Source organism: Hemiscyllium ocellatum, chromosome 31 (assembly GCF_020745735.1).
Source record: "Hemiscyllium ocellatum isolate sHemOce1 chromosome 31, sHemOce1.pat.X.cur, whole genome shotgun sequence".
NCBI classification, from domain to species: domain Eukaryota; kingdom Metazoa; phylum Chordata; class Chondrichthyes; order Orectolobiformes; family Hemiscylliidae; genus Hemiscyllium; species Hemiscyllium ocellatum.
The window spans coordinates 6403539-6691896 of record NC_083431.1 but is presented as its reverse complement, the minus strand read 5'-3'; the positions used below and the strand labels follow the sequence as shown (position 1 = coordinate 6691896).

The 288358-nt window shown below is 41.2% G+C and overlaps 1 protein-coding gene across 1 annotated transcript; it reads right to left on the bottom strand.

Annotated features, from left to right (window-relative positions):
* Positions 1-53684: 53684 nt before the first annotated feature.
* On the bottom strand, positions 53685-162608 carry tbx4 (T-box transcription factor 4). The gene is made up of 8 exons (XM_060848079.1): positions 162453-162608; positions 151475-151569; positions 101205-101324; positions 99576-99723; positions 86741-86893; positions 66800-66888; positions 63846-64075; positions 53685-54456 (listed from the first exon to the last, which is right to left on the bottom strand). Exons 1-8 carry the CDS (start codon positions 162606-162608, stop codon positions 53840-53842), a joined length of 1608 nt encoding a protein of 535 aa, XP_060704062.1. The 3' UTR covers positions 53685-53839.
* Positions 162609-288358: the final 125750 nt, after the last annotated feature.

Below are 288358 nucleotides of genomic sequence, written 5' to 3'. Positions count from 1 at the left end.
TTAAATAAGGTGCCACATAAGAGATTAGCATTAAATTTATGTGCATGGGATTGGAAGTAGTGTACTGACATGGATAGAAAATTGGTGGCAGACAGGAAACAAGAACTAGGGATCAACATGGACTTTCATTCAGTAGCAGACTTGACTAGTGGGATGCCACAGGGATCAGTGCTTGGACCCCAGCTGTTCATAATATTTATTAATGATTTAAATGAGGGAACTAAATGTAATATCTCCAATTTTGTAGATGATGCAAAGCTGGATGGAAGAGTAAAATGTGAAGAGAAAGCAGAGATGCTTCAGTGTAATTTGGAAGCGTTGAGTGAGCGGGCAACTGCAAGGCAGACTAAGTATGATGTGGATAAGTGCAAGATCATCCACTTTGGTAGCAAGAACAGGAAGGAAGATCATAATGGCGATAGATTAGGTAAGTGGAGGTGCAGTTAGGCTTGCGTGTCCTTGTGCAACAGTTGCTTGAAGTAAGTATGTAGGTGTAACAGGCAATGATGAGGGCAAAAACGAGAGGATTCAAGTACGGGAGCAGGCATGTATTGCTGCAATTGTACAGGGCCTTGGTAAGACCACACCTGGTGTATTGTGTACAGATTTGATCTCCTTATCTACAGAAGGATACTCTGGCTACGGAAGGAGTACAACCAAGTTTACCAGACTGATTCCTCAGTTGGCAGGACTGACACTGAAGAAAAACTGGATCAGTTAGGACTATTTTCACTAGAGGTCAGAAGAATGAGGGGACATTTCACAGAACCCTATAAAATTAATCTGGACTAGACAGGGTAAATGGATGAACAATGTTCTCAATGACCAGGGAGTCGAGAACCAGAGGTCACAGTTTAAGGACACAGGGTCGACCATTTAGGACTGAGATGGAAAAATTCTTCACATAGAGAGTGGTGAGCCTATGGAATTCTCTGTCATAGAAACTGTTTGAGGCCAATATTTAAATGTGTCAAAGGGTATGGGGCAACATTAGGGAGAGGATACTGAATTAGATGATCGATCAAAAAGCCAAATGGCCTACTTTTGTTTGTATATTTTATGTTTCCAATGCCAGTATATATTTCCTTAGATAAGGGAACCAACCAGTTCATACTGTTCTAGGATATGTCTGAGTACTGTGTTGCACAGTTTTAGCAAGGCTGAAATAAAGGCCAACACCCCTTGAATGCTATATTTTAAAAATTTATGCACAAGGATCTCCAAATTCCTCTGTGCTACAATTCTACCCATTTAAATAATATTTACCTCTTCTGAACTGCCTGTAAAAGTGCATAGTCTGACATTTCCAATATTATATTCCATCTGCCAAGTATTTGCCTGTTCACTTAATCTGTTTACATCCATTTGCAGTTTCTTTGGGCTGAATCTTTCTTTTACTTTTGGCTTGGCCTCACATTTATCCACAACATACATTTACCCACTCATTCAACATGTCTAAATCACACTGAAGCATCAATGCATTCTCCTCCCACCTCCCACCAGGCTCATGTGCTACCACTCTCGCTCTTGTTCACAATATTTTCCCTCTGCACTGTCTGCTCCCTCACCTGGGACAGCTCCCCACCTGTACTACAAGAATCAACTGAGCAACCTACTTTCATCTCTGTTAACATCTGCTTCTGTCTCATTGCAGGAGATAAACAGGCCAAAAAAGGAAAAAAGAGTCAAGATAGGGGATGGGCTGACTAGTATTTGTCTCCTCACCTCTTATGTGGAGAGGATCCTGAATCCAACTGCCCAAAGCAGCTAACTGACCACACTCAAGCCCATGGACTGGTATATAAGATGCCCTTGACTTACTGTGTCGAGGACACCTTGACTTGACTGAAGGCCACGAATAGGCAAAAGTGAGTACTGCAGATGCTGGAGATCAGAGTCAATGTTAGAGAGGTGCTTTCTCCTGAAACATTGATTTTCCTGCTCCTTGGATGCTGCCAGACCTATTGTGCTTTTCCAGTACCACTCTAATCTTGACTCTGAAGACCACAAATAACCTGGCTTTGTGTCTGCAGTAAATGGTACGACAAGACAACAGTACTCTGTGCCTGGTACCTAAGGCTGAGAGGCTGGCATATGTTCTTGCTAATGTCATGGTCATGGGATACATGTGGCCAATGCTGTTGCATTTTGATCAGCAGCAAGCTGATGTTGCCAGGTAACCACGCTGATTTCCGCGTCAAAAATTCTCAGCATCCAGTTTGCATGTATGAATGGTAAAATAGAAAGCTGCATGTTAATAAGGTGTGATCTACAGTTAATAAGTTTGTTAACAAATGATAATCTCTGTTAATAAGCAAATTGCTGCTTCCTAGTGAGACTCTCGCTTTGACTCCCAGAACCAAATTAAAAGATGCGGCAAGTTGTTCCTTATGCCAAAACAGGCCTTGGTCAATTTCTCGTGTGAATCTATCACATTTCCCAACTTTACGTCATCCTCACTACTTGCCATCCCACCTATTCTTATGTCATTCACAAATTTGGTTATAGTACCTTCACTTCGTCATCCAAGTCTTTAATATATCTTATAAATAATTATGAGCTCAGCACTGATCTCTGTAACGATCCGTTCCACCCTCCTCGCCGACCTATCACTTTCCTGCCCACCTTCATCTACCTATTGTATTCCCAGCTACCTTCCCCCAGCCCCACACCCCTCCCATTTATCTCTCAGCCTCCTCTCCCACAAGCCTAATTTCTGATGAAGGGCTTATGCCCGAAACATCAATTCTCCTGCTTTTCGGATACTGCCTGACCTGCTGTGCTCTTCCAGCACCACCTTCTCAATGTTGTTAAGCTAACTGGCCTGTGAAATAACTCCACAGAGGTCAGTATTACTTCACCAAGTCACCCTTTACTTATATGCAGAAAGTCCTTGACACTGAATAAAAACCAAAAGAACTGTAAATCAGAAACAAAAACAAAAGTTGCAAGAAACACTCAGCAGGTCTGGCAGCATCTGTGAAGAGAAATCAGAGTAACAATTCTAGGTCTGGTGACCATTCCTGACAACTTTCTGAGGAAGGGTCACTGGATCCAAAACATTAACTCTGATTTCTCTTCACAGATGCTGCCGGACCTGCTGAACTTTTCCAGCAACTTCTGTTTTTGTTTCAGTCCTTGACACTGGTCCAGCTCCCTCTAAGCCAGCTCTCTAAGTGTCAGGATGTCTAACACTTCTCTTCTTATCTATCAGCTAGTGCTCCCTGATTGGGCCAGATTAACAGTCTAATCTGGGAACTCATATTCTATGAGACCCACTTGGCTGACCTCATTGTATTCAGTTACATCCTTCCTTCTCTGAGCTGAAGGACATAGGTCTTTCTGCAGCTCCTCCTCGAGCATTTCAGCATTGGGTCAGATTCCTCTGACTCTGCTCACCTCTAGCACTCAGAGTGTCTCAGAAAACATTCATTCTCTTCTTCAGGCGGCAAAGGTGGGAACATCCGTTGTGTCCATTTCAGATTGCAAGCTCTGTCCAACACTTGACACACAGAGAGAACCAAGGGTTCCAGCAGCCTTTCTAACTGTCCTGAGGAGTTGGGCATGTTTTGTTCCTGCCCCATTTGCATGTTTGCAGCTTTGGTCCACTTGCTTGCTCAGGACCATCGCACCTACCCAAATTTTATACATCACTGATCCTAACCTCGCATCGATCATGCTTCTTACCCATGCAGCCATTTCTGTGCTTCCTCCACCAAACTTTGTCCCCTGAAGTAAACTGCCACTCTCACTTAGAGGAGTCTTGTGTCTGGTATTGGCATTCTTCATGCTCTTTAACCCTCCCCCACCAGGCCCAGGAAGATCAGATTTAACCTGGTGCAGAATCTTCTTCCCATTAACAACTCTGTTGGAGCTATCTCTGTAGTTGCATGAGGACTGGCCCTGTAATCAGATTGGATTTGGTATAGTTTAGTATCTCGTGAAGCTGGAGGCTGTTTCATTAAGCTTGCCTTTAAAGTTTGGACTGCTCTTTCTGCCAGACCATTGGATAATGGATATTATGGAGCTGTCCTTATATGTTGAATACCGTTTGACTTTAGGAAATAATCAAATTCCCTGATGGTAAACAAAGTCCTGTTATCTGTAACCAACACTTCCAGGAGTCTCTGTATTGCAAAAAAAGTGCAGTCTTTTTATCATTGTCTTCATATTTGACGAATGAACTCTATGCACATCCAATCACTTTGAGTGGGCATCCACAATGACTAAGAACATTGAGCCCATGACAAGATCTGCATAGGTGACGTATAACTGAGTCCAGGGTTTACCCAGCCCTTCCCACAAATGTGGGGGAGCTGCTGGCGATAAGTTTTGTTCTTGTTGGCACTCTGAGCACTGGCCCACCATGCCTGCATCCAATCCTGGCCACCAGATATAACTTCTCACCAATATCTTCATTTTGGAAACCCTTGGATGACCCTAGTGGTGTTCAGCCAGTATCTGGCAGTGCTTTGCTCAAGACAATCACTCTTGCTCCCACAATAATATGCCGTCTTCTACTGTGATTCAGTCATTCCGGGTCCACAAAGGTTTCAGTTTTGATTGTGGCTGCCCTTCGGTTTCCCCCGTTAAGACCAGCTGTTTTAGTTTTTCCAGGACCAGATCTTGGTGTGGTGTCAGCTGTGACTGGAAGTTTATCAAGAAAATTTAAGGCCGTTATGGATTCTACCAGTGGCAGTGGTATATCTGCCAGCCAGTGGCAGCTCAATGCAACCACTTTCGCTACTTAGCCCCCCACCCCTGGCCAGTGTTCCAACTTGTAATTGTAACACTAAGCATTAGAGCCCACCACTGAATTCAGCTTGAAGCTATGGGTGGTTCCACCTTGTCCTCTTTAAGTAGATAAAGCAGGTGCTTTATTATTTCAAATTTACATCTGTAAAGGTATTGGTGAATGTTCCAGGATGTGCACTGTCCTGGATACCAGTCGATGAGTTCTCTTACTTAGGTCAGTGGGACTCTTTTGATGTCGCGAGACCATATTGCAGCAACAACTCCAATGGTTTGCCAGCCCAGATCCTGAAGAAAATTTTAACCATTAGGCTGAGGCTTGGCTTTGTTTTGTGCTTTTGGTGTGGGCTGACCTAGAGTGCTTCTGTTCAGGATATGTCCTGAGTGAGCCTGTGCAATTGCCTTCACTCAAGTGGTGTTTTGTAAACTCAGTTGTGGGCTGGTGAGGGTGTCCACTTCCATCGGAACACCCTGCAACTTACACACTCCACTTGCTGCATTTTCTAATGATAAAGCCAGTCATATTGTCTGTTTGAAGTCCAGTTGGGCTTCAGCTAGTAGACGTCTTTGCATGGTTCCATCATTAATCCTACATACCAAATGGTCTCTCAGCATCTCATTAACGGTTAACTCAAAGTCGCATGCTTTTACCAGTCGTCTTAATCTAGTCAAACGTCCCGATCTGATTCTCCGGTTTTCAAATTGCAAAGTAAAAACGATAATGAATCAGAATTAGAGGACGCTTGGGATCATAATATTTCTTAACTAAATCCGTCTACTCTTGAAAGATTTTAGTATCTGGTGCCTTAGGGAAAGTTAGGCTCACTCCCTTAAAACATCTTGAGTGTTGTTTCACCAAATGGACAGCAGCAGTTCAAGTAGGCACCTCACTACTACGTTATCAAGCAAAACTAAGGACGGGTAATAAATGATGGCCCAGCAAGTGATGCTAACATTACGTGAATGAATTAATAACGCCACCTACTTACCAAGTGTGCTACCAGTTGAGCCAATAGCTGGCAATACAGGAGAACAAATTACTTAATAGAATATTCTTCCATCACTTCTGAGAAACTAAGGCAACATATTAGTTGCTTATAAATTGATCCAGAAGAATTGCTGCCTGAATAGCTGTAAGTTGCCATTTATTGTAGATATTCCTCATGGGACAATTTAGCTTGAATCTTACACTTGATGAGAAATAAATATTTTCTCCCATGGACCATTGATCAGAAGAGGTCTGTGTGTCAACTTTGGAAGTAGTTTGGTTGATTATAATTGTCTTGTTTTCTCTGTGATGATCACAGAAAAGTTAAGACACCTGGAAATCTAATATACTGCTTCCAGTGCTAAATCTCTAAATCCTGTCCCTGAAGAGTCAAGTCACAGAATTTGCCCTTAGGTGTCAGGAAATGTCTGCTTTAGTTGAGATATTTGGCAAATTTTTATAATGAGATAAAATATTAGCAACATATAAGTGGGTAAGAATTTTGTTGAGGTTTTGTTGGGAAAATTACCTAGTTGTCAAAGAATCTGAGCTCATGCACATAGTGCAATTGAGCAACTAATAGGGACAGCAGTTTAGTGGGATTCATTATCATTGTCACATCACAACCAATACAAAAGTACTGAAAAATTGCCCCCAACAGCTAATTGAAATGAAACACTCATTCCAGAATTTCCATGTATGCAGTTTCAATCATCAACCAAGAATTTATCTTTTGTATTTTTCTTGTTAGGGATGTATATCAGAGAAGGTCTCACATGTGTGTTTCCAATGATTTTAGTACCCAAGCAACAATGTAATGGTGTTCCATTCAGCATAACTAGGCCATATGAAGGAATTATAATGGCCTTCAGCTATACAACTCTGCATTCCTTCAACTCTTGTTTCTTGTGCAACTCCCATCTCCTTCATCTACCAGAGGTACTGCTGTGCTCTCTGCTGCTAGGGCCCCAAGTTCCGCAATTCTCACAGTGAAAGCTCTCCTTTCTCTTCTCTGCGTCTTTGGCCAAGCATTTGTTCCTAATGTCTTCATCTTTTGGCTCTGCATCAATGTGGTTCAATTACACATTTATAAAGAACCTCAAGCTGTTTCCTTACATTAAAGTCTCTATCCAAATGAAAAGTGCAGTTGTTGCATGAATATTGAACTCCATTTATTGTTTTTGAATTATGTTTGACTTTCATAGGATCTAAAATACAAGCAGATGTCTGTTTTTAACTTCTACTTTTTGCTGTAACTGAAATAGAATTCAATATTTTTAACTTATTTCTTCCTTTAAAGAAACTGCAACATCTTGATGTCAAAAATGACAAGGTAGCATTTGTCCTTTTAATTCCGTTTTGTGCACGCGTAGAGATTTAACATGGAATAGATATAGTTCATGTTCCACCTCCCCTTTATTTTCTGACTCAGCCCACTGCCTATCAAAATCTGTCTCACTCTGTTGACCATGAGTGCATGCATACTCCGATTTCTGTGGCTGTATTTCCCACTGCAGGCTTCTCTGTGGCTCCCTGACCTGAAATACCAAGTTATCCTCAATTTTGTGATATGGATCGACATTTGCTACAAACAGAATTGTAAGGAATTGTAAACTTTGAGGAGGAGAGTAGGGAACTCCAAAAGAACATTGACAAGTTGATCGACTGGACAGATTGGTGGCAGATGAGGTGTGAAGAACATCAAAAGACAATATCAAATGAAAGGTAAAATTCTAAGTGGTTGCAGGAGCAAAGGTACTTGGGTATGCACAGATCACTGAAGATGGCAGGACAGATGGAGAGAGCAGTTACTAAAGCCTGCAGCATATATGGCTTTATTAAAAGAGGCATAGTGTACACGAGCAGGGAGATGATGTTGAAATTGTAAAGCCAATTGTTAATCCTCATCTGGAGTATTGTGTACATTTGCAGGCACTGCATTATAGGAAGCAGAAACGGTTTAAAGAATAGTTCCAGAAATGGGATTGGAGACATTGGGACTGTTTTCCTTGGAGAGAAGAGATTGAGAGGAGATTTGATAGAGGTTTTCAAGGTCATGAGTGGACTGGATTGAATAGATTGGGAGAAACTGTTCCCGCTTATAAAATAAGAAAGAATACAAGAGCATAGAGTTAAAGTGATGTGCAAATGAAACATGATATTAGAGGAAATGTTTTCACACACCAAGTAGTCAGGATACGGAGCGCTCTGCCTCACAATGTGGTGATGGCAGCAGGATGAGTTGAGACATTCAAGACAGCATTGGATGGTTATTTAGATGAAAATGATGTGCAGGGATATAGGGAAAGCACATGAATTGGCACTAGATAAAGCATAATGGGCCAAATGGCTTCCTTCTGAGCTGTAAAAAATTTGTGATACGGTAAAAAAATGGTTATCACTTCACAGGCTTGTTTCACTTCAGAACTTTCAACAAGATAGAGAAAGGAAACATTAATTCAATTTTTCTAGATTACACAGAAACCAAGGTCCCAAGGGTGATAAAATGGTATTCTAATGTAATGCATCATGCAATCTAGATAATAAAATCATTTTTCAGTTTCTTTTCAAATTGATCTGAAAATTGTGAAAATTAAAAAGTATAATTTTTAGGTTATTTTCCCCTTTTATCACAACAAAACATTCTGTAGGATGGTTGGTCTAGAAATTGGACTCATTGCAACTATTCTCTTGGCTTTCAGCCTACAAGATGGCACCCACAGGACAATTATGGAGTGAATCAGGCCAGAGATCAAATTGGTGAGGATGTTAAAATATCAGTATTTGCAAAGCAGGCAAAACATGACACTAATTAGTGTGCAATGCCTATTTGACACCAGTGGTGCCATTTCAGAAGTCACTGATCCAGCTAACTCCCACCTGTAATCTCACAGAGCTGAAAATGATTTGTTGCCTAATTCTGCACAATCTTACCATTACAAGGGGATGACCTTTGTCATCTGCAATCAAATCAGCTGGAGGAGGCTTCGGCAAGTAACACTCATGCCACAGTGTGAGTGTACCCCCATGGACTGCAGCAGTTCAAGAAGGTTGCTCATTATCCCTGTCTCAAGGGGAAGTAGAAATGGTCACAAATGCTTATATAGCTAGCAACAGCCATATTCCATGAAAGAGTTTTTTTTAATTCTGTGGACTGTCCATTGAAGTCCTCACTCGAGTTGTTTATTATTGTGGAACCACAACCTCCAGAGACCTGGCATGTTACTGTTCTAGGTCCTTTCCTGGTTGTAGGCTATTCGATTATGGTGTCTCTTCACTTGCAGATCAAACTTCTAATCAGACCTCTAGGATACATCCATTATCAGTATCTGAGCTGACTTCAGTAATTTTTAAAAAGTGTTGGTGCTATGGTCTTCATTGGATCGTGCTTCTTTATGTTTCTCCATTGTTTGACCAGGTTTCATCTGTTGGCTATCTGAAAGGAGAAAAGCAAATGGTTAAGGCTATGATGCAAGGAACTTGGAAAATGAATAGGTGGTGGGTGCTTACACAATATGGGACTTGTAAATTGAAAGAGATCATGAGAAGAGGATTAGGAATGAGGAATTAGGAATGGTTTCAGCCTTCCATTAACCACAACCTCGGTCATGGCCATCCAGATACATAGGAGCATCATGACCCCAAAGTTCCTCTCTGAGCCGCACAACTTCCTGACTTGAAAATATATGGCCATTCCTTCAGTGTAGCTGGGTAAAAATTATTCAGTCAGATTCCAAAATGCAAACAACTTAAAACTATACAAAGTCATGCAAACAATTAAATGCTACTTTATGGGATTATTTTGTTGTGTTACCATACCAAATTTCTGTTGACTGCAATATGTTCAGTATTATCAATTACAATAGTCCATCAGTGATAAATGGGCTAAAAGGACACCAGTCACACAGGTGTGAATCTTCAATGAACTTTATTAGGCCATTTGAATTGTAAGCACATTGTTTCTAATAATTTTAGAAGTGAGTCTTCCTGTGAGACGCCAAGGAGTTGGCTGTTTACAGCTTAATGGTCTGGCTTGAATTCTCAGAGCTGAAGCAAAGAACAAACATGAAAGGAATGCAACATGAATACATTTTGATCAAAGAAATGAGTGCACTGATTATTTAAATACAGACACTTACATGGAAAGTCAAGTGACAATACATCAGCTTTACTGGCATGTGGATCAAATCAAAATTATCCAGTAATTGACTCTTTACAAGGTCCAACAGTATTGTAATGGACTGGCTATTAAGTCTCTGGGTATTTATAGATAGGTCCAAAGTTTTTGGATGAAGGCAGCATTCCGTTAAGAGCTGTTTTACAAGTCTGCAGAATTAAATGTCTTAGCCTAAAAATGCACTGGTGCTGACTCTACCAGCCTGGGATTAAAATGATTGTAGCAGTACTTGTGTGAACTGGGTAACACTGAGCTGGTGGGAAATAAGGAATGATCTTTTAGAAATGAACTCCAGATGAGTCTGTCTGGCTATACCAGAGACAGAACTCTATTCCTGTGACGTCCTGAGGATTTGCCGGGGCTTATTTAATAGATATCGGCTGTATTTCTTTTACTGGAAGCTTCGATATTGGGAATGTTTGGAGTTGTCTGGGAATCCTATGAACTTTGGACTTGTATAGATGGAATCAGAAACAGCTCACTTGATTTTTACTTCAGATGAAGTGTCTCTCAGGCCATTGAAAAAGCTCTCTCCACTTTCCCCCTGCCACACCCCACCACCCTTACTAGCGGAATCCTGAGCTGCCTCAGTAAAGTTCAACTTCCTTCCATTTACAAAATTTTGATTCAACATTTTTATCTCTTTAATTGTAACCAACTTGATTTTTATATCATCAAGAATGCGAACATGTTTGTGAGCAAAATGAGCATGATGCTATAAATAATGGGTTCGTAGAAGGAATTTCAGTGGGACAAGTACGTTCTATACCATAAAACTTGAAATGGAGTCTATTTACACACAACAGATGTATTTTGAAACCAGCAGTCTCATAGCCACAAATTTGAGGGTCTATGAATCTTCCTGGTTAAAGCTATAAAGCAAACACAGAGACAACCTCACATTTGCTGTCTGGATCTCTTTATTAAACAGCGGAAATAAGCACTTCCACACCTGAATGTTTGGGGATGGCAGTGCCACATTGTTCTTTCTTTTGCTTAATTGAAATGGAACATTTTACAGCATCAAACTAAAGGCATATATAAATTATCTAAAAGATATAAAAGAACCTTAGTAATGTTCACACTTCTTTTAATTATAATGATTTTGGGAGCATTTCTCCCATCACACTTACTTAGTAACACTATATTACTATAAAACACAATGGACTGGAAATTGGACCTTGTGCCTGTTTTGCAAGTGCAAATTAGCTGTGAGGCTAAGTTCACAATCTACACCTTGCCCTCCAGGGTTACCTGAAAGATATGTGACCAAATATCGGATTGTTTAATTATTCAGGCATTCTTGGTAGCCATCTAAAAGGAGAAATAGATCCATAGTTAATTATGGACTCAGTGCTGTTTAAGATCCTTCAGGAACCAGGGAGCCCAAATAGCAGAGCCAAATCATCTTCAAGAAGGCCTGTAGGGCAGCAGGAGTCATCCTTGGAGGAGGTAGTTGAGAGAGACAACAAGGAAACAAAATCGGAAAAAAAGGCCACTTTTTTGTTTGCAACAAGCAATATAGAGAATATCTCATTTCTCAATAACCATTTCAGGAACCAACATGTTCCATTGCCCTGCAAACCTACATAGAACCTCTCTACTTAACAAAAATTAAAAAAACAAAACTGCTGGAGAAACTCAGCAAATCTACCAGCATTTGTGGAGAAAGAAACAGATTTTAATGATTCAAGACCCATGACTCCTCATCAGAACTGAACAATGCAGAAAATTATGGTGTTTATATTGATGACAAAGGTGAGGAGAACAGATAAGGAGGGCGGCCAAGCAAAAGACAAAGGAAGTGCTAATGATATTAATAGTAACCTAAATGCAAATTAGATGTAAATTAGATCTGTGGATAGTTCAAAAAGGACACTCCTTCCCTCCCACTACCTCACATACCTTAAGAATTCACACTCAGGATGCTATGAAACCACATAGAACACCAAAGGTATTGTTTAATACCAAATAATCTTGAATGTTCTTCTCAGCCAAATGCTCAATGCATTATGTGTTCTTTATAATAATGCTTCCTGACCTACTATTTCAATGAAATATACCCAAGTTTAAAGCTGTTTCATCTACATTCTGTGCTATGGCACTGAAACTGAATATTGAGGGTTATGTCACATTTTGGAAGGACAGGAATGCAGGAAAGGTGGAGGAAATTCTCGTATTAGCGCAATATGTGCTTTTCCATTGAGAGGACCAAAGTTCAGAAAACCAGGATGTATAAGCAATTTGGGTAAAAGTAAGAAATAACAGAGAAAAGAAGTCAGAGGTTACCTGTGAGAGTGATGTACAGACCCCCTAAAAGAAACCACATGATAGGGTGCAGCATATAAGAAGAAATGCCAGGAACCTGTCAGAAAAGGAAGGCAATAATCATGGGAGATTTTCACCTACATCCAGACTGATAAGTTCAGGTAGGCAAAGATAGCCTGCATAAAGAGTTCATACAATGTTTGTGGTAGGTATCTTAGAATAGCATATCTGGAGCAAACCAGAGAGCAGACCTCACTACATCTAGAACAAACGAAAACAGAAATTGCTGGAGAAACGCAGCTAGCCTGGCAGTCTCTGTGGAGAGAAAACAGAATTAACATTGGGGCCACTGGACCTGAATCATTAACTCTTTTTTTCCCCTCCAGAGATGCCTGACCTCAAATTTCTGTTTTTGGTTGTTTCACTCCAGCATCTGCAATTTTTTTTGTTTTATTTTACTAGGTCTGATTTTGCAAAATGAGTAGAATTAGTTAATGACCTGATAGTGAAAGCACCCTGAGTAGCAGCAATCATAATAGTATTGAATTTTACATTCAGTTTGAGGGAGAGAAGAGTGATTCTCAAGCATGCATTTTGAATTTAAGTAGGAACGATTAAACATAAAAGTTGAATAAACTGGCAAATGAAGGTTGGGATAGGTCAGTAGAGGTGCAGTAGCAAATAATTAAGAGGATTTTCAAAATGCACAGAAGAGATTCATTCCAGCAAGAAAGTAAAATTCCAAGGGGAAGACCCACCACAGAGTCACAGAGATGTACAGCATGGAAACAGACCCTTCGGTCCTACCCGTCCATGCTGACCAGATATCCCAACCCAATCTAGTCCGACCTGCCAGCACCCGGCCCATATCCCTACAAACCCTTCCTATTCATATACCCATCAAGGAAGGGTGTAAATGCTTTGGATGCAGTTTAGATAAGGTTTACTAGACTCATTCCTGGAATATGTGGGTTGTCTTGTGAGGAAAGGTTAGGCCTGCATCTGAGGGAGCTTGAAGAGTTAGAGGCAATAATGTACTACTGACTTGAAAAAGCAGCCACTTGCAATGATGTGCTGCAGTCTGAAGAACAAACTAAGCAACAAATCATTTTTTTTCCAATCCAACATATATATTCATACCTTGGAACAGAGCCTTGAAGAACACATCAAAACTGCAAGGGAACAAGTTTCACTTGAAGAAGAATAACAACACCTAGATGGGGTTAATTTCTTACGAGCAGAACAATGGTACTTGATGCCATTAATGAAGCAAAAGATGTACAGCCTCCTTCTAATTCTCTTACACTCCTGTAGTTACATCAACACAAGTTACTTTAGCCAGATTGATTGAATCACTGATGTAATGAAATTCATCAGAGAACCACTTTACCAATTTTATCTCAGTGATTTCTGGACCTTGTAACAGACTTTCTTTGCTCACTTATCACAGATGACATAAGTCAAATATTTGGGGAAGGGTGGGAGAGATAAGGACATTCACAGAATCTGGCTGTCACTGGCCAGGCCAATATCTGTTGTCCATTCCTAATCATCCAGAGGGCAGTTGAGATTCAACTACATTGCTGTGGGTCCAGAGTCACACATAGGCCAGACCTGTTAAGGATGGCAGATTTCCTTCCCTGAAGGACATGAGTGAACCAGATGGGGTTTTCTCGATAATTGGCAATTATTAGATTCCTAATCCTTTTATTAAATTCAAATTCTACCACCTGCTGTGGTGGGGTTTGAGTAAATGTTGTAAATAACAGTAATCTACATAACTCATTTGGAAGTTCTTAAATCGGTGAATCAGTGTTCAGATAAGGGAAGGAAAGCTTGGAGAGAGGTTTTGTGTAAGGGCTTTGAAACCTGAAGCAAACTTACAATGTTGTCATGAGCTGCACATTGATGAGTATGAATGGGGAGATGATGGCTGAATGGTATTATCATTAGACTTTTAATCCAGAGACCCTGATCATGTTCTAGGCACCTGGGCTCAAAACCCACCACAGCAGGTGGTAGAATTTGAATTTAATAAAAGGATTAGGAATCTAATGATTGCCAATTATTGGGAAAACCCCACCTGGTTCACTCATGTCCTTCAGGGAAGGAAATCTGCCATCCTTAACAGGTCTGGCCTACGTGTGACTCTGGACCCACACCAACGCAGTTGAATCTCAACTGCCCTCTGGGTGATTAAGAATGGACAACAGATATTGGCCTGGCCAGTGACAGCCACATTCTGTGAATGAATTAAAAAAAACAAGTTGTGAGCAGATTTAGAACACATTATAACTTTAGACTCTCTGGAAACAGACTGCAATTCTTTCTCAGAAAGACAAACTGAAATCACATGAACATGAACACAGAAAGTAGATAGATTAGTCCTTACCTAAAGTAACTATAAGTTAAAGCCTGGTGTATCTTGCTTACATTCTATGACAGTTTCTTTTATTCACTTCGGGGACATGTGTGTCACTGGGTTGGCCAGCATTTATTGCCTGTCCCAAGTTACCTTCTTGAACTGCTGCGGTCCATGTGCTGTGTGTAGACCCACAATGCCCTTAGGGAAGGAATTCCAGGATTTGACCTAGCGACGGTGAAGGAACAGTGATATATTTCCAAGTCAGGATGTAAATGCTTGGAGGGAAACTTGCAGCTGGTGGTGTTCCCATGTATCTGCTGCCTTTGTCCTTTGAGATGCAAGTGGTTGTGGATTGGAAGGTGCTGTGAAATGATCTTCGGTGAATTTCTGCAGTGTATTTTATAGATTGTACACACTGCTGCTACTGAGCATCAGTAGCAGAGGGAATAGATGTTTGTAGATTTGGTGCTTTGTTCTGGATGGTGTCAAGCTTGTAAACACTTGGCAAGCTTTGGGGAGTCAGGAGGTAAGTCACTCATGACAGTATTCCTAGCCTCTAACCTGCTCTTATAGCCACTGCGTTTAGGTGGCCAGTCCAATTGAGTTTCTGGTCAATGGTAATCCCAAGGATGTTGGTAGTGGGGGTTCAATGATGGTAATATTATTGAATATCAAGGGGCGCTGGTTAGATTATCTAATTGGAAATGTTCATAGCCTGGCATTTGTGTGGCATGAACATTACTTCCCAGTTGTTAGCCTATGCTTGGATATTGTCCAACCTGGATTGCTTCAGTATCTGAGGAGTTATAAATGGTGCTGAACATTGTGCAATCATTGGCAAACATCCCCACTTCTGATCTTATGATGGAGAAAAGATCATTGGTGAAATAGCTGCAGATGGTTGGGCCCTGGATGCTACCATGTGGAACTCCTGCAGAGATATCCAGGATCTGAAATGATTGACCTCCAACAACAACAACCATCTTTCCATGTGCCAGGTATGACTCCAACCAGTAGAGAGTTTACCCCTGATATCCATTGATTCCAGTTTTGTTCAGGCTCCTTGATGCCACATTCGGTCAAATGCTGCCTTGATGTCAAGGACTATCACTCGCACCTCCCCTCTGGAATTCAGCCCTTTTGTCCATTAAGTCATACAGCACAGAGACAGACACTTCAGTCAAACTTGCTCATGCCAACCAAGTTTCCCAAACTAAACTGGTCCCACTTGCTTGCATTTGGCTCACATCACTCTAAACCTTCCCTATTCATGTACCTATCCAAATGTCTTTTAAACATTTTAACTGTTCCTGCATCGACCACTTCCTCTGGCAGTTTATTCCACACACAAACCACCCTCTATGTGGAGAGGTTGCCCCTTTGGTCCCTTTTAAATCTTTCACCTCTCATATTAAAAATATGTCCTCTTGTTTTGAACTCCCCTACCCTAGATAAAATAACTTTGCTATTCACCTTATCTATTTACCTCATGATTTTATAAACCTCTATAAGGTTTAAACCTCCACCTCCTATACTCCATGAAAAAGGTCCCAGCCTATCCATTCTCTCCTTATACCTCAAACTTCCAGTCCTGGTAACATTCTCTTAAATATTTTCTGTACCCACTCGAATTTCATAATATCCTTCCTTTAGTACGGAGACTAAAACTGTATACAGTACTCAAAACATAGCCTCACCAATTTCTGTACAAACTCAACATGACATCCCAAGTCCTATACTCAATAGTCAGAGCAATGAAGACACCCTTTCTACCTGTGATGTACCTGAACAACCTATGTCTGTCTGTTTAACAACAATACCCAGGGCCCTACCATTAACTGTGATAGTCTTTCAAACATAGATTAGATTAGATTAGATTACTTACAGTGTGGAAACAGGCCCTTCGGCCCAACAAGTCCACACCGACCCGCCGAAGCGCAACCCACCCATACCCCTACATTTACCTCTTACCTAAAACTACGGGCAATTTAGCATGGCCAATTCACCTGACCCGCACATCTTTGGACTGTGGGAGGAGACCGGAGCACCCGGAGGAAACCCACGCAGACACGGGGAGAATGTGCAAACTTGTCCATGTTCCTACTATAAAGTCAATTTTGTATCCAATTGGCAATCTCTCCCTGAATTCCATGTGATCTAACTTTACTAACCATTCTATCATTGCAGCATCTTGTCAAAAGACTGTAATGAAGTCAGGAGCTGAGTGGCTCTGGTGGAACCCAAACTGGGCATCACTGAGCAGATTATTGCTGAGCAGGTGCTGCTTAACAACACTGTTGATGACACCTTCCACCACTTTACAGATGGTCAAGAGTAGACTGATGGGCGATAATTTGCCAAGTTGGATTTGTGCTACTTTTTATGTACTGAACAGGACATTTCTGGACAGTGTTCCACATTGTTAGGTGAATGCCAGTGTTGTAACTATAAAGGAGGAGCTTGGCTAGGGGAGCACAAATCCTCAGTACAATTGCTGGAATGCTGTCAGGGCCTCTAACCTTTGCAGTATCCAGGGCCTCCAACCATTTCTTGATATCACGTGGAATAAATTGACTAAAGACTGATATCTGTAATGCTGGGGACTGCTGGAGAAAGCCAAGATGAATCATCCACTTGGCATTTCTGGCTGAAGATTGCTATGCATGTTTTAGTCTTATCTTTTGCGCTGATTAGTTGGGCTTTTCCATGATGGAGGATGGCAATATTTGAGGAACCTCGTCCTCCAGTGAATTGTTTAATTGTCCACCAGAATTCACTACTGGATGTGGCAGGATTGCAGAGCTTATATCCGATCTGTTGCTTATGGGATTATTTAGCTTTGTCTGTCACTTGCTGCTTATGCTGTTTGATGTGTAAGTAGTTCTGTTTGGTCACTCCACCAGGTTTAGGTATTTTTTTAGGTATGCCTAGTGGCATGCCTTCCTGCACTCTCCATTGAACCAAGGTTGATCCGCTAGCTTGATGGTAAATGTTAAGTGGGGGCTATGTGAGCCATTAGGCTGTGGATTGCACTGGAGTAAAATTCTGCTGCTTTTGATGGCCTACAGTGCCTCATAGATGCCCAGTTTTGTGTTGCTAGATCTGTTCAAATTCTGTCCCATTAACACGGTGATAGTGGTACTCAACACATTGGAGGCCATTCTCAACGTAAAGGTGGGACTTCATCTCCACAAGGACTGTGCAGTCAGCACTGTTACCGAAACTGTTGTGGAAAATGCATCTGCAATTGGCAAGGAAGAGGTCAAATATGTTTTATCATCTTGTTGGTTCCCTCATCATCTCCTCAGACCTCGTATACCTCTTTAGGACTTGACCAGCTCGATCAGTAGTCCTACTACCAAGCCACACCTGGTAGTGGACATTGAAATCCCCCACCCAGAGTACATTTTGTGTCTTGCCACTCTCAGTGCTTCCTCCAAATGTTGTTTAGGGGTAGGTGGTGACCTCATTGTCCGTGGCAGAAGGTGGAATTTGAATTTTATAATAATCTGAAAATAAGAGTCTAACGATGACCATGAACCCATTGCTGATTGTCAGGAAAACTCTGTCTGGCTCACTAATGTTCTTGAGGGAAGGAATTCTGCCAGCCTTACTTGGTCTGGCCTACATGTGACTCCAGATCTACTGCAATGTGGTTGACTCTCAACTTCCTTCTGGGCAATCACGGATGGGCAATAATTGCTGGCCCAGCCAGTGATCCCCACATCCTGTGGCTGAATAGAAAATGAGTACTGATTCATCAGCTGAGGTACACGGTAATCAGCAGGAGACTTCCTTACCCATGTTTAACCTGAAGCCATGAGACTTCATGGGGTCCAGAGATAATGTTGAGGACTCCTAGGATAACCCCTTCCCAACTGTATACCGCTGTACCACCATTTCTGTGCCATCACCTATTCTGGGTCCGTCCTCCTGGTGGGGCAAGACATATTGTGGATGATGATGGTGGTGTCTGGGACATTGGTTTGTAAGGTATGATTATGTCAGGCTGTTGCTCATCTAGTCTATGAGACAGCTTCCCCAAGTTGACACAGGCCCTCAGATGTTACTAAGAAGGACTTTGCAGGTCTTCTGTTGTCTTTTCCAGTGCCTAGTTCGATGTCAGATGGTCCATCCTGTTGCATTTTTTTGTTCAGATTTTGTAGCGATGTATGCAACTGAATGGTTCTCTAGGCCATTTCAGAGGGCAGTTCAGAGATGACCACATTGATGTGAATCTGAGACAAGTAAGTCAGACCAGGCTAGGTAAGGATAATAAATCTCTGAAGGGGATTAGTGAACAAAATGGGTTTCTGTGACAATCGACAATGATATCATAGTCATCAGTAGATTCATAGTTCCACATATTACATATTCAAATTCCTCCATCAGCCAAAGCAGAATTTGAACCCAGGTCCCCAGAACATTTTCTGAGTTTATGGGTTAATAGTCTAGCTATAATACTATTAGGCCATGTATAATATTACTTTGAAGCTAAGGCTGAAGATAGTCCTTCATTTTGCCTTCTCTTTAACCAGTCTGTAAAGAACTCAACCTCAGAATGTAGCATCAAATGACACAATAAAAGAAAGCTACTCTGGGATTAAGAGTCTCATTTATTCCCCAACTCCTTCCTTCAACTCTATTCCGCTTGATGAAATCTTCACTATTGTTTGTTTCTATTGGGTCAGGAACAGAAATCATGGGCCCCAGTGCTGCTCCTAACCTAGGATTCCTCCCTGTTTCAAGCACAGTGGCCCTAACCTTACCCTATGCACAATGAACCTGCCCCTGACCCAGTTCAATGGTTCCTACCTGTCCCAAGCAGAGCAGGGCTTACCAATCCAGGTCCAGCAGCCCTGTCCTGACACATGCACAGCAGTCTGCTCTTGACCTAAGCACAACAGGCTCAGACCGCAGTTATCGGTTCCTGATGTACTTCCCTGTCCCAAGTTCTGCAGCCCTGGAGAAGAGAATATCTTTCTCCTGCTGTACTTTAATGTTAGGGTTTGCTGTGGCTCCTATATCCAGAGAGGAATAATAGAGAAAAACTGGAGTGAAAAATGCCAAAGCATATAACTTGGATCTCATTTTAGCAAATATTCTACTCTGGCAGAAGGACAAATACAAACCATGTGGATCAAAGCCTTTGTGTCTCCCAGGTTATGTTTTTGTTCAGATCAAAGATTTAAATGGTATTCCTGTCACTTGATCCATGTGGGAGACTGATGTTTTCTGGAAAGCCTCTCATTTTCCAGCACTTTGCAAAGCTGGAAAATCAAGGAGTATCAGTTCTAAAACAGCATGATTGAGGAGGAAGTTTCAAGAGCAGCTCATAATCAGTCTGAAAAACCTTCACATATTAACCTCAATCCAGATTAGTACTGGACTTCAAACAGGCACAATAATTGGCTTGATCATTGGAAAATGCGGCAGTGGAGCAAATGATTTGCAGGGTATTCCAATGGAAGTGGACACTGTTACCAGTCCAGCTGAGCATGGAGAATTGCATTGCCTCAGTCAGGACGTATCCTGATTAAAGAGACAATAGGTCAGCCCACAGGAAAACCTCAAAACAAAGCAAAGCCTCGGCCAAATGGTTAACATTTTCTTCAGTTTCCAGGCCGGCAAGTCATTGTTGTTCATGCTGATATGTAGATTTGAGACAGTGAAAGAGTCCTACTAGACCTAAATTGAGTAAGATGGCTCATAGGCAGGTATCCAGGAAAGTGCATACATTGGAAAATCTGCCAACACCTGGTTTGGAACATTGCTCAGCAATGTTCAAATCAGAACCAATCAAAATAAATGTCTGGTTAAATAATCATCAGTTCTAATGGAGGTCAATACCAGCATGGCCATACCAGTGATCTCAGAACAGTTTTTAACAACGTTCGCTGTGAACTCCAACCCTTAGATTTGTGCAAGACCTTGGCTAGACTGAGAACCTATACTGGGGAACCTTTGCAGATTAAGGGTACAACTTCACTTCTGGTTTCTTCTGAAAAGCAGCTAGTTCAGTTCCCACTAATTTTGGTAAAAGGTTTGGGTCTAAACTTGATGGGGTGGAATTGGTTGAGAGAGATTCACCTAGCTTTACTCAACATTTTTCAATTAGAAAATGGCTGCCTGAGTGAAATCCTAATGAAATACTTAGAACTCTTCCAGGAAGGTCTAGAACCTTCCAGCTCAGCAAACAAACCTACATCCACACAGGGAACTGAAAAAACAGCTGAGATCCTCTAAGAAGTTGGCACACTATGATCCCAAGTGAGTTCTGGTATTGGCATGCAATGCCTCCCCATTTGGCGTCAGGGTGGTATTAGCTCATAGGTGGCCCAGTGGAGAAGAATGCCCAATAGCATATACATCCAGGACTTTAACTAATGGACAGCATAAATACAACCAAATAGAGAAAGAGTTTGGTTGACGTATTTGGAGTCAGGAAGTTCCACCAATATCTTTATGGACAGAAATTTGTGATAATAATGGACCACAAGCCCCTGCTAGGTACGCTTAAAGAGGATAAGGCAGTGCTATCCATTAAATTCAGGTCAAATTCAGTGGTGGGCTCTAATACTAAGCGCATGTAATTACAAGTTGGAACACCATCCAGGCTAATGCGGATGCATTGAGCCACCTCCCACTGGCAGATACACCACTGGTGATACCATGAATGGAAGAGTCTGTAATGGTTTTAAATTTACTTGTGACACCTTTTATTTCAAGATCTGTAACTTTGCTCACAAGTCTGTTGAGGTGGCACTGCATTAAGTGCCTTTGTAAGTCCATTTACACCATATCAACAGCATTCTGCTCATCAATCCCTTCTGTCAACTCTGCAATTAACTACTGTTAAGATTTTCACAATTTTTCTTTTACTTTTCTGATTTGGTTTGGAACTAAGAATTGCAGTTGAGAATAGAATGTTGAATAGCACTTGCTTCTAAAAAAAAGGAAAGACAAGTGCAGGCAAATGGAACTAGATTAGTTTAGGAATCTGGTCACCATGGATGAGTTGAACTGAAGGATTTGTTTCCGTGCTGTATATCTCTATGACTCCATGACTTCCAGTCGCAGCTGACTTTGGATGTGTTATGGACTGGGCCAGACCCCTAAAAACATTTCAAGATAGTAGCCCAGACCCTAACTTTGCAAGTTGTTTTAAGCAGGTGTAACCGGGTATTCCAGGAGTAATGCAGCTGGTCAACCTACTTAGTTTCAAACAAAACAGAATTTACTTACAAGATACTGAATGAAACAGAAACAAAAGAGAACAGAATAGAGAATAACTCAAACTATCTGAAAACCCAACAGACAATCCCAACTTAATGATGCTGTTCCTGGTACTTGCAACAATCCCCATAAACACCCTTGGCACAAAAGGTAAAACCAAACCCGGGGTCTTACAGGAGAGAAGCTAGAGAGAGAGAAGGATTAACCTGGAATTGCTTCTTTGGGTCCAGCAGTTTTTCAACACTACTTCTTGCTAAAGCTAAACCAAACCGAGAAAAGCTGAGGTAGAAGAACACTTTTTAACTTAAAACCATTTTGCCTGAGGCGGTATCTCAAACTCAAATTGGACGTAAAACTCTTCAAATTGGATTTTTTGGAGTCTGTGTCTTTTATGATCCCTCTGAAAACAAAATGAAGGACAACATAACTTTGCCATAGGAGCAGCATTGTCACAAATGCAGGAAGATCCGATCTTGGCAAAACTGAAACAACTGCTGGTAGTGGGGAAGCAAAGGGGTCATCACAACCAGAATTAAAACCTTTCTGTATCCTATGAGACCAGATCACATACTGTTATGGGGAGCAAGAGTGATTGTCCCTAGCAAAGGTCACCGCCAGATACTAACTGAACTCCACCAGGGTCTTCCAGTAGTCTCCATAACAAAATGCTGGGAGACATTATGTCTGGTGGCCAGGCTTGGATGCAGACATAGTTGCATTGGTGGGGCAGTGCCAACAAGGACAAGAATTATCTTCAGCAGCTTCCCACATCATAGGAATAGCTGGATAAACCTTGGATTTGGTAACACGTTGACTGTGCAGGTCCTTCCATGGGCTTGATGTTCTTAGTCATTGTGGATGCCAATTCAATATGGTTGGACATGCTTAGAATTCATTTGTCAAACATGGGGACAATAATAGAAAAAACGCGTGCATCTTTTTCAATACATGGGTCGCCAGAAGTATTGGTCACAAATAATAAGCCATCATTTAACAGGAAGGAATTTGGGTATTTCCTAAAGTTAAATGGGATTCTTTATATCAGGACAGCTCCACACTACCGATCATCCAATGGCCTGGCAGAAAGAGCAGTCCAAACTTTGAAGGCTGACTTGGAGAAACAGTCTCATTAGATACCAAACTGTCATGGTTTTCATTTGATTATAGGACCACCACACATGCAACTGAAGGAATAACATCAGCAGAGTTGCTAATGAGTAGAAGATGTCTTACCACGTTAAATATGATCTTCCCGGATCTTGGGAGAGATGGTGAAATGGCATCAGGAACACCAGTGCTAGACCCAAGACTCCTCCGAGCTAAATGGGCAATTTACTAGAGAGGATGAAGTTTGGTGTAAGAATCATGGAATGGCCCTACGTGGGTCAGTGAGGTCAGGGCCAGTGATGTGTAAAGTTCAAGTTGGTGCAACTGTCCTGAACAAGCTCGTGGACCATATGAAAGCTGTAAACTCGCAAACAGTGTAGGAGCAAAACGTGCTCTGCTTCTCAAAACAGTTGGAAAGGCTGCCAGAATCTGTGGGTTCACTCTCTCCGTCAGACTTCTGAATTCGAGATGGACATACCTGCATCAACACTTTTGCTGGTTGAAGAAGAAAGTGATTTTCTATTGAGGTGCTCCTGGCACAAGAGGTGAGCTCCACTGCATTACATGCCACCCATATCCGATGCCGAGTTGGAGGAACCTGATCCAGTGCTAAAACAGCCCAGGAAGCTCTCAAGAAAAAGGATTGGTCTATATCCTTGGACTCAGAGTGGGTGGGATGCAATGATTGTAACCAGGTCAGCCAGCTGGAGCACATAGAATATGAGTTCCCTGATTGGGGCATTAATCTGGTGACAGATAATGAGTATCAGAGATTCTGACAGTCGTGCTGACCTTTTGTGCCAGAGTCAAGGACTTTCCACATGTAAATAAAGGGTGACTTGGGGACGGGACACTAGTCTCTGTGGAGTTATTTCACCAGGGAAGCAGAAACTCCAGACGTAAGAAGTCCCAGATCCACCACTGCTGATATATGCTTTGTAATGGGCTATACAGAGGTTCCACAATTCAAGAGTCTCACAAATGATAGAGACCCAGTATCTCTAGGACCCTGCTGTTTTTCCAGTGGATTGGTACTATGTGGTGTGAAATTATATGTGAAGTTTCCTTTGAGTGAATAATCATGCATTTCTTTCTGTTGAACTTAATACTTCATTAAGCTCCACCCATATAACTAGGATCAATAGGCTATCTTACCCAAAGATACTTGACAAGTGTTAAAGCAGTGAAAATATACTAAATGAGTGTAAAAAGAAAATTAGACGTAATGATTCTTTTATCATATTCCTGTTGAGGATAGCTGATTTTCACTTTTCACTGCAATTTGACAAACTTGTACCCTTGTTTCTGCAACACCAATACAGCACTCACTCTCTGTTTCTAGATTTGAATTTGCCTTCAAAATAATTCAGTTATGGCTAAAAAGTTCTTCCACAGAATCATTCTGTTTTCATTAAAAATATAAAGTTATGGTCCAATTCTGTCACGTACACCATGTATTCATAGTTCTGGTTCTCCATTCTTCAAACTTTAACGGTACTGAATAAACAGACCACAGTTAGTCTGCTGCACTGAATATGTGGAGCAGTTAATGATGTGTTGATTGCCTCAGACTGTCCTCTACTTATGTATGAAAACAAGCTGACCAAACTAGTTGTTCTAAATTGCCAAATTATTTTGGCTCAGATATATTCTCTATCATGAAATTTTGTGCACATGTTTAACCCATTTATAGATGACCTTCATGTTAAAGCTGGCTTTGAATGGACAGTAATTATACCACTACGTTAATAGGTACAGCATGCAAGGTAAATGTGATATTATCCTTTATTGCAAGGCATTGGGAGAATCAGAGGAAGGAAGTATGTGGGGCTTTGGGGAAAGTACACCTGGAGAACTGTATATAGGTTCGGTCTCCTTGCCTAAAGAAACCTTACAGTGAATGTAATGGACATTCATAGAGTCATAGAAATGTATGGCACAGAAACAGACCCTTCAGTTCAACCAGATATCCTAAATTAATCTAGTCCCATTTGCCAACACTTGGCCCATATTCCTCTAAACTCTTCCTATTCGTATAACCATCCAGATGACTTCTAATTGTTATAATTGTACCAGCTTCCACCACTTCCTCTGGCAGATCATTCCTTATATGCACCACCCCCTGCGTGAAAATGTGCCTCTCAGATCCCTTTTAAATCTTTTCCCTTTCACCCTAAACCAAGTGCTCTAGTTCTAGACTACCTCCACCCCCAGGAAAAGACCTTGTCTACTTACCTTAGCCATGCCCCTCATGATTTTATAAACCTCTAGATTGATTTCTGCATTAAGAGAGCTAGAGAGTCAGGAGGTGAGTTACTCACTGCAGGGTTTCTAGCTTCTGACTTGCTCTTTTATTACAATACTTATAACATTAATCCAATTCAGTTTCTGCTCAATGATAGCTTCCAGAATGTTGTTAATGGGAGATTCAGCAATGGCAATGCCATTCATTGTCAAGGGTGACAACTAGATTCTCTCTTGTTGGAGATGGTTATCGCCTGACACTTTTGTGGTACAAATGTTATTTGTCAGTTGTCAATTCAAGCTTGGATATTGTCCATGTCCAGTTGCATTGGACTTGGACTGCTTTAGTATGTGAAGAATTGCAAAAGCTGCTGACCATTGTGCAATCAGTCAACATTCCATTTCTGATCTTATGATGAAATGAAGGTGTTTTGATGAAGCAGCTGAAGATGGTTGAACATAGGACATTACCCTGAGAGAAACTCATACACAGATTTCCTGGATGTCTGACCATCAACAATCGCAACATCTTTCTTTGAGCCAGGTATGATTTCAACCAGCTGAGAGTTTCCCTCTGATTTCCATTAGTTTCAGTTTTCCCAAAATGGCTTTGATGTCAAGGACAGTCACTCTCACATCCCTTCTGGAATTTAGCTCCTTTGTCCATGTTTGAAGTAAGGCTGTAATGAGATCGGGAGCTGAGTGGCCCTGGTGTAATACAAATGAGCATCAGTGATTGGGTTATTGCAAAGCATGTGCTGTTTGATGGCACTGGTTAATTAAACCTTCAGTCGCTTTATTGGTAATCCAAAGTAAACTGACAGGACAGTAATTAGCTAGGTTAGATTTGTCCTGCTCTTTGTGTACAGGATATTCCTGGACAATTTTCAATGTCATCAAATAGATGACAGTGCTGTAGCTATTCTGAAACAGCTAAGCTAGGGCATGGGTTTAATACTGTTGCCAGAATATTGTTAGGGCCCATAACCTTTGCTGTATCCATTTCTTCATATCACATACAGTCAAATGAATTAGCTGAAGACTGGCATCAGTGATGCTGGGAGAACTCCAGCTGAAATGCTGAAATGGATCATCTAATCAGCAGTTCTGGCTGAAGATTGCTACATTGCTTCAGCTTTATCTGTTGCCTGCCAGGCTCCCCTATCATTGACTGTTGGGGATGTTTGTGGACCTCCCCAACCCCCCCCCCCCCTTTCTCCAATGAGTTGTTTAATTATCCGCCACCATTCATGATTGAATGCAACTAGACTGCAAAGTTTACATTAGATGTGTTAGTTTAGAATCACTCAGCTCATTTGCTGCTTATACTCTTTGGGACACATGGAGTGCTGTTTTGTAGCTTCACTAAGATAACACCTCATTTTGCCAGGTGCTGCTCCTGGCATGTCCTCCTGTACCCTCCATTGAACCAGGGGTGATCCCCTGGCTTGATGGTAATAGTAGAGTGGGGAATATGCTAGGCAATGATGTTATTCATTGTGATTGAATACAATTCTGCTGGTGAGACCCAGGGAGATAGAGAGGAAAGAGATCAATCTGAGACTGGTACAGTTGAGAACAGAAGCAAGTCAAACAGTCAGGGCAGGCAGGGACAAGGTAGGACTAATAAATTAAACTGCATTTATTTCAATGCAAGGGGCCTAACAGGGAAGGCAGATGAACTCAGGGCATGGTTAGGAACATGGGACTGGGATATCATAGTAATTACAGAAACATGGCTCAGGGATGGACAGGACTGGCAACTTAATGTTCCAGGATACAAGTGCTACAGGAAGGATAGAAAGGGAGGCAAGAAAGGAGGGGGTTTGGCGTTTTTGATAAGGGATAGCATTACAGCTGTGCTGAGGGAGCATATTCCCGGAAATACATCCAGAGAAGTTATTTGAGTGGAACTAAGAAATAAGAAAGGGATGATCACCTTATTGGGATTGTATTATAGACCCCCTAATAGTCAGAGGGAAATTGAGAAACAAACTTGTAAGGAGATCTCAGCTATCTGTAAGAATAATAGGGTAGTTATGGTAGGGGATTTTAACTTTCCAAACATTGACTGGGACTGCTATAGTGTTAAAAGTTTAGATGGAGAGGAATTTCTTTAGTGCGTACAAGACAATTTTCTGATTCAGTATGTGGATGTACCTGCTAGAGAAGGTGCAAATCCTGACCTACTCTTGGGAAATAAGGCAGGGCAGGTGACTGAGGTGTCAGTGAGGAGCGCTTTGGGGCCAGCGACCATAATTCTATTTGTTTGAAAATAGTGATGGAAAAGGATAGACCAGATCTAAACGTTGAAGTTCTAAATTGGAGAAAGGCCAATTTTGACAGTATTAGGCAAGAACTTTCAAAAGCTGATTGGAGGCAGATGTTTGCAGGTAAAGGGACGGCTGGAAAATGGGAAGCCTTCAGAAATGAGATAACAAGAATCCAGAGAAAGTATATTCCTGTCAGGGTGAAAGGAAAGGCTGGTAGATATAGGGAATGCTGGATGACTAAAGAAATTGAGGGTTTGGTTAAGAAAGAGAAGGAAGCATATGTCAGGTATAGACAGGATAGACTGAGTGAATCCTTAGAAGAGTATAAAGGCAGTAGGAGTATACTTAAGAGGGAAATCAGGAGGGCAAAAAGGGGACATGAGATAGCTTTGGCAAATAGAATTGAGGAGAATCCAAAGGGTCTTTACAAATATATTAAAGACAAAAGGTTAACTAGGGAGAGAGTAGGCCCCTCAAAGATCAGCAAGGCGTTCTTTGCGTGGAGCCACAGAAAATGGGGGAAATACTAAATGAATATTTTGCATTGGTATTTACTGTGGAAAAGGATATGGAAGATATAGACTGTAGGGAAATAGATGGTGACATCTTGCAAAATATCCAGATTACAGAGGAGGAAGTGCTGGATGTCTTGAAACGGGTAAAGGTGGATAAATCCCCAGAACCTGATCAGGTGTACCCGAGAACTCTGTGGGAAGCCAGAGAAGTGATTGCTGGGCCCCTTGCTGAGGTATTTGTTCATCAATAGTCACAGGTGAGGTGCCGGAAGACTGGAGATTGGCAAACCTGGTGCCACTGTTTAAGAAGGGCGGTAAAGACAAGCCAGGGAACTATAGACCAGTGAGCCTGACCTCTGTGGTGGGCAAGTTGTTGGAGGGAAACTTGAAGGACAGGGTGTACATGTATTTGGAAAGGCAAGGACTGATTAGGGATAGTCAGCATGACTTTGTGCATGGGAAATCATGTCTCACAAACTTGATTGAGTTTTTTGAAGAAGTAACAAAGAAGATTGATGAGGGCAGAGCAGTCGATGTGATCCATATGGACTTCAGTAAGGCGTTTGACAAGGTTTCCCATGGGAGACTGATTAGCAAGATTAGATCTCGTGGAATACAGGGAGAACTAGTCATTTGGATACAGAACTGGCTCAAAGGTAGAAGACAGAGGATGGTGGTGGAGGGTTGTTTTTCAGACTGGAGGCCTGTGACCAGTGGAGTGCCACAAGGATCGGTGCTGGACCCTCTACTTTTTGTCATTTACATAAATGATTTGGATGCGAGCATAAGAGGTACAGTTAGTAAGTTTGCAGATGACACCAAAATTGGAGGTGTAGTGGACAGCGAAGAGGGTTACCTTAGGTTACAACAGGATCTGGGCCAGATGGGCCAGTGGACTAAGAAGTGGCAGATGGAGTTTAATTCAGATAAATGCGAAGTACTGCATTTTTGGGAAAGCAAATCTTAGCAGGACTTATACACTTAATGGTAAGGTCACAGGGAGTGTTGCTGAATAAAGAGACCTTGGAGTGTAGGTTCATAGCTCCTTGAAAGTGGAGTCGCGTTCGGTACGCTTTCCTTTATTGATCAGTGTATTGAGTACAGGAGTTGGGAGGTCATGTTGCAGCTGTACAGGACATTGGTTAGGCCACTGTTGGAATATTGTGTGCAATTCTGGTCTCCTTGCTATCGGAAAAATGTTGTGAAACTTAAAAGGGTTCAGAAAAGATCTACAAGAATGTTGCCAGGGTTGGAGGATTTGAGCTATAGGGAGAGGCTGAACAGGCTGGGGCTGTTTTCCCTGGAGCATCGGAGGCTGAGGGGTGACCTTATAGAGGTTTATAAAATTATGAGGGGCATAGATAGGATAAATCGGCAAAGTCTTTTCCCTAGGGTGGGGGAGTCCAGAACTAGAGCGCATAGGTTTAGGGTGAGAGGGGAAAGATATAAAAGAGACCTAAGGGGCAACTTTTTCATGCAGAGGGTGGTACGTGTATGGAATGAGCTGCCAGAGCAAGTGGTGGAGGCTGGTCCAATTGCAACATCTAAGATGCATTTGGATGGGTATATGAATATGAATAGTGGCACAGTGGTTAGCACTGCTGTCTCACAGCACCAGAGATCCGGGTTCAATTCCCACCTCAGGCGACTGTCTGTGTGGAGTTTGTACATTCTCCCTGTGTCTGCATGGGTTTCCTCCAGGTGCTCCGGTTTCCTCCCACAGTCCAAACAAAATGTGCAGGTTAGGTGAATTGGCCATGCTAAATTGCCCGTAGTGTTAGGTGCTGGGGTGAATGTAGGGGAATGGGTCTGGGTGGGTGCGCTTCAGCAGGTCGGTGTGGACTTGTTGGGCTGAAGGACCTGTTTCCACACTGTAAGTAATCTAAGAAAAAGTCTAATCTAAGAGTTTGAAGTGATATGGGTCAGGTGCTGGCAGGTAGGACTAGATTGGGTGGAATATCTGATCGGCATGGACGGGTTGGACCGAAGGGTCTGTTTCCATGCTATACATCTCTATGACTGTATGCTTCTGATGTTTCACAGTATTTCATGAATACCAGTTTTTAAGGTGACACATCTGTTCCAAATCTATCCCATTCAGTGTAAAGATGGGCTTTTGCCTGCATAAGGATTGTGTAATGACCACTCCTACTGATCTATCATAGATGCATCTGTGGCCGGTAGTTTGGTGAGGATGCAGTTAATGATGTTATTCTGTCCTGTTGGTTCCCTCACCACCTGCTGCAGACTCAGCCTAGCTATGTCTTTTAGGATGTGACCAGTTCTGTCAGTAGTGGAGCTAGTGAGGATTGCAGATGCTGGAGATCAGAATTGAGAGTGTGGTGCTGGAAAAGCACAGCAGATCAGACAGCATCCGAAGAGCAGGAGAATCAACGTTTCGGGCAAGAGCCCTTCATCAGGAATCTGACTTGTGAGCTGAGGGAAAAGAGAGATAAATGGGAAGGGGTGGGACTGGGGGGAGGGTATCCGAGAGTGCGATAGGTAGATGGAGGTGGGGGTAATGGCGATAGGTCGGAAAGGAGGGTGGAGTGGATAGGTGGGAAGCAAGATGGACAGGTAGGACAGGTCATGAGGGCGATGCAGGGTTGGAAGCTTGGCACTGGGATAAGATGGGGGAGGGGAAATGAGGAAACTCGTGAAGTCCACAGTGATGCCATGTGGTTGGAGGGTCCCAAGGTGCAAGATGAGACATTCTTCCTCCAGACGTCGGGTGGTTAGTGTGTGGTGATGGTGGAGGCTGCTGAGCCACTCTTTTTTTTTGTAGATATTTTTATTGAAATTTAACATTTTTGCAAATTTACAAAAATAAACAAAATTCTCAAATACAAACATTGATGTACAATTAAATCATATATACAATAGTCATAATTTAACAAAGAAAAGAGAAAGAAAGAAAACAAAAAGAGAAAAAAAAAAGAAACGAAAAAAGAAAAAAAAAACTCAACTTTCTACTAATCTAACCTATAACTAACCAGAGTGTATACCTAAGTCTCTTACATGCTCGGAATGTATAAACATCAAATATAATAAAACCCGTATTCGCGCAGGATTCCTCTCCCAAGGGGCCCCGGAGCAGCCCGGTCTGAAATCTTCACTAAATAAAAGCCCTTGTTAGGATAGCCGAAATATCTGCATTTATATAATTCAAAAAGGGCTGCCATATTTTATAAAATAATTCAGTCTTTCGGTGCACCATATTTGTGAGGAAGTCAAGGGGGATATATTCCATAATTAATCTGTGCCAATTTGAAAGTCCAGGGGGGCCCTCAGCCACCCAGTTCACCAAAATATTTTTCCTTGCACAGAAAGAGAGAATAGAAAATAGTCTCTTCCCATGCATATCCAGAGATGAGAGGTTCGAAAAGCCCAAAAGGAGAGATACAGGGTCCATCCTAATTTCCGTTCCTAAAATTTCTGTCAGGGTATTTGCCACTTTAGTCCAGTATCTGCGGATTTTCTGACAAGTCCACAGACAATGTGCAAGAGTACCCACCTCTATTTTGCATTTGGGACACATTGGAGATGCTCCTGCCTTAAATTTTGCCAGTCGAGCCGGAGCTATATGGGCCCTATGAAGTATCTTTAGTTGGATAGCCTGAGTTCTGTTACAGATAGCAATTCTTCTAGCATTTTCCCAAATGTCATTCCACATATCCTCAGAGATTTCTAGCCCCAAGTCCTGCTCCCATGTTTTAAGCAGGTCATCCATGTCTCCTGAGACTCCATCATGTAGCAAATGGTATATAGTACTAACGGAGGATGCCCCCGCTGGTCGTAAGACATTACGTTCTCTGTCTGATTTATAAAGACTATCTATTAATGTAGTCTTCCTCTGTATATAATCTCGAACTTGGAAGTATCGAAAGAGATCCCCATTAGGTATTCCGAATTTCAGACGCAGCTGCTCAAAGGACATCAGGATCCCATCTTTAAATAGGTCCCCTAAGCATGAGATGCCCCTGGATCTCCAGAGTTTAAAGGTGGCATCTGTAATCCCCAGTTGGAATCCCCATGCGCCTACTATTGGTGCATGGGGGGATGTTTTATGTGAGTTACCCTCATTTTGCCGCATTATATTCCAGGCCTTAATTGTGTTTAATATTATGGGATTTTTACAGTGGTCTGTAATGATTTTCCTCTTATCTGAAAATAAAAGGTTAATAAGTGGGTATTTTACTTGGGAGGCTTCGATATCCAGCCAAATTGATTGTGGATCAGATGAAACCCAATCAGCTATGTAACTTAGTAGGGAGCTTAACTGATATTTCCTAAAGTCTGGGAAGTCCAGTCCTCCCCTTGCCTGTGGAAGCTGTAGCTTCTTCAGCTTAATAAGGGGCCGTCTATGGTTCCAAATAAAGGAGCCCAACCAGCCATATAATTTACGTAGGGCTAGCCTTGGCAGCATCAGCGGGAGCATTCTCATAGGATATAAGAGACGGGGCAGAACATTCATTTTAATTAATGCTATTCTCCCTAGCCAGGAAGTTGGAAGGTGTCTCCATCGCTGGAGGTCCTGCCTTATCCTTTCCATTAATTGTACAAAATTAGCCCTATACAGCTGATCAAATACTGGCGTGATAAAAATACCTAAATATAAGAAGCCCTCCAGGGACCAACGGAAGGGAAAAGGGGATCCGTCCATTAAGTGGGGTATCATAGCCAGACCACCCATTGGCATGGCTTCCGATTTTGAAAAATTAATTTTATAGCCTGAGAATGCACTAAATGTATTAATAACTTGAATTAGACGAGGCACTGACATTAAAGGATTACTGAGGAATAAGAGAACGTCATCTGCATAGAGGGTAATTTTGTGTTTACCTGTACCAATCCTCGGGGCCGTTATATTAGGATCAGTCCGGATGGCTTCTGCTAATGGTTCGATTATCAGCGTAAACAACAATGGTGAGAGAGGACATCCTTGACGGCAGCCCCTACCCACACTGAAGCCATCCGATCTTAACCCATTAGTAATAACAGCTGCTTTGGGGTCATTATACAATGTTGAAACCCATTTGATAAACACCTGTCCAACGCCAAACCTTTCCAATGTGTAAAATAAATATGACCATTCAACCCTATCAAATGCCTTTTCCACATCCAATGAAATTACTACTCCTGGTATCTTTCCCTGATGACAGGCTTGGATCATATTCAAGACCCTTCTGATATTATTGGATGATCTGCGGCCCTTAATAAATCCCGTCTGGTCCTCCTTTATAATATATGGCAGTACCCTTTCTAGTCTTAGTGCTAATATTTTTGAGAGAATTTTAAAGTCTACATTTAGTAAGGATATTGGTCTGTAAGATGCACAATCTTCTGGGTCTTTTCCTTTTTTGAGGATAAGAGAAATATTTGCTTCTTTCAGCGTGGGCGGGAGACAGACCTGACTATGCGCAAAATTATACATATCCATAAGTGGGTCAACCAATATTCCTGTAAATTCTTTATAGAATTCAGCTTGAAAACCATCCGGGCCCAGTGCTTTTCCGCTCTGAAGTTGCCTAATTGCCTCAAGTATTTCTTGGACTGTTAAAGGGGTATTTAGGGCCGACACCTGTTCCGGAGTCAGGCCCGGGAAGGTCAAATTTTTAAAAAATGACTGCATCCTCCTAATCCTATCTTTACAATCCTGCGATCTATATAGTTCAGAATAAAATTCTTTAAAGGTGAGCCACTCTGTTAATGAACAATGTACCCACCTTGAGTACATTCTGTACCCTTGCCACCTTCAGTGTTTGCCTCAACTGAATCCAACATGGAGGAGTACTGATTGATCAACCAAGAAGAAATGGTATGTGGGAATCAGCAGGAGATTTCCTTGCCCACGGTTGACCTGATGAGACATCATAGGATCAAGAGTCAATGCTGAGGACTCTCAGAGTAATTCCCTCCTGACTATATACCACTATGCTGCTACACTAGCTGGGTCTGTCTTTCTGCAGGGTCTGACTGTGTCAGTCTGTTGCTTGATTATTCTGTGTGTCAGCTCTCCAAATTCTGGCTCTATGCCCCAGATGTGGAAAAAAGAGGACTTTGCAGAGTTGACAGAGCTGAATTTGTCATTGCCTTTCTGGTGCCTAAGTCAACATCAGGTATCTATCTGTTTTGTTCCATTTTCAAGACATTTTAGCATTTATACAGCTGAGTGGAATGCTAGACTAAGATCAATGCTGTTGACTTGGAGCCGTCACATAGGCCAGATTAGGCAAAGATGGCATACTTCCTTACCTAAAGGGCATTAGTAAACCAGATGGATGATTTTTATGACAATTATTAGACTTGTAGTTCTAGAATTTATGAGTTCAAATTTCATTACCTGCCTTGGTGAGAGTCAAACCTGAGCCCCAGAGTATTAATAGGTCTCTGGTTTACTAGTCCAGTGACAATATGCTATACTATCACCACAATGAAAGATATTTACCTTTTAGCAAGCATAAATGAGACACATTGTGAGTCCAACAGATCATATTAAATTGGTTGTTAGAATCATTTGTAACACATGCATGATTGTTCATCAAATACTGTCTGACCACAGAATCATATCCATTGTTAGACATTATATTCTGAAGCAAATATAGAAATTGCTAGAGAAATTCAGCAGCTCTGGCAGCATCTGTTGAGAGAAAACACAGTTAATGTTTCAAGTCCAGTGACCCTTCATCAGAGCATTTTGAGTTTTGCAAGGTTTATATACAAGAAGTTGTTCTTTCCAGGCACAAACAACATATCTAGGACTTGTACCTTTTTTTGAATTAAGCAAATGCATGGAGGAGTACAGCTCTCTGATACATTCTACTTGGCAATGTATCCAACCAATCTGAGTTAATATCTTTACCAGTCAGCAGCCTTTCTCATACAATATAACTTGTTGGTCCCTTTGAAATTTGGCATTCTTGTGCGTGCTGAAAATGTGTTGCTGGAAAAGCGCAGCAGGTCAGGCAGCATCCAAGGAACAGGAGATTCGACGTTTCGGGCATAAGCCCTTCTTCAGCCCTTTTCCAGCAACACATTTTCAGCTCTGATCTCCAGTATCTGCAAATTTCACTTTCTCCTCATTCTTGTGCCTGTCCCAATTTCCGAAATGAAAAGCATTGACAACATCTCTCTTTTTACCAGCATTCTCAAGTTCTGTCCTACCAGCACTTTTTTGCAACTTTTCAGCCCATCTTTTTCACAGTTCCCACATTACATTTCATTCTTAACAATAACTCTGATTGTGATTGAATGTTTTGTTTGAAAATCCAAGAAAAAATGTGCTCAGAGATTTCAAAAATAAGTGAATACAAATACATAAATGATTAAAAGTAACAGCATAAGTTGATAAGGTCATGAAAAGAGCTAAGTGTTGGCATCACTTTGTAAAATAGAACAATAAAGCAAGGAGATAATGCTAAAATTGAGGAATTCACTTGGCTGAATGATTGAATGCTTGCCTCGAAGTCAGAGGATTGTGGGTTCAAATCCCTTTTCTGAGTTGCCTGCATGTTATTTAGGCTGGCATGCCAAGTGTAATATTGAAATATTGCTGTGTGTTTTGCGGATATATTTGATTTTGTGTTGAGATTAATTTACTGATGTTTTCAGGGCAAGATAGATGAAGCTTTACCAAATATTACACAAAGATTGAAGGTGCCAACCTTCATAAAGGGGATGGAGACATTGAGGCAGTTCAAAATTAACCTTTTTATGGAAAGAAATGATAGATACGTGTTAAATTTCTTCAGTCTTTTACACTGAGACTTGAGCAGGCACCCTCCTCTTTGCTAATCTGTCGTGGTCATGTCATAGATTCATATCATTAGAGAGACTTAGCTGAAACATCATTCTTGAGGATCTCAACAGTAACATGTTTTGTGGGATTTAAAGATCCTTTGCCACTATATGAAGAAAAGCAAGGGAATTCTGTTGGTGTCTTGGCTAACATTTATCATGCAAAGAACAATTATTGGAATACAGAGAAATTCAGAAATGAAAATCAAACAAGCAATTTAGGCAGATTTCCAGTATGTTAGAAGCATCCCACACATGGACTCCCTACAGTGCAGGAAGAGGCCATTCAGCACATCAAGTCTGCACTGATTCTCCAAAGAGCATCTGACCCAGACCCAGCTCCCAGCCTTCTCCCTAACCCCATATTTCTCTGGGTTAACCCACCTAACCTGCACATCTTTGGACTGTGGGAGGAAACCGGAGCACGTAGAGAAAACACATCAGACATGGGAGACCATGCAAACTCCAAACAGACAGTCACCTTATGCTGGAATCAAACCTGGATTCCTAGTGCTATGAGGAAATAACAAAGGAATAATGATAGAGAAACACACCACCCACCCGTCTGAATACAGCATATCTTTCATAAGGTTGGCATTTGTTGTACATTCCTAATTGCTCTTGAACTGAATGGTTTTCTAGGTCATTTCAGAGAACAGCTAAGGGTCAACCGCATTGCTATAGATGTGGAGTTACATATAGGCTCAACCAAATAAGGATGGCAGTTTTCCTTCCCTAAAGGATATCATGAACCAGATTTTTTTTTTAAATGACAATTAGTGGCATGATCGTAATTTACTAAGACAAGCTTTAAATACCAGATTTTTCAAAAGAAAAAGTTGAATTTAAATTCCAGCAGCTGCTATTGTGGGGTTTGAGCCCATATTCCCATAATATTAGCCCTGACCTCTGGATTACAGCTGAGTGACATTGCAACACACCAGCACCTCTTAACATTTAAATGACTGGAAATAACTCTGCAAAGTAATGCACCTCAACATCCTGTAGTAATCCTGGGATCATGGACAAGTCAAGGAACATTTACTATAAGATGCACATTGTCACCTGTTATCACAATATTTGATTTGCATAACATACAGCGCTATTGCAATATACTATATTCATTACAAAAACTCCCAATCAATTTCCAATCAATATGCCACACCTTTTATCAAAAATTATCCTGACAACTGTGAATATTCATCAATATGTCTAAGTATCTGTAATTCAAACTATTGAAAATCCAGAAACAAAAAAACAGAAATTGCAGGAATATCTCAGGTTTGGCAGCATCTGTGGAGAGAAAAGAGAGTTAACATTTCAGGTTCCAGTGACCCTTCTTCAGAACTGATGTTAGCGAGGAAAAGGTTGTATATATGTTGAAGATGGGAGGGGGGGGAGTAAATGATAAGTGGAGGTGGAGCCCAGAGAGAGATAAAAACAGCCGCTGTAAACAAAGGAGTGTGTAAAGGTCAGTCTGCAAGAATCAATATCTGTCAATGGGGAACATTGGTGACTGACAATGGGTTATCAGGCTTGCTGCACTGTTCCAGCGAAGGTCAGCACAAGCTGGAAGAACAACACCTCAACACTCTGCAGCCTTCATGGCTCATTATCAAGTCTAGTCATTTTAGAGCCTGAGCACCTTCTCCCTTATCCCAACCTCAACACACAAGACCTATCACCACATGGGCTGTTACCATACACAAGCCAGTGTCAGCCACTAATGGTCCTCATTAACCGCTATGGATTCTCCCAGGCTGACCTTTCCCCATTCCTTTGTCTGTCCAACTGTTTTTCTCTCTCTCTGGGCTCCATCAGTGCCTAATGTTAACTCCTTCCCCCTCCCCTGACTTCATCTCCAGTATATACACCAACCTTTTCCTAGCTACATTTAAATCTGAAGAAGAGTCACTCAACCTGAAAAGTTAATTCTGCTTTCTCTCCACACTTGCTGGCACACCTGCTGAGTTTTTCCAGCATTTCCTGTTGTTGTGTTTGTTTTTCAGTATCTTCAGTTCATTGGGTTCTTTTCTTTATTGAAAATCCAGGCCCACCTTTGCCCATTATGTCCTATCTATCTAAACCTAGAGAGGTTAGGTGCAGGTTAGCAGGGCCAGTGCTTCAAGGCCCTTTTAATGCACAAGGAATATTCTGGAATTAAAGAATAATACAAAATAGAATGAGGCTTTTTAGCCCACCAATTCTATGGCAACTACTCAAAGAGCAATCTGGTTATTCCAACTTTCTTTTCTCCCCAAATCTATACAATATTATTTCCTGCAAACATTTACTCCATTCCCTTTTAAAATGTACTGTTGAACCTGCATCCATTATTCTCTTCTATGCCGTCTCCAAAATCTTCACATGGAGTTTAGTCATTTACAACCATGTAATTTTTCAGAGCTGAGTACTAGTAGGGACTTCCTAGTCAATCATAGCTTTGACTTCCAAGGTGGTCCAGAACAAAAATAAAAATTATCTTGGTCATGGGCACAGTTTACCTGTCAATATTCCATTTGAAGTGGCCTGGTGGTTTGTGGAACTGGCCTGGTTAGAAAAGCAGATGATCCATGTCTGGCAAAGTATTGACTTGGTCCTGAGCTCCCACTGGTATATGTGTCATAACACCATCTGGATTTGAAGTAATGTTTCTTACTAATATCCCAAGATACATGGCCATTGCTTCTTGTTAAGTGCCTGGAAAGTATCGCTTTGGTCCCTCAGTCAGTGGGCAGCAAGTAGAAGAAACCTTTGAGGAGCAGTGTGATGAGTTACACTACTTATTACAAAATGTGTGGGTGTGATATGTGGTTGTATATACTGTACTGTAGCGGGAGGAAGTGCCTATGTTGTAGGCATTGCAATTCTGAAGACTAAGGCAGAAATGTTTGGATACAGGGCTCAGTAATTACCAATATGCTTTGTGCCTCTTCTTCCAGGCAGCCACTAGGGCTCGTAGAATCCAACACAAATTAATACCTGACTCAGTATTTGATCTTCCAAACTATGAACAATTCCCTTTTCAACAGTTATTCTTGTTAAAGACAAGTATTAGATGTCACTTGGTAGTTATGATGTGAAAAGGAAGGAACACAGTAGCATTAACGTTTCAAGTTTTTATTACCCAGAGTGAGACAGCCGAATTGAAGGGGTAGTACTCCACATGAGCTTCATAATTCTCTTTGACAAAAATGTGTAAAATGCAATTAATATTTTTATCTGGCAAAGTTTCTATGTAGCCGTCCATCAGGGGTCATTTTCCCATTTTCAGCTAAAGTGTTTTGTCAAGTGAGATTCATGGCTGGGTCCTCTAATATTTTGGAGTGACTTTTCTCACACAATCTTCTGTTCTTCACCTTATTAATTATGTAACTGGGTTCTTTGGTGACCTTCTTGGGAATCACATTGCAGGAAAGATGGAAATGCTCATCATTCAGGACCTTGTGGTTGCTGGCACCATAAGCAAAGCCAAGCTATGCACCTCTTCAGTCAGGAAGGATCTTTCACATTTGATCATTATAACTGAACACGTGGCCTAGAAAGGAAAGCTCACGTTCCTATTTGTGGACAGGACCTGCAGATACTGGTGAATGACATAGTGCAAGAAGAAGGTCAATGAATTCCTACACACTTTGTGGGTAAGTGCCACCATCTTCTCTCTGCTACCTCCCACTTAAAAGGGCATTATTCACTCTACCTTTGCTGCTGCTGACCCATCTTAACTTGTTTCATGGACAACTAATCTCACTATTGTATGTACCAGGTCCATTTAATGGCCCTCATCTACATCATCCTCCCAAACTATTAACTCTTCCTGCCCTCTGTGCTTCATTCATTCACTGGGAGCACCTCACCACCTCTCCTGCTCTTTCATCCACTCCCATGAAACTCGATTCTTCCTTTCTCTCATGTGAGGGGTCACTTATTTTTTCATTTTGGATTATAAATTGAAAAATGGAAGTTGTACACTGCTCTTTAGCTTAAGATATGCTGTCAGTTGTTCATGTACACAGTTATGTGATGTACATTTTACTAAAAAAAGGTTATATTTCGTTTTGGAGCCCTGCAGTGGATTTACATTTGAAACACAGTAACACCAGGATTTTTTTGTGATAAGGAAAAACTGCCAAGCAACAACTTTCAGGCTGGTCTAGTTGTAGTTTATTTGATTAGAGACCTGTTTGTGCAGTGCAGCCAGGGACATCCGGAAACTAGAAAATAGTGAGCATCCCTGTTTCCCTTTTCTATATGTGAAAAGACAAAGCGTGAGTCTTCCCAGGCCCAGAAAGAATTAGGCTATGATGAGAAATTTGAGGGAAACTCGAGAATTTATGTGAAGCCTTTCTTAATGTTGGGAGCAACAAATCACACTTGCCAAATAAGTTCCCTTCATTGAGCTGAGATTCTTGCTAGTAAGCTGCGACAGGCCGATAAGCATGATTATTGCTCATTATCATCCTCGCTACTACCTAATGTCACCTCATTAATACAAAGGTTCCCATTCCACCTGTCGGCTCGAAACCAAATACCGAGAATATCTGACACGTAAGCTAGAGCGGATACCTAGCAACCTCAGCTCTCTGCGTTCTTCTCCAGACCTCCACCTTGGACATGCAACACCAACATCTCTGGACTAATTTCTTGGGCAATGACTACATACATCTCACTGTCACGGATGCTGGAATCCAACACGTGCAATCTTTTTCGCAACATTGTGGCACATTTCCACTTCACTCACAGTATGCTCCTGCATTTTAATGGGGCACTTCTGAGCGCACTGGCATCTCATTGCACTGCAATGGGGAGGAGATGGTGTAGTGGTATGGTTACTGCCTAATAACTGAGACCCTCAGTCCAATGATCTGGAGACATGGGTGCAAATCCCTTCAAGACAAGTAGTGAGATTTGATTTCAATTAAAAAAGCTGAAATAAAAAGATAGACTAATTGTAACCGCCATTGATTGTTGGAGTAGGTGAGATTCTGAGGAGGGGAACTTGGCAATCAGGCTGAACCTGGTTTTAAAATGTTCATTCTGATTTGGGGTTGCTTTCTTTGATCTGCCAATTGCTAAAAGTGACCAATGAAAGGAAATTGACTGTAGCCATTCTTGGAGTGATTGCCAAAAACACAGGCTTCACTTTTGCCCAATGGGACGCCCTTCAAGGCGAATCATGCACCTGCAGAATGCAAACTGAAATTATTTACGATCCTATCATCGTGTAAATGAAATGCATGCAGTTTGCAAGTGTGTTGGATACCAATACTGGTCAAAAACAATGTCAACCATATCACTGGTCCTTGCAATTGCAAACAGAGATTTCTTTGAAGCAGAAATAATCACAGACAATCTTAATAGAGGCACCTGTGGTCACAATGTACACATATGTGCACAGAGCACAACTGAAGTGTAAATATAATGCAAAGCCTCTTTTGTAAACTAAGTCCTTTCATGGATGATGCAGGGCTAGAAGGAGATAGGATCAGTGCTCATGCAGCCCAAACACTTTGCTGCTATAAATTTGCATCATGATTGGTGATGTTTTTTTGAATAAAATCCAATGTCAAGGTTCCAAGATGAGTCAATATACAGCCCACATTGTTGGAATGTTCCATGTCCTATTGTAAGTTAAGCCTTGATTTATAAGGGAGGTGAATGCTGGTGGGAATACAGGAAGGACTAAGTACGCATCAATCAACCCCACAACTCTGTGGCCCGACATTTCAACTCCCCCTCCCACTCCTGCCTCTATTCCTGATGAAGGGCTTTTGCCCAAAATGTCGATTTTCCTGCTCCTTGGATGCTGCTTGACCTGCTTTTCCAGCACCACTCTGATCTAAACTCTGGTTTCCAGCATCTGTAGTCCTCACTTTTGCCTAAGTACGCTAAGTGTTAAATCACTTGAGTTAATCAGAATTCAACAAAATTAAAGCAGCTTGAACATGAACAAGAACTGAGGTAGAAAAGAAAAGGAAATTGAAAATGAAAATGACGGAGAAGAAAGGACTTGAACTTGAAGAAAAGGAATAAGAAAGGGAATTTAACAGGCTGAACTTAGAATTAAGCAGAGAGAGAAGGATAAAGGAAAGAAAAAAGACAAAAGCTAGTGAATAGTGTCTTTAAATTAGTTTAAAAAAAGAGAATTAAGATGCCAGAGAAGGCTCTGATGAGGAAAATCCTACTCCTATTCTGAAGTCCAGTAAAGAAATATTGAAATTTGAAAGACCCTACCAAAATTTTGAGGAAAAGAATGTGTAGACATTCTTTATGTCATTTGAGAAAACAGGAAGACAAATGAAACTGCCCAGTTGAAAATGGACGTTGCACAAATTGAACACTTTGACAAGAACGTGAAATGAAATTTAAAGTCAAAGTTAAAAATCACACAATGCCAGGTTATAGTCCAACAGGTTTATTTGAAAGCACTAGCTTTCAGAGCGCTGCTCCTTCCTCAGGGAGCTGATCAGTGCTCCAAAAGCTAGTGCTTCCAAATAAGCCTGTTGGACTATAACCTGGTGCTGTGTGATTTTTAACTTTGTCCACCCAGTCCCACACTGGCTCCTCAACATCATGAAATTTATGCATCACGATCAAAAGAGTTTCCTGCACAATTTGATGTTGTAATAAAGGCTATTCTGAAGACATACTAGTTAATTCCTGAAGCATATGGCATTACTTCTCAGTCAGATAATGCGCTGCAAATCAAGCCCCGTGTTCCCAAGGTCATCACAAAATTTAAAACATTTTAAGTACATAATGGCCCCAATTTACCTATGTGATATACTAAAGTTAACAGACATCATCAACCAGGATTCTCTACTTAACAAGAACTACAATTAAACTTTTCACTGTATTCCTGTACTTCAATACTGGAGTACACATGACAATAAAGGATATTCTATTCTTTTCTATTCTATTTATTAAAAATTGACAATTGAGGGAAAAAGATACTAGAGAAATAGTCCAATATTATGAGTCCTCAGGATATGATGGGGTGTTTCTTTGTTTCTCAAGTCCTTCCATTTTATGATGTTTTTCTTCAGGTTCTTTAACATTCTCACAGGAATCACAGAGTGACTCTTTCACAAATTTTCTCTGATTTATTGGTTAAAAGTAAAATCTTATAGCAACAGCTGGGGAAAACCAACTAGCTTTCTTTAGCTTCAGGTATTTTTGTTGGACAGAAAGAGGGATACTTTCTTCCCTTCCAGAATTGTTCACATCCACAAGCTGCTACTCATTAACCAATCAGAGAGCTGTTGCTGGCCAAATCTCGTATTGTACACATTTCCCACTATCTATATGTACTTTCCCCTATTGCTTATAAAGCAACTGTGTAAACATGACTTACAACAGTTACATGCTTTTAAATGTCCAGCAAAATCCTTCAAATACACACCGACCTTCCAACAGCATCCCACCCAGACCCACCCCATCCCTGTAACCCTGCATTTCTCTTGGATAATCCACTTAGTTTGCACATCCCTTGACATAATTGACAATCCAACTAAACTGCACATCTTTGGACTGTGCAAGGAAACTGGAGCAAACCCACACAGACATGGGGAGAATTGCACGGTCCACACAGCCAGGTGCCTGAGGGTGGAATCAAACTGGGTCCCTAACACTGTGAGGCAGCACTGCTAACCACTGAGCCACCACACTGCAACAGCACTTAAAAGACAGCTAGGAGTTAAGATATTCTGAATCTAAAACACAGGCCAGCTAATGCATTTCTTATTTGTCTTGACCAGTGTCTTATTAAAATGGCAGAGTTGAAATTGATTACACAGCCTCATGTTCATCACTGTTATTTTGTCTTTGGCTTGATTTTATAAATTGCTAATTACTATTTCTTCTTAATCCTGTAGGTCTGGTTGGTTCCTACAGCTGTTTGGCATTGCCCATTGCTTAGAATTCCTGATACCACACTGGCAAAATGAGAAAGGAAGCAGTAAAATCTGACACGGAAAATTGGCTTTTACTGTTGTTTCTTCACCTAGTCAATTTCCATATATGAAGCAGATCTTTTATCTGCAACAGACATCTGATGGCTATGTTTACAGCCTATGTTTTAACTTATGTGGTAAACTTACAAGCCTATAAAAACATAAGTAACAAACTCACGGTTTCTGTAATTTTCAGATGACAATAAAGCCGTTGACTTAATTTGGATATTAGAATTCAATCCTTTAGCTGTTCTTTTTCAGATGCATTTTACTGTGTGATGACAAATTTGAATACTTCAGAATCAGTGCTATTAGTGAAAATGTCCTGGCACTTTTGTCACTGGAGTGTGTTTTGAGCTGATTGTGACGCCTGATTCTCTCAAAATGAATGCAGTACCCTAGGCTGTCAGCAAACTGAAATGAATGTCAAACTAAGCCAGGTTATGAAAAATCTCTGGAAAACATAACGGTAATTGTCCTTCGAGGATATCCATACTGTATATCCTTTAATCTGGTTCAATTCAAGTTCTAGTCATTTCAATTAACCCTTTCAGTACCAAAGATTTATTGCACACTTTTGTGTTAACTGGCAGTTGCTTCTTGTTGTACCATCTCTTTAAGTATTATGGGATATTACACTGTGAAAATAGCAACTTGCTTGAAATATTTGTATGAAATGTGTTCACCCTCTCCTCAGATGGCCATGGACTAAGAACAGGTTCAACGTCCCCAACAATACAGTATCTCAGAAATTGGATACATAATTCTTGGTTTTTCTGATAACACACCTGGTGCATACTGCAGTGACTGTCTGTTTAAAACAATGAACTAATGAAGAGAAGGGCATCAATAGGACTTATGTGGAATACTGCTATCCAGTCCTGCATTCGTCACTCATATTAAAGTGTCTGTTCCAAATATGCAAATTTAAAATCAAAAGCTAGCACCCCATTTTAAAGTACTCAACTATTTATTCTTTTAAAATTTCATTGCTCATATTCTTTTTCATATGAAATAGAAGGGTAGCACATTCAGCTAGTGGGCCTGCACACATTTCTGTAGTCAGTATAAGGGCAGGTATAGCAGATAATCAGATCATGGAAATGGGTCAGGCAATACAGAAGTGGGAATGATCTGCTAGAGCTCCTTAAGTTGGCTTTGATCTAAGATACTACATGTTCAATGAAGGAAGGCAGTTTTAATATTGTTTAAATTAATGTAGTTTATGTAAAGCTCATGCTTGCAGTTGGCACTGTCCAAATTATGCAGCACAGCAATTGACAACGGCTTCTCCAACACTTCCTTCCAAACAAGACACACACCATCCAATAAACAAAGGTAATATGAGTTAGGAACACCACCACCACCAACACCACCACCTCCAAATTACACACCATCTGACTTGGAAACATAATGGTTCTTCATCACTAAGTCAAAATCCTAGAAGTATTTATCTATGGGAGTACCTTCACTGTGTAGACAGCAATTGTTCAAGAAGAGCTTAAAAAAGGCAATAGGTGCTGCTTTTACCTGTGGAACCATATTCCATATATAAAACTCCTAAAATCAGAGAAGTAATTGTTAATAATTAGAGGGAGATTTGAAATACAAACATATGAACAAGGTGCAGTTGGAGGACATTCAGCCACACAGCCCACTCCACCGTTCAGTAAAAACATGGTTGATCTAAATGCATCCTCAAATCTGCACTTTCTCCCACTCCTGGTAACCTTTTGTTCCATTATTTTTCCAGAATCAATCTACCATTGCCTTACAAATATTCAAAGTCACTTCTTCCACCACCATTTCAAGAATAGAGTTTAAAAGACTCATGACCTTCTCAGAGATGAAATTTCACGTCAACTCTGATATAATCGGGCAACCCCTGACTTTTAAACAGTGACCCTTCATTCATGATTCTCCTGTCAGAGAGAAAAAAGATCAGCTTAAAATGTATCACCAAGTAAATCTAAAGTTTGCTGTGTGAAAATAACAGTGGTTGGTTTTCAGTTCTGTTCAGCTATACATGTTGGATATGCCCAACATACTGAAAATTGGGAGAAAACACATATATATAAAAGTGATTATGATTTCACAAAAACAAAATCATTTTTACAAGAAACCAAAAATAATCAGGCATTAACAACATAGTTGGTCTGCTGGGTATTTTGTTTACATTAGCTGCCAAAAATTTAAATTAGAGGAATAATTCTGAAAAAATCACAAGGTCAGTTGAAATGGAAAACTTTTTCTGGCCTATTTGATCCAATTGTTTCTCAAAGTCAGCTTTCCCATCCCCAATTAAACTTTTAAAGAAGTATCCACCTGTATGTTAGCCTTAATTTATCATTTCATCTCCAGCACAGCCTTCATTGTGAACTGGACGTGGAATAGACAGATCTTTATTAAGAGACTAGGCTAGAACTGTTAGGGTGAGTCAATGCATAAATTGGGATGGGAATAGGTGTATTCATGGTGCATGAGGTGCTTGAAGTGTAAAATGAACTTTGTTCTGATCTCATCATGAATGAATGTACTATGTCCAAATCATTTGCATTTCCAAAGAGACTTCCTATCCTGCACATCTTGTTTGCTACAAAAAAAAGTTGTGGGAGAGGAGTGATAAAGGAAAGTTTTGGTATTGCAAAAAGGTAAACACGTATAATAATAGAGAAGAAATGCATTGAAGAAAAGGCAAAATGAAATAAAAGCTAATAGTTGAAAATAAATAAATATTTCAAACCAACGCACAAAACTCTGTGACAACTTTTAAGAATCTAATATCAGAGGCTAGATGAGCCAACCTATTGTGCAGCTGTTTTGTTTGCCCAAGTTGCACTAAGGAAAGGGTAGAACAAAAAGGCATGAAATGTAGCTTGGTTCCATTCAATAACATTTAAAGCTTTAATAAGGCTTTTATCAGTCAGAAACTTGGCCACCACAAGGTAGCAGCATGTATTAATGACTTATCCTCGCTCAAAGTGTAGCTCCCCACTGGGATGATATGATCACTTCATTTCTTTCATATATACTACGTGATTCTCCATTACTCAATTTCCAAGGTTTTTATGTGGAGGATGACTTGTTTATATAAAAAATGCTATATAAATTAGAACCAGCACTTTCAACTTTGAGATTAGATACTTTAAATGACACTTAGTTTATGATGACAAGTTTTCATTGAGTACAATATCTTTCTAGCATTATTGAAATCCAAATAGATCAGACCAGAGAGGGTTAAAAGGTTTGAATTAGCCCTGCTATTGTTCAGCTGAGTCATTCAGACTAGGAATGTCCCAGTCTCATCCATGATCTGTGTCATATCAGCTATTCTCAATTGGAACAGAGGTAATGGAACCAGAATAGACCTTTCCATTTCTGGGATAAGAAAGGGAAAATCAATGTTGCCTATTTCTAACCACAAAAATGACCCTACTAAAGTGCAAGGGGATTCTAGTCTGCAAAAATTGTACATAGCAATAGGTCAGCCATTTCAAAGGAGGTTAGAATATTGGAGAAAAATCTAGAGAAAAAAACTTTAAATGTTGTACATTAGTTTGCACAGTATTTTGTTGTTGCAATTCATACCTTAATAATGAGGCAGAGAAGAAAAAGAAGCAAATCTTACACTCCAGATTCTATTACTTAATGGGACAACCAGCCATTCAGGCAGAAAGATATATGGCTTGAGAATTGGCTTGGCCAGCCATGTGAAGACATCAGAAATCCACGACACTGAGTAGACATCAACCTCGAATCAAGGGTCAGCTGACAATGACAAGTTACCACAGTGCAGTTAAGTTTAAGCATACAGTCTGGGGGAGATGTTAAATGAAGCAAGAGGAGAAAGCTATTCCTGACATGCAACATTTTCAGGCACTTCTTAGTGGCTAATTTACAAATTGGCATAGTCTAAGAATACATTTATTGCATGCAGTCATTGGGTAAAATTACACTGTAAACTGCTACTCTTGTAGTGTAATCTGGAGTTTCAGTGCATTTTGTTCCAAAGTTGATTTACTTCCTGATTCTGAACTATATTTATAGGATAAATAACATCAATGTGCAGCAAACCACAACAACATCACCACTAACATTTAGTTAGGGAGTCTTGTAAATTACAGGGAAACAGGAGAAAAAGGGAACCAAATAGGAAAAAAGAAACGACAAAACAAAACTACAAATCACAATCTATTGACCAGGCCACTTTCTTACATACGACTTGTTGAAACACACATAACTGAAAATTTACTTCACAGCTTTATGCAAACATCTTGACTAGTGGTTAGTTTCTATTCTCAACAAAATAAAAGTCACAGGTTATAGAGGAAAACATTTTAAAAATGTTTATTAATCCCAAATATCATAAACGCTAAAAAACGTGACCAGCCATTTGTTTATCTTTCGAACCAAACTACATACCTGACTTGTCTCGGCAAGTGGCAGCTGTATTAACCTTTTGAGGTCACCAGAACACAAACTTCTACAAAATCGAGGATTCCAACATCCAGCCAATCATACAGATCAAATTTTGGATCATTAAGGTGATCTATGCTACAGTGTGATCTTGAGAGCCTCGAATGAAAACCATGGAATTATTATTTGGTCCAGTTCCATTGGGTTAGTTTGTTATTGCTACTAGTCTGGCCAATAGCTAGCTTCAGGGAAAGAGCACTAGAATTAGAATCTAATCAAAGAGCTTTTGAATGATAAAGCGTGTCATCCCTCACTGAGTAAGCGATAGCAATACTTAATCAGATTCAGAGAAGTACAAACCAATGCTATCAAATCTGCCTTGCTGGAACAAACCAGCGGCACCTATAAAAATCAAGCCACAGCCACTACAATCCAATACTTCTCAGGTGAATGAGCTGGCAGTGAATGTCAAGCTGCATTAAGGCTGAACTCATTAAGGCTGGTCAGGCTCAAATTGTTTTATCCTTCTGACCAAAGCAGGAAGTATAGCTAGCTTCAGTACCACTAGTGGGGAAGCATTTACTTAAATACCAAAAAAAAATGCAGTTTTATCAGCTTTGAAATGATTGTAAATATTTTTTCCATCTCTGACTGAGATCATAAAGAGGTTAAATTGTGCAGAGTACAAATATTGGAAACAGTCAAATGTTCTGTGTAATGGTCATTCACTGAGTTATTCAAAAGATACAATGTTCTTACATTTAGGATATATAAAATATGGTTAAAACAGTGGCCCTGGTCTCTGATAAGATATAGCACCCACTGAACAAGACTTGTTGAATCAAACTGTTCATAATTTGAATATTGGAAGTCTTATTTAAATTGTAATCACAACACTTCATATTGAGTTTGTCACATTTAATGTTTTTTCTTCAAATGAAAATTCATACTTAATTTCTGGTCCCACACAGTCCTTCACCAATGTGTGAAACTGGAAACAATTTAACTTCTGTGCTCAGCTTTGCTTTGGGTCTGATCCCAACACACTTCTGCCATTGGCTTAGAACAATTTGTAACTGTACAATATACTTTATTGGCTACATTTTGCAGCTGAAATGGTTTCTGCACAGTCCTTAAAATTGAACCATGGAAGTCATCACTCAATTAATCCACCAGATAAGTCTGTCATAATTTTTAAAAAGTTTTTTTAATGCAATGATCTGACTCTGGTATAAATAGGCAGGTTGGGCATTTGCTGAATATGATATTCACACAGCTCATGGATCTGATAACATATTTCTGAATGTATTAATGTACTATTCCACCAAGATTCTTGTAAAATACATCATATACAATATGCCCCCAGCACATATCCTATATATGCATATTTAAAGCTGAATATAATGTGTTGAGAAAAAATGTTTATTACTGCATAGCATATTCTTCTATTTGGTCAATATTGTTGACAGACTCCTTAAAAATTTTAAGGTAAACAGACTATTTACAGGTAAAACCCATGGCAGAGAATAAACAACATATTGAATTATTATTTTCAGAATGAGTTGTTTCTTTAATTTAATTTGAAGCAGATATTTATTGTAATGTTACATTATTTGGTGGAGAAATGTAGTTTCTTAAGCAGATATAATAAATGTAATGGGATAGATTATCTCATGGCTGTGTACGTTCTGCTTCATTTAGGAAACGTGCAATGTTTGAGCAACAAATTCTTCATTTGTTTGACTGTATTGCTCATGAAAAGTGAATGTTGATTCTGCTAACACTACACTGCCTTGTCCAGCACTCGATTGTCAATATGTAATAGTTATCGCTGTACAAAATATTGCTAATTACCCAGCCAGTCATCACTGTAGGTCCATGCCAGTTAATGTTCCACACATATCTCCTTCCACTTCTTCATCGAACCCTATTCTACTATTCCTTTATTCCTGCAATAGTTATTGAGCTTCCTATGAATGCATTCTGACTGCTGTTTGGTTAATGAAGTTTGATTGACCAATGCAAGTTGTGTTGCCTGGTTTTGATTTAATCAGTTAACTAGGACAGTTAACAATCCTTGCATTAACTTCATCCTAACCATAGTCCAACCAACAGCAACCTCTTCCCAAGCTGTATAATTTGATGTTTAATTTCCACGTTGTTTTCTTGTAGTTCAATTCTGATGAATGCAAAATGAAAAGCTTTAACTTCATGTCATTTTAGCAATGTTTAAGTCAGTAGTACCAAGGATTCAATTGACTAACATGGGAGGATTCAGATTTGCCCAAGTGGAATCTATGTGTTCAAGGGGAAATTTTAAAAAATGCTATTTTTGAAGCCATTGTCTGTACTTTTTTAAGTGTGAACTTATGAAATGGTAATTCTGAACCTGTTTTCATTAATATGTTTGACATTTTGGTAGGCTTTTAAATTAGCAATCCCAACAACAATCCTCCTGAGCTGTTCAGCCACACCAATTTGACTCTTTTAAATTACCATGTGTATATAACTGCACAAAATAATTTAGAGGAGTTCATGCATTTGAACAAATCACGAATACTGTAAAACAAAAATATTTGGTCTTTAACCCCAATCAGAAAATGTATAGTTTTTCTCTCATAAATATCAATTTACAGTAACACAGCATCATATTAGGATTTTATTATGACACTTATTTGCATATGCTTCAGTTATTTATTATAAAATTCCTACCCTTGTTTTCAAATTACTCCATGGTTTCACCTCGCCACCATCCCAAGTTTGTAATATCTCCAGCTCTACAATCCTCAGTGATTGCTGTAGTTCCCTCTCATATCTATAATTTTTATTTCTCCAGCATTGATAGCTGTACATTTATTTCAGTTTTCTAAGCTCTAAACTCTAAAGTTCTACCTCTAATCATCTCTGCCTTTCTACCCCTCTTTCCTTTTCTAAGACACTCCTTAAAATTTCACTCTTTGACCAGGCTTTTGGTCACCTGTAATAATATCTCTTGGCCCAGCATCAAATTTTGTTTGACACTGCTCCTATAAATAAAAATGTTTGAGAATAATATATTTTAATGAAACAATAGGTAATTTTCAGGTTGAAAATGATGGTGAGATAATGATGGTATGTAAGTCATTGTAGGAATACTATAATACCTAGGGCATGTTACCTATTGGAACTGCCAATGGTTCGTTTTATAACTTACGAAAAGGTAAGAAATTCATTGATCCTCACTAATACACTGAATTGCTTCCTATCAACAGCTCATGGTTAAAGATTACCAATTTTAATTTTATTTTCTTTAATATGTTTTCTTCTACTAACACGTAATTGTGCCCTTTCGGCTACACATAGAAGCAGTTATTAAACAACCGATTGCTGAAAACATCCTTGTGATTTTAATTTTCAAAATATTGTTCACAACATTCTCTTGCAGCTGTATTTTAAACCTATATGAAACACTGTACTGCGCAGCATTCCACTTGCAAATTAAGACTGATATTTTTGGCATTTTAATTAATATCATGCGACAAAATACAATTGCAGATTTCAGCACCAGTATCCCTATTGATGCCTTTTTTTGGGCTTACTCATGGTACAAGCCGCCAGTTTGGCCACAAAACAAGAATGATTGTGCTTCAAAAAAATGAATCAATTTCAAAGCATGGTTGTACATCACAGTGAATGAAAAGGCACTATAAAAATACAAGTTCATTCTTTTACCATGCTGTGCAGTACTGATTGCATGAAGAGCTCAATGAAACAATTTTATGGAAGCATCCTATCAGTGCAGTGCAAGGAGCATGATTGAAGAATTGGCAGCAAACTATTGGCTTGACCTTGCATGGCATTGCGCAGCAATTGTACTTTTCATGTCAGTTTAATGTTTGCGGAGCGAATTAAGCGTTATTTTAGTGATTGAATATGGATCAATTGCTATGGTGTTCCCTTTCAGTAGTCTCATAATGTTGTACAATTGTAAGAGAAACTATGAAGCGATACTGGCCAGTTCTGTACAAGAGAGAAGGGAAGAACTGAGTTTGAATCCAACACATCCATCTTGTGGTACCTTCTTTCAGAGATCATTGCATGAGCAGGTTATTTATCCACCTTTTTCATTTAGATAATGTATTGAGTCACAAAGAAAGGACGTTTTACAATGATTTTTGTGCAGGGTTTAGAGGAACAAATTTATAAACAATCTATTTACAGTTTCACCACTGCTAGCATACAGGAAAATATTCCTTCTCCCAAAAGTGCCTGTACATTTCACATTTTCCTTACTTAGAAGACTGCATAGTATCAGAAAATAGTTGAAGAAAGATTGTGAAGAACGTGCACTGAAAAGCAACTTTTGAAAACATGATTGAGAGGTTTAATGGATGTCAGCAGTTGGAAAGTTAACTGACATCTGACTGTACAGAATTGTTACGGGGTTAAGCACTAAACTATAACGTCAGTTGAAACACAAAGGTGTTAGGCACTGGTGCGGCTTAATAAAATGTTGCAAAGATTCAGCTATTATCTGAATTTAGGATGGTGTTTCTGAAGTTAATCTAAAAGTGCTTCACATTTATAAACCACTATTTACCAAATTGGTTCACTGACTATGCAAGTTTGATAAATACTCCTTTTTCTCAATGTTCTCTGCATCAATATAGGAATCTCACCTCATTGTTTACACAGGTTTTACACTGCAAACAACTGATTACCCAAGTTTGCAAGCAAGTGAGTTTTCTTAGAAACTGCATGTAAAAGGCTGTATAGTTATGTCAAATTATGCACATGAAAATGGCTAGTTTACATGGGTAATTAAGCAAACAAATATATATTTGGTATTATTCAGTAACTGGACACTTTTTCAAAGGTTAAATAACAAAAAAAAGAATAATTACAAGTTGGTGCTTCTCACAGTGCAGTGGATTCAGTCACAGACACACTGCATCACAGAACACAAGGACTTTGGTTCTTCCCAGTGATCCTGGTGGCCCCATAAACAACAACCAGGGCCAAGCAACAGAAAGTTCTGGGTTTATGTGATCTCAGACCCAAATGAGGAAGAGTTAATTGATAAGCAAGTTGCTTTCTTAAGAAGATTTTGCTTCTCCCTGGGGCCAGTTCAGTGCAGCACTGGCAGACAGCTGGCAGCAATTTTTGCAGAATGAAGCACGTGAGCAGGCATTAGGAGATGGGATGGGTGGGGATAACCCCAGCAGAATGGGGGCTTGGTCAGAGAAAGAAAAATTTTAAAATGATTACAGCTCCAGCCACTGAATTCACAGTCATCAAAAATTATTCATAGATAGATGATTTTAAAATATGATACTGCTCTTTATATATTCCACTATTGGATATAAGCACAAAATACTTGTCCAAAATAGCGCTGTCCATACAAGGATGTGCAGAATGTTTAGACTTCCCAGTCTAGTCACATAGAACTTCACAATAGGAGAGTACTGAAGCATTCCATTATGTATTTTTAAGTTTACTCAATGCATTTTTGCAAAAAATGTTTTTACATCTCCTCAACATTGAGCAAGAATTGCATAATCTAAACAAAGCAGTAAAAGCAGGAGTATTCTTGGAGGACTATCCTTAAAGTCAATAATAAAATATCTCTAGTTTAGCAGAGTCAAATTGAGAGATTGTATCGAGGCAACTTCAAAGCTTTTGCAGTGTGAAATCTATCTGCCTAACATTAGAAATCCAAAACAGTTTCTGCATCCTTCTTAGTAATACCGCTTGGTTATATCAGTCTGAGTCAACTGTCTGTCCAGTTTGTCACAGGCCCCAAACCAGAATGGTATTGGGTAGGTAGCTCCCTTGGTAAAGATAGGCTTTGTGAGAAAAGGAATTCCCGAGTGTTCTGAGTGTGAGGAGAAGGTGGCACTCTCTCATGTGGTGAGAGAGGAATTCTGTCCCGTGGAGAACATGAAGAAATGGGTACCCGTTGTCGAACCTGGTGTTGAGGTGGCGAATGATAGCCACTGAACTGTGAATCACAGGGAGGCTGTGTGCTCTGTCCTGGGATGGTAGAGAGGTGGGGCATCATGGCTGTGGTGGTGAAGTGAGCTGAGAAATGCTGATAAGGAACAGTTTCCATGGTCTGAACACTGCAGTTACCATATGGTGGTACTGAAGCCCACATGTTGCAGTTTAATGTTTGAGGAGGATGCTCCTCGGCAGCAGCTCCTCCAGGCACATCACTTCCAGCAGTGGAAAACATGCAGGCGTCCCTTAGATCAGCCTCATTTCGATAGGATGGGCTCATCACCTGTTGGTCATATGGTGGCGGACGAAAGTAATGTTCTTCAGCAATGGAAGTAGGGGCTTCTAGAAAAGGCCGCTTACATGACAGCTCTGGATGACCATGGGCTTCTGAAAGGAGGCAAAAATATGTTTATCATTGTCATTAATCCCATGGCAGGACAAATCACTACAGACACACCTTTCTGCAGCCACATGGCAGTGATAGTCATATACTAAGGCAACACACCACTGAAAATACGATTTATCTTTGAATCCACTATTGACAAATATGTTGTTAAAAATAAGATCTATTTCAAAAATGTTTCCTTTTATAATTTCTGCCCATCTGTATCTTTCCCTGTTATCAATTTTTAAATTTCTTTGAGAGTTTCATAATGATCACGGTGACAAATCGTACCATTGGGAATTAGAACATATTGCCATTTCAAAATGTTGATACTGCTACTCTAACCTATTAATTCCTCATTTCATAAACTCCAATTATGACTGACAGATAAAGAGTTATGTGGTTGTAACTGTGACTCACTATTTAAGGATTGTATGTAAGATCGATATCCATCCTTTAAAACTGATAAGCTGGACTGACAAATTATAAACCTTTTATTTTATTTCCTTATACCTTAACTGTGTCTGTCAATCCAAGTGTGAGTAGGGTTATGATCAAAGAAGATTGGATTTAAATCTTAAATATTAATTAGATTACTTTGTTATTTATCTTTGTCCTTTAGAGTTACGATATTAGTAATAAGTTGTTAATTTCAGTTTAAGTTATAAACACGGTGTCCAAAATCTGCTACTCATAAGATCTGTAACAATTGAGCAATTTTGAGGATCATTGAATATTTTCATTTCAATGCATTGCGATCCAGTGATAATGATGATTCCATTTGCTATCCCTAAGTCATAACAAAGGAGAGAAACAAGAGTTAACATGTCAAGTCCAAAGAAGGTTCAGAAAAAAATTACAACAATATTGTCTGTGTTGAAGGATTTGAGCTGTAGGGAGAGGCTGAATAGGCTGGGGCTGTTTTCCTGGGGTGTCGGAGGCTGAGGGGTAAGCTTACAGAAGTTTATAATATCATGAGGGGCATGGATAGGGTAAATAGACAAAGTCTTTTCCCTGGGGTGGGGAGGTCCAGAACTGGAAGGCATAGGTTTAGGGTGAGAGGGGAAAAATTTACAAGTGACCTAAGAGGCAATGTTTTCACACAGAGGGTGGTGCATGTATGAAATGAGCTGCCAGAGGAAGTGGTGGAGGCTGGTACAATCACAGCATTTATAAGGCATCTGGATGGGTATATGAATAGGGAGGGTTTACAGGGATATGGACCAAGTGCTGACAAATGGGACTAGATTAATTTAGGATATCTGATTGGCACAGACGAGTTGGACTGAAGGGTCTATTTTCGTGCTACGCAGCTCTATGACTCTATAACTTTCTTCGGAACTGAAGGGCTGGATAATTTTTTTTATGCTCTTGACAAAACAGGAGGAGGAGCAAGTAAAACAGACAGTGAAGGTACCTGAGCAAAATACAAAGGGAGTGTTAATAGTGGTAAAGGAGAGATTGAGATTCAAAAGTAGTTGTTAATAGTAGGCTTGAAAAAGAGAAAATAAGTCAAATCCATTGAATGCAAAGCCAACAATGGCACAGGTTGAGGGAGGGAGGAGGGAGATAGTGTCCATGCTTTGAAGATGTTGAGCTCAACATTGACCCTGAAGTGTTTAAGTGGAAAATGAAGAGCCGATCCTCCAGCTTGTGTTTAGCTTTAGTTTCCCTACAGTGTGGAAATAGGCCCTTTGGCCCAACAAGTCCACACCAACCCTCTGAAGAGTAACCCACCCAAATCCACTTCCCTCTGACTAATCCACCTAACACTATGGGTAATTTAGCTTAGCCGATTCACCCTAACCTGCACACCTTTGGACTGTGGGAGGAAACCAGAGCACCCAGAGGAAACCCACACACTCACAGGGAGAATGTGCAAACTTCACACAGTCGCTGAGGCTCGAATCGAACCTGGGTCCCTGGCATTGTGAGGCAGCAGTGCTAACCACTGAGCCACTGTGCCACCCATTTACTGGAGCAGTACAGCAGGCCCAGGACAAACGTTGGTGTAACAGCAGGTGATTTATTGAATTTGCAAGCAAGAAGGTTGGGGTTAGTCGCATGGACAAAGCAGAGATATTCCATAAAAAAGTAGTCACCCAGTCAACATTTGGTCTCACCGATGTAAAGGAGACTGCACATCAGCAGAGGATACAGGAGACTAGACTGAAAGAAGCACAAGGAAAATGCTGGAAGATGTGTCTGATGCCTTGGAAGTGTGACAAAAATTAGAAGCAAAAGTTAGGAGCAGGAGTAAGTCATTAGATCCCTCAAGCCTATTATGTCAAACAATATGATCATGGCTGATCATCAAGCTCAAAACCCTAATCTTGCCTGCCTCCATAGCCTTTGGTGCCTTTAGTCACAATCCCCAAATCTGACTCCTTCTGGAAAACATCATGAATTAACCTCAACTGCTTTCTGTGGTATTAGCCTACTGGTATTATCACTGGACTGTTAATCCAGAGACCCAGATCATGTTCTAGGGACGAGGGTTTGAATCCCACCATGGTAGATGGTGGAATTTGAATTCAATTTTTTTAAAATCTGGAATCAAGAGTCTACTGATGGCCATTAAACCATCGATTGTCAGGAAAAACCTATCTGGTTCATTAAAGAAACTACCATCCTTACCTGGTCTGGCCTACATATGACTCCAGACTAATGTGATGATGATCTTCATTTAACAAGGTCATGTTGTCTGTGATTTTTTTTTCAGAAGGTCGTAAAAACACATGTTCCAAAATATCTGGGGTTGATCTACTTGAAGAAACTTTTAAGTTTTAACAGTTTGTGCAATGAAAGAGGAGTAGCCAGTTCTCCCAGCTCAGCTTTTCTCTGGTTTGGGTTTGGTTTGATTTTAGTAAGCAGTCAGTTGTGAAGATGCTGAACCCAAAGAAGTAGGTCCATGCTGATCCTCCCTCTCTCTGACATCTCTGCTGTAAGACCCTGGGTTGGATTTTTCCTTTTTCTTTGCAAAAGGATGTTTATAGGGATTGTTGCAAGTATTTGAAACAGCATCATTAAGTTGGGATATTCTGTTGGGTTTTCAGATAGATTATGTTATTCAATATTGTGTTTTCTTTTGTTTGTATTTCAATTGGTAACCTTGCAAATAAATTCTGTATTGTTTAAGACTAAGTGGTTGGGCCAGCTGCATCCCTCCTGGAATACCTACATCACACCTGCTTAAAACAACTAGCAAAGTTAGGGGTCCAGGTTACTTTCTTGAAATGTTTTGAGGGGGTCTGGCTTGGTCCATAACAGATTGAAAGCTCTTTGCAGGATTTGGTCTATAGCTCCAAATTGGGATTTGGGTTGTTTGTCTCAAAGGGTGCAAGTGGCAGGTGTTGGTGCCTTTTGTTCCGAGTGTTGAATTTGGTTAGCTTAAATAGTGCTTGAGATAGCAATGGCTCTTTCAGTCACTAAGAGTTTTCTGGGGGTGGAAGGAGTGACTTTGAGAGTTTTACAAAAGGTAATTAAGGCTAAACTGCTGGAATTAGCAGACAAGCTAGGGTTGGAGCTGCCTCCCTCCGTGAGAAAAGGGGATCAATTTATAGCAATAGCTCAGCATTTACATTTGCTGGAAACGCCATCAGAAACTTTAGAGATGGCTAAAATTTAATCGAAAATGAAGCAGCTTGAGTTACAGGCAAAAGACAAGGAAAGGGCAATGCAAATTAAATGGTTTGAATTATGATTAAAAGCAGAGGAAAGAGAAGAACAAATTGCTTTGGCAGAACAAAAAAAAAGAGAGAAAGAAATAAAGAATGAAGAGAGAAACGGATAGCGAGGAAAGGAAGGTAGAGAGGGAATTTGAACTTCAGAAATTGGCACTTAGACAGGAAAGTCAGCTTAAAAGGATGGAGATGAAGGCTGAAGGTCAGCTTAATGAGGAAGAGAGTGTGAATGAGCAAACCCATGATAGCCAAAGGCCTGGTGAGAAACTGTTTAAATATATTCAAACATTGCCTAAATTTGATGAGAAGATATGGAAGTGTTTTTCATCTCATTTGAAAAGTGGTGAACAGTGACCATGTGGGTTTTGTTGATCCAAACAAAACTTGTAGGTAGAGCTAGTGAGGTATTTGCATCACTATAAAGGAGGTATCTGGGGTGTATGAGAAGGTGAAAAAAAAATCTTAAGTGCACATGAACTTGTGTCAGAAGCCTACAGACAATGTTCTAGGAATTTAAGGAGGGACCCCGGTCAATCCTACATTGAGTTTGAAAGGATCAAACAAAGTAATTTTGATAGGTGGATAAGGGCATTAAAACAGAGCAAACCTCTGATGTTCTGAGAGAGAGAATTATTTTGGAGGAGTTCAAAAATTCACTTCCTGAAATAGTGAGAACTCATGCAGAAGAGCAGAGAGTTAAAATGGCAAGATTAACAGCTGAAATAGCTAAGGATTATGAGTTGGTCCATAAATCAAAATTTGGCTTCCAAAATCAATTTTAATCTGTGAGGAACTTCCAGTGACATATGAACCTTTAAAAGCAAAGTTTAGTGGACCTTATCAAGTGAGGTGAACTATTTGATAAGGACTCCAGACAGAAAGAAATCTCACATACTGTGTCATGTGAATACACTCAAAAGATATTTTGACAGGAAGGAAAGCCAAAGAAGACTGTCATTAGGTACAACACAGAGAGAGGAACCAAGTTCAGAGGATTCTGAACTGGACATTCCTCAAATTAAATTGGACACTGAGGAAGTTGTCAAAAGTTAGGTTATATTATTGAGTTACCCTCTGGAGGAAAATCAAATGACCTGAAAGAGTTATTACTATTGCATGGGGAGATATGTGGAAATAAACTGGGAAGTACTAACCTAATTTTACATGCTGCAGATATAGGAGATGCTGTTCCAATTAAGCAACATCCTTATAGGCAAAACCCTCTAAAGTTGGTACAGGTTCAAAAGGAGATTGAATGCACACTCCAAGATGACATAATTGAAGTGAGTTACAGTGACTGGAGCTCACCCATTGTAATGGGGCCAAAACCAGATGCTACCCAATGGTTATGTGTGGACTATTGCAAAGTCAATGCCACTACAAAGACTGATGCATTTCCAATTCTGTGTTTAGAACTCTGTGTTGAAAAGGTGGGACAAGCAACTTATATCTCTAAGTTGGACTTACTTAGAGAATACTGACAAGTATCTTTGTCCAAAAGCTTTCATAATGCCGTTTGGACTGTATCAGTTAAAAGTCATGTCATTTGGTATGGAAAATGCATCAGCCACATTTCAGAGACTAACCAATAAGATCATTTCCAGATTACTCAATTGTGTAGTTTATATTGATGACCTGGTGGTTTTTAGTCACAAGTGGAAGGAACATTGACAACATTTATCAGAATTGTTTGACTTTGGGAGGCAGGCTTGGTAATAAACCTGGTTAAAAGTGAATTTGTCAAGCCCAAGTCACTTTTGTGGGCCATGTTATTGGACATGGACAAAAACAAAGGTAATTGGGGAGTTTCCCATACCATCGACAAGAAGGGAAGTACTACAATTCCTGGGATTGAGTGGATTTTATCAAACATTCGTACCAAATTTTCATAGTGTGGCTGCTTCATTCACTGAATTGCTGAAGAAAGGCCAAAAGTTTCACTGAACAGCTGACTGTCAGAAGGCATTTGACAGCCTGGAATCTGTGTTAAGCACTGCCCAGTGTTAGCCATACCTAATTATGCAAAGCCCTTCAAGGTGGCTATCAATGCAAGTGATGTGGGTGTCAGCGCTGTGTTCTTACAAAACAACAACAAGACAATAAAGGACCGATCAGGTATTTCTCCAGGATACTGAACATTCATCAGCAGAAATATTTGACAGTTGAGAAGGAGACTTGGAGCTTGGCGGGTTGGCACTACAACCCGTCGATAGTGGGTGGCACGGTGGCACAGTGGTTAGCACTGCTGCCTCACAGCGCCTGAGACCCGGGTTCAATTCCCGACTCGGGTGACTGACTGTGTGGAGTTTGCACGTTCTCTCCGTGTCTGCGTGGGTTTCCTCTGGGTGCTCCGGTTTCCTCCCACAGTCCAAAGATGTGCGGGTCAGGTGAATTGGCCATGCTAAATTGCCTGTAGTGTTAGGTAAGGGGTAAATGTAGGGGTATGGGTGGGTTGCGCTTCGGCGGGTCGGTGTGGACTTGTTGGGCCGAAGGGCCAGTTTCCACACTGTAAGTAATCTAATCTAATCTAACATTTCAATGTTGATGTTACCAGTAATGTATCTGAGACAATCATATACACTGATCATAACCCATTGAAATTTGTGGAGAAAGGTAAGGACAAAAATCCCAGATTGTTTAGATGGGGCTTGTTGTTACAGCCATTCAATTTGAAACCTGTGCATGTGACAGGATGAGAAAACATAATTGCTGACTCATTGTCGAGACTTGAATGAGAAATTGAGGCATTTGGTGGCAGGAGTAAAACAGACTGAAACAGAACATAGTAGTGCATGTTTGCATGATTATTGTCAATGTAATGTATATGGATGTTGTAGTGTATGGGTTTTGAAATGAAGCCATCTTTGAATATTCATGGTTTTTTTTAAGGGGGGAGGTGTTGACGATGCTGCTCCTTTAACAAAGTTATGTTGTCCTTGGGTTTTTCTTTCAGGAGATTGTAAAGATACAGCTTCAGAAATGTCTGGGGTTATAGAATATAGAACATTACAGTGCAGTACAGGCCCTTCGGCCCTTGATGCTGCGCCAACCTGTGGAACCAATCTGAAACTCATCTAACCTACATTATTCCATTCTCATCCATATATTTATCCAATGAATCTACTTGAAGAAGCTTTTCAGTTAAAAAAACACTTGTACAATGAAAGGGGAGGAGCCAGTTCTCCCAGCTCAGCTTTTCTCTGGTTTGGTTTGGTTTTAGCAAGCAGTCAGTTGTGAGGCTGTTGGACCCAAAGAAACAGGTTCATGCTGATCCCCCCTCTCTCTGATATCACTCCTGCAGGAACCTGTGTTGGATTTTTTCCTTTCTTTGCAAAGAGGTAGTTATGGGAATTATTGCAAGTATTTGAAACAGCATCACTAAGTTGGGATAATCAATTGGGTTTTTGGATAGGTTAAGTTATTCTGCCTTCTGTTCCCTTTTGTTTGTGCTTCATTCGGTAATCTTCCAAATAAATTCTGTTTTGTTTAAAACTAAGTGGTTTGGCCAGCGATATCATTCCTGGGATATCCACTTCACACCTGCTTAAAGCAACCAGCAAAGTTAGGGTCCAGGCTACTTTCTTGAAATGTTCTGAGAGGGTCTGGCCTAGTCCATAACACTAACAATGAAGTGGTTGACTTTTAATTTCCCTCTGGCTAATTCGGGATGGGTAATAAATGCTGCCCCAGCCAGTGACGCTCTCGTCTAGTGAATGAATAAAGAAAAAAAATCCACAGGCTCACTACACTCTTGGTGAAGAAATTTCTCCTCAACTCAGTCCTAAAAGGTTTACCCTGTTTCTTTGAGTGATGATCCTGAGTTCTGGACTTTCCCACCATCGGGAATATCCTTCCTGCATCTAATCTGTCTAGTTCTATGAGAATGTCATTGGTTTCATTCTTCTAAATGTCAGTGAATACAATTCTAATGGACTCAATCTCTCCTCCTAGGGTCAGGAATCAGTTTGGTACACCAAAAAGATAAAGAGGCATGTGTTCCACTTTCTGTAATTGCATGGTAAGGTGCCATGGAAGGATAAGAGAGAGTCAGGAGTAATGCGTTCCTTTTCCTCCAACTCTCCCTTTGTCAACAGCATAAACACCACCACCTTCCAGTCCCTTCAGTTCCTAAGAAGAGTCTTTGGACTGAAAACATTAAATCTGCTCCTCTCAGCACAGAAGCTGTGGCCTGTTGAGTTTCTCCAGCATTTTCCGTATTTTATTACGTGCTAGCTGGTTGGTAAGGCACAGAGCTCCTTGTGAGAGAGCGGTTTGACTGAATGACTGCTCTCTCTGCTGTAGCGGATAGGAATGTGACAAGCGGAACATTATGACAGCACTGTGTCTGAAAAATAAAGTTACTTTTTAACAAAGTGATGATAGTCGTCTGTTAAAAAAAATCTGCTTTCCAAGCTGGTGTTTACATTGGCTGATGTTCATCCACTTTTTAGGACAACTGGAAGTTTCAGTAATTTATTGCCATTCGTTATCTTGTATAAGTAGAAACAGCTCGTCCAAGTACAACCCAGCTCTCCGTTATAAAACACCATTGCTGTAAGACCAACTGGCTCAGCATCAATCAACACAAGGAATGCTTATCAGTCCGAGCTGTTAATTACTGACAGTCGGCTTGCAGAACTTGTTCTTGTATTTACCCAGTCAGCCTCAGTACATAGATTAATGTGTCATATCCTGACAAGAACGGGCTGCCTTCTCATTTACCTTATCGCTCCCTTTCCTCCCATCCACACCATAGTCAAACTACATTTCCTATTAATGTCGGCAGGATAATCACTTCATGCAGACAGACACTCCAGTGAGCATCAACTTCTTAAATGCAAATACATACAGCGTAGTGTGTGTTCACTTAAAAATCACGCAACACTCGAGGTTATAGTCCAACAGGTTTATTTGGAAGCACTAACTTTCGGAGCGCTGCTCCTTGGTCAGTTAGCTAGTTATCTGACAAAGCGGTCCACAAGCTTGTACTTCCAAATAAACCGGTTGGGCTATAACCTGGTGTTGTGTGATTTTTAACTGGATTTGGTATAAACAGACATTGTAACACCAGGCGGATGAAGTCCTATACCTCCCTCTTTGCTTCACAGTTCTATTACCAGGTCCGTACAGACCCCACATAATGGAACAGAAAGTCAAAACAAAAATTCATAGAGAAAAACACGCTGTCATGATCAATGAACCGCCGGAGAAAGCTGAAAAGATAACCAGATCTTGATATTTTGCGGGATGTTTGCCAGATTTTGATACGCTCTCTTGGTTTTGACTGGAGAACCGTTCCGTTTAATTTATTTGGTAAATCTGAATGTTACAGATCTATCTGTCCACAACAGGGAAAGTTCATCTTATCAGAGATACAAGGGAAAGACGGGATGGGGGTGAGTGTGTGGGACGGAGGGGGACATTAAACCGCCCCGAACAGAGGGGGGAAGGCACAGAGCTCGTTGTGAGAGAGCGGTTTGCCTGCCCTGCCCTCTCTGCTGGCAACCTTAGCAGCTAGGAATGTGACAAGCGGAACATCATGACAGCACTGTGTCTGAAAAATAAACTCACTTTTTAACAAAGTGATGATAGTCAAACTGAGGGGGGAGGGTTTGTTGCTGTTTTGAGTAGGAATAATTCAAGGTATTAAATTGCGTCAATACAATATTTTACCTTTGCTCACTGAATATGCATTTAAACTCAGTTACCTCTTGGTTTAAAACAGTGGTAGATGAGCCCCGAGTCTCTCTGTGCTGCTGCGAAGGGACTGAGTGCCAGGTCCTGGGCTCCGGGTGAGCTGAGCGGAATGGGCCCGGAACTGTCGTACGGGTAATGCTGATGAGCCTGCGCTATACTGCCTTCCATTTTCGGTGTCAACTGGCCATGGTTGGAAATCAGTCTTTGCCTGACGATGCTTTTGGAAATGACCGGATATTCCCTGCGAAGAAAAAAAGACACCGGAAGAAATTTGTGTTTATACCAGGTGTAACATGACAGTGGAGTCAGGGGCAAGAGATGGGGGAGGTAATTAGATTAGAGGGTTCAGAGATAAACGTTTTAAACTGTTCCACTGCAGCGCGATGAATGACTGAGGAACTAAACCCTTGTGTCTGTGGGAGGATAGAAATCAATTTTACATAACTGTAAACATGGGAACTTTCAGTTAAAGGGTGGACACGTTAGGGATAAGGTTCTTAACTGAGAAGGCGGGTTGGAGGAAGGAGACCAGCGGAGTTCCTCGGGAACTGTTCTATATCCAAGGCTTCTCTCGGAATAACTCCGTCTCTGCTACAATAAGTGGCACAACTTCAAATATTGCAGGTGACAAAACTTGGAAATCCTATTAACTGTGAGGAGTGGAATGGCTACACAGGGAGATGGATGGAATGAGCCTTCCCATGAAATCTCGTGCAGAACAGTATCAAGTGACACATTTAATCGGAAAAATGAGGAAAAGGCGTTCTCCAGGCAGGAGTGGGTACTGCAGATGCTGGAGATTAGAGTCAAGATTAGAGTGGTGCTGGAAAATCACAGCAGGTCAGGCAGCATCCGAGGAGCAGGAAAATCGACGTTTCGGGCAAAAGCCCTTCATCAGCAATTCTCCAGGGACTGCAGTAATAGGCACGGTGTGGCTGGGCAGGTTAAAACATTGACAAGGTATCTAGAATTCCAAACATTGATTACAAAGCAAGGACGTTATAACAAATCCTCATTTGTTCTCGCTTCACCTATAATATTGGTTCTAATTTTTCATCCTCTGAGGAACTGTCAGATCAAGCCTTATGTGTTGACAATTTAGATTAGATTCCCTACTGTGTGGAAACGGGCCATTCGGCCCAACTAGTTTTGCGCAATCCTCCACAGAATCTCCACAGTGTGGAAGCGGGACATTTGGCCCAACAAGTCCACCCCAACCCTCTCACTCAGACTCACCCCCTACCCTATCCCTGTAATCCTGCATTTGCCATGGCGAACCCACCCAGTCTAGGCAAAAGTGAGGACCGCAGGTGCTGGACACCAGAGTTTAGATCAGAGTGGTGCTGGAAAAACACAGCAGGTCAGGCAGCATCCCAGGAGCAGGAAAATCGATGTTTCAGTCAAAAGCCCTTCATCAGGAATAACCCATCCAGTCTGCACATCCTTGGACACTACTGTTAATTTCCCATGGCCAATCCACCCAAACCTGCCCATCTTTGGACTGTGGGAGGAAACCGGAGCACCCGGAGGAAACCCACACAGCCACTGGGAGGATGTGCAAACTCCACACAGTCAGCCAAGCTGGAATTGAACCCTGGTCCCTCACGCTATGAGGCAGCATTGCTAGCCACTGTATGGCCTTTAAAGTGAACATTCTAGAAGTTCCTTACCTGCATTTAACTCTATAACTCTCACCTCACATTCTAGAGTTGCAGCAACTGGAAAACCGCTTTCCATTTGCCCAGTCATGTCCTTTCCTACTTTTTAATGCATCTCTCAGATTTCCCCACAATATGCAATCTTCTGAGACAAATGCTCCAAGTATTTTTTTGCTTTATTTGGAATGTTTTCAAAAACAGACCGATCCAATAAATCTGCCTTCTACTGTCTCTAAAGTCTCAAGATCCTCCCCAGAGCACGCATCTCAATAATGCACATGGTATTCCAATTGAGATATTATTAAATTTCAACCTTAGTTTGTCATTTCCGCTGGGCTGTTATGTTCTATATTTGAGATAAATTCTAAGATTCTCTGTAACAGTCTAATCACCTTGGGGGAGATTAGATTTTATATTCGGGTGATGAAAAAGTAATTGAATAAAGGGGGTGGAAGAAACATGTTTTCCACAACCTGAGTTGGGGAATGATCAAATCCACCTGATCTTCAACATTGAGAGTTTACTTCAATGGTCAGCTTCACCTGCCTCCATCACCAACATCTTTTCAAGGGCAACTAGGGACGGGCAATAAATACTGGCTGGTCAGCAACAATCAGGGTCTGGATGGAACGCTCTTCAGAGGATAGGTGTGGACTCGATGGGCCAAATAGCCAGCTTCCACAATGTAGGGATTCTATGATTCTAACCATCTCGCGTGAAGAATAAATACAAGAATAAAAATAATGGTGAACACGCATTACCCCACACTGCCTGACCGAATTCCACCTGCCCCTTTTAAGAATTTTAATCAACAAGGCAAGAGTTATGGGGAAAGATAGGAAAATGGAGTTGAGGATGATCAGATCAGCTAGAATAGCATTGAATGGCAGAACATGTCTGTCTGCCGTGACCTCTGATAGTCCTTGAGCCCACGCCCATGTTCGCAACCACCCGTGGCTTCCATTCCATTTTCTGATTGAAAATACTCAATGGACATCTTGGAAAAAAACAGCATTTCTCCCTGAAAAAAAATCCCTCTATCTTTTCAGCTGTGCAGGAGTGACGGACGCCAAGAGACAGACCATCACCCCATGGCTTGAAATGAGCAGAACTGATGGAAGGTGCTTGAACCAGTTGGACTGAAAACAACAAATGCTGGAGGTCACATGCATGAATGTTGGCTGAGCCACTGTAACCTCCAGCACATTTTGTTTTCAGTGATGAAGAGAAGATTCATGAAATCAAAATACAGTGACCTCAATCATCGAAATGAAATGTAGTACCTGCATGTTTGTTGCATAACGTACCTCTGTAAACGAGATACGCGCAGATCACTGTCATCGCCCCCTCGGAATCCTTTAGCAAAGGGGTTGTTTTCAATTTTGAGCTGGGTAATCTGAGGAGAATACACAATATCTTTATTAACTTGCTGTCTATCAGATTATTTCAGTTTCTGTATGTACACCCAACAAACGGTTCTTGCTCCCTGCTTCCTTTTTCTAAACTATCTCCCATTCAGAGTCATCCGACTCTGTCGTGAGGTGTGTGTCAGCATCTCTTTCAGTGACAGGCCCCTGGCTACTTAGCCTTTACTGCATTGTTTAAATTCAAGCTGTGGTCTGAGACAATAACAGCAAATGGAGAAACGTCTTAAGTAAGAGCAAATTACTGCAGATGCTGGAATCTGTACTGAAATCAACAAATGCAGAAGATTAGATTAGATTAGATTAGATTACTTACAGTGTGGAAACAGGCCCTTCGGCCCAACAAGTCCACACCGACCCGCCGAAGCGCAACCCATCCTTACCCCTACATTTACCCCTTACCTAACACTACGGGCAATTTAGCATGGCCACTTCACCTGACCCGCACATCTTTGGACTGTGGGAGGAAACCGGAGCACCCGGAGGAAACCCACGCAGACACGGGGAGAACGTGCAAACTCCACACAGTCAGTTGCCTGAGTCACAATGGGTTAGACAGCATCCATGGAGAGACAGCAAGCTAACATTTTGAGTCTAGGTTAAAAATCACACCACACAAGGTTATAGTCAAGGATGGAGTGCTGGAAAAGCACAGCAAGTCAGGCAGCTTCCTAGGACCAACAGAATCCGTTTCTGGCATAAATTCTTAATCAGGACTGAGACCTGTTGGGGTGGGGGTGGGTGGAATCAGTGTGAATTTCACCAATTTCCTCATTTCCCCTCCCCCTACCTTATCTCAGTCCCAAGCCTCCAACTCAGCACTACCTCCTTGACTGGTCCTACCTGTCCACCTTCCTTCCCACCCATCCGCTCTATCCTCCCCTCTGACCAATTACCCCCACCCGCACTTTCATCTACCTATCACATTCCCAGCTACCTTGCCCCCACCCTACCCCTTCCATTTATCTCTCAGCTCCCCAGCCCACAAGCCTCATTCCTGATGAAGGGTTTGTGCCCAAAACATTGATTCTGCTGCTCCTCGGATGCTGCCTGACCTGCTGTGTTTTTCCAGCACTCCATTCTTGACTCTGATCTCCAGCATCTGCAGTCATCAATGACACCAGGTTATAGCCCAACAGGTTTGTGTGGAAGTTTGTGTCGGTTCCCTCAACTCAGCACCGCCCCTCCTAACCTGCAATCCTCTTCCTGACCTTTCCGCTCCCACCCCACTCCGACCTATCACCCTCACCTTGACCTCCTTCCACCTATCCCACCTCTATCGCCCCTCCCCCTAGTCCCTCCTCCCTGCTTTTTATCTTAGCCTGCTTGGCTCTCTCTCTCTTATTCCTGATGAAGGGCTTATGCTCGAAACGTCGAATTCTCTATTCCTGAGATGCTGCCTGGCCTGCTGTGCTTTGACCAGCAACACATTTGCAGCAATCCAGGTTTGTCCAATATATCATTTTAATTGCATGACACTGTGATCTTTTGCTATAAATTCTACCTTATGATCCTAGTTAATTGATGAAGAAGCAGTGCTCTGAAGCTAGTGCTTACAAATAAACCGGTTGGATTATAACCTTGTGTTGTGTGATTTTTAACTTTGTCCACCACAGTCCAACACCGGATCCTCCACATCGTTTTGTGTCTAGATGACTCTTTGAAGAGTGGGTGCTGCCTCACCTGCATTTGTAATTACCTTTACTTAAGTACTGCTTCTGAAGCATTGTGAATCAGATCCTACTCTCCCTATCCCTGAAGTGACTATTTCATACCCTTACTAAACAGAGAGCTTCATCTGGAGGCTCACTGAGATGTTACCTAGTATGGTGACGAAACATCTTAAAACCAACCTTCCAGCTCAGCGAGCAAACCTACATCCAGAACCTCAACCAAATCTTCTCAAAACTCATTAAGAGAGCTTCCCTTTTGGAAAAATGAAGATGTCTTCAGAACAGATTTAAAACATGATAACAGGATCAACAGCAAAACGTCAGCGCTCTGCTACAATCATACCCCAGTCAGTAAATGGTCGCAGGAACTCAGAACCTGAGGTGAAGGAATGGTGTCCATGTGGCGCTGAGCTAATGTCCAACAATTCCTGTCTCCACATTGAAGGTACTCACTCAGTTTATAGCAACATATCTGAACTTCCAATTCAGTTTGTTTTTGTTTTAGAGTGAAATAGGAGCTGGACAATGTGCAAACTACACATAGACAGTCGCCTGAGGCTGGAATCGAATGGAGTCCTTGCTGTGAGGCAGCAGAGCTAACCACTGAGCCACTCCCCTGTGGAGTCTTCCCCCTCTCCTTTTGTCCATTAAACTGCGGATCCAAAGAATATCTCACACTGGGAGAAGATTTGCTTCGTGCCAGAGAACTGATCGGCAATGCCTCAAACTGTTCCTCTCAGCATCTCAGCATCAACATTTATCATCACATCCTCCAACACTGCACTCCCTACTGGCTTGTTAAAACAACATCATCACAACCACCTGACGAAGGAGCAGCGCTCCAAAAGCTAGTGCTTCCAAATAAACCTGTTAGACTATAACCTGGTGTTGTGCAATTTTTAACTTTGTAACCACAGTCCAACACCGGCTCCTCCAAATCGTCACAACAGGGAGGGTGATCTTTTTAAATAAAAAAGCCACCGAATAAATGATAGTGTGACTATCACTTTCTCCATTAGAATTGAAGGTTTCCTGAGAATTTTCTTTCTCCCCTAGAAACCATAAACAGAACCTGTTACCTCCAAGTTCCAGGGACTAGATCTCCCACCCACAGCTTCCAACCTCATAGTCCAGGAACCCCGCACTGCCCAGTTCTACCTCCTTCCCAAGATCCACAAGCCTGACCACCCTGGCCAACCCACTGTAACCAGGAACTCCCCACATACGTTCAAGACACCACCCACGCCTTCCACCTCCTCCAAGACTTCCGTTTTCCTGGCCCCCAACGCCTCATCTTCACCATGGATATCCCAAACCTCTACACCTCCATCTGCCATGACCAGGGCCTCCAAGCCCTCCATTTTTTCCTCTCCCAACATCCCCAACAGTACCCTTCCACTGACACTCTCATTCATTTGGCCGAACTGGTCCTCACCCTTAACAATTTCTCCTTCAAATTCTCCCACTTCCTCCAGACCAAAGGGGTAGCCATGGGCACACGTATGGGCCCCAGCTATGCCTGTCTCTTTGTTGGCTTCGTAGAACAATTGATCTTCCGTAATTACACCGGCACCACACCCCACCTCTTCCTCTGCTACATTGATGACTGCATTGGCGTCACCTTGTGCTCCGCGAGGAGGTTGAACAATTCATCAACTTCACCAACACATTCCACCCTGACCTTAAATTTACCTGGACCATCTCTGACACCTCCCTCCCCTTCCTGGACCTCTCCATCTCCATTAATGACAACCGACTTGACACTGATATTTTTTACAAACCCACCGACTCCCACAGCTACCTGGATTACACCTCCTCCCACCCTACCTCTTGCAAAAATGCCATCCCGTATTCCCAATTCCTCCGCCTCCGCTGTATCTGCTCCCAGGAGGACCATAGAACACACCAGATGGCCTCCTTCTTTAGAGACCGCAATTTCCCTTCCCACGTGGTTAAAGATGCCCTCCAACGCATCTCGTCCAGATCCTGCACCTCTGCCCTCAGACCCCACCCCTCCAACCGTAACAAGGACAGAATGCCCCTGGTGCTCACCTTCCACCCTACCAACCTTTGCATAAACCAAATCATCCGTCGATATTTCCACTACCTCCAAAAAGACCCCACCACCAGGGATATATTTACCTCCCCATCCCTTTCTGCCTTCTGCAAAGACTGTTCCCTCTGTGACTACCTGGTTAGGTCCATGACCCCTACAACCCACACTCCCATCCTGGCACCTTCCCCTACCACTGCAGGAACAGCAAAACCTGTGCCCACACCTCCTCCCTCACCTCTATCCAAGGTCCTAAAGGAGTCTTCCACATCGATCAAAGTTTTACCTGCACATCCACTAATATCATTTATTGTATCCGTTGCTCCCGATGCAGTCTCCTCTACATTGGGGAGACTGGACGCCTCCTAGCAGAGCGCTTTAGGGAACATCTCCGGGACACCCGCACCAATCAACCACACCGCCCCGTGGCCCAACATTTCAACTCCTCCTCCCACTCTGCCGAGGACATGGAGGTCCTGGGCCTCCTTCACCGCTGCTCCCTCACCACCAGACGCTTGGAGGAAGAACGCTTCATCTTCCGCCTCGGAACACTTCAACCCCAGGACATCAATGTGGACTTCAACAGTTTCCTCATTTCCCCTTCCCCCACCTCACCCTCATTCCAAACCTCCAGCTCAGCACTGTCCCCATGACTTGTCTTACCTGCCTATCTTCTTTTCCACCTATCCACTCCACCCTCCCACCGCCCCCGACCTACACCTTCATCCCCTCCCCCACTCACCTATTGTACTCTACGCTACTTTCTCCCTATCCCCACCCTCCTCTAGCTTATCTCTCCACGCTTCAGGCTCTCTGCCTTTATTCCTGAAGCCTGAAGGGCTTTTGCCTATGATGTCAATTTTACTGCTTCTCGGATGCTGCCTGAACTGCCGTGCTCTTCCAGCACCACTAATGCAGAATCTGGTTTCCAGCATCTGCAGTCATTGTTTTTAACCTGGTTTTTCCACCCAGTCCTTGTAGATGCTAATCCAGACTGACTGACCAACAGCCCCCAGTTTCATCTTGTCCCATCTCCACATTCAGTCAGGACACATGGCTCTCCATATAATCACACACCCAAGGTTTACCAACGGAGATCACAATGATCTAAATCCCGCAGCAGCCTTTAATACCATTAAAACTGAACAGTGATGAGAGTTGGAAATACTCCCTTTTGCAGTCCATTGTAATTTCAGGCAAAGTTTGCACTCAATGCCTGACCCCAAAAACTCTTTTAAGAGCCACCCACAACTTCCCTGAAACAGCTGAACCATTATGTTTCTGGGTATGTACAATTAATGCTGAAAATGTGTTGCTGGTTAAAGCGCAGCAGGTCAGGCAGCATCCAAGGAACAGGAAATTCGACGTTTCGGGCTAAAGCCCTTCATCAGGAAAGGGCTTTAGCCCGAAACGTTGAATTTCCTGTTCCTTGGATGCTGCCTGACCTGCTGCACTTTAACCAGCAACACATTTTCAGCTCTGATCTCCAGCATCTGCAGTCCTCACTTTTTACTATGTACAATTAATGTCTCTGCGACATTTGTGTTAATAAACGTTCTGTTCCGATATCCACAAGCCAGCTGCCAGGGGTGCAGTCTGGTCCAGTGCTAACAAATAGGGGTTTCCTGTCAGATTTTGAATTTAAAGGTGGGGTTTCCAATGGAGGGCCAGTGGGAATGGGTGAATCTTTGAAGCTTTTCCTGTCACAGATACACGGCCGCCCCCAACCACAACCTCGGGCAGTGTGCCCCTCCAGCCTCTTGTGTAGGAAAGGAGAGAGCTAGCATTTCTGACGGGGGATTGCGCCCAGGGCTCCTTCCATTCTGACAGTGTGGACAGTCAGGAACCTGCAAACCACCCCCTCCCCCACCCCATGACTCAACTACTGCCCCCTGACCCACCGGCACATCATCAGCTGCTAGCAAACACAGGTAAGTGTTACAGATCAGGCTGCCCAGACAGTACGGTACCAGATAGCTGGGTGCGGGAAGTACCATCTGATTGGGTGTCAGCTGGGTAGAGGGCCAGGTGGCAGGGGTAGTGTGCCAAGGAGTAAGGTTGCACACTGCAAGGTGGCAATGAAGCCAGGCAACTGATCCAGTGTCTAGGGCAGGAAGGGGGAGGGTAGATCTGGTCTGGAATGAGGCTGGGGAGTATGGTAGATCCCAGCTGGGGGGAGCTGGATTGAGCCCAGGCCAGAGAAAGGAGATTGGGGGAAGTGGGCAGAAGCAGCTCCCTGGCAATGGAGGTGGGGAGTGGAAGGGAATCACATACAGATGCAGGAAGGGGAGAGGTGGGTGAGTGAGTTTGGACAAGGGGAACAAGGGATTGGGGAGAATGGGTCTGGAGTTGGGGAGGGGAAAGGGGTCGGATCCAGAGCAGAGGTAGGGGTACTCAGGAAGTGGGGGATGACTCTGGAATGGGAGAAGAGGGAATTTTCCTGGGGATTCAAGTCCGGAACAGGGGAGGGGGCATGGTGAGCGGGTCTAGGTAGGGATGGGGGTTCTGGCCAGGAACAGGAAGGAAGGGGGTTGGTAGGTCCAGAAAGAAATAGGGACAGTGGGTCTGGAACCAGTTTGGGGGAATATGTCCTGAGGGGGGGGGGTGTCTGGGATGTTTAAGGGAGGAGGTGTAGCTGGGGTTCTGATGTAAATATGGGGTTAATTGAATCACTCCTCAGAAGTTAAACAACGCATTTATTAGTCTAACGTTTTCTGAGCAGCTGTTAATGTGATTTCATCAGAACCCTCTGAATTCCCCAGTTTAGTTGGATACTTTCAGAGGGTTCCAGGTGTAGGAGTATTGTTTTGTGGAATATTCATTTTCCCAGGCAATTTTTCCAGAGTCTGTCACAATGGGATTTTACAGGGTCTCCATGCAACTGCCAGCCATCCGAAAATCCAGGCCATTGTGTAACTCGTGGTCTAGTTAATCGCACTTTGGGTTCAATTCCCTCTCGGGGGAATATTAAACACAAAAGGAGGGTTGGAGTTGCCATCTTTGAGATGGAACATTAGCCCATCGGATATGCTTGGATGCATAAAAAATATCATCTGATGTTTTTTGAAGACCCTTAATTAACATGGATACAGACAATCTGATCATTTTCACAGTGTGGAACTATTTCTTGTGTTCTCCCTCGGGACATGAGTGTCTCTTGTTAATCAACATTTGATTACCCACCCTAGTTGCACTTCAGAAGATTGTGGTGAGCTGGCTTCTTGAACTGCTGCAGTCCACCTGCTGTGGGTTGGCTCACAGTGTCATTAGGGAGGGAATTCCAGGATTTGTGACAAGTCACCACAAGTCAATAAGATTTCCAGTGTAGAAGACAGCTGTATGCAATAAGAGCCGGATTGTGTGTCAGTGATAAGTAACAGCTCTAGAAAAATCCAGCAGCAGCGTCTCCATCTGATCGATGAGGTCTGTCAAACAAATGCTTGTATCCTTTGTGAAGCCTGTACAACGATGTTCACACCAAAATCTATTTGATGGACTGGATTCTGTGTCAGGTCTCTGAAAACTTATTCACATAAGAACCGGTTCTTTCTAACCTGCAAAGATCAATGTCCCAGGAAGGATGAGGAAAAGGTCTTAAAGATATTTTACAGCCTCTTTGAAGCAATAACCTTAATGATTAGGAGGAGATTGTCACCCAGTCATTCAAAATGGTGACAATGTGTCTAACCAGGTTACATCAATGCTTTGATTCCAAATGCCATAATGATTAGGAAGAGTAACTGCAGTGAAGAAAAAAAGAAGTAAATTCTGAATTTCAGGTCCCACTACCTCTTGGGACATCCTGCTCCTTCTGAGAATCAACCTGTTCAGTCACATGAAGCCCCACGGCAGAAACTTGCAACCCTGCGTAGAGATCATCCTTGAAGCCCAGAAGGGACAGTTGTGACTGTGGGAACTTGCTGAGTGCAAAGTGGCTCCTGTATTTCCAACTTTACAATGGTGACTACCCTGCAGAGTATTTCATTAGCTACAAAGTACTTTCAGCTGTCTGCCTGACGGTTGTGAAAAGCGCTTTGCAGAACAAGCTGACGTTTGATATACCTACACAGGCATGAACACCAGGAATTCTACAGAAGACTGGCTTCTGATTGAAGAATGCTAACTATTGTCCAAATTCTAGCATGGGGGACTTGCAATACATTAAAGTCTAGGAGATGGAAAGAGCGAGAACCAATTTCCACTATCAAGAGTGTTTTTCTAGTAGTGTAAGTTCAACTCCCAGTGCCAAGGAATCTCTGGAGACAGACCAATAATTACATGTAAAATATTAATGAGGAACATATGAAACTGTTATTCTGATATTAATCAATGCTGACTAGTTGCATTTTGCATATGACATCAACACTGTCACAGTACCACAATAACCATCGTGTTCAGGAAACCATCAATTTATTTTTTCTCTACCCATCTTTTTGATATCAATTTCTCCTTTTAGTAAAAGTGTTCCACATAACTATAGCATGCACTATTGTGATGCTAATTCAATTGATAGATTATGATATAATTCCCAAGTAGTTGGGGTGCTATTATACAATGACGGTAAACTCTTTGAATGGAACCAAGAGGTGCTGGGTCTGCCAGAGGGCATTATTTCATTTGAATTGTATTTTTGGCAGAATAGAAGTGAGTCATAAAAATTGTTGGAGTTTTATTTCTGTAGTTATTTGTCATAATTTCAAATCCAACATTTTTATTAAAAATATCATTTGGAAAGATATGCTGTGGTTTTATTATTTTTTCCTTGCTCCACACTACCTCCTAACAGCAGTAGTGTTTATTCATTCCCTAGCACCCATGCCATGTGTGTGCAGGTGTAGGACACAGTGAAGAACAATGAGTGCAGAAATCTCTATTCATATTCCACCAACAGGAAGGAAGGAAACACCTCAATGGCCAGTGACAAGCAGTGCCCTCCTCAACAAAGGGCAAGGCAGACTGAGCAAAACAGTGAAAGAGGGAAGGCAGGGATTAAATCAAAATAGAGTCAGAGGGGTAAATAAAACACTCCACACCCTGCGGTGCCCACCTCTCCCTGGAAAACCTCGACGCTGTTAGTAGACACCGCATGCTCCTTCTCCAGGGACACCCGGGCCCGGACGTAACAGCAGAAGAGGGGCAGACAATTAGCCATAATGACCCCCTGGCACCCAGTGCGAAGGGGGAAGGGCAGGTCAGAGGTTCTCCTCGTAGATCTGCTGCCTGGATCTTTTAATGGCCAGTTTGGCCAGGCCCAGGAGCAGATCTACGAGGAGATCCTCTGACCTGCCCTTCCCCCTTCGCACTGGGTGCCCAAAGATTCGGACAGTGGGGCTGAAGTGTAACCAAAAACATGAAAGAAGGTCTTTAAGGAAAGCAAAAAGGGAGTGCAAACACCCACACGCCATATATACATTGTTCACGGCACTTTGGTGTTGCCAATTAATGGCCTTAGTTTTAAAACTGATGGGGCAAGACCCTGTCCTGTCATCCATTAATCCAAACCCAGCTCAGAAAGGGTTATATATTCAGTTGGTTGTGAAGATTTCAGTAAAATTCTGTAACAGTCTCTGAAAGTGTTGGAGAGTCACTTTGCCTTCTTATGACAGACACATTCATTGCTGTAATCCTCTGCCTTGCTCTCAACTATCTTACAGAAGAGTCAGGAGTTCAAGTGGAAAATGTTTTCCACCTGTATAAGGCAGAACAGTACAATTCCTGGCACCAGTCTGAGCTGTCCTGTGTCAGGGGGCAATGGTCTGTACACTATCACCTGCTGATACTTCGGTGAACTATTGTCCTCTGACCCCAATTAACAAACAATTAGGAAACCATTTTGTGCCACACAATGACCCTTTAGCTAATCACTGTCAGCACTTTGGTACTGGTGCACGATTAAAAGGACGAGACATGTTTGATCATGGAGCCAGCCCTTCATTTTATGGAAACGGATTGAATATCAAAATGGTTTGAGAAAGGGATAGTACTGTGCTGACTGAATGATGCAGGTATACACATCTGCATTATCTGACTGGAGCCCAGTGAGTCATGGAGTCATACAGCACGGAAACAGACCCTTCATTCCAAACAATCCATGCTGACTGTAATTCCAAACTAAACTAGTTCCACCTTCCTGAGATTGGCCCATAACCCTCCAAATATTTCATATTACTGTAATTATCTCAATGTATTTTAAATGTTGTCACTGGATCCACATTCACCACTTCTATGGAAGTTCATTCCATACATGAACCACTCTCTGTGTAAAGTAATTGTCCTTATGTATTTTTTAAATCTTTCTCCTCTCACCTTAAAAATATGCCCCCAGCCTAGAAATTCCCCCACCCTAGGGAAAAGACATCTGCCATTCATCTTATCTGTCTCCCTCTATAAGGTCACTCCTCAACCTCCTAAGCTCCAGTGAAAAAATGACATAGGAAGGGAAAAGGTTGAGATTCTGAGGGGAGATTACAGAGAGATAGGCAGAAATTTAAAAAGGAGGTCCTCGAGAGTAGTAATATCTGGATTACTCTCGGTGCTACAAGTTAGTGAGGGCAGGAATAGGAGGATAGAGCAGATGAATGCATGGCTGAGGAGCTGGTGTATGGAGAAGGATTCACATTTTTGGATCATTGGAATCTCTTTTGAGTATAAAGGCAGTAGGAATATAATTTAGAGGTAAATCAGGAGGGCAAAAAGCAGACATGAGATAGTTTTGGCAAATAGAATTAAGGAGAATCCAAATGGCTTTTACAAATACATTAAGGACAAAAGGGTAACTCGGGTGAGAATAGAGTCTCTCAAAATCAGTAAGGCGGCCTTTGTGTGGAGCCGCAGAAAAGGGGGGAGATACTAAACGAGTATTTTGCATCAATATTTACTGTGGAAAAGGACATGGAAGATATAGAATGTAAGGAAATAGATGGTGACATCTTGAAAAATGTCCATATTACAGAGGAGGAAGTGCTGGATGTCTTGAAATGCATAAAGATGGATAAACCCCCAGGATCTGATCAGGTGTACCCTAGAACTCTTTGGGAAGCTGGATAAGTGATTGCTGGGCTTCTTGCTGAGACATTTGTATCATCGATAGTCACAGATAAGGTGCCAGAAGACTGGATATTGGCTACCATGGTAAGGACAAGCCAGAAGAGCAGTGAGCCTGATGTCGGTGGAGGGAATCCTGAGGAACAGGATATAAATGTATTTGGAAAGGCAAAGACAGATTAGGCTTTGTGTGTGGGAAATCATGTCTCACAAACTTGACTGAGTTTTTTGAAGAAGTAACAAAGAGGATTGATGAGGGCAGAGCGATAGATGTGATTTATATGGACTTCAGGAAGGCATTTGACAAGGTTCCCCATGGGAGACTGATTAGCATGGTTAGATCTCATGGAATACAGGGAGAACTAGACATTTAGATACAGAACTGGCTCAAAGGTAGAAGACAGAGGGTGGTGGTGGAGGGTTGTTTTTCAGACTGGAGGCCTGTGACCAGTGGAGTGCCACAAGGATTGGTGCTGGGTCCACTACTTTTCGTCATTTATATAAATGATTTGGATACGAGCATAAGAAGTACAGTTAGTAAGTTTGCAGATGACACCAAAACTGGAGGTGTAGTGGACAGCGAAGAAGGTTACTCAAATCATTCAAAACCTCCACTGCTTGGTTTCTATGCTGTCACTTATCCATATTCAATGAGCATGATATTACTGCTCACTAGAGTCATAGACTCATAGAGATCTACAGCATGGAAACAGACCCTTCGGTCCAACGTGTCCATGCCGACCAGATATCCCAACCCAATCTAGGCCCACCTGCCAGCACCCAGCCCATATCCCTCCAAACCCTTCCTATTCATATACCCATCCAAATGCCTCTTAAATGTTGCAATTGTACCAGCCTCAACCACATCCCCTGGCAGTTCATTCCATATATGCATCACCCTCTGCATGAAAAAGTTGCCCTTTAGGTCTCTTTTATATCTTTCCCCTCTCACCCTAAACCTATGTCCTCTAGTTCTGGACTTCCCGACCCCAGGGAAAAGACTTTGTCTATTTATCCTATCCATGCCCCTCATAATTTTGTAAACCTCTATAAGGTCACTACTTTGTCTTCATCTGGTTTTACACAGGACTGCTATATTACTGGCCCCGCTCTGGTCTTTCCCAGGTGGGGATGGGGAGGTAACTACTTTCAATTTCACTGGACCCAAGCAAGATCCCACATGTTCACCAACAGCCACAAAATCAATGATCAGATTCACTAAGATGGCAAGATTTGTTTTGATTTAGACTTGATTCTGAGCTATCGATCATATGAATCAATTGATCTTCCTTTGATGCTGTCTTTGGTTCCATAAAACCTGTCCACCTGGAGCTGATGGCACTGACATAGCACTTAACCCCAATGTAAGAGATGGTATTGTTTAAAACCCAGGATGGATTTCACCCATCAATCTGTCCAATCTTTTGTAACTTTACCATTTTTTAAATTTCTACCTCTATCAGGAATTTGGCTAACACTTTCCACAAGGCCTCTCCATTTATGTGTCAATGACCTTTACCAAGTCAATGCAGGCACAATGGAATCGCACCTGTTGTTCATGGTATTTCTCTTGTATTTGTCTGAGGGTAAACATCATGTCACAACAGGTTCCTAGTTCCTTGAAAGTGGAGTCGCAGGTAGACAGGATATTGAAGAAGGCATTTGGTATGCTTTCCTTTATTGGTCAGTGCACTGAGTATAGGAGTTGGCAGGTCATGTTGTGGCTGCACAGGATATTGGTTAGACCACTTTTGGAATCCTGCATTCGATTCTGGTTGCCTGCTACAGGAAAGATACCGTGAAACTTGGAAGGGTTCAGAAAAGATTTATAAGGATGTTGCCAGAGTTGGAGGGTTTGAGGTATAGGGGGGTGCTGATAGGTGACTTTATAAGGTTTGTAGAATCACGAGGGGCATGGATAGGGCAAATAGACAAAATCTTTTCCCTCAAATAGGGGAATCTGAAATGAAAGGGCATAGGTTTAAGTGCAATGGAAAAGATTTAAGAGGGACCTAAGGAGCAACTTTTTCATGCAGAGGGTGGTGCATGTATGGAATGATCTGCCAGGGGAAGTGGTGGAGGCTGGTACAATTACAATATTTAAAAGGCACCTGGTGGGTACATGAATTGGAAGGGTTTAGCAGGATATGGGCCAAGTGCTGGCAAATGGGACTAGACTAATTTAGGATATCTGGTTGGCAGGGGACAAGTTGAACTGAAGGGCTTGTTTCCGTGCTGTACAGCGTCATGACTCAATGACTCTCCCTTTCCTGAACCACCTTGACGTTCTGACAGTATATCCTTTACCTTGTTGTTTACCAGTCTGTTAAGTAGGACATTTGCTAAGATCTTACCAGCTGTCTCAAGTGCTAAGATTCCTTAGTGACTGTTACACACAGATTCTGTCCTTTTCCTTTGTACTGGTGAACAATTAAAGTATCTTTAAATCCTGCTGTATGATTCACTGATCTCACAATCTGTGTAATGGTGGGAGTTTGATGGAGACCCCAGATTTGTAAACTTCTTCTGGAATCCTGTTTGAGCCTGCAGCTTTACTTGAGGCTTGGGATCTGACTCCAGCACAGAGTTTGCCAGCCTGGAAGCTTGCCTGGTGTTGCTCATCCTTTAAATGTTCAGCCATGCATCATTGTTAACTGACCTTGTTAGGAGACATTTTCCATCAGCATTGAAAACAGATGAGTAGCCACAAGTGGAAGGACCAGACGTTGCCTTTCATGTTTTAAAATTCCTCTTTTTGTGCTGATGGGTTAAACTTGAAACTCCCTGGTTTATTTAGCCACAATGTGTCTTACATCATGGGAAATTTATGTTGCAGGTCCTTTTTGCTCTCCAGGAATGATCTCTGAGCAGTGGCTCTATCTTTCTTTCCCATTTGTGTTACATTTGCTGGAGTTTTCTCTTGTAGCAGTTCCTTATTTTGCTAATTGTTTTGGTCAAATCAATCTCAGTGATTTATCGTTCATATTCCCAGACCATCAGCAGCTGCTTTCAGATGAGTTACATTGAAGCTTGACCGTGCTGCCTCAACATCATCACTTGGACTTTCTTCAGATGATTGCTCCTCCATATGTCTGATTCTGAATTGTTCTCATAGCATCCTGTGGTCTGCCCAGTATTCGCTTCCACTCTTAACCTGGCAATCAGAACATCTTTGATGGTGCTCTGTGGGGTTGTGATAAAGCCATTCTGACACCAGTGTTTAGATACCTGGAGCAGCGATATGCTTTTGTACCTTGCCTTCTGTAAAAGATGGTTTTGGTGACTTGAGGTATTTCAGCACGTGCAAAAACTCTGGAGAAACACACCATTGCTATTGCATTTTCCCACACCATGATTCTGTAAGACCTCACCCCAAGCCTGATGGACAGCTCGAATGCCCTCACCGACGTCTCCCATCACAACGAGCAGTATTTGCAATAGTGCAATCCAGATCTTCATAGCATTTCTGATTGATATCCTCAGGATTTGTCATCGTTGGAACAAATGCGCTGAAGATCATTGTACACACGTTCAAAACAGATAGTTGTAGAGACATGAGAGGATCATTTCTGCCCACAGGCAAAGTGTCCAAATGTTTTGTGACATTAGATTCTCATCTAACATTCTTGGCTCTCCTACCCAGAAGGATGAGTAACTGACAACTGTGTTCACTGATCTTCCTCAGCCACGTGGATTTTGCTTAATGTAGTAAAGTTTTTCTTTATTCATTCCTGGGGTGTGGGTCTTTCTGGTTGGGTCAGCATTTATAGTTGTCCCTTGAGAAGATGGGGGTGAGCTACCTTCTTGAACAGCCGCAGTCCGTGTGGACCCACAATGCCATTAGGGAGGGAATTCCAGGATTTTGACAGTGAAGGAACGGCGATACATCAGTAAGTTAAGATGGTGAGTGGCTTGGAGAGAAACTTGCATGTGGTGGTGTTCCCATGTGTCTGCTATCCTTGTGCTTCTAAATGGAAGTGGTCATGGGTTTGTAAGGTGCTAAAGAATCTTGGTGAATTCCTGCAGTGCATCTTGTAGATAGTAGACACTGCTGCCACTGAGCTTCATAGAATCCCTACAGTGTGAAAACAGGCCATTTAGCCCATCAAGTCCATAGTGACCCCCTGAATAGCATCCCACCCAGATCCATCCCCCCCTACCCTATCCCTGTAACCCTGCATTTCCCATGGCCAATCCACTCTAACCTGCACATCTTTGGACTTAGGGAGGAAACCCAACACAGACAGTCACCTGAGGGTGGATTTGAACCTGGGTCCCTGGCGCTGTGAAGCAGCAATGCTGACCACTGAGTCACCATGCTGCCCACAGTGGAGGAAGTGGATGCTTGTGGATGTGGTGCCAATCTAATGAGCTGCTTTGTCCTGGATGGTATCAAGATGCTCGAGTGTTGTTAGAGCTGCTTCCATCCAAGCCGGTGGAGGGTATTCTTTTAGCATCATAAATCAGCCCTCCAACCAACTGAGCTAACCAACAAACTGGCAGACCATTGTTGACAGAATCAGATGAGATCCTACAAAATAGCATAGATCTAGTGGTTCAGGATAGGGATACAGTATGAACATCAAGAGGACAGTGTAGTTAGAATAAATACATTCAAGGAAAGTGCAGTGAAGATTGAAGTGGATGGTGTTACGCTTAGAAAAGCAGTAAAGCTTAGAGCAGATGACAGAGGTCATAGCCAGAGATAGCTAAATGGTGGGAGATGGTTAGGTTACTGGACCAATAACCCAGATAAATCCCACCATGGCTGCTGGAGGGAATTAAATTAAATTAATTAAATCTAGAATTGTAAACTAGTCTCAGTGATACCTTATCATCAAATGTAATAAAATCCCGTTGTATTTTCATTCTTTAGAGAAGGCGATTCAAGTAATGCACCAATATTTTCCTTCTATGTGCATGAATACTTTGGGATTTTTAAACATTATTCTAGGATATTGGCATCAATGAGTAGGCCTGCATACATTCATCAAGAATCCTGGAAGGGTGCAACTCCAACAAATTCAAGAAGCTCAAACACCATCCAGGAGAAAGCAGCCCACCTGATTTCTACTCTATCCAACCCTCGCTCCTTCACCAATGTACAATGGCAGCAGGGCTTACCATCTACAAAATGCACGGCAACAATTAACCAAGCCTCCTTAGACAGCATTTTCCAAATCCACAAACACTTCCAATTCACAGGATAATGGTAGCATATATAAGGAACACAACCCCCTGCAAGTTCCATTCCCTACCCACTCACCATCCTGACTTTGAAACATTTCACCATTCCTCCAATGTTGCTGGTTCAAAATCTTGGAAAGCTGTGGCTTCTAGGGGAATTTGTGGTAGAAGTTGCAAATTTAGAAGGTGCTAATCAGCCTTGATGAGTTGTTACAGTGTATCTTGCAAATGGTACACACTGCTGCCACTCAGCATTGGTAATGGAGCGAGTAAATGTTGAGTGTGTTGGATAGAGTGCTAATCAGGTGGGCTGCTTTATCCTGGATGGTGTTTGAGCTTCTTGAATGTTGTTGGAGCTGCACCCCTCCAGAATTCTCAATGTGTTGACATGATAAATGAAGCAAAAGGCTGGTTGGTGGATTGTTGGCACTGAAGTATGAGAGGTCATGGGGGACGGGCAGAGAGGATTAAATTGCATGAATTGACATGGGTGGGAAATGGAGAGTGTGAGAGAGGAGGGTTGTGGAGGGTGAGGGTCACAGGAATGCTTTATGTTTCCCACCTCTTATCTGGGTAAGGCACACTTTTATATTTGCTTCTTAAATACCTTTGGTGGAAGTAAGGTGACCTTCAGGAAAGGTGAGGCAACCTTTGGGATTATAAAAAGGCAAGGGTGTTTGCAAAAAAGTGCAAATTTGGGACTTTGCAAAGTTGTCTTGAAACTGTCCAAAAGAAATGTGCAAATGTGCACCACTGGTTGGGTATTTGAGAGTCTGGCTATATAAAACCATTATAACATTCGTGCTGCCTGGCAGATTTCCCTTTCTATCATTTTCACAAAGTTTGGTTTGCATCAAGAGAATGGGCTTTTTTTTTCAATAGCAACAAAACCAATTGTCTGGAAATTTCTCTATGCCAACCTATACCCTGTCATCCAATGGCCAATTACATAAGCCAATGGCTCTATGAGCCCCCAGTTCAAATCTGTGTCCTTGTATGGAATCATGTAGCTCCTCATACCCGCTGTACCAGCTCATGCCCAATTCCCTTTCGTCATGTGCCCATGCTAGATAATGGCATGACAGGGAAAGCCATAGGATGGCCGGTGCAAAATAAGTTGCCATTAAGTTGTCAAAAGGCTATAAAGGGTCAGAGGTTAATTGGGAGCAAATGAAATATTAGGGACTATAGGGAATGAATAGATGGGCACAGGCTGGTATGGCAATTATGAAGGGCTATGGGATTCTGTACAGTGACATAGGTTTGCACTGGAGGCTCATGGGCCATGGGCATATGTACATGAGCATTGGATGAAGGGGCATATGTTGGCAGAGAGATTTGAAGGACCATTTGTGGGCGGCACGGTGGCACAGTGGTTAGCACTGCTGCCTCACAGCGCTAGAGACCCGGGTTCATTTCCCGCCTCAGGCGACTGACTGTGTGGAGTTTGCACGTTCTCCCCGTGTCTGCGTGGGTTTCCTCCGGGTGCTCCAGTTTCCTCCCACAGTCCAAAGATGTGCAGGTCAGGTGAATTGGCCATGCTAAATTGCCCGTAGTGTTAGGTAAGGGGTAAATGTAGGGGTATGGGTGGGTTGCGCTTCGGCGGGTCGGTGTGGACTTGTTGGGCCGAAGGGCCTGTTTCCACACTGTAAGTAATCTTTAAAAAAAAATGTGGTTAACCATGGGGCATGGGGCATGGGTAGTTGAGCATCTGATAGCGCAGGGGTAAGAAGGCTTGGCTGCAAGGGCATAGTTTGTCATGGGATGGGGTATAGAGAGAGGGTAAGAGCACAAGGGATATTTTCTCTGTGTTTTTAATCTATGCATATAGTGCTGGAGTCCGCAGACAGACGGTCCACCTGGCCTGCCTCAGGAACCTAGGCAGCCTCCTCGGCTCTTCCTGGGTCATCTGTCCCAATTCCAAACTCAGTCCACACCACCATATGGAAAATCCAAACTGCAGGCACTGTTTTTAAAGTCTTGAATTGTAGAGCCTAAATTTCTCCTGTGTTGTGACCCCAACCCAGGGATACAATTCAGGGGCAAAGAGTTGATGATCTAACCAATGTTTGGTACAGATTTAGGATAATGTCCTGACTTTTTAATTCGAAGTTTTTTTGAAGAGGTGACAAAGAAGATTGATAATTGTGGATATGGAATTCAGCAAGGTGTTCGACAAGGTTACTCATGATAGATTGGTTAGCAAGGCTAGATCACATTGAATCCAGGAGAGCTAGCCAATTGGATACAAAATTGGCTTGAAGGTGAGAGACAGAGTGTGGCAGTAGAGAGCTGAAAATGTGTTGCTGGAAAAGCGCATCAGGTCAGGCAGCATCCAAGGAGCAGGAGAGTCGACGTTTCGGGCAAGCCCTTCTTCAGGAATGGCAGTAGAGAGCTGACTTTTGGACTGGAGACCTGTGACCAGTAGTTTCCCGAAGGATCAGTGCTGGGTCCACTGTTTTTCACCGTTTACTTAGTAATTTGGATGTGAATTTAGGAGGCATGGTTAATAATGCTGCAGATGACACCAAAATTGGAGGTGTAGTGGACAGTGAAGAAGGTTATCTCAGAATACAATGGGACTTTGATCAGATGGGCCAATGGGTCAATAAGTGTCAGATGGAGTTTAATTCAGATAAACGTATTGTATTTTGGTAGGGCAAATTAGGGCAGGACGTATACACTTAATGGCAGGGCCTTGGGGAGTGTTGCTGAACAAAGAGACCTAGCGATGCAGGTGCATAGTTCCTTGAAAGTGGAGTCGCAAGTAGACAAGACGGTGAAGGAGGCATTTGGTACACTTGCCTTCGTTGATCAGTACATTAAGTATAGGAGTTGAGATGTCATGTTGCAGTGGTACAGGACACTGTTAGGACACTTTTAGAATACTGCATTCAATTCTGGTCTTCCTGTTGTAGGAACAATGTTGTTGAACTTGAAAGGGTTCAGAAACAATTTACAAGGATGTTGCCAGGGTTGGAGGCTTTGAGCTATAGGGAGAGACTGAATAGACTGGAGCTATTTTTCCTGGAGTGTCACAGGCCAAGGGGTGACCTTATAGAGTTTTATAAAATCATGAGGGGCATGGATAGAGTGAATAGCTAAGGTGTTTTTCCCAGGATAGGGAGTCCAAAACTAGAAGGCATAGGTTTAAGGTGACAGAAGAAAGATTTAAAAGGGCCTGAGGGGCAACGTTTTCACAGAGAGGGTGGTGCATGTATGGAATGAGCTGCCAGAGGAAGCGATGGAGACTGGTACAATTACAGCATTTAAAAGGCATCTGGATGTGTACATGACCAGGAAGGGTTTAGAGGGATCTGGGCCAAATGGGAATGGCCATACGATATCTGGTTGGCATGGGCAAGTTGGATGGAAGGGTCTGTTTACATGCTGTGTAACTCTATGACTCTAAATAAAGCCTAGTGTTTGGTTTGCTTTTGTTAAATGGTCCTGTTAACCTGTGGTGCAATGTTTAATTTTTAGTGTCTTTATACCCCAAGATTCCTTTGCTCTTGTATTGCACATAGACGCACAGTTTCTCAATAATATACGATCAGCCTCTTCTTCCTGCTAAAGTGTACAACCTCATGTATTTCTGCTGAATTTCATTTCGGCCTTTTTGTTTTGACTCTGATCTTATGTTCCTTGTTTCTCACTCTACCTCATTCGGCCTGAATGTTGTGGCTCAGATCACACAATGTCACTCACTTGTTATGACACTGATCCAGGTCCCAATCCAATGTCCTAATGGTGGATAATAGGACCCAAACTGTGTTAGGAGCTGAACAATCCCCAAGAACACACGACAACAATGGGACTGAAACATTTCAAAAGGGGTATGTTAAAAGAAGATGAGAAATGGCTTACCTTATGATTCTGATACGATGTGACTGAAATGAATGTCGTCTCTGTGAATACATGGGTGGAAAAGGCGGTGTTTTTTGAACCAAATGCATTATTTTCATCTGCTTTTACAATGTGGAGCCTTGGTTGGTATTTGTGCATAGAATTCAAAATAATCTGTGGAAAAGGAAGTCAAAACAAAGTAATTGTTACCATCATGAGTTATTAAATAGCAGAATGGCGTTAGTGAATGTCTTGTTGGTGTAGGGAGTGAAGGAAGAACCTCATCTCAGTCGTTCTGGCCCTCACTCACTCCCAGGACAGCTCAGGAATGTGGAAGACAATGGCAGTCCACCCTTTCAGACTGGATTGACCGTATCCTAATGTCTGTGTCACAGCAGCACACACACTACACAACAATCTTTCTAAATCACACTGTCTACCAACCACAGGAACCACTAGGATATCTCCAGGGTGTAGTAGTGCAGTTCCATTTTTAAGGTATTTCATTCACTTTTGCTCTTCCTTTGCCACATAATGCAACCTGACCTCCCTTCGCCCTAATGCAGTTCAGAATATTCTCCCACCCTCTTTTTTTTCAAATACTTTCATAAGATGTAGGTTTCACTGGCAAGGCCAATGTTTATTGCCCATCCCTAATTGCCCAGAGGGCAGTTAACAGTCAACATTGCTGTGGGTGTTGAGTCACATGTAGGCCAGACCAGGAAAGGATGGCAGTTTCCTTCCCTAAAGGGCATTAGTGAACCAGATGGGGTTTTCCCCTGAAAATCAACAACAGTTTCATGGCGATCATTAGACTCCTAATTCCAGATATTACTGATTTCAAATTCCACCATCTGCCATGTCAGGATTTGAGTCCAGGTCTTCAGAACATTACCAGGGTCTCTGGATTAACAGTTTAATTATAATACCATTAGGCCACTGTGTCCTCTTAACACTGATTAGTGGGACACAAGTGAGACTGCCTCAAGTGATCCACACTCTAGTTTATCTCCCCCAGCCTGGCTCAGTGAGCTCTATTCTCAGCTTGAGTGAAAAGCGTGTGGATTCAAATTCTGCTGCTGAAATCTGGGAACAAAACCTCAACTGCCATTCCTGGTGCAACATGAAGGGATATTGAACAGGCAGACTTGCTGTCTTTCGGATGAGATATTAAATTCCAGCCCCATCTGTTATTTCAAGTAAACATATCGCACCCTGTGGCACTATTTCTCAAAGAACAGCAGGAGAGTCCAAGCAAATACGTGTTCCTCAGCAGCACCTTTAAAAACAGGCAATCCCAAAGGTTTGGATTTGTGGGATCTTGTTGTGTAAATATGTGCATTTCCCACATTACAGCAGTGCTGACACTTCAAAAAACTTTATTGATTGTGAACAATTTAGACTTCTTGATCCTTTGAAATGCAAATTCTTTCTTTCCTCTCTCAGTTTTTGTGTATCGTTCACTGAATCTATTTGACTTCTTTAAGATTTGATGGGTTGGTTTGCGTGAACAAACGCACACCCTTTAGCTTTAATGCTGCCTTAAGAATGTTACCGTCAGAAGCCAGTATCATGTTTGTCCCAGTTAATGTCAGATTCTATAATTTTTGATTAGTCTGTCAAGAGATTTGGCCTGGGTCTCAAGTGCAAATAGCAGAGAAATATTAAATTATAAAATTTACCTGCAAGTATACAACTAATAGTACATTAGGGCAGGTCCTAACTCACCTTGCAATAGATTAATCCAGTTTTTAGGGACCATGTTTCAGTTTCTACCGACTCAGCTTGGCCAGAATGTGGCTCAAACCTCTCACCTTCTGACTCAGAAGCAGAAATACTAAAAGCTGACTCCTGTGGAACAGTAATAACTGTTTAATGTCACTTTCATGTTTATTGTTGATTCCTTCCAGGCAGCATGAGGGACAACAACTGAAGGAATGTTTGGAATGTTTCGAGCTCCAGAACATTTCAGCCCAGCTGTGACAGTGGAAAAGGAGATTTATTAAAGGAGACTTCTCTTATGTGAGTAATTTCTATTCCTGGTACAGCCTTCTAACTGTGATGAAACCTCTCAGTAAACAAATGTATCAGTATGTATTATCTAATCAAGGCAATAGGATATTGCTTTCCTGCTGGAGATTTTGTCAGGCAGTGATCTCAAAGTGAACTACTGTACAAGTGTCAGCCAGGAACTGTCCAGCAATCAGAATCTCATCTCGAAGGCAAAAGATCATGGATTCAGTTCCTACTCAGAGATTTGAACACAAAATCCAGGGTGACACCACCGAGGGAGAGCTGCAATGTCAGAGGTGCTCCCATTTGAATTAAATTGTAAACCCAAGGCTCTGCCTGCCCTCTCAGGTGGCTGTTAAAGAGTCAGATGCTATAGAAATAGTTTTCCCTGTATGTTGGTCAATATTAATAGAAATATAGAAATAGGAGCAGTTGGCCATTCAGCCCTTCAAGCCTGATCCACCATTCAATATGATCTTGACTGAACATCCAACTCAGTCCCTTGTCGCTGCGTTCATTCCATACCTTTTGATCCCTTTCTAGAAAACATTCAATGCTTTGGCCTCAGTTGCTGTCGAGGCACAGAATTCCATCGGCTCACCACTCTCTGTATGAAGGCATTCCTCCTCACCTCACTCCTAAATGGTCTAAGCCATATCCTTAGTCTGTGACCTCTGGTTCGGGAATCCCTGATCATCAGGAAAGTCCTTTTATAGATTTTTATAGGTTTCACAGTCAATATCACTAAACAAAATATCTGCTATTTTTGGGGCAGTAAATTTGCTGCATTTCCAACATAACAGTGACAACACTTCAAAATGATTTCATTGAATGTGAATTGGAAAAGAACAAATTGAAAACTAAGTCATTAGAGATACAAGAGAGATGATGTGTTGTAACTGCATGATATGGAAGCTGGTAAACCCCATTGTAGTTCATAATGACACCATCTGTAGTAAGTGTTGGTTGCTTGAGGAACTCAGGCTCAGAGTTAATAAGCTGGAGTCTGAGCTTCAAACTGCAACACATCGGAGAGGGACAGAGTTTCCTGGATTTTGGGTTTCAGGAGGCAGTCACATCCATTAGATTGACTACCTGAAGTTCAGTCAGTGGTCGGAGACAGAAGAGTGTGACTATGAGTGAGGCAGCTGGAGGGACCAGGAGGTAATGCTGACGGAGCCTCAGCCCTTGTGCTTGTCTAACAGGATTGAGATTCTTGTTCTGTGTGGCCAAGAACATGCCATGTAGAGAGGATGAACAAATCGACACTATACCACAATACTGGGAAACATTCAAGAGTGAGGGGGAGAAATGTAGTTGTAGTCAGGGATAGTATAGTCAGGGGAATAGACAGTATTCTCTGTGGCCAGGATCAAGAGACCTGAAATCTGGTGGTTGGGTTCAAAATCTCTCATCTGGGTTGCAGAGGAACCTGGAGTGGGAGGGGAAAGATCCAACTGTCATGGTACATGTATGTACCATTGATATCAATAGAAAGAGGAAAGGTTCTGCTGAGGGAATATAAACAGCTAGGGACTGAATTAAAAAGCAAAGGTAATCATCTCTGGGACATGAGCTAATTGGCACAGGGTCAATCAGATTAAAGATGACAATACCTGGCTCAAAGATTGATGTGAGAGAAACAGGTTTGGCACCAGAACTGGGGAAAGAGGGAGCTGTGCCAATGGGACCAACTCCATCTGGATCATGCTGGGGCCAGAGTCCTGGTGAATCACATAACTAGGGCGACAGACTAAATAGTGAGTTGCATGGAAAATAATAAAATCAAAGGTAAAGGAGAAGGTAGAATTGCACGTTAGAAATTGAGCTGATTGTTACCGGAAGGAAGGGTCAGATTGTGTGAATGTCATATTTGTCTTGTTGGTGCTTACTTTGGAACCAGGAATTATACACAAGGCAGACAAATGCTAAATCTGAACAAGAACACTCTATTATACTCCCATCTCCACAACCAGTTCTGGACTGCTCCACCCCTCCAGGTCACCTGACCAGGTCTCGTAAAAGGGCAGCACCTATAACACTATTGCTCTGAGGAACCATAAAGGTCAGGGAAACTGAATGATAGAAAAAAAATTAAGGCTTTGTATCTTAATGCATAAAGCATTTGGAATAAGAGAGACAAACTGATATCATAAATCAAGGTCACAATTGGGCGGTGGAGGGTGGGGGAATACTCAGCGGAGATTATTAAAGTTTCCAGAACAAATAATACAACAGAAAGTATAGAAACGGCCAGGAATGTAGCCTAGCACAGCAGATAAGGGGACAACAATGAGAAGGGGGTAGTCAACTCAGAACTGAGGATCTTAACTATGCTCACTGTACAAAGCAAGGAAAGTGAGCTTCGAGCACAGATAATAGAAATTGTGTGTATCGCAGAGACATGGCTGCAAGGGGATCCAGGTTGGGAACTAAACATCCAAGGATACATATCCTAACGAAAGGATGGGCAAATGGCCAGAGGGGTTGCCTTGTTAGTAAGAAATTAAATTAAATCAGTTGCATAAAGTAGTATAGGGTCTGAAAATGTAGAATCTGTATGAGCAGAGTTGAGGAACTGCAAAAGAAAAAAAGACCCTGATGGGTGTTGTGCTGTGTACAGGCCCCCAACCATGTGAGGCAGAAAATAAATTAGGAGATCAAAAAGGCATGGAAGAAAGGCACTATTACAGTAATCAGGGTCATCTTCAATATGCAGGTGGACTGGGAAAATCAGGTTAGTAGCCAGTCAGAAGAAAATAAATTTGTGGAATGTCTATGAGATTTTTTTTGGAGCAGCTTGTGGTAGAACACACTGGGGAACAGGCAATTCTGGATTTGGTGCTGTGTAATGAGGCAGATTTGATTAGAGATTTAAAGTAAGGAATCCCTAGGGAGCAATGACCATGATATGATAGGATTCACCCTACAGTTTCAGGGGGATAAACTGGAATCAGATGTAAGGGTTATAATTAAGTAAGGATAACTAAAAAGAGGAACAAGTTGGCCAGGGTTGATTGGAAGGGGAGCCTACTAGGGAAGATAGTGGAGCAGCACTGGCAGATGTTTCTGGTGGTAATTTAGGAGGCACAACAGAAATTCATCCCGAGGAAAAAGAAATATATTCAGGGTAGGACAAGACAGCAAAGGCTGACAAGGGAGGTCACAGACTGCATAAAAGCAAAAGAAAACGCATGAACTGAGATGAGGAGGAATTTCTTCAGGCAGAGGGTGGTTAATGTCATCGAACGCATAGCTGCAGAGGGCTATGGAGGCCAAGTCACTGAATGTATTTAAAACAGAATTAGAAAAGTTATTAGTTGGTAAGGGGATCAAGGATTATGGGAAGAAGGCAAGATAACGGGGTTGAGAAACATATCACGAAGGACTCATAGCCCTCCACTTCTTCCTTTCCTGCCATACCAACCAGTACCCTTCCACTAACACCCTCCTTCGACTGACTGAGCTGGTCTTCACCCTGAACAACTTCTCTTTCCAATCCTCCATTTCCTCCAAACCAAAGGAGTAGCCATGGGCACCCGCATGGGCCCCAGCTATGCCTGCCTCTTCGTAGGATATGTGGAACAGTCCATCTTCCGCAGCTACACTGGCACCACCCCCCACCTTTTCCTCCGCTACATCGATGGCTGTATCGGCGCTGCCTCATGCTCCCACGAGGAGGTTGAACAGTTCATCCACTTTACCAACAGCTTCCACCCCGACCTCAAATTTACCTGGACCGTCTCAGACTCCTCCCTCCTCTTCCTAGACATTTCCATTTCTATCTCGGGCAACCGAATCAACACGGACATTTACTATAAACCGACCAACTCCCACAGCTACCTAGATTACACCTCCTCCTACCTTGCCCCCTGTAAAAACTCCATCCCATACTCCCAATTTCTTCATCTCCGCCGCATCTGCTCCCAGGAGGACCAGTTCCAATACCGTTCAACCCAGATGGCCTCCAAAGACCGCAATTCCCCCCAGACGTGATCGACGATGCTCTCCACCACATCTCCTCCACTTCCCGTTCCTTCGCCCTTGAGCCCCGCCCCTCCAATCACCACCAGGACAGAATCCCACTGGTCCTCACCTTCCACCCCACCAACCTCCATATACATCGTATCATCCATCGTCATTTCCGCCACCTCCAAACGGACCCCACCACCAGAGATATATTTCCCTCCCCTCCCCTATCAGCGTTCTGAAAAGACCATTCCCTCCATAACTCCCTCGTCAGGTCCACACCCACCAACCCAACCTCCACTCCCGGCACCTTCCCCTGCAACCGCAAGAAATGCAAAACCTGCGCCCACACCCTTGCTTCCCTCCAAGGCCCCAAGGGATCCTTCCATATCCGTCACAAATTCACCTGCACCTCCACACACATCATTTACTGCATCCGCTGCACCCGATGTGGCCTCCTCTATATTGGGGAGACAGGCTGCCTACTTGCCTGTTTCAGAGAACACCTCTAGGACACCTGGACCAACCAACCCAACCACCCCGTGGCTCAACACTTCAACTCCCCTCCCACTCCACCAAGGACATGCAGGTCCTTGGACTCCTCCATCATCAGACCATAACAACACGACGGCTGGAGGAAGAGTGCCTCATCTTCCGTCTAGGAACCCTCCAACCACAAGAGATGAACTCAGATTTCTCCAATTTCCTCATTTCCCCTCCCCATACCTTGTCTCAGTCAAATCCCTCGAACTCAGCACCGCCTTCCTAACCTGCAATCTTCTTCCTGACCTCTCCGCCCCCACCCCCACTCTGGTCTATCACCCTCACCTTGACCTCCTTCCAGCTATCGCATTTTCAATACCCCTCCCCCAAGTCCCTCCTCCCAACCTTTTATCTTAGCCTGCTGGATACACTTTCCTCATTCCTGAAGAAGGGCTCATGCCCGAAACGTCGATTCTCCTGCTCCTTGGATGCTGCGTGACCTGCTGCGCTTTTCCAGCAACACATTTTCAGTTGAGAAACATATCAGTCATGATCAAATGGTGAAGCAGGATCAATGGGCTGAAGGGTCTACTTGTGCTCCTGTATCTTATGGTCTGTTGGTTTAAGTGCTTCGGATCATCCTGAGCTTTTTAAAACAAACACTAAATGAATGCAAATCTTTCTTTATTCTTATGTCAGTCTTTTCACAGTGTTTTCCCAAAAGTCAATGTTCCCACTTTGCTCTTGTGACCAGCTGGTTACTCAATAACACAGGCACAGACTCAGAAGCAGCAAACCATACCTCTATCTTTACAAACAGGGAATGTAAGACTAAGATCTGGTGTTCATTAAAAGTGATGGAAAAATAAGAAAAGAAATTAAGCTCCATGTGAATGAGTCAAAATCCGAATCATCTTACTCCACCAGCAATGGTATGGCATAGAAAACAGAGGTCCACTGTCTCCTATGCTGTAGATCCCAGCTCAGATTACAGACGCATGCTCATTGTGTAGACAATGGAGCCTTCAGCTCCAGCAAGGATGTTTCAGTAGTACCTGCCTGGATCTAACTTTCCGAGACACAGTAACCCACAGTCACTTCACTGGGGACCCTCCTGAGGCTGGTCTTTCAGGAAGAACTAGCATGATGGTAAAGACAATCAACTCTTTCCACATCAATCCCTCCTGCCAGCATGAATTTGGTTGGGAATTTCTAAAGATGAAATTGCCAAAATAACTCAAGAACTCTTCCTCAATATGGCATGAGTTATGTTCTGATGGTGTTGAGCTATAAATTCACTTATGCATGTACCCTGTGACCAGAAAATGGAAGGATGGAAAAAATGAACCTTGAGAGAACAGAGTTCTGATAATCTGCTGGGGTACAAATCTTGGGAAGAAATTTCTCAATGGGGAGGCCTTGATCCTGTACAAGAGCAGGTCAGAGGATAGGAATCCTGCAGAGAGTAATTCACCTCCTGACTCTCCAAAGCCTGTCCACCACAAGGCACAAGTCAGGAGTGTGATGGAATACTCCCCACTTGCCTGGATGAGTGTAGCTCTAACAACACTCAAGAAGTTTGACACCATCCAGAACAAAACAGCCCAGCTGATGACACACACCCACTCCCTCTACCACTGACATTCAGTGGCAGCACTGAAAGATGCATTGCAGAAATTCACCAAGGCTCCTTAAGAGAGAACATTCCAAGACCATTCTCATCTAGAACGACAAGGGTAACAGGGACATGGGAACCAGGTTCAGGTCCATTGTACCCTGAAGGTGGCTGCACAGCTGGATAGAGTGGTCAAGAAAACATTTGGTATGCTTACCTTCATTTCATGGGGTATTGAGTATAAGAGCTGGCAGGTCATGTTAAAATTGTACAAGATTTTGGTTCGGCCGCATTTAGAATACTGTGTATAGTTCAGGTCGCCACTTTAGCAAAAGGATGTGGATGCTTTGGAGAGGATGCAGAGAATTTTTATGAGGATGTTGCCTGGTATGGAAGGTGCTAGCTATGAAGAGAGGTTGAGTAAGTTCGGATTGCTTTCATTAGCAAAAAGGAGATTATGGGGGGACTTGACTGAAGTCTACAAAATTATGAAGGGTATAGACAGGGTAGATAGAGATAAGTTTTTTCCCAGGGTGAGGGATTCAATAACGAAAGGTTGCGTGTTCAAGGTGAAAGGTGAAAGGTTTAAGGGGGATATATGCAGCAAGTACTTTACACAGAGGGTGGTGGGTGCCTTGGAACGCATTGCCAGCAGAGGTAGTAGAGACAAGCACGGTAGGTTCATTTAAGATGCGTCTGGACAGATGCATGAGTAGATGGAGAGCAGAGGGATATACAGTAGATGCTTTGAAATTGGATGATAGGTTTAGACAGCGGATTTGGATTGACTCAAGCTTGGAGGGCCGAAGGGCCTGTTCCTGGGCTGTAAATTTTCTTTGTTCTTTGTACCTGCAGGTTTGCCTCCATGTGACAGACAATCTTGACTTGGTTAAAAATCACATAACACCAAGTTATGTCCAACAGGTTTATTTGGAAACACTGGCTTTCCAAGCACTGCTCCTTCATCAGGTAGCTGATCAGCGCAACAAAAGTTAGTGCTTCCAAATAAACCTGTTGGACTATAACCTGGTTTTGCGTGATGTTTAACTTTGTCCACCCTAGTTCAACACCAGCACCTCCAAATCAACCTTGACTTGGACATTTATCAGTGTCACTGGGTCAAAATCCTGGAAAACCCACTTTAATGGCATAGTGGGTCTACCTACAACACATTGACTAATGGTTCAAGAATGCAGTTCACCACAACCATCTCAAGGGGAACTAGGGATGGACAATAAATGCTGGCCCAGCCTGTGATGCCTATGTTCCTTGAATGACTAAAACAAAATGCTCTCACCTTGTAATTAACAGCTTCTAGTTTAACTCAATATTGTGAACATAAAAAGGGCTAAAATTCCAGGTATATTAAGCAATGCATATTGTTCAGAACACAGTCTCTTAGAGTCATAGAGATGTACAGCATGGAAACAGACCCTTTGGTCCAACCCATCCATGCCGACCAGATATCCCAACCAAATCTAGTCCCACCTGCCAGCACCCGACCCATATCCCTCCAAACCCTTCCTATTCATATACCCATCCAAATGCCTCTTAAATGTTGCAATTATAGAACATAGAACATAGAAAAATACAGCGCAGTACAGGCCCTTTGGCCCTCGATGTTGCGCCGATCCAAGCCCACCTAACCTACACTAGCCCACTATCCTCCATTATATTTGGGTCGTTTTAAAAGATCCATGACACTATAGAAAGTGAGCAAAGATCTCAGATGTTCTTATCATCATTGATACAATGTGATTAGATCAAATTAACTGATCATTTGTCTCATTTCTGTCTGTGGAACCTTGCCTGTTGCAAAATTACTGACATATTTCCCTACACATGTGGTGCTTCTTCTTCAAAAGCGATTCACTGACTGTGAAGGTCTTTGCATGCATGGGATCATCGAATTACCCTTTAAAGCTGTCAGTTTGAAATGGGGCTGTGCTGTATCAGTGTGCAAATACTTCAAAGCACATTTCAAGCTCCTTTGGCAGCTATTTTAACAAACCTGTTAACTATTTCAAGAAATGGCCTGATGCAATATTACAGAATCACAGAATTATTACCATATAGAGGAGGTCATTCAGCCCCATTATACATGCATCAGCTTTTCAAATGAGCCTCATTATTTAGTACCAATCTTCTGCTTTCTCCCCATACCATCATAATTTTTAAAAATCTAAACAAAGATCCATTACCCTCTTGAATGTCCCACCACATTTTCAGGTAGTACATTCCAGACCCCAACTACTCGCTGAGTGAAAATGTTTTTTCTCATATTGCCATTGCTTATTTTGTAAATCACTTAAAATTTATGCTCTCTCATTCTTGTTCCTTTTACACATGGGAACAGTTTCTCCCCATCTAAGGAGGAAAGTTATGTGTGGAGTCAGAGAAAATGGGTGAGATTCTTGGTGAGTACTTTGTATCGGTATTCAGCGATGAATATTGAGGTTAGGGATAGATCTTTAATTACTCTAGGTCAAGTCAGCATAAGGATGGAGAAAGTATTGGGTATTCTACAAGTCCCCATGTCTGGATGGGATCTATCCCAGGTTAGTGAAGGAAGCAAGAGACGAAATAACTGAGGCCTTAACAGATATCTTTGCAATATCCTTGATGTCCCGAAGGGCTGGAGAATTGCTAATGCAGTCCCCTTTTTTAAGAAGGGTAGCAGGGATAATCCAGGTAATTGTAGCCCGGTGAGTCTGACGTCAGTAGTAGGGAAGCTGCTGGAAAAGATACAAGGGATAGAATCTATTCCCATTTGGAAGAAAATGGGCTTATCAGTAATAGGCAGCATTCTGTGCAGGCAAGGTCATGTCTTACCAACTTAATAGAATTCTTTGAGGAAGTGACAAAGTTGATTGATGAGGGAACAGCTGTATGTGTCATATACATGGACTTTCAGTAAGGCATTTCAGTAAGGTTCCCCATGGTAGGCTGATGGAGTAAGTGAAGTCGCATGGGGCCCAGGGTGTACTAGCGAGATGGATAAAGAACTGGCTGGGCAACAGGAGACAGAGAGTAGTAATGGAGGGAGTTTCTCAAAATGGAGAACTGTGACAGTGGTGTTCCACAGGGATCTGTGCTGGGGCACTGTTGTTTCTGTTATACATAAATGATCTGTTGGAAGGTATAGTTTGATCTTATTAGCAAGTTTGCAAATAACAATAAGATTGGTGGAGTAGCATATTGTGAAGGGGACTGTCATAGAATACAGCAGAATATAGATAGATTAGAGAGTTGGGCAGAGAAATGGCAGATGGAGTTCAATCCATGCAAATGCAAGATGATGCATTTTGGAAGATCCAATTCAAGAACGAACTATACAGTAAAGTCCTGGGGAAAATTGATGTACACAGAGAACTGGGTGTTCATGTCCATTGTACCCTGAAGGTCGCAACACAGGTCAATAGAATGGTCAAGAAGGCACACAGCATGCTTTCCTTCATCGGACGGGGTATTGAGTACATAAGTTGGCAGGCCATGTAACAGTTGTATAAAACTTTGGATCAGTGACATTTGGAATATTGCATATATATCCAGTTGCCACATTATTAAAAGAATATGGATGTTTTGGAGAGGGTGCAGAGGAGGTTCACCAGGATATTGCCTGCTATGGAGGGCACTAGCTATGAAGGAATTTGAGTAGATTAGGATTATTTTCATTAGAAAGACAGAGGCTGAGGGGGGAATCTGATTGAGGTCTGCAAGAATCATGAGAGGTATAGACAGGGTGGATAACAAGAAGCTTTTTCCCAGCGTGGAAGACTTAAATATTAGGTATCACGAGTTCAAAGTGAGAGGGGAAAAGTTTACTATTCACTGTTCACTATCTGTCTCTATCCTCCTTTATGGTACTTGTTAAAAACCAAGCAGCGTGCCCATCTGATCGAAAATCCATTTCATTGGTTCAGTACCAAATTTGTTTGAAAATATTCCTATCAATCAACATGGAACATTTTTCAATACTAAAGGTGCTATTTAAATGTAAGTTGTTGCTGTTATGAATGAAATAATCTCTTGTGCTGAGTATCAGTCTTGGCTCAGTGGGTAAGATTCTAACTTCTGAGCCAGAAGTCTGAGTCTCAGTCAGTGCTTTGCCAAAAGATTAAGCACCAGGTTTAGACCGACAGTCACAGCGGAGTACTGGGGGAGCACTTCGCCATCAGAACTACAATTTTTGGGATGAAATGTTAAACCAACAACCCATCTGCTCTCTCAGGTGGTCATAAAAGATCACATGAAGCTATTTTGGGGAGGATCAGAAGAGATCTACCCCTCTTCTGGGGCCAATAGTTATTTCTCATCCAACATGACTAAAACAGATGGTCTGGCCATCGTCCTATTACTGTCAGTGGGATTTGGCTGTGTGTAAATTGTTTATGCATTTCCCTACATTACAGCATTTCAGAATTACCTTCTTGTTTGTAAAGAGCATTAAGATGTCCTGAAGTTTTAAAGGTATTACATTACTGCAAGTATTTCCTTCTTGTAGAGATGCCTTGTTGTCGAGAGTTAATAAGTTAATCATTGTCTTAATCATCTTGTAACAAAAGCTGAAAGCTGTCACCCATCCTGGCCACTGTTTTTGCCAATGGATTTCTTTGTGGGAAATTACTAGCGAATACACGGTATCACTTATGGTAGCTGGAAGTGAAATTAACAGTCAAACCCTCTTGCGCTGACAGGTAAATTTTCTGTTTGAACCAAATGCCAACAGTGAACAATTGGTGAGCAGTAAATGTTTTTGTCTGTTTGCTCACTCACATGTCCAAATGGATCCAAGTGATTGTTAGTCAGTTTCAGCTTCTGAAAGGAGACAAGTTGCCGCATCCAGTGTGCTCCTGTTGCTGGTGAGTCTGGGTGTACATACAGCCTCCCAGGCATAGCAGGCTCTGCTTTTCCAGCCACCATCCTGGAACGAAATGAGGAATGGTCAAAAACCTGAGTCTACATGTTATATTGTGCCCTGTATATAAAGTGAAAGGGGAGAATCCATAAGCAAAAGAAAAGCCACTTATATTTTATTCACATACAGAGCAGCATGTATTGTTTAATGGGATAGGGTATCTCTTGTAAAGACACCATTTGTTGCCCATCCCTAATTGCCCTTGAGAACTAGTAGTGAGCTGCCTTCCTGAACCACTGCAGGTCCATGGGGTGTAGCTAAACCCAGAGTACAGTTTGAAAGAGAGCTCCAGGATTTTGATCCAGTGACAGTGAAGAAATTAAGAAATAGTTCCAAGTCAAAATCATGTGTGGCTTGGAGGGTTCTTGAAAGTGGAGTGTTTCCATTTCTCCACTCAACATAAATTTCCAAGCAGTAGAGGTGTGTGTGTGGGATTTGCAAGATTCTGTTGGATGAACCTTGTCAAGTTGTTGAAATGCAACCTACGGACAGTACACACTGCTGTCACTTTGTTTCAATAGAGAGAGGAGTGGTGGGTGGGTTGCCAACTAAGGAAGTTGCTTTGTCTTGGGAGGTGTTAAAATACTTGAGTAGTGTTGCAGCTGCACCCTTCTCGACCTTGAGTTTAGTGATCGGTGTTTTGAGTAAGAATGTAGCTGAGATGACAGGGTCAGTTTTAGCCTGATCTATTCAACAGGAAACTGACCCATATAAAGAAGACTGAATAAAACTGAAAGAACTGCAGATGCTGTAAATCAGAAACAAAAACTGAAGTAGCTGGAAAAGCTCAGCAGGTCGAACAGCATCTCTGGAGAGAAATCAGAGTTAACATTTCAAGTCCAGTAACTCTTCCTCAGAACGGTTCTGAGGAAGAGTTACCGGACCTGAAACGTTAATTCTGATTTCTATTTACAAATGCTGCCAGACCTGGTAAGCTTTTCCAGTTACTCCTGTGTTTGCTCCATAAACAGAAGAGAATTAACTTCAGATCGGTTTTCTGCCAGGATGGTTAAACTAAGACTGCTCTCCACAGTTAAAGCAGAGACAAGGATTGAGAAACTGAGATTATTCTAACGACAAGTAAAAGAAAGGTAAGTGGAGATTTAATACAAGAGTTCAAAATTAAATTGATAGATTTAGATAAACTGTTTCCAATGACAGGAAGGTCAGCATTCAAATAAGATAGATTTTAGAAAATTTGAAAGAAAAGTTTGCCTGGATAGTGAATGAGGAGAATTCTTTGTGGTGAGTCATTGTGATTTGATACCTACTGAAAAGATACTTGAAGATTGTCCAGTCATAACTTTCAAAAGGGATTTGGGAAATACTTGGAAAAGTACAAATTGCAGGGCTATGGAGAAAGAGCAGAGGAATAGAACTTTGATTGAATAGTTCTTTAGGACAGAGGACCAGGCTCAATGGGTCTCTGGCCTCCTTCTATGCTTTAAGTTTCTCTGATTTCTAAGAGCGACGTTTCAAACACTCACCACTTGTTGTCACAAAACTTGTAACGATGGTCATCAGCAGGCACAATGTCAATCAGCAGAATGTACTTTGTCTTGGGATTCATCCCTGTAACTTTCACCTTGTAACTTGGAAACATCCGCCTATAGGAAGAATCAGAAAGAGGCAGCTTACAAACTGACACCAAGGCAGCAAATTTAAATTATTCCATTGCACAAAACCTCCTTCTTCAAATTTCTCACCACCAGCACCTTCTCAAAGGTAAATAGAGTTGGGCAATAAATGCCTGAAATGAATACCAGTGCAAAATGGTCAAGAGTAGAACTTAAAAAGTTTAAATATGAAGATACATTGCACAGTCCAATCTTAAATTGACTTTAATTTAGAACATGAACAGATAAATTACTTTCAGGGTTTAAAATGATTAAAGAAGTTTATGGGGCAGATACAGAATGATTTATTTGAATGAGGGAACCAAGTATAAAAAGGCATGGCATTAAAGTTGGAGTTTGACCATTCAGCGATAATGTGAAGAAACCCCTGTACATGAGTGGATTCTCGAACTTTCTTCCCAAAAGCAGTGGAAGTTAGATTAAGTGATGTTTCAAAATAGATTGTTAGATTGTTTTGGACTAGAATATTACAAGTTCTGCGATGATGATAAATAAATGGAGTTAAGGAACAGTTCAGGCATAATGTAACTGAACCTATGAAAAGTTTGAGGACTCATGTTCCTTTTACCTATTTAGATAAAGATAGATATTTTCTAACCAATCTGTTAAGCGACATTATAGTGAACCTCTGGAACAGGCAGTACTTAAACCCATGCCTCCTAGCTCAGAGGCAGATACACTACTACTGTCCCACTAGAACACTCATTTTGATGAAAATAGAATTTGTCTACTATTATTTATTATGAATTCACATACTAGTCTATTACCCACTACTTTATTAGTCCCATTAATCAATGTAAAACAAACAGATTGACAGCTGCATTCAAGTCGCAGACAGAAGAATCTCACCAAGATCCCATTAAGTGCTTGTCCATTAATATCTTCCACAATTATTTCTGAGCCCATGAGGAGACCGATGAGGTATTCTAGGTTCAATCATGCTTACTACAGGCATGCAGCTGTCACAAATTTTAAAACTATCTTGTTTTTAAAAGGATAAAACAGCTCTTTAAAATGACACAACATATCACATGACTTCAACAATAACTGCTCAGAAAACCAGAACCTCAGTTGAATACCTCATTAATGGATGAACCATCCCAGCCACTTGTGACATCAATTCTGACTTTGAGGTTGAACTGTAGATTGTAGAGCAGCAGGACTATGAGGAGCCTGCTAATCCCTGCCACAACATGCAGAATAGCAACACTGAAACTCAATGAGTGTTAGGACAAATATGAAGTGAGCATCATCAACCTTTCATTTTACAGAGATTGCTCCTCAGCTCAAACACAAAGATCCTGGCTCTCCCAAAAACCAGGAATATGAAAGGCTGCAGCGCAGGATATGTGAGTTCAGCCCACTCCCTTACTTACACAAAGACTTTGGACAAGCAACATAATATTACAGTAGAAGCTGTTCAGCTTCAGAAAAGAATCATAAAATCCCCACAGTGTGGAAACAGGCCTTTTGGCCCCACATGTCCACACTGACCCTCTGAAAAGTATCTCACCCAGACCCCCATTCCCCTACAATTACCCCTGACTACTGCACCTAGTTTACACATCCCTGAACACTACAGGCAATTTAGCATGCCAAGTCACCTAACCTGCACATCTTTGGATTGCAGGAGGAAACCAGAGCACCTGGAGGAAATCCACGCAGACACGGGGAGAATATGCAAACTCCATACAGACAGTTGCCCGAAGCTGGAATCAAACCGGAGTCCCTGGTGGTGTGAGGCAGCAGTGCTAATCACTGAGCTACCGTGCTGCCCATAAAATACATCACAGGGAAGCAAATACCATCTGTGACATCCCCAAAATGCCATCAAAACAGATTCAAGCCCACTATACTGCCAAGGATAAATCAGTGACCCAGTGAAAGTAGAAGAAGGCTTCTATGCTAACCTGTTCCCAACCTAAGTTTTCTTAGCTGAAAGTCAACCTCAAGTTAACTGCAAGAAACTCGGTAGTTTACTGAGAATTCTCCTGATCTACACTTCAGTTAAAGCATTATTCAGCTAAGAAACTAAAGGCCTCCTATGAAAAATTTAAATCATTACAACCTGTAATTTTATTTTCTTTCGACCTGTACCTAATGTTTCTTCGTACAAGAATCTATATGAGATGCCCCAATGAGTCCTCTGGGCAAATTTGTCATAATAAATAACTTTTTTAAATTTCAAATTCACAAAAATTATTTGAATTGGGCCAACTCATCCTGAGGGTTAGAAAACACCGACACCTCACTCAGAAAGATAATCTGATCACAGACAATAATAAAACACCAAACACTGTTTGTCACCTGAACTATGATAAAATATGGTACAATTTCCATTCTTGGTCATTGCTCAGTAGTGTTTGATGTCTTTTGAGCATTTGCGATTGTCCAATGAGGGCAGGGGTCAGGTTTGGCTGTGGTTCACCCTATAATTGATCAGCCAATCGCTCCTTAGATTCAAGCAAAGATTGGTTGATTCAAGCAGCTGTCACAGGCAGAAATCACCCCTAACAAAAAGCAGGGCCTTCGACAACAGGAAGAGCAAAGTAATTGCACATGGGATAGAGGATTTGCATTTAAATAGTGCTTTGCTCAACCTTCATACATTTCAAAATCTTTTTCATTGTTGCAATGTTCGAAATGTGTAAGGCAATTGCACACAATAAGTTCCTACAAACAGCAATGTGATAATGACAGTTAATTTATTGTAATGTTAATGGTTACTGGATAACTATTGGCTAGGACACTCAGGGGAAGTCTCCCTGCTCTTCTCCAGTGTAATGCCTTGGAATTTTTATGCCAACAAGGCCTCAGTTTAACTATTCACCCAAAGGTCTCCAACTTTGATGGTGTAGCACTCCCACATTCCTAGCACTGGAAAATTAAGCAGCGATCCAATGATTGGGATCATGAACCTGCAACTTTCTGACTCAGGGGCTGAAGTGTTTGCCACTGAGCCTCTTCAAATTCAGGGCTGGGGGATTAAAGGGATCAGAAGAGAATAAAACTCAAATAGATGTCGAAACCTTGCAGTGAAATAGAAGACAAGGAACAGAGAAAGCACAGAAACGAAGAGGTTTGAGAGGCTGTGAGTGGGGGTAGTTAATGAGATGTATGACCAGGGACAGCATCATACCAAATAGGATTTATTACACCCGGCTTCTGGAAAATAATTTGTTGCTCAACCCACATGCCTGAAGTTAGCAGCTAAAGTAGCCTGGCCTTATAAATTTTAAGTGCTTTTTTAATGGCAATAAAAAGAGTCAAGGCATGTGAAATTCATATTGTTGACATATCTGGATATTTTTAAGTGGGTTCACAGAGAACTCAAGTAGCAGAATTATAGTCAGCTGAAGCAGCTGAAAGGATCAGAGCTTTTCCAGCTTGTTGAGCTGTAGAATGAGTGCAGACTACCCCCAGCTTACCTGCCGATCTCTGCTTTTCATTTTGTGTTATTTTATTAACATCCTCGTCGGGCTTTTAACTGTCTTTGCCCAATGTTGAGTTTTCTAGACTCTGTCAGTGAACGTGATGTAGTTGAAAACAGTCAGTTTATACTTGGAGAATTCAATTAATAAAAACATTTTATGTGTGTTTTTTAAAACCCCCTTCATTTCTTCTTCTCAATGTAATTCCACAGGACAGTTGATTATTTTGATAAGGGCTTTGCTGTTTGACAGCACCACAGAGATAAGTTGCTTTTAAATGTTTTCTTAACATTAAGCTTGTCTTGTATTCCTCTTCACTCCCCTCCCCTCCGGAGCATCATTCCTGATAGCTCACATGCCATCTGTCACAGTTAAAGTCAGTTATTTGTGACCAAAAGGTTTTTCACCTTGTCATTGCTAGTCACAGATACCACACGTACCCATTTCTAAAAGGGTCAATTATTTTACCCAATTTTGAAAGGAACAGATGGCTTTGGACTTTGGGCTCCATCACTGAGATTTTCCTCATCTCATTTCTGGCTCCTTGCAGACTATTTGACAGAGAGTGATTGTAATGATTAGTCAATAAATCCACATACAGGGTCTTGTAATGCAGTGGAAGTGCCCCTACCTCTGAGCAAGCAGGGTGACTAATATTACTAATAAATCTGTTACTGTATCTTATGATACCAGGTTGGTGGACAGTACAAGGCCCAGTTATCTTTACTTGCTTGGTCAATGACCTTCACCCCACCAGAAGGTCAGAAGTGGAAAGGTTTACTGAAGATTACACAATGTTCAGCACCATTCACAACTCCTCAGAGACTGAAAACAGCCCATGTCCAAATGCAGCAAGATCTGGACAGCATCCAGGCTTGGGCTTACAAGTGGCAAGTAACCTTCATCCACACAATTCCCAGTCAATCACCATCTCCAACAAGAGACAACCTAATCATCACTTCTTGATAGTCAATGGCATTACCATCTCTGAATCACCACTATCAACATCCTAGGGTTTACCATCTACCAGAAACTGAACTGGACTCGCCATATAAATACTTTTTTGACAATAATAGGTAAGAGGCCAAGATTCCTGTAGCGAATAACTCACCTCCTGACTCCGCAAAGCCTGTTCACCATCTATAAGCCAAAAGTCAGGAGTGAGATGGAATACTCCCCACTTGCCTGGATGGAAGTTTGACACCATCCAGGTCAAAGTAGCCCGCTTGAATGGCACCACATCCACAAACATGCACTTCCTCACTCCCTAACAGCAGTGTACAACATCTACAAGATGCACTGCAGAAGTTCACCAAAGATCCTTAGACAGCAATTTCCAAACAACTGTCTTGAAAAACAAGTGTAGGAGATACAGAGGAACACCACCACCATTAGCTTGACTTGGAAATATGTTGCTGTTCCTTCAGTGTTGCTGCATCAAAATCCTGCAGTGCCCTCAGGCATTGTGGATCTACCTAAAGCACATGGAGTGCAATGGTTCACAAAGGCAACTCACTGCCACCTTTTCAAGGGCAACTAGGGATAGTGTCATGGAGGGTATTAGAGATGTACAGCACGGAAACTGACCCTTCGGTCCAATCCGTCCATGCCAACCAGATATCCCAACCCAATCTAGTCCCACCTGCCAGCACCCAGCCCATATCCCTCCAAACCCTTCCTATTCATATATCCATCCAAATGCCACCTAAACATTGCAATTGTACTAGCCTCCACCACTTCTTCTGGCAGCTCATTCCACACATGTACCACCCTCTGTGTGAAAAAGTTGCCCCTTAGGTCTCTTTTACATCTTTCCCCTCTCACCCTAAACCTATGCCTTCTAGTTCTGGACTTCCCCACCCCAGGGAAAAGGCTTTGTCTATTTATCCAATCCATACCCCTCATAATTTTGTAAAGCTCTATAAGGTCACCCCTCAGCCTCTGATGCTCCCGGGAAAACAGCCCCAGCCTGTTCAGCCTCTCCCTATAGCTCAAATCCTCCAACCCTGGCAACATGTTTGTAAATCTTTTCTGAACCCTTTCATGTTTCACAACATCTTTCTGATTGGAAGGAGACCAGAATTGCACACAATATTCCAACAGTGGTCTAACCAATGTCCTGTACAGCCGCAATATGACCTCCCAAATCCTGTACTCAATACTCTGACCGATAAAGGAAAGCATACCAAATGCCTTCTTCACTATCCTATCTACCTGCGACTATACTTTCAAGGAGCTATGAATTTGCACTCCAAGTTCTCTTTGTTCAGCAACACTCCCTCGGACCTTACCATTAAGTGCATAAGTCCTGCTAAGATTTGCTTTTCAAATTGCAGCACCTCACATTTATCTGAATTAAACTCCATCTGCCACTTCTCAGCCCATTGGCCCATCTGGTCCAGATCCTGTTGTAATCTGAAGTAACCTTCTTTGCTGTCCACTACACCTCCAATTTTGGTGTCATCTGCAAACTTACTAACTATACCACTTATGCTCACATCCAAATCATTTTTATAAATGATGAAAATGGGTAATAAATGCCAGGCCAGACAATGATGTCCATGTTCCATGTGTGAATAAACAAAAAGTGAACTAGACAAGGGTTGTTCTTTATTTGCTGACAATGTCCAATGCATGTTGAGTAAAGCATAATAACTACTGAAGGTTTTCACTGTGCCTTGGTACATGTGACAATAAATTCAATTCAAATTCAATTCAATTCAGGTGTAAGAGCAGTGTCATAGTGAGCTGCTTTCACATCTGTCTGAAACAGCACCACAAACCACACATTAATTTTGGACCTAGAGTCAGTGTACAAAGTAATAAATAACAGTAACCCAAAAGATGGATACTTGATACTGTGAATACTTGAAAGCTCTTGAGCATCTCTTCACAGATGTTATCAGACTTGTTGAGTAATTCCTGCATTATCTGCTTTAATAACAACCTGCTTCTACATGGTGCTGTTTAACATTGTCAAACATCCTTACTGTCCAAGTTGTATGGAACAGTGGATGTGCCAAGTGTGGGAGCAGCTGATTCAGCTTGATGCACATTCATCGTCCCATTTAATTCACAGAATGGTCACAGTGCAGAAGGAAGCCATTTGGCCCATTGTATCTGCACCAGCTCTCTGAGCGGTTTAAGAGTTGCAATAAGGAGCAGTAAGGAACAGCCAGAAGACATGATCCATATTGGAACTAACAACGTAGCCAGGAAATGTGGTGAGGTCCTGCAAAAGGAGTTAGGCAGCAAGTTAAAAAGTAGGACTTCTCAGGTTGCAATCTCAGGAATACTCCCTATGCCATATGTTAGTGAGACCAGAACTATGAAGATATTACAGCTGAATAAGTAGCTAAAGAGCTAGTGTAGGAGGGAGGGATTCAGATATCTGGATCATTGGGATCTCTTCCAGGGCAGGTGGGACCTGTACAAAAGGGTCAGGTTGTATTTAAACTGGAAGAGCACCAATATCCTTGCAGAAAGGTTTGCTATTGCTACCTGGGAGGGTTTAATCAAGTATGGCAGGGGGTTGGGAACCAGAGCAGTAGGTCAGTATGTGAGCAGAAAGTGCAGGTTAATAGGATGAACAAGCAGAACCAGTTTAATGAACAAAGTGGGACTATAAAAAGTGCCTTGAGTAAGACAGATGGGAGAAATACTAAAATGATGCTGAAGTTCAGGATAGAGTGTACAGCCAAAATTAAAGTTCTTTATACAAATTGATAGAGTATAAGGAACAAATTACATGAGCTTCAGGCACAGATTTAAATTGGAAACTATGGGATAGTTGCCATTATGGAGACACAGCTGCATGATAGTCAGGACTGGGAACTAAACAGGTTATAATGTTTACTGGAGGGAAACCAGCAGAGGGGGTGGAGTAGCAACACTGATGAGGAACAGAATCACCTCTATGGTGGGAGAGGATATAATGAGGGGAAAGCACCCAATGGAGACCTTACAGTGGAACTGAGGTACCATAAAGGAACTAAAACTATAATAGTTGTCATATATAAACCACCTGACAGCAGCTTAGAAGTGGTCTATTGTATAAAAGCTGAAACTAGGCAACTATACAGCATAGTATTACCTGGTGATTTTAATCTTAACATAGACTGGGGGAGATAGACAGCACCTGCCAGAAAGCTGTGAATTTTGAGAGAGTATCCAGAATAGTTTCTTATGTTGATAGGTGTTGCATATAACAAGGGACCAAGTGATATTGGATCTAATAATGAGCAATGGGCCTGATTTAATTAGTGACTAAGTAGTTCATGAGCAGTTGTCAAACAGTGATCATAACATGATCAAATTTTTATGTACCATTTGTAAGTGATATGCAAAGATTAGATACTAGAACTTTGGATTGAAGTAAGGCAGACTTTAATGAGATGAGACAGAGACTATCCACAGTAAACTGGGAAGCTCTGCTAATAGGTAAAACAACCGAGAGATTGTGGATGTGTTGAAAGAAACATTTAATGCCGTTCAGAAGCAGTTTGTACCCATGAGAAGGAAAGGCTCCATCTCACAAAGAAAATAGCCATGGACAACTGAGGAGGTAAGGGACTGCACTAAATTAAAAGATAGGGCTTCTAAAACCATAAAGAACAGTACAGCTCCAAGAGAATGGGACAAATACAAAGACCAACAAAGGACTTCAAAACAGTTTACAAGAACAGCTAAAAAGGATCATGAAAGGAAACTTACAAGGGATATAAAGGACAATAAGTAGAGATTCTGTCGAAGGAAAACAGCTAGTTAAGAGTATTATTGGCCGAATGAAGGCTGAGAGTGGGGATATTGGCAATGACTATGGGGAAATGGCAGATTTGGTGAATGATTATTTTGCTTCAGTATTCACAGCATAAAAGGAGGATAACTTACCGCAAGGCCCAAAGAAGGTCGTAGAGAACTGAGGATGGGGTCTAAATAAATTCAGCTTCAGTAAATGATCAATAATGGGGAATTTAATGGAACTGAAGGGTGACAAATTCCCAAGACCCCAATGGTTTCCATCCATGGGTGTTAAAGGAGGTAGAAAGTGAGGTCTGCAGATGCTGGAGATCAGAGCTGAAAATGTGTTGCTGGAAAAGCGCAGAGCTGAAAATTTGGAGGGCTTATGCCCGAAACGTCGAATTTCCTGTTCCTTGGATGTTAAAGGAGGTACCAAAGCACATTACCGATGACCTAACCATAATCTTTCTGAGTTCCCTGGATTTAGGAGTTGTACCTCTGGATTAGAAATTTGCTCATGTTACTCTGATCTTGACAAAGGGAGGCCATGAAATTACAGAGCAGTTACTGACATCTGTGGTGGGGAAATTGTTGGAGTATAAATCAAGGATAGAGTAATTGATCACCTCAAAAAATTGCAGTTAATCGGGGAGAGTCAGCATGGATTCATGATGGGGAGATCATGCCTGACAAACCTCACAGAGTTCTTTGAAGAGATAAAGATGGTGGGGACAGAAAGGTCGATGGATGTTTTTCATATAAACTTTTGATAAAGTCCCACCTAAAGGAGAAAGATCATGGAACTGAGGGCAAATTACTGACAATAGATAGGAAATTGACTGAGCAGCAGGAAACAAGAAATTGGAATCATGGGTAAATACTCAAATTGGCAGGATGTGACTGGTGGTGTCCTGCACTGACAGGAGATATACTTCTCTTCTGCCATTCTCACATTCCAATCACTTAATCTGAACTATCAACATCTTCTCTCCATCAGCACCTTACACACACTAGCTCCCCAAACTGTGGTATAAATGCTGTCACCTCCACAGTTCACTTCAGCTCTGATGAAGAATCATCTAGTCTCGAAATATGGTGGCACGGTGGCACAGTGGTTAGCACTGCTGCCTCACAGCGCCAGGGACTCAGGTTCCCTGTCTCTGGCTACTGTAGGGGGTGTGGAGTTTGCACATTCTCCCCATGCCTGTATGGGTTCCCTCCGGGTGCTCTGGTTTCCTCCCACAGTCCAAAAACGTGCAGATTAGGTGAATTGGCCATGCTAAATTGCCCGTAGTGTTAGATGAAGGGGTAAAATGTAGGGGAATGGGTCTGGGTGGGTTGCTCTTCGGAGGGTCAGTGTGGAGTTGTTGGACCGAAGGACCTGTTTTCATCCTGTAAGTAATCTAATCTAATCATAACATTAGCTTACTCTCTGCCTGACCCACTGTGATCTCCAGCATTTGTGTTTTCAACATGGATTCCAGCATCTGCAGTGATCTGTTCCTGCACTGTGTCCTACAGGGATATGGGTTGGTGCCTCAATTATTCACAATCTGTATTAGTGACTATGGTAATGACAAAAGAAGTCAAATATCCAAATTCGCTGGTGACACAAAACTGGGCCATGTTGTAGGCAGTGTTGATGACAACATAAAATTACACCAGGATATTGATCGATTAAGTGAATGTGGCAGATCGATTTTAATATAAGCAAGTGTGAAGGTATCTATTTAGAACTGAAAAAGGATAGATTTGTTAGAAGGCACAAATTTAAATACAATGATGTCCAATGAGATTTGGGGGTTCAGGTGCATAGCTTTTTAAAATGTAATGAACACGTGCAGAAAATCGTCAAGGCAGCTAATGGAATGTTGGCCTTCATATCTAAAAGCTTGGATTATAGGGATACAGACATTATGCTGCAGTTTTACAAAACCCCAGTTAGAGCCCACTTAGAGTACTGAGAGCAGCTCTGGGCACCATACCTTAAGAAGGATGTTTTGGTCTTGGAGGGAGTTCAAACCAGGACTTCCAAGGTTAAGTTATGAGGAGATATTAGACAAATTAAGCCCTTATTCTCTGGAATTTAGAAGGTTAAGGGGTGAATTTATCAAGGTCTTCAGGATATTAACAGCAAAAGACTAGGCACATAAAGATAAACTATTCCCACTGGCTGAAGATTCTAGAACCAGCAGACAGATTCTAAGAATTAAGGTCAGGCTATACAGGAGAGATGTTAGAAATTACTTCTACACACAAAGAGTAAGGAGGTTTGGAACATTCTTCCTTAAGTGGCAGTTGATGGTTTTTCAGTTATTAAACTTAAATCTGAGACATACAAATATTTATTAAGCAAGTATGTCAAGGGATATGGACACATGGCAGGGGATATGAAGTTAGGCCACAAATCAGCCATGACCTTACTGAATGGCCTACTCCATTCCTATCTACCTAAATTGGTCCTGAATTCCTGCTCTTTTCTTGTGTTCCTCAATAGTATTTTTATTTAAATAATCATCCAATGCATTCTTCAATACCCCAATTGAGCCTTCCTCCATCATATTTCAGGTAGTGCATTCCAAACTTGAACCACTTGATGTGCAAAAAAGATTTTCCTCACCTCGTATTCACTGTGTTGCAAAACACTTCTGTCCTGATTGTAATGAGGTCAGCCAGGTGGACCTCATAGAATACGACTTCCCTGATTGAGGTTGTTAACCTGGTCCAATAAGGGAGCCCTGGTTGACAGATAGGAACAGGAGTGTCTGATCACACAGCATTGCCCTTTGAGGTGAAGGGCACTGCTTGTCATTGGACCACTCGGTTGTTTTAAAAAAGAAAAAAACAAAAAAAGAGAAAAGAAGAAAAAAAAGAAAAAAAGAAAAAAGGAACAGGAGCGTCAGAAGTATTTTCACTCTGAGAGCTGGATCTGAAGGAGCTGGACCAGTGTCAAGGATGATGAACATGTATATAAAGGGTGACTTGGTATTGGGATAGTGGCCTCAACTACAAAACTGTGCTCTCTGGATCCATTTACGAGTGATAACAGTTTCTCGCTTTCCACACTGTGTAGGCCTCTCATGATTTCTGAAAACTGGAATCTGAACCTCAATATGTCATTTCTGTTTCTCTCTCCACAGATGCTGCCAGACCTGCTGAGTTTCTCCAACATTTTCCATTTGGTCAGACTTCCAATATCTGCAGTATTTTGCTTTTATTAGTTGGAGAGGATTTTTCCTTATCAAGTCTATGCTGACCTACACTCCCCAATCAATCCACATTTTTCCAAATGACTTAATTCTATTGCAAATAATTATTTCTACAAGGTTCCCCACTACCGAAGTGAAAGTGATTGGTCTGTAATTGCTGGGCTGGTCACACTTGACTTGGATGGAGTAGACTATCTGTTGATGGTAAGACCAGGAGTTACTTCTGGAAACCTTCGTTGCCACATCTCCATTTTGATCACCATGTGATTGACAATTCTTGCTATGTAGAATCTGTTGTCTCAGTTTCACTTGGGCAGCGGTATTAGTTAGTATCCTATCCGGGGGTCTATGCCAATGGTGTTGTGTGACTGTATCAGCAGCTGTACAATTTTGGCAATGAGACAGTTTATTGGAAAGTATCCCTCCCTGCTTGAGTGACTGAGCCATGGCTGCGTGACAGCACTCTTGCCTCGAGACTTGAGCTCGAGATACAGACTAAGCACAATGGATTGAAGCATTTTCGTGGATGCTGTTGAGGTCCAGCTTTAGGTAAACATGACGTTATGTGAAGATGAACAAGGGAGTCCAACACCCAACACCAGTAAAGAGCAGAAAAATCCCAGTCGTGGATTGGTTTTCCACCCTCCCATAATGTGCATAAATTGAAGAGACAGCATGCGGCACAATAAAAACCCTTTCCAAATGTTGTTTATTTCCATTCTGTACTTTGGGCGATGTTAGAGAATCCATGTACTCCTCCCCAGGCAATTGTACACTTTCGCAACGTAATTTCATCTGAGGACTCTCATAGATTTGGTGCAAGTGGGATTTAAGTTGAAAATGTGTTGCTGGTTAAAGCGCAGCAGGTCAGGCAGCATCCAAGGAATAGGAAATTCGACGTTTCGGGCATAAGCCCTTCATCAGGAATGAGGAGAGGGTGCCAGGCAGGTTAAGATAAAAGGTAGGGAGGAGGGACTTGGGGGAGGGGCGATGGAGATGTGATAGGTGGAAGGAGGTCAAGGTGAGGGTGATAGGCCAGAGTGGGGTGGGGGCGGAGAGGTTAGGAAGAAGATTGCAGGTTAGGAGGGCGGTGCTGAGTTGAGGGAACCGACTGAGACAAGGTGGGGGGAGGGGAAATGAGGAAACTGGAGAAATCTGAGTTCATCCCTTGTGGTTGGAGGGTTCCCAGGCGGAAGATGAGGCGTTCTTCCTCCAACCGTCGTGTTGTTATGTTTTGCCGGTGGAGGAGTCCAAGGACCTGCATGTCCTCGGTGGAGTGGGAGGGAGAGTTAAAGTGTTGAGCCACGGGGTGGTTGGGTTGGTTGGTCCGGGCGTCCCTGAGGTGTTCTCTGAAGCGTTCCGCAAGTAAGCGGCCCGTCTCCCCAATGTAGAGGAGGCCACATCGGGTGCAGCGGATGCAATAGATGATGTGTGTGGAGGTACAGGTGAACTTGTGGCGGATATGGAAAGATCCCTTGGGGCCTTGGAGGGATGTGAGGGAGGAGGTGTGGGTGCAAGTTTTACATTTCCTGCGGTTGCAGGGGAAGGTGCCGGGAGTGGAGGTTGGGTTGGTGGGAGGTGTGGACCTGACGAGGGAGTCACGAAGGGAGTGGTCTTTGCGGAACGCTGATAGGGGAGGGGAGGGAAATATATCCCTGGTGGTGGGGTCCGTTTGGAGGTGGCGGAAATGACGGCGGATGATACGCTGTATACGGAGGTTGGTGGGGTGGTAGGTGAGAACCAGTGGGGTTCTGTCTTGGTGGCGGTTGGAGGAGCGGGGCTCAAGGGCGGAGGAGCGGGAAGTGGAGGAGATGCAGTGGAGGGCATCGTCGATCACGTTAAGGCTATGTTTCCCTTCCATGGAAGGATCATCTGGTTCCTCGATCCTTACACCTCCATTCCACAGGAGGATTAATTGTGATCACTCAGGGTCACAAACATTTTCTACCTTGAAGAAGCCTATTTATACAAACAGGTTTCTCCTCTCAAAGGTGCCAGGTTTCCCCAGTTCAGTTCGATAAAGGAATAAATTCATAATTTCACTCATGATAGATATCAGTAGAAATCTTCCCCTCTTAATGATCCAAACCATGGAACCAGCAATAAAATGAATTAAAAAGTCACTAATAAAGCTTTTTCTAGTTGCATTGGTATAAGGAAAAATATCAGCAGCCCTTCTCTCTTTCGGTCGTAACTATCCGAATAACAGATGTGGCTTCAGTTTAATGTTTTATTCAGTAGATAGTGGGCGGCACGGGTTCAGTTCCCGACTCAGGCGACTGACTGTGTGGAGTTTGCACGTTCTCCCCGTGTCTGCGTGGGTTTCCTCCGGGTGCTCCGGTTTCCTCCCACAGTCACAAAGATGTGCGGGTCAGGTGAATTGGCCAAGCTAAATTGCCCGTAGTGTTAGGTAAGGGGTAAATGTAGGGGTATGGGTGGGTTTCGCTTCGGCGGGTCGGTGTGGACTTGTTGGGCCGAAGGGCCTGTTTCCACACTGTAAGTCTAATCTAAGTCTAATCTAATAACTCCTAAGCCATGCAACACTCAGCCAGTACTTCACTGAAAACTCAGCTTAAGTCAATTGTTTAACTTCAAAGAGTGGGCTTCAATATACAACCTTCCAGCTCGGGGGCTTGACTATCACAAGTGAGCCAAGCAGATCCAAAATTCACACGAGATTCTTTTCATTTCACACCAGTTCAAGAAATTCTCTTTGTTTTCCTATTCCCAAAATAAAATACATGGGACACAGTGGCACAGTGGTTAGCACTGCTGCCTCACAGCGCCTGGGACCTGGGTTCAATTCCTGACTCAGGCGACAGACTGTGTGGAGTTTGCACGTTCTCCCCGTGTCTGCGTGGGTTTCCTCCGGGTGCTCCGGTTTCCTCCCACAGTCCAAAGATGTGCGGGTCAGGTGAATTGGTATGCTAAATTGCCCGTGGTGTTAGGTAAGGGGTAAATGTAGGGGTATGGGTGGGTTGCGCTTCGGCGGGTCGGTGTGGACTTGTTGGGCCGAAGGGCCTGTTTCCACTACTGTAAGTAATCTAATTGAGTACAGAGAATGATCAATCTGAGCAAATCATTATCAAAGAAAATTGTTTTTAAAGAAGAAGGAAATTGCATTTCTATAGCTTCTTACGCAGCCTGACAACATCCTGAAGCAATTTACAACCAATGAAGGACAATTTTCTTTTATACATTCACAGGATGTGGGTATCACAGACTGGCAAATGGTACTAGATTGATTTGTGATATCTGGTCAGCATGGACGAGTTGGACCGAAGGTTCTGTTTCTGTGCTGTACATTTCTATTGACTCTATAACCTGGCATCTATTGCAAACCCTAAATGCCCTGCAGAAAGTAATGTTCTGTTGTTTTCTTGAGCCACTGCTGTCCATGGGAACACCCATAGTGTTAGAGAGGAGGTTTCAGGATTTTGACCCAATGACAGTGAAAGAGTGATATATTTCTAACACAGGATGAAGTTGTGTCCTGGAAGTGAACTTGAAGTGACAATGTTCACATGCATCTGTTGCCTTTGCCCTTCTAAATGGTTGAGGTCTGGGTTTGGAAAGTACTGTCGAAGGAGGTTTCATGTGTTGCTATAATGCATCTTGTAGGTCATACACACTATTGCCACTGTGCGCCAGCAGTGGAAGGAATAAAGCTGATGAATGGGATGTGAACCAAATGACTGTTTTGTCCTAGTTAGTAGATTTTATATCTTCCAACAAGATCATCTCGCATTCTTTTAAACCAGTCTAACCTTTCTTCATAAGATAACTCTTCCACCCCAGGTCTAAACTGCATGAGCATTCTTTCAACTGTTTTTAATGCATTTATGTACTTTCTCAAATAAAGAGATGAAATCTGTACATAATATTCCAGCTTAGGCCCCTCCTATGCCCTGCATAACTAGCAAAACTAGTACCCACTCCTACTTTTATATTCTATACACCTTGCAATAAATAATATTCCCAGTTGCCGTCTTAATCCCTCCCTATACATGCATACTGATTGTATGTGATTTATTTACCAATACACTCTCATCCCTCTGTATTTGGAGCTCTGCAATCTCCATTTAAATAATATACTGCTTTTCTATTGCTCCTGCCAAAGTGGAAAAGTGCATAATTACCCACATTATACTCCACTCAGCCAATATCTTCACAGACTTCCATGTCATCTTCAAAACTTACCTTTCTACCTTGTGACATTGGTGGATTTAGCTTTCACACATTTGCTTTCTTTATTGAAGTGACTGAGATAAACTGTAACTGGTTGAGGCTCCAACGTTGATCCATTTAAGACACCACTGTCACTTCTTGCCAACGTGAAAATGACACTTTTATACCAGCTCGCTGTTGTCCTCTATCCGTTTACCTCCCCTTGTGAACTCTTATTTTATGTTGTGAACTTTGATGCAGCACCTTGTCAAATGCCTTCTGAAAACCTAAGTACACAATATCTACAGGTTCCCCATTATTTGTATTATTTGTTAACTTGCTCAAGGAACACCAATAGATTAGACAAACATGATTTCCCAATCAAACAACCTTACTGTTTCTGCCTTCTTGTATTAAGATGTTCTAAATATTCTGCCATAATCTCCTTAATAATAGAACATAGAAAATAGAACAATACAGCACAGAACAGGCCCTTCGGCCCACGATGTTGTGCCGAACATTTGTCCTAGCTTAAGCACCTATCCATGTACCTATTCAATTGTCGCTTAAAGGTCACCAATGTTTCTGACTCTGCCACTCCCACAGACAGCACATTCCATGCCCCCACCAATCTCTGGGTAAAGAACCTACCCCTGACATCCCCCCATACCTTCCACCCTTCACCTTAAATTTATGTCCCTTTGTAACACTCTGTTGTACCCAGGGAAAAAGTCTCTGACTGTCTACTCTATCTATTCCCCTGATCATCTTATAAACCTCGATCAAGTCACCCCTCATCCTTTGCTGTTCCAATGAGAAAAGGCCTAGCACTCTCAACCTATCCTCGTACGACCTATTCTCCATTCCAGGCAACATCCTGGTAAATCTCCTCTGTACCCTCTCCAAAGCTTCCACATCTTTCCTAAAGTGAGGTGACCAGAACTGCACACAGTACTCCAAATGTGGCCTTACCAAGGTCCTGTACAGATGTAACATCACCTCACGACTCTTGAATTCAATCCGTCTGCTAATGAACGCTAATATACCATAAGCCTTCTTACAAGCTCTATCCACCTGAGTGTCAACTTTCAAAGAGCTATGAACATAGACCCCAAGATCCCTCTGCTCCTCCACCTTACTAAGAACCCTACCGTTAACCCTGTATTCCGCATTCTTATTTGTCCTTCCAAAATGGACAACCTCACACTTGACAGGATTGAACTCCATCTGTCACTCCTCAGCCCAGCTCTGCATCATATCTAAGTCCCTTTGCAGCCAACAACGGCCCTCCTCACTATCCACAACTCCACCAATCTTCATATCGTTGCAAACTTTACTGACCCACCCTTCGACTCCCTCTTCCAAGTCATCAATAAATTCTCACTTTTCCCCTCTGACAGACATTAGACTAATTGGGCCATATTTTCTTGCTTTCTGTCTCCATTCACTCGTGAATATAATATTTACATTCAATATTTTCCAATCTGATGGGGGTGGGGTTTAGAATCTTGAGAAAATTAAAATATATGGGTTTCCGAGCTCAGCAACCACTTACTTTAACAGGTAGGAGACTTGCCAGCTTTTAGTTCTCATCGTTTTCTAATGTACTCCTTTCCTGATAATTGTAATTGTTTTACATTCCACTCTCTCTTTTAGATTCTAATTCCAGTGCTGCACTGGAAGTGTCAGACCTGAATTATACCTGTATGCATAAATCCCTGGAGAAGGACTTGAAGTGTTGATCTTCTGACTCACAGGTGAGTGTGCTCACCACTGAACTATGGCTGACGTTTGTCAGACCTGGTGAGTTTCACCAGTACTTTCTGATTTTACTTCAGATCTCCATCTTGCTTTTATTCAAGTGTTTAATACATTGCCACTTCTCTTCCAGATATGCCTACCTTGAATAAGTTCTGCTCCTCTATCCAATGGAATTTACATTTAAATCTTTCACCTTATTCCACTTGCACCTCCTCGCTTCTCTCTTCAATAAAGTTTTTCAGTTTTTCTCTTCAGTTCCAAAGAAGAGTCATGTTGGACCTGAAATGTTAATTCTGTCTCTCTCTCTCTCTCTCTCGCTATAGAGATGCTTCCAATGCAGCAGCTGTTATATTTTAATTTCAAATCTCCAGCATCTCACAATAATTGTACTTTGTTTTTAATGAAGTTGCAAGGGGGAGGGTGGAGAATTTGAAAACTAGGCAAATGAGCTGAGAATTTTAATCTATTGGCTGCACAAAGTGACACAAGATTTGAGTCGCAATTTGCGTGGTGTTGAGTTTAGATATCTTTTGGATAAATTAAGCATTGCTTTTAAAAGCTGTTCTTTTATGATGTTGTTCTGGTTGCTCTTGGAACTGCTCTACTTTTAGTGGCTTCTGATGGATTTTTACTTGGAAGAAAAGACTTTAGAGAAGATCAAAGGGAGAAGGGGATTTCCTCGACAGAGTCTACTCATCTTTAAGTATTTAAATGCTTTCAGTCTCTTCCTCTTATCACTTGTCTTCTACCAGTCCTTCTAGTGCTGTGTATACAGTGAGGATCATTCACTTTGAAGTGCTGGATTAGAGTGCGCCAGAGGCAATTCTCATCATAACAAACAATACCCAGTTCAGCGGGAGTTCTCATCTCATGTTCATTTTTCAAACCCAACTTCACTGTCACTAACACAAGCAAAAGAAGTGAACTCTCTGGGTGTGAGGGGGTATTGTCTGCAAACAGATTAATTTGATGTCAGGTCTGTGACCTGTGGACAAGATGCCTTTTGTGTTCTACAGGAATCTGAGAGGCTGAGAAATGAATTCTTAAGATTTACGAGACACTGGTTGCCTGGATTTCAGGCCCTTTTTCATAACCCTTATGTATGAGCATTAGAATATACTTTTCAACTATTAATTTTTCCCCTCTCCTTTAACTCCCATCCTGTGTCATTAACCACTGACCTCCACCACTCCCAGAATAAGAGGACTCTTTTTGCCACTTCCTTTCAGTATACTTTGAGAATCTCCCAGGGTTTTATATCAATACCCATCCCCAATCCTGAATTTCGGGAAGTATCTGCCAGACTGGATGAGCCTCATTCCTGATGAAGGGCTTTTGCCTGAAACATCGATTCTCCTGCACCTCGGATGCTGCCTGACCTGCTGTGCTTTTCCAGCACTACATCTCGACCCTGGATCTATCACCGCCCAGTAACAACAAAAGTTGACAACTGGCCACTGACTCTTCTGTTTGTCATTTAATGCTGAGAGGCTAAGATGAATAAAGAGTGGAATGTGGCTCATGTGGAACCTAAATGTTGGCATCAATGTTTCTGGCTGAATGTCCTTGTTGTGTGCTCTTGATTCCCCATAGCTTCCTGAGCTCAGCTTCCTTAATCCCAGCTCAGGCAATTATTCTCATCTTATTGTAACTTCCTCCTCTCAGCATCTTCACATTTTACAAAGCACAGATCATATCAACAGGTTAATGGCAGAGAATGGGTTAATTGCTGTTCTGTACTGTTTTATTCTCCTTTGTGATTTTATTACCCATCTGGAGAATGTCCTTTCCATTAAACAATATCACACTCCTCCGTTCTCAATCTGTTACAATCAAGTAGCTTCAGTCCTGGCTATTCTCGAGCTCCTGACCACTGCCGATAGTCTGTACCACTCAGCTCACTGCTGGTCTTTCTTCTGTCTCTCGAACCAGACACAGTTCTTCCTGGTGAATGTCCTTGCAGAAATGACATCCACAAGTGCAAGTCTGTCTCAGGAAAATGTATCCAGCACTTCCCCAGATTTACTCAGGGGATAGAATGCAGAACATTAAGCATTCCTAACCCCCTCCTTTTGCTGAACAGGATGATGAATTCTGAAAGGTACTATTCAGGAGTATAACATACTCCATCTCTCCCAATAGCTGATGATTAATACTGTTACCTTCAGATTAATCATTATCTGATCCCAGTGTTGCTCTAAGTTTCAATTCCAGTTTACCATTCAAGACAATCTTATTACATAGAAATGTTCACATACATTTAATTACAACTCAAGGATAAAGGTCTGGCAACCCAGCTATAAGTGTCTCTCATCTAAACAGAAAATACTGAAATCACATGGAGAGGTGGGTCATCATCTGAACAAGACAACAGTTTAACATTTTGGGTGAAAATCCTTCACAGATTTTCATCAAATGCGATTTTATTTTTCAATTCTGCAACAGTACCTAGCAACAATAAAAAATAAGTGAATTTGCATTTCTGTCACACCTTTCGAAAACCTCAGTAACTCTGGAATCCATTGGTATACTTTTACAGTGCAATTACTGCTGACACGTCAGAAATCACATGACATCAGGTTGCAGTCCAACAGGTTTAGTTGAAATCATAAGCTTTCGGTGTGCTGCTCCTAAAGAGTTCCAAAAGCTTATAATTTCAAATAAACCTGTTAGACCACAACCTGGTGTTGTGTAACTTCTGACCTTGTCACCCCCAGTCCAATACTGGCCCCTCCACATCATGCTGTAGTGTAGCACCGCAAGATCCCTCAAATGGCTGGATAATCTGTTTCTCAATGATGTTGTTTGAGACATAAATATTTGGCAAAACACTGGGAAGAACTTTCTTACTTGTACCTTAAATAGTGCAGCAGGATTTTCCACCAGAAGATAGAATGGCCTCAGTTACTATCCCATTCAAATGGTGGATAAACTGACAGGACTTGATCCAAATTCCTCTATCTGCTATTTTACAGAAGGTGTTCAAAATTTGATATAGTTGCTTTCAGTTTGAAGATTATAAAATCTTCATTCTGGTGCTTCACCACACTTACGTTATTTAGCAAGTAATGTTGTACAAGTTGTTCGTTCTCCCTCGAAGGGTCAGTGAACAACAGGAAGTCATATTCTTAATGGAAGGAAGTGAATTTGCTTCCTCACTTTTGCTGAAAAAATGATTGAGTGACTGGAAGGTACAGCCATCCTGAGGCAAGATGATTTCACCCTGAATTATGGTGATTGGTTGCAGATTAACAAACATCTGGAGAAGTATCAAGCATCCCAAGAAAATAATTAAACCAGAAGAGCTTGATCTGGGAAGAAACCACAGGCCGGAACAAAAATAGGAATTGCTGGAAAAGCTCAGCAGGTCTGGCAGCACTTGTGGAGAGAACTCAGAGTTAACATTTCAAGTTAAGTGACCCTTCATAACGAGATTTGGAGTTGAGCACTATTTAAAGTAGCATGATATTTTCAGTGCATTTTTGGAGTTTTTGAGTTGATGCTTTGTCATTAGAAATTTTGAATTACAAGCCAATTATTACATTTCCCGGAATAAATGCACCAAGCAATCGAAGTACAAATGTCTCAGGACAGAAGGGTCCCAAGGTTTGATGTCTATTTGGTAGAGTCATAGAGATATACAGCACAGAAACAGACCCTTCGGTCCAACTCGTCCATGTCAACTAGATATCCTCATCTAATCTAGTCATATTTGCCAGCACTTGGCCCATATCCCTCTAAACCCTTCTTATTCATATATCCATCCAGGTGCTTTTTAAATGCTGCAATTGTACCAGCCTCCACCACTTCCTCTGGCAGCTCATTCCATACATGCACAACCCTCGGCATGAAAACGTTGCCCCTTAGGTCCCTTTTATATCTTTCCCCTCTCACCCTCAACTTATGCCCTCTAGTTCTGGACTCCCCCACCCTAGGGAAAATACTTTCTCTATTTATCCTATCTATGACCCTCATGATTTTATAAACCTCTATAAGGTCACCCCTCAACCTCTGAAGCTCCAGGGAAAACAGCCCCAGCCTCTCCCAATAGCTCAAACTAGATTACCTACAGTATGGAAACATGCCCTTCAGCCCAACAAGTCCACACCAACCCTTTGAAGAGTAACCCACCCAGACCCATTCCCCTCCCCTATATTTACCCCTGACTATGGGCAATTTAGCACGGCCAATTCACCTAACCTGCAAATCTTTGGTTTGTGGGAGGAAACCAGAGCACCAGGAGGAAACCCACACAGACACAGGGAGAATGTGCAAGCTCCACACAGGCAATCAGCTGAGATGGGAATCAAACCCAGGTGCCTAACACTGTGAGGCAGCAGTGCTAATCACTGAGCCACTGTGCCGCCCCAACCCTGGCAACATCCTTGTAAATCTTTATGTGGTTCACTGAGCAGCACCAGGTATAAAATAAAGTCATCATATTCCCAAAGGACCATAGGACTGCTCTCTCCCTAGAGGGAGACTGCTAGTGGTTTCACCTCAGGGTTAGGGTTAACCGCACCTCACCTCAGGAAAGGGGAGAGGTTAAGAAGGAGAGTCCTTCATGGTCACCTCAGCCAGTGGTGGAAATTGAACCCACACTGCTCGCACATTGTATATTGTAAACTAGCCATCCAACCAACTGAGCTAACCAACAACACTCAGAGGCTACAACTGACCTTCTCATGGAAAGGGTGAGATCACCAGGGTATCAAATTGGCTCCTGCAGAAAAGTGGATGTGTATGAGCATCACATTAGACCCAGACTGGAGGTGGCTTTTACTGACCTTCCATGAGAGGTGGATAGTCTGATGTCTGGCCCTTATCCTCCAGACATCAGAAAATTGCTGGTTGGTGACTTAGTCCAATGTATTTGTCATTATGGCTGAATATTATTTCTTTGTTTCATCTCCACATTTTCTTTTGTTTCATTCAGTCATGGAATATGGCCATTTCTGACTGGGCCCAGCATTTATTGCCTGTACCTAGTTACCCTTGAGAAGGTGGTGGTGAGCTGCCTCCTTGAACTGCCAGAGATATTTGCTATAGGTAGACCCATAATGCCATTAGGGAGGGAGTTCAAAGATTTTGACCCAATAACATTGAAGGAACTGCAATATATTTCCAGATCAGGACGGTGAGTAGCTTCAAGAGGAACTTGCAGATGATAGTGTTCCCATGCATCTGTCGGCCTTGACCTTTTAGGTGGTAGAGGTTGCGAGTATGAAAGATGCTGACAAAGAAGTCCATGTGAGTCACTGTGGTGTATCTTGAAGAAGGTACACACTGCTGCTACTGTACAATAGGGTGAAAAGATGCAAATGTTGAAGGTGGTAGATGGACACCCAGTCAAGTGGATTGCTTTGTCCTGGATGGTGTCAAATCTCTTGATTGTTTTCAGAGCTGCATCCGTCCAGGCTAGTGGGGAATATTCCATCACACTCCTGACTTGAGCCTTGTAGATGCTGGGACAGGCTTGGGGTTTCAGGAGGTGTGTTACTCGCTACAGTATTCCTAGCCTTTGATCTGTTCTTGTAACCATTGCATTTATTTGGCTGTTTCATTTCAGATTCTAGAATCATAGTATCCCTACAATATGGAAACAGGCTATTTGGCCCAACCAGTCCACACTGAACCTCCGAAGAGTAACCCACCCAGACTCATTCCCCTACCCTATTATTCTACATTTACCCCGGACTAATGCACCTAACCTCCACCTACGGGCAATTTAGCATGAACAATTCACCTAACCTGCACATCTTTGGATTAATAAACAATAGGTGAAGGATTAGGCCATTCGAGCCTGTGGGAGGAAACCGGAGCAAACCCACACAGACATGGGGAGAATGTGCAAACTCCACACAGACAATCCCCCGAGGCTAGAATCGAACTCATGTCCCTGGCGCTGTGAGGCAGCTGTACTAACCACTGAGCCACTGTGCCGCTACTTGTCAATGGTTAATGCCTGAATGGTGATAATAGGGGATTTAGTGTTGGGACTGCCATTGATAGTAATGCCATTGAAGGGCAAGAGGCAATAGCCAGACTCTCTCTTGTTGAAAATGCATATTTCCTGGCACTTGTGTGGGATGAAAGTTAATCATCACAAATCAGTTCAAGCCTGGAAATCTGTCCAGGTTTGCTACATATGGACATGGACTGTTTCAGGTATTTCCTGTTCAAGTATTTAACCAATTCCTGTTTGAAAGCTACGATTGATCCTGTACTCACCATCCTACATCAGTGTTCTTCAAATCCTGATCACATTGTGTGGCATGGAGGGTATGAGGAGCCATGGGGAGTGAGAAAGTGAAATGATTTGGCATACAGTGTGTGTGCGGGGGATAGTGGGTTGTAAGAAGTTTGTTGTTTTTCTTTTTTTAACTTGCAATTTTCATCACCCACCACCCAGCGAGTTCTGAAATCTGTCCAAGGGGAGCACACTCAACTCTCATTAATATCCAACTCACCACCCCCCACCCACACCCACACCCCCACCCTCACCCCCTTGTGGATCAAAATCTGGCCATCTTTGGTACTTCCTCCCCAGCTAGCTCTGCGGGACCAGGATGTGTACAGCATTGCATTGCAGACCTGAGGCAGCAGTCCAGGCCTCAGTCTCTGCAATGCCCAGGGTTACACATGCTTTATTCAAAAGCTGTTTTGTCATTGCTGATTAAAAAAAATACATTTTATTGAAGCAATTTATTCCAATGAGTGAAACAATGCAACAAAATGTCTTTCTCTCAGCATTACTCAAGTTTTGTCTTACCAAATGGTAATTTGTTATCCTCATCTGCCACTTTTGAAGATTTGTACAGAAACAACCACAAGGTCTCTCAGTTCTTGCATCTCTTCAATATTATTGCTTGAATTGTGAAATTATGCATGTTAACTATGGAATTCATTCAAGAAACATATTTAATCAAACAGTGGTTGACACATCAATGGGTGAACTAGAATTTTCTTCCATAAAGTGGTGCAGTGGCCTCAACTAAAAATTTCAAATCTGAGAGGAACAGATTTTTGTGATGTAAAGGTTATGGAACCAAGGCAGGCAAATGGAGTTAAGACGTATCAGCCTTGGTCTGATTGGATGGTGGTATGTAGTGGAGGGCAGGAATTTTGATTCCTGTTCCTATGTTCCAACTGTATTCATGCTCGTATAAGAAAGGCATGTATTTTCCTCTGGTGTTTTTCCTTGGCTTCATGGCCAAATCTATCTCCAAACAATTTTAACAAAGCAAATTGTTTTGGTTCGTTATCACATTACCACTTGCAAGAGCTTGCAGGTCATACTTTGGTTGCTGTATTTTTGATATATTGGGATTTATCTTCTTTAAGAAAGCAGAGAGATTTATGGAGGGATTTGCTTGTGTTTATCCAAACTTTGAAGAATTCAAATATCAATAGACAGTGAAAAACTGTTTCTATTGACAGAGCATTAGTAACTCATGGTCAAACATTTACATTAATTGACAAAAAAAAGATGAGAACCTTTTGACAAAAACATATTTCAACTACACTTCAAAAATACTTCATTGGCTGCGTTGCATTCCATGGCATCCTGAGATTATGAAAGGTACTATTCAAATCCAATTTTTGTTTCTTTTTCTTATAAAAAATATCATTGGTTTTATAACAACAGTTGAGCAAAGTAATTATTTTAACATTGCTCAAAGTCACACTGCATCACACACTGCACATTCTGTAAGTTAGATTTTCTGGACTACTTATGAACAATGAATACACATTAGCCTGAAGATTGGGAACGTTTTTTTTCCATGGGAACAGGCTCAGGTTTTAACAGGCATGTATACTGAAGGAAGGACAAACCAGAGACCAGTAACAAGCTGTTTAATGTCGCATTCCCAATGAGTGTTGTGGAATTACTGGAATGATAAATAATCTCAGTTATAAAAACACTATTCCTGTAAGTACATTCTAAACTTGAGGGTGCAGAAAAGCTACAGAAATATTGATGTTGTAAGATGAGACCACATTATGTAACAGTAGAAAGGAGATGACCATGAAGAGATGTGTAGGATAACAAATATAATTTAAAGATAGAGTTGGTAAATAACTTCACATTAAACAATGGAAATGGGATGCTCAAGCTATCAAAAGACTAATTAAAAATTAATATCAGAACTTCCCTTACACTGAGACTGATTGACATGTAGAATGGAATTCCAGAGAGGGTAGAGGACACAAAAATCCTAGAATTATTTGACAAATGCCTTTAAGGGAATCAACAGGATTATTCTGAATCAATATGCTATGCGATCCTCATCTCTGTTTACTTGGAGAGAAGGCCATTCAGCCCATGAATCCCAACACTATGGGCAGTCTTTGCCTACACTTTCCTGAGGAAAATTACAGAAAATATTTCCCTTATTCAAATACTGGCTAAAAGAAATATGTGATATCTATAATTCCTTCAACAGTGCACTCCAAATGTGACAACTCAATGGTTACAGTGGCATAGACTTTACAATGACATGAATGTTATAGGTTTCCAGTAGAGGACTTACTTGTTATTATGGCAATCAGTCCAATTTTTCATGAGTTTCTAATTAATTATTAATTGATAATTTGTTACTCTTTCAGTTCTTTTCTAATTATCAGAAAGTAATCAAGGCCCTTTTAGATTCCATTGTTTACTACAATGAAAGTAATGGAAATTATTGGGTATTTTAAGTTTAAATTTTAATTTAATTGAAAATTAAATCACAACTTTAAGCAAGATTAATAATTGCAGGTTAAAGAAAGAGGTAAACAGCTAAATCTTTCTAACTCACCAGTTGGGCTTTCACTAGAATATTGTGCCCAATTTCTTTAGTTTACAGTTTAGGAAGAATGTCAAAGCTTTGGTGGAAGTTCTGAGGAGATTTACCAGAATTGCACAGTGATGAGAAATTTTAGTTATGTGGAGAAATTAGAGAAGCTAGGATTTATCTTCAAAGGCAGAGAAGTTTACAGAGAGAAACAAAACCAGAAATTGCTGGAAAAGCTCAGCAGGTCTTGCAGCATCTCTAGAAAGAAATCAGAGTTAACGTTTCGGGTCCAGCGATGCCTCCTCAAAATTCAATTCTTCAGTTCTGAAGAAAGGTCTCTGGACCAAAAACATTAATTCTGATTTCTCTCCAGAGATGCTGCCAGACTTGCTGAGCTTTTCCAGCTATTTCTGTTTTTGTTGCTGTTTGCCAGCATCTGCAGTTCTTTTGGTTTTTATGTTTAAGGAGAGATTTGATTAAATCTTTGAAATTTATGAAGAATTCTGATATCAACAGATAATTTGAAACTGTTTCCGTTTGGCAGACCATCAGTAACCGGGGGTCATACATTTAAATTAATTTGTGAATAAAAAGAAAGCTGAGAATCTTTTGACACAGTATGTTATCATAAACTGGATTGCACTGTCTGACTGAGCAGTGAAAGCACATTCACTAGATACTTTCAGCATGAAATTAGATGAATTCTTGAAAAGGGACAAAACTTGCCAAGTTATAGAAAAAGAATGGCAGAGTTGAACTAACTGGAAATTGTTTCAATGAACCAGTACAGATATGATGGGATAAATGATCCCATTCTGATGATAAGATGTACATTTGTTTGAAACAAGAGGGAGAATTGAAAACACAGAGGTTTTTGGCTTTTTAATTCTGTTTTTGCAGCAAGCTCAGTGCTTCCAGACAAAATACTCTCGGTTCCCAACTGGGGTTGTCTGACAATCTCTGTTACCTTCCGGACTTCATCTGCATCTTGTTCCCAGTCAGCAGTGCTGCTGGTAGACAAGGCCCGGGAGGATTGAACTGTTCAGATCAGTCATTAATCAAGTCCAAGACAAGGCCTTTATGCCTCACCATTCACTGTTACTTCTCACTTTGCTCAGTGAAAGTTGTGGGTATGGAAGCTCAGCTGAAAGGTCCAATCATGTGCAGATGCAGCCAAAGTTAAAATGGTTTGCCTCACTCGAACAATAACTTTTTAAAAATAGAGAACATTTTTGCTTCCAAATATTCTCTCTGATTTCAACAGCAATTTGTACTTTTATAGCACCCTAAACAGTCCCGAAAGTGCTTTGCAGGACCAACATTAAACCATAGACAACATTGAGGTCTTCTTCAGACTGGCAGCTCTTCATTGATCAGGAAGTGGTGGCTCGCTGGTGGTACTTCACCCACATTGAGGCCCAGGAATGGGTGAGTCTTTGTGGGATTCAGCAACATGTGGCAGTGGGCACCCCTTCCCAATGTTAGGCCCTTCAATCAGGCATTAAATGTCTTTGAATTAAATATCCCAATGAAACACCCACAAAACAAATACATCAGGATTTGAGGTTCACTGTCCACTGGTGGGTAAATACCAGCCACTGAGGCCCGACTCCTTTAAATGGAGTCCATTCATTGCCCACTTACTGGCCTCAATTGATGGTGGGACCCGAAGGTGTTCCAGATAGCTTCCCTGATGCAGACAGTGACAGAAGGGCAGCAGAATGCTCACCTGGCACCTTCCTGCCTGTTTAAATGCCACCCACCCACCCGAACACAAACTGCGACAGGGAAGGGCTTTAAATGCCATCCTCAATCTTAACATTCAAACCAGGTCATTGGGTGATAAAATCAAGAAGGCCTTCTCTGTGCAAATGTACTGGAAGTTTGAAACTCTCTTCCTGCTGATTCTGGGACAACTGGAGCTTTCAGATTGAAACTGATCACGTGAAAGGCCATTAACCCTTGGAGCTAGCGTGGACAAATGACTACACATACAGATCTGCTCTGACCAAACTGAATAGCAGGGGGCTGATTAGCCTCCTTCTGTCCCTATATTTTTCATTCTTTCATGAAATGTGGGTATTGCTGACAAGGCAATGGTGATGATGATGTAGGTTGCAAATATCACTCAAACAATTTATAAAAGGAGCAAAGAAAGAAACAGGGGAGGATATACCCATCCTCTTACACAGCACAGTGGCACAGTGGTTAGCACTGCTGACTCAGTGCCAGAGACCCAAGTTTAATTCCAACCTCAAGTCACTGTCTGTGTGGAGTTTGCACATTATCCCTGGGTTTCCTCTGGGTGCTCTGGTTTCCTTCCACAGTCCAAGACCATGCAGGATAGATGAATTGGCAATGCTAAATTGCCCAGAGTCGAGGGATATACAGGTTAGGTGGGTAAGCCTTGAGAAATGCAGAGTTATGGAAATAAGGTAGAGTTCTGGGTGAGATGCTCTTTGGAGGATAGGTGTGAAATTGATGGACTGAATGGCCTGCTTCAGCACTGTTGGGATTATTTCTCCAGAAGTAGGGAAAATGCTAGAATCTATCATAAAGGTTAAGTGGATACTTGGATAAAATTATCTGATTAGGCATAGTCAGCATTGATTTGCCAATGGAAATCACATTTTCACAAACGTTTTAGAGTTTTTATAGGTGGTTCAGTGGTTAGCACTGCTGCCTTACAGTGCTAGGGACCAAGGTTCAATTCCTGTCTGTGTGAAATTTGTACATTCTCCCCATGTCTGCATGGGTTTCTTCTGGGTGCTCCAGTTTCCTCCCACAGCCCAAAGATGTGCAGGTTAGGTGAATTGGCCATGCTAAATTGCCCATAGTGTTAGGTGCATTAGTCAAGGGGAAATACAGGGTAAGGGAATGGGTGTGGATGGGTTACTCTTTGGAGAGTCAGTATGGACTTGTTGGGCCAAAGGGCCTGTTTCCATATTGTAGGGAATCTAATCTAATCAAAAATATTACTAACAAAATTGTTGAAGGGGAGTTGATGGGAGTAGTATATTTAGATTTTCAGAGGGCTTTTGATTTCAGCCCTCACTGGAGGAAGAATTGATGAACAAACAGAAAGCAAGAGTGTAGGAATAAATGGAACATTCTTGCATTAGGAGAATGTGACTAGTGGGGTACCACAAGGATCAGTATTTGGGCCCCAGCTGTTCAAAATACATATACCAATGATTTGGATATGGACTCAAATGTAGCATTTGCAAATTTGCAGATTATATAAGGCTTAGCAAGAATATGTGTTGTAAGGACGATGTAAAACATATTTAGGAGGATTTGGACAAATTTAGAGATTAGGCAAGAACATGGCTGATGGAAGCTAATGTGGGAAAATGTGATGATATCCACTTTGGTAGGAGAAACAGATGCGCAGAGTATTTCTTAAATGGTGAGGGGTTGGAAAGTGTAGGTCTGCAAAGGTGCAGTTGTCAATAAGTCTCTGAATGCCAACACGCAGGTTAATGGGGAAGGCTAATGGAATGTTAACCTTTATTACAAGAGGATGTAAATACAGGAATAGTGAGGTCTTGCTTCAATTCTATAGGAGCTTGGTTAGACTGCACATGGAGTACTGTGCGTAGTGTTGATCTTCTTATCTCAGGAAAGAAACTATTGCCATAGAGAAAGTGCAACAAGGCTTCACTAGAATTGTTCCCATGATGGTGAGGCTGTCCTACAACGAGATATTGACCAAGCTCGGCCTGTATTCCCTGAGGTTTCGAGAAATAAGAGGTGATCTCATTGAAACTTACAAAATATGTAAAAGCATAGATGGAGTAGATGCAGGTAAAATATTTCCCCTGGTTGGGGAGTCAAGAACCAGGGGCCATACAGTAAAAACTAAGAAGGATGCCAGTTCGGTCCGAGATGGGGAGAAATTGTTTTTCTTGGAGATTGGTAACTCGTTGGAATTCTTTATCTTGGAGGGCTATGGAAGCTCAGTCTTCTCAGAATATTTAAACTACAGGTTGATAAAATTCTGATTACCAATGGTGTAAAGGGCTATGGGTAAAGGCATTGAAGTATTCAATCAGCCATAATTGTATTAAATGTGGATTGGCTCAATGGGCAGAATGGCCTACATCTGTTCCAATGTTCCCATCCGTATCCTTAATTACCCTTGAACTGAGATGACAGTTTAGAGTCAACCATGTTACTGTTGACACATATAAGACAATAAGATAAAGGAGTAGAATTAGACCATTTAGCCAACTGAGTCTGCTCCGCCACTCAATAATGGCTGATATGTTTTTCAATTCCATTCTCCTGCCTTCTCCCAGTAACCTTTGATCCCCTTACTAATCAAGAACTTCTGTCTTAAATACGTTCAGTGACTTGATTTCCACAGCTTTAAATGGCAGTGAATCTCACAGATTCACCACTCTCTAGCTGAAGAAATTCCTCTTTACCTCAATTCTAAAGAGTTGTCCCTTTATTCTTAGGTTGTGCCTTCAGTCCTAGTTTCTCCTACTAGAGGAAACATCTTCTCCATTTCCACTCTAACCAGGCTTCTCAGAACTCTTTAAGTTTCAATGAAATCCTCCAACCTCATCCTTTGAAACTCCACCAAGTACAGATGCTGAATCCTCAACCACTCCTGCAAGGCAGTCTTTTGGTATTGAGTTCAGGGAAATGGCAGCTGATCTTGTTAGATAATAGTTTCAAATGATTTGCAGCTAAAAACCAAATAAATAGAGTTGAGGAACAGATCAGCTCTGATCGAACAGAATGGCAGCACAGGCTCCAGGACTGAATACTTTCCTCCTGACCTTGTAATCCTAAGTAAATAAATTAGTTAACTCAACGTGTCAGTTCCGAATGACATGCTAATTTTGTTCAGCAAGCCTTAGCGACTCCAACAAATCCCCTTTGAAATCATCAGTGGTATGCAAGAAATGCCTTATTAGGAGGCAACAGAATTGACAAAAAACAATATCAGAATAGCTACACACCCAGAATAATATATAGCACACCAGAGTCTCCTTTAACTGATCATATCTGAAGACTATAACTGCAATCAGATAAAAAGATTGTAATTTCAATTTTAATAAATTATAAATTTTTTAAAAGTATATTTTTTGCTTATGGTAATTTTTTCTAAATACAATCACTCCTGAGATCCATATTAATAATTCTGTTGAGATTTTCAACATTTAACTTGTCCTTTTCGTTATTTTTATTTCCTGGAGAGAATAAATCCATTTTTCAGAGATTTTACTCCAAGATCCATCATCTGGCTGCCTCTTGTCACCTTGAAATTTTGCCCTGATCCTTATCTATCTCCTGGACAATTTAATAGTGAATAGTAAATCTCCTAACAAACTGTGAAAGGAGGGATATGTCTGTTGTTACCAGGGATACATATTCATTCTAATTCATTCATCATTGAAAATATAGCACTGATTTATTTTGTCTTCATTTCACACTCTATGATTGGAACATCTGCATTGTATCTTTAATCTTTAAGGTCAAGTAATATATTTAGTAAAGCATTTTTTTTTGTTTCATTTACAAGCACTCTCTCTTTGAATTGTTTTTAACAGAGATAGGTTTTTGATTAGTAAGGGTGTCAAGGGTTACAGGGAGAAGGCAGGAGAATGGGGTTAAGAAAGGTCAGCTATGATTGAATTGTGGAGCAGACCAAATGGCCTAATTCACCTCTAATAGCTAATAGTGTTATAGCCTTATAAGAAATTGAGTTGTTCTATTGGGAAGATTGGGAAGGTGGTTTAAATGTGTAATATATATTTATATATTGACATACATAATTCCCTCCGTAACAGTATTATGGGTAAACCTTTAGCACATGGACAGCAGCAGTTCAAGGAGGCAGCTCACCCCCACCTTCTCAAGAACAAACAGGATGGGTAATAAATGCTGGCCAGCCAGTGACGCCCATGTTTCACAAGTGGATAAAAAAATCGAATATTTAATATATATGTACATGAAAATATAGATGTGAGAAATCTAACACTAATGTCTCGGACTTAGTTCTTTGTGCAATAAGTGTTGGAGCAGTTCAATTCACGGGCGAATAACTCCTTGCCATAAAGCTCACCATATCCAGCACCAATTAGCTCCTTATGTGTCCAATCAAGAGTCTCAATGCTGAAGCCTTGCCTTGCCTGAGACTGTTGGCCAATCATAGGCCAGTAGCCTCAGGGAGATGAAAGATGGGGCTCCAGAGCCTGGGGTGGGGGGAGCTGTAGTTGTGAGGAAGGGGTACTATTTGGGGCAGCTTGCTAACTGGGACAGTCAGAACGGTTAGAGGCAAGGGCAGGGGTTGGCTTTCAGTGGCATCCCCTGGCCCCAGGCCCCAGCCCAAACATTGATCAGATAGGTTACCATGGTTAACCTGTCAGGAAAGCAGCCATTTTTCTCAGCTGCCGGGAAGGCAGGTAATTGGGCTGGCAGCAAGTTGAGGGCCTGAAGAGGCTGTTAACTGATTATTACTTAGTGATGGTTCAAGAAGGTCGTCCATGGACATTCTCAACCAGGATTTAATTGCTGAGATTAGGAAGAGCTTTGTATCTCCCAGGTCAAAATGTCCAATTATTTGATGTTCTCCACCACATCCGGAGAGGGGAAAATCACACCCAATGAATGAAAATGCCTACATTTTCAGCCAGTAATGGTTCCTTTGCACTTTTCTTTTATAAAGTCTGTATACTTTTGTATTTGTTATCCCATTCCAGGTTAGTTCAATTTCCTATGATGTGATGTAAGTCAAGCAAACTTTATTGACCCATATAGGTCAATTACACGTGTAACTCAATTTATTTTGATTTGATTTATTGTTTGTCCTATGCACCTAAGTGAAAAGCTTTGTTTATGACCAGTGAAAAAAATCTTAGACAGAGGCATACAGGCTACATCGCACAGGGCATGAGCTAGGCAAGATTGATGTTAGCAAGATCAGCATTATTTAAAGTTAGAAAGTCCATTCATCAATCTAATAATGGCTGGGAAGAAGCTGTTCCTGAACTTCTGGTGCATGTGTTCTAGCTTCTGTATCTAGTGTCTGGTGGAAGAGGTTGTAGGAGAGCATTACTGGGTTGTGATGGGTCTTTGATGATGCAGTGAACTGTGTAAGTGGAGTCCATGAGTGGAAGGTTGGCTTCAGAGATGGTCTGGGCTGTGCACACCATCTTCTGTAGTTTCTTATGGTCCTGGGCAGAGCAGTTGCTATACCAGGCCATTATGCATCTGGATAGTATGCTTTTAGTGGTGCATCTGTAGAAGTTGGTGAGGGTCCTTACAGACATGCCAAATTTCCTGAGCCACCTGAGGAAGAAGAGGTATTGTTGTGCCTTCTTGACCGTTGCATCTACGTGGGAAGTCTGGGTCAGATTGTCAATTATCGTCAATCCCAGGAACTTGACACTCTCCACCTTCTCAACCTCAGCTCCGTTGGGGTGGGGGGGAGGGGGGAAGTGGTGTCTCCTCCTTCTTTCTCTCTGAAGTCAATAATCAGTTCTTTAGTGCTCTAATGTTCTTTAATGGCTGAAATTGTAAGAATAGTGAAACCTATCTGTGTTTAAAGATGGCAGGAGTGAGTGGCAAGGTGTTCCTGGAATGGTGCGAAGTAAGTTAGGCATAGAATCAGATGGGAGGGACACTATAGAGAGGCAGAGCAGGCAGTGACTGAGGTGCATTTGGTAAGATACAATGAGACATCTTGCTTGACCTCGCAGCAAGAATCCCAATGTACTCATAAACCAAAACAATTTAAAATTTCAACACCATTTTGTTTTATGATATTTTCAGTTTTATCTAGTCTTCAGGCATTGTTCATGTTCTAAACACTATTCTAGTTTCTGATATATAAATGGCTATCTTGTTCCTATTTCTTATGGTCTAAGTCTGACTGTGTAATATGTGGATAAGAGTATTCATCATTTCAGGAAATTATACAATGTCACACGATCTTGCTTGCTGTTGATTGATTCATTTAATTTATTGTCACGTGGAATTAATTACATTGAAAAGCTTTGTCAGCGAACAGTACAGGCAGATCATAGTAAGCAGGGTCAAGGGTGATAAAACTTTGGATAGAGTGAGGTATTCAGGTTACACTGCACAGGACATACACAAAGCAAGATCAACATTGACAAGATCAACATTATTTGAAGTTAGAAAGTCCATTCATCAGTGAAATAACAGCCAGGAAGAAGAGTGTGTGTGGTGTCTTCTGAACAATATAACACAGGAACAGGCCCTTCAGCCCTCCAAGCCTGCACCACCACATTTTGCCCTAACCTCACTTACAGGATCTGTATCCCTCTATTCCCTTCCTATTCATGTATTCATCCAGGTGCTTCTTGAATGCTGCTATTGTGTTTGCTTCCACCACCTCTTCTGGCAGTGCGTTCCAGCCACTCACCACCCTGTGTACGAAAAATTGCCTCGCACATCTCTTTTAAGCTCTCCCCTTGCACCTTGAACATGTGTCCCCGAGTAAATGACCCCTCCACCCTGGGAAAAAGCCTCATACTTCCCACTCTATCGCGCCATTCACAATCTTATAAACTTTCATTAGATCACTCCTCAACCTCCTGTGTTCCAGTGAAAACAAATCTAGCCTATCCAAGTTTTCCTATCCAACTTTTCCTCATAGCTAAAATTGCACATCCTTGGTAACATCCTCATAAACCTTTGCTACACCCTTTCCAAAGCATCCACATCCTACTGGTGGTGTAGTGACCAGAACTGTACACAGAGTACCAAGCGTGGCCTAACTGAAGTTCTATAAAGCTGCAGTATAATTTGTCTATCCTTATACTCAATGCCCCTTTCTAATTAAGGCAAACATGCTATAGGCATTTTTTACTACCCTTACTTATCTGTGCTGCCAGCTTTGATGATGTTGGCAGCCTTTCCGTGGCAACAAGAGATGTAAACAGAGTCCGTGGCTGGGAGGTTGACTTCCATGATGGTCTGGCCTGTGCACACAACCTTTTGTAGTATCTTACAGACTTGGGGACATCAGTTGCCATACTAGACCATTATGCACTCTGACAGTATGCTTTCTATCATGCATCTGTATAAGTTGGTGAGCCTTGTGGAAAGATGAAGCCAAAGTAAAATGGTTCTTAAATAAAGTCAGACTTTGCAAATGTTCTTTAGCAGCACAAAACTATGAATATTTTTGTTTCCTTTTTATGAGAGAGGAGATAAAGGCACTTAACTTAGTACAAAAATGATTCATAAGGACGATATTAGAATTGAGAAATTGTACCTTTTAGTAAGTCTGTAATTCTTTTTTCTCAGGCTGATCTAAAAGATTCTTTAAAATTATGGACTGATCCAATCAGATGTTTTCACTTATGGAGGAGTCTAAAACTAAGGGTTATAAATACTAGATAAGCCTTAGTGGCTTTAGTTAGGAATTCAAAAGAAATTTCTTTACCTAGAGATTGGTTAGAATGTGGAACTCCCCAGTACAAAAGTTAACTGAAGTGACTAGCATAGATGCATTTAAGGAAAAGATAAGTAAGTACATATGGGAGAATGAAATAGAAGGCAATGCTGATGGGATGAAATTGAGAGAGTATGGAAGGAATCACATGTGGAACATAAACACGGGTATATAGCTGTTTGACCAATTGGCCTGTTTCAGTGCTGTGTATTCAATGCAAAAGTATGCACATAGTAAGAACTTATAAGCTAAAATATTGACATTCCCAATCACGTAGATAGTGCCTTGTATCCTAACTTTGTCATTCACATAGAAAGGGAAGGAAATGCAGGGCCATGAGGTAAAGGGAGGAGACTGGGGCTACCCACATTGCTTTTGCAGACAGCTGGCAGACAAACTGGCCTCCATCTCTGCTGTGGCCATTCGACAGTCTGTATTCTATGATCATCATAGGTGTTGATTACAATGACACCATTTAAATCGTACTAAATATACGCCAGTTACTTCAGCAATTCTGGCTCACCAACTTTAAAAATTCCTCTGATTTCCAGCAAAGCTAGATCTTTAAGGAGCTTTAATTCACTATTTGCACAATAATAGCTGCGGCTGATTAAGGGTGTGCTAATTCTCCACTTTCCCACTTACTTTTTAAGCTTTTAATAAAGTAAACAGCTGATGAGGATTCAGGCAGTTTCACTGAATTGCTTTAAGTCTTCTCTGTGGCAAATTATATCAGTGTCTAAGTAGCGATCACCAAATATGGAAGAGTTAGATCGGAGGGTTTGTTTCTGTACTGTACATCTCTCTGATTCCACAACTCTACTCATAGTCAGAAGATTGACACGCACTAATCCCTTGTTCCACTAGTGTGAATAGCACTGTTGACTGACATTTTAGATTTCCAGAGACTTTCATGGTTATATAAGTAAGATTCAGCAACAGCATGCATTTATATATTGTAATAAGACTAATACAACAAAATATCCCAAACACTTCACAAGTATGTTAATAGATGAAGTTTGAGTCTGATGTGTCCAAAGGCTCGGTCATAGCATCATAACAGTAGGAGAAAAATACAAACGTACCAATGTTTTCCAGAATTCTAGAGCTTAGACCCCCAATTGCAATGTAAGGAAATCAGGGGTTCACAAAGTTGCCAGAATTGGAAGCACACAGAATTCTCTACAAGCTGTAGGGCTACAGGAGGTTATAGGGATTTGAATGCAAGTATGAGAATTTTAAATTCAAGCTGTTGTTAGATCCAGAGCTAATGTGGATTTAGTGACTATCAGAGTGAAAGCCAAATTAACTTTGTATGGTTTAGGATACAGGCAGCAGAAGTTTGATGACTCGGTTTACCCTGGTTACTAGGAGCAATGATTAGAAAAAGTTGTGGATCCGTCCCTCCATGTCCTTGATGTGACAGCAAGCCAACAACCCATCTACTTAACATCCCAAATAATAGTGACGTGATGTTCTCAGGTTAGAGAGTGCAAAACACTGCATTTTAGTTACCCTGACATGATTTGAATACGCATTGTTATCACTGTCAATATTTAACTCCTAAATTTTACAGTTGTAACAACTAATAATTACTATTAAGTAATAATCATCATTACTGTAAATAATTACCTGCTTCAATGATAAGAGAGAAAGAAACATGAAATATTAGCAGCTGCTCTTTATCGTATTGCTGTGTATATCATAGATAGTGACATAGATTGAACATGAGAAAGGGAAATGAGAAATGTACATTTGGTTTGTGTTAAGCTGACAGACTGTTTGCATCAAAATCATATTCACTATTCAATAATATCGTGATAACAGCAGCTGACATAAGACACTAATATCTACATTATAATTTACCAAAGAAATGTCTGGCCTGCCTTCAAATCCACTTAAGGTGTATGTCAAATAAATCGGTTATCGTCGAATGCTTTGAGAAGTCACAGACTGAGAGAGCAAAACCTCAGTGGTTTAGAAGTACCAGCAGAACTCAACGACACAATCTCTGCCTTCAATACATTATTGTGGACAAAATCACCATGAGTTTGATAATTACACTGTGTCTCTCTTCTTCAGAATGGATTTTATAAAATTTTGTAACATGCTAGAAAGCCCCAGTTTAGACTTCCGTTTTGTGGTGAGCTCTTAGATCATAGTCGATAAAGAGTGACTCAGTGAAATAACAAAGTATATTGTAATGACATTTTCAACACTTCAGGGGAACATTAGACAACAGATATTATTCTGAGCCAATTAAGGTGATATTAAGTCAAATGGCCATAAGGTTGGCAGAGAGATAGACTTTAAGAAGCATATTAATGGAGGAAATTGACATAGAGAGGCAGAGAGGTATAAGAGGGGAATCAAAGTGTTAATGCCTGGCAACAAAGACCTGGCCCCCAAATGTGGAACAATTATAATTAAGGATACTCAAGATAGCATAAGTAATTGAATTCAGTTTTCTCAGAGAGTCATGGAGCTGGAGGCGGTTGTAGAGGTGGGGAGGAATAAGGCCATGGACAGAATTTGAAACCAAGAACAAGAATTTTAACACTAATACATTACTTGACCGGGAGCCAGTGTGGATCAGAGATAACTGGAGTTGGAGGAGAATTAGACGATATAAATTGGGGCATGGATGGTCAGTGGAATTTTGGATGACCATAAACTTGCGGAATATGGGAGACCAGTTGGCAGTGCAGTGAAGGTAACAGAAGCGTAAATGAGGGTTTCAGCAGCAGACATGCTCTTGCAGGAGCAAAGTTCGATGAATTTATTGATCCACTCACAGAATGGCTGGGTCGGTAATTATTGCCAATTTCCAATTGCCCTGCAGAATTGAGCTGCTGTCATGAAATGCTGTAGACTCATAGGTATGAGCACACCAACCACATTTCAGTTAGGGAAGGAGTTCCAGGGGATCTTCAATGTTGACCAGCACGGTGGCTCAAGGGCAGCAGCATCACTGATTAAGCATGTTGGGTTGTCAAGGACATCGCTGCTAGACTGGGTCTGTGGCAGGAGGTGAGGGAACCAACAAGAGGGAAAAATACAGTTGACCTCATCTTTACTAGTCTGCCAGCCACAGATGCATCTGTTCATGGCATTAAGAATGACCAAGTGCTTCCAATTAAACCTGTTGGACTGTAACCTGGTGTTGAGTGATTTTTAACTTTGTACACCCCAGCCCAACACCAGCATCTCCAAATCATCAACCCGAGACAGGGCTAAGTAATTTCAGAACCAGTGGATCAGTTATTGTCCTGCCATGTTTAGTCATGAGTGGTGGTAGACAATAAAACAATCCATTGGAAGAGCACCCTTGACAAATATCACCATTCTCAATAACGGAGAGACCAGTACATCAGCAGGGAGGTTATGGTAGAGCTGGTAGGCCACAGCTGGAGCACCATATATTGTTCTGGTCAGTGCACTACAGGAGGGTGCAATTGCACTGGAGGGAGTGCAGAGGAGATTCACCAGGATGTGGCCTGGGATAGGCTAGAAAATTTTGGTGGGTACACTCAGGTTGTTTTCTTTAGAGCAGAAAGGGCTGAGAGGGGGGTCTGACTGAGGTGTAGATATTTTTCTAATCAACCTGTTTTAAACACAACTGGACCAAGTTTTCCAGGCCTCCTGGTGGGGACACTGTCAGCCCTTATGATTGAGGTGTGTAAGATTCTGAGGGGCATGGATAGGGTGAATAGAAAGCAGCTGTTCCCCTGAAGGGTTAGTAATGAGGGGGTATCATTTTAAGGTGAAGGGCAGGAAGATGAGAGGAGATTTGAAGAAAACACTTTTTACCTCGAGAGTGGTGAGAATCTGTAATACACTGCCTGGGAGGGGAGCAGAAATGGGGAACCTCACAACCTTTAAAATGTATGTGGTGAACACTTGAACTGTCATAACATTCAAGACTGTGGGCCAAGTGCTGGTAAGTGGAATTAGTGTAGGTAGGTTGACACAGATATAATGTGCTGAAGGGCCTCTGCTAAAGTTGTATGACTCTATGATTCAATTAGTGCAAACAATAAGGCAGAAGCATTCACAACAACCTTCAGCCAGAAGTGCCAAGAGAATAATCCATCTCATCCTCCTCCAGAGGTCCTCATCATCAAACAGGAAAGGTGTCAGCCAATTCAATTCACACCATCTAATGTCAAGAAATGTTTAGCTACAGACCCTGGCAATATTTCAGCAATAATACTGAAGACGTACACCAGAAAATGCCATGCCCCCTAACCAAGCTGTTCCAGTCCAGCTACAACACTGGCATTTGCCAACAATGTTGGAAATTGTCCAGGTGTATCCCAAACACAACAAGCAGTACAAATCCAACCCGGCCAATTACCACCCCATCAGTATCGACCATCAGTGAAGTGATGGAAGGTGTCATCAACAGTGCTATCAAGCAGTACCTGCTCAGCAATAGCCTGCTCAGTAACCACCAGTTTGGGTTCTGCCAGAGCCACTCAGCTCCTGACCCCATTACAACCTTGGCTCAAACATGGACAAAAGAGCTGAATTACAGAGCTAATAAAAAGTGGCAGCCCTTGACATTAAGGTCACATTTAATTGAGTGTGGCATCAAGGAGCTCCAGTAAAACTGGAATCAGAGGGAATTGAGGGAAAGTTTCCACTAGTTGGAATTATACTTTCAACAAAGGAAGATGGTTGTAGTTGTTAGAGGTCAGTTATCTCAGCTCCAGGACATCTCTGAGGGGTTCCTTGGGGCAGTGTCGTAGATCCACCCATCCTCAGCTGCTTCATCAATGGTTTTCACTCCTTCATAAGGTCAGAAGTGGGGATTGCATAATGTTCAGCATCATTTGTAATACCTTAGGTACTGAAGCAGTCCGGGTCCAAATGGAACAAGACCTGCACAATATCCAGATTTGGGCTACTTGATGGCACTGTTAATGACACCATCCATCACTTTACTGATGATCAAGACTGATGGGGCGGTAATTGACCTGGTTGGATTTATCCTGTTTCTTGTGTACGGGACATACCTGGACAATCTCCAAAATTGTTGGCTAGATGTCAGCTTTGGAGCTGGACTAGAACAGGTTGGCTAGTGGCGTGGCATTTTCTGGTGGAAGCTTTCAGTATTACAGCTGAAATATTGTCAGAGCCTGTAGATAACTGCTTCTTGACATCAGCTGGCATGAATCAGTATGATGAAGCTCTGATGAAGAGTCATCTAGACCTGAAATGTTAGCTTGCTCTCTCTCTCAATGGATGCTGCCTGACCCATTGTGATCGCCAACACTTTTTTTATTTTCAGCTCTGGAATGAAATTTTTGTCAATTCCTATTACAGTTTTGGCAACTTCTACATGTACCCAATAATGAGCATAGGCTCACTGACAGAAACTTTTGCATTTCCACGTTATTCAGCAAGTATTCAAACTCTCCAAATTACTGTCAGTTTCAGTGAAATAATGATGGCAGATACTAAAATAAGGCCAATATTACCATGAAATGCTAGGAAGACTTATTGTAACAGCATGATATTTTACAACTCCACAGTCCTCAGTTGATTGAAATGTTTTATTAACTTGGTGAAGCTGGGTCAGGTTAATAGTTGGAAGGAAGGTCAGGTACCACATTTCTCAACTAAAGGGCAATGGAGTTGAAGGGAAGTTATTGATGTGGACATTGTAAAGTGTACATTCAAGGTAAAATTAGATATGTTTTTGGAGAGAAAATGGATTGAGGGACATAGTGGTAGGCTGTTAGTTGTGGCTTATATCTATAAATATTATATTATAGATAAATAGGTATTATAAATAGATACTATGGTCTTCCCTACTGCTACTCATTCTGACATTACGAGTCGACCACTTGTGGCACTACCCATGGGATCAGTTGTAGTCTTCACAGGAAGTGTGGAGTTATTTGGGTAATTGCACAAGGCATGCAAAGTTAGGCCTGACTCTATTTTAAAGTCACAAATGTCATCCTATTTCCTGTATTTCCATTGTAATTGCTTGCAGTTGTAAAGGGGATTGCTAATATAAATGAGTTATGTTACAACTACTGGTGATGACACTTTAGCACATCTATGAAGGAAAGGATGTAATCAAAAATGTTACAAATGTGGATGCAGGAATTCCTATAGGAAAAGGTTGACAGGAACTGCACACAAACAGAAGTTATCTACTACCTGTGAAACAACTTATTGTGAACATGTAGACAGAGGAATCTGATCTGTCCCCAAAACAGATCTGAAGTTGATGGAGACCTTTGCTGGTCTGTGCCACACTCAGTCCAAGTGAAATTCAGCTTTGGGCTTCTTTGAAATATTGCTGTCCAATTGCAGATGTCCAATCAGATCAAGGAGAAAGAGGACACAATCTGGGAAAGTATGAAGAAGGCCTGGCCCTTAACACTATGGTAACAGACACATTTCTGGTGCAAGTGATCATGACACAAAATTCAGAGGCTTAACACCGCACATAACCACAGTGACCACATGGCCTGAAATTGAATTTCTCTCCCAATATGGGCTGATTTTCCAAATAGCAGAAGGGACTTGGTGATGAGACTTTACATCAAAACCTTGGCTCATTACAGGCATCGGTATCAATAAGGAATCTGATTTTATCTATTTAAATGATATGAGTCATATTTACATGGCCAAATGAACAGAGAGATCAGAAACATAGTCAACTCCAAATGAATGAGATAGAGCAAACCAAAGTGAGCAAGATTCATCGGTTCAATTGGTTGCTACCAACCTTGGGTGAACAGGTCCTAATTGTAGCAAAGGACTGTCAAACCCAAGCTCACTTCTGTACTACTCATGCCCAAAAGACTAAGGAATGTTTATTGGCAATAATTTGGAAGTTGTATCAAGTAATTTGACTGAGTCCTTGAAACTGTATTTGAAGATTTTTAATTGTTAGGGGTTATCATAGGTAAGTGGTAACATTCTTACCTCTCAGCCAGGAAGTAATGTGATCAAGTCCCATCCCAACATCTTGAGCCCATTATCTACTGTCACTTAAAACATTTCCTCAATAATGCACCAAGCAGAAGTACAAAGATTAGATTAAAACATCAGATTGAAGCCCCCATTCAGGTAAATACAAAAGATCCCATAAAGTGGATCAAAGAAGCAGCAGAGAGTTCTCCTGATGTTCCGGTTTACATGCATGTCACTACCAATACCAACATTAAATTAACAGACCATTCATTAGTCTCACTGCTGATTATGGGACCTTGCTTTGTGCAAATCTGCTGTCATACACTGTGATAAGGAACAAGTAGATTGACAGTAATTCATTTTACAATGTCCCGAGGATCTGAAAGTAATTGTAAATTATTTTGTATTTTTATTCTTCTTGCTCATCGAAGTGAATGTCATGGCAACAATCAATGTGAGGAATTTGCATTTCAATTGCTTCAAGTTAATGTTTTAAGTTTGATTATTTTAATTAAACATTAATTTCCTCGTCTTCAAATACAACATCTTTCCTGCTTTCTCTATACGAATGTAGGCTAAGCACCTCTTCGCCACCGCCGCCAGAAGTTTGGTTGGAAGATTATGGAACAACTGTTCAATGACCTATAGCAGATTCATCATGCTACCAAGTTTAAATTTTGATTGCTGTATTTTAGATTTTTCCCCCAATTTGCAGGAGAACACCAGACAAGTTCTCTACTTCAGAACCTACATTAAATATTCTACAAAATACTGTTCATTTCTGGCTATAGTTGGATTCTTGAAGAGAATTTGTAGGAGGAAGCTCAACAATGATATTATTTCCTTTAACTGTACAAAGGCTGTTTGATATCCTCAGTCACCCCCTCACTAAAGGCAATGTTGCTATTTCCAGGGCACTGCCTGAGTGATCTGCACAGGTAATGACTGTATTGTTTTACTTTAGTTTTGATTGTGGAATAAAATGGGAAAAATCCTGTTTTAAAAAGAACTGCTAAGGAAAGATTTGCTGCACTTTTAAAAAGGCAAGTTACTGAAACTCATTGTATATTGTGTTTACACCTTTGTTTTGCAAGCAGTGGGGGAAAGTGTAAAAAGAGACATCCTGGCTCTGGGGGTAGAAAATAAAGTTCAGCCAGGAATAGGTTGCTGATTGGTTTGTGGGGTTGTGACCAGTTGTGGATGCCAAAGGCTATCAGCCTCACAACAGCTATCGGATTGGCTCCTGGATAGTTGAACGGCTTGAGTGTGGAACAATGCTGAAACCTTTGAAACCTTCAAACTATTGAAAGTCTCCCTCCAGTAAAATACATAATGGCTGAAGGAAAACCATTTATTTTCCCTCACCAGTTGCTGTGAACTGTAAACTTTTAACCAATAAGTAAGAGATTATAATTTGTGCCTTCTGTTGAGAAGTGAATGAACTGAAGGATTCGAAAGGAATCTCTCCATTGAATCCTGCTTTTTTGTCTGTCTGTTTCTGTCTAAATCTGGGTAGAGGGATTGTAGAAGGGAGTTAGAGTTTTAACTATTAAATTCACAGATGTTTTCGTATTGTTAAAATCTATTTATTTGGTACACATAGCATGTTTGCTAAGTACAAAACTTGAGTCAGCCAGATCAACTGGAGATATTTTGATAAAGTCCTTGATTTTCATGATGACTGCAGGATTTGCAGGGCTTGATTTCCAGTGAAGTGCAAAAGATATGCTGCCTCTAAGGGAAGTGTTAAAGGATGCTGAATGATATCACATTCTTTTCATTGTGCCAGGTTTGTCTGCCTTTCCTGTTCTCCTGCACATTGAGGGAAAAATCTACAATACAGCAATCAAAATTTAAACTCAGTGGCATGATGAATCTGTATAGGTCACAATCATTTTGATTAGTGTTTTAGATTTAGACCTTTTTATTCCTTCCTTCAAGCAAAACAGTGATTTCTGTATCACAATTAGAGGTTTCCACTGAACTAATTAAAACCTCCTCTGCATCAATCAAAATTTCCTCCCAGAGCTCATTGTGAAGTTTACTACAATTACAATCTTCCTTGGACAAAACATTAATTGTTCTCGAGGGAATACCTTTGGGAAATCAGGTTGTAATCTCCACAATTCTAAGGGCAGATTGATTTCTTGTTTTCATTTTGGGTAATGATTCTAAACAATCTATTAACACTCGACTGAATGGAATGGGAAATAATGAAGCTGCTTTGATTACAGGTTGAGGTTTTTGTTATACCCGACACAAATGACATGTTTTACAGCATTGCACCACATCCTTATCATTATCGAAAGGACAGACTGATGGGTAGAGGTGGTAGGGTGGCCCTGTTAGTGAGGAATGATACTCAGTCCCTTGTGGGGGGGGGGGGGGGGGCACAGAATCAGGTGATGTAGAGTCAGTATGGATAGAGCTGAGAAATTCTAAGGGTAGAAAGACTCTAATGGGAGTTATCAACAGGCCCCCAAACAGTAGTCTGGATGTAGGGTGTAAGTTGAATAAGAAGTTGAAATTGACCTGTCACAAAGATATTGCTACAGTTGTTAGGGGGGATTTCAACATGCAGGTAGACTGGGAGAATCAGAATGGTACTGGACCCCAAGGAAGGGAGTTTGTGGAGTGCCTCCGAGATGGATTCTTAGAACAGTTTGTGCTGGAATCTACCAGGGAGACGGCAATTCTGGATCTGGTGTTGTGCAATGAACCAGACTTGATCAGGGACCTCAAAGTAAAGGAACCATTAGGAGGTAATGACCATAATATGATAAGTTTTAATCTGCAGTTTCAGGGGGAGAAGGGAGAATTGGAAGTGTCAGTATTGCAGTTGAACAAAGGGAACTATGGAGCTATGAGGGAGGAGCTGGCCAAAGTTCAATGGTTCAATACCCAAGCAGGGATAACAGTGGAACATCAATGGCAGGTATTTCTGGGTAGAATGCAAAAGGTGTAGAATCAGTTAAATCCAAAGAGGAAGAAAGATCCTAAGGGGAGGCAGGGGCGGCCATGGCTGACAAGGCAAGTTATGGATTGTGTAAAGATAAAAGAGAAGAAGTATAACATAGCAAAGATGAGCGGGAAGCCAGAGGACTGGGAAACTTTTAAAGAGCAACAGAGGATAACTAAAAAGGCAATATGTGGAGAAAAAAAGAGGTACGAAGGCAAACTGGCCAAAAATGTAAAGGAGGATAGTAAAAGGTGTTTTAGGTATGTGAAAAGAAAATGGTTAAGACTAAAATTGGGCCCTTAAAGACAGAAGTGGATGAATTTATTTTGGGGAACAAGGAAATGTCAGAAGAGTTGAATAGGTACTTTGGAACTGTCTTCACTGGGGAAGACACAAGCAATCTCCCAGATGTAATAATGGCTGAATGACCTAGGATAATGGATGGACTGAAGGGAATTTATATTAGGCAGGAAATGGTATTGGATAGACTCTTAAATCTGAAGGCTGATAAATTCCTGGGACCTGATGGTCTGCATCCAAGGTTACTTAAGGAGGTGGCTCTAGAAATCGTGGACGCATTGATAACCATTTTCCAATGTTCTGTCAATTCAGGATCAGTTCCTGCAGATTGGAGGGTGGCTAATGTTGTCCCACTTTTCAAGAAAGGAGGGAGAGAGAAAACAGGGAATTATAGATCAATTAGCCTGATGTCAGTCGTGGGAAAGATGCTGGAGTCAATTATAAAAGATGAAATTATAAAAGACTCATTTGGATAGCAGTAACAGGATAGGTCAGAGTCAGCATTGATTTATAAAGGGGAAATCGTGCTTGACTAATCTTCTGGAATTTTTTGAGCATGTAACTATGAAGTTGGACAAGGGAAAGCCAGTGGATGTAGTGTACCTGGTCTTTGCTCAACCCTTTCAAATTTAATATAGATTTGGTCAGGCCGATTCCTTAAATTTTGAAACTTTTTTCCTGTAAGCTTCAGGAACTATCTCATATTTACCCAGAAAAGCTTGCTTTATGGCATCATAATCTATGGAACCCTCCTTCAATAGTGAAGCATAAATTTCCTGTGCTTTACCTATTGAATTGCTCTACAAGGGCAGTGTCCAGTTTTCCTTATATCACTCTGTCTGGTCCACTCTTCTCGCAAATGAAATAAAAATGCCTTCAAATCCTTTTCCTCAAAATTTGATGAGAACTTAAACACTTCCCAGCTGGATTTTAGACTATGACTAGAATTTTCTCCATCAAAGGCTTTTTTGGCTTCTCGGGTCTATTTTTCTTTAACTGTATCATTTTACACCTATTTGCTGTCTCTCTCCTGAAATGTTCATTTTCTTTCTTTTCCTTCAAACTCAAATCTTTTAAGTTTTCGTTACCTTTTAAAATCTCTATTTCCCATTTTTTCCACTCCATCTCCTATTCCTTATCTTTCTCTGCCATCTCTAGCATCTTCCTTTTACCTCAGAGCCAGGCTGCTTTCACTGTAAGTCAATGTGATCCGACTTCAATGTCTACCGTTTGGAACATCTAGTCTCTCTGATATTTCTTTGGTCCCAAATGTTGTGCCAAAGCTTTATCTCTGCCTTCTTAGCCATGGCAGGCAATTCTATTTCTAGTTTACTTGTCAATTCAAACAACTTGCCTTTTGTGATCTTTCATAACTTCATTAGGGACACCTCTTCTACCTGCAGGGAGGCTTTAGCAACTTCTCGTGCCATTTCCTGTTTTAATACAAAATCTGATGTTCCTCCTTTTATCCTTTATCACTTACACTAACTCCACACCCAATCTTATGTTGTCTTTTTTCCAAAATTGCAACAAATACGCCTCCAACCATTGTCATGACTCACTGGAGTAGTGAGCTGGAAATAAAGCTCCACTGTTCTTGAGTTTTTTGAAGAAGTAACAAAGAAGATTGATGAGGGCAGAGCAGTAGATGTGATCTATATGGACTTCAGTAAGGTGTTCGACAAGGATCCCCATGGGAGACTGATTAGCAAGGTTAGATCTCATGGAATGCAGGGAGAACTAGCCATTTGGATACAGAACTGGCTCAAAGGTGGAAGACAGAGGATGGTGGTGGAGAGTTGTTTTTCAGACTGGAGGCCTGTGACCAGTGGAGTGCCACAAGGATCAGTGCTGGGTCCTCTACTTTTTGTCAGTTACATAAATGATTTGGATGCGAGCATAAGAGGTACAGTTAGTAAGTTTGCAGATGACACCAAATTGGAGGTGTAGTGGACAGCGAAGAGGGTTACCTCTGATTACAACAGGATCTGGACCAGATGGGCCAATGGGCTGAGAAGTGGCAGATGGAGTTTAATTCAGATAAATGTGAGGTGCTACATTTTGGGAAAGCAAATCTTAGCAGGACTTATATACTTAATGGTAAGGTCCTAGGGAGTGTTGCTGAACAAAGAGACCTTGGAGTGCAGGTTCATAGCTCCTTGAAAGTCATAGGTAGCTAGAATAGTGAAGAAGGCGTTTGGTATGCTTTCCTTTATTGGTCAGTGTATTGAGTACAGGAGTTGGGAGGTCATGTTGCGGCTGTACAGGATATTGGTTCGGCCACTGTTGGAATATTGTGTGCAATTCTGGTCTCCTTCCTATCGGAAAGACGTTGTGAAACTTGTAAAGGTTCAGAAAAGATTTACAGGGTGTTGCCAGGGTTGGAGGATTTGAGCTACAGGGAGAGGCTGAACAGGCTGGGGCTGTTTTCCCTGGAGCGTCGGAGGCTGAGGGATGATCTTATAGAAGTTTACAAAATTATGAGGGGCATGGATAGGATAAATAGACAAAGTCTTTTCCCTGGGGTCGAGGAGTCCAGAACTAGAGGGCATAGGTTTAGGGTGAGAGGGGAAAGATATAAAAGAGACCTAAGGGGCAATTTTTCACACAGAGGGTGGTACGAGTATGGAATGAGCTGCCAGAGGATGTGGTGGAGGCTGGTACAATTGCAACATTTAAAAGGCATTCGGATAGGTATATGAATAGGAAGAGTTTGGAGGGATATGGGCCAGGTGCTGGCAGATGGGACTAGATTGGGTTGGGATATCTGGTCGGCATGGACAGGTTGGACCGAAGGGTCTGTTTACATGCTGTACATCTCTATGACTCTATGACTCTAAGTCATCACAAGTGCAAAAATCTGATTAAACCAATTTAATCCAAATCTCAAATTTTAACTAACTTTCTTATTCAGAATAAACGAATATGCCCAATATTTTTATTTGCATTAATAAGGAAGTTGCTGTTTATTGGAAACAAGTTGCTTTTTTAACCAATGCAAAAGATAGACATGTGAATTACTAACTTACAACTCTAACGTTTAAACATTACCCCTTGCTTAAAATTTCCATATACATACAAACAGAGACACAAAGAAATGAGACAAAGTATTATGGGTGGGGAAGGAAAAATGGTCATCGAAACACAGGTCTGGTAACAGTCTGGACCACACACATCACTGAGTTGTTTCCTTTCATCTTCCTTTTGACTCCTGATTCTTCGCTAATGTCACAAGGGTGTAGATCCACTGATTCTCATTCATTGACTGAGGATTCATTGTTTCAGTGTCTCTGAAGTGGTCTTTCCTCTTTTCCTTTCAACAGGAATTTGCAGAGAGAACAATTTGCAGAGGATTTGAGAAAGAGTGACTAGAGATTTTCTTTTACTTATCCATATGGAAGAGAGGGATATAGTTGGATACTTTTTCTTGTCGGCTACATATTTGATTTTTAAATATTTATTCATTTCCCTTTGAAAGTTATTTTGAATCTCATTCCACTGTATTGTCCATATCCAAGACAGTAGCCACCCGGAAATCAATCCAGTGTTTCTGTGATGAGACCTTCTGAACCCAGGACAATTGATCATGATTGAAAAGACAATCAAAAGGCTGTCACTGGGCAAAACTGCCCTGATCACACACAGCTGGGGTCATTCCGCCTATAATGTTCACTCACCGCTTAAAACAACATTGAAGGCAAAGCTATAGATCCAACTGATAGTGAGGTCCAATAATTTGGTTTTAAAGCTGCAAACATGTTTGTACTTTGTTTCCTTAGTTTAAAGCAGTATTTTCACCCACTTTTAGTTTACACTCCAAAAAAATAAAATTAGTGTTTACAGTATCTGTTTATGAGAAACAAGAGAACAGCCTTGGGACAGCTATCTTTGATCTTTGCAGGAAGTGTCTGGGTTCCAATATTCCATGGAACTAATTGTTATTGCTTTGACCTCCTACATCCAGCCCCTGCCTCGTAATAATAATATGTATAAACGTTTGCTATTTTTCAGGGCATGGAATCTCAGAATGCTACAGCAGAGCCAAATGAGACATTTGGCTAATCATTCCCATATCAGCTCTTCAAAAGAATTATCCAGTGAGGCCTAATTCTGTTCTATTTTCCCATTGCCCTAAATTACTTGATTTTTAAATATTTATTCATTTCCCTTTGAAAGTTATTTTGAATCTCATTCCACTGCCCTTCAGGAAGTTCATTCTAGATCATATCACTCAGTGTATCGGACAATATTTTCATCATATCACCTCTGTTTCTTTTAGCCAATTAATTTACTCAGCCAGTTTTCACCAAAACCAATTACATTATGGTCAATTTTCCAATAAAACAATCAAATATACCCAATGCATATAGAATGTCACAAATTGTCTCACAGTAAATTTACCTGCCAGCCTTTGTGATGATCATTTCTGTCCCAGCTTCATGAAATTTCTTCCAAAGTTCCTTCTCATGGAGATAAACCTTGATGTTCTCTATGCTCTGGAATTGAATGTATCTTTTTAGTACAATAAATGCTTTTGTAATAAACAGTATTATTTAATTCTTCCAATGCTAATTGTAAGCAGGATAACTATATAAAATATGCTATATTTCTTAAATAGAATGTTAAAATTCCAGTTACAAAGTATTTTCTTCTTGAGAAATTAAAGAGAAAAACAATTAACTCCTAATTTAGTTAAAATGGGAAACTTCAGTTACCTGAATATTATGAATGGGGTAGCAAGGGCAATTGTTCCTGGGTTGCATGCAGGAAAGCTTCTAACCGCGCTATGTTTCCCGTCCAACATAAAGGTTGCACTATTGGATATGGCTTTGGAAATGGGATAGACAAAGTTGGTCAAGTATCAGTTGGGGAATGTTGAGGAGACAGTGATCATTGTATTGTAATGTTGAGGATGATGTTGGGGAATAACATGCGACAATCAAGAGTGAGAGAAATCAATTGGTGGACAGCAAATTTCAATGAGATAAGAACAAAGCTGGGTAGGATTGACTGGAACAAGAGGTTGACAGGAAAATCAGTAACTGAAGAATGCTCCATCTTCCACCTTGGAACCTTGCAACCACATGGGATTAATGTGGATTTCACCAGTTTCCTCATTTCCCCTCCCCCACCTTAATCCAGTCCCAAGCCTCCAACTTGGCACCGCCCTCTTGACCTATCCATTATCTTTCCCATCTATCCACTCCACCCTCCTCTCTGACCTATCATTTTCCCCCCACCTTCATCCACCAATTGCATTCTCAGCTACCCTACCCACCCCCCCCCCCCCCCAATGATCTCTCAGCACCCCATGCCCACAAGTCTCATTCCTCATGAAGGACTTATGCCCAAAATGTTGATTCTCCTGCTCCTCAGATGCTGCCTGACCTGCTGTGTTTTTTCAGCGCCACACTCTCGACCATGTTTAAGACATTTGTTAGATGTCACCTGGAGTATTACGTACAGTCATGGACATTACATTATAGAAAAGATGTGAATACAAAAGCAATTTACAAAAATGATTCCATGAATGAGAAATTGCAGTGATAAGGACAGATTGAAGAAGTTGGGATTGTTCTCCTTGGAGACAAGAAGCCTGAGAGTAGGTTTGATAGAGATTTGTCAAAATCATAGGTGGGCTGAATTGAATAGATAGGGAGAAACTGTTCCTACTTATCAATGAAACAAGAGCAAGAAGGCACCGATTTAAAGTGATCTGCAAAAGATGTAAGGGTGAAATGAGAAAAAGTTTCACTCAGCGAGTCAGCAGTGTCTGGAATGCATTGCCTGGGAGTGTGATGGAAGCAAGTTGAATTGTGGTATTTATGAGGGCAAAGGATGATTATTTAGATAAAAATAACGTGCAGGGTATGGGGATAAAGCAGAAAACCGGTCCGAGGTAATGATGCCCATTAACCAACAGTGCAGGTGAAATTGGCTGAATGAGCTCCTACTGTGCCATAATAATCCTGTGATTCTGCGGTCAATATTTGGCAAACATTGGATTCTCCGAGAAACTTATATTAACTTAATCAAAGGCAATTATTTATGAATAGGTTTTCTAAATAGAGTGTTTGACAAATTGAATGAAATCGAAACAAGGCTGAAATTTAACCAAAAGATGGAACCATGACAGTAGATGGAGTTAAGTTCAGTTAGAACATGGCTGAGTGTCTGAATGGCCTCCTCCTATTCCCTTAGGCAGGAAAGTGGAGCTAAGGAAGAAGTTCAGTCAGAATATCTCAAATGATAGAGCAGGCTCAATGGACAATATAGCCAACTCCTGCTCCTGTCTCATAAGGTTCTATGTTCTTGTGTTATTTCTACATTCCCATGGGAAGCACTGCAATTGCAGCAAGTAATCTGAGGGGATATCATAAAATAAGTGGCACCCAATGCATCACTCATAAGACACAAGTAGCCTATTCTTCATCAACACACATCCTAGGATTTGAGCTATAGGGAGAGGCTGAATTGGCTGGGGCTGTTTTTCCTAGAGTGTCGGAGGCTGAGGGTGGCCTTTTGGAGGTTTATAAAATCATGAGGGGCATGGATAGAGTAAATCGACAAGGTCTTTTCCCTGGGGTGGGAGAGTCCAGAACTAGTGGGCATTGGTTTGGGGTGAGAGGGGAAAGATATAAAAGAGATCTATGGGGCAACTTTTTTCAGGGTTGCAACATTTAAAAAGCATCTGGATGGGTATGTGAATAGGAAGGGTAAGGAGGGATATAGGCTGGGTGCTGGCAGGTGGGACTAGATTGGGTTGGGTTATCTAGTCGGAACGGAAGAGTTGGACCGAAGGGTCTGTTTCCATGCTGTACATCTCTATGACTGTATGACTCTATGATGAGGTTATGTTATCACGTAATTGGTATGACCATGAGTTTTAAATATAGTTTGTATTAATATAAGTTACTAAATACCATTCATGTTTCATTGTTGGGAAGACACTTTGATTACCCATGGAAACCATTAGCCTTTACAGATTAGAATCCTCTACGGTGCAGAAACAGGCCTTTGGGCCCAACAGGTCCACACCAACCCTCAGGAGAGTAACCTATTCCCTTAATCTATATTTACCCCTGACCAATGCATCTAACCTACACATCTCTGAACACAATGGGCAATTTAGCCTGGCCAATTCACCTAACCTGCACAGTTTTGGATTGTGGGAGGAAACCCACACAGACACAGGGCTAATATGTAAACACTATACAGACAATCACCCAAGGCTGGAATGGAGGTATTGTGAGGTAGCAGTGCTAACCACTGAGCCACCATGCCACCCCAAACATTGCACCAAATTTTGCAACAATGGAGGATCAAATGATGCAGTGGAATTGGCAAACTTGCCTTTCACTCTAGGACAGATGGAATGAAAGCCAACTGTTGTAAGTTACTTTGAAAATAAGTTTAGGACAATCTGAACCAAATTGTTGAAGGTTTTTGGCCTTTATTCATGAGAAATAACCTTACCAAGACATGATGATAGCCAATACCAAAGAATTGAGTGTTTCATTCCCCAGAATTGATTTATAAATCTTAACAAGGAAAACAGAGCACAAGAAATGGAATTTTTTCTATCAGTATCAAGGGGTGTCCAAAGGGACTTGGCTTTTATAATTGCTCCCTATGGTTGAAGGTGTTTACATGCTTTCCAGCAGACTTCAGAATATTTTAATAACTTTCATGCTCTGTATTTGAAACATTTCCCTCTGGTCTCCTAATATGTTGTTAATGAATACATTGATAAATATGTGAGTTTTTCAATATAGCCAGCACATCCACTGCCACGGCTAGTTCGGGTGGGCCTTTGATTTGTTGTGACCAAGAACCAACCTACGTCAGCAAGGGCAGTAGTGATGAGTAAATGGAACTTGGTGTGTGTTAGGATAAAGGCTGCAGATTTTTGGATGATTCAGGTTGACTGAGGTGCAAGATAAGAACCTAAGCAGGAGAACATTGAAACAGCCTTGGCTAAAGCAAAATTCTATCCAAGCTGTCATTGGCCCAAGCACCCAATTTCCACACCAATTCTTCTTCTGCATATTACAATGAAGAGATTATGTTAAAGTAGTACATCCATCAATAGTATCCAATTTTAGCTATTAACCATCACTAATGATTCTCCGACAATCACTGTGCATACTCAATTGCTTAATTTTGTGCTGTGCGTAATTCAGATATTTTAATCCCGTGAACAGTGACAAAGCCAAAACTGATTAATTCGACCCATTTCAGAGATTTTGCATGATAATCCATGGTTTCGTACCCTTTCCTGGTTGTCTGGTCAAATTTAACTGAAAAGTGTCTCATCCAACCCTGCTTCTGGCCATGCCATGCCCATAACACCTATTCATCTGAAGTGACATAAAAAAATCCTCTTCCATGTGCTTTCCATCACTAATTTATTAGTTTCCTCTTGTTGGTTTCCCAAGTTCTGGTTTCATATCTATCTCAGAATCCCACCTACACCGCATCTCAAAACAACTGGAACAGTGGCTCAGTGGTTAGCACTGCTGCCTCACAGGGATCTGGGTTTGATTCCCACCTTGGGTGACTGTCTGTGTGGGGTTTGCACATTCTCCCAGTGCCTGTATGGGTTTCCTCCCGCATTCCAAAATTGTGCAGGTCAGATGAATTGGCCAAGTTAAATTCCCATAGTGTTAGGTGCATTAGTCAGGGGTAAATATAGGGTAGGGGAATGGATCTAGGTGGGTTCTCTTCAGTGGACTTGTTGGCCAAAGGGCCTGTTTACATACTGTAGAGAACCTAAGCTTTAAAACAAAATCTCCTGCTCCTCTCTCATTCCCTTTCTATCAAGTTCTATTTATTCTCAATTCCTCAACACATCAATGAAGTAACTCCACAGAAGCCAGTACCCCATCACCAAGTCACCCTTTATTTACATGTGCATTGTAGTAGACACTGATCCAGCTTCCTCCAAGCCAGCACTCAGGGTGAAAGCATACAGTTTGGGTGCATAATAGCCTGGTAAGGCAACTGCACTGCCTAGGACTGTAAGAAATTACAGAAGGTGGTGTGCACCACCCAGACCATCACAAAAGCCAACCTTCCCTCCATGGACTCTAATTACACCTCACTGCCTTGGAAAGGCTGCCAACATCACCAAAGACCCTTCGCACCTGGTAATGATCTCCTAAAACATCTTCCATCAGGCACAGGTGATGATGGGGAGGTGCTGGTGGTGGACTGGATTGGACAAGGTCAAAAATCACTTGACACATGTTATAGTTCAACAGGAGAAAGTGAGGACTATAGATGTTGGAGTCGAGAGTGTGGTGCTGGAAAAGCACAGCCAGTCCCTCAGCATCCAAAGAGCAGGAGAATCAACGTTTCAGGCATAAGCCCTTCATTATTCTGAAATGTCGATTCTCCTGCTCCTTGGATGTTGCCTGACCAGCTGTGCTTTTCCAGCAACACATTCTCAACTGTAGTCCAACAGGTTTATCTGAAAATACTAGCTTTCAGAGCACTGCATCTTCATCAAATGAAGGGGCAGCATTCCGAAATTAGTGTTTTCAAATAGACCCAATGGACTATATCCCAATGTCAAGTGAGTTTTGACCTCATCAGGCAGAAGATACAGAAGCCTGAACACATGCACTGGACAGCTTCTCCCCAGCCATTATGGAACTGATGAATGGATTCTCTAGCCTCAAATAATGCTGATCTTGCTAACATTGATCTTGCCTAGTGGAGGCCTTATGCAATGTAACCTGTATCCCTCTAAGTCTTTTTGATTTGTACATCCTTGCTTACTATGATGTGCCTGTACTGCTTGTAAACAAAGCTTTTCACTGTACTTTGGTATACATGACAATAAATCAATCAGAACAGAACCTCTGACACTCCTGTTTATATCTGTCAGCCAAGGCTCCCAAATTGGACTAAGTTAAAAGTCCCAATCAGGGAACTCATGTGCTATGAGTTGACCTGGCTGACCTCGTTACAATCAGTCCATCCTCACCTTCTAAGTCTGGGGACGTAGGCCTGTTCTTTTCCTTGCTGCCTCTCCTGCACCATTTTTGCACCGGGTCCAGTTCCAAATCCTCAGATACAAGCGGACTGTACCAGACCATAGCCTGCCTCTTCACCTGGAGCATCTCAGAAGAAATTCATCTTCTTCGGGCAGTAAAGGTGTCGAGAATGCAACATTAGCCGTGTTCATCTGAGACTCTGAAGTTTCTTCAATGCTTGATGGAGGGGGAGAACCCATGGGTTCCGAGGAGCCAAGTACGTTTTGCTCCTGCCACAGTTGTGAGTCTGCAGCTTTCATGTGTTCCATATGTTTGTTTAGGACCACCTCGCCTACCTGAACTGTGTGTCACAGGACCTGACCTCGCACTGACCATGCCTTTTGCTCATGCAGAGCCGTTTCCATGTTCTTGGCAACAAACTTTTTCCTCTGAAGTAAATGGTCTCTCTTGCTTAGGGGAGTTGTGTGTCCAGCATTGACATTCCTGTTGCCATTTCACCCTCCCTCCTCAGTCCAGGAAGATCAGATTTAATCTGGTCTTTTTCCCATTAGCAACTCTGCTGCAACTATCCTTGCAGTTGCTTTGGGAATGTCTGAAAATCAGTTAGGAGCTGGGTCAGTTTAGTATCGAGTGAAACTGTAGGCTGTTTCTTTAAATCTGCCTTGAAAGTTTTGGACTGTTCTTCCCACTAGATGGTTGGCTGATGGATGGTATGGACCTTATTTGCCAAATGCCATTTAACTTTATTGTTAAAAATGGCCTGATTTCTGTGACCAACACATCCTAGAGTCTGTGTATTGCAAAAGATGCTCGCGGTTTTTCTATCATCATCCCCATATGTAATGAATAAACTCTCTGCATGTCCTACCACTTTGAGTGGACGTCCACAATGACTAAGAACATCGAGCCCATGAAAGGACCTGCATTGTCGATATCTATCCGAATCTAGGGCTTACCTGGCCATTCCCACGAATGTTGGGGACCTGCTCGCAGTGATTTTGGCACTGCCCCACCAACACAGCTATGTTTGCAAAGAACCCGGGCCATCAAACATAACCTCTTCATTTTGGAAACCCCAGGAAAGCCCTGGTGGAGTTTAGCTGGTATCTTGCAGCGACCTTTCCTCAGAACAATCACTCTTGCTCCCCATAATAAAATGCAGTGTTCTGTGGTGATCAGATCTCACCAGGTCCAGAAAGGTTTCAGTTCTGGTTGTGACTGCCATTTGGTTTTCCCCCATCACCACCTGCTGTTTTAGTTTTGCCAGAGCTGGATCTTTTTATGTCCACAGTCGGATATTGTCCACGGTGACTGGAAGGGCATCCAGAAAGTTTAAAACCAGAATGGACTGTTCCAGTGGTAGCACCACCGATGGTGTATCTGCCAGCAGGAGGTGGCTCGAGGCATCCACATTTGTTACTTGGCTTCCCAGACAGTGTTCCAACTTGTAATTGTACACACTTTGAATAGGAGTCCATCACAGAATTCGATCTGAAGTTACAGGCCTTACCCTCTTAGAGTAGCCTTAGCAGGGTTTTGTGGTCTGTTATTATTACATTTACTGTTATTATCATAAAGGTACTGTGAAACATTCTCACACCAAACCTTCCTTCTGTATCTGGCTGTATCTGTGCTCTGCATTAGCCAAAGAATAGAAAGCATACACTAATGGGCATTCCTCTACATTGAACCCTCTGTGAGCCAACGCTACCCTGATACCTTCCAAGGATGCATCACATGTTAACGTCAGATCTCACCTGGGACCATGGTGTGCCAATAATGTAGACAATGATCCTGCTCCACTATCCTAAAGGCAATGTCTTGGCTACAAGACCATTTCCAAGGCTGTCCCTTTTTCAATAGCAGATGTAAGGGTGTCAGGGTGGAAGCCAGTTTATATAGAAACTTTCCCATAAAAATTCACCAATCCAAAGAAAGACCTAACCTCCAATACAGACGTGAGGCCCAGGGCACCTTTGATTGCCCTCACATTACTCTCCATGGGTGCAAGCTGGTCTTGTCAACTTTGTAGCACAAGTAGGTCACTTGTGTCAGGAACACACAGTTTTCCCTTCTAAAACATGTGCCCACTTGGGAGAAATGGAATTACTCCCGGTCAACATGTAGGGTGATCTTATCTCTTTTGATATTCCCTAGACCTTCCTGAAAAATTTCCAGGTATCTAAATAGGACTTCACTTAGGAAACTATTTTTCAATTAAAAAATGTTGAGCTAATCGCAGTGAATCTTTCTCAACCAATTTCTCCTCATCAAGCTTGGGCCTGAGCCTGTTAGTAAAATCAGTGGTAACCGAATCAACTGCTTCTCATAAGATACCAGAACCAAAGTTATACTCTTAATCTGTAAAGGTTCCCCAGTATAGGTTCTCAGTGTAGCCGAGGCCTTGTGCAAACTTACGGGTTGGAATCTAGAGTGAATTTTGTTAAAGATGGTTCTGCAATCACTGAAACAGCATTGGTTTCAAACTCCATTAAACCATGTGACCATTTAACCTGATGTTTATTTTGATTGTCTATGATTTGGATGTTGCTAAGCAATTTAACTCTTTCAAGCCAGATTTAGGTGGGTTTTCCAGGGTGTGCACTCCCCTGGATATCAACCTATCAGCTCTCTTACTCAATTAGGCCTAGTGGGACTCTTTTGCTATCTCCAGTTACATACCAGCAGCAACTACAATGGCTTGCCAACTCAGATCCTGAAGAAAATGTGAAACATTTGGCTGAGGCTTGGCTTTGTTTTGCAGTTTTGCTGTGGGCTGACTCTCTTTTCAGGGTGTGTCCTGAGTGAGGCTATGCAATTGCTTTCACTCAAGTGGTGTTCCCCAAACTCAGTCACCCTGGTGAGAGTGTCATCTTCCAGCGGCATACCCTGTAACTCATATGCTGCACTTGCCGCATTTTCTAATGATAAAGCCAGTTGGAGTGCCTGTTTGGGGACCAGTTGAGCTTCAGCTATCAGGCTCTTTTACATTGTCATGTCATCAATTCCATAAACCAAACTGTCTCTTAGCATCTCATTAAGGGTTAAACCAAAGTCACATGCCTCTGCCAGTTCTCTTAACCTAGTCACAGAGGTGTACAGCACAGAAACTGACCCTTTGATCCAACTCGTCCATGCCGACCAGATATCCCAACCTAATCTAGTCCCACCTGCTGGCACCCAGCCCATATCCCTCCAATGCCTTTCAAATGTTGTAATTGTACTAGTCTCCACCACATCCTCTGGCAGCTCATTCCATACACGTACCACCCTCTGCGTGAAAAAGTTGCCTCTTGGATCTCTTTTATATCCTTCCCCTTGCACCGTAAATACATGCCCTCTAGTTCAGCACTCCCCCACCCCAGGGAAAAGACTTTCCTTCTTTCCATCAATGATCCAGCCCCCAATTCTCTCCATTAACTTAGCTGCCTTGCTACTTCAGCTTCAAAAAATTATTTACAAATGTCAGATTATCCCATCAGTTACCGTTCCTTATTCCCTCACACCCTCCTCTGACCTTACTTTTGCCATGAAGTACTTTGGCACATTTTGCTGTATTAAAGGAACAATACAATATTTTACAAATTCTGTTTTCTTGGATTGTTTCCAAAGTTATAAATGTAACACGTTACTCTTTCCCTGAATCAAAAACATCTAATGTATGGTTGTTAATGTGAAGAATTCCCTCCCCAAGAGAACACTGGAGGCTAGGTCATTGAATATATTCAAGGCTGAGTTAGACAGATTTTTGACTGACTCTGATTCAAAACGTATCAGGACGTACAATGGAATTAGGGCAAAATCCGATCAGAAATGATCATTTGAATTGGCAGAGGGATTGAATGGTCTACTCCTGCTCTTACTTCTATGTTCTTATTGATGACATATTCCAATTAATCTTCTCCAGAAAAATATGGCACAGTTGCACATTCACAATATGTAATTATCCATTAATCATATTTAATGCAGAGGAAATTAAAGGCAGTAAAAGTGCAATTTTTCAATAACATATCTTGTAAGTGCATCCATTGTTGATCATTTCTTGCTCTCCACCCAGACCCATCTCCTCCTTCCAATTCTATGTCTTTCTATAATCGTCCCTGAAGTGAAAAAGAATTCTACAACTGCACATCTAAGCTTTGACCCTCCATTATTCAGCATGACAGTTCTGTAGCTATTGGTCTGTTCAACCATGATTTGACCTTCACCCTTGGTACCTTAATCCTCCAATAAAACATTCTTATCTCTTTCTTATTTTTGTCATTTGCTTAAATACTCAGGTTCCAGAGAGGTAGATTTGAATGGGAAGTGGGAGGCACTGGCTTTAAACTATTCATTGTTGACCCTTATTGGGCCTCATAAATCTGTAGTTCTTTGGATCTTGCCCTTATTTGCTGAAAATTCCCGTATCCCCAATTCTCTTAATTGCAAAGAATGCAAACAAGCTTCTCTTTTGTACTAAAAATCATCTTCTAAAATCTCTCTACCTGTCTCTTCCACTCTCATATCCAACAGAAAATGCAAGCAGTCCACAAAATTCTTTGTCCATTAGATCAAGACCAACTGTTCATCTTCCTCTGCCATTTTCCGGGTTTCCTTTTGTTCACAGGGTCGAACTTCTCCCTGAGTTCCTGCTTGAACTTATAGGTTGCTCTGTTTGCTTTCCATTCTCTCTTTAATCTCATCGTGTTATAAGAGACCCATCTCCTTCTCTCTTAACATTATTCCTGTAACTTGCAAACCTTGTCCCTAAGTTCACTGATGTTAACAGTTCTCCTTCCCCAAAACCATTTCCCTTCCTTTCAAAGCTGCTGTCTTCATCTTTTTCCTTAAAAAGCTCTACATTCTTCTGTCCTTGCAAACATGTGATAAGCCAAAGTTAGAAATATACTAGGTGTAACAGGTATCGTGAAGTGTTAAGCATGGATGACTTTGTAGATGTGGTTGGAGATTTTGAACTCTATAGCTAAAGGGTAATAGGGAGTCAAGGAAGATCTTAGAGGTTAGCATTCAGATGGCCAAATGAGTTCAAGTGCAGTATATGGACAATGGAAGCTGGAAAGCTATCAAGAAAGACATTAGAAAAGCCAAGCCTGGAGTTGACAAAGGCATAGGAATGTTTTTAGTGACAGTTTAGAATGAAGTAGGAGTGAAGTCAGCTGAAATTCCAGAGATGGAAGAAAATGTTCTTAAAGATGGATTGAATATGATTTTGAACACAACTCAAGGTTTGCCTAACACCATTGGATTATGTTGAGCACACAGCTGTGGAAGGAGGTGAAATGAGAGGCAGATTCTTTCTGCGAGAGATGGGACGTATGATTCAAACTGTCTTTTGTTTTATCCCATGGGAAAGTATAAAGGTAGTGATTTCATACCTGGTCAGGGTCCTGTCCCTGGGGGCTGCCTGGAGACATGCTGCTTGCTCCTGGTGCTCCATGCCCTGGAGACTGTACATTGTGTTCCTGGTGTCCATCTACTGGAGCTGCTGGAAAGCTCTCATCACTCTCAGCCACACTCTTCTCTTGCAGCATTTCCTAAAGAATCAACACAGGAGCAAATATGTTCACTCAAGGATATTGTGTAAATGAATAGTAGCTAGTCTATTCAAAAAGATAATCCACATTTCAAATTGTAATAATGAATCTTTACTAGTAACATAAGACCATAAGATGTAGAAGGAGAAGTAGGCCATTCAGCCCATCTAGTCTGCTCCATAATTCTATGAGGTCATTGCTGATCTGAAACTCTTAACTCCACTTAGGCATAATTAGTTAATCCTGTTTTTTACTAATACAAGCAAAATACTGTAAATACTGAAGATCTAAAATAAAAACTCTTGCACTCAAAATGTTAAATCTGTTTCTCTCTCCACAGATAGTGCCAGACTTGCTGAGTTCCTTCAGCATGTACCTTTTTTTAAAATTTATTTTCTTAAGACTACTTTTCAATTTTTTTTCTCAAAGAACTAAACTCCTGCTGGTACAATTCTACAAGAATGAAGTTACCAGTTCACAGTTACTAGCTGACCGTCAGTCCTACACTCAGGTACTGGCTTATTCTCCTGCCTGTTTGGACAATAAGGATCAGCCCACTGTATAGACATCACATCTTGATCCTTTCCTTAAATAAAAACCAAAAGAACTGCAGATGGTGTCAATCAGAAACAAAAACTGAGATTTCTGGAAAAGCTCAGCAGATCTGGCAGAGAGGGTCACCTTACCCAAAATGTTAATTTTGATTTCTCTTCACAGATGCTGCCAGACTTGCTGAGTTGATCCTGTCCTTACTTGGCATCTGCATTTGTTCTGTTTGAAAGCATTCAGATTAACTGAAAGAGCTCTGGTATATGTTAAGCCTGCTCCCCTAAATTTGTATGTTCCTCACTTAGAAGTTGACATTCTTTGTTTTATTAAGTTAACATGAGTACTTGGTCTAAAATTCTGAATCTCCCTTTTCAATAGATAACAAATTCATTTGCAAGTACAAACTTTGCTGAAAAAATGGGCATGCTATTGAAGCTTTTTCTCTTGCACTCATCCCCTTGTTTGAGGAGGCAGTTCAGATGAGGATCGCTAGACTGATTCCAGAGATGAAGGTTGCCTTATGAAGAGAGATTAAGCAGTTTAGGCCTACCCTCTTTAGAGTTTAGAAGACTGAGAAGAAATTGATTGAGGGATACAAAGTGCTAAAGGAACTTGACAAAGTAGATGTAGAAAGGATGTTCCCTCGTGTGGGACAATCTGGAATGAAAGGCCATTGTTTCAGGACAAGGGATGACAGATTTAAGCAAAGATGAGGATAAACTACTTCTCTCAAAAGGTTGTGAATCTGTGGAGTGGATGCTGGGACACTGAGTATAATGAAGGAGGAGACAAGACAGATTTTTAATTAGTCATGGGTTGAAGGGTAATGAAGAGTGGGCAGGAAAGTAGTGCTGAGGTTGAAGTGAGATCAGCCATGATTGTATCAAATGGTGGAGCAAGCTAATGGGGTAGAATTATTCTTATGCTTATATGCATCAAAGGAAACAATTTAAATCAATGTAGCTTTCTTTGAGGCTGACATCTGAGTCTAAATCAATTCTCTTCCCTGGCAGTCTGTTACCCATAACCAATGCTCCATAGAAAGTAAATCTTTTCTAATTTCTAATCTTGCTTGAAGCTTGTGAATTTTTCACTTATGTAATCTACTCCTGAGCTCAAAGTGTAAGCGATCGCTTTTTAACCTGTCAGATTTGGAGATGCTGTCAGATTTAGGGGCGGCACGGTGGCACAGTGGTTAGCACTGCTGCCTCACAGCGCCAGGGACCTGGGTTCAATTCCCGCCTCAGGCGACTGACTGTGTGGAGTTTGCACGTTCTCCTCGTGTCTGCGTGGGTTTCCTCCGGGTGCTCCGGTTTCCTCCCACAGTCACAAAGATGTGCGGGTCAGGTGAATTGGCCATGCTAAATTGCCCGTAGTGTTAGGTAAGGGGTATATGTATGGGTGGGTTGCGCTTCGGCGGGTCGGTGTGGACTTGTTGGGCCGAAGGGCCTGTTTCCACACTGTAAGTAATCTAATCTAATCTACATGCTGGTGTTGGACTGGGGTGTACCAAGTTAAAAATCACACAACACCAGGTTATAGTCCAACAGGTTTATTTGGGAGCACTAGCTTTTGGAGCGCTGCTTCTTCATCAGGTGGTTGTCCAGATGAAGGAGCAGTGCTCCGAAAGCTAGTGCTTCCAAATAAATCAGTTGGACTATAACCCTGGTGTTGTGTGATTTTTAACTTGCTAACTTGTCAGATGTTGCTTACCACTTTACATCTCTGTCTTGAGATAATACATTTAATTGTTTGAGCTTTTCTTTAAAATTAGTTTCTTAAGGCTCACTCTACCAATTAGCTTCCTGAAAGTTCAAATCAAGCCCTATATATATATATATATATATATATAGTAAATACATGTCACAAAATCAGAAGATAAATGAAGCCAAGGAAGATCACCTGGTCTATCATCATGTGTCATGCGTCTCCTTGTCACAATGCTGCTCTCATGTATTGTATACTATCATAGTAACTACAATTCAAAAAGTACAAGTTTTAGCACTGAAGACTTTGAGACGCCCTGAGGTCATGAAAGAAGTTAGAAAAATGTACGTTCCTTCTAGGATAATTGCTTGAAATTAAACTGCTGTCACACCAAGAAATATTGTATGACAAGAGAAAAACTAGAAAAATATGTTCACATAGATAAATGTGGGAGCATTCGGTATCTTGCTTCAAACCACATACGTAGGATGTACAATGGACCATTGGGTGACAGATGACAGATGACTAGCTATGGTACAAGACATTTCACCTGGGGTCCAGTCCCAAGAATTCAACCATTTAGGAGATGAGGGGAGGAAGAAAAATATTAAAATGAATATATTCTGCAATAGAATTTTTAAAATGAACATAGAAACAAATGTCTCCTATAAACTTTTTTGTAACTTGCCAACAAACTTGGTTCAGCAAGTTTTGTACAGACCTGGTGAATATTAAAAGTCTCACTCACTCTGTCTTTCTCTTTTTTAAGTGAGACTGTTCCAGTTATTCTCACTTGGGAGGAAAAAATAACAATTTTGCTCATTTCAGTGGTTTTTATAGCCTACTCACTAATTATAAACCCATTTTAGTGCACTTCATGGTGTCCCCAACTGCTGATGAATAAGCAGATCTCTGTTCAGTCCAGTAGGTTCCCAACCTTGTCTTGCCTTTGTAACATTTTGCTACTGGCAATAGTGTCAACTCGATACATAAGAAAGTTGCAGGAGAATTCAATACTAGGTGGAAAGAGCGAACACCAAAGTAAATCACAATAAATCAAACTTACATAACATAAACTGACAAATTGTCCAAAATTATAGGGCGAAAGTGAGGACTGCAGATACTGGAGATTAGACTTGAGAGTTTGGTGCTGGAAAAGCACAGCAGGTCGGGCAGTATCCGAGGAGCAGGAAAATCAATGTTTCGGCCAAAAGGGCTTTTGATTCCATCACCATTTCAGACAGTGATTCCCAGATCACAATAACTTGCTGCATATAAAATGTTCTCTTCATCTCTTCCCCTGCTTCCTCATAAAATTACTTTAAGTATACATATTCTAGTAACCAGCCCTCCTTCCATTAGAGTTCCTCTCTATCTACTCTGTCAGAGTCCTTCAGACTTTTCAACATTTCCATTCAGGTTTCTCAGCTCTCTAGTCTCCATGGGGGTAACCTATGCCAGTGTCAATACAGTGATCAGCCAACAGAATCAAACAAATTTTTGTATTAAGTAAAACTGCAGCTGCATTATGCAAATATACAGCACATGTATATTAACATTTTACAGTCCCAATTTTCCTGTTAAAAATAGCAAATAGGGAAAATAGCTTTCCCAAACAGCTGTAAAAATATTTTCAAGGTACCTCCTTAAAATCTCACCTAAAGTATTGAAAATCTTGTCTTGAACTTACAAAATTCCATTGTACCATCAATTTGGCATTGATATAATGTGACTCCTCTTATACTAGACTATGGACAAGCGGCATGTTATGGATTAGTTCACCTAGAGACCCTTCTGTTCTACCTGTAAATTCCTAATGCAGTGGGGAAAGGCCATTGTCTAAGATCCTCCTCCCAGAGTCCACCAAAAGGCTGGAACCCATGTAGAGTCTCTTGAGATGTATGCTCTAGAGAACTTTTGATATGATACGTAAATGTACATTATAAAGATAACATCAAATGATGTGTCGCTAAGCATCTCCTGTACTATGTTGCAAAACAATAATTTGCATTGCATTTTATGTAAATTTTAATTTGTATGTGATGTACCTTTTTACAAATGCAACAAGTAAGGTACATGTTTTTTAAAAATTCTGATGCTTGGAAACTCTGCTTTCTTTCTCTGATTCCTCAGATGGTTGCAAAATGTTAAACCCTCCATTGGCCAAAGAGTACCTGAGTATGAGCTGCCTCCACAGCTTATCCCACATGGAGGCCATTTGGATTCACTATAGTGGATCACTACTGGTAACATATCGGTCTACACAATCTATCAAACACATTCATAACCTTGAGGATGTCTAATAAGTCTGAGTCTTCTTTTTTCTAAAAAATGATCCCCAGCTGTGAAATCTTTCTATATAGCTATAACCTTCTCATTTCCATAAAGATTCTAGTATGTCTGTATGCATCTTCTCTGGTGTTTTATATCTTTATAATATGAAGTCAAGAATTTGTCACATCACTCCATAGGGGGATTGAACCAAGTTTTGACATAAATTTAACATAATTTTTAATTCCATCTATCTAGAATTGGAGCCCACTGCTCTATTTCCTTTTGGTGGCCTTATCGACCTGAATGGCTACTTTCAACTGGCTGCAGAGATGCTCCAGTTGGCTTCAGTGCTTCTGGGCTCAAAAGAGGAAACTGGCCCATAACAGTATGCCTCTTCACTATCTGGCAGTGAAAGGTTTCCTTTCTAGAAGCATATGCTTGTAGAAGTCAGGTGTGAATACAAGTCTTTCTTTTACCTTCACTATTAAAAGTGCATACTTAGTCCCCTGCATTGGCAGGCAGTATGTCCTGTAACTGTCCCAGAACTTGAAGCATTTAACCTGCTTTATAACAGCAGCTTTGAATTGAGATTTATGATTGGCTCCAGTTTATATTACTATAGAGAATTTGGAAGGAAAACTGACTCAAGCAGAACCGTTGGCCATTCTTCAACCATTTATGAAAACCTTAACTAGCATTCACTGCGGCACTGAGTTCATGGTATACAATTGCAGCACTGATTTTGCCTAGTTGTGTCTATAAAGTTTTAAAGCTCACTCTCAAGTGTTTCCCTAACGTTTCCCTTAAATTATATTAGAATTAAATCTGTACCTGGAACACTCATAGACTCTTCCAAAAAGATTTTCATTTAAACAACGTATTTTATTAACTCAGTTAGCCAATGAAGCATTTTTGAAGTGTAGGCATTGCTAGAATGTCAGAAGTGGAGAGATTGCAAGCAGCAAACTGCCATGAACAACATGATAATGACCAGATAATTTATTCTAGTGATGTTGAATGAGAGCTAAATATTTTCCAGGACATTCTGGATAACTCCGATGTTGGGAGAAAGTGAGGATTCCAGTGCTCTTCTTCAAAGTGGTACTATGAGATGTTTCAAATCCACTGACGGTCACCATATAGTTCACCATAGTCCAACCGGACTGAGGTGGTGTAACCTGGGGGTTACCACATCTCAGACAAGGGGAGAGTTGAGAAGAGGGGCTTTCATGGTAACCTCAGCTAGGTGTGGGAATTGAACCCAAACTGTTGACACCATTCTGCATTCAAGGAAAGAGAAGGCTTTGTCAAGGCAGCTCTCTACCATTACTGTACTGAAAGTTCAGTATCAATGAGGCTCAACTCTGGAAAACAGAATGTGAACCAAATGTCTCTGACTTAGAGATGAAATCTTGCCACCCTGATTTTACTGCGGGGATTTTGCCACAGGCAGTTTGTGCTGACGGGTGTCCACTGGGATTTCACCGCAGGCGGCTTGTTGCTGGCGGGGTGTCTGCTGGGATTCTACCACAGGTGGCTTGTTGCTGGCGGGGTGTCCTCTGGGACTTTACCGTAGGTGGCTTGTTGCTGGTAGGATATCCACCTGGATTTTATCACAGGTGGCTTGTTGCTGCGAGCGGTGATGGGAGCTGCGGAAGCATGTTGGAAAACCTGGAAACATTTACGCCTCTCATTGGGCCTTGAATTCTGTAAAGCAGTGCCTTTGGGACAGATGGGCTTTCCACATCCAATCCGAGCAGTTTCCTGCGATTTTACTGTCTCCATAGTTCACATTTTTCCTCTTGCTTCTCCCGGTCTATCTTGAAACTAACCACTTGTTTTCACTGGACTGGTTTGGGAGAGTCGACTCTCCTGTTCCTTGGATGCTGCCTGACTGGCTGTGCTTTTCTAGCACCAAACTTTTGACTGATCCCCAGCATCTGCAGTCCTCACTTTCTCCTCCCTAGAGGAACATGTTGGGCCTGGTACTGTCAGTGCTGTTTATAGAATAGCCACCAGGAACAGGAATCCTGCGGTATTTTACCTTCCCTCAAAATCCAAGGCTGCTGTGTCCAATTGTTGCTCCTTTACCCTGGCCTAGACTGAGGTCCACCTACAGTACATATTCCTCCCAAATACCTTTCTCTTTTTGAGTTCAACCTTCCTCAATCTTCACTAACCTGCTACAAGCCACTGAGTGTTGTGACTTGGTGAGCATACAACTTCTGCAAGGTGCTGTCCTTCAGAATGTTTAAACTGTGGCTATATTTGCCTTCTTAAGTGAATATAAACCATCCCATAAAACTATAACATAAATTGCCGGAGAAACTCAGCAGGTCTGGCAGCAGCTATCGAGAGAAGCTGGAATTAATGCTTGGCGTCCAGTGACCCTTCTTCAGAGCTGCTGAGTTTCTCCAATAATTTCTGTTTTTGTTTCAGATTTTTGGCACCTTCAGTTCCTTGTGTTAAATTATCCCATAAAACTATTTGACAAACAGCAGAGGAGTTTGCCCGTAATTCTGCCATTATACATTCTTGTATTAACATTAATAAAACAGATTGATCATTTCACTTCATCTCTGTTTTTGACCCTGCTGCACTCAAGTTCAAATTTATACTTTTAGAAATACTTCATTGGCTGTGAACTGCTTAGAACACACTGAGGTTGTGGGAGGCACTGTACAATGGCAAATGCATTCCTTCTTTGTAGGGGCAATTTCCTTTGGCTAACAGTAGAAAAACTGGATTTGTACAAACAGTTGCAAAGTAACAAGAGATATGACCGTTACTGTGAACTTTTCTCTTATCTTAATGGCAGAAGAATATTATTGGGAAAATATTGCTGGTTAAAAGTTTATGAAAAGGTCATCTCTCTAAGAAACTCAAGCAGAACTGCACTGCAAGTCAGGATTGGGTAGGTGGTGGTGGTGATGCTGGTAGAACTGTAAAATAAAATTATTTTGTGAACACTCATTCAGAGTGAGCGTGCTGAACAGGCTGGGGCTATTTTCCCTGGAGCGTCGGAGACTGAGGGATGACATTAGAGAGGTTTATAAAATCATGAGGGGTATGGATAGGATAAATAGACAAAGTCTTTTCTCTGGGGTGGGGGAATTCAGAACTAGAGGGCATAGGTTTAGGGTGAGAGGGGAAAGATATAAAAGAGACCTAAGGGGCAACTTTTTCACACTGAGGGTGGTTATATATATGGAATGAGCTGCCAGAGGAAGTAGTGCAGGCTAGTACAATTGCAACGTTCAAAAAGCATTTGGATGGGTATACGAATAGGAAAAGGAATATGGGCCGGGTGCTGGCAGGTTGGACTAGATTAGGTTGGGATATCTGGTCGGCATGGACGGGTTGGACCTAAGGGTATGTTTCCGTGTTATACACTTCTATAACTCTATGACTCTAATTATATGAAGAAACCACAAGATTTTGAAGTAAAAGTTTAGGTTTGAGCATCGCAAAATCTGATTCCATGGTACCAGAGAGAATTCAGATGTGTTGTACTGAAAATGTTGTTGTACTAGCAAACTAATTTAACAATACAACCTTGTTAAGTAATGGAAATATTACATGCAAATTTATCATAAAATGTCAATGTTTGTTTGAAAAAGTTGTATAAATGGATCAATTATCGGATTGAGTAATGGTGAAATGCAGTCATATAATTTATCCATGGATTAACATCATTAAATGTGGTAGAATCCAAAGCATTTCAAAACCATTAATCCTCAAATAGGACATTCCAAACCAGGACAATCAGTTTTAATGATTTTATAGTTTCATCCTACCATCATTACTGATTTTAATTTTTCAGTTGTTTTCATAGGCATGCAAGGACTTTCTGATTATATTCCTTTCTATCTTTCATTTTTTTCTATAATTTACTTTCATTTTTATACATTCTCATGTGAATTTTCTTGATAGTTTTTAATTCTGGTTCCTTGTGCACTTTCACTTTCCGCTCTGGTTGTAGCCATTGAATTCCACAAAGCAGGAGCGAAACTTGATTTCATGATTTTGAATCACAGGAAAAATATTAAACAAAAGCATACAAATATGGATTCCCCTTGTAACAATGGTATCGTATTGTTATTGAAATTCATGGCAAATATTTTGCTAGCTTGTGGCAGTTATATGTATCTAACTGTTTTTGTACCTATACACTTATATAAATGCTTCATCTATCAGACAGGGATATATAGTTGCACGGTAGAACTTTGCAAAACAGAAGGTTATTCCACCCATTGTGAGTAGAGGATCTACGGTGTTGTTTCGTTAATTCTGTTTAAATTTGTTTAGAAACTTCAGATTAAGTATAATGCTATATTTCCAGCATTTCATTCTTTAAAAATAAAAGCTAATGGAAAACAGCATTTGTAGACTTTTTTCCATATCTAGTATTGAAATTGTTTCTATGCAAAACTTAGCTTTGGAAAAGGAGTCATATTTGTGGTTAGCTGTCTATTATGCACATTACCCAATGTCATTGGGAAGGAAAATGAGGAAGATGTAGAATAGGTGATCACTCCACGACCACATGCTTCATATCCTGCCAAAGTTGTAAGTTCCAATAAGTTTCTTGATAACTTGTTGAAAGTAAAAAGAATTTATATTTCTCTAGTTCATTATCTCTGATACTGATTAGGAATGATCAGCCATGATCATATTGAATGGCGGTGCAGCTGAATGGCCTACTCCTGCAGCTATTGTCTATTGTCTATTGTCTATCTCAGGTTGTTCCAAAACACTTTTACAGCAAATTATGATCCTTGGAGGTATTGTCACAGTGGAACTGTGTTGACTAGACTGTTTAGGTAATATTGACTATTCACCATATATTATTTCAGTAGTGTCTCATTATAAGCAGTCACTAATTATTCAGTGCTAAAAAATATCAGGAGAAAAATATGCATCTATGACTCACAAGAAAATCATGTTCTTGAAGAAGCAAAAAGGGTTCCATTTATTTAAGGTATTTTACAACCTGAAGATGTCCCAAGATATTGCATAGACAATGAAATATGTCAGAAAATGTGTATTGCCTTTTATAGTATTTATTTAGGTTATTGATGGTGCTAGTTGCCATTTACTTTTTAGGATTAATTCACACTACACGTTTGGAATTCATACTCTGTGTCGACACTAAACACGGAAAGTGAATCAGAGACCCAAGCAGCCAGAAGTTAAGCAAACTAAACAGGGTTCTGGACTGGCTCAAATTTGATCTATAAATACTTTTTAGACAAGTAACCACAGTGTAAGTAGGACACTCAGATACAAAACAAAATCCCTCAAAGAACCTGGCATCAGCGAGAAGGCAAGAAACTATTTGCATGATGTTGCACACAGGGGCAGCAATTATTTTGTGACTTCCAGTTTATGGGAGGATAGAAGTAAGACAAAATACAACAAATAAAGCAAAGCCGTGAAAATTTCAGCAGAGAAAGTTCGGTTTGATGAGCTATTTCCAAGTATGTCGCTACAATTGAACATAGCTTTAGTGATACCACACCTGAAGCATTGTGCCCAATTTGGTCTAATTATCTAGGAATGGTTCACTAAATTGATTCCTAGGGTGATAGAGTTGACTTATTTTGATACATTGAGTAGAATGTGCCATTACTTATCGAAATATTATTTATAGTTTTAGCCTAAAGAACATATTTGAAGAAAATGCTTGCATTCTTGTAGCGTCTATCACAACTGCAAGACATCCCAGAGTGCATTACAACGAATGAAGTACTTTTGACGTGTGGTCACTGTTATGAAGTAGTAAGCATTGTAATCAATTTGCACACAATAAAATCCCACAAAACAGTGTGATAAATGTTATCGCAGGTTATCAGTTTATCTAATTTAGATATGTTGATCAAGATGAAATATTAGCATTTAACCTAGATAAAACCTAATGAAACTTGCTGGAAATATTTTTCTATAAAATAATCTCTCTTTCCATAAATGAACATTATATTTTTGCATATAACATTGATGATTTAAAAGTAAGACATAATCCTACAACTAATAAGCATATATTTGTGTTCAAACTCAAAATCTACTAGTTTCAGATTTTTCAGAATGAATAGACCTTTCATATACTTATATTAATAGTAACTTTTAGCAAGTTACCCTTAAACATATATAACAAAAGAAATATCATCTACTGTGCTTACCTTATTTTTAAGATCTTATAGTATGGGAACTGACTTTTGACTTAATTTTGAAGATATAAATGACAATAAAAGGTTATTCACCTTTGGAAAACATTTAAAGCTATTGACAAAAAGGCAAAATAAGCTGATATCCCACAATATAATGAGTGATTTAATGTATATAAGACAAATATAGTGTATTAAATATTATACTATTCTCTGAACAAAGCTGAACCATTTGCATCAGCTCAAGGCCTTTCACAATCAGTCACCCCAACTTTTCACAGTCAGCATTAACAGATAGCATCTGTCTTACGTTATCCTGGTTGCAAAGTTTTTGCATATTGTAATAGCTTATTTATAACTGTAATATAACATTGTATACAAGGTTTCTTCAAGTCTTTGATTACCAAAGGTCAATTCTATTTCAAATGACTCATACTCCCTTAGTTAGTTGTGGGATCTCACTTACAGGAAGAATCACCAACTCATTCCAAACTCGAGGATCCCTGTGCCAGGAATTTTAGCTACAAATATATATTAACTTCTATTAAGACCCCTATGTTGATTTTATATCAGTCTCGTTTAACTAAATGCAGGTGGAGAGCATTAATTAGCTTTCCCTTGAATGTATAGAGAGAGTGAGAGAAAGGGTTAACTGACAGAACAACAGTGTCCCAACCTCTGGGCCAAAAGGTCTGGATTCAGTTCCACATTCAATAGAAATGTGTCATAACATGTCCAAAAAGGTTGATTTTATATATTTTTACAGAGAGAGAGAGAGAAAGAGGCTAAAATGGGGATGCCGATTTAAGAGGTGTATGTTTTTAATAAATACATATCAGACCGCATAAAGATTGATTCCAGGGCCAGCCTTCAGTCACTGGATTTCTGTATTATAACTTACTGACTCAACGTTCCACCTAATATTAACAGCTTTGTACTTTTAATTAATTTGGAACTATTAATTTGTGCAAAGTAATTATAACTTTGAAGTGATAAAACAGACATGGTCAATACATTCAGAAACAAAATGGAATCATTCTTGCTTTAACTACTACTCAAAAAGTATTGGCTGAGCAATTAGACTGGAACAAGTTCCCTGAACCAGGATCCGGGTGTCAGGTTGAATGAAATGGAATGAATGGCTTTCTTTTTTACCTTGCTTCATGTTTAAATGCTAAAAATTAAAAATTTAACATTTAATTTTGTTTCTTTAACAATTTTAAAGTAAGTGATTTTGGAAAAGCCCATAACATCGTGATCTATGGTTCTTAACAATATAAGTGCAAGTTTCTTCTCATTGGTAAACACATCATTTGTATTATTAGTGTCATAGATTTAACGGATCAACTACAACTCTTCATTCATATGTCCTTTTCAGACATATCTTCCCAAAATAACTAATGAATTGTAGTCACTAAAGCCAAATAGCTATCTGATAGTCATCAGAACCCAATTGAGAATTGCAGAAAAGCTTCTTCTACTGAAAAGTGGTTAAAGATGCAATTGTTAGTAGTAGTTCAGGTAACAAACAGATACTTTTAAGGAGAAGTTAGATCTGCACATGAGAGGTAAAGGGAAAGAACAACATGTTGATAGCATTAGATGACTTACCATGGGAGGAGGCTGACATGGATACAAATGCTGTCAAAAACCATTTGGGCTGATTGACCTGCTTTGTTGCTATAAATTCTACGTAACCCTTTATAATATGCAAAACGAATAGATTTTCGAACAATCACTAGAATCCCGATTAAAGTCTGATTGTTTAACACTGCAATTGTCAATGGATCATGTTGCTTCAAAGCTTACACTTTCAGAACTCAAAAGTAAATATTTGCTTTTAACATTTGAAGAAGCTTACTGATCTTACTTGCACATGTATGTGTGTATATGTATTTGTTTTGCCAAAATTAGAATTGAATAATCCCTCAGACTTTCACAAATGCTCTTATGAAACTTGAACCAGGTTCTGGAATTGACTGCAATGTTGTGTGATTCTAAACTTTATGATATCATTGTGCCATTGTTTTTAATAGCTGCTCTGTTTTCTATCCAAATCCATCCTTCCCTGCTTTTCTGCAGTCTGGAAGACTCTGTAACTGCATGCTTGGGTGCTGACATGTGAAAAAGGCAATGTGATAGAAGACAAACGAGGATATGACATCTCTTGTGAAGATATGAATTTGAAAGTAATATTTCAAATCGGTTGTAGTGAATCTTTACAGATTTATATTTAAAACTCCTTCAGTAATTATACCTAGACCAATTGCTTCTTAGTCACAAAATAAGTCAAATGTTGTTTTTATTACATGGCATTTCAAAAGTTTTATCAATATTTTGCAAATTGATTTCTGTAATTTTTATGTTTTTTTTCCATGTCAACTAAAAGTTAGTGCCCTTGCCAACACATACAAAGGGTCTGCTATTCCGTATAATCAGACATACTGGTTTATGGTGAGTGACTGTGTCAAATTCCATTTTTATTACATGCCATGCCTGGATATTTACCAGTGTTTTGGGGATTACATTCTGGAATTCTGTCTTTTTTTTGTAAGAGCTACAAACAGTGGCATTGGTTATGCTAGTTTAATGTTGATCATCTTTCTTTCCATTCCTCTTTTAGAAATTAAGAAGGTAATAGATTTCTGATGAACATAAACCACCCCAGATTCTCGTTAAAAAAAAGTAAAAAGTTTAAGTTAGGAATAAATCAAAGATTTGTGATAAGCCATTTCCAGGTAATAGTTTTCAGACTTCATGGACAATCACATCATTTCCTAAATACACAATCCATAGTTCCTTTGATTTTTCTTTTCCTTTGAACAAATGTTCAAAATAGAAGCATATCCAAATCCACATCCCACAATAATAGCCCTGTTGGCACTCACATTACCTCCAGCTGCACTAGAATCAAACCACAAGGAATCTAGTGCAACATCAAACTCATCTAGTTAAGTTCCTGGTCTAATCAACTTTCCTTATCTAATAAAAACTGCAAGAGAAGATTAATAATCTACTAAATGGTGATGATTGTTGCTCAGGAATTATCTCATTTCTCATAAGTTGTCTTGCCTGGTGATCAAAATCACACATTGCAGCTCTTCTGAGCATTCTCTTCGTCACTTTCTACTTAATGAGGTTATTCATACTGTAAAGTATTTTCAGCTTTGCACCAGTGCACAGTCTTCAGTATAGCTCAATGAGGTTTCTCAAACCTTATTTAGGTTAGCAATAAAAAACCATCTGAAGGATGTAGTCTCACTTCATTCTGGCTTCAGACCACTGCAGTCAATGCAAAGCAAATTTTAATAGACATGGATGGCCAAACTGAACTCAGTGGTCTACTCAACTCTTATACGTTACTATACTACTCTTTAAGAATTTTCTGGGTGGTCCTTTAGACTCCCAAGAAAATTTTTAAACATTTTTTTCAATGTTAGCAAGATGCCAATAGTTTGTTTATTAAGATTTGGATTTTGAGAGTAGAATGAATAGTAGTTTTGAAAAGGGAATTGGTTACATACGTGAAAATGCAAGCTTGAAAGGGCTATGGATTAATTGGGCAGTTATTTTTTAAAATGTCACCATTATAGTAAACTAATTCTGTGCTGTAAGATGCTATAATTGCTGATGTGTACTCCAACTAACTTAGGCTTAATTCTACCACACCACTAGGCAGGTACCTACTGGTACCTGTAGTATCTCTCTTTTTACAATTAATTTTCATTTGGTAAATATGTAAATTATGGTATGTTAAAAGTAGGCAGGTAAGGCAGAAACATAGCAGATCAATAGAAAGCTGGAAATTAAACAGAGACTGATTTCCATTGGTTTAAGGTAATTGTAATGCCATAAGACATTGAGACAGAGTATACATCATATGCAAAGTTTTTAAAATGCTGAGAAATTAGAACAAAAACAGAAAGAGCTGGAAACATGCTGGAAACATCTGGACAAAAACAACAACAGCTGTACAGATACTGACTGACCAGTTGTGTATCTCCAGATTTTTTCATTATGTTTCAGATTCCCATTTCTGTTTTTTAGTTATGATGAATAAGTTCAATGTATAGTTATTTTCCATGAAAGATATATTTATAACTCCAATTATCATAAACCCGATGAACATTTCAATTAAAAGGATGTATATATTGCAATGTTAGTATGGTTGTTGTATAGTTCCCAGTTTGCAGTGGAGTTGCAAACCTTTCAGATAGTCCTGAATCTCTAGAACTTGATGAAAGTCCCTGGAGGTCACTGTGAGCAAGAACTGGGAGGGAAATTGTAAGGGGTGATAAAAACACTGTGTGTGTTCTTCATTCTCTTTAGTCAGCTTTGTTTGTTAATCTTAAAGCAGGGAGCAATTTGAATATAGTTGAGAATCATCTAGCTGAATGGTTGGAGTCATACATCACACGAAGGAATATGGTTATGGTCATTGGCGATCATTCGCCTCAGTCCCAGAATTTCCCCATATTAGATAGTTTTATTCAACTTGTTCAGATAGGCTCTTACACGTATCTGAAGGTGGGACTTGAGGCCTGGTCTTCTGGTTGAGATGTAGGGCCACTACCACCATGCCTCAAAAGCCCTAGGCATTTCTTAGGGTAATGTCCTCAGTTCAAACATCTTCACCTGCTTCATCAATTGCCTCCCTTCCACTATAAGGAGGGAATATTTGCTGTTGATTGAACAATGCTCAACATCATTCATGACTCTTCAAATCCTGTTTCTATGCAGCATGTGGCAACCTCCAGGCTTGAGCTGATAAGTGATAAGTAACATTCACATCACACAAGTGCCAGGCTATAACCAACTCCAACAAAAGAGAATCTAACCATCTGTCCTTGACTTTCAATGGTATTATCATCACTGTACCCCCACTATTAATATCCTGGGAATTACTATTGACCACAAATGGAAATGGACCAGCCATAGAAGTCACTGTGGCCTCAAGAGAAATTCAAAAGCTGAAAATCTGCAGCCTCTTCCCGAAATCCCCAAACTCTCCAACATCTATAAAGTACAAGTCAAGATTGTGACCAAATATTATCATTTGCCTGGGTGAGTCCAGCTCCAAAAGCCCTCCAGAGGTTTGACACCATCCAGAGCAAACAGCTCACTTGATTGGCACCATATTCATCATCTTCAACATGACTCTCTCTCCTGTCACCACATAGTGACAGCAAGGTGGACCATCTAGAAGATACACCTTCATAAATATACCAAGGCTCCTATAACAGTACCTTTAAACCCATAATCACTACCACCTCAAAGGATAATGGGGCACCCACATTGTACTCCACCATCGGCAAGTCGTCTTTCAAGTCACTCGCCTTCCCAACTGGGAACTGTATCACCCTCCCTTCATTGTCGCTGGGTCAGAATCATGGAACTTTCTTCCTAACAACACTGAGGGTGATCCTACGCCTCGTGCACTCCAACACTTCAAGAAAGAAGCTTCCTATCGCCTCAAGGGCTATGAGTATGAGCACTAAACGGCAGCAATTCCCATATCCTACGAAGGAATAAAAAGAGGAGCAAAACCGTGTGCCAAAGACTTCAACCCTGAAAGTGAGCACGAAGACACAGCATGATGGAAGTCGCAGCTCATGTGATGAAACCTTCAGAAGCATTATCTATCTTTGTTGGCAATAATAGTGATGTTTGGTGATGTTAAATATTGGGCTCGCCTCGCTCGAATAAGATGCCTTGCGAATTTGGAGGTTCTTGTGACTATAAGTTCTAACCTTGCGCACTGTGGGTATGCTTATAAATGTGGCCAGCTCCCTCTTGCCCCTCCTCCACCTTAGACCTCCTGGTTGATTTTAATACGCGCAGTTTATTGAAATGTTTGGACAGTGTTGCCTGCGCACTGTAAACATTGAAATGGTTTATTGGTTTGAGGAGTTCTACATATGCGTCTAATCAGTGTATGTTAAAGGAATTGCTTCACGGAGGAGATAAACAACAGAAAAAAACAAACAGGGTCTGACTGCGCATCCTCCATCCAGGTAAATGCCTGGCAACAACCCGTACTCCGCGCTGTTTGCTGGAAACTCATACAAGGGATTGGCTCAACATTGGCAAGTGATACAAATACATCTTAAAGGTGAAAAATTAAGTGGTGCTCTTTCAAAGACAAGACGCTGTCTAAACTACATAAAAAATGAAAACCCCTATTGCCTAATTAATTAAAAATAAATGTATACAAAGCAGCACAAATGTTATTTAGTTTGACCATCGCTGGATCTCAACAAACATGAATAGGATTCGATTTTATATCTAACACACCCTGTGTTGAGGGAAAGGGCTCGTCAATTGGAACTTGACTTGTAACCAAACATCTCCCCGGGTTAGATCCAGGCGCCAGAAATTCTGAATGATAACCAGCTTTTTTTGTCCAGCATAAGAACTTCGTTGCAATTTAAGAAAGAAAAGGTGATGTTTTGATGTGTGGCGGAAAGGAGAGAATGATTTGATTTTGCTTCCCCTCCAGTGTTGTTATTTTGCTGGCGAGAACTCGCTGTAATTCATCCTGCAGAGAGACTGAAGCAGTCACAACTAGGAATGTTTCCTTCATCACTAGATATTGAAGATGACCGGTTCAGTTTTGAACTGGCTGAATGATGTAACCTTGCCGATTGTGGTGGATCTGTAAAGAATGCTGAGTGATTTCAGATTTACTGTGTTGCATGCACTTAGAATAAAGCTTAATCATCGCAAGGATGCGCCTTTAAATATTTAAATACATTATTCAAGTTTCTATCTGATGGAGGAGAGTAACTGTGTATACGCGATATTCGTTTGAAATTGAATTGCGAAATATTTGAGAACGGTGTAAGGAATTCCGTGGGCAATGGAACACAAGCAACCAACTGCCAGTGAGGTACTAGCGACGGAATGGATTGCACAGCCCGAATGGCCTCTTTCTGATCGATTAGGCAAGTTTGAATAACTCCAAAAAAGATTAAAATTATTAAGGCATGTTTTTTAAAACATGGAGTTCTAAGTGGGGTTGTATTTCCACCATGTAAGGTAGATGCAGCCCAGGGTGCCTAATATAGAAACAGGATGTGGTCGTTCAACCCTGAACCTGCTCCGCCAATCATTCCGGACTGATGTAGATTTTAATTCGATCCAACCGCCATTCTTCCGCCTCCTTTGATATTTTTGCTTAACAATAATCTGTTGGTCTTAATTTTCTTTAAAAAACTTCAATATAATTATGTGTGGGGGGTGGTGGGGGGACATGCGCTATATCGTGAACACATGATTCAGCTTCCCCACCGACCCACATTGATAAGGCTCAATATTTCAGTTCATTTGGGTCCAATGCCTAAGGAGTTCGGCTGGTACGTGTTTTCATGTGTTTCGGCTAGGCCAAGCACTGAGTATCTGCTTTATTGACGAGTAGAATGCAATTTTCCAGTAGGAATTTATTGTTTTTTTTAGTTTGTGCAAAAAAGCCATCGCCGGTATCCGTGATGTTGAAGTTAACGTTGTGACAGGAAAAATGGCGCATGTTTGAAGCATGCAAAATCCCTCGCGGAGTCAGCCGCCTGGTTTTCTCGCAAACAACGTAAATAGGTTGGATTCCAAGGCCTCTGTGACAGTGTTTGAAGCTCTTTGCCAGAATCCTACAGGAAATTGATTCAAACTCGGCCGAGAACAAAATAAACACATTGATGAATCATAGACAGCGGCCAGGGGTGACATCAGAAAACACAGATGATATCGACAGCAAACAGGTTCTATAACGGATCTATCTATGGCAGCCTATGCTATAGTTGAGTGTCACGCAGTCTTACCTCCATCAGTATAACCCTCGATTATTTTCTCTCTTAAGTGTTTATCTGGGCTTCCGATTAAATAAATCTCTATCCGCCGCAGTGAATCCCTGTCATAGCCATTTCCAGATTTTCTTTATCTGAGTAAAAGACTTATTTTTTTCTGAATTTTCCAGTTGAATTCTTGGTGACCATCTCCAAATGATGGCCAATCTAGAGCGTTGATCAGTCAATTCACATCACCTTGTTTCCCTGATTTAACTTCCAAACAACTCTGAAAAGGTTCTGTCAAACTCACAGCAGAGTATTTGGTTCAAGGAGGTTTCTGTAATTGTCCCGATGGCGGTTAGTGTTGATCTCCATTTATCCTTTAAGGCAAACTGGCACATTTTGTTTAGTGCAGACAATCGATTAGAAATTGCCTTGAATGAATTTATCAGATTGCCTCCGTTACAAAAAAAAAGGCCTTTATTCTTCCCTTCCCGCCTTCTTCCCCACCCCACCCCCACCCTACCCTCCTTTTGCATCTTATCATCTCCACCTTTTGTATTATGGCTGTTCTCTCGGTACTTGGGGGCTCATCAGAATACAACGCAGCAATGTTGCTAAAAATATATATTGCAATTCTGCTTGTTTTGTATGTACAGCTTTTATTCCACTGAAGACGCTCTGCGTAAATGGGACAGAGTGGAGCAAACCTGTGCCTTAGAATTATTAACAATCCCGTAACCCTGAGCGGATGTTATACTTTGAACACGTTAATTGGATAGTTCACGACAGTGAGGGACCAGAGAGATCCCTGCAACTTGTGCACACTGAAGTTTCACGAGGCTACAGAATATTAGAACCTGGATGGAAAGTTTCGAACTGCAAAAATCAAGAAAAAGCGAAAACAGAAGATAATTTAATGCACCCAAGCAAAATAATTAGCAGCTGCGCAGTGGGAAAAGTCATTAAAAGATTCGAGTCGACAAATCTCTCCCCTTTGATTGTTTTGTTTAGTATTTGGTTATGAAATAGCGGTGTGCTTTTGTGGCCTGATGCTTTACATTGAAAAGTCTTGTTGCTATAATCACTGATGTACAAATGTAACAGTGTAGTTGAGAATTGGCAACTAGACCGAGGTACTGTATAGAAAGACAGTGTAGCGGCAGGGAATAGGGAAGGTATTTAACACAGGAGTATACTAGAATTATGTTGAAAACTGGTTTAATAAATAAATGCGTGGTGAGAGGATGTTTATGCGATCATCACAATTTTGAAGTTTTAATATTTACATTTAAACGAAAGGATTAATTTAACAGAATTTGCAAATAAAACTGACGCGCGCCTGCGAATGGTTTCAGTCCCGCCTTTTAAATTCCAAATTTATTTTGTAATTGTCCTCACCCAAGGAAATCATTGCAAGCTTTGTTTTTGTTTCGGTTGTTCCAGATTCGACACATTTTCACCAACAGGTCCGTTATCGTCCTAACCTTGGCGTTTCGTTAAGGTTAACGGAGTGTTGTGTTGGTTGGTTTATCTCCTCCGGGGTGGGGGTGTGATGTGAAGTCGGGTGCCCATTTTGAACCTGTGTTTGCGGTGTGACGGCACGGCATCGCCACCCGAACCGGGAAGCAGGCAAAGGGAGACAAGGCGTGTGCCCTATCTGATGTGTCTCTCCTTCCCTCCATTGTATTAAGTTACTGTGGTCCAACTCTGGGCGGCTCTGGAATTCCAGGGCTACTACAGAAACAAGGGCTGACTTAACCTTACATCTGTCTTTTAGACTGCTCATAATAGAAATTGTGTAGTTTAGAAAGGAACTCGTTCGGAATTGGCTTCAATGTTTAAACTTAAACATTCAGACAAATTGTTCCTCGTGTGGGCGAGGGAGTGGGGTAGAGGTGGATATATTAAAAAGTCGTTTTAAAGTTTAATTGCAATTTAAAGATTTGGCTTCGTACCTTCAGTGGTATGACAGAAAAAAAACCCGATAATGACAACTTTGTCTCCCAGTAGCTGTTTTTACAAAGACTTGCATTTCGATTATAACCGGTTAGAAAGAATCACCCCCCTGTAACATGGCAGAAAGTTTTACTTTCGATGTCGAGGGGTGCACGTCATCTCAATAATTTACCACAATTCAATTTCTGTCAAATTTCTGGGCCACGTTTAGTCAGCAATAATTTAAACTTGCAACCTTCAACCAACAACTGGAATGTTTCTGATGGCGCAAGTCAATGACGGCTCTGATTTATACCTCCATGAGCTCCCAGTCTCAGAGAATAAATGTCTAACCCGAGAGATGGCGAGCTCCCGGGTTCAAATTCACTGTCAAACGCTCGTTTGTTTTAAAACAACAGATATTGAGCCTAAGAAAAACAGCCTTCCTTTGGCGATTGCAGACTGCGCGTATGTCGATACTGTACACCGAGACAGAGAGACATTTATTAAATACTCTGTACAGACGAGTTCATTGCTGGTCGCAAGGAGCGTTCATACTTTCACAGCCCAAAGCTTTCGAATCCCACTCTCCCCACTCCGAGGCAGTAAATACACCAGTTCTGTGCAAAATGGGCTGAAATATCCCATAATAATCACCACTACTGCGTGCGTAACAAATACAAAACTTGAAATATCTTAGCGTCAGTCTGTGTTAGATTGTCTGTATAAACACTTTGCCAGCAAGATTAATATTTTCTTTTTGCATGTTTAATAATTATGTTCCCTGCTGGATCCCAGCGTGGGTCAGCATATTTACATTTCGGATTCTGTCAGTATTGTATACTCACATATGTCACATTTGCAGCAATCAGCCAACACTTCCACATGCCGCCCTTACAGTATGAGAAAAGTGCATCATCAAACTTATCGAAGGGCTAGTGACCGTTACTTTGTTTCTAATGACATTAGTACAGAGAATTCCGGTGAGTGTTTTAATTAGACAGAACAGGGAAATAAGAAAGGAAATATGATTCTTACTTTAACATGGGCGAGACCCGCTATCAATGCGAAGATGTCAAAATATAAAATTATATTCTTACTACTTGAAAATTAACTTGAATTAATTTTCAAAGCTACATAAGCTAACCAAGAATTCGAAAGGAGGGGGGTATAGATGCCATGTTGGTGTTTTGTGAAAATATTTGCTATTTGTCGTACTCTGAGCGCGGGTTAACGCTGCATTCTGGCTGACGTTTATCGAGAGGGAACATCCAATTCCTTTAAATAGACAGTTATCAACTCAGAGTGGGAAGTTTCTGCAAACAGTCCGATAATTCCTAATGACCGGGCAAAGCAAATCAGGTGTAAACAAGAAGGTAGAAAGGGTCGAATTTCCGATTGGGATCGTTAATCAGGTGTGAGCTGGGAAAGTTAATGTGAAAGTTGAAGGACGGAAGAAAGGAAGGAAACACTTTCACTGCAAGGCCGCAGCGACCAGACAAAGCGTCAATGAGAGAAAACTAAATACTGTGCACTGAAAGGTTACAGCCCGCCCTGGGGTCATGCAGCCGAGAAGAGACAGACATTAGCTTAATCCACTAGCCCGATGTGAAACCGTCTCCTTTTAAGGAGCAGTTATATTTTGCAAACACTGAGGCCTGCTTAGTCTGCCTCACATTAAAAAAAACTTCCTTCTCTATGATCACCCTGGAAAAGATCAGTAAATGAGTCTTTATTTTAAATTATATCAAATAATAAGACAGTTTCTAGCTCGCCCTGTATTGCAGATTTATATTTTCAGATTTCTCCTGTTTGTCCATGGAGGAACTGTCAACAATGGTAACTTACACAAGCTGAACCTGTCTTCTCTCCGCTTCTGTCAGAGAATCCCCATTCGGGGGTACTGTATTGCAAAGTACAGATTCCAAACTGCTTGAAGTGGGGGCGGGGGGCCTCAGTGTTTCCACCGGATGAAAATGCGACCCTGGATCGAAGGCTCGGGATGTGCAGCGGCGGGCGACCCCGGTCAAAGATATCTCAAATTGTATTCGCTTCTGCAATGATCGCCCTCGGTTGAGTCGGCTTCTCTTGCCAGATATTCCTGAGTAACCGGGGTAATGCCTGATCACTTTCTCTGTCTAGATGTACAAGTTGCAGCTGAGGATGGTCAGTTGATGCTGGTGCCTGGGAGATCCGGAATGCTGCTGTCTGTCCGGTCCTCTGCTCCCTCCCCGTTCCAGTTGCAGACGTTTGGGGCCTGCTTGCCTCTGTGCTGACGTAGATGCTGTCAATCACAGCCACCTCAGAGGAGCCTCTGCATACACAGACCCGAGCACCCTCACTTCCAGCGCCTATCGCCTCAGCCTTACCAAAAAAAACACTCCAGTCAAAGCAGGACAATAATGAACGCTCTCAGACATCCATCAACAAGTCAGCTTCTCAGCTTAGCAGCTCCTGCGATATAATCCAATAGTATTCTGGACTGCGTTAGAAGGGAACAACCCCTCACTTCCCGGATCAAAACAACCTCAGGCCATCAAAGAGTCTAAAACCCAACAGTAACATACAGGGGCAAAAACGGAAATTGCTGGAGAAGCTCAAAAGGTCTGACAGTATCTGCGCGGAGAAAGCAGAATTAACATCTCGGGTCCAGCGATCCTTCTTCAAAACTAGTGCTGAGTGTCTTCAGCCGAAAAAAAACTAACATTGCTGGAGAAACTCAGAACTAGTTCTGGACGAGTGCTAGTTCTAAGAAGGATCACAAGCTCATAGAGACTTACTGCACGGAAATAGATCCTTTTGGTCCAACTCGTCCATGCCGACCAGATGTCCTAAATTAATCTAGCCCGATTTGTTAGCATTCGGCCTGCATCCCTCCAATTCCCTCCTATTTATATACCCATCCAGATGCCTTTTAAATGCTGTAATTGTACCAGCCTCCACCACTTCCTCTGGCAGCTCATTCCATATACGTACCACCAGCTGAGTGAAAAGGTTGCCCCTTAGGTCTCTTTTATATCTTTCCCCTCTCACCCTAAACCTATGCCCTCTAGTTACGGACTCCCTACCCTGGGACAAAGTCCTTGGTTATTTAACCTATCCGTGCCCCTCGTGATCTTATAAACCTCTATGAGATCACCCCTCAGCTTCCGACTCTCCAGTGAAAATAACCCCAACCTATTCAGCCCCTCCCTATACCTCAAACCCTCCAACCCTGGCAACATCCTTTTAAATCTTTTTTGCACCCTTTCAGGTTTCACAACATTTTTTTCCCAGATAGCAGGGAGACCAGAATTGAACAGTATTCCAAAAATAGCTTAGCAAATGTTCTGTACAGCCTCACCATGACCTCCCAACTCCTATACTTGATGCACTGACCAATAAAGGCAAGCTTACTAAGCATCATCTTCACCGACCTGTCTACCTGGGTCACCACTTTCAAAGAGCTATGCACCGGAACCCCAAGGTCTCTTTAAAACCCGAAAGAACTGCGGATGCTGGAAATCAGAATCATAAACAGAAATGGCTAGAAAAGCTCAGAAAACCTGGCATCATATTTGAAGAGAAATCAGAGTTAACGTTTCGGGCCCGGCGACACTTCCTCAGAACTGGTAGCTCTGAGGAAGGGTCACGGGACCCGAAACGTTCATTCTGATTTTCTTCAAAGATGCTGCCAGACCTGCAGAGTTTCTCCAGTAATTTTTGTTTTTGTTTCAGATTTCCAGCCTCCGCCATTCTTTGTATTACTTTAGTAACACAAAGGACCTTCTTGTAGTCAATATGCTGGATGTTACTTTGGATAACACACACAGAATAACAATGGTTTCAATTTCCTCCCAAATAAATCTGTTAATGAATAAAATCTGTGCTCATTATATCAGATTATTGTTCATTGCAGAGAAACGTCTAACAAATGTAAACTCTCTGAATTTAGGTCCCCTATTTTTGTAATAATTCGACTTCTTAGATGCCCAGTTACAGCTTTGGCTAATCTTCTGAAATTCCCTAATCTGCCCGTATTTTCAAGCATTCATTCCTTAACAGTTCGCTCAGCATCTGGCCATGGCAGGAGAAACAATATTTATGCCGCTAGTAAATCAATTAGTGTGAGATGAATACAGCCCCACCATCAACCACTCGCCCTGCCCCCCACTCCCTTCATCCGTCAAAAAAAAACAACTTGCTCTGGTAAATTGAATTGTCATAAGATGGAACTGTTGCATTCCCAGGAAACTTCAACAAAATTATTTGCATAATATTCACATTCCATGGAAAGTTTCATTCACAGCCAGTACTGTACTCCCACCAAAAACTTGTCACAATATTTAGAACATTTAAAGTCCTCCTTTTCTGACAGCATTTCACCCCCCAACGAAATACACCTGACACCTGTGGCAGTTCATTCCAGCATTCCCCCACATCCCAGAACAACTATCCCAAAGAAACGGTGGGATTAATGAGGACTCCAAATGCTGAAAAGTGTGAATCGATGAAGTGTGGAGCTGGAAAAAGCACAGCAGATCAAGCAGCATCTGAGGAGCAGGGAAGTCGACGTTTCAGGTTGGAACCTTTCATCAGGGCTGCTGTGCCTTTTCCAGCTCCACACTTCATCGACTCCAAAGAAACTGCACCTGGGTACCTTTGTACTTAAACTGATGTCATAACTGGCGACTTTGTAAACTTTTCACTGTACTCATGTGAGTACACGGGACAACAAACCCAATCCTAATTATGAAGTTTCAAATCTATCACAAAGCAGTAATCCGCCATGTGTAATGCTGTTAAAAATCACACAACACCAAGTTATAGCCCGATAGGTTTGTTTGGAAGCATTAACTTTCGGAGTGCTCCAAAAGCTAGTATTTCCAAATAAACTTGTTGGACTAGAACCTGATATTGAGTGATTTATTTTAGCTTTGTACATCCCAATCCAACGCCAGCATCTCCAAATCATGTGTGATACTATTCGTAATGACCAAACTGTGAACACAGGACCGAGCCCAGCTTTACTGTACTACTCAGCCTACTCTCTGTTCAGCTAATCCTTTTTTTTAAATTCAGTTCACTTGATGAATGAATGAAAGGGCGTCATTGGTCAGGTCACTGCTTATTGGCGAAAGTGAGGACTGTAGATGCTGGAGATCAGAGTCAAGATTAGAGTGGTGCTGGAAAAGCACAGCAGGTCAGGGCAGCAGCCGAGGAGCAGGAAAATCGACGTTTCGGGCGAAAGTCCTTCGTCAGGTTATTGGCCACAGGGCAGCTGAGAGTCAGCCACATTGTTGTGGGTCTGGAGTCACCTGTAGGGTAGGTTCCCCGAAGGACATTAGTGAACCGGAAGGAGTTTTCCTGACAATCGACTCATATTCATCATTAGATGCTTTAATGCCAGTTTTTAAAAAATGTATTAACATTTTATATTCCAACATGTGTCAGGATTGGAACCCGAGACATGGGTACAATTGCTAACAGTTTGGTGATAACACCGCTCGTCCATCACTTCCCTTTACGCAGCACCTAAGAAAAATTCTGAATTAAGGAACAATATGTCCCAGATTCTGGGGCTCGGACACATTCGATCAAATGCCGTATGCATCAGTTCATTTAGATGTACAGGTAAATGTGTCGTAAAATGCAGGGCTTTTACAGATTGAAATGTCGTGATGAAATCTTGAATTATAAGCAATATTCAAGATTTGATGTTCACTATTACATTTTTTGTGATTCTTAGTTCAAAAGGCCAGTTCTGATCCGTGGTTCTGCATTCGAAAAACAATGAGGCTTTGTCATGGTCCTTTGTGACGGCTCACGGTAGCTTCCATTAATTATGCAGAGTTAAATATACTTTCGACTTTTAGATTAGATCGGAGAAATACTTCGTTTCATTTAATAGGTTGGATAAAATGATTTCAGAATGTCCTATGTTTTGTAAATTAGCCATTTTAGACTTGGAAATGTGTTTCCTATTTTATTGGGGGGTTTTGTACCGACCTTAGTCTGGGACTGGCTAGTTTGAACTCAGAGGCTCCATGTGCTTTCAGTCACTTCAATAATGAGAAAGGCGGAAATCGTTTACCTGCTGAATCAAGATGAGGAAATTAGAGCATTGAGGATTATTCGAGGTGATCGTAAAACGGCAGGACAAAAACAACAAGGAGGCTCTGTCTGAGTCCCATTAGGGAGATTCTGTGAGTCCATGGTCTTTGAACGGAGTTCTGCTGCAGTCCCCAGCTGCAGGTATCTCGAGGTAACGTTTTTTAACCAGAATGTGCATTTAGCTAGACAGCCTGTGACACTCCCACCCCCAACCACCCACCAGCATTCGCATCCTGCTGCCAAACTGCAAGGAGCATCCAACGGGATAATGAGAACATTCCAAGGTGCCATTCAGACAGAAACTAAACAGAAACCATTAAATGTTCTGAAGGGATGGACTGTCGGAGCAAATCGTCACCGCTGAATTCATTCTCGGCGGATTTAAGGTGAATTAAGTGTTCGTTTTTTCACAAATGTTCTTTCTTTCCTAAAGAGTCAGTATTTCTCCCTGATTTGGAGTAACCGTTAGTTCTCTTTAATATTCGCGAACCGCCACAAATGAGGCTGTTATAAAAATAGCCGAGCACCGTATCATCCAACAACATCAGTCCCTAAACATTCCCAACCCAAATCTCCAGTTCCTATTTGGAGGGAGAGATGGAAGGAGGTGTCGTGGACAATGACTGGAGGCTGTTTACAAGTAGTCAAGTTTGTAATCTCAATCCAACCATCATTCAGATGCTTGTTTAGGAAATTCTGAGAGTTGATTCAATAATTGTGGGTTTAAAAAAAACTAGGAGCTAATCTGATTTTAAGATTGGTTTGGGATAAATAAGATTAAATTACGCGTGGACGTGGCGGCGTTACCCAGAATGTGTTCAGTCACCCGTTAGAAATCTGAGATAACATCAGAACCGCTCTTATCATCCATTCCTTAACTCACATTATTTAAAGTCAGACAAAGTGACGGTCCTTCCCATAAATAACTGGGTTCTACATTTGATGTTTCCTTTATTCGGTGTCAGACTTTTGGACTGATTTAAATTTTCTCTTTCCAGTCCCATTGAACTCATGCTGTGAGATGGTTTGGACTATTCACTATTACATCTCCTCAACCTTCCCCGCATTGGAAACGGGGAACAAAAATAATTCGAATCACCTACAAATTTAACCATCAATTGGAAACTTTATTTCATCAAAGTCAAAAACCTGTGGAGTAACAAATAGCGCGAGTAAACACTTTTAACATTTCAGTTAATTTTTCAGCTAGTGTTTTGTTGGTTTTACGTTTACTTCTAGATTCGATTGATCAATTTTAAGAGAGAAAGGTTTGTATAAAATATCACGTGCACTTTTCAACAGCGGACTAGAAATGCAACGCTGGGAATGATTTGCTTCAAAGTGTGGTTTAATTATTAAGCATCACGTTTAAAGTTTGGATTACACAATATTGGTCTGTAAATGTTCCCAATTCCCCGGCCATGCACAACTCCCTCCAGCTCAACCCGTCAAACACATCAATGTGTCCCTAGCTATGACCCGCTGCAAAGCTGATGTTTGCCAATGAACTAAAAGTTTGAGGATGCCACAGTTATGCTTGCTTTCAGATAGATAGGTACATATGAACTGGGTTAAGTTTTACTTTCAGGCGTTAAGGAATTAAGGCGTTAATGCGTTAAGGCGTACATACCTCGGTGATGCCCGCCACTCCCTTCGTCACAGACAGACGGGAGACACACTCCAGCTTTTTGTCATAAAAATTCCTTTAAACTCACTATTTATAATTTAAAATAACAACTTGAATTTTGAATCGATTATGTAACTAGCACATCCAAATTCCATCTGGATCCGTACCATCTTTTCCATTACCGATTCTCTGTCTGGAGGTTTAGCAGTTGCAATGAATGAGTTTTATTTCGGAGATTGGACAATTTGTGAATTGAAACTTGCGTAGAAACATTTTTCTGTTATTTGAAAGATTACGTTGTGACTGCTTGCTACATTATAACGGTTGCTCATTTAGATGTCAGATTATTTGGCAGGGAAACAGGCGATGCTTGCCTAATTCTATACAACTTGGTGTTAGTCGTGTCAATCAAATGTTGATCATATCAGTAATCTCATTATGGAGACCAACTTCAAATTATTTGTCCACATCCCAGTTTCCTGGAAACTGCCTTCGTAAGTATGGCATTATAGTAGCATAAGCTAATGAAACATTTCGACATAAAGCAGTCTAGAAATAACTGTGATTCAGGACAACGTTCCCTAACATTTCTCACCATTCTGTATCCGCACGGAATGCCGCCTTTTTTCTCTAGGATCTGGTGCTCCTAGAGATCTATTTGTCCGGGTTACCTGCCTTGTGAAATCAATGAGTTATGCAATTTTTCACAGTTCAGAATAGACAAAAGTGCAGCTTCAGGCCCTGAATCACCATTAGAATTAGTACGTTTTATTGGTCGTCTCAATCCAATTATATTTTATTCTACAGTTCTGTCTTATAGAATCCTAGAATGGCATCAAACAGAAGAGAGCCTTTCGGCCCTTCACGCCTCTACCGGATATATAAAATTTGTAAGGTTAAAAACAATGACTGCAGATGCTGGAAACCAGATTCTGGATTAGTGGTGCTGGAAGAGCACAGCAGTTCAGGCAGCATCCAAAGTGCAGCGAAATCATATAATCAGGTCTTTAAAACTCCAATTATCCTTCAAACGGAGGGTTTTTCCCCCCGAAACTTTCGCCAACTTTAATTTTTAGAACATACATTTTCGGAGACTTTCTTTTGACTCCAGCGGTGTTTTAAACTATCGCAGGTTAAAACCCTGACATTGCATTAGTCAAACAAATCGCCTATTGCTTCCAGTTTTCTGATGTGAAATGTTTAAAACAAGGTCTCATTCATAGTGATCGTGCATCTTAGGTTGTGGAATGTGGCTTAATTAGACTTAATTTTCGACAAAACCACTAATTGCCAGCTTCTTTAAAACAAACTGCGTTCAAAGAGGCATCCATACCAGAGAACAGAACATGCCAATAGCCAGCAGCAAGCACTCCAGTGTTTTTTTCCACCACAGGGAACGACAATTTGTCACTGATTTGTTTTGTAATCGCGGTTGCAGACATGTAGATACTGTAATAATGTCTGGGAGTGTGCAGGAAACTGTTGGCAGGTAAATTAGTCACAAATAAAAACACAACTGCGAGTCATCTGAGGGAAAGTAGGCTAGAGGATGAAGTCTGAATCAATTTGGGTAGCTCATTCAGATTCTAAACCTCATGATGAGGGTTACTGTTTCAAGAATGATTATTTTCCCACTCAAATAAAAGACTGGAAACAACCATCCCGACCTGGGCTGCAAACACAGAAAACCTGTTAAACCCAATTTTCAGGGCTCAACATTGTCATATATCTGTTCACTCCCTTTCCAACGTGGCTTGTGGGTAGTTACCAGTTTTTTTTTAAATGGTTAGCGGATAATTGCGGATTTTTTAAAAAGTTTTAATTTAATAATTTTTCCAATCTAGTCAGCTATTCTCGCATTAGCCAGGCTACAGAACACTTACAGCCTGTTACCAGTATCAGCCCATATTCATGTTGCTTTGAAATATTTTAAATTGAATCGTGCTTTATTTTTGCCGATAAATCACCATCCCACCTTCCACCACCCTCCCCAAAGCCAACCTGAGCTCTACATTTAAATAACCTGGTGTTGTGTGATTTTTAACTTTGTACACTCCAGTCCAACACCGGCATCGCCATATCCTGAGCTCTAAACACCATCAGTTCCACGAGGCAAAAGTGAGGACTGCAGATGCTGGAAACCAGAGTTTAGATTATATTGGTGCTATTCCTGATGAAGGGCTTTTGCCCGAAACGTCGATTTTCCTGCCCCTCGGATGCTGCCTGACCTGCTGTGCTTTTCCAGCACCACTCTAATCTAAACCCCACCATAGGTTCCGCGGTCAGTTGTACACACATCAGTGTGGAGTCACCCTGTTGCAACCGTCATTACTAAAGGCCCATCACAATCGCCATGTTTAGCGGATAAACTAAGGCAGAAAGTTAAACGTTACCCCTTGGTCGGGATCGGATTAAAAGGTGAGACACAGCGTTGGGAAATTTTGGATTATTTGGGTCTGGAGTTATTAAGAATTCCTCCACCCTCATAAAATATAATTTTCTTTGCAATCCTGCAATCACTGAAAAAGATCGTTTAATGAAGAAGCTGATACCTGTTACTGATGATCCTCTTTTACATCAACAAGATATGAGCAAATAGGACGGCTGGGTTTGAATAAAGCAAGTTATTATGCCATTAGGTTAATACATTAATTGAACTTTTGCATCAGATTTGTTTTACATGTAAGAAATAGTCATGGTAAATCACGTCGTTTCCGGTAATGGTCCTACAAGTGAAGCAACTGTGCACTGAGGGCGAATATGTGTCTAACTCAGAAGTGTTACAAATCTTTTGTAGTCGTTTGCTGGAGAATGTTTTGGAGGAGTGGGGGTAGGGAGAGTGGGGAGGTGTTGTTGGCGGTGGACTGTTTCACAACACAAACCACCAACTGTCAGAGAACAGGCCGAAGCGTCAGACAGCAAATTTTCACCTTGATTTGCAACATGATCGCCTTACCGAAATCGCACTGATTTCAAGCTACAGTGATAATGGCCGAACAGGTAAAAGTAAATAGCGCCTGAGTTCTTAAAGCAACATTACTGAGTTCTGTCTCAAACGGAATAAAAACACTAAAGTTCGATTTCATTTACTAAAATTTAAAAAGCAGATAAAGAAGCTCATGCTTCCTGCAAATGATGAAGGTATCAAAATATGTTTCATTCCCAGAGGCAAATAGTAAAATAACAAAACTACCAACTGAATAATTACGTCCACGTGGAGAAAATGCGTCATTTCTGAAGTCTACAGATGCTCAAAAGGGTTAGTTTTATTATTCACTATCGGTTTGACTGCTTTTAATCACTAAGCGTTGTGGACCTAGTTAACAATAACTTTTTTCTATGTTTCAAGCCTATTGGTAAAACCAGAAAGAAATAGAGGATTAAATATTATTCACTTGAAACATTAATTCCACCCAATATCAGCGTACACAAGCACAACCTCCATCAAAGGGTACGTTCATTTTTGATGCTCTGTTAGTTTATATTGTCTCTCTCTATAAAACTTGAACAGATACAGTAACATTCCTCAATGTAAACATTCCCTCTCGGTTTGACTTTCCTTCTGTCCCAGCTGCTGGTTCCTTGCTGGATTCTACCCTGCTCCTCCGTTCGCTTTGGTCCTTATCTTCTCCTTTGCCACTTGATTCCAGGTACATCTTCCACCCGCTTCCACCCCCACACACCTTGATAGTTTTCCTCCCTATTTATCATCTTCTGTCATCGCCATCAAACTTACAGCAGCCAGTGTGTAATCCCAAACCAACCTGAATGTCAAAGTCGGAGAAAAACGGCAGCTCATGCGGCGTTCAATTAAATCTGTGAATTATGCAATTTATATTGAAAAAGTGGGTACAAAGTGTCAGTAACTTACAATAAAATATAATTTAAAACTGAGCATTAACTTTCAGTCATTCTACCTAACATTCAATTGAATTAAAACGGTACTTAGTAATTGCTGATAGACTCGGCGCAGCTTATAAGTGTATGAAAAAAGAAAATGTAAAACTATTCTGCTGATTAAACTTGAATTAAACTCATTCTAGAATTCATTTTGGTGTTTGCCTCGCTACTGCCTCTGTTAAGACTGTTTCTTACCAAACGCGTCCTGTTTATCCAAAGAGATAATCCACTTTTTGATGGAAGATTTGATGAAAAGTCCGATTTTGTGGTTAATAGCGACCCGCCTCGCAAACTCAGCACTGTCGATAATTTTTAACTATTCAGTAGACTGGGGCCGTTCCTTTTCAAAGGAGTTCCGGGGTCGGATCAGAGCCGGTTAGAGCCTGGTTGAGTTTAACACTGAATTTTATCCGAGGAGACTCCCTCGTCACGTGATACAGACATCGACCCAACTGGAGCCTGATGAAATGTGCATTATAGTGGGCAATCGTTTAGCAGCTTCTAAATATAACAGCTGGGCCTACAGAAAACTAAACTAATTGTATAAATATAACTCATGTAGAATTGCAACCAACAGAGGATGATGCCAACGCGTATGAATTAACTGTGAAATTTTGACAAATTGAGGAAATTTCAACATAACAGTTTTTTTTAAAAGAAGTTTTATTTGTCTCGATTTGATTTATTTGAGCTCCTTCTTGCACAGCTAATGTGAAGAGCAAATAGTTAATAACTTAGAAGCATGTTGGGCAATAACTGAATCCAGACAGGAGTTGGGCATTTAACATTTCCCCTTGTATTTTTGCCCTCCTTCCTTTATTTACTTAGAACAAGGCCATGGCATTGTTCCCTCGACCCCCTCCCGTACCTCTCTCTCAGTCTTCCACTGTACAGGCACTAACTGACGTGGCTAAGTAGCCTCATACACCCCTCCCCCACAAAAAAAACACAACAGAGAAACGTTACCAAATGGGTTACCGAATGTCAATCAGCTGTCAGAAAAGGAAATTCCCGCTGTGTCCATGACAGAAACTCGTCCACTTAACTTTTCTTTAAAAAGAAAAATATATAATTAGCACCAGAGTCAGAGGCGATAAAATATAATCTCTAGTTGGAAGATGATCTCATTGAAAGCAAATACAGTACTTAATCCATTCAAGTTCCATACTTATTAAAGGGAATTCTTGGAAATGGAAAGATAGGTGTTATTGAATGTGAGAAGTCGGGAATTTGTAATAGCCGTCTCCATTCAACCGGTTAGTAAAAGAATATTGTTTAACATGAAATATTAAAGAAAAATCTTGATTAGTAAAAAATGTTTACATGAAATAAACAGAGGCCTAGCCTTTTGCACTCCGTCAACAGGGATCGGACCTCTGGACATAAATATTAAATTAATGTTTTCGAATCGGGCGTCATTGGATACGAATTGGTTTTCAATTTTAATTGTCCAGGACAAATCGGAAATTTAGATTTCGAATTTTTTCGATAAAATCATCTCAGATAAGTTTTAAAGTTCCGACTACCTGTCGGTTTTTGCCTCCAATGTACTGAGTTAGTACGTGTTTGGGAATATTTGGTATTTTCGCTGTTTAAAAACACACTTTATTAAAAACGATAAGGAGCGGACCTGTCACACCTCCCTCATAATCTGTTTCCCTTCGTTCAAATCATATCAGTCCCGATAGAGAGAGAAAAAATGACTAAATTTGTACTTTGACATTGGTTATTTTAATTATTGGATTTAGTTTCGCAACCATGCTGGGGGGGATTTTTGCTATTAAAGAGATTTCATTGCTTTTTACGAATTCTAGCACAAATTCTTTCGCAAATTCGCGCTGTGTAGCCCAAGCCCCTAACTTTTAATTGTGTATTCTTTCAGTTTTCACAGTATGCGAACACTTCTAATTTACTGCTGCCCCCAGTACTCCAGTGCCAGATTCCCATTCATTTCCTGCACTCAAATAAATAGGCTGAATCTATACTGACCGAACTTTTATTTGAGTCCCACAGGATTTCCTCTTCTAAAGCTGGCTGCTAAACTTAGCGCCAGTTCAACGAAGCCCGTCATCTCTGTGCATTGGTGTAAGAGTATTTGGAAATTACTTACATCTGAAAAATTTAATCGGGCACAATCCTCAAGGTCATATAGTAAATGTGCCGCATTTTTTTTCACGGCTTTAAAAACACAAAATTTATGGAAGATATATTACATTGACCAAAAAAATTCAGTTATTCTGTCTAATAGCCCAAAATTAGAGCGAAATAGCTTATTGAATGAAAGGTAAACAGATCTTGTAAAGTATTTTTGCACATATTTTCTTGCTATTGGCACATTTTCAATCAGACTTTGAGATTTTCGTTACTTTTGGGTGTTGGAGCAACGTTATACAAGTTACTGCGAGGGGGTCAAATGATTGACAAGACAACGTTATTCTGTGAAGATGAAGGCTCAGGGTCAAAATACGAGAGTCGCAGTTCACGGAAGGAGCCCCGGTCAGCGAGTGAGTGGTTTGGGTTGGTATACCCATGCCTGTCCGGCCGTGAACATGAGAATAAGATGAGGGAAGACAGCGAGTGCACTGACTTCGAGACCGGTGCTACACACACACACACAACCATACATACAGGCACATACATGCAAACGCACACACAGAGACATACCACACACACACAAACACATAGACACACACACACAGACACAGACACAGAGACACACACACACCGCTACACACGCAGACACCGACACACACACTCTCTCTCTCTCTACACACACACACACACACACACACACATCTTGAAACCCCAAAGGGGATCCTTCAAGCCAAAATGAGAAGATTACTTAAAAACAAAATTTAGCCCATACTGGAAATAAGAAACAAAGAAACCTCGCAGCGAATTTCACTGAAATAAGGCACGGCACAATATCAGATTCTTGCCAAAAGACAACAGGGTGAGACAAAATGAGGCAATCCAGAATGTGACACCCAGTGTGGGCATCTGTGGCTAACCATCACAGGTGACTATCACAGATGGACTCTCAGAGTTTGGCGGGAGGCCGGTGTTATATATTGATATCAAACAGTAATTGGCTACAGTTACATCAGGAATGTTTTAAAGATCAAGGGTGAACAATTTAGCAACTTTATGGATGGGATTTAAAATCCGATTCTCAAATGAAATATCATAAATTATTTATCGTCTCAATCTGATGTGAATCTCCACTGGATGTTTCCTTGGAGTCTCTCACACTCAGCATCTAAGGTCTCTTCTTTACATGAAGACTGGGGTGCATGTGTCTTAGGGGACAATTAAGACGGAGATCACTTCAGATCTTATCTCCGATTTAATTTCGATTGTTCTCGAAAATGCGTAAAAGTTGAATGATGGGTGTGTTCTACAGTCTGTTTTGATTTATAAAATACGGAAAATACACTCGCAAATCGATGATTGAGAAAAGTACCAGGTCTGAAAGGGGTCTCTTGATCTCCAAATTCCATAGGTAAACAGTAAATTGCATTGAGTATAAAATAAAATGCTTAGATTGCATATTAAATGTAGATATCAAACTTGCAGATTTTGGTGAAAACACGTGTTCTGTGCCAGCAACATGCATCTGTACAATGGAACCTCATTAAAACCTCATTACTCTGGCTCATTATAAAACTCTGACTGAAAGAAACTTTCCCCAGAAAACTTAACCGAGTGACTGGGTCTAACCCTGGGTAATATGGACCTCATAATAACAGCCCCCAGGAGTTTGTATTAACCAGGCCCCGACCTGCAATGAAATGCATACGTTATGTTGTGAGATTAATTATTCAGGTAATGAATTCATTGGCAGCGGTTAGACTTTCGAGAGGAACTCAGAAAGGGAGGTCTTCGCTCTGAGTGGCTGAAATTGACCCTAAGGTCCACCGAGATCAAATGCCGGAGCAATCCTGAAATTAGCTTCGTGTAACATGCTCACGGTCAGCCTTCTTCAAATGGAGTTAAAGCCCAAAATAAATACACAGCTGAGACCGAGAATAAATCATCATCTCCCCTCCCACACCCACCCAACCACTCCAGCACTCTCTCAAAACTCAGAGTGTGGACATCTTGTTTTGTGGCTTCAGTCTAGCTGTCATTCTGATTCGCAGAAAGCACGCTTTCATGTTGAAGTGCGCTGAGGGTATGTGCGCGGTAAGGCACTAAAATACTAATTGGCGACTCTGCGATGGGAATTGCTATTCCCGGCTGGCTGGAAGAGGCGCTGTCCTGGATTAAAAAAAAACATGCCGGAGAAACATAGCAGGTCTGACAGCATCTGTGGAGAGGGAAACACAAATGCTGCTCGTAAACTAAAACCAAAGGACTGTGGACGCTGGGAATCAGAAGCAGAAATTGCTGGAAAATCCCAATTGTTCTGGCAGCATCTGTGAAGAGAACTCAAGAGTTAACGCTTCAGAACAGAAGGGACTGAAAGGTTCTGGGGAAGGGTCATTGGACCCGATAAGATTAACTGCTTTCTCTCCCCAGATCCGGGAAACATTTACCAAACGGTAATTCGCATATGGCTCACGGCACAATATTTTTGCAGGACTTAAAATTTCCTGACTTTCCGCTATGTTCTCTCTCCCGTCCCATCAAGTACTCGCTTCACCAACAAAAGCACCGGGTATGCAATTTCAAACGGGACAAGTGTTCAAAGCGTTACAACTTTGAACCTTTTAACACAAGCGCCAGGATTTGTCATTGTTTTAACTTCAGCCTTGGTCTCCAAATCTGGGCCACAGGCATGAGCAAGTTGCGTTCAGTACATTTGGACAAGTGCCCAAGAGACATTTTGAGAAGCAAGGGGTTTGTGAACTGAATGTGTCTTTCAGCATCTTCTCAACCTTTTGGCTCCTTCATCAGACTCACGCTGTAACGTCACCGTCAAACGGCGGATCAGGTGACACTTAGACACCGACAATGGAGTTTCCTGAATGTCTCATTTCAGAAATGTTGACCACTCATATTTTATCACCAACGCAAGTTTACATTAGATTATTAGCAACGACCCACCCCACCCAAAAGTGTTTTTCCAAACGTTATATCATTTGAAGAAAATATTCGAAAACACAGTGGACTATCCTGAACCACCCAGACTTCTCTGCATTTCAGATATTTGAGTCCCTAAACGACTTGACCGAGTATTAAATACAAAAGAAAGGAAACTCAAAGTGAATGAGGAGAGTCAGCGTTTAACAGAGGCGAAAGTTACAGAAATTCCTCCAGTTACATCGTCCGTGTTTCCAACACAAGTGGAGCAACTTTGCTTTTTTGCATAAAAAATACTTTATGAAACCTTGCATAAAGTATGAAATGCTGCGTTAAAAAAACTTGTCTTTCTTTAAAGATTAGAACCTGGTACTGAGGTAATAGAACTAACCACCGGGTCGCCCCAAACGCGGGCGACAGGATTCGAACCTGCCTGGGAAATACCCCACCGAATGGCTAATCCATCGCCTTAGCCACGCGACTATGCCCACACAGACTGTCGACATCGCTTTGAAAGTTATTTGGGAATTTCTGAAACATTTCAATCTATATTTAGAGATTGTTAGCGATGTAATGTTATTTACCCGGTAATTGTAGATTAACTGGAGCTAGGATCTCACCTTTTAAACATATCTCTTAGTTTAGGGGCTTCGAATATTAAATACTTCGAATGAGAACTGGGGGCCATTACATATAAATGTGAGCGTTTCATTGTTTAAAATAATCCTTACTAACTCGGAGGAGATATGGATGATATTGTTAGACACTTGGGGTGGCGAGTGGGATACTTTGCTTTTGTAGAATTCAGTTTTAGCGTTGATGTTACAGTCTCTAGACTAGACAATCCGCAGAGAGAAAGAAGCTTTGAGTTTACATCTATCGCTTCACGCATCACCATCTCTTGACATTGAAGCAGAGAAAATCCAAACATGAGGTTTTTGCAGTAAACCTCTAATATTTAGTTACTGAATGGCATTGTTAGAAAGCGAGGGACAAAGATACTGTTTAACCTTCAGAGCGAAATGTATGGACAGAACCGTAACAACCTATATTTATATAAGCATGGCCTGTAACATAGCATAAATGCCGCAATATACTTCTCAAGAATATTATAAAACAAAATAAAACACCGAAATACCTAAGGAGATATTAAGGCAGGTAACTAAAAACATAAAGAGCATCTTAAAGCCGGGGGAGAAGTAGGTTTGCACGAATTTAAAGGGGGGGGGTGCTAATGATTCTGTGAAGGAAATTAGGAATGTAAACCAATATCGAGACAAAATAGGAACAGGAGTTGGCCATTCCTGTCGTACGACCCTACTCCACCATTCAGTTAGTCCTTGGCTGGTCTGACTTTAACTCCATGTATGAGCCTTGGTTCCATATCTCTTGATAACATTAGACGCAACATTTGGGAAGACAAGAGGAGAGAAAATCTCCGAGTGACAAGACAGTATCCAAAGGTATCCAGTAACTGTGAAACAAGAAATAGAAATTGGGACGTGACTTTTATAAACTTAATTTAATATGTTCTCTGTGGTGGTTAAACATATTGGTGAAAACAGCATGCCAATACAGATCAAACTGTTGCCTAAAAAGGACTATCAATAACAATCACAACATTCAACTTTTACTTAGATTCAACATTAACAAACAATGGCATAAATCTAATATTGATATTCTTTAAAGATTTGTATTTCTATGACCCCTTCTCACATCAAACATTCCATTTTATTCGGCAGTACAAAGAGACGTTCAGCTATAAATTGAACACAAATTTCTAGTTCCTCTTGTCATTATACTGTCCAGAAAAACTCAGTTAAAGACTAAATCATAAGGAAGGTTTTATGAGCTCAAAGTGAATCCATTATCTTCACAAATAAATTCAGACCTACACAGTGTCTTACAGAAGACCAACAAACCAATAGTCTATCGCAACCATTGTTTAAAACAGACATCAAATCCACAATAATATTCTGATTACCCTAGACGAACTTGTGATGCACTTGGAGACATAAAATAAGTTTTTATGTACTTACTGTAAGAAGGTGATTTTGCTGCTTTGTCAGTTCAATGAAAGTTCCCTTTTGCCAGAATATTTTATCTGTTCCAACCAAAACATAAATAGCAATGATCCTAGACGTTGTTCAAGGTATTTTTAAACGCATCTGAAAATTGTCACAATAAATCTATCAGCTTAGACTGTTGCCTGAAAAATCATTGCTATTTGATAACCTGTGAGAGGAGACATCTTGTGGAACAGTGAGACGGGGTGATGAGAAATTTAACGCGTTAGGAATAAACATTAAAGCAACATGTTCATAAGTCCTTCGTCATTGCCTGCTGTCTTAGTTGGAATGAAGGATTGTTTCCCAAGAACATTTATTGAATGTTGAACCAGCTTGCTGAAACATTGGGAACTTGAACAGCGAAACCTTTTTATGGGTTTGCACCCAATAATTTAGGGCAGTATCTCAGTTGGCGAGATGATTAGTACATGGTTCCAAATAGCGCCAATAGCGTGGGTTCAGTTTCTGTTCCATCTGATAGCGATAGCTGAGACATGTCAATTTGCCTTACTCCTGTGAGAGGAAAACAATAGCAAACAGCTGCAAAGAAAACAGTTCAGAATGAAGGATTAGCAGACAACGAACCAGGCAGAGCAGAAATGAATGATGATCTGTGATTTATTGGGTGCGAATCTTGAATAAAGGCAATTAATTATTGTACGATTTTGTGTGCGCAACACCCACTTCATTTTCAGAATGTCGTGTACGTAGTACAAGAAAATGGATCTCATCAAAAGATGATCTCACTGTCTATGGTGAGAATATTCAATAGAGATTACCACAAGTGCCCTGGTTATGAAATCATTTCAATCAGGAATGAAATTAAACTCACATCATTTTATCAAAATATCACAAATCTGCTGCGGATTTAATGAAGAAATCCAATGTATAGTGCGGTGTAGCGTCAAACTAATTAAATGGTTACAGATCCAAATTCTGTTTACTGCCGAGACAGTTAATCTCGGCCAGGGTAGTACTAAGATTACAACAATTGCCCTTAATACTCCTAACCTGCAAATAAATATGGTTTCCTGCCCTAATGACTCCTACTGACATGTGTGAAATGTAATGACGTTGGGTAAAAATGGAATCCGATTCAATTGGGACGGCAGCCATGGTCATCTAGCGGGACATTCATTGCGTGAACTCAAAAAAGATGGTTCTTTTGGTTAATTTATTGCAGCGCCTGGGTAATTAGAGAGTCACTGACAACATTGAGATCCATAATAGTCCAACAGAGAATAGCCACAGAGTTATGATGAACACCACAAGACGGTCCACTTTGCTCCCTGATCTTTAATTTCCTGGAGATCTAAGTATAAAATGTGGTAGCCAATTCCTGATATAAACGTAAGTTACCAGCGTGTCCCTTTGGATAACTGACCACTTCGCGATCCTGTGATTTAGCTGCATCTAAGAAGTTTTTCCAACTGCTATGCCATGAGGGTGATGTGATAAAACAAAGAACTGTGGATACTGGAAGGCTGAACACACACACACACACACACACAATCAGAAGCAGCATCTGTAGAGTGAAAACGGAATTAACGTTGTGAGTCAAGTGACCCTTCTTCAAAATGAGGGTGATGTTAGGTACTTCTCTCTCCACATACCCCCTCCCCCCCAACACCGACTCACCTACGCCTCTTCCCGTTCTCCGCCACCCTGCCCCTTTGTCTAAAACCGTATGCATGATGTCCCTGTGAATATGGTCCATTTTCAAACTCCTGATGAAATGTAAAATGGCTTAGGTGACCACCAGGCCCAGACCTACACCATGTACACCAATTCTGGGAGCAATCGCATCTGACACCGAGCTCTTGCTCAGGTGGCGAAGTGATGTCACTCCCGTGTGTCCAGTTTTTGTTGGGCCATGGTATTCACTCCTTCCAGTTTTTAATGCCCTCTCTAAATCCAACTCCCTGTCAGCTTCAGGAGATCTAACCAGACAGTGAAGGGGACAATAGATCAGTTGAGCCAGTTCTCAAGAAACATGGTCATGCTCTTGCCTTGATTTCCTTTGGTTCCTGAGGTCTGTTCAAACTGCTCACAGATGCCCCTCACTCTGTACACTGACAGCAGAGCCAAGTAGAAGGCGATGAAATCATTCCTGTGCACGGAGGCTTTGACCTGGATGCATCTACTACCTGGGATCATCAGCAACTCTTCTGCGGCCATCCTTCCCGATGGAACGGCAGAAGTTCTATTGGAAAACCCGAAGGATAGCGGGACGATAGGAAAGCCCTTCCTGACTGTCGATTTGATCAGAAAACTTTCTGATTCTCATTCACTGCTTGAAGCTGCACTCGTGGTGTTTGGTGTAGAGCAGTTGCACATGCGCAGGTTGGCAACAAGAGACATTTTCAGGGAAACTTTAAGAAGGACGAGCAGGGGTAGGCTATTCCGTCCATGGAGTCCCCTCTGTCATTCAATGAGGTCGTGGCTGACCCCACCATCTTCAGGTTCATCTTGCTGTTCACCGACAATCCTTGATTCCCTGACTGATTAAAAATCTGTCTTCTCCAGCCTTGAGTATTCTTAACAAGCCAGCTTTTACCGGCATCTGTAGTAAAGAATTCCACAGATGCACTACCTCTGAGACAGTAATTTCTCCTCAGTTCTGTCTTAATTATGTGACCCCCTTATTCTGAGACGATGCTCTCAGATCCTAGACTTTCCCTCAAGGGGAAACCATGTCTCCGCATGTCCTCTTCCCTAAGATCTTACATGTTAAGGGAACCCTTAGGAAGCAGCGATCATAATATGGTCGAGTTCAGTCTGCAGTTTGAAAGAGAGAAGGCAAAATCGGATGTAATGGTGTTACAGTTAAATAAAGGTAATTATGAGGGCATGAGAGAGGAACTGAAAAAAAAAGACTGGAAGCAGAGCCTAGCGGGGAAGACAGTAGAGCAAAAATGGCTGGAGTTTGTGGATATAATTGAGGACACCATACAGAGGTTCATCCCCAAGAAAAGAAAGATTATCCGGAGAAGGATTAGACAGTCAAAGGAAGACAGTAAATGACAAAGACTGACAAAGGAAGACAGGAAATGTATTAAAGAAAAAGAGAGATCCTATAAAGTGGCCAAGAGCAGTGGGAAATCAGAAGATTGGGAAGGCTACAAAAATAAACAGAGGATAACAAAGAGAGAAATAAGGAAGGAGAGGATCAAATATGAAGGTAGGCTAGCCAGTGATATTCGAAATGATAGTAAAAGTTTCTTTCAATACATAAGAAACAAATGACAAGCAAAAGTAGACATTGGGCCACTTCAAACTGATGCTGGAAGCCTAGTGATGGGAGATAAGGAAATAGCAGGAGAACTTAACAAGTACTTTGCATCAGTCTTCACAGTGGAAGACATGAGTAATATCCCAACAGGTAAAGGGAGTCAGGGGACTGAGTTGAGTATGGTTGCCATTACAAAAGAGAAAGTGCTAGAAAAGCTAAAAGGTTTTAAAATTGATAAATCTCCTGGCCCCGATGGGATACATCCTAGAGTTCTGAGAGAGGTGGCTGAGGAAATAGCGGAGGCATTGAGATCTTTCAAAAGTCACTGGAGTCAGGGAAAGTCCCGGATGATTGGAAGATTGCTGTTGTAACCCCCTTGTTCGAGAAAGAATCAAGACAAAAGATGGAAAATTATAGGCCAATCAGCTTAACCTCGGTTGTTGGTAAAATTCTAGAATCCATCATTAAGGATGAGGTTTCTAAATTCTTGGAAGAGCAGAGTCTGATTAGAACAAACCACATGGATTTAGTAAAGGGAGGTCGTGTCTGACAAACCTGTTGGAATTCTTTGAAGAGGTGGCAAGTAGGTTAGACCAGGGAAACCCAGTGGATGTGGTCTATCTAGACTTTCAAAGGGCCTTTGATAAGGTGCCACACGGGAGGTGGCTGAGCAAGGTGAGGGCCCATGGTGTTCGAGATGAGCTACTGGTATGGATTGAGGATTGGCTGTCTGACAGAAGGCAGAGAGTTGGGATAAAAGGTTCTTTTTCGGAATGGCAGCCGGTGACAAGCGGTGTCCCGCAGGGTTCAGTGTTGGGGCTGCAGCTGTTCATGATTTCATATTAATGATATGGATGAAGGGACTGTGGGCATTCTAGTGAAGTTTGCTGATGATACAAAGTTAGATGGACAGGCAGGCAGTACTGAGGAAGTGGGGAGCCTGCAGAAGGATCTAGACAGTTTGGGAGAGTGGTCCAGGAAATGGCTGATGGAATTCAACGTGAGCAAATGCGAGGTCTTGCACTTTGGAAAAAAGAATAAAAGCATAGACTACTTTCTAAATGGTGAGAAAATTCATAAAGCCAAAGTACAAAGGGATCTGGGAGTGCTAGTCGAGGATTCTCTAAATATGCAGGTTGAGTCCGTGATTAAGAAAGCGAATGTAATGTTGTCATTTATCTCAAGAGGGTTGGAATACAAAAGCACCATTGTGCTACTGAGACTTTATAAAGTTCTGGTTAGGCCCCATTTGCAGTACTGTGTCCAGTTTTGGTCCCCACACCTCAGGAAGGACATACTGGCACTGGAGCGTGTCCAGCAGAGATTCACACAGATGATCCCTGGAATGGTTGGTCTAACATATGAGGAACGGCTAAGGATCCTGGGATTGTATTCATTGGAGTTTAGAAGATTAAGGGGAGATTTAATAGCAACTTACAAGATAATACGTGGCTTGGAAAGGATGGACGCTAGGAAATTATTTCCGTTAGGCGAGGAGACTAGGACTCGTGGACACAGCCTTAGAATTAGTGGGGGTAAATTCAGAACAGAAATGCGGAGACATTTCTTCAGCCAGAGAGTGGTGGGCCTGTGGAATTCATTGCCGCAGAGTGCAGTGGAGGCCGGGACGCTAAATGTCTTCAAGGCAGAGATTGATAAATTCTTGATGTCACAAGGAATTAAGGGCCACGGGGAGAACGCTGGTAAGTGGAGTTGAAATGCCCATCAGCCATGATTGAATGGCCGAGTGGACTCGATGGGCCGAATGGCCTTACTTCCACTCCTATGTCCTATGGTCTTATGTTTCAATAAGGTCACCTCTCATTCTTCATAACTGCAACGAGTGCAAATCCAACTTACTCAATCTCTCTGAGCAAAAGTGCCACCAGACCAGGAATCAGCCTCCTGAACCTTCTCTGGACTGCCTCCAATGCCAATACTGTATATTTTTTTCCGAGCACGGTATTCCAGCTGTGGTCTGGCTATTGTCTTGTATAGTTTTAACAAAATCTCCCAATTTTTACACTCCATTCCCTTTGAATTCTTCACTTAGTAATAAAAATGATTACTATTAACGGTTAATCTCAATTCAAAAACAGTACGACTGGCTACACTGAGACAGTGAATATAGCTAACTCTATTTAACTGCTATTCTTGGCTCAGTTGGTAGAATTCTCACGACTGAGTCAAAAGGTTGTAGGGTCCAGACCGGTCTCAGGAGCTTCAGCCCAAAATTTAGACTGGCACTAATTGTGGAGGGAGAGCCGTGTCCTGTGAATGAGGCGGCGGGTGAAAACTGGAGCGACTATTTGAGGACCCACGGAGTCCTTTGTCAATACATAGTCCGCAACAACAAAAAAAGGAAAGCAGATGCTCAGATTATTTATCCCGCTGCTGTTTGTGGGAGTTTGCTGCATGCAAATCGTGTTTCTTATAACTTTGGATTAGAGTGGTGCTGGAAAAACACAGCCGGTCAGGCAGCATCCGAGGAGCAGGAAAAGCGATGTTTCGGGCAAAAGCCCTTCATCAGGAATGATGGCAGGGAGCCTCAGGGATGGAGAGATAAATGGGAAGGGGTGGGTGTGGGGAGAAGGTAGCTAAGAGTACAAGAGGTGGATGGAGGTGGCGATGAACTGCAAAAATATATGGTTGATTGTTAAGTGCTGGGCGCCGGGTACCCTGAAAGTGCTATCTCAATGCAAATTACTATTTTTGAATATTATCGAATATATTAATTTATCCGGAGTAATTTTCTTCCAGCAGGTTTGAAAAACGGTCACTAGACCTAAAACGTGACTCTGCTTTCTCTTCACAGATGCTGCCAGACCTGCTGAGTTTTCCCAGCAATTTCTGTTTATTGTTTTTAATTTTCTTCCTGTTCTCACTTGTAAAGTTGATTTTTGCTTATGTCGTTACTTCATAATTGTAAATACTTTTGTGCCATCGAATATAACATTTCTAACCACACGCAAATAATCACGCTTACTTAGCGCCTTAAGGTATCTCCCAGAAATGTCTTTGTATTTAATTGATTAGAAGTGATCAATGGAATTCCTGCAGATTGATCTTGTAGGCATCAGGAACAACCATTATCTTGAATAAACACATTAATTTTGCTGCTACCTGGTCTCCAGTGCGATTATCTATCACTTGGTAGTTGTGTGAATGCAATTTCAATTCTGTCAATGGGAGCACGGGAGGAGCTGTAGTAATTAACTGTTCAGCTTTACCATTACGGGTCTTTGTGCAGCATTGTGCTAACTGAAGTTATAGCCTGGTGTGTGCCACGGGAGGAACCCTCTCACCATCATTTCTACATCTGAGCAACAGGTGAACGCTGTGGTTACAAATTTTCAACAAATGTGGACAAGAAATTTTCCCTCTGTTCCATACTTGCGGTTATTTGTTGATGCAGTTAGTCCATATCATCCTTTAGCTGAATGGAGATTCACTGCCAAGATACAAGTAACCAGGAGGTAATGATCGGTTGATAGGAAGACGGTGAGTGCTTCATAAATGTGTTTAAATTAAAACAGACTGGCAATGCTAAGTCACCAGAAGGGAACTATAAGTTTGCTGTTTCTGCAGTTTCCTCACTTCCTCCAAGGGACATGTTCTTGATTAAAGCGAGCCATATTGTACTCTGTTCTGTCTTATGTAAGAAACCTGAAAGGGAGATAATCCACTCCATGGAGAGAGCTGAAATTTACGAGTTGGGCATCTAACACCGCAATGCTCGCTCTACTAAACGATTGCCAGGTGGAGGATGGATGGAGATACCAGCACTGAGCGGTTCACGCTCAGAGAAGGGAAAAGGAACATCTCATAGTACAACATTTGGGAGCAGTTATTCGAGTGAAAGAGATATGACTTTGCTAAGAGACGTAACCTGCAACACAGTTCAGAACTTCCCGAAGGTCTTTCCAGCCAGTGAATAACTGTTGAATTGTAGCAGTTAGGTTGAGCAAAGCATGTTCCCAGATTCAAGAAGATGATAACCAGGGGCTCACCTGTTCTTTGCGATATTCACTGAGGAGTAAATCCTAGTGTAGGCTATTTCGGCAGCGCTGTGAGATTAGTTGAAGGTTGACATTGACAGAGCCCTTCTGAAGGGCTCTTCCTGATGAAGGGCTCTGGCTCGAAACGTCGAATTTCCTGTTCCTTGGATGCTGCCTGACCTGCTGTGCTTTAACCAGCAACACATTTTCAGCTCTGATCTCCAGCATCTGCAGACCTCACTTTTTACTCATTGATAGAGCAAAGCCAGACTTTAAAAGTAACAACGTTTGGACAACATACACACGCATTAATTTTATTAAAAGGGAATCTTTCCGATCAGTGAAGTGAATTTGAAGATAGGGTCTCCCCCCTACCTCAGTGTCAGCCGCTTCTGGTGAGATCCAAAATCTCGCCCTCATTGCGAATAAAAAGTTCGTAAACCGGCGAACTCGCACGGACAGTTATGGGTGTGGAACTTTAACTGCTCTCAAAACATTCCTCCAAAATCTGAGCTTTAACTATTCCTCTGTGAGGAGAAAGCTGTCCATTTTCCTCCGAGCAGTCTGAAACTGGTCTGATTCTTTGTTCAGTGTCTTTCTGAGGGGTTTCTCACTTCCTCGTGATCTCCCAAAGAATAATGTAGGAATATTAACCTTTAGCTTAACGCACAGGAACTGAATATTAACGAGCCAACTGTCTCCTGACCCACGGTTAACTGGCAAAGCAATATACAGTGGTTATAGATTAAGCTGAATAAAAATGTTCTGTTTTTGGTCATAATACAGCAGACCATTCAGTGCCTTTATGCTTTATTCGTATATTTTATCGGTGCATTCCTGACACCATCCCTGAATTGTTCAGCTTTAAGCAAAACAGAAATTGCCGGAAAAGATTAACAGGTCTGGCAGCATCTACGGAGAGAAATTGACATAATCGTTTTGGGTCGACTGACCTTTCCTCAGAGTAAAAAATGAGGTCTGCAGATGCTGGAGATCACAGCTGCAAATGTGTTGCTGGTCAAAGCACAGCAGGCCAGGCAGCATCTCAGGAATAGAGCTTCCTCAGAACTGAGTTCAGCTTTAATTTCCTTTCGTTATACCCCTTTGTTCCAGATTCTACTAGAGTAACACAATGTTCTCTATCTGCATTATCAAATCCTTTAATAATTTTCAGAATCTCAATTAAACCGTACCTTAAGCTTCAGTATTCAAGACAGAAGTGATTGATAAATTGGATCAAACCTCTAAGTTAATAGCTCAGGGATGTTCAGGCCTTCAGGCCAGTCTAAAGAGTATAGGCCAAGACTAGAGACTAATTTTACTGCCATTTTCTAATTTACAGATCTAATTTGAGCTGCACAAACAAAAAGCTCCTAGCATTCTTGTATTAGTTTGATGCATCAAACTAAGAACTGCCCCAATCCAATCTCCTGGACAAAAGATTTAGGTAAGACGAACTAAGGAATAATACATTATAGAACTTTGATTTAATGTTTAACCAATTAATTGGAATTCTTTGAAGAAGTAATACGTGCTGTGGATTAAGGGAACCAGTCTTTGTACAGTACTTAGAATCCCAGAAGACGTTGATAAGGTGCCACATCAATGGTTATTGTGCAAAATAAAAGCTAATGCTGCAGGGTGTTACATGCTGGCGTGGTTAGAAGGTTGATTGGCTAACAGGAATCAGATTTTCTGGTTGGCAAGGTGTAACAAGTGGTCTGCCACAAGGATTCATGCAGAGGCCTCAACATTTTACAAATCATAGGAATGACATGGATGGAAGAACTGAAGGTACGGTTGCTAAATTTGCTGAAGATGCAAAGATCAGCCAGAACATAGGTTGTGAAGGAGATATAAGGAAGCCACAAAGAGATATGAATATGTGACTGGGCAAATGGAACATAATGTGGGAAACTTTGAAATTGTCCATTTTGGCAGAGAGAATGAAAATAAGCATATTACTGAAATAGTGAGAGATTGCCAAGTTCTGAGGTGCAGAGGGATTTGGGTTTCCTAGTGCATATATCACAGAAGGTGAGTATAGAGATACAACAAATAATTGAGAAAGCTAATAAAAAGTGAAAAAACTTGGCAAATGGAACTAAATGTAAAAGTTGGAATATAATGGTTCAGTTACGTAGGATACTGGTGGAGCATTGTTGACTGTTTTGGTCTCCTTATTCAAGGAAGGATGTAAATGCTCTGAAATAGGTTTACTAAAGGTTTACTAGACTAACATCTGGAATGGGCAAGTTGTCTTCTGAGATATATTGGATTGGAGTCTTGTGCCTTCTGCACTGTAGAAGAGTTTGTGGCAACTTCATTGTAGTATATAAGATTCCATGTGAATTTGAAAAGGATGTTTCTTCTTATGGGAGGACCTAAACTAGGGATGAATGTTTGAAAATAACCTTGTAAGGCAGATATGAGAAGAAAGTTTTTTTCAGAGAACACTCTTCCTCAAAAGGCAGTTGAAGCAGGATCTTTGAATATTTTTAAGGTAGAGGTAGACAGATTCTTGGAGAGCAGTGGATGAAAGGATATCTTGGATAGATGGGAATATGAAGTAGGGGAAAGTGAGGTCTGCAGATGCTGGAGATCAGAGCTGAAAATGTGTTACTGGAATTCCTGATGAAGGGCTTGTGCCCAAAACGTCGAATTTCCTGTTCCTTGGATGCTGCCTGACCTGCTGCGCTTTTCCAGCAACACATTTTCAGCAGGGAATATGAAGTAACCAGATCAGCCATTATCTTATGGAAAAGTGGAACAGGCTTAAGGTATCAAGTGGCCTATTCTTGCTCCTACTCCACATGTTTGCATGGACTGGCTTGTTAAAAGCTGAGAATCACACATGGACCACAGGCCAATTTGGGTCTGTCATCATTTGTCATCTTGTCAAAATATTACAAAAGGAGTTTGCCACCATGTTTATTGTCACTATTTGAAATTATTTTTGAAATCCAATTAAAGAAAAAAAGTCTTACACAACATGAATACAACCTAACATGCTATTTTACGGTAGCTTTCAGGAAACTTTGATCATCAACTGCATAAGCATCAAGTTAATCCACTCGGTTTCTGTGCATTTGATAAATTAATGAATGAGGTTTATGAAAACACAACAATGGAAAAGGATTCAAACATACATAGTGGAAAACTACTAGATTTTTAAGCAGCAAGTTACCAAAATTAATTTTGTTTTAAATTGTGTTCCATTCCCTTATTCCCAAAGGATGGGTTAGAGGGAACTCTGTACAATCTAACCAAAAGCAATGTAGTTGGTCGCAACTCAGCATAGGTGATTAGCCTAGGAACATTCCTTTCCTTATAGGATCATTTACCTTAATTTTGTATTAAGGTAGAGACTGAAACTAGATGCCTGAGGCATAGTAGGGGTGAACTCTCCCATCGCCAAACCCTTTGCAGTTTTTGATTATTTATGTATTTTTTTCTTATTTTGAAGCTTATTTTTCTTTCAATGCTATTCCAAAATACCTTTATTGCTTAGCTGGTTTGTTTTGAATTTACATTAGAATCTTCCCCTCTCACTCTAAATCTATGCCTCTAGCTTTGGACCCTCCACCCCAGGGAAAATACCTTGTCTATTTATCCTATCCATACCCCTCTTGATTGTATAAACCTCTATAAGGTCACCCCGCACCCTCCAATGTTCTTGGGAAAACAGTGCCAGCCTATTTGGCCTTTCCCTATAGCTCAAACCCTACAACCCTGGCAATATCTTTGTAAATCTTTTCTGAATGTTTTCAGGTTTCACAATATCTCTCCTATAGCTGGGAGACCAGAATTGAATACAGCATTCCAAAGGTGGCCTAACCAATGCCTTGGTTCTGGATCAGTGGTGCTGGAAGAGCACAGCAATTCAGGCAGCATCCAACGAGCAGCAAAATCTCAGGCAGCATCCAATGATTAACCAATGCCTTGTACAGCTGCAACATGACCTCCCAACTCTTATACTCAATGCACTGACCAACAAAGGAAAGCATATCAAACACCTTCTTCACTGTCCTATCTACCTAAGAATCCACTTTCAAGAGACTATGAACCTGCATTTCAAGTTTGTTTTTTTGTTGGGAAACACTCCCCAGGTCCTCATCATTAAAGTATATAAGTCCTACCCTGATCTACCTTTTCAAAACGCGGTAACTCACATTTATCTAAATTAAAATCCATCTGTCACTCCTCAGCCATTTGGCCCATTTGATCAAGATCCCATTGTATTCTGAGGCAACCTTCTTTGCTGTCCACTACAATTTTGGTGTCATCTGCTAACTTACTAACTATATCTCCTATGTCCACATTCAAATCATTTATGTAAATGAAGAAAAGCAGTGAAACCAGCACCAAATCTTGTGGCACCCCACTGGTCACAGGTCTCCAGTCTGAAAAGCAACCCTCCATCACCACCCTCAGTCTTCTAACTTCAAGCCAGTTCTGCATCCAAATGGCTAGTTCTCCTTGTATTCCATGAGACCTAACCTTGCTAACTAGTCTCCCATGAGGAACCTTGTCAAGCACCTTACCGAAGTCCATAGAGATCACGTCCACCATTCTGCCCTCATCAATCCACTTCATTACTTCTTCAAAACACTCAAGCAAGTTTGTGAGACATGATTTCCCACACACAAAGCCATGTGCCTGAGGAGGAGGAATAGTGACCAATGCTAATTAGTCACTTATTCTGGGAAGTTTCATCACATGGTTTCATCCCTCCAGCTCCTTCTCCAGTTGGCTACACTCAGTTTGGATGTCAGTCCCACAAAAGGGGGTGGATCTTAACTCCACTCTGACATCACCTAGCCAGGCACTCACTGTATGGCACTACTATCATAGGCTGAAAGAAAATCCACCCGTACCATCCGAGGACTAATTAGAAAAGATGATCAATAATGGCCTTACCAGTGGCACACACATCAACAGAATGGGTCAGTCCAGACTCAAAATGTCAACTCTGTTCTATATATGAACAAGGAACAAGAGGAGGCCACTCGGCCCTTCAAACCTGTTCTGCCATTCAATAAGATTATGGCTCATCTGATTTTAACCTCAAGCCTACATTCCTGCACATCTCCAATTATCTTTCATTCCATGGGTAATCAAAAATCTATCCATCTCTGCCTTAGAAATATTTAATGGTTCTGCATCCCCTTTGAGGAAGGGAATTTCAAAGACAGACAACGGTCTGAGAGAATAAATTGTTTCCTCATCTCTGTTTTAAATGGCATCTGCTTATTTTTAACCTTTTCCACATTCAGCCAGTCAGGTTTCCTCAGGATCTTCTATCGAGATATTGTAATAAAATCACCTCTGACAGAGGATACAGGCATAGTCTGTCTAGCCTTTCTTTACAGGACATTCTAATCATTCCAGGCATTATTCTAGTAAAGCTTCTCTAAACTGCTTCCAATACAGTAACATCCTTCCATGATGCATGATGACCAGCACTGTACACAGTACTCTAGCTGGGTCCTACCAATGCCCTGTATAACTGAAGCATAACTTCCCTCCTGTTGCATTCAGTTTCTTTTACAATAAAATACAACATGATATTAGCTTTTCTAATTATTTTATTTTGTGGGATGTGGATATCATTGGCTGGCCAGCATTTATTGCCAATCCCTAGTTGCTCCTGAGAATGTGGTAGTGAGCTGCCTTATTGAATTGCTGCAGTCTATGTGTTGTAGGTTACAGACAATGCTGTTATAAGGCAATTTTAGGATGTTGACCCAACAACAATGATGGAATGATGATATCTTTCTAAGTCAGAATGGTGAGTGGCTTGGAGACGAACTTTCAGGTGGTTGCCTTCCCATGCATCTGCTGCGCTTGTCCTCCTAAATGGAAGGAGGACATGGGTTTAGAAGGTGTTGTCTGAGTATATCTCTTGTAGATAGTACTTACTGTTGTTGTTGAGCATCGGTGTTGAAAGGAATGGATTCTTGTGGATGTGATGCCAACCAAGTGAACTGGTTTGTCCTGGGTGGCATCAGCTTCTTGACTTTTGTTAGAGCTGTACCCATCTAGGTAAGTGGGGAGCATTCAATCATACTGCAGAGTTGTGCCTTGCAGATGGCAAACAGACTTTGGGGAGTCAGGAGGTGACTGATTCATGATAGGTTTTCAAACCCCAGGCCTGTTGTTGTCATCACTGTGCTTATGTGGTGAGACCAGTTGAGTCGCTGGTCAATTCTAACTCCAAGGATGTCGATAATGGGAGTTTCAGTGATTGTAACACCATTGAATGTCAAGAAGCAGTAGTTAGTTTTTCTCTTATTGGTGAAGTCATTGCCTGTTATTTGTGGGTCGTGAGTGTTACTTGCCACTTGTCAGCCCAAGCCTGGATATTGTCCAGAATGGATATTGTATACCTCCTGCACCTGCACACTAACTTTCTGAGATTCTCACACTGGATCACTGAGATCTCTCTGCAAAAACCAAAGAACCATGGAAGCTGGAAATCTGAAACAAATATTGCTGGAGAAACTTAGCAGGACTGGCAGCATCTGTGGAGAGAAAGCAGATTCAACGTTTCAGTTCCAGTGATCCTTCTTCAGTGACTGTTATAGAGTCACGGAGTCATAGAGTTATACAGCATGCAAACAGATTCTTTGGTTCAACTCGCCCATGCCCACCAGATGTTCTAAGCTAATCTAGTCCCTTTTGTCAGCATTTGGCCCATATCTCTCTAAACCCTTCCCATTCATTACCCATTCAGATGCCTTTTAAATCGTGCATTGTACGAGACACCACCACTTTGCCTGACTGCTCGTTCCATGCATGCACCACCCTCTGCATAATGAAGTTACCCTTTAGGTCCCTTTTAAATCCTTCCCCTCCCTCCTTAAACCTATGTCCTCTAGTTTTGGACTCCTGTACTCTGGGGAAAAGACTTGGTCTATTCACCCTATCCATGCCCCTCATAATTTTATAAACTTCTGTAAGATGACCCCTCAGCCTCTGACATTCCAGGGAAAATAGCCCTGGCCTAATCAGCATCTCCCTAAAGCTGAAACCCCCTTCCCTGGCAACATGCTTACAAATCTTTTCTGAACCCTTCACGTTTCATTTTCCGAAAATGGCCTAACCAATGTCTTGTACAGCCTCAACATACATGGGTGGGGTCAAGCTTCCACAGAGCCAGGATTTTTAGGGTTAACACTCTGCAGTTGCTGGGGTCTTGAAATGATTGCGGAAGTTCTCTTTTTACAGTCACAGCTAAAATCGTTATATTTCCGCGTGGCTACATCCACATGAGCGACTAGAGAACCCTGAATTGGACGGACAGGCACCTCCATGGTCAGTGCAACTTTTTCTCACTATTTTACTGAAGAGTTTATGATTAAATCTCTGGCATGGGATTTGTCCCCACAACCCCAAGGTGGGACCAACTGAGCCAGACTGGCCCCTTCCTGGAAGAAGCGAGGGGAGAAAGACTTAGCTGCAGCTGCCTGAGTTGGGTTTGGTTTGGAGGTTTATCGTGTGGCTCACTCCAGGGCACGGGCCATGTGTCCACGGCATGGCGTTAACACAACTATCGGCAGAGAAAAGAAATCAGCGCAAGTGCAATGACTGCCCGACATCTCTGTAGAGCCAGGCCCACTGTGCAATCATTGGACTGATTCAGGAGGAGCTGAAATCATTGATAGTCTGACGAAGCTTTAGCTCTTCCAAGTAACCAGATAGAAACCAAACTCCCGGCGAGAATTATAGAGCAGAAAACCTCAGCAAGATTCACTCCGTCCGTTCTCAACCGAGCTTGGCGCGTGAAACCGGAGCAGCACTGACCACATGCCGAGAGCAGAGTCCATGGAGAGTGGTGCTGGAAAAGCACAGCCGCTCAGGCAGCATCCGAGGAGCAGGACAGTCGACGTTTCGAGCGGAAGCCCTTCATCAGGAATTCCCGCTGTACTTTTCCAGCGCCACACATTCCACTCTGATCTCCAGCATCTGCAGCCCTCCCCTTCTCCCACATTCCAACAGCAGCTTTCCACCTGCTCTGGTAGTATCCGGGAGAGGAGACTGCTGAGTATCGCCAGCAATTTCTGTTTCTGTTTCAGAACCGCAGTTCTTGTTTGATTTCAGCGATGAGTTGGCATGAGGATATAGACTCAGCGCCCTCAAGTTAACTCTATGGTTTTAACTAAAGCTGTTCCTTTAAACAAAAACAAAATCCCACCGAATCTATAGTTACTGTTCGCGCCAATTTTTAAATAGATAATCTATGAATCCTTCGATAATATTATCACTTATGTCAAGTTTCATTTTGCCCCTGATTTATTCCCCCGGATGTCTCCAGATCAGGGTTTTCCTTTACAGAGAAATTGCACCACACTGTGTTCCTTCAGCAACCAGACAGAGTCAGTTATGATGAAGGTTCATTCGACCCGAAACAGTAACTGATTTCTCTCTCCACAGATGCTTCCAGACCTGCTGAGCTTTCCCACCAGTATCCGGTACTGTTCTGATCTGCAGCATCCGCAGTTCCTCCGGTTTAAATTAGAGGCAGTCTTGGGGTTGGTTCTGAAGATGAATCAGGTTGAAACGTTAACTTTGTTTTTTTTCTCTCTCTCCTCACAGATGCTGCAGGAGCTGCTGGGTTTCTCCTGCACTTCCGGTTTTTTTAATGACTGCTTCGGTTTGACCTTGTAGTTGAGCCTGGTCTGGGGCAGGTTGGAGTGAAGAGGAATCAGGCCGGAGGACACTCGGTGTCACACGCGGGCCCTGAATGACGGGAACGTTTTGCTCTTTATCCTGATGGACAACTTGTGTCATCTGTGTGTTTCCCATTTCAGCCGAAAGGAGGTGTTCACAGTGAATCACCATTTCACTGAGATCGCTGGACCATTGGATGGGCAAATTAATCACCAATCTTTAATTACATGGTAACCGGCCCCATCAGTGGGGGCTTCCCCGTATGTTTTCCAAAATAGTCTTGCTGCTTCTACAATCCCTCCAGCCCTAAAGTCTTACCTCCACTGTGTCTGTAAAACCGGGTACATCAAACCGGCCCCGCACTTTGGTGCCATTGTGTCCTGCATTCTAAAACTTCATCTTCCTTTCTGTCTCTCCCATCCTGACAACAACTCATTCTCCACTTGCCGTTTCTGTTCACAATTCCCTCTCACCCGGATACACTGTCACATAATATGAACGATTCCTATAATACAGACGGATATCATGTGATGTTCTTGTCAATTAAGTCAGCTGACGACCTTATAGAAACGTGTTATAGGTACAATATATAATTGGAACCGTGTCCCCAGAGAACATGACATTACAAAGAAAACACAAATATATAACAACAAACGTGTTGTATTTGGTCAAGGGTCTGTGGGGAATATAAAATTGACGCTCCAAGTTTAAGACCTGGTTCAGTGACTGGAGATTCTAGAGTGTGTGGGTAAAAGCTAACTGTGGATGCTGCACTCGGAAACAAACATATAAAGTGCTGGACAAACTCGGCAGGTCTGACAGCACCTGTCAGACAGAGAGACAGAATTAACGCTTTAAGTCCAGGAAGACTTCTTCAGAACAAGATATTTTGGGGGTCTGTTTGGTTAAAATATTTACTCAACACAGTTTTCACAATTTTGCTTATCTATCTTCACGGTGTTCCTGAGTAATGATGCATTAATGGAGTGAAAATTGTTAGGTTACTTAATAAGATAAAAGGCCTTGATTTTGGACTTCTCAGAGCACAGGTAAGAGTGATTGCTGTACACATGGAAGTCAATCTTTTAAACCCTGTTGTGTCTCAGTGTCCCTTCTGGGCCAGAAGACCTGGATTCAAGTCCCACCTGCTAAAGAGCATATTGTACATGTCTGAACAGACTAGGATATAAGATATTGAATAAGTTATTATTGTTATAGGTATCAATATTTATTTATAAACATGGCTAGAGTTTTGACTAACAAGTAGAAGACAGAGTTGGGATAAGGGGACATTTTCAGGATGGCAAACTGTAAGTAATGGAATGCTCCAGGGGTCAGTGCTGGGACCACAATTATTTACAATATATATTGAGTTGGATAAGGAATGTCCTATAATGAAGTTTGTAAATGAGACACAAATATGTGGGAAGACAGGTGGTGAGGGTGACACAGGATCTGAGAGGGATGTAGATAGGTTAAGCAAGTGGGTGAAAACTTGGCAAATGAAATATAATGTTGGAAAATGTAAGGTTATGCACTTTTGCAGGAATAGTGGAAAATATTATTTAAATGGGGAAAGACTGCTGAAAGCTACAGCAGAAAAAGCTTTGGGAATCCTCCGACACAAAGCAAAAATGGTAGAGGATAAGTTCAGCTGGTAAGGTACATAGAATGTTGTCCTATAATTCAAAGTGAATGGAATATAAAGATAGGGAAGTCTTCCTAGAACCACAGAAGGCACTAGTTAGACATTGGAAATACTGTGGAGAAAGTGAGCCTGATGAAGAGCTTATGCCCGAAACATTGATTCTCCTGCTTTTCGGATGCTGCCTGACCTGCTGTGCTTTTCCAGCACCACACTCTCAACTTGGAATACTGTGAACAGTTTTCATCTTCTTAACTTAGGAAATATAGAGGCAGTCTGGAGAAAGTTCACTAGGGTGGTTTTGAGTAAGGAGTGACTGTATTATGAAGACAGGTTGAGTAGGTTGGGCCTATACTCAATGCATTTTAGAAGAATGTCAGATTACCTTATTGAAACATACAAGATACTTGGGGTTTTGATAGTGTAGATGCAGATGTTTCCCTCTTGTGGGAGAGCCAAGGAACGGAGGGCATAATCTCAGAATAAGTGGTCACACAATTAAGACAGAGATAAAGAGAAATTATTGTCTTAGAATAAGTATATTTGTGGAATTCTTCATTACAGATGACTGTAAAGATAGATTGTTAAGCATGTTCAAGGCTGAGGTCGACAGAATTTTAATCAGTGAGGGAGTCAAAGTTTATTGAATAAAGATAGGAAAGTGGATTTTCGGATCAGCCACAATCTCATTGAGTGATGGGGCAGACACTTCAGGACAAATGCTTACTTCTGCTCCTATGTCTTGAAGTCTTGCAGATATTACATACATACAAAGCAATATTTACACTAAATGTGTAGACATGTATCACTTTAGCACAATGTTTAGCAAATGACAACACTGGATATGTTTATTTAAAGGTTTGTCACTTTCTAACTGTTAGAATTCCTGCCTTGTTTCTCAGGAAGCCAGTTCTGAATCTGCAATTGTGGCCCCAAAGCTTGATACAGGTGGAAAATATCATCCATTGGAAACATATGCCTTTCAACTTTGCATGTTTGAAAAAATGCTTATTCATGATTGTTGGGAATTGGTAGTGCAGCCAGCATTTCTTGTCCAACCAATTGTCATGAGGAGGTGCTGGTGAGCTACTTTCTGATAAATGTATTCCCTCAGGTCTGTTAGGGAGAGCATTTCAGGATTCCAACAACAAAGAAGTGACAATGATTCTACGTCAAGACGATATATGACTTGGACGGGAACTTGCAGGTTGTTGGGTTCCCTGGTCCTTGTTGGTACAGGTCATGGGTTTGAAAGCTTTCCTCCAATGAGCATTTGGGAGTTGCTGGAGTGAATCTTTGAGATGGAGCTAATGCCACCTCTAAGCTGTGCAACTGTGTACACATACAGCTGTTCTGACATTCTGTTCCCAGTGATCTGCATGCCAACACAATTGCAGCATTGACCCCTGGTTCCATAATCCACTGCCACACCTGAATGTAGAGGAATAAATAAAATTAGCGAGAAGACTGAATCAGTGGTCAGATGTTCATCTCAAGTCAAACAGCATGGAAACAGACCCTTCAGTCCAACTCGTCCATACTGATCAGACAGCCCAATCCATTGTAGTCCCATATCCCTCCAAACCTCTCCTATTCATATACTCATGCAGATGCCTTTTAAAAGTTGTAATTGTACCAGCCTCCACCACTTCCTCTGGCAGCTCATTCCATACACGTACCATCTTCTGCGTGAAAAAGTTTCCCCACAGGTCTCTTGTATATCTTTTCCCTCTCACCCTAAACCTACGCCCTCTAGTCTCAGCTCCCCTACCCTTGGAAAATATGCCTCGGCCATTCACCCTATCCATGATTTTATAAACCTCTAATTAGGTCACCCCTCAGCCTCCAACACTCAGGGAAATCAGCCCCAGCCTATTCAGCCTCTCCCTATAGCTCAAACTCTCCAACCCCAACAACATCCAGATAAATATTTTCTGAACCCTCAAGTTTTACAACATCATTCCTATAGGAGGACAACCAGAATTATTCCAAAAGTGGCCTAACCAATGTCCTGTACATCACATGATCTCCCAACTCCTGTACTCAATGCTTGACCAGTGAAGGCAAACATGCCAAATTCCACCTTAATCACCCTGCAACTCCACCTACAAAGAATCTGCACCCCGAGGTCTCTGTTTCCAGGACCCCGCTGTTAACTGGACAAGTCTTACCAAAATGCAACACCTCACATTTATCTGAATCTCCATCTGCCACTCATTGGCCCATGTGATAAGGCTCCTATTTTCTGAACCTTCTTCACTGTCCACCATACCAACTTGGGTGTCACCTGTGAGCTTACTAGCAATTCCTTATATGTTCACATCCAAATCATTTATATAGATGTCAATAAGCAGAGGACCCAGCATCGATCTTTGTGGCACACTGCTGGTCACAGGCTTCCTCTACCACCTACTCTTACCTCCAAGACAATTTTGCGTCCAATCCACTAGCTATCCTGGATCCCTGTGATCTACCAGGCACAACCTTGTCTAATGCTTAAAGTCCATAAAAAACATCAACCGCTCTGCCTTCAATCTTTATCATTTCTTCAAAAAAATCCAATTACCCCACACACAAAGCTATGTCCCACCCCAGGAGAAAAAAATAGCCTGATAATCCTATGCAATACTGTAGGATGAGATGTTGAGCCACAGCACACATTACTAGAGAAAGCAAAAGATCCTTTGTTACTACTGAAGAGCAGGGTGACCTCCCTATTTTTGATCAATATGCATTTAACCAGCATCATTAAAAACAGATGCACTGGTAATTTATATTGTTGATCTGTGGTATCTGGCACACATTTGCCATACAAGCAACATGACTGCTGTAGTGGTTACAGGTCCAAAAGATCTAAACAGATTTACAATTAAGGAACTACATTTAAAAAAAGAGCATCAGGCCATCTTAAATGGTCAGGAAATGTGACAATCACAGGAATGGTTACAGTACCAAGGACCAAAAAGGAGCCTTTCAGTTGCTGCCATTCCCCATTTCAGATTATCTAATTCCCATTTGAAGTCCTCAATTGAAATTGCCATCACACACTTAGGAAATGCATTCCACATTTTAACTATCCAGCGTCACAAGATTTCTCTTCACATCACCACTTTCACTAATTACTTGCATCCCCGTTTTCAATCCTTTTCTTAGTACGAATAGATGTTTTCTCCTCACTCTATCCAGATGCCTCATGACTGAACCTCAAGCTTCTGTTCAAGGAAAACAGTACAACTTCCCCAATTTTAAAGGTTCTATTTTGGTCATGTGCTTGAATTTTTTGCATTCTAAAACAATAAAACACCTCAGTGGAAAAGAGTGTCAGATGGTGCTGTAGTGAGTTTGATGTAAGTTGTGCAATTTTAAACCTGGAGAAAGTGAGGACTGCAGATGCTGGAGGTCAGAGTCAAGCATGTGGTGCTGGGAAAAAAAACAAACACAGGTCAGTTTTAAAAGGGAGAAGAACAGACAAAGGCAGCACATGGTGAGGCTAGTGCAAGAGAGGAAGAGAGAGAGAGACTGCACACTTACTGCCTTTGCTGTTTTTGAATACATGTATCGTTGGATATCGGCGTGCGTCTGGGAAAATTAAGAAACAGTGAAATTCACAACTAATCTTGGGTGAACCTGTTGGGTGAAGTTCACAACACAGAATCAGATAAGTTAATTGTTGTTTTAAGTCTGTCCAATAGAAAGACTGCAGTGGTGAGTACAGTGGAGTCTTTCTTGATTATATGTTTTTTGGAGATAAGTCTCTTGATTAAACTTAAAATATAAGCTATAACTATTAATTTAACCTGGTGCAGTGTTTTGTAGAGGAATAAGACGGTGTTATTTTCTGGGTCTGTAGATTGTGAAAGAGCAAAAATGGCCTTTGCAGTGATATGTACTTCTTGTCAGATGTGGGAGTTTAAAGAGAGTTTAAGGGATACTGTGGATTATATCTGCCATAAATGCTGTTGGATGCGAATCTTATCAGATTGAATGGATCGGTTGGAGAGACAGTTAGAAGCAATGAGGAATTTGCAACAGCAACAGTATGTGATGGATGGCAGTTATAGGAAGGGGGGAAAGTCTCAGATACAGTCACATAGATGGGTTAACCCCAGGAAGCGTAAGAGAGATAGGCAGCTAGTGCAGGAGTCTTTTGTGGATATACCCATTTCAAACAGGCATGCTGTTTTGAAAAATGTAAAGGTGATGGATTATAAGGGGAATGTAGCTGAAAAGCCAAGTTTCTGGTATTGAGACTGGCTCTAATGCAAAGAGGGGTACATCAGCTTCCAAGAGATCAATTGTGTTAGGAGATTCTGTACTCCGAGGAACAGACAGACTTTTCTGTGGCCAGCAGAGAAAAAGCAGAATGGTGTGTTGTTTCCCTGGTGCCAGGATCAAGGATATCTCAGAGAGGGTGCAGAACGTTCTCACGGGGGAGAGGGGCCAGCAAGAGGTCATTGTCCACATTGGAACCAATGATATAGGAAGGGAAAAGGTTGAGATTCTAAAGGGAGATTACAGAGAGTTAGGCAGAAATCTAAAAAGGAGGTCCTCAAGGGTAGTAATATCTGGATTACTCCCAGTGCTACAAGCTAGTGAGGGCAGGAATAGGAGGATAGAGCAGATAAATGCATGGCTGAGGAGCTGGTCTATGAGAGAAGGATTCACATTTTTGGATCATTGGAATCTCTTTTGGGGTAGAAGTGACCTGTACATGCTGTACATCTCTATGACTCTATGGCTGGATGGGGCACACCTGTTATTGATGGTGGGAATGAATGCTTAAGGTGGTGTTGAAGGCATCTTTCCATTTACAGGAAATGGTCGACATGCAGTAAACAATCCATTGAGGTGGAGGGGCTTCAGAGAGTCAAAGTGTCAGAGAGATGTACAGCACAGAAACGGACCCTTGGGTCCAACTTGTCCATGCTGACTAGATATCTCAAACCAATCTAGTCACACTTTCCAGCACCCAACCTATATCCCTCCAAACATATATCCATCCAAATGCCTTTCAAATATTGCAATTGTGCCAGCCTCCACCACTTTCTCTGGCAGCTCGTTCCATACACGCACCATCCTCTGCGTGAAAAAGTTGTCCCTTATGTCTCTTTTATATCTTTCCCCTCTCACCCTAAACCTACACCCTCTAGTTCTGGACTCCCCCAACCCAGGAAAAGACTTTGTCTATTTTTCCTATCTATGCCTCTTATGATTTTACAAACCTCTATAAGGAAGTGATGCTCCAGGGAAAATAGCCGCAGCCTATTCAACTTCTCCCTATACCTCAAATCCTCCAACCCTGGCAACATCCTTATAAATCTTTTCTGAACCCTTTCAATTTTCACATCTTTTTGATAGGAAGGAGACCAGAACTGGGCACAATATTCCAAATGTGGCCGAACCAATGTCCTGTACAGCCGCAACATGACCTCCCTACTCCTGCACTAAATACTATGACCAATAAAGGAAAACATACCAAATGCCTTTTTAACTATCCTACCTATCTGCAACTCTACTTTCAAGGAGCTATAAACCTGCAATTCAAGGTCTCTTTGTTCAGCAACACTCCCTAGAACCTTACCATTGGGTATATAAGTCCTGCTTTCCCAAAATACAGCACCTTGCATTTATCTAAATTAAACTCTATCGATCATTCCTCAGCCCATTGGCCTATCTGATCAAGATCTCCTTGTAATCAGAGGTAACCTTTTTTGCTGTCCACTATACCTCTAATTTTGGTGTCATCTGCAAACTTCTAATGCTCACATACCTCTTACGCTCACATCCAAATCATTTATATGAATGATGAAAAGTAGTGGACCCAGCATCAATCCTTGTGGCACTCCACTGTCACAGGCCTCCAGTCTGAAAAGCAACCCTTCACCACCACGCTCTGTCTTCTATCTTTGAGCCAGTTCTGTATCCAAATGGCTAGTTCTCCCTGTATTCCATGAGATCTAACCTTGCTAACCAGTCTGCCATGGAGAACCTTGTTCAATGCCTTACTGAAGTCCATATAGATCACATCCACTGTTCTGCCTCATTAATTCTCTTTGTACTTCTTCAAAAAATTCAATCAAGTTTGTGAGATATGATTTCCCATGCACAAAGTCATGTTAACTATCCCTAATCAGTCCTTGCCTTTCCAAATACACGTTCACCCTGTCCCTCAGGATTGCCCCCAACAACTTGCCCACCACTGGCATCTGGCTCACTGGTCTATAATTCCCTGGCTTGTCCTTACCACCCTTCTTAACAGTGGCACCACGTTTGCCAACCTCCAGTCTTGCGGCATCTCACCTCTGACTATCAATGATACAAATATCTCAGCAAGAGGCCCAGCAATCACTTCTCCAACTTCCCACAGAGTTCTAAGGTACACCTGATCAGGTCCTGGGGATTTATCCACTTTTATGTGTTTCAAGACACTTCCTCCTCTGTGATATGGACATTTTTCAAGATGTCACCATCTATTTCCCTACATTCTTTATTTTCTATGTCCTTTTTCACAGTAAATACTGATGCAAAATACTCAATTCATATCTCCCCCATTTCCTGCAGCTCCACACAAAGGCCGCCTTGCTGATCTTTGAGGAGCCCTATTCTCTCCCTAGTTATCCTTTTGTCCTTAATGTATTGTAAAAACCCTTTGGATTCTCCTTAACTCTATTTGCCAAAGCTATCTCATGTCCCCTCCTGAATTCTCTCTTAAGTATACTCCTACTTGCCTTTATACTCTTCTAGGGATTAATTTAGACAATAGACAATAGGTGCAGGAGTAGGCCATTCTGCCCATCGAGCCTGCACCACAGGCTTTTTCCTGTCTATACCTGAATTTGATATTCGATCTATCCTGTCTATACCTGACATATGCTTCCCCCTTTTCTTTCACCAAACCCTCAATTTCTTCAGTCATCCAGCATTCCCTATATCTACCAACCTTTCCTTTCACCCTGACAGGAATATATTGTTTCTAGACTGTCATTACCTCATTTCTGAAGGCTTCTTATTTTCCAGCCGTCCCTTTACCTGTGAACATCTGCCCCCAATCAGCTTTTGAAAGTTCTTGCCTAATACCATCAAAATTAGCCTTCCTCCAATTTAGAACTTCAACTTTTAGATCTGGTCTCTCCTTTTCCACTACTATTTTAAAACTAATAAAATTATGGTCACTGGCTCCAAAGTGCTCCCCCACTGACACCTCAGTCACCTGTCCTGCCTTATTTCCCAAGAGTAGGTCAAACCTTGCACCTTCTCTAGTAGGTACATCCACATACTGAATCAGAAAATTGTCTTGTACCCACTGAACAAATTCCTCTCCATTTAAATTCTTAACACTATGGCATTCCCAGTCTATGTTTAGAAGGTTAAAATCCCCAACCATAACCACCCTATTATTCTTACAGATAACTGAGATCTCCTTACAAATTTGTTTCTCAATTTCCCGCTGACTATGAGGGGGTCTATAATACAATCCCAATTAGATGATCATCCCTTTCTTATTTCTGAGTTCCACCCAAATAACTTCCCTGGATGTATTTCCAGGAATATCGTCCCTCAGCATAGCTGTAATGCTATCCCTCCTCTCTTGCCTCCCTTTCTATCCTTCTTGTAGCATTTGTATCCTGGAACATTAAGCTGCCAGTCCTGCCCATCCCTAAGCCATGTTTCTGTAATTGCTGTGATATCTCAGTCCCATGTTCCTAATTATGCTCTGAGTTAATTTGCCTTCCCTGTTAGGCCCCTTGTGTTGAAATAAATGCTCCACTCTGCAGTCACCCTGCTTCTATTCCTGATGAAAGGCTTTTGCCCGAAACATTGATTTTCCTGCTCCTTGGATGCTGCCTGACCTGCTGTGCTTTTCCAGCACCACTCTAACCTGGACTCTAGTTTCCAGCATCTGCAGTCCTTGTTTTGACCTCATTGAAATAAATGCAGTTTAATTAATCAGTCCTACCTTGTTTTGTGTGTTGTCCCTGCCTGCCCTGACTGTTTGACTTGCTTCTTTTCTCAACTGTACCAGTCTCAAATTGATCTTTTTCCTCACTATCTCCCTGGGTGCCACCCCCCCCCCCCCCCCCCCCCCCCCCCCCCCCCCCCCACCTTACTAGTTTAAATCTTCTAGAGCAGCTCTAGCAAATCTCCCTGACAGTATATTAGTTTCCTTTCAATTCAGGTGCAATCCGTCCTTCTTGTACAGGTCACTTCTACCCCAGAAGAGATTCCAATGTCCAAAAATGTGAATCCTTCTCCCATACATCTGCTCCTCAGCCAATCAGTCATCTGCTCTATCCTCCTTTCCCTGCCCTCACTATCTCGTAGCACCAGAACTAATCCAGATATTACTACTCTTGAGGATCTCCTTTTTAAATTCCTGCCTAACTCTATAGATTCTCCCTTCAGAGTCTCATCCTTTTCCCTTCCTATGTCAATGGTTCCAATGTGTATAATGACCTCCTGCTAGTCCCTCTCCCCCTTGAGAACATTCTGCACCCTTTCTGAGACATCCTTGATCCTGGCACCAGGGAAGCAACACACCATTCTGATTTTTTGCTGCTGGCCACAGAAACATCTGTCTGTGCCTTAGACTAGAGAGTCCCCTAACACAACTGATTTCTTGGAACCCAACATACCCCTCATTGCATTAAGCCAGAGTCGATACCCGAAACTTGGTTGTTCGTGCTACACTCCCCTGAGAATCCATCATCCCCTACATTTTCCAAAACAGTGTACTTATTTAAAGTGAAGATAGCCACAGAAGACTCCTGCACTAGCTGCCTACCTCTCTTACCTTTCCTGGAGTTAACCCATCTTTGTGACTGTATCTGTAACTTTTCTCCCTTCCTATAACTGCCATCCATTACATCCCCTTGCTCTTGGAGGAGAAAGTGAGGTCTGCAGATGCTGGAGATCAGAGCTGAAAATGTGTTGCTGGAAAAGCGCAGCAGGTCAGGCAGCATCCAAGGAACAGGAAATTCGACATTTCGGGCATAAGCTCTTCAAATTTCTCATTGCCTCCAACTGTCTCTCCAACCAATCCATTTGATCTGATAGGATTCGCAACCAATGGCATTTATTGCAGATATAATCCTCAGGAACACATAAACTCCTCCTAAACTCCCACATCTGACAAGAAGAGCACATCACCCTAGTAAAGGCCATTTTTGCTTCTTTCAATCTACAGGCCCAGAAATAGCATTGTCGTATTCCTCCATAAAACACTGCTCTTGGCTAACTTAATACTTATAGCTTATATTTTTAAGTTTAATCAAGAGACATATCATAATAAAACGTTTAATCAAGAAAGAACACACTACTCACTACTGCAGACTTACTGTAAGCCCACACTTAAAAATATTCACTTATCTGTTTCTGTGCTGTGACCTCTCCCAGGTTCCTTCAAATCTGTTGTGAATTTCAATGTTTGTTAATTTTCCCAGGCGCACTCCGATGTCCAGCGATACATGAATTCAAACAGCAAAGGCAGTAACCGCGCAGGTTCACTACCGTGTCAGGGAGCAGTGTGGGTTTCTTTCTCTCTCTCTGTCTCTCTCTCTCTCTCTCTCTCTCTCTCTCTCTCCCCCCGGCACTGCCTGAACATGTGCTGCCATTGTCAGTTCCTCTCCCTTTTAATAGTGCTGTTGTTTTTGACTTTTTTTCTCCCAAGTTCCAAAACAATGCAATAGCATATAAAACAGTAATTGCTGCTCCTGGAATTTGAAGAAATCACCCCCAACACCTAAAATACCTCAAAAAAGGAGCACTTGATGCAATTTTGCTGTTATGAAAATCTGCAATCTCAAGCTCTAATCTGGACATTCATTCACCACTTTCATATATTAACTGTTTCTTAAAGGTATTGTAATCTATGAGTTGACTGGCAGACCTTTTTGCTAATTCAAGCTTGTGTTCTGATCCCAGCTGATGGTAATACAGGATGACACAAGGATCTGGCTTGATAAGCCTTTAGTTTTATTTTTCATTTTGCTTACCATGGATGTTTGTCACTGATCTAAATGGTTGCTGTTGTACTTTTTACAAAAGAACAGAAAATCTTGTCACACAAAAAAAACACAGACTGTGTTTTACTACACAAGAGATATATAAAACAAACTCATTAGAAATATCAGAAAGAAAGAAAATTTAGCACTTTACAATACTTTACAATACCCTTACAAGTACTGAAATCTCAGTGAAAGACCCCCCACCCCCCCATCTCTACAACAAAACTCCTTGTTCAGCTGGTGTGGCTGTAATCAATTTCCTTTTTGTCAAATTTCTGTGAATTCATTCAATTCTGTTTTCTTCCATTAGTGTCTCTCCTGGAGAGCTTTAAGCAAACTTCAAACTCAACTTACTACCACCACCAGAAATGGATTCATTAAACTCATGTCTTCAACAGAGAGAAAGGCAGGACTGCAGACACTGCAGAGTCAGAGATGAAAAGTGTGGTGCTGGAAAAGCACAGCAGGTGAGGCAGCATTTGAGGAACAGGCGAGTTGACATTTCAGGCATTCCTGATGAAGGGCGTATTGCCAGAAATGTTGACTCTCCTGCTTCTCAGATGCTGCCTGACCTGCTGTGCTTTTCAAGTGCCACACTTTTTGACTCATGTCTTAAACAGCCTCGGAGAATGACTTCAGACAGAAATTGCTGGAGAAATGCAACATGTCTGGCAGCCAACTTGACTTCTTTGGAATTTCTCCAGCACTTTCTGTTTTTATTTCAGATTGCCAGCATCAGCAGCACTTTAGTTTTATTGCAGTATGATTTCCTCTCTGACATCTTCACAACCTTTGGCTTCTGGAATTTTCTTCTAAACAACTCAGGACTTCTCCCGTTCTGCCCTAGCTATTTTTAGAGACTGCTAAACTAATGGTACCTCTGTGTTACAGACCTCTTCACTCTGAATTAATCTGCACTCAACACTCCCTCTCTCTGGATTGTGAAACCCAAATCAGCCAACACCTTAACAATTAAAATGGATTGTCGATGTGGTTTGGTAGTCATTTTATAAAAATCATATGATTCCTTGGAAATGCTGCCAAGCATTAAAAGTTTTTTCTCGATGGGCTTACCATAATATCTTATTTGGAAACATAATTTTGCAAGTTAAAAACCAGTCAACTGACAACAGCCATCCTTATTGCCAAGTATCAAGAGGTCAGATCAAGCTGCGCTCTCCTCTGACTGCAAACAGCAGGAGTGAGGAAAAGGCAATCTCCCTGTCTCTCTCCCTCTCTATAATTTAACATCTCCATTTGGCTTTTCTCAGTCTTGACCTATGTCCACATCTTTGTAAGCAAACAGCGGGCTTGAGAGGACAAACCTCTGAATTTCTACAGGAATGTCTCCAGAGGAAAAAGGCACATCCAGCCACATTGTGAAATATTGTCTCAATTGAGAACCAAAAGCCTTTGAATTCCAGCTGGACCAAGAACTGATCATAAATTATGAACTGATCTTTCTTTTTCATGACTTCACATTTGGCCAAATTTGCATTTCTTGTCTGGAGCAAGTAAGGCAATGTTAATAAAATAATTATAAAACTGTCAATGATGTTTAAAGTACAATAAATAAATAAATAAATACTCTGTTCCTAGATCCCTTCTGTTGTAGTTAAGATATGGAGAAGATGTCCACAGACAATCTGTTGCCATTGAAAGTGAATTATGTCAAAGCTTCAATTGGTTAGGAAGTGGGATGGAGTCTTAGAAGACTATCTCCAGCAAGAACCTTCCTTGTCACTCTGATGAGGTTGCCTTCTATAGTCTCTTTGGTTGCCGTTGTTATTGTGCATGGTGATGAGTTGGCCATCATACCACCTCCTGTGGAACCAAGCCTACCTGTCAGCAGTGATAGTGGAGGTCATAAAGGTATGGTAATCGATGCAACTTTCTGTACTTTAGCATTTGGCTGGATTTCAGTCCTTGACAATTTCTTTTCAGTTTACCAGGTGGTCCATGACTTAAGTGGTGAGGGTTCTTCATTGAACTAATTTGTGACAGGAAGTGGTGGGAGATCATCAAGTGCAGATTAGCAGATATCTGACTCTCAGAATTGCAGCTCACGGTCATACATGGCCAGTGAAGCAACTAGGCAAAAGTGAGGACTGCAGATGCTGGAAACTAGAGTTTAGATCAGAGTGGTGCTGGAAAAGCACAGCAGATCAGGCAGCATCCGAGGAGCAGGAAAATCAACATTTTGGGCAAAAGCTCTTCATCAGGAGTAGAGGCAGGAAGCCTCTGGGGGTGGGGGGTAGCTGGGGAGAAGGTAGCAAAGAGTACAAAGGTGAATGGGAGTGGGGATGGAGGTGATAGGACAGAGGGGAGAGTGGAGTGGTTAAGTGGGAAGGGAGATTGGCAGGCAGGACAAGTCATGGGGACAGTGCTGAGCTGGAAAGTTGGAACTGAGGTAAGGTGGAGGGAGGGGAAATGAGGAAACTGGTGAAGTCTACATTGATGCCCTGGGGTTGAAGTGTTCAGAGGCGGTTCTGAGTGAAACAACTGTTTACTTTTGTTAATGAGTATGTCACCATCTGCTAATTTCCAGGACAGAATTTTGGTAACACTAGGCCCCCTTCATCATTTCACCCTCACTCATAGATTTCCATTGTCCATTGTCACTGGCAATTTGGGTTTCTTGCTATAAGTTGATTTAATGTTTATTTGTGCAGTTTACTCCCTATCTTTTTCATGGCTGCCTTGGCTGCTTTCAAGATGTGTAGAGTTTTGGCTGCCAAGTTTGTGTTGCGATTCATGTGTTTGATTGTTTTTGCATCAATGACAGATGTAAATTGGTCCTTGACCCTCCATGTTTCTGTTGCCTCAGTACTTTGTGTGATGGACCATTGTGTTTCAAACTGTGAAACATTCGAAGATACACCTTCATTCTACTGCTGACAAGAGAGTGGTCAGTGTCACAGTCTATTCTGTGGGTGTGTAGAACACTGGGTAAATCATGCCTTCTTGTAATGACCAGGTCTCATTGACGCCAAAGTCCAAACCTTATTGTGATGCCATAGATCCTTGTTGCAACATATACCCTGAAAAAAGGTGTTGCTGATGCAGTGAATATTTCAGGCATTAAGCTCAAGAATCATTGATTTGCCAGCCCCATAGCAACTGAGGAATATGAGTCAGCGCCAGGGACCTGGGTTCAATTCCCGCCTCAGGCGACTGACTGTGTGGAGTTTGCACATTCTCCCCGTGTCTGCGTGGGTTTCCTCCGGGTGCTCCGGTTTCCTCCCACAGTCCAAAGATGTGCGGGTCAGGTGAATTGGCCATGCTAAATTGCCCGTAGTGTTAGGTAAGGGGTATATGTAGGGGTATGGGTGGGTTACGCTTCGGCGGGTCGGTGTGGACTTGTTGGGCCGAAGGGCTTGTTTCCACACTGTAAGTAATCTAATCTAAAGAATCACTGTCTTTCCCATACATGGGTCAATGTCACACCAGGATGAATAGTCTCCTGACATTGGAATTGGTTTTCTGAACAGTAAGTCTAAAGACCTCAGCCATCTTCATTTGTGCTACTGATGCCAACCAATGAAGAATTCCCCTCAATTTCCATTGATTTTGATATGACCAGGTATCTTTGATGCCACACATGGTCAAATATCAAGAATAGATATTCTAATTTCACCTCTGGAATGGTATCTCTTGTCCATGTTTGGATCAAGGCTGTAATAAGATGTGATTCTAAGTGTCTTTTTGAAACTTAAACTGGCCAACAATAAGCAGCTTATTGGTGAAGAAGTGTTGTTTGACTGCATTGCCAACTGTATCTTCCATCAATTTGCTGATGATTGAGAGCAGACCTGAGGGAATAATTGACCACATTTGATTTGCCCTTTTTTGTAGCTGGAACAAATCAAGGCAATTTTTCACATTGTGGGTATATTTGTGTTTGAGCTCCACTGGAAAAGTTTGGCTGGAGGCAAGTATGGAGCACAATTCTTGAGCACAGCAATTAGGATATTGTCATGGCCTACAGCATTTCCTGTATCACTTGCAGTGAATGAAATTGGCTGAATGCTGGCTTCTGTGATGGAGGGGACTTCAAGAGGCAGCATCTACTTGGCATTTCTGGACAACGGGGTTTGCAAACACTTCAGTCCTGTCGTTGTACTCACGTGCCAGCTATTTCTGAGTATGGTGCAGAAGTGTGTATTGTTTGAAATCTGATACAATAGAAGTGCATGCCGACATAAGGATTTCATATTATAGATATACAGATTTATTCAAGATCTTGACAATAATTCACATTGATGTTTGGACAAATATGAATGATTTGTAAATCCATTATATTTTTACCTAAATACTAGGTTACAAATATGGATAAAATAGAATGAAATTATTAGGTATCACTGAACGCTGCTGACCAAAACCAATAAACATTCATCTTGCCTCCATCAGCCAAAGTTCTAATCAGTCATTGGGGTTCAGTCCAGACTGCTCATTGTGGATAGCTTTTCCTCCAGTCTCTGATTTATGCCAGATGAAGTACAGACTGTTCCTGTTAAATAAATAAATAGTTTGTCACAAACTTAGGCTTTCCTACCATATTAGAAGGTGGGGACTGTGAGGGAATGTCTGACATACTGTTAATGCAATTCAGGTTTTACAAAATCTAAACTATTTTTCAATGCTATTCCGCTTTGAAAGATTTTTTTAATAAAAAGATCAACCTTTTCAAAATCATTTGAACTGAACTCAATAAAAATATGAAATAAGAGCAGAACCATTCATTAACAAACATAATCAAAGTAAGTTATTCAGTTAATGTGAATAAAAATATCAAAGCCATGAATTAAAGTCTCGTGCTGTCTGCTTTATCTTGTGATTTAAGCCAATACTGCTACCTGTACATCGAGATACTGGTCTGGGGTATCTCAAACTACGGGTCTCTTTACATATACTGTTCCTTCAGATCCCTGACTTTTTTCAACTCCACTTGTACTCTCACACTCCTATATGAATATAGGTTCTAAAATATAGGTTTCTAATGGAGTATCTAAGACCTCACTTTTCTAGACTGCTTCTAAGCTGGTGTCTTCTCTCTTACTGATTTCAAAGTCATGTTATCAGTGATGGTATCCTGATTTATACAAATACCATTACACTACATAGCCCCACTCCCAGCTTTTGCACTGCATTTAGGAAGGAGGATGGACAGATAGGATGGGTCATGAGGACAGTGCTGAGCTGGAAGGTTGGGGGTAAAGTGGGGGAGGGGAAATGAGGAAATTGGTGAAATTCACATTGGTGCCATGGGGTTGGAGGGTCCCAAGGTGGAAGATGAGGCGTTCTACCTCCAGGCACCAGGTGGTTAGAGAGTGGTGATGGAGGAGGCCCAGGACCTGCATGTCCTCGGCAGAATGGGAGGAGGTATTAAAATGTTCGGCCATGGGGCGGTGGGGTTGATTGGTGCGGATATCATGGAGATGTTCCCTGAAGCGCTCTGCGAGAAGGCATCCAGTCTCCCCAATGTAAAGGAGACCACATCGGGAGCAACAGATGCAGTAACTGACATACATGGAAGTGCAGGTGAAACTTTGATGGATGTGGAAGGCTCCTTTGGAGCTGTGGACGGAGGTGAGGAGAAGGTATGGGCGCAGGTTTACAATTCCTGCAGTGGCAGGGGAAGGTGCCAGGAGGGGAGGATGGATTGTTAGGGGTCGTGGACCTGACCAGGTAGTCATGGAAGGAATGGTCTTTACGGAAAGTGGATAGGGACGGGGAGGGAAATATATCGCTGGTGGTGGGGTCGTTTTTAGGTGTCGGAAATGGTGGAGGATGATGCAATGTATACAGAGGTTGGTGGGGTGGAAGGTGAGGACCGGGAGGCTTCTGTCCTTGTTGCATTTGGGGGATCCTTTGTAGGTGGTGGAAATGGTGGAGGATGATGTGATGTATATGGAGGTGGATGGGGTGGAAGCTGAGGACCAGGGGAATTCTGTCCACCTCCGAGGCTCCCAGACCCATTCATGAGGAAGGGCTTTTGCCCCAAACGTCAATTTTCCTACTCCTTGGATGTTGCCTGACCGGCTGTGCTTTTCCAGCAACACACACTTGGCTCTATTCAATAGTATTGCTATGGAACTGAGTAGAGCTAATTCCCAGTCTAGATTCTCAAGTCTTAGTCACATCACAGTCTTGAATACTCTTCGCTCTGTCTGTTAAACTGAAGATGCTGTGAAGAACTTATTGCCTGATTGATGCCTGCCTCAAAAGTGAACTTGCCATAATCTTTGTTTACAAATTAGGACCTATTGTCCAATATTAATTATTTTGGGCGAGTGTGTATCACAAAGATTCTTTGTTCATTGAATCTGCTGTGGTTGATGAAGTTTTAACACTTCAATCCACCTTGAATAATAATCAATTGGGACAACATATAACTCCCTCTAAAATCAAACAAATTCATTGGTAGCCCATCGCATTGCCTTTCCAGAAGCTTTTGATGAAATCATTGTCTCTGTAGGCACTTGGCTGTGTATGGATCAAGATTGGTATGATGGGATGTAATCCTGTATGTCTGTTGAAATGCCTGGCCACCACACTGACTGTTAGGCTCTATCTCTGCACTTCAGGTTACCTTAATGTCCGCCATGAAGTTTCTGCAGGATTTTTCTTTGTAATGATTTTGATATAATTATGCTACTGTTGTACTCCAATATATCTTCCACTATTGTCAGGTGTTGCTTCTGCCTCTGGTATCTCTCTAGCATTTGGTCTGTTGAACTATATCTGAACCACCCTTGTAGACAGAGTTGTCCGATTTTTATGTATTCCTTGTCAGATTTTTGAATTGTATGAGTTTAGATGAGTTTACCCAGGCTCATCAATAATGTGTTGGTTATCTATAGAATAAGGCTTTTCTTTCTTCTACAAGAAGAAAGCCTTCTTTTTCTGTTGGATCCATTGCTGACCTTGAGAGTCTATCTGTCATCACTTGCACATATCATAGTTGTATCTGATCAGCCTAAATCTAAATGTTTGTAACTGTAGAAGGCCAGTGATGTCTGTATCCCAGGAACAAAGTTTAAATAAGAACTTCTTAGCTTTCCTTTTAGATCCCAACAATGTCACCAAAGGCTTGTAGCTCATTTCATTTCAATCCCATGAGGTAGAAATTATATCCATTTTCATATTCTATCAATTTGCTGTTGAGTAAAACCTGCTTCTAGTCCTGTGGTGAGCATCTGCAGCTATGATAATGAATACGCCGTGACTGTAATGTGCTAAAAGATCAGTGGTAGAGTGTAATTTCTTTTTAATCTTTTCAAAGAATGCAGTCTGTCCCTGAGTTTAATACCAAGGCTGGCCTTTTTCCCAAAGCTGTCTTAAGCATTGGAATGCCTGGAAAAATGGTTGAGACAGGGTCAGTTGAGATATTCTGTAAAGTATTGGATGATTATTTGGATAGAAATGATGTGTGGGCACTTGGGGGATAAAAACAGAAGATGGCACTAGATACTAGAACTGGTGTAGAAGTGATGGACCAAATGGCCTTCTTCTGAGCCATAACGATTATAACTGGGTTGAGTAAGAAAGGGGATAAACCTTGCCTCTTTGTTCACAATACCTAAGAAACACAGTACAATATTCATGCACCTTTGTGCACTGGTCTTCGGTGTATCTACCATGATGCCCTGGGGGTTCTTGGTTAATGCATCCTAGAAATGTAAACTTCCAGGATTATAGACATTCCCAGTAAAATGTTTCTTGTACAGAGTAGATCACAAATGATGGACATTTACAGCAATACCATCTGGAAGGTGTAATAAATAAAGTCAACAATCCTGGTGACTCTTGGTCAAAGGATACCTGCTGAAACCAATTGTTGGCATCAGTTTTGTGAAGAGCCTGCTGGTTTACAAGTTTGTCATGCTATTGCTGACACACAAGATTGAATGGATTTCCCTCTTAATTCCTTTGTTTAATTGAATTAAATCCACATCTAATCTTAGTCCTCAATTTTTCTTGGGAACAGTTCCTGAGTGCCATTGTGTCAATTCCTTCATTGGCGATGTGACCCCACTTTCAATCAATGAAAGGATAGTTTTTCACCAAAGGATGAGGAATTTTCATGAGAGTGTACAAGCAGATCAATTTAGCATCTTTATGCAAAGTAATGTGATGCTTCTGCTTCGATTTGTTTAAACCTTTAAATAATTTGGATATTCTTGCCCAAACTCTCTCCCATTTTCATTCTTGAGTACTGCAGCCACCCGCTCTAAGAGATCTGGATGGATACAAGCATTTCTGCTCAACAATGATAACTCAGTATATATCATGATTTACTAACATTTTATCCGATGTGACTCAGCTACGTAGTGATTTATCCACACGCCTGAAGATCTTGGAGATTTATGTTTACGAGTCTGTTTCTTACAGACGTCTCCATGGCTAGTTTTGAAACATTTGTGTCTGTGCTGAGTTTAAATTCTGAGTCCAAAGTTTTTTGGGCTCTCTTTGATGTCATCTAGGAATGTTGTCTTCAGTTTTTGGATAATTAGCGTGTACAAGACTTAATGTTGTGGCTCCTTTTCAAACAAGGCTGAAGCTGTTCTGCAGTGCTGAAATTACTACTTTCAAAGATCCTGCTTCTAGCTTCATTGTGCACCTTCCATGTTGCCAAATTTTTGAGATAATGGCAAGGCCTCTGCCAATGCTGCAATCCCTATGTACTATCACAACTGACTGACCTGGGTGACCAAGCCTTCCTGTTAAGCCAATTAAACACCTAGGTTATGTCTTTATCGATTAACTGTTATATGTTATTTCCTATTACTCTGCCAATTTTGTATTCATGTCACTGCTGTCTCTATTATTCTGTGGGCTCTAACTTAATGCAAAAGTATGTTATGTGGCACTGTATCAAGGTCTTCTGGAAGTCCATGTAGAATACATCAGCTTCACACCGATCAAACTTCTCTGTTACCTCATCAAAAACCATCCAACAAGTTAATTAAACATGATGGTGTTTTAAGAAATCTGTGTTGGCTCTCTCTGATTAATCTGTATTTGCCTTTGTGACTATTCATTTTGTCAAGAATTATTTTTCTACAAGTTTCCAACCCATGAAGGTTAAACTTACTGGTCTATAGTTGCTTACATAACTTATTCTAACACCCTTATTTGAACCATGGTTAAACTGTCATCATTTTCTAGTCCTCTGTTATATCACTGAGTCTAAGGAAGACTGAAAGATTATGGCCAGTGACTCTGCAATTTCTGCTCTCACCTCCCTCAGTCTTGTTGGATGTATCTCATTTGGTCCCAGTGCCTTTAATGGTAACATGAAGTACAGTAAAATCTGTCTGTCCATTTTCTCCTCCTTACCAATTTTAAATGCTTCTGGGTGACTGAGTTTCCTTCTCTATCATCATGACTTGGGTAGTTTCTTCTTCCTTGGTAAAGATAGCCAAGTATTAAATGCAAATAAACATCTATTAAGGCAGGAAAACAGATAAAATCTGAGCCATGGATCTTCATAAAAATATTCAAATGAGCAATCCTCCACCTGAGGGTAAGGTGGTTCCTCCTATTATCCCTTCTCCAATACACCAGAATTGGGCAGATTGTATGCAGTTGTAGTCAGGTTTAAGGTTTTAAGTATGTTTACATTCCACCCAACTAAAACCTATCCACTTTTTGAGGGTTAAAATTCTTCCCTTTTTGCTGTGGTTTTGGTAATAAGTTTGAAGACAATATTGTAGTTTATGTATAAATTAAAACCAAAATCATAATTACCAACATTCTGTCAATCCACCACCTGAATATTCACTCTGTTCACATACCTGTGTGTAGGCCGTGCTGTGGGTTTCAATGCTTTAGCTCTTTCAGATCTCTCCTGACTCATTAAGGTCCATTGCCACCTCTTGTGGTCTTACAGTGAAAATACAACTGGCCTTAACACTCCACAAAGCTGGCAGAGAAAATCTGCCAAAATTCACACCTCATGATGATTTTTCAGAAAGCCCAGCAGGAATATGCTTCTATCTGAGACAAGAATTGAGCATGACTTGCTATTGTTCATGGGAAATCATATAGTAACACACCCTCTTTAGAGCTTATATGAATTGCCACTGAGTACCCAATTGAACCACATACAGTCATAGAGTCACAGCGTGGAAACAAACCCTTTGGTCCAACGCGTCCATGCCAACCAGATATCCCAACCCAATCTAGTCCCACCTGCCAGCATCCGGCCCATATCCCTCCAAACCCTTCCTATTCATATACCCATTCAAATGCCTCTTAAATGTTGCAATTGTACCAACCTCCACCACTTCCTCTGGCAACTCGTTCCATACCTGTACCACCCTCTGTGTGAAAACATTGCCCCTTCGGTCTCTTTTATATCTTTCCCCTCTCACCCTAAACCTATGCCCTCTAGTTCTGGATTCCCCGACCCCAGGGAAAAGGCTTTGCCTATTTACGCTATCCATGCCCCTCATAATTTTGTAAACCTCAAAAAGGTCACCTCACAGCCTCCGACACTCCAGGGAAAACAACCCCAGCCTGTTCAGCCTCTCCCTGTAGCTCAAATCCTCCAACCCTGGCAACATCCTTGTAAATCTTTTTGAACCCTTTCAAGTTTCACAACATCTTTCCGATGGGAAGGAGACCAGAATTGCACACAATATTCCAACAGTGGTCTAACCAATGTCCTGTACAGCCGCAACATGACCTCCCAACTCCTGTACTCAATACTCTGACCAATAAAGGAAAGCATACCAAATGCCTTATTCACTATCCTTTCTACCTGCGACCCCACTTTCAAGGAGGCCTGCACTCCAAGGTCTCTTTCTGAAAAATGTGTTGCTGGAAAAGTGCAGCAGGTCATGCAGCATCCAAGGAGCAGTCGAGGTGACATTTTGGGCATAAGCCCTTCTTCAGGTCAAGGTCTCTTTGTTCAGCAACATTCCCTAGGACCTTACCATTAAGTGTATAAGTCCTGCTAAGATTTGCTTTCCCAAAACGCAGCACCTCACATTTATCTGAATTGAACTCCATCTTCCACTTCTCAGCCCATTGGCCCATCTGGTCCAGATCCTGATGTAATCTGAGGTAACCCTCTTCGCTGTCCCCTACACCTCCAATTTTGGTGTCATCTGCAAACTTACTAACTGTACCTCTTATGCTTGCATCCAAATCATTTATGTAAATGAGAAAAGTAGACTCAGCAACGATCCTTGTGGCACTCCACTGGTCACAGGCCTCCAGTCTGAAAAACAATCCTCCATTACCACCCTCTTTCTTCTATCTCTGAGCCAGTTCTGTATCCAAAGGACTAGTTCTCCCTGTAGATCTCCATGAGATCTAACCTTGCTAAGCAGTCTCCCATGGAGAACCTTGTTGAATGCCTTACTGAAGTCCATATGGATCACATCTACTGCTCTGCCCTCATCAATCCTCTTTGTTACTTCTTCAAAAAACTCAATCAAATGGGACATGATTTCCAGCTCACAAAGCCATGTTGACTATCCCTAATCAGTCCTTGCATTTCCAAATACATGTACATCCTGTCCCTCAGGATTCCCTCCAAAAACTTGCCCACCACCGAGATCAGGTTCACTAGTCTACAGTTCCCTGGCTTGTCCTTATCACCCTTCTTAAGCAATGGCACTACGTTTGCCAACCTCCAGTCTTCTGGCACCTCACCTGTGACTATTGATGATACAAATATCTCAGCAAGAGGCCTAGCCATCACTTCTCCAGCTTCTCACAAGGCTCTAGGGTACACCTGATCAGGTCCTGGGGATTTATCCACCTTTACCCGTTTCAAGACATCCAGCACTTCCTCCTCTGTTATCTGGACATTTTGCAAGATATCATCATCTATTTCCCTACAGTCTACATCTTCCATATCCATTTCCACAATAAATACTGATGCAAAATACTCATTTAGTATCTCCCCCACTTTCTGCGGCTCCACACAAGGCCACCTTGCTGATCTTTGAGGAGCCCTATTCTCTCCCTAGTTACCCTTTTGTCCTTAATATATTTGTAAAAACCCTTTGGATTCTCCTTAATTCCATTTGCCAAAGCTATCTCATGTCCCCTTTTTGCCCTCCTGATTTCCCCCTTAAGTATACTCCTACTTTCTTTATTCTCTTCTAAGGATTCACTCGATCTATCCTGTCTATACCTGACATATGCTTCCTTCTTTTTCTTAACCAAACCCTCAATTTCTTTAGTCATCCAGCATTCCCTATACCTACCAGTCTTTCCTCTCACCCTAACAGGGTGAAAAACAACCCTCCACCACCACCCTTTGTCTGCTACCTCTGAGCCAATTCTGTATCCAAATGGCTAGTCCTCCCTGTATTTCATGAGATCTAACCTTGCTAGACTGTCGTTATCTCATTTCTGAAGGCTTCCCGTTTTCCAGCTGTCCCTTTACCTGCAAAAACCTGCCCCCTATCAGCTTTCGAAAGTTCTTGCCTCATACTATCAAAACTGGCCTTCCTCCAATTTAGAACTTCAACGTTTAGATCTGATCTATCCCTTTCCATCACTATTTTATATCTAATAGTATTATGGTTGCTGGCCCCAAAGTACTCCCCACTGACACCTCAGTCACCTGCCCTGCCTTATTCCCCAAGAGTAGGTCATGTTTTGCACCTTCTCTAGTAGGTACATCCGCATACTGAATCAAAAAAATGTCTTGTACCCACTGAACAAATGCCTCTCCATTTAAATTCTTAACACTATGGCATTCCCAGTCTATGTTTAGAAGGTTAAAATCCCCAACCATAACCACCCTATTATTCTTACAGATAGCTGAGATCTCCTTACAAATTTGTTTTTTAATTTCCCTCTGAATATTAGGGGGTCTATAGTACAATCCCAATAAGGTGATCTTCCCTTTCTTATTTCTCAGTTCCACCCAAATAACTTATCTGGATGTATTTCCAGGAATATCTTCCCTCAGCACAGCTGTAATCCCTTATCAAAAATGGTACTGCCCCTCCTCTCCAAAAAGACCTTGAAGTGCAGGTTCATAGCTCCTTGAAAGTGGAGTTGCAGGTAGATAGGATAATAAAGAAGGCGTTTGGTATGCTTTTCTTTATTGGTCAGAGTATTGAGTACAGGAGTTGGGAGGTCATGTTGTGGCTGTACAGGACATTGTTTAGGCCACTGTTGGAATATTGCGTGCAATTCTGGTCTCCTTGCTTTCGGAAAGATGTTGTGAAACTTAAAAGGGTTCAGAAAAGATTTACAAGGATGTTGCCAGGGTTGGAGGATTTGAGATACAGGAAAAGGCTGAACAGGCTGGGGCTGTTTTCCCTGGAGCATCGGAGGTGACCTTTTTGAGGTTTACAAAATTATGAGGGGCATGGATAGGATAAATAGACAAAGTCTTTTCCCTGGGGTCGGGGAATCCAGAACTATGAGGGCATAGGTTTAGGGTGAGAGGGGAAAGATATAAAAGAAACTGAAGGGGCAACTTTTTCACACAGAGGGTGGTACGTGTATGGAATGAGCTGCCAGAAGACGTGGTTGAGGCTGGTACAATTGCAACATTTAAGAGGCATTTGGATGGGTATATGAATAGAAAGGGTTTGGAGGGATATGGGCTGGGTGCTGGCAGGTGGGACTGGATTGGGTTGGGATATCTGGTTGGCATGGACAGGTTGGACTGAAGGGTCTGTTTCCATGCTGTATATTTCTATGACTCTATGACTGTATGATTTGCCTCCCTTTCTATCCTTCCTGTAGTATTTGTATCCTGGAACATTAAGCTGCCAGTCCTGCCCATTCCTGAGCCATGTTTCTGTAATTGCTATGATATCCCAGTCCCATATTCCTAACCATGTTCTGAGTTCATCTGCCTTCGTTGTTAGGCCCCTTGCATTGAAATAACTGCAGTTTAATTTAGTAGTCCCACATGCCAAAAGAAAATGAAGAGGAGAAAGAGTGAAAACAATATAATTTTTAATATATAAATAAATTGTCTAGGGGTGGCATGGTGACTCAGTGGTTTGCACTGCTGCCTCACAGAGGCAGGGGCCCGGGTACAATTCCCACCTTGGGCAACTGTCTGTGTAGAGTTTGCACATTCTCCCTGTGTCTGCGTGGGTTTCCTCCCACAATCCAACGCTGTGCAGGTTAGGTGAACTGACCATGCTAAATTGCCTGTAGTGTTAGGTGTAGGGGAATGGGTCTGGGTAGGTTGCTCTTCGGAGGGTCGGTGTAGACTTGTTGGGCTGAAGGGCCTGTTTCCACACTGTAGGGAATCTAATCTAATCTTATCAGAAGCATAGAAAATAGGATCAGGAGCAAGCCATTCCACAGGCTCACCAGTCTGGATGAACTCTCCTCATTTCTTAAAATGGCTCAAACCATTGAATTACGTTTGAAGTTTCGTGATTGATACATAAACTAATTTGACAGATATTTTGAGCATAGTAAATTATTAGAAATGAGTTTTGAGAAGACTTGTAGCTCAGGTTGAGGTTCTGGATGTAAGTTTGCTCGCTGAGCTGGAAGGTTCGTTTTCAGAGGTTGCAACACTGTAATAGGTAACATCATCAATGAGCATCCAGTGAAGTGCTGTATTAGTGACCTGCTTTCTATTTATGTGTTTAGATTCCCTTGGGTTGGTGATGTCATTTCCTGTGGTGATATCATTTCCATTGAACAGATACCCAATGAACACAGTCCATTGATTTCTCAGCAACCCAACAAGCAGACAAAACACATCCAGAAACCCTAGCCACTCTCCCTGACATCAAAGACATCTCAGAAATGATTACCAAATTACTCAGACTTCTTGGCATCATGGTAGCACACAAACGTACCACACACTAAAACAGCAGCTAATGAACTTGAAAGACCCCATATAAACAGCAAGCAAAACTAATGTCATTTATAAAATATCTTGTAAGCACTGTAACAAACACTATGTTGGACAAACAGGCAGAAAACAAGCCAAAGAACACATGAACATCAACTAGCCACAAAAAGGTATGGCCCACTCTCACTAGCTTCCTTACATACAGATGAGGAAGGACACCACTTTGAGTGGGACAGTACATCCATCCTAGGACAAGCCAAACAGAGACATGCACGAGAATTCCTAGAAGCATGGCACTCCAGCTGCAACATGCATCGATTTGGACCCCATTTACCACCCTCTGAGAAAAAGAACAGAAAATGACATCACCACAGGAACTGGCATCACCACAGGAATTGGCAAAGGAAATCTAAACACATGAATAGAAAGCTGGCCACTAGCACCAGTGCTTCACCGAAGGCTCACTGATGATGTTACCTAGTATAGTGATGAAACATCTGAAAATGAACCTTCCAGCTCAGTGAGCAAACTTACATCCATTATTAGAAACAATCAATTGAATGATCAGTTCAATTATTTGATGGAGAAATTTTGACAGGAAAACGGAGAACTTTGAACAATTCATCCAAGACACAGGCACAGGCTCAGGCAAACAGAAGTTTAGTGTCTTGCCATTTCTGAAGGACAATACATTTAACATTGGAGTATTCCTTCAGGACTATCACCCCAGACTATGAACCCAAGTCCTGATATGGGGGTTCAAATCTATGCCTCAGATAAACAACACCATAGGCTAGAAATTGAATGATGCTTCTCATTTCTTCATAAAATACTTCACCAGTAAATTCAATCTAAAACTCCAAACTGATTTATGAAATGGGTTGAGAATTGTCAACTGAGTATCACATAGTGTACAGCGTGAAATGATCATCTAATTGAAACATACTAGATTCTGAGAGAAAATGAATAGGTAAGTAATGGAGTTAAAGTGAGGACTGCAGATGCTGAAAACCAGAGTTTAGATCAGAGTGGTGCTGGAAAAGCACAGCAAATCAGGCAGCATCCGAGGAGCAGGAAAATCGACGTTTCGGGCAAAAACCCTTCTTCATCAGGATGAAGGGCTTTTGCCTGAAATGTCGATTTTCGTGCTTCTCGGATGCTGCCTGATTTGCTGTGCTTTTCCAGCACCACTCCGAAAATAACAGTTGCTTGCCCTGGCAAGAAAATCTTGAACCAAGAGGCATAATCTCCATATGAGGTATCGGTATCTAAGACTGAGTTGAAAAGGCAACTCAGGGTTACGAATCTTTGGACATTTGTACAATGCAAAGCTGTGTATGCTCACTTATTGAGGGGGAAAGGGAAATAGGCAAGCAAGTAGAATTGAGGTCAAAGGTCAGCCATGGTATTAAATAATGGGGCAGTTTTGAAGAGTCAGTTGTCCCACGCCTGTTCCTATTTCCTAGGTTTTATTTGTTTTTTCATTCATCCATTCATTCATTCAGCAATTCGTTCATTCATTCACTCATAGGATTTGAGTGTCTCCGGCTGGGCTTGCATTTGTTACCCTTCCCTAATTATCCAGAGGACAGTTAAGGGTTACCTATGTTGCTGTCCATCTGGAGTCAAAGCATCTAAAGGTAAAATAGATTTGGATAGACTTTAATTCCACATATAGGAACTAGGCTCAGAAACTGACCACTGAACTCCACCTGGCTTTTCACAAAGATTTACATTGACTCAGTGCCAATACAGAATTAGAGGCCCTTATATTTGGATAAAAAATACACAGTTTCCTTTAAAACAAAATTCAGTTGCCCACACTAATGAGAGCAACGTTTTTTTTTTCTTTATATTCTTGCATCCAGTTTGGCTCAAGTCCATCTTTTGAGATTTGTTGAGATATTTCTAAATCACTGAACAATTTTCACCAGTCAGGATTCCAATGCTCCACCCAGTCCATTCTCCCAGCTGGAAGGAAAGACAACATCACTTTCAAACCCAAAATCTGGCAGAAGAGAGAAGAGATTGTAGTTAATATTTTTACACACTTTGAAGCTCCAGGCCAAAGCAAAATTGAGGAATTGAATATACTGAACTGATTAGCAGACAAGTTAGCAGCTCATCACTCAATTGGAGGCTTATCCTCAAATTCCCAACTTGTTTCATGATGTTGCTACACAAAAACTCAGGAAATCATTTCCAAAAATTAGTTAGGAAAAATAATTTTCAAGACAGCAGAAAAGAAATGAAAATCCATACTAGTGAATCGACTTTCTATGTTGACGATGTGTAGAATGAGATTCATGTAAATCATGATAATCTGATGAAATGCCTTTGGTATCAGAAAGAGAGAAGACACCAGTACATAAGGAGTGGAATATCCTTACATAGAGATAAGGTGCAAATAGCCTCAGTGACAGTGTATGTGCAGATATCAACACACCAATATACTCCAGTCCTATATCTCAATGAGCATGTAGCAGTATTGACTTAAAGCACAAGGTAAAGCATGATAGCAGCTATGAAACAAAAACTTCCAGAGCCATGCTCTGAGCCTAAAGGACAGAGCTGACTAAGGAATACTCCAAAGACAGGATAGGACCTCTGAATTCTTCAAAGACGCAGCTGAAAAAAAATCAGAAGCCTATGACTATAGGCTCTGGAGTTTTCTCCTGTCTAATTTTTTTCTCAAAGGCAGGGGTGAGAACTTTGGAAGACTTCAACACCAAGCCACAAACGTGTAAAACTCTGGAGAGGAAAGGCACAGGATATGACACTTTGACAGTGAGAATTGAGAATGACAAGTGGTTACCTCCATCTTGCTTGGTCTGCCCGAATGAGAACATCATTCTCTTCCTGTCCAGTGTCAAGGAATGTAAGCTCTAAAATCTCATAAATACAGATCCCCCTCTTAATTCTTTCGCCCACCTTTCCTCTAACTCCATCCCTTCTTTCATTCCCACCTGTTGTAATTTATTCACTACACACTCTTACACATGATCTAGATGAAGGAACTGAGGCATTCTGATTGGGTTTGCACATGATAGGTAGAGGGACAGATAGCATTGAGGAGGCAGGAAGGTTGCAGAAGGATTTGAACAGGTTAGGAAAGTGGGCAAAGAAGTGGCAGATGGAGTACAATGTGGGAAAGCGTGAAGTCATGCGCTTTGATAGGAAGAGGAGGCATGGACTATTTTCTAAATGGGGAGAAAATTCGTAAGTCTAAAGTGCAAAGAGACTTGGGAGTTCTAGTTCAACATTCTCTTGACTTGAATATAAAAGCAAGGATGCACTTCTGAGGCTTTATAAAGTTCTGGTCAGTCCACATTTGGAGTATTGGCCTTGGAACAAATTCAAAGGAGGTTCATGAGAATGATCTCAGGAATGAAAAGCTTAACATATGAGGAACATTTGAGCACTCTGAGGTTATACTTGATGGAGTTTAGAAGGATGAGGGGAGATCCAATTGAAACTTCTTCAGCCAGAGAATGGTGAATCTATGGAATTCATTGCCACAGAAGGCTGTGAAGGCCAGGTCATTGAGTTTATTTAAGAATGAGATAGATAGGTTCTTGTATATCAAGGGGATCAAGGGTTACGGGAGAAAGCTGGAGAATAGGGCCGCGAAACTTATCAGCCATGATTGAATGGTGGAGCGGACTCGATGGGCTGAAAGGCCTAATTTCTGCTCCTAAGCCTTATTGTCTTCTGGTCTTACCTTCCTCTCTGTGTTGCTGAATTACCTGTGTTCAACAAAGGGCATAGTTTTATCCCCTTATGCCTCTACTTCAATGAATTTTGAGCATGATATGCCATTGAACTCTTCTTCCATTGCCTTTGCCTTTGTACCATTTTTTTGGATGCTAGTCCTCTACCCACTCCAAAGACCCTTTCACCACTTCCAATATCCCCCTGTACATGGACTCTTCCCTCTGGCCTCTTACCTGCTCCAGATCTCTTCATTGAAAATGGTCAATGTGACTGCTACTTTCTTAATTTCACTGTTCTCCCCACCCTTTCTAACTCATCTCCCTTTGAGTTTGCTGCATTCCATTCTTTTCCATCTAACCGTAACCTTGTCATCCCTCTCTGACACCCTGGTACACTTCCCAATTACTCCTATCATTCTTTCACCCCCCCCCCCCCCCAGCCACCACCACAACCGTAACATCTGAGCAAGTGTTTCACTTATACTCCTTTCACTCTAGTCGACTGTCTTCACAGTTCACAATGCAGTCTCCTTTCCACCTGTGAGACCAAATGCAAGCAGGGTGACCACCTTGTGGGACACCTCCACTCTATCCATAAAAATTACCTCAACCTGACAGTTGTCTATCATTTCAATAAACCATCTTGCTCTCATGTTAGCATTTATATCCTAGGCCTTCGTCAGTTCAGTCGGCTTCTTCAGTAGAAGCTAGAAGAGCAAGACCCACTTTTTCCACTTAGGCACATTACAGCCTTCAGTATTCAGAGATCAACAACTTCAGAGCATAGACACTATCCTCTACTTTGATGACAAGCTTCCCCTCAGCTCCCAAAACCCCACCACTCACCTTGCCACCAACACCATCCCCCACCACCACCCCCACCCCGTGCCCGTCCTCCTGTTCAAATTTTATGAGTAACATCTATTTTACCTCTCAATCACTTTTTAACAATCATTAGCACTCCCTTTGTATTTTGCTCATTCCCCTCACACCTCCTCTTTTTCATCAATCTACAGCATAAAAAACATCATTTTACAAGTCCATTTGATTCCAAAAATGAGTCATTGGATTCAAATTATTAACTCTGTCTCTATCTCCATAGATATTGCCAGACCTGCTGAGTTTCTCCAACATTTTATGTTTTTATCTTATATATTATGAATGGTGATAGATGCTTTTAGGCTACGGAAAGGCTTGTCATGGAGTTCCTAAGGTTCAGTGTTGAAATCTTTGCTTTTCCAGAACCTGGGCAAGTGTTCAATTTCAAAATTTGTGGTTGTTATGAAACTCGAAAATATTGTAAACTGTGGAGAGGACAGTGTAGAACTTTAGAAGGCTATAGAAAAGTTGGAGGAGTGGGTAGATAAATTAAAGACAGCAATCAATGCAGGAAAATGTAAGAAATGCACTTTGGTCAGAAGAACATGGAGGCAGAATATAAAACGGAAGGCTCAGTTCTAAAGGGGATTTGGGAGCAGAGGGATCTGGATGTATATGAGCATAAGTCACTAAAGGCGGTAGGACAAATTGAGTGAGTAGTTAGTATGGGACCATTAATAAGAAGATCATAGAGATTTAGCGTAAAAACTGAGGAGTTGAGCTAATGTAAGTCACTAGCTTGGCCTAACTGGCAATATTGCATTCAGTTCTGATTACTGCACTTTAGAAAGGATGTGAAGACATTGGACGCAAACAGGGGGAGAGGTTGACTGGAATGGGTCCAGTAATGAGGAATTTCAAATACAAAGATAGATTGGAGAAGTTAGGACTTGCCTGGTAGAAGAAAAAGCTGAGAGATCTAATTTAAGTGACAAATGGAGTACAATGTTAATAAACGTGAAGTCATCCATTTCACTTTGAACAACAGTAAAAAAGACTATTACTTCGATGGTAAGGAATTGAAGCACGCTGCTGTGCACAGGGAGCTGGGTGTCCTTGTGCATGAATCACAGAAGGTTGGTTTGCAGATGCAACAAACAATTAGGAAGGCAAATGGAATTTTGTCCTTCATTGGTAAAGGGATTGAGTTTAAAAGCAGAGAGGTTAATTTGCAGCTCTACAGGGTGCTGGTGAGGCCACACCTGGAATACTGTGTGCAGTTTTGGTCTCCTTACTTGAGAAAGGATGTACTGGCACTGGAGGGAGTGTAGAGGAGATTCACTAGGTTGATTCCGGAGTTGAGGGGGTTGGCTTAAGACTGAGTAGACTTGGATTATGTTCATTGGAATTCAGAAGAATGAGGGGGGAATCTTATAGAAACAAATAAAATTATGAAGGGAATAGATAAGACAGAAGTAAAGAGGATGTTTCCACTGGTGGGTGAAACTAGGAAAAGAGGGCATAGATTCAAAATTAGGGGGAGCAGATTTAGGACTGAATTGAGAAAGAACATCTTCACCCAGAGGGTTGTGAATCTATGGAATTCCCTGCCCAGTGAAATGGTTGAGGCTTTCTCAGTAAATGTTTTTAAAGCTAAGATAGATAATTTCTTGAGCAGTAAAGGAATTAAAGATTATAATGAGAGGGCAGGTAAATGGAGCTGAGGCCACAAAAAGATCAGCCATGATCTTATTGAATGGTGGAGCAGGCTCGAAGAGGCAGATGGCCTACTCCTGCTCCTAGTTCTTATGTTCTTAGCTGAAATCATGAGAGATCTTGACAGAGCAAATAATGAAAAATTCCCACTCAAAAGGATTGAGCACGACAGAATGGATTTAAAGTAATCAGCGAAAGAAGCAAAAGTGATATGGGTAAACGTTTCTCGCACAATAGGTATTTAGGTTTTCTGCCTGAAAGTGTGGTGGAGTCAGCTTCAATCAAGTTGCTCATCAATCAATTAGATGGTTATTTGAAAAGGAAGAACGTGCAGAGTCCCAAGAAGAAGGCATTAGAATGGCACAAAGGAAGAACTGGTGGAGACACAAGAAGCCAAAAGGCCTCCATCTGCATTGCAATAATTCTTTAATTCTACGTCAACCAGATTTCTGAAACCATGGGAAATCCTGCAGCTAAATGGAGGTGAGACTGCCAAGGGGAAGGGGCACAGCTTGTGCCAAGAGGAGCAGGAGAGTCTTCCCAGGTAAGCCTCAGTTAACCTGATTCCAATATCATCCCTATCCACCCATCTCCCCCACCTCCACATTGTATACCCTCACCAACCCCCACCTCAAGATTATTGGTACCACTCCCAGGAATGGACCTCCTATAAGATGTAAACCTGTTTTCCCCCACCACCACCACCCCCTACCTCCCCCACCCCATCCCTGCATTGATCTTCCCCATTCCTCAAGGTTCACCCACTCCACGTTACCTGCATCTTGGGTTGTAGCTTCCTCCAGCCCTTCCAAGCCCTGACAGGGAAACATTCTTGTCAATTAGACTGAAGTCCACATAAGATTCACTGCTGGGAAAGGAAGATAGCTGCTGTGGACACAGTGGTATGTAAGGCTTAAACACAACAATTACCCTCTGGCTCAGGAAACCCTGCACCACTACTCCCTACACTGCAGCATTCCCTCCCTTCCCCCAAACTTAGTCCTCTCCAAACCCAGATAAGGGGCCCCAGCAAAATGCCATGTGGAGGATAGTTACAAAACACATGTAAAGTCCACCCCAGTCACTCAGAACAGGGCAGCTTCTCAGCTGTGATTGATGGGGGATGTGGGGAGATGTCCTGACAAAGTGTATAGTCAACACAAGGGCATGCCGAGTTAATGCTATCAGAGAGAGTGCTGTCTGATTTCCAGCATCCGCAGTTCCTTCGGTTTTTACTTCATGCTATCCGAGATTGGGGTGGGTAACAGTGTGTGGTGAAAACGTTGCAAGCAGCATTAAGAGTGGTAGTGTATCAACCCAATTATCTCTATTCTGTAACATTACAATATTCAGGCTTAGATGTGTGGGTGAAGGTTTGCACGAGCAGAGACCAATTTCCTTCTATTGCTGCATCTGATCTATTTACTCTGCCATTCTAGACGCACTGCTGCCTTCTACCATGTGCCTCCAGAGAAATCTGGAACTAGGCTGAGAAGGAAAGAACTAGTGAGGAGAGGTTCCACCCACCCTCTCCCCTTTCCCCAACTCCAGCCTCGCTCACTTTTGCACATTATGTTGTGAAGGGGTAGCAAGGTTTTTCATTACATCTTCACTATTGATCTGCCTGAGTTAAAGCAGGGTAGCTGAAAAAATACAACCTGACATATTACCTGAAACATTGTCCATGATGTTACACCATCCCAAAGTTCTGACAACTTTTTTTTTAGATATTGTGTCTTTCATAACTTCATGTTGGCTTTAACCTCCTGAATTTTCAGTCTTGAAGTGTGCTTTAGTTGCTTCTACTAAGGCTCCAATATTTTTCCCATTAGTGATTCCAAGTTAACAGGCATATATTTCCCAAGTTCAGGCTTGTGACCCTTTGTTTAAAAAAAGTTGGACTAACTTAGCTATGTTCTAACCTTGTGGTACCAAGGTTGTGCAAAATGAGCTGTGAAAAATTTCGCCACAGTTCTCCTACTTCTACCCAGATTTTATGAAGTACTCTTGGATGGCTTCCATCAGATTCCGCTGCCTTATGAATGTTTCATTACTTCAGTCTCTTTATAACCCTTATTTCTAACCTCCATTTGCTCATATTTCCTGTAATTATTGGAAAAGGAACGCCATTGTCAATATCTGCCAAATAGTTTGTGCCTCACTTGTTATCTTCTCCAAAAATACCTGAAAAATCTTTTCTTCCTAATGAATCATGTATATTGTTTTTCAATTTTAACCCTTTCAAAATGAATTTTCACTCCTCCCAATTCATAGATAGTGTATTTTTGAGGCATGTAGTTGCTGCCAAGGTCTGTGGCTGTCATATACCTTAACCAGTTGGGTGTTCTTTATATATTGCACTGAGACATTGGCAACTCATTAAGAATGGACATGATCATAGTGAAGCCAAATTCTGTGTTGATTCAATTTCCATACCTGCTGACTTTCCTGAATGTGTTGCAGGACAGAATGACAAAGTGTGATCCTAGTTTATCTTAGCCCATGAAAACCGAAGCCAATTATAAGGCTCCCATTATAGTTGAGACCTTTCTAGTTAATGTAGCTCAGTGCTACAACTTGAGGAATAAGTCTAATGTCTGTGTCTTAACTTATATTTCACATTTTATCTTTGCTGTTTGTAAATCTATTAAAGCAGTTTTGTTTTTCCTTGTAACCTTATAATATCCTTGACTGACACATTACTTCATTTGCAACACTCCAATACATTTTTAAAATCCAGTGTGTTAATTATTTTATGCTTCCTTCCTTGATAGCACCCCTGTCTCAGAATGTTAATCTCAAGCCTCAATGTGGTCATAAACGCAATATCTGGAGTAACAATCCTGTGGAATGCTGCATGGTTGGAAGTACAAGGAGAGCCTGCAGTAGGAGTCCAGCGGCTTGGACGCAATCAGTCATCCCCCCAAAACGGTCAGAATCAGGACCTTCTCGACATAAGGGATAAGTAGCCCACCACCTGTCTGTCTGCCCTTCTGGGGGCTGTTCCTCCTGGACTGAGAGAGGCAGATATTATGGGAGATGAAAGTGGACAGCACAACTGTTACTATTGGTGCATGTGGGGAGATGTCCTAACAAAGTGTATAGTCAACACAAGGGCATGCCAACTTAGTGCTATCAGAGAGAGTGCTGTCTGATTTCCAGCATCCGCAGTTCCTTCAGTTTTTACTTCATGCTATCCGAGATTGGGGTGGGTAACAGTGTGTGGTGAAAACGTTGCAAGCAGCAATAAGAGTGGTAGTGTATGAGCTTTGGAGGGGTGCGAATACAGTAGCAGAGATAGAGAAAGTGTCAGCTATCAGAGACAAGGTTGTGATGCTTACACTGGCGGAGTGAGACGGACATTGACCTTCCTACAGTGTTGGCGATTCCTCCATTTGGTTTCATTGCCCTGGTAACATGGTCTGGTGCTGTAGCCTCCTCTGCTGGGCCTGGAGGAATAGGGGATGCCAGCAGTGTGCCACCCTACTCGGCAGGGCCTCCAGGTACCCGCCTGCAAAGTGTGACATCAAATTCCAGTTTTTTGCCCTGTTCTGGGTAAATGCCAGGAAACATGAAAGTAAGGTCTGGTCTGAAGATGTTTGTCCAGGTACACGTTGGCCTTTTAAAGATGTGTCTGCACCAGTGATGCTGATCAATTCTGGGATATCCAGCCAATGGTGAGTTGTTCTGGAGAAAGGATGGGGCTAGAATCAGGGAAAAGGAAAGCTATTGGAACAGAGTGGGTAGTTAATGAGGCAAATTTGGTAAGTTACAGTGAGAAAATGTGTTAGGCCCCATGGGGGGAAGCCCTCAAAAATTCAGTGCGTTTGATACTTAGCCAAGCAAATGCTGGAGACACTGGAGATTTGGATATCAAGAAACAAATCAGTATCCATATGAATATCTTCGGGTAAAAAATGAGGTCTGCAGATGCTGGAGATCACAGTTGAAAATGTGTTGCTGGTTAAAGCACAGCAGGTTAGGCAGCATCCAAGGAATAGGAAATTCGACGTTTCGGGCATAAGCCCTTCAGGCTTATGCCCGAAACGTCGAATTTCCTATTCCTTGGATGCTGCCTAACCTGCTGTGCTTTAACCAGCAACACATTTCCATATGAATATCGCCGTGAAACATAAATCCATAACTTTCTGCTAAAACCACACTAAACAGCCAGTAAGCTGTCATCAAAAGAAAGCCTTTGAAATTATTTTCACCAAACTTATCTTTGATAGATTGCATCAAACTAAATCAGTCTTCATCTCTTTCCAATGATTTTTAAATAAATTACTGAGTAAATTAGCAGCATTTTCACATCAGCATCTTACAGGCTTATGTCACTGTTTTAAAACTCACACCTGTTCAGCGTCCTTGAGTTTGTTTAAATATAAAACCTATTAAAGCTATGGGAAATAGAGCTGCAAGACCTTATCTCTAGTTTACGTGTCTGATGCAGGGTGGTCAGAAACCCAAGTGATGGCTTGGAGAAAAATCTCCATTCTCTCGTACTTCACTTGGATACTGGAGAAATACGATTTACATTGTCAGTTTGATTGAAATAAAATTGTACAGGGTGTTCTCATTTTTTTTAGAAAAGGAGTATTTCTGCATTATTCAGGTGTATGAAATTTCACGGAATACAGGGAGAACTAGCCATTTGGATACAGAACTGGCTCAAAGGTAGAAGGTGGTGGAGGAGGTTTGTTTTTCAGACTGGAGGCCTGTGACCAGTGGAGTGCCACAAGGATCGGTGCTGGGTCCTCTACTTTTTGTCATTTACATAAATGATTTGGATGCGAGCATAAGAGGTACGGTTAGTAAGTTTGCAGATGACACCAAAATTGGAGGTGTAGTGGACAGCGAAGAGGGTTCCCTCAGATTACAACAAGATCTTGACCAGTTGGGCCAATGGGCTGAGAAGTGGCAGATGGAGTTTAGTTCAGATAAATGTGAGGTGCTGCATTTTGGGAAAGCAAATCTTAGCAAATCGTTTAATACACTTAAAGGTAAGGTTCTAGGGAGTGTTGCTGAACAAAGAGACCTTGGAGTGCAGGTTCATTGCTCCTTGAAAGTGGAGTCGCAGGTAGATAGGATAGTGAAGAAGGCGTTTGGTATGTTTTCCTTTATTGGTCAGAGTATTGAGTACAGGAGTTGGGAGGTCATGTTGTGGCTGTACAGGACATTGGTTAGACCACTGTTGGAATATTGCATGCAATTCTGGTCTCCTTCCTATCGAAAACATTTTGTGAAACTTGAAAGGGTTCAGAAAAGATTTACAAGGATGTTGGCAGGGTTGGAAGATTTTGAGCTATAGGGAGAGGCTGAACAGGCTGGGGCTGTTTTCCTTGGAGCGTCGGAGGCTGAGGAGTGATCTGATAGAGGTTTACAAAATCACGAGGGAAATGGATAGGATAAATAGACAAATTCTTTTCAGTGGGGTCGGGGAGTCCAGAAATAGAGGGCATAGGTTTAGGGTGAGAGGGGAAAGATATAAAAGAGACCTGAGGGGCAACTTTTCCCCTCACAGGGTGGTACGTGTATGGAATGAGCTGCTGGAGGAAGTGGTGGAGGCTGGTACAATTGCAACATTTAAGAGGCATTTGAATGGGTATATGAATAGGAAGGGTTTGGAGGTATATGGGCTGGGTGCTGGCAGGTCGGCATGGACGGGTTTGACCGAAGGGTCTGTTTCCATGCTGTACATCTCTATGACTCAATTATTACAAAAGCACTTCAGATTCTCCCTCAGAAATGGAAAATAAATTGAAAAGATACTTGCACTTTGTGTTCATTGCTCTCTATAGTTTCCAGCATAATATAGTCAGAAAATATCATTTAAAACATCACAGCTGAGAATCATGAGACATAATTGAATCATTTTATTATAAGTAATTGAATCTTTAGAATCTCAGCTGAACATATGTCAGATGCATCAACTCATCTGACCAAACAAATTCAGCAAATTATTAATGTAGACAACATGCCAAAGCATCCAAGCTTTGCACTTTGCCAAACTTGCAGTTCATCTTTCTCTTATAACAAACATCTACTTGTTTTCATATTGAAGACTTTTAGTATTGTAAACAACTCAAGGTAATTCACTAGTTGTTTAGGATAAAGGGAGGACTAGAATGACAGCTTAAGTCACCATGATCCGAGGGGTTGCTCTCTCAGTGGAGAGAGACAGCTTGTATTGAGTTTAGGCTGAGGATCACCAAAGCTCAGGTAAGATTGAGAAGAGAGGGCCCTCAAAGTGACCTTATCTAGTATGGCATTGAACCCGTACAGCTGGCATCTCTCTGCCTCTTGCCAGTTATTTAGCTAATTGAGCTCAACAACTCTAGTTAAGTTCCACTTTAAGGCTTGAATGCAATAATTAAGGCTAACATTGCAGGGCAGTAGTGATGGACTGTCACACTGTCCCATGATGACTGTTGGCAGAGCCATCTTTCAAATAAGACATTGCATCAAAGTCCTGTCTAACTGTTCGAATACATGTAAAATATCCCATGGTATTACTTTGAAGATGAGCATATGAAGTTATTCATATCTCCGGGTAAATATTTGTTTATCGATTAACAAGTAATTGATTATCTAGTCACTGTTACATCACTGCTTGTGGGAGGATGCTGTCTGCAAATTAGCTGCTACATTTGCTATAACACAACAATGATGCCACTTCAAAAATACTTTGAGATGTCCAGTGGTCATGAAAAGTGCCCTATAAATGCAAATCACCCCCTTTCTTATGCTGGAAGTAGTTCTACTATAATTTACCAGACTCATACTCAGAATAGCCTGGTTATCTTATGAAGAAAAGTCAGAAAGGCCAGGCTTGTATTCTAGGAATTAGAAGAGTTAGAATCATCTCGATTGAAGCATTAAATATCCCTGAGGGTGTGTGGTGGGCATTTCGGCAGGGGCGTGTCTAGACAGAATGCATGTTTCCTCTTATGAGAGAATCGAGATCTATAGGTCACTGTTTCAAAACAAGGGTTTTCCTATTTAAGACAGAGATTGGATAATAGAGTTGCTATGTACTAGGCCAGACCACTCAAAACATTCTTAAGCAGGCAGCTCAGACCATAACTTTGCAATTTGTTTCCATAAGTGTACAGTGAAAATTACCCGGATTAAGTTAGCAAGATTGACTACCAGGTTGAAAACAGACAAAAAAATTTATTCATAAAATTACACAATTAAACACGCAGAACAGAATAAAGGACCCCTAGAGAACTCATTCTACAGGTCACTTCTAAAACATAACCCCTTTGGCCTGAAGTCTCACCTGTTTACACATAAAAAAAAGGCCTCTCAAAATCTTTTTCATCTCTGTACCAATCTCTGGTTGGTGCCCGGTCTGGTTTATTACCTCTCTGAAAAAAATCCAGGACACAGTATCCCTGCACCAAAGAACAACTTTTGGAAAAAAAAGAGTAGCTTTGTGACACAGTCTTTGTACCAATTGTATGATAGACACAAAATCAGAAAGCTTAGTGATAGCCCTTGAACCTCTTAGCCAACAGTCATGGGTTTGAGTTACATTTCAGAGACTTGGACATATAACTTCACCTGATGAAGGAACTGCGCTCTGAAAGCTTGTGATTTTGAATTAACCTGTTGGACTATAACCTGTTATCATGTGACTTCTGACTTTGTCCACTCCACTCTGGTACCTCCACATCACATATAATCTAGGCTGACACATTAATGCAGTTTTGTAGGTCAGATGCTCTGCTAAGATTGCCACCTTCAGATGAGATGCCAAACAGGGTGTTGTTTGCTGTCTCAAGAAGACATAAGAGATCCTATACTTCTACTTAAAGAAGATCAAAGAAGTCCACCTTGATGTATCACCCAATATGTATTCCTCAGCAACTCCTATCAATCCATTCACCTCCTTCAGAATTATTTATGGGATTGTAAGTTATAATGCTCTGATTTCATGCATAGAAAGGCAAGTGGAAATATTTCCAAAGGGAAGTAGCCAAATATTTGAAAATAAAAGAGATTGAAAAGGAACAAAGCTATGGGACAAGTTGAAGACTTCTTCAACAAGCTATTGCAATGGACCAAATGCTTACATTTTGTGCTGTTAGATTTGATGATTGAATGAAACAGGAAGAAACAAATAACTCTATGTATGAGACCAGAAATTGCTGGAGAACCTCAGCAGGTCAGGCAGCATCTGTGGAGAGAATGTTTCAAGTCCAGTGACCCTACTTCAAAACATAGAGAAGATTGCCAGCTATCATTCTAGATTGTTTAAGCAATTAGTCTTCACTTACAGAAAATGCAAACCAATAGGCTATTCTGATGATTAATTAGGGTGCTGCAGTCAAATATAACATCATCATATCTCATTCATTACATGTACATTTTCCAGCAAGAGAACAAAATCCTGGCTGATTCATCATATTTTTGAGCATGAGGACTGAGATCGGAAAAATAATTTTTGGGACTTAACAATGTGCAAATTCCAAACATTAATATTATGCTCCTTAAAAGAGTTAATCTGTACTGTCTTTCAGTTAGTCCAGACAAAAAATAGAAACTTGGAGCTATTGCTTCTCGCAAGGTCGATTGCCAAACTTGATCAGCAACCCAGTGATTAAAATTGCCATCGCCAGAACAGTTTCCCAGTGGAAATTCAACTTCAAGTTATAATCTGTCCCAACTGGTTTTGCCTGAACCTGCTACTTCCAGAACTGAGAAAACATGAAAGCATAAACCTTATATTCTCGATACTTCCAAATTCGAGATTATATACAGAAGAAGACTATGTTATTAGATAGGAGAAAGTGAGGACTGCAGGTGCTGGAGATCAGAGCTGAAAATGTGTTGCTGGAAAAGCGCAGCAGGTCAGGCAGCATCCAAGGAGCAGGAGAATCAACGTTTCGGGCATGAGCCCTTCTTCAGGAATGAGGAAAGTGTGCCAAGCAGGCTAAGATAAAAGGTAGGGAGGAGGGACTTCAGTGCTGTTCAAGCTCAGGACAAGATCATTAATTTAAAAAAAAGGAAAGAGAGGGAAAAGGAGAAAAGCATTCAGAGCAGAGGTTTGGAGGGATATGGGCCAAATACAGGAAAGTGACGCTAGTTTAGTTTGGGAACATAGTAAGTATGGAGCAGTTGGACTGAAGCGTCTATTTCTTCACTGTATGACTCTGTAATTCTATAACTTATAATACCTTTCAGTTCTGAAGAAGATACATGCCAGAGTCTCTGCAGATGCTGCCAGACTTGCTGTGTCTATCCAGCATTCTTTGTGTTTGTTTTGCGATGTATTATTCCCTTGCCCAAGGCAGAATCTGAATCACCTGTTGTGAAGGAATGTTCAGACAACTGGCATGTCCCAGTTTGATAGCACTCTGGCCACTTTAAGAAGCAGGCCAGTGTGTCACATTGTATTACAGGCAACTGTGAGTTATAGTAGAACCATACCTTTCTTCTCCTTTTCCTCCAGGTTCTCCTGGAAGCCATTTTCGATGTGAGTCATAAATGTCAATATTTGATCACATGCTCTGCTTCTCTTATGGAAATCAACTTAGCTGACATTAACAACGGCCTCTCCATCCAAGGATATGGATTACAGAATCATGCATCCAGTCTTCTTAAAACAGACAGAAAGTAGTAAAATCAGTCATTAGCTGGCTGCCAATGTGAACTTTTCCAGGTTTTGGAATGGCAATGATTTTTGCAATATGAAAACCATTTGACCTGATGATTCTGGTGCAGAACTGAGTCAGCTGGGCACAAGCGTGAGAGCCAGGTTTTCTTCAGGAATTCTGGTGCAACGTTGTTATAACCCTTGTTTTGCTGCATTGAAATTTTGCTGTGATGACATTTTACCAAATTAAAGAATTGCTTATTTCTTAAAGACCCACTTGTTTTTGTTGGAGAGCAGTTGTTTAATAAAATATGCAAATAATAGCATGCACTATTTGTATCCTGTACAGAATGGATAGAAACTTAACAATGCTTAGTTTTGCTGAGCCTTAATGAGAAGCATTCACTGTGGAAAGTTCTTACTACCTTAAAGATGCTCCTTTATAAACAATCATTCATGGGATCTGGGTGTTGCTAACAAGGCCATCTTTTATTGCCCATTTCCAGTTATCCTTGAGTTGGTGGCAATGTGTCACATTTTTGAAACTCTGCAGCATGTTTGCTGAAGACACTCTCAGTGCTGTTTAAGGAGGCAATCCAAAATTTTTACTCAGCAAGGGTGAACTAACGCCAAAAATATCTAAATAGGATAATTCATAGTTTGCAGTATAGTATTCCAATGCACCTATTGCCATTTGTCCCACTCAGGAATAGACTTTGCAAATTTTATATTGTAATATACAAATGCAAGTTATTGTTGATGTAGAATGCAACTGTTTGAAAGTCACCCAATTCCCAGAACTGACCCTTCTATTTTATTAAACATATCACAAATGGACCAAAGTGTCTGAATATCTGACCACCATTGACAATAATCAAGCGTAATTTTGAAAAGACTTAACTTGGATAAATGTGAGGTGTTACATTTTGGTAGGAAATCAGGACAGGACTTACACACATAATGGTAAGGTCTTGGCGAGTGTTGTCAAACAAAGAAACCTTGGAATGCAGGTTCATAGTTCCTTAAAAGTGGAGTCACAGCTGGATAGGATAATGAAGAAGGCATTTGGTATGCTTCTCTTTATTGGTTAGTGCATTGAGTTTCAGAGTTGGGAGGTCATGTTGCAGCTGTACAAGATATTGGTTAGACCACTTTTGGAATACTGCATTCAACTCTGTTTCCCTGCTTTAGGAAAGATGCTGTGAAATTTGAAAGGGTTCACAAAAGATTTACAAGGATGTTGCCTGGGCTGGAAAGTTTGAGCTGTAGAGAAAGGCTGAATAAGCTGAGGTTATTTTCCCTGGAAATCGGAGGCTGAGAGGTGATCTTATATAAGTTTGTAAAATCATGAGGGACCTGGATAGGATGAATAGTCAAGGTCTTTTCTCCAGGGTGGGGGATTGCAAAACTAGAGGGCATAGGTTTTTAGGTGAGAGGGGAAAGATTTAAAAGGGACCTAAGGGGCAACTTTTCACACAGAGGATGGTGCGCGTATGGAATGAACTGCCAGAGGAAGTGGTGAAGACTGGTATAATTGCAACATAAAAAGCATTAGAATGGATATATGAATAGGAAGAATTTAGAGAGATATGGGGCAAATGGGACTAGACTTGTTTAAGATGTCTAGTCGGCATGGATGAGTTGGACCAATGAGTCTATTTCCATGCTGTACGTCTCTATGACTCTCTGACTCTGTAATACTTTCCCATCCTCAACAGGAAACTATTTGGAAAGCAGAAATTCCAGCTGACTGTATCTGGCCAGAGAGTTTTAACTTTCAACTTAACAGCAACAAATTCTATACTGATTTCCACAAATCAAAAATATGAAATTACAATACTGTGTATTCTGTTTCAAGAGGGCAGCAAATCTATAGGACAAGCACAATGGATTTTTTGTATCGATGTCATTTTGATTCCATGGCCATTTAGCCATGTTCAGGAAACCTCTGAACTGCTGTAACAGCACATACACTTTCAACACCCACTGCTCTTGACTTTGTGACTGAGATCAGAAATTTGCTGTTATGTAATGAGATAAAAAAATACACTAAGCGTTCTAAAGATCATCTGCACATAGAAAATTCTAGTCTAATTGTCATTTTCAATAAACAATGACACTTTTGGCAAATGAAAGGCTTCCTTTTAAGATTATAATTCTTCAAGTAAAACTGATCAGACTCTCAGGTTTGGTATATTTTTGCAAGTTGCTAACCCTCTCTCTCACGATAAGTATAAATTTATAATTCACATAACTCCCATGTATAAGTATAAATAGCGTTTAATCTTTGACTATATAGCAACCATTGTAAAATCCATCTGCATGTGATGTAAAATGAGATAATTTTAACACCAAAATGCTGCATTTAATCCTATTATTGTAAATTTTTCTCCAGAACATAGTATACAGCAATTCTTACAAATTTATTTCAAAAGCCAAGCAGTTTACTTAGTGTCTCTCAAACAATCTCTGAAGTTCCACATCTCCACAACATTGACAGATTCATGTGTTGCACTTGATCTATTGTATCTGCTGTCTTTCCATTTCTGAGAAGCTCAGGCCTGCTATTCCTCATGTATTTATTTAACTTGTCCTAGAATATACTTCATAATTTGAAAGACAATTTTTAGTCAGAGTATTAGCCATTGGAGAGCTATGAGTATATTGGAATCTCATGTTATTAGTTCCTATGGTGACTTTATACAAAATTAACTGAACTGTTCCAGAGAGCTGCTTGTTTTACTCTGTAATTGTTGCCATCATTTGGCAGATGGTCTACAGCCAACAATCCAACTAGGAAAATATAACACATTGTACCAGTTAGAAATAACTTACTAAGGGTCCCTTTACTTTCAAATTTTTCTCTGGAAAGGTATCAATTAGTCTGACATTTCTGCTCATGCTCTGACTGCTTAACACCTCCATGTTGCCTGTGATGCCCAAATGAAGGATTTCTCCCCATTTCCTGGGATAGGTTCAGCTGCATTGCAATTCACAAAACTTGATATTATCCAGTAAAAAAAGGAGCTTACTTAGTTTAGTAAGTCATCAATCAGAATCGATATCCTTCAACAGTGTGCATCATAGCTGCAATTTATTATAAGCAAAGTAACATTTGGACAAGGATTCTTTGACTGCATTCCTCAAATGTTCAACCTCCATAAGTGTAACCAAAAATTGGGAATATGCTTCCCGATTCAGGTCAATTAAGAAATGCACTTCTATTCTGTATTGTTGGGTCAAGCCTCACTTTTAAGTATTGTTCTAATTAGATAATGACAGGTTGGGCCTTTGTAGTGCAGTGGTCGTTTCTTTACCTCTCAGCCAGGAGGGCTTGGTCCAAGTCCTAAATGCTCCAGAATTGTGTAAGAACATCCCTGAACAGGTTGATTAACAAATATCCGTAATGATAGGAAGGTTATTACTAGCAATACTGATGAGAAACAGAATTACTTCTATGGTGGGGGAGGATGTAATGAGGGGAAAGCACTCAATGGACCCCTTACGGATGGAACTGAGAAACCAAATAAGAACTAAAACCACAGTAGGTGTCATATATAAATCATTTGACAGCAGCTTAGAAGTGTTCAATTGTATAAAAGCTAAAATTAGGCAACTATGTAAAAAAGGCAGATAGTATTAATTGGAGATTTTAATGTTAACATAAACTGGGAGAGAAAGACAAGCACCTGCTAGAAATTTGGGAATTTCTGGAGTGTATGGGTGTACAATATGCCTTGGATGCAATGAGGGGACCAGCAACAGTGAATCTAGTACAGTAATGACCAACAAGCCTGATTTCATTAGTGATCGATTTCATTAGTGATCGATTTCATTAGTCATAAGCATTTAGCAAATAGTATCATAACATAATTCAGTTTCATGTAATGTTTGTAAGATTGGATCCAAGAATTTTGGGTTTAAGTAAGGCAGAGACTATCCACAGTAAACTGGGAGGTTCTGCTAATACATAAAACAACCAAGGAATAGTGGAGAGTGTTCAAAGAAACATTTAATGTTACTCAGAAACAGTTAAGTTAAAAGAAAGGGCTTATAAAAACACTAAGAACACTACAGCTCCCACAAAATGGGACAAATACAAAGATCAACAAAGGGCCTCAAAGCAGCTTATAAGAGCAGCTAAAAAGGATCATAAAAGGAAACTTGTGAGGGATATGAAAGACAATAAGAGATTTTTATAGTTATATAAAGAGAAAGTTTTGCTTAAGAGAATTATTGTCTGACTGAAGGCTGAGAGTAGGGATATTGGCAATGACCATGGGGAAATGGCAGATATGTTGAATGTACTTCAATATGTTGCTTCAATATTCACAGCAGAAAAGGAGGATAACTTACCCTAAGTCTCAAAGAAGTTAACAATAGATCAGGAACAAGGTCTAAATAAATTCAGCTTCAGTAAGTCATTAATAAAGGGAAATTAATGGAATTGAAGAGCGACAAATCCCCAGGTCCTGATGGTTTCCATTGATAGGTGTTCAAGGAGGTGCAGTCATAGAGTTGTACAACACAGAATCAGACCCTTTGGCTCAATTCATTCATGCTCCTTAGGTTCCTTAAAGTGAGCTAGTCCTTTTTGCCTGCATTTGGCCCATGTCCCTCTGTACCTTTCCTATCCACGTACCTGCTCAAACATTTTTTAAATGTTATCATTTTACTCTTTTCTACCGCTTCCTCTGGCAGCTAGTTCCATACATGCACCATCCTCTGTGCGGAAAAGTTGCCCCTCAAGTCCCTTTGAAATGTTTCTTCTCTCACCTTAAACCTATGCCCTCTAGTTTTGGGCACAGTTACCCGAGGGAAAAAACCTTGACTATTCACCCAATCCATGCCCCTCATGATTTAATAAAGCACTATAAGGTCACCCATCAGCCTTTGAAACTCCAGGGAAAACAGCCCCATCCTATTCAGCCTCTCCATATAGCTCAAATCCTCCAACCCCATCAACAACCTTGTAAATATTTTCTGAACCCTTTCAAGTTTGACAACATCTTTCCCATAGCAGGGAGACCAGAACTGAATTCAGTATTCCAAAAATGGCCTAACCAATGTCCTATACAACCATACATGACTTCCCAACTCTTATACTCAATTCACTGACCAATAAAGGTAAGCATACGAAACACCTTCTTCAATATCTTGTTTAGATTAGATTAAATTAGATTAGATTACTTACAGTGTGGAAACAGGCTCTTTGGCCCAACAAGTCCACACTAACCCGCTGAAGCACAACCCACCCATACCCATTCCCCTACATTTACCCCTACCCCTAACACTACAGGCAATTTAGCATGGCCAATTCACCTAATCTGCACATGTTTGGACTGTGGGAGGAAACCGGAGCACCCGGAGCACTGTTCTGCTGGGCCTCCCCCTTCAAGAAACGATGAATCTGGACTCTAAGGTCCCTTTGTTCAGCAACATCACCCAGGATGTGCAGTGTATAAGTCCTGCCTTGATTTTCTTTACAAAATGCAGCACCTCACATTTATCTAAATTAAACTCCATCTGCCACTCCTTGGCCCATTGGGCCATCTGATCAAGATCCCATTGTACTCTGAGGTAACCTTCTTCGCTGTCTTCTACGCCTCCAATTTTGGTGTCATCAGCAAACTTACTAACCATAATTCCTATGTTCCCATCCAAATCTTTTACAGAAATGATGAAAAGCAATGGACCTTGTGGCACACCTATGGTCACAGGCCTCCAGTCTGAAAAGCAATGCTCCACCACCATCCTCTATCCCCTACCTTCGAGCCAGTTCTGTATCCAAATGGCTAGTTCCCCCTGCATTCCATGAGATCTAACCTTGCTAACCAATCTACCATGAAGAATCTTGTTGAACACCTTACTGAAGTCCATTTGACTACATCCATCATTCTGCCCTCATTAATCCTCCTCATTATTTCTTCAAAAAACTCAATCAAGTTAGTGAGACATTATTTCCCATAAACAAATCCACATTGACTATCCCTAATCAGCCCTTGCCTTTCCAAATACTTGTAAATCCTGTCCCACAGAATCCCCTCCAACAGCTTGCTCATCATCGACATCAGGCTCACCGGTCTATAGTTCTCTGGATTTTCCTTATCACTTTTTTAAATAGTGGCACCATGTTAGCCAACCTCCAGTCTTCCAGCACATCTGTGCCTTTTGTTGATACAAATATCTCAGCAAGAAGCCCAGCAATCATTTATCTAACTTCCCACAGAGTTATAGGGTGTACGTGATCAGGTCCTAGGGATTTATGCATCTTTATGCATTTTAAGACATCAAGCACCTCCTCCTCTGTAACATGGACATTTTTCAAGACGCCACTGTTTATTTCCCTTCATTCTATTCCTTCCATATCCTTCTCCATCGTAAACACCAATGCAAAATACTCATTTAGTATCTCCCGCATCTCCTACAGCTCCACACATAGGCAACCTTGCTGATCTTTAAGGGGCCCTATTCTCTCCCTAGTTACTCTTTTATCCTTAATGTATTTGTAGAACATAAATGATTTGTTTGAAAATGTAGGTGGTCTGATTATTAAATTTACAGATGACATTAGAACTGGTGGAGGTGTGGATAGTGAGTTAGGCTGTCAATGTATACAGCAGGACATAGGTCAGTTGGAAAGTTGGGCAGAGAAATTGCAGTTCTGGTCGACACATTATATTTATCAGGATGTTGCCAGGATTAGAATGCATTAGCTACAAGGAGAGGTTAGACAAACTTGTTTTATTTTCTTTAGAGTATTGGAAGCTGAGGGGTGACCTGACAGAAGTATGTAAAATTATGAGAGGCATGGATAGGATAGATAGTCATCATCTTTTTCTCAGGGTGGAAATATCAAATAGGTTGAAGGTGAGAGGTGGGGAGAATTTCTTCAAGGTAGGCATCCTTGGAAGAGGCTTCGTAGTAGGGGTTGAAATCAGCTAGAAAAACATGAGGACTGCAGATACTGGAGATTTGTAGAGAAAGAAGGAGAAGTTCTTCAAGGTAGGTATCCTTGGAAAAGGTTTATTATGGAGGGCTTATGCCTGAAATGTTGATTCGCCTACTTCTTGGATGCTGCCTGACCAGCTGTTCATTTCCAGAACCACACTCTCAACTCTGACTCCAGCATCTGCAGTATTCATTTTCTCCTCTTTAAGGTGAGAGGGGGAAAGTTTAAAGGAGATGTGCAAGGTAAATGTTTCCACTAAGAGTGATAGCTGTCCATTATGTGCTGCCAGAGAAGGTGGTAAAGCAGATACAATGGCAACATTTAAGAGGCATTTAGACTGCCACATGAACAGGCAGGGAATAGATGGATATGGACTTGTGCCAAAAGATGGCATTAGTTTAGAATTACATCATGGTCAGCACAGACTCGATGGGTTGAAGGGCCTGTTCCTGTGCTGCACTGATCTATATTCTATGTTCTGTTTTCTATTTAGGGACTAAGCAAAGGCTTTTAGTTGAATCAAATCCCTCATTAGAAGTGGAATCATCCTTTGCGTTATTATTCAATTTTTTACTCTAAGCCATTCCTTGGCAGAGTCAAGCTGCCTGATTTCCCTATCTCTTTGGAGTTCAAGCTTTTTGTAAATTCCATTTCCCTTTCCATTATCCCCTATTTTCCTTCATCCTCTCTTTCCAGTTCAAGCTTTCTCACTTCTAATTTTCTTCTCATTTCTTTCTCCTCTTTTTCCATCTCTTTTTTCTTCTCTTTATTATCTAATTCAAGTCTTCCATTTTTTTGTTTCTCCCTCTTTGTTCTCCAACTTGTTTTTCTAATTTCCGACTGAAAAATAGTTAATTCTGGATGTGTCATCTCAATTTCAAGTTTCTCTCCTTTTAATTCTCTACTGAGGGAACTAGTTCCCCAAACCGGCCCTAAACTCCTTCTAGGAGAGAAAGAAAACTTAACTCAACCCTAAGGTCTTCTGAACAGAACTGAATTGTAAACAGAGCTAAAAGTCTTACATGCTTATTCTAGCTTTTGTAAATCCAACAGTATAAACACCATTAGCACCACAGAGGTCTGTAGTCACTCACTTTGTGATAAATTGATGAATTTAGTCATTGTTCTGGAAAGACTCTCTGACAATGTTTTTTTAAAAAAGTCTCCTCACAGAAATAACCAATACCAATCTGCCTTTATTTTGAAATTCAAATTCCAACAATGATATTAATATACATGCATATGTATACTATTCACCTTTGACAATAAGAGAAATGGTTACCCAATTGGAGAACAAAAATATGATTTACATGTGAAGGTAGAGATCCTGGCTTAGGTATTAAATAAGTATTTTGCAAGAAATTTAATAAGAAAAGGGGGATTAAGTTAGGACTATTTGTCTTCCTTTAGAAAAGAAACTTCCAGTGAAACTTTCAGGGTTATAGGGTTAATTAATGGTGATCTAGTCAAATTGTTCACTGCATGAGGTGTCCAATCTCCAAGATGAATAAGTGAGGAATCAATAAGTCATAGTAACACACTACTGGAATGAATTATATACATACAAGTTCAAAGGTGATTTGATGGATTTCTGGAGAGATATAAGATTCAGAAAAATGTTGAGAAAGTTGATAATTGGGATTTAACTCCATCAAAAAGCAATGGACTCTCTCTTTTTCCTAAAAATCCTTAAGTTGCATAATATTTGATAAATATTGATTATATTTTTAAGTTCTCTCCAACTGTTATACTGCTATTCTGCACAGAAACACTAAACTGGCTGTCCAATGTTTTACATTGTCAAGGTTAGGAGCTATCCAATATTTAGTCATGTCTATAAACATGTGAATAACTCATAAACAATTACACTGAAGAAATAGTTATTTGTCCACCCTGTGTCGCAAACAATTAGACTCAAAAAGCCCCTAATTGTTTGCTTGGTCTATCAGAACTCAGGGGTATAATTAACTGGAACACTCTGTAACTAAGGAAATAACTTTTTACCAGAACAGCTATAAATTTTTCCTTAGCATAAGTAAACACGCTCAATGTATTTCAAACTGTGGACCATATGGAGAGAACTGCAGAATTACTTGTCAGGATAATAATCTCTACATGATAAAATCTGATAGCTAATCAGGCTTCTAGTACTGGATCAATAGTTTGGCAATGTTATAATAAAATTAAACTTTGACACCAATCCTTTTTACATAATAATTTATGAGTTTTTCCTCATTATGCTTTAATCTTTTTAAAATCTTAATTAACTATATGTATTGTAGAAAATGAATTAACTCCAGGGTACAATATTCTCCAGAGCACAAATCTTACAGTCATAGAGTCATGGAGATGTACAGCACGGAACAGACCCTTCGGTCCAACTTGCCCACGCCGACCAGATATCCTAAATTAATCTAGCCTCAAATGCCAGCATTTGGCCCATATCCCTCCAAACCCTTCCTGTTCATATACCCATCCAGATGCCTTTTAAAAGTATCAGCTTCCACCAGCTCCTCTGACAGCTCATTCCATACACACACCGCCCTCTGTGTGAAAAAGTTACCCTTTAGGTCCCTTTTAAATCTCCTCTCTCATCTTAAACCAATGCCCTACAGTTTCAGACTCCCCCACCCTGGGGAAAAAACCTTGTCTATTTACTCTATCCATGCCCCTCATGATTCTATGTACCTCTATTATGTCACCCTTCACCCTCCAATGCTTCAGGGAAGATAGCCTCAATCTATTCAACCTTTCTCTTTAGCTCAAATCCTCCAACCCTGGCAACACCCTTGTAAATCTTTTCTGAACCCTTTTAAATTTCACAACATTCTTCCTATAGCAAGGAGACCAGAAATGTATGCATTATTCCAATAGTGGCCTAACCAATGTCCTGTACAGCCGCAACACGACCTCCCAATTCCTATACTCAACAAATAAATCTTAGTAAATAAGAGAGCAACTTAACTCTTTCTATTTGCTCTCACTACAGATTATTATAAAATTGATTTTTTAAAGATATTCATACATTGGAAGGAACATTTATCACCTATCTTGAAGTGCCCTCGAGAAGCGGTGCAGAGGCAGTCAAATGACAAGAGTATTTTCATTGTTATTTTGTATTTGTTATGTGTTGATAATATAATTTTATCAGCAAAATGTGTTAATAATTTTTCTAGATTTAGAATAAATAGATATCTATTACTAAGACTAATTTTTGGGGCTTTCTTTTCTCATCTGTGCCATTAAGATTATAGATATTAAACATAGGCCAATTTCTCCACCCAAGGTCTTCTCCAGGACACTATCACACATAGTTATGAGGTTTGGTTTATGAAGAGAGACTGAGTAGATTGGGATTATATTCATTGGAATTCAGCAGATTGAGCGGGGTTCATATAGAAACATATAAAATTATGAAGGGAATAGATAAGATAGAAGTAAAGAGGGTGTTTCCACTGGTAGGTGAAGCTAGGACAAGAGGACATAGCCTCAAGATTAGAGGGATCAGATGTAGGACTGAATTGAGAAGGAATTTTTTCACAAGGAGGGTTATAAATCTGTGGAATTGTTGGCCCAGTGAAGTAGTTAACGCTACTTCAGTAAACATTTTTAAAGCTAAGGTGGATATGTTTTTGAACAATAAAGGAATTAAGGGCTATAGCGAGAGTGCAGGTAAGTGGACCTGAGACCACGAAAAGATCAGCCATGATCTTATTGAATGGCAGAGCAGGCTTGAAGGGCCGAACAGCCTTCTCCTGCTCCTAGCTCTTATGTTCTTATCCCTCAGCAGTTAGCACAAGTGTGCACTGGTAGATTCCAGATATAATTGTCTGCTTCCCTTCTTTCTTGGCTGAGGATCAGCATCACCACAGAGAGATGCATCAAGGAAAAGGAAAAACAATATTTCAAAGAAGAAGAATAATTGTGAATGTTTATTGTTGAAACATGCATATTTTTAATTGTTTTTCTACAATCATGAAACATCATATTCCCACTCAGTGTTCTCCATCGTGCAACAAGGAATGAGGTCCTAAAACAAGTAGGAAGTATGCCCAGCCACTCTGTAATAAATGTGTTGATACAGGATTTTTTCAGTTTAACAAATTGATATGAATATCATCAACTTGCATTTATATAGCAACTTAGCATAGTAAAATACCCAAGAAGCCTGATTTAGCAAACTTTGATACATAGATACAAAATGAACTTTTAGGATATTTGGCCAAAATCTTCATCAAAGGAGTAGTTTCTAGAAATGTCACAGCATTACTGTATGATAGAGTGAGGGGAAAGCGCAAGGACAGAATCCTAGAGCTTTAAGACAATAAGACTTTGGAGCAGAAATTAGGACATTCAATCCATCGAGTATGCTCCGCCATTCAATCATAGCTGATACATTTCTCACCCCATTCTCCCGTTTTCTCCCTGTAACCTTCGATCTCCTTAATAATCAAGAACCTATCTCAGTCCATCTTAATCTCAATGATTTAGCCTCCACAGCCTTCTGTGACAATGAATTCCACAGATTCACCACTCTCTGGCTAAAAACATTTCACCTCATTTCTGGTCTAAAGGGTCTTCCCTTTACTCTAAGGATGTGGCCTTGGGTCCTAGTCTCTGCTGCTAATGGAAATATCTCTCTAATGTCCACTCTGTCCAGGCCTTTCAGTATTCTACAAGTATCAATTAGATCTCATCCTTCTAAAGTCCATTGAGTATGGACCCAGATTCCTCAAACGTTCCTCAGTTGTCAAACCTTTCATTCCTGGAACCATTCCCGTTAATCTCCGCTAAACTCACTTCAAAGCCTATGCATCCTTTCTGAGCTAAGGGGCCCAAAATTGCTCACAATATTCTAAACGTGATCTGATCAGAGCCTTATAAAGCCTCATAAGTACATCCCTGCTTTTATATTCTAGTTGTCTCAAAATAAATGCCAACATTGTATTTGCATTTCTAACTACCAACTCAACCTGCAAGTTAACCTTAACAGAATCTTGGACTAAGACTCCCAAGTCCCTTTGCATTTCAGATTTCTGAATTTTCTCCCTATTTGGAAAATATGTTATGCTTCTATTCTTCCAACCAAAGTGCATGACCTCACACTTTCCCACGTTGTATTCCATCTGCCACTTCTTTGTCCTCTCTCCTAACCTGTCTAAATCCTTCTGCAGCCTCCCTGCCTCGTCAATGCTACCTATCCCTCTACCTACCTTTGTATCATCTGCTAACATAGCCAGAATGTCCTCAGTTCCTTCATCCAGATTATTAATGTAATCAGTGAAAAGTTGTGGTCCCAACATTGACCCTTGTGGGACACCATTAATCACCAGCTGCCATCCTGAGAAGGACTCTGTTATCTCCACTCTCTGCTTTCTGCCAGACAGCCAATCTTCTATCCATGCTAGTACCTGGCCTCTAACACCATGGGCCCTATCTTATTCAGTAGACTCCTGTGCAGCACCTTACCAAAGGCCTTCTTGAAGTCAAAGTAGATAACATTTATTGGCTCTTTTTGGTCTAACCTGTTCATTACCTCCTCAAACAATTCTAACAAATTTATATCATAGCTGCTGAAAGAGTAGCCATCAACGAATGAACAATTTGAAAAAGATTTGTAGCTCAGGTTATAGTTCTGGATGTAGGTTTGCTTGCTGAACTGGAAGGGTCAGTTTCAGATGTTTTGTCACTATACTAGATAACATCATCAGTGAGCCACCAGAAGAAGCACTGGTGGTATGGCCTGCTTTTTATTTATGTGTTTAGGTTTCCTTGGGTTGATGACATTCTTTCTCGTGATAATGTCATTTCCTATGGTGGTGTCATTTCCTGTTATTTTTCTCAGGCATGGTAAATGGGATCCAAGTCAATGTGTTTGTTGATAGACTTCCAGTTGGAATGCCAAACAGAGACATGTGCAAGAATTCCTAGAAACATGGCATTCCATTCTATCAACAAACACATTGACATGGATCCCATTTACCACCCCCTGAGAAAAAGAACAGCAAATGACATCACCAACACAAGGAAACCTAAAAACATAAATAGAAAGCAGGCCATACCACCAGTGTTTCATCCAGAAGCCCGCTGATGCTGACACCTAGTATGGTGATGAAATGTCTGAAACCGAACCTTGCAGCTCAGTGAGCAAGCTGATATCCAAATGAACAATGTAAATAAGGGAATTCATCAACAATTCAATGAAGGATACTTATATTAATTAACATTATCTTTGTCAGTCTTCATTACAGTAACTCAAGACTGATGAACTGAAAATTAATTCTATATGGTGTGTTCAGAATCCAAACATATAATCTCAGTACAATGAGCAATCATTGGATATGATCCAGATAAATGAATGGAGATCATTATTGGACATACTCACATTTGCCCCAAACCACGATTCTTCGGGTTTTCGATTTTTTCAACATTTTCAAGGTCACTGACAGGCTTACTTAACCCCATATAATATTTTTCAATCACCTCAGTATTTAATTGGCACAGTGGTTAGCACTGCTGCCTCACAGCGCCAGAGACCCTGATTCAATTCCCACCTCAGGCGACTGTCTGTGTGGAGTTTGCACACTTTCCCCATATCTACATAGATTCCCTCAGGTGCTCCGGTTTCCTCCCACAATCCAAAAATGTGCAGGTTAGGTGAATTGGCCATGTTAAATTGCCCGTAGTGTTAGGTGAAGGGGCAAATGTGGGGAAAGGGTCTGGGTGGGTTGCTCTTCGGAGGGTCGGTGTGGACTTGTTGGGCCGAAGGACCTGTTTCCACACTGAAAGTAATCTAATCTAATCAATTGGAGGACATTATGGCCCATCCAGCTATGGATGTCAGACAATTGGCATGAAAAATCCAAGCAATAGAGTGGCTTAAATATGGAACCTGACACACACCCGATTGTGGGGCCTACTATACGGCCAGAGGTGTTATTGTTTTCATAGGATTATCAGCTAAGGTCCCGTCTACCCTCTCAGGTCAATGTGTAAGATCTCGTGGTATAACTTTGAAGAAAACCAGGAACAATCCATCAGTGCCCTGATCAATCTTTATTCTCTTCCCACAGTCCTACTTTGATTGAAAAACAGGTTATATGCTTACTAATCTCATTGCTGTTTGTATGTCACAATGATGCCTTTGATTCAGGAATTATTCAATTGCTGTTTAAACACTTTGTGACATCCAGCAGTCATCAAAGACACTGTATTAGTGTACATTTTTCTTCTGGTTTAACTATTACTATCTGCTACTTTTGGTATCAGTTAACTATGTATTATTACCTTGGTGTCTTATGTGTTATTATCTGCATAGACTTGTTTATGCCGATTGTGGAATATAACATAGCACATATTTCTGTTTTCTGAAAATTGACATCAATACTTGATTAGTCTTTGCCTCATCTTGTCCTTCTTAAAATCTTTTAGTTTATTAAACATTTGTGGATGGGGTTCAGAAATCCCAACTCACACAGGGAGGCTCTCAGAGATTATGACTTGGAGACTAACAAACTCTTGTAATCCATTAAACAACATTGTGCATTTGGCTTTTTTCCATCAGAAACTTCCGCAGTTACAAACTGCAGGAGGTTACCACACTAGTTGGCATTGTCATTTCTAATCTTTGTATCATATTTGGCACTGTCTGGTGTCATCCAACCTTGTTATTCCATTGTTACATTCTGGTAGACATTTACTAGCTGCAAGAGCAAAAGATTAAACATCATTGCAACTGTGGAACACAAACAAGCAAAACGAATCAATTAACATTTTCCTGTACTCAAAGTTTTCAGAGTTTCCTGTCTTAACTTTTTTATTTGTTAATAAGCCATCTGACTATATGCATGAAACCAATGCATTGGAACATTTTAAATTAACAATGCGCATTATGTCATATAATTCCATCCGTCAAGCCATGGCACGCTGATAGCTTACATTGCAAAGTAAGCTATCACCAAACAACAACAACTAGTTTCCTTTTTATATTCGTTTTAAAACTGTACAGTTGTTCCACTTGACAATTCTATTTGTCACAGAAGTTTATCTGATTAGGTTTGACACCCTGCTGTCATGCATTAGACATGGTCACAAACAATTTGACCCAAGATGTAGCTTTCAAAGACTGATTTAAATATGAAGAGCAGGGTGCAGAAGTGAAGATGTTAACAGATTTAATTCCAAAGTTCAGGACCCTGGCCTGTTGGAGAAACAGCCACTGACAGTAGAGAAGTGAAAATCACACGATACAAACAGACCAGAATAGATGAAGCATATCATTAGAATGCCATTATCAAAATGGTGAGAGAAAGGGCTCAAAGGGGTATGAATATTAAGGTGTGAATTGTCAACTCAAGGTGTAGCTAGATGGGTACAGTTGGTCAGAAAGCACTGGAGCTGGGGTTAAACACAGGGATCCAGCACAGGACGCCTCAGAAGGTGATGTTAGCCTTGTCCTTTCTTGCTCAGCTTCTCAATGCTGGCACAAGAGCAGCATCAACAATATGTGATACGTACGAGCCAAACAGAACTCATAAAAATAAAGGAAGCTGTCCTTTATGCTATGTCAAATGCAGTAATATTTTCCTGCAGAGGTCTGGTTTGGATTAAGTACTTATCCAACTTTAGCAAGCCACTCATGTCCTGAGGCTCCAAAAATATATTGCATCAAATAACATTGCACAGTCTGTGATTCCACCACCAAGGCCCCTCCACCTGCCTTAACTGAAAGTCTCAAAATAACTTAACAAATGTTGCGCAGGTAGAGCAAAATATTAGTTGTCCTATAAATTAGTTTTCAACACCAATCAGGGAAGGCAAGGTATGTGGATGAGTTGGATTAATATCCCTATTCATATTTTATTATATTCATAGAATCCCTACAGTATGGAAGCAAGCCATTTGACCCATCGAGTTGATACCAACCCTCCAAAGAGCATCTCGTCCAGGCCCAATCCAGTAACACTGCATTTCCCATGTCTAACCCACATAGCCTGTACATCCCTGGGCACTGTGGTCAATTTAGCATGGCCAATCCACATAGCTTGCACATCTTTGAACTGTAGAAGGAAACTAGCGCCCCTAGAGGGTGCCCACTCAAAGGCAACAAGAATGTACAAACCCACACAGCCAATCACCCGCGGCTGGGGTCAAACCGAGGTCCCTGGACACTGTGAAGCAGCAGTGCTAACCACTGAGCCACGGTGTCATCCCAATGGCATTCTAATGATATTCAAGTATTCTTTTCTCTACCCAATAATTAGGTTTCCTACCAGACTGTTTTGCAATGACAGAGTTCAAAATTTAGTTTGGATTATCTAGTAATTTCTAAGATATACACAGGAAACCAAAAATCCAGCATGAAAAGAAAGCATGTAACTATTGGAATTAAACATCGTTGAAACAATCATAATTTTCATAGTGAATTATGTGAATTTGCACCCAAACAAAATAAAGCTTTGAACTTAAAGTTTGAATCTTAGTTTCAGTCCATCCCCTACCTGGTTTAATGGGAAAGTATTTTTACAACACAGGAATAACGCACCTTAACTCCATCTGACCCAATCAACTACTGAAGTGCCAGAGATCTTGGGTGTTTTGAATATTATTAGTCACACAATAATTAGGCCTCACTTTGGATTTCATTGGATAATAAGGATCCAAGTACTTACAGTCCAAGGTATAAACAAAGTAAAGGCACCATCAGTAAGATCAGTACTGTCAAGATGGAATCATTGTGACCAATGCAAAAAAATCAAGAACTTAAAATGTAAGTATGTCACGTCCAAAACTGCTTATATTCAGTTTTCCACGATATTTTGCCTTAGTGTATGACCACATTTTCTGGGTAAATCCTAACCAAATTCTTGCTATTGTGATAAAAGGTGTATCATGTATATGTATAAGACTTTGGGATTTTAATTTCAAAACAGAGACAGATGAATGTGGGTCAGCACTGTGAAGGTTTTCTTTTATCAAGTCAGAAAATCTTTTTGACAGTGAATTAACTGCACCAATTCCCAGAAAGCAAATAATTGTAGTCAAGTCTCTGAGATACCCCACATATTCTTCAATTCATCTCAGTGATTCCAGCTCTCCAGGCACGGTTATCAAGACTCCAGCATTGCTGGTCTTCTGAATAGGCCACCATCACTAAAAGCCTGAATATTATTCCTACCTGAATGGTTAACACGAGAGTGACCAATTTGTAGACTGTTTCTAGGAACATTTCTTTGGCAGTCTCACTTCCCAGCAAGTACAGGCTTAGGAACCTCATTTGGTCCCAAAGTTAGTCCTTAAAGTTTGCTGCAAGATCCAACCCAACAATATATCTGGTAAAACTATAATCAGTCCCTGAATCACCTAAAAAGGAATCAAACTGCTGTGGAGATTCATGTAATCAGAAGAAATACATAGGAGGCAACTATCACTGCCACCCAATGCCAAAATTATACCCATCACCTAGAGCTCCAACAGATATTGAGGAGTATTGTGTGGACCTTCAGCACTCTGGAACAATCTTGCAATAATGACACAATGTCACCATCCTCAAAATCCCCCTCAGGATTCCCCAAAATGTGACACAGCCAGTGGTGATGTAATTTTGGCAAATAATACTATGCAAAGTAGTTTGTAACATGGCCCAGCTTTGAGAAAAGGAGCGTGTATTCTGTGAAGTTAAGCAAACAGGAATGTTTTACAATCTGGTCTGTTACTTCCAACAGGCAACGGCATCAATGGCACTCTTACCACTGGGCCTTATCAGGCAAATCATTGAATCAAGAGTGAGTCATGAGACAACAGTGGAGGAAAATAAGGGAAAATTTGGAATTTTATGTCCTTTCTACAACCTCAGGATGCCCCAAAATATTTTACAGCCAGCAAAATATTTTTTGAAGGTGCCTTTGCAGTTAAAACTATGCAGTTCTATCAAGATCCCACAAGCAGCAATGAGTGAAATGGTTTGATCTTCTGTTTTGTTGATGTTGTTTAAGAGATAATAATTGGTCAGGACACCTGGAGAACTCTTATGCTTCTCTGCATATGGGATGTTTTATACCTACCTGAGGTAAAAAGGGCCTTATTTTAACAATGCATTTGAAATGAGAAGATAACAAGGTTCATGTAAGAAGTAGGGGAAGAAAATAGGAAATTGAGCAAATGGAACATACTTTTGCACTCAGCGGAACATCATTTTACTCTAAGAACTATTGGAACTCAATGCTAGCTCTCAGGGCTGGCTTCGTGCCACTTTATAACTGCATATGGCTTATCTTTAGTTTTATCACATGCATTGTACAGAAGCATAAACTTATAGACCGAGGACAACTATATTGAAAAGTCTACCTCACTCTCATAGTCAAAGCAAATCTCATCTAATGAGTGGATAAAAGCAAATTACTGCGGATGCTGGAATCTGAAACCAAAGGAGAAAATGCTGGAAAACCTCAGCAGGTCTGGCAGCATTTGTAAGGAGAGAAAAGAGCTGATGTTTCGAATTTAACTGACCCTTTGTCAAAGCTTTGACAAAAGGTCAGTTAGACTCGAAACGTCAGCTCTTTTCTCTCCCAATAAATTGCTGAGATTTTCCAGCATTTTCTCTTTTGGTCTCATCTAATAAAGCTGATGCATGATGATGTAGCTTCAAAAAGCAATTTGTAAAGGTCAGATTGTTGGTATGAGCTTGTTTGTTCATGCAGCATGTATGAGCAGCAGGGAATAATTTGCAGTGTTGATGTGGAAACAATTTTTAGTGCTTTTATATTTAAATCTCTCAAGGGAGTCACTTGTGTAATTGAAGGTAAATTCAATGGTTACCTAGTGGTTATTTAAATATATTGGTTAAATATATCAAATATAAATCTATTTTTAGCTGAGTCAGATTATCTTTGAAAACTAGTCTTTTTTTGATGATTATTTAGACAGATAAGTTGGACTCAGCATTGTGACAATTGATTGTGTGGTTTGTATAATAGCAGCATGTCAGGGTCTCTATATTTAATCTCAAAGTTAATTGCTTTTTATTTGTATAGTGGGCTCTAGTCATTAAGTGTTAAGTAACAGACTAGGAATGATGACTATGTAGAGAAACAAAACCAATTGACCACATTTTTGAAATAGTATGCATCAATGATGCTACAAAAATAAAGTCTGGAGTGCGGTTTAGCTCTGATGTGGCATCTGAAAAAGAGTTACAATGAGCTGCATGTTTTAACAAATATTGTAAATTAACAGCAGTCACAAGGAGACTCTAGAAAAGGATTATTCTCATCAAAGCAAGTTAGGTTTAGAGAAATTTAATAGAGTATTCAAAATTATGAGGATTTTCATGATGTAGGATGTGGAAAGGTTGTTTCATCCTTGTCAAAAACTCAGGACAATCTTTAAAAATAAAGTCACAAATTCTACTCACAGGGTTGTGAGAATTTGAAACCTTTTTTTAATTTATTCACAGGATGAGGGTGTCGCTGGCTAAGCCAGCATTTACTATCCATCCTTACCTGCAATCACATTACAGTGGGTCTGGAATCACATGTAGGCCAGACCAGGTAAGGATGACAGATTTCCCTCCCTTAGAGGGCATTAGTGAGCTAGACGGATATTTCCAACAATCAACAATGGATTCATGGTCACTATTAGACTCCTAATTCCAGACGTTTTAAAGATTGAATTTTAGTTCCACCAGATTTCTAACCCAGGGTCCCCTGTATGGTTCTCAGGATTAGAGTGGTGCTGGAAAAACACAGCAGATCAGGCAGCATCCGAGGAGCAGGATAACAGTTGAGCAATAATGCCACTAGACCATTAACTCCTCAACTCGCTGCCTCAGAAGACAATAAAGGTGTGATCATTGAATATTTTTAAGTTGCAGCAGGATAGATTTTTGTTAAGTAGGGAATCAATGTTAACCAGGTGGAGATGAGAATGTGATATTCAAAACACAAACAGATCAAACAATTTTTTATTGAATAGATGAACAGGGTCAGGGATCCTAGTGTTTATTTCTACTCCTAACTCACATGTTCGTATTTGTCGTCATGGCTGAAACCATTTCTAGAACTGATGGATGCAGAAACAAGTAATTGAAAAATCAGTCATAGGATATATGTGGAGTTTCTGTTGTATAGTAAATTATTAAAATTAGAATGCATTTGTTTGAATCAGAAATATGTTTGTTAGTATCTGGAATGCATTTATTAGGATCTGGGAATCATTTGCTGGTTCTGGAATTTATTTTAGGATCTGGGATTCATTTGCGGGATCTGGAATTGGTTATTAGGACCTGGAGTCTGTTTGTTATGTTCTGGAAGGTGTACATTCAGGACTGGAATGTGCTTATTAGGATCTCAGAAGTGTTTGTCAGCATCTGGCATGTATATGTCTGATATATGTCTATTTGAATCTGAAAAGTATTAGAATCTAGAACGTGCTTGTCATGGTCTGGAATGTGTTTATTCAGATTAAGAATGTATCGAGAAGCTGACATTCTGGAATGAATCTGGAATTTGTTTGCTGGAACTGGGATGTGTATGTAGAATGTGTTTATTATGATCTTGAAAGCAGTTGTTAGGATCTGGGATGCGTTTGTTAGTGTAGGGAAAATCTTTATTCGATCTGGAACAAGTCAATTAGAATGTAGAGTGTGCTTGTTAGGACCTAGAATGTGTTTGTTTGCATCAATAAGGTTTATTAGGATCTGCAATGCATTAGTTTGGATTTGGAACGTATTTGTTAGTATCTGGTATTGAGCTGATAAGATGGATACAGAACTGGATTAGCCACTAAAAACAGAGTGTCGGTGGAAGGGTGCTTTTTTCTGACTGGAGATCCATTACCCGTATTCTGCAGAAATCAGTGCATGGAACCCTGTTGTTTGTAATATAGATAAATGTTTTGGAGGGGAATGTAGGTGGCCTGATTAGTAAGTTCATGGACGACACAAAGATTGAGGGAGTTGCATAGAGTGAGGAGGATTGCCAGAGGATACAGCAGGATTATAGATAGACTGGAGACTAGAGCAGAGAAATGAAATTTAATCCAGACAAATGTAATGCATTTCATAAAATCTATTACAGGGGAGAGGTGTGCAGTAAAGGGCAGAACCTTTTGTAACATCAACATATAGAGGGATCTAGGCATTCATGTCCATGGTTCCCTGAAGATGTCAACACAATTGGATAAGGTAGTCAGGAAAGCATATAGCATGCTTACCTTCATTGGTCAGGGCATAAGGTATAATAATTGGCAAGTCGTCTTGAAGCTGTATAGAAGTTTGGTAATTCCAAATTTGGAATATAGTGTGCAATTCTGGTCACCACACTACTAGTACAGAACCGGTTTACCAGGATGTTGTCTGGCTTGGAGGGTATTAGCCATGAGGAGAGATTCGGCAAACTTAGGTTGTTTTTATTTGATTATCAAAAGATGAGGGGCAATCTAATAGAAATTTGCAAAGTTATGATAGAATTGATAGTTGGAGTCTTTTTACCGCGTGAAATGTCAATTACTAGGGGATATAGATTTAGGTTATAAGGGGGTAAGTTTAAAGGAAATGTGAGAGACAAGTTTTATTACACAGAGGATAATAAGTGATTTGAATGTGCTGCCAGAGGAGGTGGCAAAAGTGGATGCAATAGCAACATTTAAGATGCATCTTGACAAATGTATGAATAGGCACAGAATAGAGGAATACAGACCATGTAGAGGCAAAAGGTTTTTAGATTTAAAAGGCACCATGTGTTTGCACAGTTTTGGTGGGTCAAAAGGCCTGTTCTTCAGCTGCTCTTTGTGTTTGTTAGAATCTGAGAAGTGCTTGTTAGAATCTGGAATGTGGAGAAAGTGAGGACTGAAGATGTTGGAGATCAGAGTCGAGGGTGTGGTGCTGGAAAACCACAGCAGGTCAGTCAGCATCTGAGGAGCAGGAGAATCAATGTTTCAGGCATAAGCCTTTCATCAGAAATCAGCCCTTCCTGATGAAAGGCTTATGCCCAAATCATCGATTCTCCAACTCCTCAGATACTGCCTGACCTGCTGTGCTTTTCCAGCACCACACTCTCAACTCAGAATCTGGAATGTGTTTGTTTTATTTTGTAATGTGTTGTTAGGACTTAGATCATATTTATTAGGATTTGGAATACACTTATTAGGATTTGGAATGTGTTTATTAGATTCTGGAATTCACCCATTACAATCCGGAACGTTTTACCTGAGGGCATTAAGCTGATCAAATAATAACACCCAGAGGGAATTGGAATGCCTTTATTAGGAATACAAGGATGTGGGAGTATGGTGGTGACCATTATCAGATATGGGAATGTGCTTTTGAGGTTCCAAACAAATCAGCCATGAACTTATTAAATGGCAGAAAACGATAAATGCTGGAGATCACAGTGGGTCAGACAGCATCCATGGAGGGAGGGCAAGCTAACATTTTGAGTCTAGAAGAGTCATCCATGGATGCTCTCTGACCCACTGTGATCTCCAGCATTCGTTGTTTTCAGTAACAGATTATAGCATCTGCAGTCAGTTGTTCCTCCTTATTAAATGGCAGAGCAAGTTCAAGTCCCAAATGGCCTACTCCTGTTCATTATTTGCATGTAAAATATAGCATTGAGTCATGTAAGAAAATATTACATCAGATGACAAAGAGCTGGTCACAGAGGTTTAGTTTAAAGAGCATTAAAGAAGAAAAGCAAGGTCAAGGAGTAGGGGCATATAAGTTGGATATTCCAAAAGTTGGAGTCTAGACAATCAAAAGCACAGTTACTAACAGTGAGCATTTAAAATTAGCAACCCACAAGAGACCAGAATTAGAGGAGTGCAATTGTCTTTGAGACTTGTGTGATTGAAGGAAATTATAAAGATATGAAGAGGCAAAGCAATGGAATGATGTAAAAACAAGATAAGAATGATAAAAACAAGTGCTGATTCACCAGGCACAAATATAGGTCAGTTAGCTCAGTTAATAGTTGTTGATAATTGCATAGTGTTCAATGCTATTCACAACTCCTCAAATGTTGATGTAGCCTTTGTCAAACTTCTGCAAGACATGGACAATGTTTAGGCTGACAAGTAACAAAAACAGTTCACATAATGTTAGCGCCAAGCAATGACTATCTCTGACAAGAGAGAATCTAGCCATTGCCCCTTGACTTTCCTGGCATGATCATCACTGAATTCCTCCATTCTTATCATCTTAAGGGTTACCATTTATCAGAGATTGAACTGGAACAACTACATAAATACTATGGCTATAAGAGCAGATCAGAGCTAAGAAATTCTGTAGCAAATAACTCACATTGTGACTCCGCAAAATCTTTCCAGCGTTGACAAGGTCAGATCTGCAATGAAATACTCTGCACATGCCAGGATAAATGCAACTTCAGCAACGCTAAAGAAACTCAACATCAGGTGGAAAAAGCAGTCTGTTTGATCAGCACACCAACTTAAACATTCCATCCGTATCTGTCTCTGCCTTTCTATTGCATTTTCCTACTATTGGACATTCCTTAACCCAACTCTTTGAAGAAAATTTTAGTCATCTGATACAAAATCTTTTGATGAGGCTCAGCATCATATATTGATCCTGTGAATACCTTGGAGAAATAATAAAAACTGAAAATCCTGGAGAAACTCAGCAGGTCTGATAACATCAAAGGTTTGAATCTATTTCTATCCCCACAGATGCTGCCAGACCTGTTGAATTTCTCCAGCATTTTCTGTTTCCACTTCAGATTAAGGACGGCATGGGGCTCAATGGTTAGCACTATTGCCTCATAGTGCCAGGGACCCGCATTCAATTCCAGAATTGGGCAACTGTCTATGAGGAGTTTGCACATTTGCCCCATGTCTGCATGGGTTTTCCTCCTACAGTCCAAAGATGTGCAGATTAGGTGAATTGTTAAGTTGCTCATAGTGTTCAGGGATGTGTAGGTTCGGTGCATAAGTCAAGGGTAAATGTAGAGTAATAAGATAGGGCAATGGGCCTGGGTAGGTTACTGTTCAGAGGGTCAGTGTGGAATTGTTGGGATTAATGGCCTGTTTCCAGACAATACGGATTTTATGATTCAATTTTCAACTATCCACAATATTCTGGGTGGCATGGTGGCACAGTTGTTAGCACTGCTACCTCACAGCATCAGAGACCCAGGTTCAATTCCCACCTCAGGCGACTCTCTGTATGAGGTTTGCACGTTCTCCCCATGTCTGTGTGGGTTTCCTCCCACAATCCAAAAATATGCAGGTTAGGTAAATTGGCCATGCTAAATTGCCTATAGTGCTAGGTGAAGGGATAAATGTAGGGGAACGGGTCTGGGTGGGTGGGGGGTCAGTGTGGACTTGTTGGGCCGAAGGGCCTGTTTTCACACTGTAAGTAGTCTAAATTCTGCTTGTATTTAAGCACTGGGGAACATTGAATAATATTAAAGATACTGCATTCATATAAGTTGTGTTTTGGTTTAAATATCCCATCCAAAAGATGGCACTTCTGACAATGCAGATTCAAATTCTAAAGTGGGATTTGAACACAAATCCACCTGACCCAAAGTTCTAAGAATAGTTGTCTCATTACAGGGAATAACCAAGACCACCAAGAGCTTCCAAAGGGAAAAGGCATAGTATCATTTTATCGATTGACTTTGGAAAGTTCCAAACCAATGATGTGCCCTGAAAGTGCTGCTAATATTGTGAAACTCCAAATATAGTGACATTGCTGATTGTGAAACAGCAGATAGTAACTTTCTGATGTAAGGACATTTTTGATGCAGCAAAATGATGATTGAGGTCAGAACAGTGAGTTATGCTCAAAATTGGTTGCCGTAGTTGCTGTAAAAGTGCTGTCTGGTCATTTTGATTCTACGTTTTTTAATTAATTAGCTGAAATGATGGGATTTGATGCAACCAGAATATTAACACCAACATGCTATTGCCTGAAAGAGTGAGCAAAATTGCATTTTTGTGCTTTAGATGTTTCCAATCAATATGTTCAAAGACATTATTATACAACTCAGGGTAGACTTGAACCCATGTCTCCTGGCTGAGAAGTAGGAAACACTACCACTGTAGTGCAAGAGCTGCACTGTAAGGATGCAATTAACCCCATGGAGCTAGTAGAAAATCTCAATTAATTATATTTTTATTCATTCATAGAATGAGGGTGTCACTGGCTAAGCCTGCATTTATTGCCCAGAGAGCACCTTTAGAGTCAACCACATTGCTGTTGGCCTGGAGTCACATGTAGAGATAAAATAAAACTGCACATGCTAGAATCGAAGGTAGACAAGCATGAGGCTGGAAGTACACAGCAAGCCAAAAATTAACATTTCAGGTGTAACCCCTTTCAGGACATGTAAGCCAGACCAGGTAAGGATGGCAGATTAGAACATAGCACATAGAACAGTACAGCACAGAACAGGCCCTTCAGCCCACGATGTTGTGCCGACCACTGATCTTCATGTATGCAACCTCAAATTTCTGTGACCATATGCATGTCCAGCAGTCTCTTAAATGTCCCCAATGACCTTGCTTCCACAACTGCTGCTGGCAATGCATTCCATGCTCTCAAAACTCTCTGTGTAAAGAACCCACCTCTGTCATCCCCTCTATACTTTCCTCCAACCAACGTAAAACTATGACCCCTCGTGTTAGCCATTTCTGCCCTGGGAAATAGTCTCTGGCTATTGATTCTATCTATGCCTCTCATTATCTTGTATAACTCAATTAGGTCCCCTCTCCTCCCCCTTTTCTCCAGTGAAAAAAGTCCGAGTTCAGTCAACCTTTCCTCATAAGATAAGCCCTCCAGTCCAGGCAGCATCTTGGTCAACCTCCTCTCTAGAGCATCCACATCTTTCCTATAATAGGGCGACCAGAACTGGATGCAGTATTCCAAGTGCAGTCTAACCAAAGTTTTATAGAGATGCAACAAGATCTCATGACTCTTAAACTCAATCTCCCGTTAATGAAAGCCAAAACACCATATGCTTTCTTAACAACCCTGTCCACTTGGGTGGCCATTTTAAGGGATCTATGTACCTGCACACCAAGATTCCTCTGTCCCTCCACACTGCCAAGACTCCGATCCTTAATCCTGTACTCAGCTTTCAAATTCGACCTTCCAAAATGAATCACCTCGCATTTATCCAGGTTGAACTCCATCTGCCACCTCTCTGCCCATCTCTGCATCCTGTCAATGTCCCGCTGCAGCCTACAACAGCCCTCTATACTGACACCTCCAACCTATGTGTCATCTGCAAACTTGCTGACCCATCCTTCAATCCCCTCATCCAAGTCATTAATAAAAATTACAAACAGTAGAGGCCTGAGGACAGAGCCCTGTGGAACACTACTCACCACTGACTTCCAGGCAGAATATTTTCCTTCTACTACCACTCGTTGTCTTCTGTTGGCCAGCCAATTCTGTATCCAGACAACTAGGTTCCCCTGTATCCCATTCCTCCTGACCTTCTGAATGAGCTTACCATGGGGAACCTTATCAAATGCCTTGCTGAAGTCCATATACACCACATCCACAACTCGACCCTCATCAACTTTTCTAGTCACATCCTCAAAGAACTCAATAAAGCTTGCAAGGCATAACCTGCCCCTCACAAAGTTGTGTTGACTGCATTTAATCAAGCCTATCCCTCAGAATCCTTTCTAACACCTTGCAGATGACAGACGTGAGACTTACTGATCTGTAATTGCCGAGGATTTCCCTATTTCCTTTCTTGAAGAGAGGAATTACATTGGCCTCCCTCCAGTCCTCAGGTATGACTCCAGTGGAGAGCGAGGATGCAAAGATCTTCGCAAGTGGCGAAGCAATTGCATTTCTCGTTTCTCAAAGCAGCCGAGGACAAATCTGGTCCGGGCCTGGCGACTTGTCGATCTTAATGTTTGACAAAACTTTCAGCACATCAGCTTCCTGTATCTCTATCCATTCCAGCATGCACACCTGGTCTTCAAAGGTTTCATTCACTACAAAGTTTGATTCTTTCGTAAAGACAGAAGCAAAAACTTCATTTAGGGCTTCCCCTACCTCTTCAGACTCCACACACAAGTTCACTATGCTATCCCTGATCACCCCTACTCTTTATTTGACTATTCATTTATTCCTCACATAAGTGTAAAATGCCTTTGTGTTCTCCCTAATCCGTTCTGCCAAGCCTTCTCTAAAGGGCATTCGTGAGCCAGGTGGGTTTTTCCTGACAATGAACTCCAGATTTAATTAATCTTAATCCAATATTTTTACTGAATTGAAACTCTAGCACCTGCAGTGTGGCAGGGTTTCAATCAAATCTCTATACCCGGGTCTCTGGATTAGCAGTCCAATGATAACACCCTTGACTGTCGGATCTTAAAGCAGTTTGCACAACTGCTTTTCATCGTGATTATCAACGTTACATCAAGTGTCATGTCGCTGATGTTTTCTTTAAACCGTGTTTTCTTTAATTCAAGATGTACTCTGCGTGCCTGGACCTGAGCTTCTCTTGTCACTGTGCTGTTTTATCATTCAGAACGGATTGGAATGCAGTTGGGAGACTTTTAAGTGGTAAGTTTCTTTCACAACCACTCAGCGCACACAAAAAAGTACTCAAACCCAATACAAAAAAACAAGACGTTTTATCTCATAATCACATGAGATCTCACATCATTTGCCCGAGGCTCAACAGGTAAATAATGCAGCCTGGGAGGGGGGCGAACGTGGTTTAAACTTAATTTCCACATCGGTCTCAACACAAAGAGGGAGACTAATGAACAAGAGGACACTGATGCTGGGCGATATGGTGGTAAGTGAACCTGCCAAAAATACTCGACTTACAGAATGTTAAAAGTATTTTTTAAAACATCGCAAGAATTGCGGATGCTGGGAATCAGAAACAAAAGCAGAAATTGCTGCAAAAGCTTAGTGGGTCTAGCAGCATCCGTGGAGGGAAATCAGTTTATGTTTGGAGTTCAGTGAACCTTGCTCAGAACTGCAGTTCTGCTGCCAGACCTGCTCAGTTTTTCCAGCTATATCTGCCTATGTTCGGAATATTGTTTAAAGTCCAAAATATAATTCCGAATTCAACACCAGATCCCCTTTTTTGTTTTAATATAAAAGGCATAGTTGGTCCGGTAAGTCAACGTAGGGCTATTGAATTCAACAATAACTCCGTGAAAAACATTCCATCGAAATTCCCTCCTTTTTGGACAAAATATTGTCTGAGTTTAAATGCTGCATTTGTAGTGGCGTTCTCAACTTTACCAGCACCCGAGATTTCCGAACAAGGGATAAGTTAAGCATGACATATATATTAATGAGCGTGGCACTGGGGCGAAAGAGGAGGACTGTGGTTGCTATTAGACAGTTTTCCAAATGAGTAAGTATGGACAAAATGGCCCGAATAGAATTCAGCGCTGTTACGACTTGATGATTCAGGTGGTCAGGAAAAATGTATTAATTGAAATGTAGGATTTGATCAAGG

What these genes read in the sequence shown, in the direction of transcription:
- tbx4 (XM_060848079.1), bottom strand. Translation starts at nt 162,608, where the DNA reads ATGCTGCAAGAGAAGAGTGTGGCTGAGAGTGATGAGAGCTTTCCAGCA. An exon ending in CATCGTATCAGAATCATAAG is followed by an intron (nt 66,889 to 86,740) that starts GTAAGCCATTTC and finishes TATTCTCCTCAG; the next exon opens with ATTACCCAGCTCAAAATTGA. An exon ending in CCACTGTTTTAAACCAAGAG is followed by an intron (nt 54,457 to 63,845) that starts GTAACTGAGTTT and finishes GCCTCCTTTCAG; the next exon opens with AAGCCCATGGTCATCCAGAG.